This window comes from Xenopus laevis, chromosome 8L (assembly GCF_017654675.1).
Source record: "Xenopus laevis strain J_2021 chromosome 8L, Xenopus_laevis_v10.1, whole genome shotgun sequence".
Taxonomy (NCBI): domain Eukaryota; kingdom Metazoa; phylum Chordata; class Amphibia; order Anura; family Pipidae; genus Xenopus; species Xenopus laevis.
The window spans coordinates 99295556-99498849 of NC_054385.1; the positions used below are offsets into that span (position 1 = coordinate 99295556).

General features: G+C 39.5%; 1 protein-coding gene across 7 annotated transcripts; it reads left to right on the forward strand.

The window, feature by feature from the left end:
• The first annotated feature begins 9342 nt into the window (after positions 1 to 9342).
• slc8a3.L (solute carrier family 8 (sodium/calcium exchanger), member 3 L homeolog) lies at positions 9343 to 181443 on the forward strand. 7 transcript variants are annotated; one of them, XM_018231102.2, is made up of 8 exons: positions 9343 to 9859; positions 72307 to 74133; positions 139898 to 140004; positions 171552 to 171569; positions 175193 to 175323; positions 176353 to 176452; positions 177205 to 177480; positions 179932 to 181443. In XM_018231102.2, the coding sequence occupies exons 2-8, from the start codon at positions 72368 to 72370 to the stop codon at positions 180306 to 180308; spliced, it is 2775 nt and encodes a 924-aa protein (XP_018086591.1). In that variant the 5' UTR covers positions 9343 to 9859; positions 72307 to 72367; the 3' UTR covers positions 180309 to 181443. The 7 variants fall into 7 exon arrangements, with proteins under 7 accessions (XP_018086591.1, XP_018086593.1, XP_018086592.1 ...); XM_018231104.2 differs by having other exon boundaries at positions 175196 to 175323; XM_018231103.2 differs by lacking the exon at positions 139898 to 140004 and adding an exon at positions 157195 to 157298 and having other exon boundaries at positions 9346 to 9859.
• Positions 181444 to 203294: the final 21851 nt, after the last annotated feature.

Here is a 203294-nt window from a genome sequence, read left to right on the forward strand (position 1 = left end):
TAAGGGGCAGATTTATCAAAGGTCGAGGTGAAAATCCGAATTAAAAAAATTAAAATTTCGAGCAAATTTTTGTGTACTTCGACTGGGAAATAGTCCAAATTTGATTTGAATTTGAAAAAAATTTGAAAATCCAAATTTTGAAATTGATCATGTACTGTCTCTGTAAAAATTAGACTTCGACCAATTGGCATTTAAACCTGCCAAATAGCTGTTTAAGCCTATGGGGGATCTCTTAGAACCTATTTGGAGTCAATTAGTGGACTTTGAAAAATCAAAGTTTTTTTGGGGGGGTTCATAAGATTTGAATTTGATCGAAAACTGACCTATTAGATTGAAAATTCACCTATTCGACCAAAAAAAACTTTGATTCAATTTCAGTTGGTCTTTTTGAATTTCAAAGTTTTTCAAATTCGACCCTTGATAAATCTGACCGTAAGTGGTAGTATTTATTACTTTGGGGTGAGGCTCAGGCCGGGCAGACTGCAAAGACCCTGGTCTAGGGCAGAAAAAATCAAGGGGTGGTCGCATCTCTGCTGGGGATTGGGTGGACGATTTCGACAGCCGTTTGAATCTCTCTCTCTCCCACCCACCCAGGCCCCAACAGCAGAGATTGTGCTGGATTGAAAGAAGTCAAGCTGGAGAATCTTCAAACAGCAATTTGGAGAGAGGGGGCGATTTTGCTAGTGGGGCTTAGGCAAGCAATGGGGTCTGTTTGCGAGGTGAGGGTGTATGGGGGCAGGGGGCCTAGGGGCACAGTAAATTTAAATCCAGTCCTGGTGAGGCTAAATTTCCATGAATGGAGTACAAAACAGCGTGTATGGAGATTGGAAAATTAATCAGAATGGAGAAAGTGGCAGTTTGGTATGTGCGTCTTTACACTACTGTCTGTGGGCATATTTCTTATAGGTGAAATATGTTGGTATTTCCCTCTGAGGAATTGTTGTGAGCTATATATCATCTAACAATAAATATGTCCCTATGGGAATTGATCACCTTTTGATAAATATGCCCCCAAGTTTCTTACTATTATATTTGTCAGATTGTCCTGAAGAGTAATAGGTAAAGCTATACCTTTCGAGAAGACATGATAAAATACAAGTTTTTTTAGATTACAACAAATCCTTATATGGTGTCATTTTACAAAGCAAAATACACAGCAAAAAGACAGGGCTTTCCGGAAAGGTGTACGTTAAAAAAAAAAAAAGTCTTTATTACTCATAGTTAAAAGTATAAGTGCATCTCCATAGGCCCTACGCATTTTGTACCCACAAGGTACTTTCTCAAAGAATATAAGTGGGTACACAAAGGACATCAAATCCAAATATCAAGAGCAAAGCGCATCTGCCATTAAAAAAAAAAAAAAAAAGGATCAATCAGAAGAAAACTGCACTCGGCACATTCGCTCATTGTAGTATAACTCTGTACAAGAAGACCAAGTTTGCAGTCTGTGGCTTACCCGATTTGTTATGCCATGAGTAGAAAAGTTAAAAGAGTAGGTATTTATTGTGTAAATAATAGATTTTCTGCAAAGTTGTTAGTAACACACATTTAAAAAACAAACAAAAAAAACTGTAATGTCATTTAATGGGTGGGAAGTCTATTCAGAAAACCTTTAAAGGAGTATGTTATAGAATGTCCAATTCTAAGCAACTTTTCAATTGGTCTTCATCATGTATTCTTATAGTTTATAAACTATAGTTACAGTTTAGTTATTTACCTTGATCTTCTGAGGGAGGGTGGTTCACCTTTACATTAACTTTTAATATGTTATAGAATTGCTAACTCTAAGAAAACTTTTCAGTTGGTCTTCAGTTTTATCTTTTTTATTTATAGTTTTTTAATTATTTGTCACTGACCCCATCTAAAAAACAAATGCTCTTTAAAGCTACAAATCGCTACTTTTTATTACCTACCTTTCTATTCAGGGCAATGCCTATTCGAAGGCCAATCTCTTATTCTAATCAGTGCATGGTTGCTAAAGTAATTGGAATCTTAGCAACTAGATTGCTGAAATGACAAACTGGAGAGTTGCTGAATAAAAAACATATAAACCACAAATAATAAGAAATGAAAACAACCCCTTAAACTGCAGTAGCCTACAAAAAAAATCCCACCCATGCTATCGCTTTTACGTGAGCCTACCATTGCTGCCATGGAATAGACTGAGCCAATTTCATGATCCAAAGTGATGAAGAAATTTTTTTTTTACATTTGGCCATAAAACACCTTCCCATATTTTAGCTTGGTCTCACACACACAGCATAGTCCATCTTTCGTTCGAATCTTGTTATACCCTCCAGTTACTTAGCAAGTAGCAATAATTGGTAATCTAATCCAAGGGCTGTGTGTTGGTGCTTTATTGGTTTTGCAAGAATGTATATCCTGTAAAAATTATTGCACGCGCCATACAGGGAGCACAAAAAGAGTCATCAGGAAAGTAGAAGCAAGATGTTTGCTGTGTAGTATACCAATATAGATGGCAAAATAAACAGAAAACACATGGTCCACACAGTGCATAATAACTGCTTTAGTGTATCCATTTGTATCTAGTTTTCACAATGTCTTCCACACCAATTGATGTACATCAACCCAACCCCATCTGATTCCCAGCTGTAAATCCTCGACAGATGGCCAGTGCTGAATGGACTGTATTCCATAGAATCTATTGTAAATCCCAGCCACCTTTATCCCTACAATCTGCATTTCAAATAAGGTTGCAGTCCCATTAACTAATATGTCATTGTGGCCATTTGTCATTTACATATTTTATAGTGCACACAAGAATTGACAGAACCCACTACCCTTAGCCACGGAAGTATCTCAGTACTGTTCAATCTGAATTTTTGCTACAGTCTAAAGATAAAACAATGTGATTAGAGGACAGAAAAGACTGAGATAGTCTTTTTGACCTGGATGAATGATGAGCACAACCCTTCACAGACACATGGCATTAGTGAAACCCAGTCTGTGTACAAATATTATTCAGTTGGGATTCACCATTCAAAAAAAAATCAAATATGTTAACATACCCCATATGTATATCAGTGCAGTAAATATTCTTGGGATGTGTGTATTTAATATGCATTGGCACAAATGAATTAAACTAAGGTATTTGGCTATCCACGTGTATGGCCACATCACACAACAGGTAACACAAAGGTTGGCCTGTGATGAACCTTAAAGAGGTTGTTCACCTTCCAAACACTTTTTCAGTTGAGTTGTTTTCAGATTGTTCTCCAGAAATAAAGACATTTTTCAATTGCTTTCAATTCTTTTTATTTTTTACCATTTTTTCAAAATCTTTAAAGTTTAATGTCCCTGTCTCTGGTGCTTCAGTCTGGCACCTCTGTTAGAGTCCTGCAGTGGGTCGGGTACCCACAGTTCCCACAAAAAATGCGGGCGCCCTGCGGAATGAAGGGAGGATTTTCAGGTGCGGGTATACCCATGGGTCTGCAGGTCGCAGGTCTGTGGGTCGCGGGTCTCATCTAAATTTCTTATCTTATGTAATATTGTCTATATTTTACTTCTTTTAAAGTTTTACAAAACTTGTTTCTGTCCCGCCCACTTTTGATGACGTCACCTTTTAAAGTTTTTCAAAACTTGTTTCTGCCGCGCCTACTTTTGATGACGTCATTTTGCAGCACCATCACTTCCTGTTTGATGGTGGTCGGTGGGTTGCAGATAAGGCAGTTGTGGGTCTGAGTCGGGTAGTGGATCAAAGTGGGTAAATTCGGGTCGCGGGCTGCGGGTTAGGGTCTTAGAAATTGATTCCGTGCTGGACTCTAAACTCCGTAATTCAGGTGCAGATTCTGTGCTGTTACAATTTTGCAACATTTAGTTGATACATTTCTCAGCAGCTTCTCTGGAGTATTAGCAACTATTGTATCAAGTCTAACAGCTGCCTTTAATGAAACTCAGGGATTCTGCTCAGCAGGGTCAAAGACCCTCACTCCCAGAGCTGGCCATAGACGCAAATATTTGATCGTACGAATCTTAGTTTCGTACGATTTTCAGGCCATGTGTGGAGTGTCTTGACACTTTTCGTGCCATGGCGTTCGGTCTTTGAGACGATCGGACAGGTTAGAAAATTTCTGTCAGCTACCGTTAATATCTCTGTATGTATTGCCGATCTGACGATATCAGTGGGAGACTGTCACCAGCTTTTGTCGGATATAACTTTCGTACGATTGCTGTCAGGGGCAGAACATCATCTGATCTGTTCTTTTACAACTTTATTTGATCTGAATGGTTAGTGGCAGGTCTGAAGATGGCACCAAACGATTGATTGTCCGATATAAAGGTAAATCTGCACGGCTATGGCCAGCTTTAGAAAGGTGAAAAATTAGACTTACTCTTCAATATTAGAAAAACGGTCACACATAGAAAGTAATTGGAAGGAGTGTTTTTTTCTGGTGAACTATTTGAAACCAAATGAACTGAAAGTGTTGGAAGGTGAACAACCTCTTTAAGGATTAGCTAGGATCCTTAGCACCTACTAATGTATTTTTTTCCTGGTATCAGGAACAATGGATTCCTGATACTAGGAATGGGTCCCTGTCTCAGATCTGAGCATATTATTAGTATTAGTTTGATATAGCGGAAAGGCACAATACCATAGTGAATTAATTGGAACCTAAGAAGCAAATCAGTTAATACCAGTAAACCCCCGATTCTCTAAAGAATCGTTAATGAAAGAATGGTAACAACAGTGAGGCAGCAAAATGCGATGGGTGCTGATTCACTCGGCATCCCCAGGCAGCAACTGGCGACGCTAATTTGTGGGGATGTAGAGTGAATCTGTGCCTATTGCTTGTTATTACCTATCTGCTATTAGAATTCTTAAATTTTGAGTTTATTGGTAGTAAAGTGTTACTGAAAAATTTCTTTATAAACAACATTTTTTGTGAAAATGTTCTCCTGTCCTTGAATGAGTTCTCCCTGGTGAGCTGTACTTAAAATCTTGACTTTAACATCAGATGAACGCTGCACTCTTGAAAATGCAACATAAAGTTGACCATGACCAAACACAGGCTCAGATAGGTAAATGCCGACTTTATCCAATGTTTGTCCTTGTGATTTGTTGATTGTCATGGCAAATGCAGCCTTAATGGGGAATTGTCGTCGTTTAAGTTTAAAAGGTAATTCCTGGTCAGAACTGGTAAGGTCAATTCTGGGAATCAAAACAGTATCACCGCTATGGGATCCTGTAAGCACTTCTGCCTTGATAACATTTTGTCTCATGCTCTTCACAACCAACCGTGTACCGTTACATAAACCTTGCTTAGTGTTAGGGTAGGGGCACACGGCGCGATTTCGCCGCGATTCTGCGCTGGGGCGAGTTGTCGCTGCGTTTTTTAAGCCGAAATAGCTTTGCTAACTTTGGCGCTGGCGTCAATGCAAATCGCGGCGAAATCGCTGCGCTAATTCACACGCGGCGATTCTTTTTCTACTGTCGCCCGGAAACGCTCAGCGAGGCAACTTCGGACGACAATAGAAAACGAATCGCCGCGTGTGAATTAGCGGCAGCGATTTTGCCGCGATTTGCATTGACGCCAGCGCCAAAGTTAGCAAAGCTATTTCGGCTTAAAAAACGCAGCGACAACTCGCTTAGCGCAGAATCGCGGCGAAATCGCGCCGTGTGCCCCTACCCTTAAGGTTTCTTAACAGCATGACTATTGTTCCTACTTTGAGTATAAGATTGTGTTGTGGTAATCCAGCATTGTTGATAGTGTTTAAATATTCTAATGGGAAGTTAAGTTTCTCACTTTCGTCTTCAGAATCAATACAGTCAGTACTCAGAAAGACACAGCTTTGTCCAGGAAGTAATGCAATCACTTGGTTGTTTATCATGTCAACATCAATATTTTTTGGAGATAATATAGCCCGTTTTGCTAAAAATGGCCACCCACGCAGGTACGCAACCGGTTCCCCTCCTAGAGTGACGCTAGCGCCGCCATTAGACAAACTTGCAAAGGAGTAGCAAGATGGCCGACGCTTATACAGACTTTAGTGGGCGGATTGACAAACTCGCAGAGGAGTAGCAAGATGGCCGACGCTTATACAGACTTTAGTGGGCGGATTTGGCAGTGGGCGGATGACAAAGTCGCAGAGGAGTAGCAAGATGGCCGACGCTTATACAGACTTTCGTGCAGGTACGCAACCGGTTCCCCTCCTAGAGTGACGCTAGCGCCGCCATTAGACAAACTTGCAAAGGAGTAGCAAGATGGCCGACGCTTATACAGACTTTAGTGGGCGGATGACAAACTCGCAGAGGAGTAGCAAGATGGCCGACGCTTATACAGACTTTAGTGGGCGGATTTGGCAGTGGGCGGATGACAAAGTCGCAGAGGAGTAGCAAGATGGCCGACGCTTATACAGACTTTCGTGCAGGTACGCAACCGGTTCCCCTAGTGTGACGGTGAGCGCATCTGCCTCCCTAGATCCTAACCTTCCAGCGGTCGCCGCCTGAGTGAGCAGGAAAGAAGAGGCGGCGGGAGGCAGAAGGAGACGGTGAGCGCATCTGCCTCCCTAGATCCTAACCTTCCAGCGCATCTGCCTCCCCGATCCTAACCTGTTCTGATCCTAACCTTCCAGCACATCTGCTAATCGAAGGCCGCATCTATGTCTTTCGGCTGAAGTTGCGCGCGCATCTCATAGATCCTAACCGAAGTTGCGTGCGCATCTGCCTCCCCTCCACTCGGGACATAGATAGGCCTTCGGTTAGTATATAGGATATCCCATACTTGACCAACCATTAATTATAATGCCCCTTAGCACGATGAAGACTGATTTTCTGAGGGAATTTCCTTTTAGTACTTTTATGATTGTTACATCATGTGCCTTTTTGCTTTGCTTCTCTCTATCTCAGGCTCATGGACATCTTGTGCCCAACCATCCTGTATTGTGATTTATTGCTTTGTCTAAACTCTCTCCTTTTCCTCTTCCATTCTGTTTTTCAAACACTATGTGATTGCTAAGTTCAGTAGGATAAAATAACCCACTGATAAAGTGCACACCATAGCATTGCTATTAAAAACAAATGCCTTGCTCTAAATAAAATCTAGTGATGTGTGCAAGTTGATTTAGTGCATGTTCAGTTGACTAAATAGGGCCCCAGAGTAGCAGACAGTAGAGATTTGGAAAGCTTCTGTAGGACAGGGGTGTGTGGGGCAGTCCCGCAGTACAAATGTCTCAAAATAACTCAGCCATTGACAGATCCACCTCTAAAACATCCACCCTTGGGGTCTGGAGTGTTTAAAACATTTGCTCCATAGTGCTATTCCAAGAACTTTTGCAATGTACTTTCATTTTCCCCACAGAATGCTGAAGCATACATTGGGAAGATTGATTTAACAAGGCTCAAAGAGGAACATGAAATGGCTGCTTGACTGGCAAGCCAAAGAAACAAGGTGTTTAACTCCTTCACTGTTTAGCAAATGCATGAGAGGCTGCTGTAAGATGCCGTGGACCAGGGTTGCCAGGTTGGCGGGTTTCCAATCAAAGTTTTGAAAGTACAAACTAGCCAAGGTACAGATTTGGTCTACTTTTTGGGCATTTGGTTGGTTTGTACTTTGGAAACCAGCCAAAGTTTTTTCTTGCCCTAATGTGCCAATCCTGTGTCTCCCAATGCATATTGGGTAATGTAGTTTTAACTGTTTAATGTAAAACTACAATACCAAGCATGCAATGGAACTTAGTTGTATAGAAGTCAGGGGTACCAGATTTTGGGCTCTGTACCCCAGTCTCCCATTCCTCTTAAGCATTCTCGTGTTCTCTGGTGACTTTTCTCAATTTCAGACAATTTTGGGGCAAAAATCCGCTGGCCACCAAACTGTCTAGAGGTTGACCTGTTTTTACCAATATATATTGAAATTGTATATGTATTAAATGGGGTTCCTATACCCCCTCTTCTAGTTATGCCACTGTGATGGGAGAATCTGTCCCATTTTACTTCATGGAAAAATTAGCAAATCAATGAAAATGTGAAAAACGAGTATTTTCACATATATTCATTTTTTTTTTTTTCACTGCACAGATTGGGCTATTTTTGAAGTGACAGTTGGCTAGTTTTGTAGCTGATTTTAAAAATTCGACCTGGCCACCCTGCCGTGGACAGTCACTATTTAGTGGGCTTGTGGGGAGATGTTTGGGCCTCTGTGTATTGAAAATGCTAGGTTTTATTTTGAGTCTAAAGCTGGCCATAGACGCAAAGATTTGTGCGATTTTCGGACCGTGTGTGGAGAGTCCTGACATTTTCGTTCTATGGAGATCTGTCATTTAGTTGATCGGCCAGGTTAAAAGATTTCTGTCGGCTGCCGATAATTTCTCTGCATGTATTGCCGATCGGACGATTTTCAGTGGGAGACTGTCACCAGCTTTGTTGGACATAACTTTCGTAAGATTGCTGTCAGGGGCAGAACATCGGCTGATCTGTTATTTTGTACTTTATTTGATCGGAATGGTTAGTGGCAGGTCGGGAGATTGGGAAGTCTGATTGTTCGAGCAGTGTCGGACTGGCCCTGCGGGACATCTGCAAAAAACCCGGTGGGCCCCGACCCTCATGGGCCCTGACCCTCATGGGCCCCCCTCTCCCGATGCTCGTTTTTTTTAAAAAAAAATGCATTTTTGGTGACGCATAGTGCCTTGTGCGCATGCTGGCGGAAGGGATGCCGTGTGCGCATGACGTTAGCCTATGCGCAAGGGGGACAAGGGGATCGGAGGGGGGCCCAGGTCAGCAGTCCCGATGGGTCCAGGGCCCCCAGCCCAACCCTGCGTTCGAGAATTCGAACAATGGGATCTTTGCATCTATGGCCAGCTTTAGACTGCCAGACCAGGCAAGGGCAAATGGAAAATGGTATGGGGAAAATGTTTTATCATAAAGTTGGGTGACTGGCAGGGTGCCAAGCATTTGTGTTGGGGCTGACATTCTCCTTCCTGTCAGATGATGCCTTCATTAAAGTCAGGGGCCGCTTCTATGTCTCCAGTGGGCCCTGAAATGTAGATTAGAAGTCAGCCCTCACCCTTAGGGTATATTAGATGCAGGTGCAAGTCTGAGGTGGCCACTTCCACCTGTTCTGTAAACAAATTCGATGAACAGACAGCACCACACGTGAGATATGTTCTTAAAAGGCCTTTATTCCAAAAGGGCTTATTTCAAGACAGACAAACAGCAGCACTCTGTCTTGAAATAAGCTCCAGTGGGCCCTGCCCTGGTACACAGAGTAGCAAAGCTGAATGTGAGATTCGTGCTGTTTTGCAGTCCTTTCAGGAATAACCGCAGTGAGAATGAGGAATAAAATATTAATAGCAGCAGCTACCCTGCCCCTACGTTTACTCTTCCCGCCCAAACCCCCCACACACACGTTCCTTGTTTAACGCTCAGGAGCCGCCGCTAATTGCGTGTGTGAAAATGTAAAAGTTGTTCCAGTGTGATACTTTCCTCACATAATATGGAACGGCTGCTCGCTGCTCCCCCAGTGGAAGCTGCAGAACATGGCTGCTCTATGCTCTACACACACTTGGCCCGTGATGCCCGTGTAGTTAGCAGGGAGCGCGGCATGAGAGGAGGATGAAGAGAGGCAGACGGCCGCATGCGATTGGATGTGCAATGAGTCGCTGGGCGCCTGCTGCTACTGCTGCTGCTGCTGCTGCACTTCCCCGCTTCCCTGACAGCTGCAAAGGAGAGAAGGAGAATTTTTAGCAAGTAAGGCAATTTGGAGTGACATGCACAGGATCCCTCCCCCTGCACAGCCACTGATTAACCAGGACTTGCAATGGGCTCAGCGCAACAACCCTGACGATCTGGATTGGGGAACAGCACCGAATAGAGGATCTGCCGACAAAGGGAATTGCCCGAGGGGTAAGTAGATCCCTGTCACCGAGCTGCAGCCAGTGAGGCTCTGCGACTGCTGCCCGTTAGATCCCTCGCTCTGCTGCTGCTGCGCTATAATGGGCTGTCACGGGCGCTTCAGGGCGATACTTTCTTTTTTTTTACCGATTTAACCTGTTCCCTGCAGGAAGAAAACGCTCAGCTGGAGAGAGTTAATATGGGCTCCCCTCCATTATTAGTGGCGTTACTCATTTCATTAGCGTCAGCCATGGTGCTGGGTACAGGTGGGCAGCAGCAGCAGGAGCTCATTGGGTGCTTTAAATGTGGGTGAGGGTCAGGCAGGCACCCTGTAGCTGCTGGATCTTGTATTCTGCAACCTCACTTACGCATTAACTTTGTCATCACGAGCAAAGTAGAAGCCTAAAGCTGCTGCTGGAGACGAATGGGCTCCACTCCTGACTTCTAACTGCCTGTTAACTGTTACTGGACTGCCATGCTATGACAGATGCACTCAAGGCCAGAGTTAGGGGAGGCAGAGGGGCCCTTGCAATGCAGCAACCCAGGGCCCCCCTTTTTACACCAATCAGGGATAGTCAATCTGCAGCACTGTACTACAACTCCCATAACCCCCCTGTTTCCCAATGTTGAGGAGTTGCAGTCAAACACCTGGAGGTTGCAGTCTGTATACACACACACACACACACACACACACTATAAATAGCCAACAATTGTTACGCATTATAACATGTCATTTATAATCGTAGCTATGCTTTTCTCCCATGGGACACCTGGGATTCTGGAGGCCTCTCTGGAAAATATCTCGACACTATCCTCAAACTGGCCCTGGTTGCCTTGAGCTGCTGGAGGGCGTCATTTACATTGCAGAGCGTAGATGGAGTGAAAGCTCACTAGGCTTTGCAGCATAGAGGCAGTGTTATGGCTGATCTGTTGGAAAGGGACCTATAGGCACATGTTAAATGATGGACTTGGGGTATAGAAGGGTTATGACACCTTTTTAGTTGCTGAGCAACTATAAGATCTATCCCTGCATTTTTTGTAGTTTGTTGAATGGAATACAGAATTGAATGAACGTTACTGTGTAGAACTGACTAATAATTAAGTTAAATGTGGAATTCTCTGTAGAATATAAGCATGTCGATTTTTGGAGAGCTGTGTTTGTATCCCCTTATCCCAGTTTTTTGCTAGCGTGCAGGATCCATACACATAACATCTGCAGTAAGTCTGTTGCTCTGAACTCTGGAAATGTATATAGTCAATGTATTTGTCACATTGTCATTGTTGTGCCTAGGCCTGTGCCTGCATATCTATCTATCTTTCTTTCTTTCTTTCTTTCTTTCTTTCTTTCTTTCTTTCTTTCTTTCTTTCTTTCTTTCTTTCTTTCTTTCTTTCTTTCTTTCTTTCTTTCTTTCTTTCTTACCACAAGACGCAGGCAGTAAAGTGCATGTTTAGCATATGTGCAGCTGGAAGTGCACAGTAATATCTAATGGAAATTGTGCAAAACAGCCCATGGGACCTGCCATGGGGGAGGACAGGGCTTATTTCTTCTTTGGTTGGGAGTGAATCGACCAGTAGCCAGAGGGTTAGAATGGGAGCCCGTTCAATAGTGGTACTTCCCTGTCACTGGCAGAACAAGCAATGTACAGTATTTAGGCTCAAGAAACCAGAGCAATGGGCACTTTCCTAGAACATCTGTGTTGGGCCTTACAGTATAGTGCACTGAGTAAATATTATCTGCACTAGTAGGATAAAAAGCACAGTGGGGTCGATTTCTAACATAGGTACTAAATTGCACCAGTGTAGATACCAGTGGCAACCAAATCAGCAATTAGCTTTGATCAGACAAGTACAAGTTAGAAAACGAAAGCACAATTGATTGGTTGCTATGGGAAACTTCCCTTATGTTAGTAAATTATCCCAACAGTAGAAATAATACAGAGCAAATAGGTTAAAGGGCACCTGTTGGGCAAAAATATTATCCTCAACCAAAGGTGCGGGCAACAGTAGTAGTTTTTTTTAAAATTGTCCCCCGCCAGTGCTAGACCACCAGCACCGATTGGAAGTTCCCTGTATGAGTAGACATGTTAGAGGCACACGCATGAGCATAATGAGCGAATGATGCTCATGCTTTTGATGTCAGAAGCTCATTATGCACATTCGCTATGTACAATATGGCCGCTTGTACTGTGAGCCCTGGTGTCCTATTGCTGGCGGGGGGCAATTTAAAAAAAAAACAAAAAACTACTGTTACCCCCAACCGGAGTGCAAGCTCTATTAGCCTGCACCTTTGGTTCCCTTTAACCTATTTACTACTGGATTCTATATACAACATTATAGGGGGCAATTCCAATTTACCATTTTTGGAGTGCAAATGCAGCACTGTGAGAAATTGAATAAAAGAGTGAAAAAAAGAATCATTTTGGATTGTTTATATGACATTGTTGTATAGTCAGGTAGTCTAGTTTATAGGGTTTCCACGTTTTGGGGCTAATTTTACTGGCGTACAATGGTGAAGGTTTGTAAGGTGCCGTTTTTGGGGTGGGGGGTGTGATGCCATGGGGCGGGGATTAGCTATATATAGTGGGAGATGGGCTGCAGTGCTTAAAAGGACGGGTCCACTGTAGCATACAGGCTCTCAGACGTTAGGGATGGAAGGGGAATTACAAATTTACTGGCAGTTAATAGTAATTTTTTGGCAAAAAGTAACTGACCAGATTTGCTCATCACTACTGGTATATTATAGTAGAACAAAGATTTCATTGGTTGCAATGGGTAACTGCCCAATACTAATTTGCCTCTTTTGAGCCCAGTCGTATCTCTGTATATTCTCAGCATAACTCAGGTGGTGCATGACATAGTAATGCAGCATGGAATCCAGCTGACAGCCACTGGGATATTCCTTGACCCACATTGCCTTGAACATTAAAATCCTTAACATTTGCACAGTACCTGGCTGACATGTGGGTTGGTCTGTAAAATTATTAAAATATTCTGTATATTCTATATTGATTATACAGGAAGGCTGGGGCCTCCAGCTTGAAGGAAAAAAAAAAACTTAAAGCAACCCCCCCCCATAAAATAGTGCAAAATAAAGGAATTCTGGGAGTGATAGTTCAGCAATTTCTGGAAGCTTGAAGCCTGAACAGTTCCAGAATTAGTGTAACTAGTATGTCATTAAGAATATTAAGGGTTTTTTTTTTTTTGGATTAGGGGCCCTTGTGAGGTGGGTAGCCCAGGGAAATGGGTAGCCCAAGGAAATTACCCTTTCTGCCCTGCTCTAAATGCAGGCCTATGAGTGCCTTGAAGGGCTGGCAGGAATTAGGGGGGATTTGACAGAGGGAATCCTCGGTTTCTCAATCAATGCATGATTCATGTCAGACAGCTGCCATATCCCATCTTCTTGTTTACATAGGCTTTCAAATATAGCCTGTGTGCCATGCTCTTCCCTAAATAAGGCAACCGAAGGGGCTGCTTGGAAGGTGTGAGGTTACCTCACTGGGAATGGGAGGGGGCTGGGCTGCTCCGAGGTGCAAGTCAGGCCTGTTGTCTTGTGGCTAATGTGTTTAATGGCTTATTTTTATGTCAGCACCTTGAGGCTAGACTGGAACTGAAGTGCACTGTCATTATTTTAGAACTTTGTATTTAACCGGTTTGGTGCTGAATTGCACTGGAAATCTAGTAGCTAGTGCAATATCTAAGCACACAGTGTAATTACTACACTACACAGATGTTCCAGTAACTGCACTCATTAAGGATTGGTTTACAAAGCAGCAGTTTTTTTAGCTCGTATATTATCACCCTATTCCATTTTTCAGGTATCCCCAGTTTGAGAAGCAAGGATTGTATTTTGTCTCTGTAAATCTTGGGTACCATTACCTAAATAAGATCATGTACTGTTGTCTGCGCTTGTCTCCTTGCTACTGTGACTTGTAAGTGAGTTTATGGAAATACTGTTTTTATAGTACTGAGACTCTGGAGACTAGACTTGGGGGGGGGGGATTAAAAAAACTACAGTACTCCAGTTACTACAGAGCTGTAACCCACAGCAGCCAGTCAGCATTTAGCTCTGACTGATCAAATGCTGTATGGCTAAGGGTTGCCATACATGGGTTGCCATACATCATTGGAACTTTGCCTGATTTAGCCACCCATGTGCACAGTACATATGGACACAACAGAGGCTTATGCTGACCCAACATAAGGGAACTACTTCATCTAGATCAGTGCTGTCCAACTTCTCTGGTTCGAGGGATTGAATTTTTCTGGCCTATGTGGTGGAGGGCCAATAATGGAAGCCAGTGTTGACCACTCACCGGGTTTTAAACCACACCCATATTACCACAAGAACTTTTAAGACCATGTCCATTAATGGTGGTAGCACACCAAAAAAATAAATGGTAGGGTGCTACTGCAGGGATATCACTCACACTCATATGTGAAAAATTTAAGTCATATTAAAAACATACCCTAAATCCATATGCCTCCTCCTCCCCTCCCCTAAACACCTTAGGGACCCTTAACAACAAATTTCCAAATGCTAACGAACCCCCAGAACAATCCCTACCAGGCTCACGTCCCACAAGGTAGCATAGGGCAGGCAGAGTATGGTACACACAGGGAGCATAGGACAGACAGAGTATGGCACACACAGGTAGCATAGGGCAGGCAGAGTATGGCACACACATGGAGCATAGGGCAGGCAGAGTATGGCACACACAGGGAGCATAGGACAGGCAGAGTATGGCACACACAGGGAGCATAGGGCAGGCAGAGTATGGCACACACAGGTAGCATAGGGCAGGAAGAGTATGGCACACACAGGGAGCATAGGGCATACCTCCCAACATTTGAAAAAAATAGAAAGAGGGACAAAAACATTTGAAAATTGTTTGGACCACGACCATTTTATGGTCACACCCCCTAAATACCACATCCTTTTTACAAAATTTGGCAGGATATGGAAAGTATGAACACATTTCTGGGGGTTTCATGGTTCATGTGTTATTACAGTTTTGCTAATGAATGAGAATTGCCCTAAAGTCACAGTTTCCACAAGACACCTGCTTATCTTAAATAGTTACAATTGTTTCTTTGCTTATCTTAAATTGATACAAATGTATCTAAGTGCACCTGTTATTCTGGGCTGTCTGCCAAAAGACTCAGTTTTAGAAACTTTCTATCGTTTTCTGGCAGTTCACTGCAGGCGATCAAAGAAAAAAATTGGGACATATCCGTGACAATCTGGGACTGCGGGTTGAGCTGTCAAAATTTGGACTGTCCCGTGAAAATGGAACAGTTGGGAGGTATGGCCTAGGGCAAGTAGAGTATGGCACACACAGGCAGAGTAGGTCAAACAGAGTATGGCACACACAAGGAGCATAAGGCAGGCAGAGTATGGCACACACATAAGGCAGGCAGAGTATGGCACATACATAGGGCAGGCAGAGTTTATTAGGAGACAGGGAAACCTATCAGGACCACTCTAAGATGAACAGTTCATACTGTGCTACATACAGTCACACAATGCTGGTGCCTCACCAGCAGTTTGTATGAGGTATGAACAGGTGAACAATGTGGACACATTTAGTCTGGGTCTGAGGTGTTAATAATACAGGAGTTTACTGTGTGAATTTGAGGTTCAAACAATCCAGGGGCCAGTTAATCTCAGTACTGATACCTTTTAAACCTTACACAAGGTAAGCAGTAATAGCAGGCAGACTTTTATGTGTGTGTGGGGGGGCACACAAGAGGGGGCCGCCACTTGGACAGTACTGATCTAAATATTGGTTGGGGATACATGCACAATCCATTAAGTGGCTGACTCAGTATGAAGTGACCAAGTCATCAGAGTCAGTCCATATTGTGACTAGCTTTTTCAACATGATTTCATCGAATAGGGCTTTTGTTGAACTTTCTGCCTATTGTTTTATTAGAAAATAATTAGTGGCATATGGACACAACACTTTGTGTGCCTAAACGTGTGCCAAAAACAGACAGATATATTTTTACATGAGTTCTAGTGTTGTCTACAAATTTAGAATCCATATCTGTAACTAGCGCATATGTTATTCTTTATGTAAGAGAGCGTTGTGCTTATAACATGAGTGGTGGGTTAGTTTGTCCATAAAATAAAGCAACACCATTTCATTGCTTGGAAAATCCGGTAGTTCAGGATCACTGACCTTGGTGGGACAAGTACAGGAAGATTTTACTGTACAGTCTATCATTTTATATAGCCTCTGTTCTATAAAGTTTTGGCTACTTCCGCACAAGTAACTGTCAGGCCCGGGTTTTTATTAGCATTTTCATTGGCCCTATTTCACTTTGTCATAATAAAAAAAATACTTTTCTGTTTATGTAGGCTATAACAAATAAAACAAATTTGTGACAGTATATATAAGAAGTGTGCCCTAAAATCATAGCTGTGACATTTGTGGTTCACCACATATGGTTCAGCTCAGAATCCCAGCATCCCTGGTGAGGCAGGTAACTAGATTTTTAGTTTGCAGTCTTATTGGTGCACCATCTCCACGTACCCAGTTAGTGTTATAATATCAGCTCTTGAAAGGAATAGAACGCAAAAATAATGTTATAGGTGCATGTATAATTTACTGTTGGCTTTGACTCAAAAGGAGTGATTTTATAAATTATTTACAAGATTCATCTTTTTTTTAAGAAACCACACATCATGAATGACCATCAAGCACTGCCGGAAACTTTCTGTGTAAATGGTAAAAGAAAACAGATATCCTGTTTATGGATATTTATTGGCTTCCCTCAGTCAGGACTCCGGGGCTTCCACGTAAGGCATGCCAGAAACATGTCAGTACAAGTAATTGCTTGAGCTATTGTACTTGTGCCATTGGCAAACAGTAGCCTACCTCTTTGATATGATGCAAAAAGCAGAGTATTCAGGGGCAGGATACAGTGCATCACCGGGAAATGTTGAGTTACATTACAGAAATATGGTAGATTTCCAGGTTGTATTATAGTATAAGTTAAAACAGCATATTTGTGATTTTGCTTCTTGGAATCTCATGAATGTAGATGTGAAAACCTTGGTCATGGCTTAGACCATTTTCTCTGGCAGGCACTCCAAAGTAACACCCTAATTCCAATTCTTATTCTCTAATAAACCTGTATTTAGCTTAGTAAAAGCCAAATTTGATGTGCCCTTTCCAATTTCCACCATCCCCAGGGGTATAACTTTAGTGGTGGCCCCTACGTGACCAAAATCACATGCAGTCCCCCATTGGTCTGCTCAGAATCACAGGTCACCCCTGGTTTCACATGCCCCCTGCCAGGCTCCCTGTAGTATTGTGCCATGGGGGGGGGAGCCTTAACATTGTCTACATCTGTTATTAGAGTGGACCCTCAATGTCAGGTACTCTGATGAGCCCAGGTGGTCCAGTCCAAAAGTTGGTGCCAAAACCAACTGGGAGCCATAAAACTGGTGCGACTGCTGGTTGTCATCAGCCCAAAGAGCCACACACAGTAGTTTCAGCTTCTTTCTCATGGCATTTAAAGGAAAACTATACCCCCAAAATGAACACTTAAGCAACAGATAGTACATATCATATTAAGTGGCATATTAAAGAATCATACCAAACTGGAATATATATTTAAGTAAATATTGCCCTTTTACATCTATTGCCTTGAGCCACCATTTCGTGATGGTCTCTGTGCTGCCTCAGAGATCACCTGACCAGAAATACTACAGCTCTAACTGTAACAGGAAGAAGTGTGGAAGCAAAAGACACAACTCTGTCTGTTAATTGGCTCATGTGACCTAACATGTATGGTTTGTTGGTATGTTTGTGAGTACAGTGAATCCTACGATCCCTTATTTTTTAAAATGGCAATTTTCTATTTATGATTACCCAATGGCACATACTACTAGAAAAGTATATTATTATGAAAATCGATTATTTACATGAAGCAGGATTTTACATATGAGCTGTTTTATGCTATATCTTTTTATAGAGACCTACATTGTTTGGGGGGTATAGTTTTCCTTTAAACTTAATGAGAAAGTAATTTCTCCCAATCAAACCAATCCTGTAACTGCAGATTTATGCACTAGCTCATTATTTTTGCTTCAGCAAAATGAGTTCATTTAAAAAGCACATCACTGTCATGGTCGTACTGCACTTTTTTTGTGACTGATGACAAAACAACCAATTAGACATGGTATCATGGTGCCTTTTTCCCAAGGACAGTTTCAGCCAGTGTTGAAGAGTGATTGGCAGAATATAATTCTACCAGGCTAAATAATGAACCTGGAACCTTGAGCTTAGACCTAATTTTGTGCACTTTTCATGAGCCTTGCTTTTCCTTTTTTTTCTTTTTAACTGTACTTCTTTGTTTCAGTGTGACAATGCCTGTGTCAGTTCTTTAAATGAAAGGACCCTTAGTAAATCATTATAGATGCACACACATTCACTCTGGCCTGGACATCTGGCCTGACTTCTTCCATGTCACTGGTCTCACCCCATAGGGCACATCATGCCACCACATGGGACCTCTGTAATTGGACAGGCCTTTGCCATGTGGTAAAAGAATTCCACATCAAATATATCTTCTTATATGGGGCACTAGAGACCTTTATAAACTGGTGATTTTGATCTTAGTACAGCATTAAAGCACATAACAAGACCGAATATTTAAGGGCAATAGTGGCATCTTGCAGGATGGACTAATATTTCTTTAAACACAACCTGCATTTCCTAACACCCTGCATAAAGAGTGGATAGAGTCCATCTCTCACTTCCCAGAGAAATATAGTAGATGCTATTACAATACTAGATTATCATTGGGCTTTCTTAAAGTTTTTAACATATTTTCTGCAGGGATTTTACACTGCCTAAAAGCCTTTAACAAAATTGTTCTACTCACTTTGTATGCATTAACTACTTGTATCTAAATCAGATCTGTCCAACCGGAGGTCTGTGAACCAATTGTTTCAGTGGTGTAACCAGCACTGATTAGGCCGAGTGGAGGATGTGCACCCAGGTACCACCATTGGGTCCCCTGCCTTTCAGAAGTGTGCCCTATCTTCTTCAGACAAGTGTGCATATGCTGTTTTCACCAAGATGAGATCTCTGGTGGGTTCCAAGGCATTTAGTTCAAGGTATGCAGGATCTGGAAGCCTTATAGGCCCTTGCCGAAAAAGATCCTGTCTACAAATATTCATAACCTTATAATCTTGCAAGAAAAGGTTATACTAAGGGATGTCCAAATGCCATCTTGCCATAGGGAAAAGAGTATTAACAATCCCCTAGACATACAGAGAACCAGCAAGAGGGGGGATACATGTATAGACAGATTGTGCAGCTCATACATAAACAGCATACATCATTTCAGATGTGAAATTCTTCAGACATTAATAAAGATATCTGGGAATGTTCCAAAATACCCTTCCACTTTAGTGTTGTTGTATAAGCAGATTAGTCAGAAAGCCTGTGATCTTTTGCTTTTTCCAAAGGACCAATCCTTGTGCTTCCTCTTGTGCAATACTCAATATTTGGTGTGTTGGCTTTGTGGGAAGTATTGTTTGTGGCCTTGATGTCTGCCTGTAGCCTTTGATCTTTACAATACAAGGTTCAAGTATTGTATTCCAGTGCAGCTTTGCAAAGTCTTCTCCATACCTCCCAACTGTCCCATTTTTCACAGAACAGTCACGATTTTGACAGCTTAGCCCGGGTTCTTGCTGAAATGTCCCAAGTTTCTCTTTGATCTCCTGCAGTGGCATCAGAAAAAGATACAAAGTTTCTGAAATGTAATCAAATAAGAGGCGAGAATACTCAGCACCTGCACTTAGATACATTTGTAACTATTTAAGATAAGCAAAGATACAATTGTAACAATATAAAATAAGCAGGTCTTTTGGGAGAACTGTGACTTGCAACTTAAAGGGCAATTCACCTTAATTAGCAAAACTATAATAACACATATAACCTGACCCTAAAACCCCCAGAAATATGTTTTAGACTTTCCATAACCGGCCAAATTTTGAAAATGGATGTGGTATTTAGGGGGTGTGGCCATAAAATGGGCATGGTCAAAAAGTTTTAGCTGCAGGTCTTTTTGTCCCTCTTTCTATTTTTCAAATGTTGGGAGGTATGCTTTGCTTTGAGTCATATTTGTGTCAAATGTACTGGGCATTTGAGTATTCAGGCAAATCATTGGGTTGAATTGAGAGTTTCAAACATAAAATGATTTTTTTAGTAGTAAAAAAAAACCTGGAAACACTTTTGGCCAATGAACTGTAGCTTCTGAAGCAAAAACCAAATGCTTAAAATTAAGGGGCACATTTACTATGGGTCGAATATCGAGGCTTAATTAACCCTCGATATTCGACCATCAAAGTTAAATCCTTTGACTTCGAATATCGAAGGATTTACTGCAATTCGTTCGAAGGAAAAATCGTTTGTTTCGAAGGATTTTAATTCATCGATGAAACGATTTTCCTTCTATCACAAATTGCTAGGAAAGCCTATGGGGACCTTCCCCATAGGCTAACATTGGTGCTTGGTAGGTTTTAGGTGGCGAAGTAGGTGGTCGAAGTTTTTTTTAAAGAGACAGTACTTCGACTATCGAATGGTCGACTAGTCATACAAATTTTAGTTCGAATCGTTCCATTCGAAGTCGTGGTCGATGTAGCCAATGCGAAGTATTTTTCATTCTAATCCTTCACTCGAGCTAAGTAAATGTGCCCCTTAATGTTAACTGCTATTGCTTCTCCAGTATGTACGGCCTGTGTGCTTATTCTACAAATTCATATGTGCCTAGAGGTTGATTTGTACTGTTACTGTGCATGGGACATAGATCTACCATGTACTAGTGTTTGAGATCTGCATGGTTCTATAATTGCCTCATTCTGTTGCATTTGACATTCTGTCTAATATGTTTTTTTTTTCAGTGATAAATGCCATGCATTATTTTCTTGTTCCCACACTTCACAGCATCCTGCCTCTAAAACACAGCCCCCCTACAGTATAAATTGGCTTGTTATGGCTACTTATACTGTACTTCCTGTATTTTATTGTCCAAACTATTTTCTCAAGACTGATTGTGGCATTATCCCACCTAAGATGGCTAGTAATGCCTTTTTATAAGTGACTGGTAAGTGGTCACTTAAATACTGTATTCCGTTCTGGAGACCATCTCTTAAATTATAGGCTGTACAAATAGCATCCACAGAAATAGCACATTCCACATGATTGTAGACCAATAGAATTGGAGACAGTTTAAAGAGGAGAAGGGGTGGGGGAAATTTCAGTTTTTTAAATCAGTTGCATCCAAGTCGTTAACAAAGAGCAATGTTTTGCCAAAACATTCCGAACATGAGAAGCAAGTGAGGCAAGGATCTCAAAACACCTACCTGTTTCTTTGTTTACAAGGTAGTTTTGACCCTTTTACTCTTTGGAATGTTAATAGCACTGTTTGTATAGGTAGAGGGTTGACAGCAATGAAGTGGTGGGCTATTAAGTGGGTTTTTCATTGAAGTTCTCATATAAAATGAACGTGTCCTCACTTTACCAGGTGGGGCTTCTGCATGTATTTTTATTTTCACATCTGTGCATAATATCCGGAGGCAAATTGTCATTAATACTTTTACTTGGATTTTGTATGGATATAAGGATACATTGTCTGTGATCATTTTATGAGACAATATAATTTATGGAGCTTCTTAAGCTGATTTAAGTGATGAGGGGCTGCCGCTTTCCAAGCTGTTTCTTCAGTAAATAGTTTATAAACCTGATTTTCAGTCAGAACTATGATGAAAATGTAAATTGAATATGAGCTTCATCTCTGAAAAAAGAAAGTTTCTAAATATAATAAATTCAAAATTCTGTACTTTTTTTGCAATAATCAAACACAATTTTCCATGCTGAAGTTGAGTCAGATTTGACAGCTTGGTCTAATATGTCTTTGGGGGGCTGTTCTATCTTTGTCTAGAAGAGGTATAAGAACTTACTTTATCAAAATAACTGACTGACTGAAATCCTGCCTCTCTACATGCAGGATTTGTGCTGAAACTAATTATTTTGTTAGTTTTTGTTTGTGCTGGAGAATGCTGTTATGTGAGTGAGCTCATATTTTTTAGGCAAGAGGACCCCCTCCCAAATATAACAAACTAATAATATATTGCTATATAATAATATATTAATATATAATAATATATATTAGACCTAACTGTCAATCAAAATCTGATCTGATTCAGCGTGAAGAGTGAGTGAGCTCTAACACATTTTATAGGCAAAGGGACCCCTTCCCAAAAGATGTATTAGACATAACTGTCAATTAAAATCTGATTCCAACTTCAGCATGAAGACAGAATGAAAAGAGACAAATACTGAGAGGGGGATAGTGAAGAGTTAATTTAATTATTTCAGAAACCTAACTCAATCAAAATCTGACGTCAGCATGAAGACAGAATAAAGAAATACAGATACAGATGGGATAGCGAAGAGTTAATTTAATTATTTAAAAAACTGGGCATAATTGTTAAATTGTTATATTTGGAAAGTTTAATTTTTGCATGAGATATTAAGTTTGTATTTTTGATGTGTTTCCCCTTTAAGGGGCATCGTTTATAAGTTTAGGACCCCACTGTTTTAATCATATGATTAAGCTCTGCAGTTTATATGGAGAAGACCCAGCTGCTGCTGGAGGGCTGGTAAGAACAAAACATGCTTACTTTAAATAGATTTTTGAGAAAGAGACCATTCTGCCAAAAAGATGTGGGGTTTTTGAACAACACTGGAAAATTGTTTACCTCTTGATAAGTGTCAACACCACCCATTGAGAAGAGGCATTGTTCAAAAAGAAGGAAACGTCAAAATCTTTAAAGATATAATTGTTTATAGGTACTGCTCATTTTCCATATATATTTCCTTAGACAGTAAAAAAAAAAAGAGGCAACAGCATGTTGTTATGCGCTTTTTAACATGCAGATGAACAGGCTTTAATGATGCGTTATGGCTCAGCATGGTGCAACATGTTACACACAAACAGCCTTCTCTGCAATGGGGAAAAAAAAGATGTGTCACATGCCAAGTGCACACAATTAAATCTACTCCCTGTAGGAGTTTTATATTGTTCGATTCTTTATTGGTAAGGTTGATCATAGTGCAGTAGTCAAAAATACAGACAACAGCCCCAGTCGTCTTAATCAGATGCTGTTGCTATTGTAATATTCTGGGAAAAATATTGCCTTTCATTATGGCAGCTGTCACTTGTGTGTGTGTGTGTATATATATATATATATATATATATATATATATATATATATATATATATATATATATATATATATATATATATATATATATATATATATATATATATATATATATATATATATATAATTTATTTATATAATATAAATATGCAAGTAATGCAGTGCTTTATATTAACCAACCAGGGGCTAAAATAACTTGACAAACAAGGGTTAGAGCAGGAATCCCCAACCTTTAGAACTTGTGAGCAACATTCAGAAGTAAAAGAAATTGGGGAGCAACTCTAGCATTAAAAATGTTCCTGGGTGCCAAATAAGGGCTGTGATTGGCCATTTAGTAGCCCCTTTGTGGATTGTCAACCTACATTGAGGCTCTGTTTGGCAGTGCACCTGGTTTTTATGCCCCAAACACTTGCCTCCAAGCCAGGAATTCAAAAATAAGCACCTGCTTTGAGACCACTGGGAGCAACATCCAAGGGGTTGGAGAGCAACATGTTGCTCACGAGCTGCTGGTTGGGGATCACTGGGTTAGAGTATAAAAATAGGATCAGAGCCCACAAGAGATTACAGCTTACATCTAAAGAGTGAGTGAACCGTGGAAACATAATGATATTGAAAACTGCTGTTCTTCTCAGGGAATTTTTTTTGCAGCAAAATTTGTGGTTGTAGTAGCTGCAAACTTTTCCACAAATCCACGCTAGAATTCCAAAAACTCTCCATTCATTTCTAAGGAGTTTTTTAAAATAGTATGTATCAATGGGTGAAAGTGAAAGTTCATCCTTTGACAAATATGCCTTTCACAATCCCATAGAAATGAATGGAGAGTGGCAGAATTTCTCTCTAGCCAGACTTGTGTCAATCTCTAGCTTCACTTTTTGATAAATATACCCCATAGTGGGAAAGAGGTCCCTGCCCCATAGAGCTTACAGTGCAAGTGGATGGGAGGCTAACATACAGGCACAAATTGGATATGCAAAAATGCACAGGGTAAGGCATAGTCAGTAGGCTCAGGACTGGGCTAATGTTTTAGTGATCCAAAAGTTATATTTATCAAAAAGTAAAGTTAGTGATCACCACAGTCCCCTAGTGTGAAATACAGCCTCTCTCCATTCATTTCTATTGGATGTTTAAAGGCTTATTTATCACTTTCACACTTTGATAAATACGCCTTTTAAAAATTCCATAGAAATAAATGGATAGAGGCGGTATTCCACTCTAACGGACTGTGGCGATCTCTAACTTCACTCTTTGATAAATATACCTCTTAACCATTCAGATCAAATAAAGTACAAAAGAACAGATCAGCCGATGTTCTGCCCCTGACAGCAATCGTACGAAAGTTATGTCCAACCAAAGCTAGTCGACAGAAATCTTTTAACCTGTCCGATCTACCAAACAACTGATCCCCGCCAGACGAAAAATGTCGGGACTCTCCACACACGGTCCGAAAATTGTACGAATCGAGGATTCGTACGATCAGATCTTTGCGTCTATGGCCAGCTTTAGTTTTTTATTGAAGTGATTAAGAGAGGATTCCTTCTGGAGGAATTCAGGGGTGGAATTCCAGCGGTAAGGAGCAGCAATATAGAAGGGTTGGAGACCAGAGGTGGCAGTAGATGGTGTGAAGAGAAGGTGGTACAGTGAGACAAGAGAAGAAATGTAGTGAGGAGCACAAGAGTGAAGGGATTTAAATGTTAGAAGAAGGGTTTCATATGCTATCCTTTGCTTAACAGGCAGCCTGGCTAAGGATTTTAGTTGGGGTTGAACAGGTTCCCTTTTAGGAAAGAGCAGAAGGATCCTGGTAACAGAGTGAGTGTTAGTATTTTTTAGGATTTGCATAGGGGAGCAGCTGATATGGATAAGTGGATGAGTCTGGAGATATATTTGAAGTCCTACCAGGGGCAAGTTGCAGTAGTAAAGGTGTAAAATAATACAAGACTAATTTATACTGTGTAGATAGGGAGTATGTAGATAAGGAAGGTCCGGTTTTCCCTCCTACATTACTGTCTGTTTAAAGGAAAAACATTATAATATGTAATTATTAAAATGAAGTATTTTCCCCTTGAAGCCCCATTGTTTACAAGTTTATGAGCAGAACCAATCACCAGATGTTAAGGTGCTAACTGTGTTCCGAGCTGTAAGTTGAATATGGCTACCACTGCTGACTTTTGTTCATCTCCTTTAACCGTGGTGCCACAAATGGAATACAGAAATATATGATCATCTGATCGGAATGACCGGGCTGGAACTGGTCTTTACAAAATCAGCAAGGACAGGTGCTGGGCGTTGTCTGGTCTTACCATTAGAGAATATTTTGTGCCACCTGGAATTTGCATGTCATTTTGCAAGGGAATGATTTGGTACCTCTTGCCCCACAGGTAGCAAGTTTTACTCTCTTTGGTAAATTCCACCCCCCCAAAAAAAAAATCAGTGATAGACAATTGATGCAGGTCTAGGGTTACACTTCAGTCTTGAGGACAAACCAAAAAAAAAATCTCAAAAACAATGCATTTTGTGTGGCTCAGTATGAACTGGAAAAGGTATCCTACTCTAGGGGATGCTGTGTACCCTACCGTCAAGCAGCAACTCATCTGATTTATCACGTTTGTCTTTGAGATGTGGATGCCAACACCTGCTGATGTGACATGTATTGTAATGAGGCTGTCTCCTGTCTGAGAATACTGTTTGCTATGTTAAAGTAGCTTTCACCATTCATCTTTTGATATTGGCTTCTCTGCTAAGCTACGTTTGTGTTTTTAATTCATTTTCTAATTAAAAAAAACATTCCCTAAAGAGCCTGAATACGTCTGAACACCATTAGAAGTAGAACAAAAGTATGATTAGGTCAATAAAGGGCCAATATACCTTTCTGTTTTGTTGCAAAATTGTGCATGATACAAGGGATAATGAGATTGGCGACAATGAATACCTATGACACTAGTTTTATGGTAAATTTGTATACAGCACAGGATGTTGCTCCTGCTCCCTTCTGGCTTCTTGTTAATAACAATGAATGCTTAGGCTTGACTGCTTTAGCCTGTGAGGAGTTGAGCAGATAAATTTAAGGGTGGGAGATGTAAATCTGCAGACATGAAACATGTTGCCTTTCCATAGTCTGAGAGATGCACTGTATGCAGTGAGAGGACTCTCTCCAATTCCTGTGCTACTGGGTAAAGGTACCATTTCAAATGAGAGAAACCTGGTACACATCAGTGAATAGCTTTCCTAAAATAACATGGTGACTGGAACACATCTATTCACACAGGATATTTCTTAAACAAATGTCAGAATGCTCCTGTCTGTCTCTGATTCTGGGCTGCCATCAAAGTGGTATAGTTAGCTCAGTTATAATGGTTCCTGTCATTGTAACTGTTGTATCGTCTCATACAGCCCAAAGATCCAACTAGGCTTTTGATGGTGACCAGTTTAGAATAATAAGCATACACATTTTAGAGGATATGGTGGGTCAAAGGGCGGACAAGTATTTTTCAGGAATTGCATGTGTGCTACATGTGCATCCTTTTAGCCTGTCTATAACCAAAACATGATTAATAGGAGTCCTACAATTACTGCACTGATTATAGGAAATCTTCTGTGTGTATATATGCTTTTTATTAGCCGGTTTCTTTATTCCACAGAGATTTGGTTCATTTTTTTCCCCCCAGATTCTATAAAATACAAAAAAGCAGACTAGTGCAGATCCCATGCGTATAATGTAAATTATTTTTGTGTTTAGTAAAAACATTATGTCAGCCTTTATAAATAAACTCCTTTCTCAGTATGCATTGATTATTCTGCACATTACCATGCACTGGTTTTTTCCTGTTTTTACATTACTTCTTTATGTATTTACCGCTAGTGTTCCCTGACTTCAAATGGAAACTCCAGATAACCTAAGCAAACTGTGGGTGGCATAATTTGGCTCATACCCTTTCCCATAAAGCGCCATGATATCATCTTACCATCTTCCTCACATCAACACCCAATGATAACACAGAGCATTGGACATCCATGTCCCTGTATCCCAAATGTTCAAGGTTGTGACTGCACATATATGCACACAACCCTTCATGCAATATAGAATTTGTAGTATACTTAGATTAATATTAATTGTTGTACAAAGTGTGACAGGAACAACAGACACATTTATTTTCCCCTCTTTGGTGGAATACAATGTACTGTTTTAAAGCCTTCTTCTAAAATATAAATTAGATGAAGGGACATGTGAACATAAAAGCATGTCTGCATGAAAATACATCTTCTTCACAATGAACAGTACAGCCAGTACTGGGCTTTATTACAAGAATAACTCATTAACAAATTATTAATACCTTTATTGTCTGCCATGTGGTAAATGCATGTGCATAACTGCAGCGGTTTATCCAACATGCAGTGTTTAATGTGTCTTTACGCACTGGGATGGAATTGGTTCCTGCTAAACCTTTGACCTACTGCCATGTTACACTGATCCAGAATAATAGTCAGAATGGATATATTTTCAGTAGGGATACCAACCTTAAAGGACAAGGAAAATCTCTCAATGATATTAAGTCATCCTACAGACATACCTTTAATGTGCTATGCAGCGCTGTATAATATCTTTGATGTGTACCACACATTCAGGTTTCAATCCTGTAGTTTAGAAAAAAACAGCAACTAAAGAAACAAAAATACCCATATTGCGTCTCTCCTGCACCAAGACCCAGCGCTTGCGAAGTGTCTCCAGAAACAAATTGGTGCAGGTGCAGTACCAGCGATTGTGTACTGGGCTAACATCAGAGCAGTCACAGTTTGTCCCTTAGAATACCTGCCCTCTTTTCAGATCACGGTTACCATGGAGGCTCAAGTCGAAACCTGGAAGACAGACACCAGTCAGGATGCTCTCCATTATTATGGCGCCCGCATCAGAGCAGTCCAATTTGAACAAACGAGATACTACCTAGTCTTTTATGCAAAAAAAGATAGTAATCTGGTACAGTAGGGGGTACTGACCAATATAATTAAAATTTATGGAGAAGGGTTTCCTAGTCCTTTAACTTCCATTTGAGACTAATCTCCATGTGTTTTTAATGGGATTTTTTCCATCGACAATAGTCTTCTGCTAGAACCAACATAAACATGTTGTAATAATATAAGGGATAGAGATGCAGTTGGTTCCACTTTAGTTCAATTCTGCATAAATAGTATTTGGGGAATTTTTCCATCGACAATAGTCTTCTGCTAGAACCAACATAAACATGTTGTAATAATTAATATAAGGGATAGAGATGCAGTTGGTTCCACTTTAGTTCAATTCTGCGGAAATAGTATTTGGGGAAAAAAGCAAGGAAAAATTGGAACTTTTGAAAAGTAATTAACTGGTGGATATACTGTATTTGCAACCTTTAACCCCGCTACCTGGATTGAGAGAGCTGAAGGCAAAGCTGTTGGCGTGTTCTCTGCTACATGGAAAAGACACTAAATGAAGACTGTAAAAACTCACAAATATACTAAAGTAAATATTCCTTCCAGGATCTTTAAATTGTACATCTGATCATTCTGAAATGCATATGATATGGAAGAGCATACAGTTAGTTATGACTCTGAATGCTTCCATGGGGCTTCATGGTAGGTATACTGGAGAGGCATGTGCAAAAATGTATGATAGTAAGACCTGTGCAAATTATTGTGTGGAAATCAATCTTTCAAACACCCTAACTTGCTTAATATCCATTTTTTTGCTTAAAAGCCACTTTTGTGAAAATTCTTTTTAGCGTGAATCACCTTTTTTTGACATTAGAACTCATTTATGGAGGAAGGAGCGGTGCACAGTGCAAAAGATCATGCAAGGCACCATGTTTTTGCACTGTTAGCTATGTTTGGATGTGTTGTGTTTAGGACAGGGGTAGGGGGAGAAATCGGATACATTTGCTGTTGGTGCAAAGGTTCCCCTTAACACCTGCACTATGGCAGGGGGTAAGGACAGGGTTGCCTTATAGCTGCCGGCACCATTTCTCTGGCAGTCATTTTGATAGTTCAGTTCTCTGGAAGTCACTTTGATAGTTCAGTTCTCTGGCGGACATGTTGACAGTGCAGTTCTCTGGCAGCTCCCTTGTTAAGTGTGCTTCACTGAAAGAATGAAAATCATGGTATATGATTCATGGTTAAATGTATTTAATTTAATAACACATTTGTGCTAAATTTTGATTCAAATGTATCATTAATGATTGTAATGGCAGATATCTGCCCTCTAGAGTTTACCTACTGGTTTTAGCAGTAGTTTCTTTGCCACGTAATCTGACACATAGGCACAAGACAGTCAACCCAAAATGGCTCATGTCAATTTAGAGCTGCCTAGAGATGCTCCTCAGTGTTTCTGTTTGTTCTCAGACAGTTGGATCAATGTTTTAAGCAAAAAAATTGCAAAAAGGCTGAAATTCTTTTATTCTTGGTTGTATTATTAAACCCATTTTTGGTATTATAATTTCTTAAACTGGAAGTTAGAGAGAGGAAAGGCAAATTCTGAGAAATACATTTTCTGTAACCAAGAAAAAGGGATGCTAATTATCAAGGTATTGTTATGTTTAACCAGTGTGTCTTGCTACCTAGAATAACCCATATCCTGCTACTTTATTCAATGCAGTATAATAGCAAATAGTACCCAATTATTTAGTTACATCCCCAAACTGCAAAGGTGGAATTTGGAATTAATAGGAATACATTGTGAGTTAATGCAAAGGATCTGAAGATGTAAGTTGTTATTTCTTTTCAACGGAGCACCAGCAATAAAGCAAAAGCAATTAAATATATGAATGTAATGCTGTGGTGAATGGAAGAGAGCAATGTGCTGAGATTGTAATGACAGAAAATCATTTGAAAGATTTCAAAATTCATTGACAGTTGCAGAAGCAGTACTACTTTATCTGGCCACTAATACCCCAGGCAGTAAGGGAACACCAAAGGGATCCTAAATAAGTCACAAGAGTGTAAAATAGCCATTGTACTGAGCAAGCCAGAGGTATGAGAGGCCCTGGGCAATTACTGTAGGCTAGGACCCAAAGAAAAATATATAAAAATAATGAATGTCAAACCTGAAGTAGTAGTTTTCAAATTGTGAAGATGCCATCATAGTGGGGCACAGAACAGTGGCTGGGGCCCATATTGATCACCAGTTATGGAAAGATATGTAGAGATGTCCTATTTCCCATCCATATTCTTGAAATTATGGCTGACTTTTTGAAACAGGCGTATGTAACTTTGTTATAAGATATGGGGAACTCAAACCACATTTTGAACTTCAAAGTGGATCTTCAGCTGAAGAACGCCCAAAACCTGTGATGTAGATGGTTAGAATCCAACCAGTATTGGGCAGAAGGGAAAACAATTTGAAGCATTTGACAACACTGGTGTCAACTGACATGGAAATATGACATTTTTATTTAACCTTACGAGTAGCAGAGGGCTCCTCCAAAAGCAACAGTCTGCTGTTATAGACAGAAGAGTGAGCCATGACTGGGACCTTGGTATTAGTTCTGTGTTTTTGGATCCTACAAATCCAAATTCTGTAAAACAGCGCTTCACAAGGAAGCTCAGGAGAAGACAGCAAGAAAAAATGTTCAAGATATAGTTTAGTAGAGGTAGTTCACCTCTTTGTGTGTACACTCTATAATATTCAATCTCATGTGAAACCCACTCCTTCATTCAGCAGACCCTGGTTACACATTCTCTAAATTTTGTGTGATCCACCACCAAGGGAAGATGGGTACTTACAAACGTTTTAAATGGTTATATGCCTGTCTGCTAGTTTTCTCAATACTTGTATCCGGATCCCAGTCTGGATTTGTTAGGGAAAATGCAATAGTGAAAAAAAGTTTTTAATAAATATCACATGAGTTTAAAATTACACTCACATAAAACCAAGCAGATTGGTCCAATTACTCAAGCGGCATATTACTCTCCTCACTGTTCCTTTCCGGGCAAACCCTGGTTGACGTCACTATGCCCCGCCTGACGCGTTTTGTCACTCCGGACTTCCTCAAAAGCTATATTAACCAATTTTTGGATACCATACATTACATTATAGGCAGAAGAGTGAACTGTGACTGGGACCTTGGTGTTAGTTCTGGGTTTGGGATACTGTACGTTACATTACATAGACCTCCATCGAACACTGTTTCCGATAGGCCAGACAGAAAGGATTAGGATTAAGGTAAGGATTAAGTTTCACGTTCGGTGCGAAATTCAAATATTAAAAGGGCCCGTGCCCCATTGTTGGTTGCCCAGCATAGGTCTATTTTCATAGTTCCTGGGTGTTCTTATATTTTCTGATCTTTGTCCTTGACTCTTGCCCGTCCCTGACCTTTCTGTTCTGCTGCCTGTATTGACCCCTGACTGTTTCTTTGGATCCTGATTTTGTACCACACTACTGTTTAGTGTTGACTATGGCCTGTGACCTCAACTACTCTTCTTCCACATGATTTTGTACCACACTGTCTGTTTGGTTTTGACCCTGCTTGTTCCACTACTGCTTGTTTCATTACTACGCTACCTGCTCCCTTGCCTGCCCAGAACTCTATCCTTTTCCTCTCACGTTAAGACCTGGTGGCATCTGAGTAGGAAAGGGCTCCTGCCCAAGCAAAAGCAAAAGGTGGCTGTTATAGGCAGAAAAGTGAGCTGTGACCAGAACCTTGGTGTCAGTTCTGGTTTTGGGATACCATACGAAACATGTCAGCTGTTGCAGACCCCATCCCCATTCTGGTACCAATAAGGTACATAGGAAATAATGTTTTTAGTTTTTTATTATTGAGATGTACCATGTCCCTGTTACATCACTTTAAGGGATACAATACTGATTGTTAGTTCCCATAGTTACTGATGTCTTTTGCATGATGAATTTTAATGCTGGCATAGGTGCAAATTCTTTCCCCATTGTTAATTCTATAGTTTGCACCAGTGCACAATGTATGTAATAAAACGTTTTACTGAAAAGTTATTTGTGCATCCAATTTGCCAACTCTGAACAATTTAAATTTGCTAAGTAATAACTGTTTAATGACGGATAGTAGATTGCGTAATGCAAACTTTTTATTCTTATTTATGCACATTTTTTCTAACCTTTGTAACTTTTATTACATTTACCCTTTAAAGTTCTGTTTTATTTTTTCCACCATTGTTATCATAGACTTGCTGCGCTTAAACAAATTCTTATTCATTGTATCTTTGTTGTGGCTGTAAAGGTGGCTTTGTAAAGACTTTACTTTTTTAATCCTGTGTAGCATAATGTGGAAACAACAGGCTACTTTAATAAAATCTACTTTGCTTTAACATAATAGTTATTGCTATATCTCCCTGATACCTAGTCCTCCTTTTTGAAGGTCAAGTTTCATGCGTAAACCAGTCTGTAGTCCTTCAGTAAAGAATGCTTCCCTGTAAAAATACAACAGGTGCAGAAATTCTATTGATGCTTTACTTTCAACCGAGTTGTCTTCTTGATAGTCTAATAATATGACCTTGGTGGTGAGAGACAGCATGAAAGGAGAACATTTGCTAAGTGTGCAGATGTGTAAGTTGGAAGGTCATGAATTATAGTGTATGTGAATGTGAGGACATATAGAGCGTCATTAGATGTAATTATCCTGGGTGCTCTTGGATTCCTTGGAGGCTGCTATGTTTTTATTGTTGGTGCAAATGCAACTGAATTCTGTGAAATTCTGTAAAAGAATTTGAGGAACAGCTTTGATCAATAGCTTTCCCAAATTGCATCTTCCTTTCTTCACTAGGAACATATATTATTGTAATTGCACATTCGATTCTCTCGAGCTGGTATCAAGAAGTTCATGCTTTCAGAGTGCCTCTGGAATGTTTTGTAATGTTTGTTTCCTCTAACTGCGCTATAAGTAATAGCATGTAATATTGTGTGTTGTGTTATCCTCTCATATCAAAATGTTCGACATTCTGTCATAGATGTACTAGCCACAGTCATTTCCCCGGCACAGTGACAGGACAATGCTTTTCAGAATTTCCTGAGCCATGAATCTCTAAAAATACAATATTGTTCATTCTTAATAAATGAATTTGTTGAACCAAAAATGTACCTTCCTGTCCCCAATTAAGAATGCAAATTAGGATTTAGATTCGGTTCAGCCAGTTACAAGGATTTGGCTGATTCCGAATCCTGCTTAAAAAGGCCAAATCCCAAACCGAATCCTGGATTAGTGCATCCCTAATTCATACACAGTATAATATATTGATATTATTCTATAAAAAATGTAATTGGCTACAATCAATTACAAGATGTATAAAGAATTAGGCTTTTAGTTCATGACTTCATCATGCTCAGCTCCAATATAGATCTGTATACCCATAATGGGATTAGGTTTCATCTAAAAAATGAGTAAGGCACACAAGGATTAGGAGTAAGGATATAGGAAGATTGTATTAACAACACAAGTAAAGTCAAGCAATTCTTTGCAGTCATAACGCTCTCAAGCTCTAGGGCTCTGCAAGCATCACAAATCTAATAATCCCAGCAAAAAATCTATTCTACACATGCTCTAATGTGCCATTATTCACAGGTCTAGGGATCCCCCCTCCCAGCTGTCTGGGCACAAGGTCACATAAGTCTTACTGATGTACATTTCACTACATCACAGGCAGGGATTTAAAATGATAGAATTTGACATGGTTTCCCCAGGTTGTACACTGTTTGCCTGCATGTGTGTTTGTTCTGTGTAAATTTACAACTAGGGTTTGCAATTCTCTGTGCTCCAGAATTCACTTGCTGTCCATCGATCACAGTCTTTGGCCAAGAGCTGTATTCATTTCCATGAATAGAAGCCTTGTGTTGAAAGGCCATTAAAGATTGTTTTGTGGGACACCTGCATTAGCAATACACAAATTGCAAGTAGTGTATCAAAAACCTTAGCCACGTGCTGTTTTAGATGATTTTTTTTTAAATCAATCTATGCTATAAAGCGTTTGCAGTGTCATAGGACCATGGAGTTTTCTTCTTAAAACTTTTGTTTGGGGGGCGCATCAAAAACATGTGCAGAAGCATGTCCAGCTAAAGGCTCACAGCTTCCATAACCTGTCCCATTATTCTGATTGCAACACACAGGAATTGATATATTCTATATATAATAGTGTTTCCTCTAACTCCCTATTAATCTTTTGTGCCCAAATGTTTCACTAAAGCTCTCAGAATTCTTTACTCCCTTGATTATAGTTGAAGAATGCTTAGGGGCCGATTCACTAACTTCGAGTGAAGGATTCGAAGTAAAAAAACTTCGAATTTTTGTGCTCCTCGACTATCGAATTGGCGTAAATTCGCCTGAGTAGAATGATTCGAATAGATCGAGCGCAAAAACGCTGCGACTATTCGCCATTCGATAGTCGAAGTACTGGATCGAGCGCAAAAACGCTGCGACTATTCGCCCATTCGATAGTCGAAGTACTGTCTCTTTTAAAAATACTTCGACTGCCTACTTCGCCACCTAAAACCTACCGAATTGCTTTAAAAGCCTATGGGAAAGTCCCATAGGCTTGTTTTCCAAGTTTTTGATAGAATAAAAAGGCATTCGATCGAATGAAAATCCTTTGAGCGAATATTCGATCGAGCGCCTATTCGCCTGGCGAATATTCGCCAATTCGACTATTCGCCAGCGCGTAAATTCGCCTGAATTGCCTATTCGATTCTATTCGATTCTATTCCCCAGTCGAATTTCGAGGGATTTAACCCCTCAAAATTCGACCCTTGATGAATTTGCCCCTTAGCGTTGTAGATGGTTAAGAAACAAGAATCCAACAAACAAATGTGGTTGTTGCTGTTGTTTTTGTCAGGATTCTTTCCACAATATGGCAGCTATTACTAGGGGAAAGTCCCATAGGCTTGTTTTCCAAGTTTTTGATAGAATAAAAAGGCATTCGATCGAATGAAAATCCTTTGAGCGAATATTCGATCGAGCGCCTATTCGCCTGGCGAATATTCGCCAATTCGACTATTCGCCAGCGCGTAAATTCGCCTGAATTGCCTATTCGATTCTATTCGATTCTATTCCCCAGTCGAATTTCGAGGGATTTAACCCCTCAAAATTCGACCCTTGATGAATTTGCCCCTTAGCGTTGTAGATGGTTAAGAAACAAGAATCCAACAAACAAATGTGGTTGTTGCTGTTGTTTTTGTCAGGATTCTTTCCACAATATGACAGCTATTACTAGGGGAAGTAAAATTTCATATTTGAGTTCTTTTGAAACTGAAGAAAAAAACCCACAGTTGGTAGCATATTTACGAAAAAACTCAAATTGGAATTGGAAGATCATGATCAAAAAAGAACTTCATCCCAATAAAAACCACATTGTCCCATTCATTTTACCAATTCAAAAAATAAAATAGCTTCAATGTAAAAACTACAGCTCCCATTGACTTCGACTGAGGTCTCGAATTGTGGATAAAACGCAATCTCAAATTGTGATGCATTTTCTTGAGAGTTTTTGGGAAAGGTTGAATACAGCTGCAGTTTTGAGCAATTATGAGATTTAAGTGTTTATTAGAGACAATTCTCAATATTGTCTATGGCAAAGTAATTTCTGGTGTTTAGAAGCCACGGCATAAGGTGGGTGACAAATAGCACCATGTGTCATTGCCCTAAATTGTATGATAACATTTGTTACTGTTATTTCTTGGAAACTAACATGATCACTACAGTTAGCGCCCCTTGACAAATTGTTGGATGTCTCTTTATCCATCTGTATTCAACAAATGGACCATAAATAAGTAAGCAGCAACCTACTGAAGTGACACAGACAAAGTAGAAGTCAAATTGGATGATTGATTAAATTTAAGACTCCCGAATAAATATTCATCTTCATTTAATTTGTACTGGCTTTTTTTTTGTCTGTGTGTCTTTCTTTTAAAAGAAGAAAAAACATGTTTGATTGTGGCACTGTAGGTGAGTGCATATACTATCCATTATCTGGCCGATGAAATAAATGTTTGACTTTTCCCCGCTTTATTTATATTGTGCAGGGATTTGAAATAATAGGCCCTGACATTTCTAGCGCACAGGGGTCCACTCATGTAACCACAGGGTCAGGGTGTTGCACCACCACAATACTGGGAGTGCTCCTCATATTAACATTGTAGTTTCATCAGGAGCCAATTAGGCTGGAGGAACTCCAAGAATACCTCTCAGAGGAATTCATAGAGGAAACCTCTCATAGGCAACAATAACATTTCCAAAAAAGAAAAGCCCCATTGCTAGAAGGCAACAATACTAGGCATTGCCCAGCCATGCATATTTAATCAATTAACAGGCTTTCTTATAGATCACAAACCAAAATAATGTTCCTAGGGGATTGTCCAAGCCCTATCCCACACTGAAACGATTTGTTATAATTGCATAGTATTCATTTTAATTTTCAGTGATTAACTGCTGAGCTCTAATACCCCACATAAGAGAATGGAGTTTTGTTTGCTTAAAGCAGTCAAGCCCCTTTTAAAGAATTGAGAAATTTCAAGTACTTTGATATATGCATCAGTTATTTAACATTTTCAAGACAGTCAATGAAAACAAACTGAAAATACAGTCTCTAATTTTCAGTTACTTTATTTTATGTTTTCCCAGATTTTACTTTTTACGGTTCCATCATGTTCTATTGCATTTCAGAGGAAACATTTCCTGGATTTGAAGGCGGTTTCCTGCATTTTATGTCATCATTTTGGCCAATTCCTCTAAAAAATCTTTGGTAATCCCCTTTGATTTTACTTTTCATGAAACATTTTAAGTTTTCCAATATTTTAAGTCCTTGTTTTGCAGTTTACAGGATAGCCCTGATTTTTTGGACCTCCATTTTACTTTTTCCAGAATTTTACACGTTTTTTTCTCCTGGTCCCCGAAAATGTAAAGTAAGGTTTGGCTGGAAGTAGCAGATGTTTTTATCTGCAGTATACAGGTACTCCATCTGTCAAGTGTTCCCTAAACTTTGCACGTGTGGGTAACCATTGCACCTTGCAGGATGCACATTAAGGGGCCGATTTACTAAATTCGAGTGAAGGATTCGAAGTAAAAAAACTTTGAATTTCGAAGTATTTTTTGGGCTACTTCGACCATCGAATGGGCTACTTCGACCTTCGACTACGACTACGACTACGAATCGAAGGATTCGAACTAAAAATCGTTCGACTATTCGACCATTGGATAGTCGAAGTACTGTCTCTTTAAAAAAAAACTTCGACCCCTACTTCGGCAGCTAAAAGCTACCGAAGTCAATGTTAGCCTATGGGGAAGGTCCCCATAGGCTTGCCTAACTATTTTTGATCGAAGGATATTCCTTCGATCGTTGGATTTAAATCCTTCGAATCATTCGATTAGAAGGATTTAATCGTTCGATCGAAGGAATAATCCTTCGATCGTACGATCGTAGCATTTGCGCTAAATCCTTCGACTTCGATATTCGAAGTCGAAGGATTTCAATTCCTAGTCGAATATCGAGGGTAAATTAACCCTCGATATTCGACCCATAGTGAATCAGCCCCTAAGAGTTACCAGTGCACATCATATGACCATACGAACGTCATTGCTGACCGTCCGGGTTTGTAAGATAGAACAGAGGACATTCTAAAATCGCCATCCATTCCATGCAATGTGGGAAATGTAATTTGCAAAATGAATGTATCACCCACTAGCTTGAAGTTGAACAAATAAGTAAGGGGCAGAAATGGAGATGAAAGGAGAAAAATATAGAAATGTAATATGGCAGTATGGCAAAGCATTGTATTGCTCTGTTCTGTCCTTCTTTAATAAACATAATAACATTTGAACTGCTTGCAAATGCAATCTTTCAGGATTTCCCAGACCGAATTTTGTCCCTTTGTCAGACTTAATTTATATATTTCAATTCACCTTATTTGTGATGCTGCAGAATCATCTGTCCACGTATTGCCCTTTATCCCTTACTTGCTGCAGATCACAAAGTCGAATGAGTTGGCACTAATATTCTACATCCCCATGCTCATTTTTATGCAATGTTGAATCCTGCTCACTTGAATCGGCCAGCAGGCAAAGGGTAAAACCTACGAGCTCAAAGCATTGGGTAATATGATAAACTTCATAAACTATTAGAAATAAAACTTTCAGAATGTGTGGGATGTGCAGTTGTTACTTCAGATGTTGATGTGTGCAGGTAGGTACAGGAGAAGAGATCTCTATCTTAAGAATGTTCTGGAATCTCTCCGTTCATGCTGTTGTGCAGGTCTTAATATTTTTCATTAATGGGCACAATTCTCTGGTCAGAGTCAGGCTTCTGTTTGCAGATCTGGCAGTAGTTAAGCTAGAACAAATACACATCAATGATTAAAATGAGTTCTTAATCCCTCTGTGTTTACTCGTGTTTCCTTAGTACACTGATTGAGAGTAGCTCACCCACATCTAGGTTTGCCTGTAATATGGCTGGGAAAACTGAATTACAGAACAAGGAATTGAGTTGTTTCATGGCGATAGCAGGCCCACAACTTACTTCTTCCTTTGTTACTGCTTTAATGGAGATTTTAAGATGAGGGGTATGTTTTTAAAGGTCAAGTCCAGTAAAAGATCACTTGTGCTGAAGTATGTCAAGACAGATAAGGTCACACTTTCCTCTCCAGTTTCACTTTAAGGAGTCTTTACAGTACATCGATGTTCTTGTCAGTCTTGCTAAACTAAGCAGATGAAATGGATATCGTCTTTTGTATGAGAAGGCCATAAATCTTGCAGCACATTTCCATAAAGTTAAACAAACCTGTAGCACCAGTGTTCCCTTCTTTTTAATCTTCTCATCTGCCCTGCTGTGTTTTTCCTATTTTTGAATGAAGGAAGAATAATATTGGCTAGTTATCTGTAAAGCCCAATAGATCCTTTGTAACTGAATACGTTTGCATTTGGTATATTTTAAATATACAGCTGCATCCAAACTGTAAAGAAATATCCTGCTGTTATATATAATATTGTATAAAAACGCCAAATTTTTCTGACGGCCCCTGTTTCTGTAGGTTTAATTTGTGCAGGTTGAGAGGTTTTAGGACCAGCACAGATAGAAGGAGTAGCACTCGACAAGATTACAACCTGAGGTAGCAGAGGTCTACTGTATACCTAGGCAGACCAGGACCGGGACCAGAGAAATGGGGATTTGCGCATGGGAAATTTAAATATCTATTGAATCTCCTGTGCATCCCAAGTGTTTCTGAACCAGTGTGAATGTGGTTGGGCAGCATGCCGCCCCCTAAAATCCTGCCACCCTATGCCTGAGCCTTGGTGGCCTTTCCAAAAATCCGGGCCTGATAATATGGCCCTCATATGGTATCCATGTTCTGAAGAACAGAACATTTCTGGGCCACCACTTTGAGAAGAAGACGCTTGAGTGCTGGCGGCTCCAGTCTGAAGACTATAGGTTGTGGAGAGCATATGAAGAACCATACCTCCCAACTGTCCTGTTTATGGAAGAACTGTATTTATCACGTGGCAGTAATTCTGTACTGTCCCATATTTGGATAAGCCAAGAGTTCTCTATACTTAGCACTAAATCTAACGCTGCTAACAAATATAGCAACAAACTGAACACCTTGTTTTCTTAGAGGCCTGTTTATCAACAGAGGTTTTTGAAACCATGAATAAACTCACTTTCTCTAAAACCACAAATGCCATGGAATTTATTAAAAGATCCAAATATGAAAAACAATTGAAAAAAAAAAGCTCTGAGCAATCTAAAAAAAAACTTATGAATACCTCAAAAACCTCAGAACCACAGAAAACCTCTAAAAGCCTGAATTGATTAGAAAGGGCCCAATATGATCAGCGCAACTCCCATTGACTTTTATAGGACCTCTGCAACTTTTATCTGGTGAATTTTCATATTTGACAGCGCTATATAAAAAAAAATGATGATGATGATAGAGTTTTTCGTGGTTTTTACACGTAAAAAATCTCAAATGTGTCAACAATCGGCTTTTTCAGTACGCGTTCTGCAATTTCTCAAATGCTGACTTTATTTCTGTTATGTAGTTTTATAATTATGCCGTTTAATGATTCTGTATGTAAACCATTGCATCTTCATATGTATAAGAATAAATAAATTAAGAAGCCATTCACTCTTCTCCTTGACACCAGTTTATTTTCTTTCATGAGTATGAAAGGGAATTTGACATCAACACTGCCACCGTCTTCCTCAAGCTAATGAATAAATAGCACAAAATTGTATAACTGTGTTATTTCATAGTTTTACAATCCTCATCACATCTGCACTGATGCCAATTAGGTGTTATAAGAAGAGATCAGATTAAATTGGGCTTATGTTTCTAAGTCTAAACAGCTAAATAAAATCAGATGTGGCTGCCTATATCATTTTCTGCTGCATGTTTAAACACTGGGAAAGTATAGATAACATCTTGCACCACTGACTTGAAGAACAGTTAGATATCAACAGTAAACTGTATTTAACAGCACAGGGCTTTGTAGCTTGATGCCTGGATCTGTCCTTAGGAAGGGTTTAATTGACCCTGAAATGCTGATTTATTGAAGAGATTGGAGCTGTGGTTTTGTTCTGTTTGAGGATCATAACTAAGACTTCCATAATTCTAATCCTTTAGGGTCAGTAAATATAAAGCTGTATCAACAAACACTGCAAGATAGCAATTGCTCTTCATAATGAACACATTGTTTAGATTCCTGCATTGGGTCAGGTAATCCACAGAAAAGCATGTATTTTGTGGGTTGTGGATAGGATTTGTGGATGCAGGTATGGGTGTGGGTTTGCAGGTCACATGGCTTAGTATAATAACATTTTCAGAACAGAAGTTAGCATGTCAGGTTGCAGATAAGTTAAGTTGGGTAGTGGGTCTGGGTTGAATCCAGTTTCATGTGCAGGACCATTTTTGCTTTACACATCTCAATATAATTCTACATGAGAGAACTGAACTATTTCTCAAAAAGTCTTCACTAGTACTATTTATCTCTAATAACAGCCATGCAAACTTTACCACCAATGGTTCCCATGTGGAGTATGGCTATTATATGTTATTTTATTCAAAATTTATAGTGATGATAAGGATATAATACCATATACATATAGAGTTAAATGTAAAATAGTGGAACAGGTAGTTGCAAACAAGCTTTTCCAGCACCTGTTAGAGTATCTGAATGGCAATTGAAGGATGTTTTTTTTTTGAGGATGGGTGTGTGTCTGGAGATAAGTATGTGGAAGACTCAACAAGTAAGAGCAGGATGGACTGTACTGGAAAGTAGAGAGAGAAGAAGAGAAGGGATCAGGCAGAAGACAACCTATAGCAGGGGAAAAGAAGATATAGGATAAATGCAAGGCAGGAATTCATGGACTAATTGCAGAACAAAGCTCAGTGATCCAGCAATGAGCAGGAGGAGGAGGCTGGCTTGAATATCCCTTTAATTGGGCAGTTGTACTTAATGCATCCACAGGTGAGAGCAACTACAGGCAGAGGAAGAAATACATCAAAATTATTTACAAGGCAGAGCCTACGAAGCCTCCGGCAGACTTGTCAGCATGAAGTCCCAGATTTTAGAACCAACAGGTCCAGACGTTCTGTAATGGAAAATGCTGAGTCTAATGCAGTCTATTTTCTAATTTGAAGCCATGAGCCAGGTCTTGAACAGTTGCAGCAGTGATTAGAGGAGTTGGGGTCAGAGGAGGAAATGGAATGTAATAACTAAGTGTTGGGTTGCAACCTAGCTATACATGTATCAGCCAATCCTTTAAAAACAATGCATGATACCAATATTCTAACATGGAACTGGACGAATGCCCTAGTTAGAGTCTATCATTGGGTGACAATGAATACTGCTCCTCTCAGCAAAATTACAAATTAATGGCAAAACTGTAATGGAGTTCTGTTACAAGTCACTAAGCACAAAAAGAGTGACAAAATAATCATTGTTTTTTTTTTTTTAACCACCTAAATCTGCATTAGGAAACTAACGTCCAAACCAAGGAAAAATAGTTTTCAGGAAGAGTAATAGCAATAATAATACAAAATAATTGTAAAAGACTAGCGTTAATAGTCCCAGGTTTGAGGAAAAAAAAATGGGTAGATGCCCCTCAAAAAGATATATAGGGTCTAAGAAGGTTGCATGTAGTCAGCAACGAGTGGAAGCCTTCATGAAATGACTTTTGCAGTGCAAACTGCCTGTGAGATGGCTGGCAGTAACAAGCACTTCATGATTTGGTTCTCCTCACACAAATGACCTTGTGAAAGCCCAATGCTTTTTAGACTTTGAAAAACGAGCTCTATAAAGTTGAACTGACAGGTAGTACAATGAGAAAACAAAAATTTGGTTGGTGTTTTAACTGTTTTTATTGTCCTTCCTAGAAATGCATGGGTTTTTAGTTTGGTCTTATAAATTACATTTTCAGTTGGCGATTGCAACATCTCTTTCTGCCTTTGAGTTACAATTGCTTCTTTCTCTGAACCATTTTCTACTGACCTAATTTAAAGGTAAAATATTGCTTTTATTCCTTATCTTAATTTTTCTGTACCTTTAATAGATAGTAAAATAGGGTGGGCATGGATTACTCAGTGTCTATGGGACATTAGTACTTTGGCAAACAAGGGAAAGTTGTGCTCACCACTATTTTTTAAAAACCATTAGGCGGGGGTGCAATGAGGCTGTGACCACAAAATACATATAGTCAAATCCAAGAGTCCTCTGCACTCAACCCATTATCAATATATTTAAGACAGCGACATTTTGTGCATACTGCTACTAAAAAATGCCTTACCCTTTAAACAAAACAGGGATTGTTTGTCCATATATTGCAATATATTTAAGCTGGCCAACTACGTCAAAGTCATCCCATATCTGGCCAGTCCTATGCTCAATTTTATCTGATTCATTAAGAATTCTATTGCTTCATTATACATTTTACAAAGGGACTAGGTATTACCTGCAACTTAACTTGCAGGTAATACCTAGTCCCTTTGTAAAATGTATAATGAAGCAATAGAATTCTTAATGAATCAGATAAAATTGAGCATAGGACTGGCCAGATATGGGATGACTTTGACGTAGTTGGCCAGCTTAAATATATTGCAATATATGGACAAACAATCCCTGTTTTGTTTAAAGGGTAAGGCATTTTTTAGTAGCAGTATGCACAAAATGTCGCTGTCTTAAATATATTGATAATGGGTTGAGTGCAGAGGACTCTTGGATTTGACTATATGTATTTTGTGGTCACAGCCTCATTGCACCCCCGCCTAATGGTTTTTAAAAAATAGTGGTGAGCACAACTTTCCCTTGTTTGTTATAGTTTATACAGGAGCAGTGACCAGCTCCATGTTGTAGCTCCCACCCTTCCCAGCTATAGTCAGGTGATCCCACTGGTGTCTAATAAAAGGGCAGCCAAGTATGGAGGTTTACTTTGAAAGCAGCAAGTTAAGTTGCAGGTAATACCTAGTCCCTTTGTAAAATGTATAATGAAGCAATAGAATTCTTAATGAATCAGATAAAATTGAGCATAGGACTGGCCAGATATGGGATGACTTTGACGTAGTTGGCCAGCTTAAATATATTGCAATATATGGACAAACAATCCCTGTTTTGTTTAAAGGGTAAGGCATTTTTTAGTAGCAGTATGCACAAAATGTCGCTGTCTTAAATATATTGATAATGGGTTGAGTGCAGAGGACTCTTGGATTTGACATTAGTACTTTGGGACATAGTTAACAAACTGTGAAAACCGAGTTCACCACGGTTCACCAGAAGGGAACTCTGGTATAGAATTGTCAGTGACATATTTATAATAGAATGTACAGTACTCTGTTTTCAAACTTTGATAAATATGTTTCTAAAAGTCCAACACAAATGCAGAGAGTGCTGTGCTAATTCCCTCTGGAGAACTGTGGCAAGCTCCATGTTCATTGATAAATAGGCCCCATAGAAATAGTGTATACTCATGTGTTGGAGCTATATATTGTTTGCATCAGTTGAGGCATTCACTAATGAACTGTAAGAACATTAGATATAAATATTCATGGCCACGAGGTCTCCCATGTATGTGAAGGATAACAAAATGGCATACACATGCCTAGATAAATATAATGAAAAAAGCAATGTTCTCAGCTTACTTATTCATGAGCCATAATGACCCTTCACCTCTTGCACCTGTTTTCAACATGACTGTTGTGTGCACGCCGGATGATAGCTACTCATGTGCTGACCATAGCACACTAGGGCACATTTATGAACACTGTATTTTTCAGACAAACAATACAGTGAGCATATATCAATATAGGTACAAAGTTGCATCTACTTTGAAAAAGTTGTGGCAAGAGTTCTTCTTCCATAGGTGAACAAATGGCTTATCTACATGTGATATCAATAATGACACTGGAGTACTGCACAATTCAGTGGACACAAGTCGGTTGCATGTGTAGGTGCAATTGGAATTGTCATGAGGTCCATAGTTCTCTTGAAGCCTTGCTGCAAGAGGCTAAGCAGTGTAAAGATTGGTAGAAGTTCCTTCACGATTATCATCAGCGTGCACTCAGTTTTGTGTCTTATAGTAGTTGCATAAGTAAATAAGCCCTGTGAGATGTCAAATATGTCTTGATTAATAACACACTGCAACCATTCAGATTTTTTTAAAAAAGAATTCAGTGAAGTAAATAGCACGTGAGTGTGCTCAGATGGAGTGCTTATCTCATTTCAGCTTTTTGCTTAGGTTTAAAGTCATGCCCTTCCACCAGAAAGATTCATGAGCTTCGGCTTTAGTACTTGGGCAAAGAGTCTATGTCTGAGTCACTAGAAAGGGTATAGGATTGCCAGCTGAGAAGGGAAACAGGGGTCTGTGTAAGGCAGGTGGGATGCCAGCTGGTGAGTGTTGGAACACGATTGGCGAGCAAACCTCATGCCCTTACTATTAAAGGGACAGAGCTACTAAAGCTCATGTTACTTTATGTTGTAGTGTGACACAGTTCATGACATGTCAAATATCATATGTCATGGATGTAGATATATGTATAGAGTTCCATGAACTGTCTGCATTTATTAGTGTTTATTACTGTGACAGATTGCATCTGTTAGAGCAGTGGGATTGAGTTCTCCGATTTGCTGTTAGACAGCACTCTCAGTTAGCACATTGTGTGATATATATTGATATAAATATATACTTTTATTTATGTAACATGTTGTTCACAGCCAGTGACCTTTATCAAGGGAAAAAACAGACATATATGGAGAAGGCTCTGTGTTTAGCGTAGCTTCCTAGGGTTTGGAGACATAAATTGAGGGATTCATCTGACCTGTTGCTCTCCAGCCTTCCTTTTTTAGGTTGGGGGCCTAGGGCAAATATCCTGTCTGCACTGCCCTGCCCCAAAATCGACCTACATATGAATCAAGGTGCCATTAGAAACACCTATGGTCATCTCATACTCTCTACAGTTAGGATATTTGGGTCCCTTCTCTGGCTATATATTGATATTACAGGAGCCCAATGCTGGGTGCATTTTGTAGATATTCTGTTTGGCATTATTAGCCCTTTAAAGCTGATTTTGGCTGCCAACCTGGTCACCCTTGAGCAAGGCTCCCATACGATCCAAAGGACTTTCAAAGCAAACAACTGAATTAGGCCAACTTGGTCTACCAAATGGGTGGGTCAGATGTAAGATGACTTCAATGCAGTTGTCAAACCCCATTACAGGAAAAACTTAAGAATTTACATCTGGGGGTTCAGACTTTTATTAGCACAACCTGTGGCTTTGCTTTGGATTTATTATTCCTATTTCACTTTTCAGCTCTGATCTACCTTTGATAGGAAGCTGGCATCTGTGTAGCTTTGGCCCCAACTCCCACTGCATAAAAAAACTGAAATGATTTACTCTCACCATTTATAGCCATATCCCCAGAACTTATATTAGCACAGTGATAGCAATGACCGCCAGCACATAGTCTGTTTCATTAACATCACATCATGGCTGGCAGAGAGAGATGGGATTTGTATTGGCAAAGGCATTGCATTAGCAGTTATATGTCATTGCCAAGGCAATGCAAATGCCAATACACATTTTTCATCTCTCTGCCTCTCTGCTATGATATAATCTTAAATAAATCTGCATCCGGTAATTTCATTTTTGCAACCATTGCCTGTGCATGAAACTGAGAAGTATCTAATAGGTACTATTAGGAGTATGGATAAAGCAGAACCTGCTCTTTACTAATATTACAACATGTTTTGACACCTTAAAGGAAAACTATACCCCGAAAATGAATACTTGAACAACAGATAGTTTGTATCAAATTAAGTGGCATATTAAAGAATCTTAACAAACTGGAATATATATTTAAGTAAATATTGTCCTTTTACGTCTCTTGCTTTGAGCCACCATTTCATTATAGTCTGTGTGCTGCCTCAGAGATCACCTGACCAGAAATACTGCAACTCTAACAGGAAGAAGTGTGGAAGCAAAAGACAGAACTCTGTCTGTTAATTGGCTCATGTGACCTAACAAGTATGGTTTGTTTGGTATGTTTGTGTGCACTGTGAATCATACAATCCCAGGGGGCTGGCCTTATTTTTTAAACTGTCAGTTTTCTATTTATGATTACCCAGTGACTCATAATACTAAAAAGTATATTATTATGAAAATGGCTTATTTAAATTAAGCATGGTTTTACAAATGATCTATTTTATGCAATATATTTTTTATAGAGACCTACATTGTTTGAAGGGTATAGTTTTCCTTTAAAGAAAAATGAAAGGCTAATTCACTGGGGGTTCTAGGCTCAAGCCTTTATGCTTCCTCACTTTGCATCCTGCCTAGTGGGTAAGGGCCCTCAGATGCAGGTACACTTTCTGGAGAGCAAGAACCTGGACTTTCTGTATGAATACTGTGCTGTCTTAATTTAGCAGCCCTGTTTTTATTAGGGGCAGGAAGTACACAGGCTTTTTGTATAAGCACTAAGGGTGCTATGTGTGCCCCATAGGGTCATCAAAAAAAGCCCCCTAAATCCTCCTAAATATATAACAATATAGAATGCATGTGGGCAATGTACTTGCATCGATAGCAAATGGGAAATTGAAAATGAGCTCTTCCCCACACTTTGTGCTTCTACAGGTATGAGGAGGGGCCACATTACTAGTGCAGAGAGTGCAACAATTAATGTGCTAGATTTCTTGTTTAGAAACAGAATTTTCACTCTTAGTGACATATTAATCAAAGTGTGACATTAGAGCTCACTACAGAAAACCCCACCCACTTCTATTTACCGGTACTCGTATAGGATTTTTATAAGTGTATTGATCGATGGGTGAAAGATAGGGTTTATCATTTTGTAAATCCACTTCTAAAAATCTCATAGGAATGAATATAGAGTGGTTGAGGTTTCTGTAGTGAGCTCTAATTACACATTTAAATAAATCCACCCCTATAGGTTACTAGAAGCAGTTCTTTGCTGCCCAGAGGGGCAGTGCCACCTGAGTTCTTACCTTGCCCCATGGCAAGATCACCCCTGTATGCAGCCAGAATATTTTTGGCCTGTTCCACAATCAAATTTATATTAAGAATATTGTACTAATTAGACTGTTGTTCCACTTATTATAGCAAGCAGCCTTATCTGACTTTAGTTGTGGCTCATACTACGTCTACTTTTGTAAAAAAGAGTCTGTGTACCTAGAGGGACTCTCTTAGGCAGGCCAGAGAGTAGGTGCATTATTTACCATTCTAATATAGTACATGGTACATAGTACATAGTCATAGTACAGAATTATTTTTCTAAATTTTTCTTTTTATTCCTACTATGGAGGTCTAATTAGGAGCCTGCTCTTGGTCCTTCTTCTTTGGTTAGGACAATAGCTACATTTAAGTTTACATTAAGCTTATTCATATCCATATTCTTCCCAATGAGCAAAGCTTCTCAGATTGTGTGACTGGACCCCTTGAGTAGGATCTGCAATTGTGAGTGGGAGTCAGATCTAAGGAACACAAATTTCATATTTCTTTCCTGAACAGTCCTTTTTGCCCAGGTCTAGTGACCAATAGCAACCCATTTGCTTTCTAATTGCTGACCAGTAAATGCTCCCTGCAGAATAGTTGCTATGGATTACAAGAAAAATATCTCCTTGCATTACAATTCCCCTTTTGTGGCTTACCAAGCATTCATAAAAGCAGAAATCAATATAGATCTTAAGTCATTGCTTACGTAACCTTCTTCATACCAGCTTTGCTCCATAAATGACCCCCCCAGTTCTCACATAGAGCATCATGTAGCAGAATAGGTACACATGCATTTCATCTCTTCTTTATGACTTGTAATAGTTCAGCTGATATTCTTAGTTATAAGTGGTTTACGCAAGTATTTATTGGGAAAGGATAAACAATTTAATTCTGCAACACTGCTGGTGTGTTAGGAATAGCAAATGTTATTTTTGCTTCTACATGGCTTAAAAAGTGGAGTTTGCAGCCTGCGGCTCTTCATCTCATGTTAAATTACTGCTCCTATTGGGACAAGCATTGCCATACTAGTTACCGTCAGTAGGTTTTTCTTGGGGAGGGGAGGCACGATTTTTGGAAAACCTTAGATGACTTGAAAAAGAAAAAGACTTATGAAAAGAACAAACCTTTTGTTCCTTTCTGATTTTTCTTCATCTAGCATAATACATTAGGAGGCATGAGCAATCAGCAACACCACTTGGCAAGCCCCCTCCATTTCCTTTATAAATAATGTCTTTTTTATTGGTGGGCTAATGTTATTGATTCACAGAACACCGGGGAAGAACTGTATGCATCTTGTTTGTGACAAATGTATTTTCAGGATTTGGGGTTGCCATTTGCGAATCAGCAGTTCTGTGTCAGCACTGCACAAGTATGTGTTTGCTAGGAGTGTTAGGTCTGGTTTAATGAAAAGGGCTTTAGGGTTTGTGCTGAACACCCTTTTTCGCCTGTTGTTTTAATTAGGAAATATCTAGGTTTTTTTTTATGCTTTGCTGTAAAAGGAGAAGGAAAGCTACCAAAGCAGTTTATTGCCAATAAATAGCCACAATCGTGTAAGCTATAAAACTATATTTATTCTGCAGAATGCTTTACCATACCTGACTTAACAGCTCTAGATGCTCTTTCTGTTTGTTTAGAATAGCAGCTGCCATATTGGCTTATTTTGACATCACTTCCTGCCTGAGTCTCTCCCTGCTCACTCATAGCTCTGGGCTCAGTTTACAGCAGGGAGAGGAGGGGGAGAGGGTAGCACACTGAGCATGCTCATGCCGTGTCCTGGAGGTTTATGCTAAAAACAGGAAGTCTAATATAGAAGCCCATGTGTACACAATAAAAGGAACGAAATTATGTTTTTCTTTTGACAGACGACTCAAAGCAGCATTACTTTGAGAGTTTACTGGTTTATTTATATAGACCTTTCTGATAAAGCTTACTTAATTTTAACCTTTCCTTCTCCTTTAATTGATTGTATTTAGAAAGTTTCTTATATCAGTATGCTGAAGCTTATATTAAACTTTAATTTTCGCGATAGTTCACCCTTAAAGGGGTTGTTCACCTTCCAAACACTTTTTTCAATTTAGTTGTTTTTAGATTGTTCCCTAGAAATAATGACTTTTTCCAATTACTTTCCATTATTTATTTTTTACGTTTTTTCCAAAATCTAAGTTTAAAGTTGAATGTTCCTGTCTCTGGTGTTTGAGTCTGGCAGCTCAGTAATTCAGGTGCAGATTCTGAACTGTTACAATTTTGCAACATTGAGTTGATACATTTCTCAGCAGCATCTCTGGAGTATTAGCAACTATTGTATCAATTCTAACAGCTGCCTGTAATGAAACCCAGAGATTCTGCTCAGCAGGGACAAAGATTAGAAATGTATCAACTAAATGTATCAATTTAGAACAGTTTACAGGATCGGCGACCCCCCCTCCCAGAGCTGCTTCAGAAGGAGAGAAATGACACTTTATACTTCAATATTAGAAAAACCGTGACACATAGAAAATAGAAAGTCATTGGAAAAAGTCGTTATTTCTGGTGATCTATCTGATAACAACTAGTTGTTTGAAGGTGAACAACCCCTTTAAGAAAAAAAGTGAATGTAAAAAACTCAAATCAGCGCAGTAGGGGTGAAAAACTCGAATACTGGAACTGAGTTTTCGGCAAAAAAAAATTTGAATTGATCGAGTTTTCAAATGAAACCCACTGAAATCAACTCGATGAAGGCTATTAACATCTTCAAATGGTTCAAGGGACCTCTGCCAAAAAAAAACTATGATTGACTAAAAAATACCCTCGAAAACTAGAATTTTTCGTGGAAAACACAACTTGACGATTGATAAATAACCTTTGTAATGTCTGCTCATGATAATCGCCTGTTACCTATGGCTGTGCTTACTTACCTGAGAAGCAGAAATGCTGTACTTTTTGAGCTGCTGCCTTTCATAAGCATTAAAATAAGTTGAACCGCAGTGCCCTTTATGTACCTACCACTAGGTAGGTATACCAAAAGAGAGAAGGGGCTTGCTTTTCACTCAGTATATATGCTTTGGCTGTTTAGACAGTTCAGACAGTTCAGTCCCATCATCAGTTGAAATATGTGGTGTTATATTTTTTTATTGACCATGAGGCTGGACTCCCAAGCAAAGGAGCCTTTAGACAGACCTGTGACTCTGTAGACTTGTAGACTTTCCACATCTTTTCTCTTGTAACTGCAAACTTACATTTGTGGATTCTAGAAGTCAGAAAGATTTAAGGACTCTTTGAATGTCTTGTAGCCACCTTACAACATTTGCTAATGTTTAGAAACTCCCAATGATCCTTTGAGCTGTAAATGATTTATTATTCAGTTTGCTTGAATGGCTTGGTATGTTCTCATTGCATATTTTTCTTAAGGTGTCATTTTCTGGACCACAATGTACCTGTGCAACACTTTGTGCTCCCTGAATGGAGTGCAAAGAGTTGTGCCCATCTACCAATATTACTCTGGCAATGCTTGTGTAGGGATGTGTAAATAGCCACCCCTAGTATTTTGTGCAGGCAGTCCCTCCATGTTATGGACACCTAATTGGGTCCTAAAATACAGTTGGGAGGGGTACTGTTGACTCTTGTTGTTTCCCACAGTGACCAGCAGATGGCACTGTGCTAGAGTATAAAAGGCTCTGAAGCCATACTTTCAGGGTCCATCTTGTGCTGGCTCTAGCCTGTGCAGGAGGCAGAGCTCGAGTGGAACCTAGACAGGTCAGGTCTAGTAAGAATAGGATACTCACCCTTATAGATCACTCTAGGAGTGATAGTCAGTCAGTTTATTTAGCTGAGCAGTCTGAGGCTCCTACGAGGATTGTAGTGGGATTAAGATCCCAGGGTACTCATTGCCCAGAAGTAGGGACTAAGTGTACAGACCTAGGGTAGATAGATTCCCATCAGGTTCCACTTAGGGAAAAGGCTGAAAGCTGGGTGTACCTTCTCAAAGCTGCATGTATTGTTCCTATCTCTGAGGAGAATCAAACTGACCAAAGGTGTTGTGAGTACTGCCTATTCAATGTACTGTATGAACCTGCAATGTTCTGATCTATGTACACTCCACTGAGGATTGTATACTGTGCTCAATAAATCTGTTATTTGGTTAAGTTATAAGAACCACTGGCACCCAATTCTTTGCACCCTGATTACTTATACAGTTGCACTACACCCTGCTTCCACTTTGATGCAAAGGCTCACTCCCTAAGATTTAAGGTCTGATCCGGAGCATATGTACTAGGAGTGAAGCCCATAGTAGAGTAAGGTGCACTCAATTTACTATAGCGCTACACTTGCAATCAGAATCAGGATGTGTACTGATTGCTGGTGGATGCAATGTTGCACTCATTAGTTTATCTAGTGCTTGCAACTGACAATAAGTAAACAAGGCCTATGAGGGTTTAGAACATGGATTCTCAGTGGCTGCCGAGTTTCACAACAAGGAAAGGTGCCACTAGCTCCCACGATAATTAGACATTCTTAGGCCAGCAGACATTAGTTATTGTTCCCATTTTTGTTAGAAGCAGCCCAGCAGTGGCGAACCAGCAATCTGACCCACAGGCACAATGGTTCCGCCATGGACGCCAATTCAAACTGACCCCCCTTACGTCTTGGAACCTGTTTCAATTCAACACATCTTGCCCGAGAGGTCCGTCCCTATCATGAGTTTAACTAGCGAATTTTTTCCCTTTTTTCACCCACGCAATGGGTCGCCCCCTTAACGTACTGTCTGACGCCCTCTTCTCAACACACTACTTTGTTAAGAGGGTTCTACAACCGATTGTTCCAGGCATTCTCACGCAGATAGTTAGGTGCTATTGGTATATTTCTCTCTAGCTTTGTTTGTATACGCACTCGATAACGGGGCAACCTTGGTTGCTCGCGTTCCGCTTAGCGGTCTTGTACATGTTTCACTATAGATATGTTGCGGATAACTGACAATGGTGGGACATTCACAGGGGTGCCCGACACCCTTGCACGCATTTTAATTTGCTCGCCTAGTTTTTCCATATGTTTTTTTTGTTTTAGCACACATACCTCACGCTGCATAAGGGCAATTGGCTTTTATTTTTTATTCCCTCACTTCCTCGCCTGGAGTTTTATATACGCTTTCTTGGACCTGTGTTTTCACACCTCATACATTTTAGACTCTGGGATGTTCACTTGCACAGCGAGGGAGAGGCCACGCTGGAGGATTGAGCGCAGGACGGAGGTGTTTGCGCATTTCGTTGTTTTATCACGCATGTTCAGGTCAAGAACAGAACCCAACAACTCGGTTACACTCCATTAGTTTTTGGTTGTCCTATACTTCTTTTACTGGACTTACTCGAATACACAAACATTCTGATTTGGTTTCATTTTCATGTTTCTAGTCTCTATTAATTGTTACCTGAATACATACATCATAGGTCACTTCTTGTATCAGGACTTTTCAGAGAATGTTATTGTGGCCTTTAAATTTTTCCTAACACTGGTGAAATCTCCAACATGGGGGTTTCAATATAGTAACACACATACATATAAGAATGTGTGCCCTGTGGAATTCATAAAGATCTTGCTCGGGAGCCTTTGCTTACTACTTCCAAATTATCAACTGTCATTTATGACGTGGTTGTGGTTCCCTAATGTCCACCTCAACTTCTTTTTAAGATTTACCTCATATGGACATTTATATATGCCGCCAGACATATCTCCTATTACTATATACAACCACACAGAATGGTCCCCCTTACGTCTTGGACTGTTGTCACCGCACCATTTTAAAAGGGGTCCTTAGGTTTCTGGATTTGCTTATATCTTTCATATAAATGTGTTTTTTACGAACACAGGACCGCACGAAAAAATAAATGGCTATGATGAGTTCAAATATTCCCCTCTTATCAAAAAAATATTTGTAATTGTTACAAAGCCACTGAAAAAATGGCAGCATTATTTATCTTCCAAGAATGGTGTGTTAATTAAATCAGAGATCATTGTTCTTCACACCACAGGCTGTTCCTTACAGCTTCCTATTGGGATTTGAATATATGAGACACATCTCCTTAGAGGGTTCTGACCATTCATTCTTTGGGATTTATCCAGTTTCATGAGATTTTTTTATTGGGATATCCAGTTAAGAACATTGATTCTGCTCTCTATTGTCTCTGTTGGCGCATCTTATGCTGGAAAGTCTATTCTCAAACCCAGGTTACATTTTCATGCAATAGATGCAGATTTTAATTTGCAGATGAACTGGAATAGTCTTAAATTCACAGTTCCAGTTCTGCTAAAAAGAGCAGAAAGTCATTACTCCCAGTACAATTATGGAATCTACTATCCACAATGCTCTGGATCTTTCTGTAACTTGGATCTTCATACCTCAAGTCTGCTAATAATCAGTTAAACATTAAATAAACTCAACAGGCTACTTTTGCCTCCAATAAGGATTAATTATATTTTAGTTTGGATCACATACAAGGTACTGTTATATTATTACACAGAAAGGGGACATTTTTAGAAATAGACTTACCTATTTTACCTATTTTATATATAAAAACAGGACCCCATTTAGGTGAAATAATTGCCAAGTGCAAGGGGCATATAAAACAAGCACAGAAATGAAAAAGGAAATTTCCTTGTGTGGCGCAGTCAGAGCTGCTTTGAAAATCTAAAGGGATATATGTGCCACAACTCTATTTTGTCATGGTTTTCTTCTTTTTTTTACCTGCCATTCAGTTGAGTAACCAGTGACCTCTTGGTGGCTTCTCTAATCAGTCACCATTTGTCCACTTGGGAACCATGATCCTTTCAGCGTTTAGTATCTTTTTTAAAACACTTCAGTAATCAGCTTTACAGTACTTTAGGTGATCTCGATTGGATAGTTATCCCCTGACTTTTGCTTGTTCTTACATTTATTCTGAAAACAAATAGGTGTTCATGTCTAATACTTTCACAACCAAGGTTCCCTGTGGTCAGTATAAGTTAATGAATGCATTTAATTGGGGCGACTGGAAATTATATAGTATAGTTCTCATATTTTTGATTACATTGGACAACATTTAATATTCACCCATGTCATCGAAGATATGAGAAATTATAACGTTCACAGATAAATGTTGACGTTCCTCAAAGATTTTGTTTTATTTACTGCCAGCATGATGAGAGATATCAGATATATGGTATTAAAGATATGAAATAGATCCAAGCAATCTGACATTTAGGTATCTTCTGCTGTTCTTAATCAACATTTATTTGGGGAATGAAAATAATATTGAGTATTCAGCAGAAGTTCATTCCAAGCTAGTTTTCAGAGCTGGATGCAATATTCACAATAGCCTATTGATTTTGGAATTGTGTGCACTGTCTTTCACAGCAAGGGATCGTTGTAAATGGCTAATCAATACTGCTTAATCTTTTTTCCTCTCAACTCCCTTTCACTGTCTTTACCCAGGTCTACAAACCCCTAGTCAATCTAATTGGAAACGCTATTGTCTGTACATCCAGGAAAGGTTCAACTCCGTTCAGATAACAGGGCTTCGGCAGGTTTCATGGTTATCTTGGTTTCGTCCTTTACCATTCTTGTTTTATCTGTGAGCTAATTCTTAATTTTTTTGTAGCAGCAGTTGAAAAGGAATAAACTGTCTGTGAGGCGCTACCACAATTGCCTAACGAGTGTGTCAACCCCATATTTTTTAATACATAATTTTAAACAGCAGCCATCTGGCATAGATATCACTAGCACTTTCCTCTGCTACTCTGAGCCATCAGAAATCAAAATAAATCAAAAATAAAAGCATAGGGCAAAATGACCCAATCTTTTGGGTCATTTTGGGGTCATTTTTGTTTTTCAAGTGCACAATAACCCAAAATGTATGTTTTCTAGTGCACAAATGCATTTTAATTTAAATTGGTATCATTTTATACATTGTTGTAACATTGATAAAAATTATCAACAGTCGACATAGGGTTTTAATGTTTATATAAATAATTATGGTTGCAGGACTAGTATTTTTGCAGGAAGGCATGATATAATCACTTATGAGAAAGTATGAGCATGCATTCATCTGACATAGCTATCATTAGCACTTTCCTCTGCTATTCTGGACCTTCAAAAATCAAAAAAAAAATAAAATAAAAGCAAAGGGCAAAATGACCCAATGTTTTGGGTCATTTTGGGATCATTTTTGTTTGTTTTCTAGAGCACAATGACCCAAAATGTTTGTTTTCTAGCACGTGCAAATGCGTTAGGCCCTTAAATCTTTGGACAGAGACAACTTTTTTTTCTAATTTTGGTTCTGTACATTACCACAATGAATTTTAAATGCAGTTGAACTTTCAGCTTTAATTCAGTGGGTTGAACAAAAAGATTGCTTAAAAATGTGAGGAACTGAAGCCTTTTTTTAACACTTCATTTCAGGGGCTCAAAGGTAATTTGACAAATTAAAAAATGTTCATTTCTACTATGAGTCTCTGGTCTCCCATTTTAACGCACTTTTTGAATTCTGAGTGTTCTAATCGCATTGATTCATTTCACCCGCATAAATGGTCCCCGGCCTTACCGGGTCCTATAGGGGATCCTTGAGATATCTGTCATGACACAATTTCATCCAAAGATGTTGGGGTTTTCTCCTTTTTTATGGTATTTTGCGCGAGCTATTTCTTTGCAAGGATTTTTTTCAACCTTCCTAACTGCAGCAGCTTTCAGTTGCTGCAGTTTCAACTGCATCACATGTGGTTTGTTGATTTTCGTATAAAATTCATTGTGGTAATGTACAGAGCAACCAACAACTTTGAAAACAGAAACTTGTCTCTGTCCAAAGATTTATGGACCTACACGTGTTATATATTTGGTAATATAATATACTGATTTCATCACTCTCAATATTTTAAGCGGTCGCCAGTATATACTCTCATATTAGTTCCAAGATGAGCTATTCACAGTAAGACTTTATTTATTCACGATTGATGTTAATTAATAGTAGTTGGCGCTCTATCCAGGAGGGGCGGAGCATTGGCATCACCGCTACCAGTTCTGTTCTTGTTGTGATCGTTAATTCTTTTAAAAATCACTGTTTTTCGTCATTCCTTTAAAGGTAACATTTAGTGGAAACACATGTTAATTGTTATACACTTGGTCAGCTTACAAACGCTCTTAGGTAATGTTACAAAAGGTATTTTTCATTATTGCTGCACCTGATTGTTTCTTCCACTCAAAGGCACCGCTCACGTCCAGGTCCATGGTGCGTCACGTCTAACCTAAGTGAACGCCAATAAACGGTCTGAAAAATATTGTTATTTCTTTCGAGCGGCGGATGAAATGACATGTACCTCGCGCAGTGCTTTATTTTTTCTAGTATATTTTTTATGCTTCTCGATATTTTCTCTTTTCCAATGACCACCCATATCAAGGGCCTCAGAATTTGCGCTCCTAACTTCGAGTCGATATGATTCATTGGAACCTGTTTTCACCACATTTAAGGGTCCCTCCCTTAAGAAATTTAGATTTTCATTTTTTTCACCGGACGGGAATGGTCGATTCGAAGTAGATAAAACTCGACATTTCGAAGTTTTTTTTGGCTACTTCGCACCAATATCTGAAATGCGCGGTCTACTTTGTCGCATTTCTTTTTCGCGCAACATCTTTAAACGACTGTCGAGGTTGCAACGCGCACTCTCTGGATTGTCTTACAAAATTTCGTCTAGCACTATCAGATTTTTCATCCCAGCACCATTGTGGTCCCGATAGTCAACAGTACTGTCCTCTTTACACCTAAATATTTACGTACCTTCTTTGACCGCGCTCGGGTCCTTTAACTAGGTGTCGCCAGCCTTTTTCTATCTGGGTCCCTAAAGCTACTCTTGAGGCATTTCGCAGGATTTTTTCAATTTGATATCCTACACACCCTGTGGGACGCGGCACTAATTGGTGCTGAACGCGTCGTCCTTTGCTACGGATCTGACTTGTTTCTACTACGCAACATTAGGTAAATTTTAATCGTGGTTCCGGACTGAAGATTATTCGGCAAGATTTATTGCCTTCTCGCAGTATTTTGTCATCGACCACTCGTACTATCTGCGCTAAATGCACATTGGGTCTTCGACTTCGATATTCCCGTAAGACGGTATGAATGGGTTATTAGTGTGCCTATGTTTCTGCAAATAACATTCTGTAAAGGGTTCTAGCTGCGTAACCCTCGACTATTTCGTTAGGATTTTCTATTTTTCGCCAATAATTTTTCACGCCACCCGCGCAATAGTGAATGTGGGGGTCATTCCCCGCCCCTGAACGTGTTACGGGTTAAATCTTGGGTACGCGCTGTTCTAACAGTTAATCATTGATGGAGTCAAATTTATCACTGGTCTAAAGGAATTATGTGGCTCATTAGTGCTGTAATTTTTTAGGTTACATAACTCGTCATTATATAATTTGGTACGAACACGCGCAAGGCTGATTGCTCGATTTTTGCAGGATGGGAGGAAGTATGGGTTTGTTTTAAATAGCACTAGAACTGTATTCATTAATATTAAGTCCAGATCTAGAGTTATGATTGTTAAATAAAGGCACACAACCTCTGATCTTGTTTAAGTACAACACTGTTCCAAGGCCCTTCTTGTGTCCTTATGAATCTTACGTTTTGAGAACATTGTTTTTTTACCGTTTGCATGTGAAGGATCATATAGTGGTTTGGGATTTGTTATCTTCACCTCCAAAATATGGAAATGCCATTTGCCATAGTGTCCTTTTTACAAGAATAATTGACTGAGTTGCTTTTTGTTTGTAATATGTCAGCACTACCACATGTTCACTAATGTTAACTAAGTTAGCATAACTCTTGATGTTGTCTTTTATGGGATTAATGTTAAAATGATTTTTTGAAAAGGTATGGTGTGGTGCTCCAGATTAGAGAAAGGTCACAGGTGTTTTTGCAGCGAAATGACACGTTTCTCCGCTGGTGAATAAATTCGTGAAACTCTAACGAAAATTTGCCGGCGTCAAGAATTTGTTGACGTGCGTTAGAAAAGTTGCTTGCATCAAAACCATCGCGCGTCAACACTATTCGGATGCCCACCGACTTTAATGCCGGCATCAAAATTGATGCGGGCATCGATTTTCGATTTTTGCTAATTTTACGCTACAAGTTACAAGTTCTTTTTAGCATCATATAAAGACAAGACAAAGCTGCTGCTACAGTTTACAGTCAACATATTGCAAGTGATAAACGCTTGGGCCACCAAAAACACACTTTTTAGGCTAGGCTGTTCTGCACAGTTTTAAATCTTTTTTTTATTTTAATTTCAGTATAGATTCATTGCCCCTTTTTGTTTTTTCTCCTCTTGTTTTTGATGTCTATCCTTTTTTTTTTTTTTTTTAAATTTCTAAATAAGTTTGGTGGATTGAGAGAAGGATAAGTGTACTAAAGTAAACTAGTTGAAACAGCATGTACATGTGTGAAGGTTATGTGTGAGTGGGGAAGATGCTTAGCGCATTAAGAACAGGGAAGCCTAGTTTGACTCATCTGTCAACTCCTTGGGGAGATGCCTGAAGATGCATTAAGCTGTGTGAACACTTTCCAGTGAGTAATCACACTCCCAATTCCTGTAACAGCCTTCAGAGTGCAAAAATGTGTTTTCCTCTTAAGGGATCATAAAGGAATTAAAGAGCTTTTAAGTTACTGGCGTAGGTTTATCGTCTGGTAGTTTATCTGTTCGTCATGACCTTGAGTTTGTAGAGGAGAAAATAGATTGCCTGCTCTGTGGGGCAGTTGTATTGTCAAGCATTTAATGCTTACATACAATGCAATTCTTGACATTTTGATGGTATAACCATGATGACGAGCACCCCTATAAATAATAATCTATTCCAGCTAAATTGTTCTCCATATGTGTCATAAAATGATTACCGTAAAGTCGTTAAGTGTGCTTTCCATTAACGAACCACTGTGGTGGCTTAAGTGCAGTCCCAACACCAACCTCAGACTTTTACCATGCTCCCCACCCACTAGAATACATTATCAGCTCTCTATAAGACCCTCAATACTCTTCACCAACCCCTAATACTCTTCACTAACCTCTTGTTAGTTGCCTACATGAGAGAAGGAAGCAGAATGCCATTCACTGGGCTGTACACAGAACTATATCATTGTATTTAACTCTGTTGGCATAAAATATGCCTGGCAACCTTGCGGCATTCCATTGGAGTACTACGTAGGGGTATTCCAGGAAATGTCCATGTGCTGCCTACCTCTTTATACTTCTGTATGCAGTACAGGTATAGGATACGTTATCCAGAAAGTTCCAAATTATGGGAATACCATCTCCCATTTTTATCAAATAATTAAAACCTTTAAAAAAATATTTCCATTTTCTCTATAATAATAGCACCTTATACTTGCTCTCGACTAAGACATAATGAATCCTTATTGGAAGCAAAATCAGCCTATTTTAAATAATTTTTAGTAGACATAAAGTATGATCCAAATGACAGAAAAACTCCTTATCTGAAAAACCTGAGGTCCTGAGCATTCTGGATAACTGGTCCCATGCCTGTACAGCCTAATACATGGGGGTAAATTTATCATAAAGGGAAGTTAGAGATCTCCACAGTCTCCTAGAGTGAAATTCCGCCTCTCTCCATTCATTTTTATGACATTTTTAAAAGAGTATTTATCAATGGGTGAAAGTGAAAGTTCACCCTTTGATAAATATGAATTCTAAAATGTCATAGAAATGAATGGAGAGCAGACTGTGGAGATCTCTAACTTCACTCTTTGATAAATATACCCCATAGAGCTCTGCATACAGAGTTAATCTCCATAAATGTGCTTCACTGAGAAATGAAAAAAAAATGCACTTTTTAATCTTGCCCCATTTTTTTTGTAAATGAGCCCTATAGCACCTTGTTTGGTTAATTGATTTACACTGAATATCACAAATCAATGTTATCTTATTATAAACCACAGAACTCTGAATTTTTTTTCCCACAACAAAAAAAATACATATCTTTAACATATTTTTTTAAACCATTGATTTATTAAATTCCATCGATTTTTTTTCCCATTCTACCTTAAACCTGACAAACGTTACTTTGAGCAAGAGGCACAAAAATAGCCTGAACATAAACATGCCATTGCCAACTAATGTAATGAGGAAGAGTTGAGGGGTATTCTTATATGACACAGAAATGAAGGTTAGAAATTAAGACTTTTTAAACAAACCTTCTTTCCCAGTTACAGAAAGGGGCCTTAGGGCATTATGGGTCAACAGTTAGAATATCTGCCCAGTCATGATAATAAATAGCTTTCAGTCTGCATTCAATCACAAGGAGCTCTAGGCTGCTTAGACATTTTTATTCATTCTCCTGTTCATCATAGCAGCTCATTTTTCAGTGCGGAGAGAACAAGAAATGCAATTTTCATTTACAGCATCATAAATATTTTCATTTGTCTATATATTTTCTTTCCCCATCTTTCTCAGTCTCTTCCTCTTTCTATTTTTTGTTTTTTTTAAGGCAAGCCTAGTACAACTTCCATGACCGCCTAGATCACCATATAAAATTCATACTATAATTCAGAAACAAAGGAATCAATTTGTCTGTAGCTACTTTTATACCAATCACATTCAATCAGGAGACATATACTGGCTGACCAGCACTGATTTGCAGCCAGTTCTTATGCAGAGATTAATTAAATTTCATTTCGACTTGATACAAATCAAACTGAGCTTGATTTGTGCATATTTGTCACTGTATGCACATAAAAGAACCCTCTTAACCTTGGAATCAGCAGTCTTTGGTCCCACCACTGTTACAAAACCTGACAACCCCACCAAGACTGAAAAAGCCTTAAACTGGAGTATTCCACCTCCCCCAATGACTGCCCTGCTGCAAAAAAATACATATAAATATCTATATATAATATAATATAAATATATATATATATATATTATAAATTATATTATATATTGATATTTATATGTAAAAAAAACCCCCTGCAAACTACAGGTGTGGGACCTGTTATCCAGAATGCTCGGGACCTGGGGCTTTCTGAATAATGGATCTTTCCGTAATTTGAATCTTCATACCTTAAGTCTACTAGAAAATCCTGTAAACAAGGGGGTTACTTAGTATATGGTGAATGCAAAAATTACAAAAAAATCGGAATTTTTCGGAATTTATTATCCCAGAGGATGGAAAAGTCAGAATCAGAAAATCTGGTATCTCAGACCTGTCGAAGTTGCATATAAGTCAATGGGAGAAGTCCCAATGATTTTTTGATGTGCGCTGGGTTTTTAGTGATATCCCGAAGTTTTCGGAAAAATCCGAAAAAATCATGAAAATCGGATGAAAAATCCAAAAATCGTGAAAATCCGTTTTTTTTACGATTCTTCTGGATTTTTTCCACCCAAACAACATTTTTGGGAAAGTGTATTAATAAATAAGCCCAAAAAACCTGTGCGGATTTGGTAAGAGTTTTTTTCAGAAAATATTGAGATAAATTCGGACTTATATACATAACCCCCTAAATAATCACAATAAGCTGTTTTTGCTTCCAATAAGGATTAACTATATCTTAGTTTGGATCGAGTACAAGGTACTATTTTATTATAGAGAAAAAGGAAATCATTTTTAAAAATTTGGATTATTTGGATAAAATGGAGTCTATGTGAGACTGCCTTCCATAATTTGGAGATTTCTGGATAATGGGTTTCTGCATAACCGATCCCACATATATATTAGGGATGCACTGAATCCACTATTTTGGATTCGCCCGAACCCCCGAATCCTTTGTGAAAGATTTGGTTGAATACCGAACTGAATCCGAACCCTAATTTGCATATGCAAATTAGGGGTGGGATGGGGAATTTTTTTTACTTCCTTGTTTTGTGACAAAAAGTCACGTGATTTCCCTCCCCACCCCTGATTTGCATATGCAAATTAAAATTCGGTTCGGCCAGGCAGAGGGATTTGCCCGAATCCGAATCTTGCTGAAAAAGGACGAATCCTGGCCGAATCCCAAACCGAATCCTGGATTCAGTGCATTCCTAATATACATATATATACAAAAAACACTGGCCTGGTGCACACAGATCACTGGTAAATGCCCAGGTGCTGGTACATAAATTTGTACATAATAAAGCATAAAGAGGTACACACTCATGGGTCTTGTGTTGCAAAAAAAAGCTTTAGTGTTTATTCTAAATAAATATAAATGAATAAACACTAAAGCGAAAGAATTGAGCACATTGGGTCTGAATTTTGTGCCCAGTTTAACACCCATCAATTGTAAATGAGTCCTTTCTTTACATAATTTCCACCTGATGTGGGAACCAAGCCTCCTTCCTTTGTCTGGTGCTATTCTGGTCCTTCCTTTGTCTGGTACTAATTCTTTTCTTGGTTCCACAGCTTGGCTTAGAATGTTACAAAGAGTTTTCTTTCATTGATGCTCATCCAATTTCTGCACAATTTCTGCAAGTGGCAATGGAGCTGAAGGGCAGCCCTCAGTAGCGTTATACTTAGTAGGTATTGATTGTTTTGAATAACAGAAACCCCAGTAGCATTCTAAGAAAATGGCAAATCTATATTTATTTGTTTTCAGATTGTTTTAGTGTAAGAAATATGATTAGTTTGTTGTACATGGTAATAAGGGGGGTGAGAACTGCATTTGCTTTTGGTTAAGTCGTGGAAAGCATACTCTTGCTGGTGGCTAAATGAGCACCAACTTGACTCTTATGTAAAGTGTGTTGCTTGATCTCCTGCAGGATACTGCATCTTCTTTTTCTTCTGAAGACTACACTTTTTTTCTGCAAATTTATATATTATTAATATTTTCCTAGGCTGAACTGGTTCTTGTGAAGTATATGTACAGGGCTCAACAGTTTATAAGTTACAGCTCTGCTATTTGCATGGCTGGGCCATCCATATTGTCATTCCTGAAGTCTGTGGGGCAGACAATAGGATAGGGCAGAAAAGCCATTTGCTTTGGGCTCCTGTCTTCTCAGGGTCTATGGGGTAGAGAAAGGGGGGGGGGCACGTAAATGTACAAAGGAAACATATTATGATTTTATTCTTAAATATGTTTAAACTGCATTTGTCTACATGTTGTCCGGTAGCAAAACTAACACTGTAATTATTGACAGGAGGCTGAAAATTTAATTCCGGTACACTTCAATACAAGCAAAAGGGCCTAGACCATAATGGTATGAACATCCTAAACTCAGACAGTTAAAGGGGTTGTTTATCTTTGCGTTAACTTTTAGTATGATGTAGAGAGTGATATTCTGAGACAATTTGCAATTGGTTTTCATTTTTTATTATTTGTGGTTTTGAGTTATTTAGCTTTTTATTCAGCAACTCTCCAGTTTAGTATTTCAGCAGTCTGGTTGCTACGGTCCAAATTAGCCTAGCAACCTTGCATTGATTTGAATAGGAGACTGAAATATGAGTAGATGAGGGTTTGAATAGAAATATGAGTAATGAAATAGTAGCTCTGTAAAATTTGTAGCCTTACAGAGCATTTGTTTTTTTAAATGGACTCGGTGACCCCTATTTGACAGCTGGAAAGAGTAAGAAAAAGTCATTCAAAAACTTTAAAAAAGAAAAAATGAAGGCCAATTGAAAAGTTGCTTCAAATTAGCCATTCTATAGCATACTAAAAGTTATCATAAAGGTGAGCCATCCTTTTAACATTTTGAAATGTCCACATCATTATGGCCTGCAACCTTTTTTTGGACTGAAGTGTTTTTGAAGTAGAATTCTCAGCCATTCTGCAAGAAAAAGAAGAGCTCTGTGAGAGCTTACCCTGGTGGTCTTGTGGGCCGGCTGGGACGCCTGCCATGCTGCTCCTCTTCTGTTCAAGTGCTGGTTCCTTAGGGTGTGCGTGGCGCGCATCTCCTTTTCTTATAGGCGCATTGACGCTGGCGTGATGACGTCAGTACGCAATGGTGTGAAATTCAAACACTATTCAAAGGGAATTCCCTGTACTGTTCTCTGCCCATTATTGGTTCATCCTAGTGAGTTCCTGGGTGCTATTCCTGTATAATCCTGTTATCTGATTCCTGTTGTGACCCCTGCCTGATTGACTATTCTAACTTCTGTGATCCTGACCCCAGCCTGGTAATCTGACTATTCTACACTCTGTAACCTGACCTGTACCTGTTTGGACAACTCTTGATTGATCTCACGGCTTTGACCCTTGCCTGTCTGACTCCGCTAGAATTCTGCCCGCACCGACCCGGTCTGTTTGACTATGATTTTGTAGTGAAAGGCGGCTGTTAAAGGCGGAAGGAAGATCCGAGACCAGGGAGCTTAGCATTGGTTCTGGAGCTAGGTGCCAATTTGTGACAAGTTCTTATTCAAGGGTAAGGTAGAAAGGGCATTGGTCTCATGGAAGGGGGCTTGACCATAAAATGTCCTTACTTACTGGTACATGGTATAGCATGCATATATTTTAGGCCACTTCTAGGCCCCACCCTCAGGCCAGTAGTATGTACACCTTCTGGCACTCTGATCTGCTGCTGACTCAGTGGGCTGGAGTAGTATTACTACCAGTTGGTGGAAGGATCACTGACTCCAGCCAGCATGACCCATGGAAACCTTTTTTTCTTTTTGTCCTTATCAGGAGTCGTACTTATAGGTTGAGGGTGGATTAGGGGAAGTGAGAACAAATTCTTTCCATCCATGACCCCCCAATGGCAGCTGTATATCAAAGGCAATGGTTGCATGACCCTCATACTGTCTGAGGGTTTCACTGATCATATACTGTGGTGCATAAATGTGCACTATATAAATAGAGGATAATAAATAAATATAAGGCCTTTGTAATGCCTAACCTGGATTATGCCTATGTCAGATTTCTAAGATAACCATTTTTTTAAAAATATATCCTTACACAGTACAGGGTTTCAGAATGATGCTGCTATAGGTTTTATGTTGTACAATTTGACTATTGAGTCCATAGTAAATGAATCCTTGTTCTACAATACTGTCTGTTTTGTTTTTTTTGCTGACTTTCTATGCATGGTGTATCGTGTAAGAATAGCCTTGGGCTGAAGCAGAGATGCTGGAGAAGTGACTGGCCTAGTGCAAGATTTGTTCCTGTAATCTCCCAGTATGGATGAATTAGCTGCCACTGTTAAGAGCAAGATGATTGTACTTGCTCTCCCTGCAATTGGCTAATAACAATGTATAAGGAATAGTAATATAGCTAACAAATGAGAGATATTTCTGTAATTGCTATGTTTATGTGCACATCTGCACAGTAGTCCGCTCATGAGTGACCTGGGAAAATAGCCAACGATTAGGGATTGTACCCAATAGCCAGTTGGTCAGTAGGGATAAATCAATCACGATATAGCAGCCGTATTTTTATCTGTTTTCTGTTGTACTAAATTTCCCTAATTTAGACACTGTATGCCTGGGCATTGCAAGCTTGATTACTCACAACATTACTGTGTGCTTGCCTGCATTTTAGGTCAGTGCTTTTATGCTGCTTCACCAGATCAGTAAGATATTGCATGTCACAATTACTGTATTGTCATCCATTTGTCATCCATTGCAGTATTTAGGCTGTTTCTGTGGATTATAATATATATATATGCTGTTTGGGCTAGAGCACACACAATCAAAGGATCACAACTGCCTGAGTGCTGGTTATAATTTAATGTAAAGGTGCAAAAAGGAAGAAATCGCACTCACACTTTGTAATTCAACATGTTTCTGTCTGTGTTGCTAAAATTACTGTGAGCATTTATGTGAGGTAACAGTTTATATGTTCTTCTGAAACAGGGCCACAAGCTAACATTTAATGTGCCCCATGATATGGCTGAATCAATAAAGCCAAAGATGTCTAGACAGAAGGCAAACCTTTTATCAAGTTCATCATAATTATTATTATACAAGCTTTGGACTGAGCCAACAGGGGTGACACAAAAGAAAGATTAGGAAGTAATCAGAGCAGAATAACTGTTACCCTTGGCCTGTGCAAAGTATTCTGTAATATTTTTAAAAGCAATCTGATCTGTGATGCCAAATAAAAATACCGTTGTGTTAAGTAAGGCATTGACAGATGGGTAGCAATGTTAGTAGGCTTTATCCACTGCCATCAGCAAAATGTTGTCTCGTTGTCTACCTATGGTTAATGTTTTAATTAGGCATGATCTATAGAAGCATTTCATTGGATAATATGCTCTCTGTGCATTATTAGCCTTACATGTAGGGGATCTGTTATCAAGAATGCTAAGGACCAGGAGTCTATATATGTCTATACCTTAAAGAGATACTGTCATGGGTTGACATTTTTTTTCAAAACACATCAGTTAATAGTGCTACTCCAGCAGACTTTTGCCCTTAAATCCATTTCTCAAAAGAGCAAACAGATTTTTTTATATTCAATTTGTGAAATCTGACATGGGGTTAGACATATTGTCAGTTTCCCGGCTGCCCCAGTCATGTGACTTGTGCCTGCACTTTAGGATGGAATTACTTTCTGGCAGGCTGTTATTTCTCCTACTTAATGTAACTGAATCAGTCTCAGTGGGACTTGGCTTTTACTATTGAGCTGTTATCTGGTTACCTTCCTATTGTTCTGTTGTTAGGGTGCTGGCGGGGGTGGGGGGTGGAAGAGAGGGGGTGATATCACTCCAACTTGCAGTACAGCAGTAAAGAGTGATTGAAGTTTATCAGAGCACAAGTCACATGACTGGGGGCAGTTGGGAAATTGACAATATGTCTAGCCCCATGTCAAATTTCAAAATTGAATATAACAAAATCTGTTTGCTCTTTTGAAAAATGGATTTCAGTGCAGAAGTCTGCTGGAGTAGCACTATTAACTGATGTGTTTTGAGAAAAAAAATGTTTTCCCATGACAGTATTCCATTAATTTTACTATTCCAATTGAATTGGTTTGCCTCCAACAGGGATTTAAGGAGAAGGAAAGTCCTTTCCTTTTATACTTGGGGGTGCCAAAAGTTAGGCATCCCCAAGTGATTGCATTTACTTACCTGACACCCTCGGCTGGTGCTTCTATCAGGAGAAAACTGCACCGGTCCGAGATTCTTCCAGCGAACACCACGGAGCAATCGTCTTTTGGCGTCTTCTTTCTTCTCGTGGCTGTGCATGCGCAGTGGAGCAAAGAGCCGAACTTTAACGAAAAAGCTGGCTATTTAATTCTATTGCCGATGCATCTGCCCCAGGAAATTGGAAGAAAGAAGAAGCAGGAAAACGATTGCTCTGGGGGATACTCGCTGGAATAACCCCTGGGCCAGTGCAGGTTTCTCCTGATAGGTGAACCTGGGGTGTCAGGTAAGTAAATACCCTAACTTTTGGCACCCCCAAGTAAAAAGGACTTTCCCAAAAATGTGGTCTAGATAATACTGGCTCCAGACGGGAAACAGGTGTCCTTATTAACTGGCAGTCAATTCTTGCCAGGATCGGGGAGTATTAATTTTGTGCTAATCTATTTTCCTCCCCCCAGTCTGAAACTGTATACCCAAGGCATGCAGTAGCTGTAAAAAGTGACACATGCAGATAATCATAAAATGCCTGTGCGAGAGTCTGGAATGACAGAATATTGCCTTCTGTAATATGATAAGCCACAACAGACTCAGCAACTTTCTCTTAGGACCAGTGTGAAACAGGGATGTAGGTTTCACTGCTTTCCCAACTTCACAGTTGATCTCTGAACCTATAATAGTTTATTATAAGTAGATCAACTCTGATGAGAGAAGGAGACAGATCATTAGTGTAGTATTTGACTTTGGATCAATACATTATAGTTTTTTTCTAACCTTTTAAAACTGAGAGCATATTACTCTGTTTCTATCATTTTCCTTCCCAACTGCTAGAATAGAGTATTGGTTATCTTGTTTACATCCTGAATGGTTGCTGCATCTCTTACTAACACTCTGCAAGTAAAGAACCCGTTACACATATAACATGTCATCAATGACAAATTGGCAACTCATTTTGACATCTAAAGGAGCAGATGCCAATTTTAATGCAAACATATTTAGATTTAGATTATTTTTATATTTATGTAAAATATTTTATATTCTAGAACAAGCTTTCTGGCATAGAATTGTTGCAATCATCATAAAATTATTTATTTAAAGGAGAACTAAACCCCCAATAAGAAAAGTCCCTACCTACTACCCTAGGTAGTCATCCCACCCTGCTTCTCCCCCGCATAGTTCATTACCACTGAATGTGTCCCCAGTACATTGCTCACATATCGGTGCTGCTTAAGCGCAGCTGAGCTAATGGGCGCCATCTTCTGGATCTTTGGTCTTCTTCGGGGTCCTCTTTCCTTTCGCAGTTCATGAGAGTTTTGGAGCATGCGCAGTTGTATGAACAGGAGCACTGCTCCAACTGCACATGCACCAATACGGTGCTCTTTACAGATGAAGACTTGGAACATGGCGCCCATGAGCTCTGCTATGCATAGTCTGCACCGATATATGAGCAATGTATTGGGGACACTTTCAGAGGTAATGAACTATGCGGGGGAGAAGCGGGGAAGGGAATATTCAGGGTAGTAGGTAAGGGCTTTAATTCTGGGGGGGGGGGGTGTTTGGTTCTCCTTTAAGGAATAATAGTCCTGCCTGCCTTGTCAACATTTCTGATCTTCCTCTTATTTTTGTTTATTGGCCCCCTGTTTTAAGGTTAGTGGTAATCAAATTGCTGCTCTGCTGACAGTGCATGGGTGGCCTCCTAGAACCTAGAACAGTGAACCTGACATTGAAGGCCCATGCTCACAATAATCAGATGGAGGCGATGGCAAATGATGTAGTAGTGGTTATACAGGTTGTTGCAGAAAAAAAGCTGATGGAAAGAACTGATGGAATTTGTCCAAAACTGGGGCCCACTATGCCCTGGGCCCACCAGGAGATCTTTTGGTACTATAGTGGACCAGGGTGAGAACTGGGAAAGTTAGGGTAGACTGAACATATAGTGCAGGGGTTCCCAACCTTTTTTTTACCATTGTGACAATTTTAATTGTAAAAAGAGTTGGGGAGCAACCCAAGCATAAAAAAGGTAATTAGAGGGCAAATAAGTCTAGTAGTAGTTATTAAAAATGCAACGTATGAAAGAATTTGATATGTATAGTTGTCTGTTGTTGAAACAACTGACTGGTTTGGCCCTGGGAAACATAACAAAAACATTAGTACAGTTGCTTGGGGGCATTAATCTTGTGACCGCATCTCTTGAGGGAATCGTCATCAGGAAATGGCCATGATTATTAATTTACTTATACCTTAATACATTAAACCTGTGCTGCATAGAATGTGTCCTGGGAAAAGCCTGCCTAGAATACATAATCTGTACTAGGGCAGTCTAAATAATATAAGGCGTTAGTCAGAAAGAGGATCTGTTTCGGCATTCAGTAGTACAAATCAGTAAAATAGTTGCAGTTAATGAATTATGAGACACTGGTGTTGCCTCTGCTGTTGCATTATATGGGCTGCTGCATGCTGTGCAAATCTAGTTGCAATAGACAACTTGCAAAGGCTTCCAGTGATGCCCTGCCCATATATTCAGTTTTGACTAATAGGTCTATTGAATTCTTATTGCACTTGCTATGGCAGGTTACACATTTATTATGACTTATACAGCAGTCCCGTAGGTTATCTTTTAAAAATCTTGTTCTAAAGTCTTAAACCATTCTAAATGTGCTTATGTATATTTATTTGCATTTGATTTTGCGTACACAAATATTTATTTTATTAGTCAATACCTTTGTTGACTGCATTCATTTGAAAGGGTAAAATGAAATGTTTAAAAAATCATAAATGCTATAAATGCAGCTAATGTATAACATCTGTTGAGTTAGCCTATGTGGTGCTTTATATATATATATATGTGTGTGTAAACAGGGTCCGACTGGGACACTGGGCAAAAACCCGGTGGGCCCCATAAGCCCAGACCTGCTCCCTGTGTGATGCCTTTTGCACAGCTTCTGACCTTCCTCTCTGGCCCCCGGCACATCCACAAGAGGAATAAGATAGTGGGGGGGGATGCGGCTCAGCAGGAAGTCAGAGGGGCTTTGCATTTGGGGCAGGGGTTCTGGGGGGGGGGTGGACCCTAGGCCCTTCAGTCCGACACTGTTTGTAAAAAACATTAAATAGTAATTGTGCCATGTTCAAAAGTTAGACTCCCCCTAGTAAGTCTGTATTTAGTTATGCCCTTTGGCACAAATCACAGCCTACAAACGCTTTTTGTGTCCAACTAAGAGTCTAATGGTTCTTGTTGTAAGAATTTTGCCCTTGTAAACCACTTCTTATTCTGAGAGATCGTCTTGGGCCAGTGTCCTGCATGTTTAAGGTCTTCCTACAGATTTTCAAAAGACCTTGAAGGTCATTTCAGTTTCCTTTTTTCAAGTAGCTCATGGTAATTTTGATGTATGTGTAGGATCATTGTCTTGCTGCCTGAGGCAGATCCCCCTTTCAGTTTCAGCTTCATGGCTGACAGTAACACATTGGTATCCAGAATGTGCAGATATTTAGTGGAATCCGTTCTTCAATCTACAATTACAATATTTCCTGTGCCACCAGCTGCCACACAATCACAAAGCATAAATGGATGTTTGTGATAATGTGACAGTTAAGGTTTGCTCCTAATGGCTCTTCCATGCAGATCATATTTGTGCAAGCAACACTGCACGGAATGGTTTAGCAGCATTCCTTTTTGCAGGTCCCTTGCCATCATATGAGGGGTTGCCTTTGTTTTTTGCCCTTTCAGAGCTTTCCTTGTCTTTCACAGTTTCCTTTACCTGCCATTTCTTTATGGCATTATGGACAGCAATCTTTTTATAACCATTCCCTGCTTTGTAGGTATCAATTGCCTTCATTTTCAGATCATCACTCAGTTGCTTAGAGGAGCTCATAGCTATTAAATGACATCTCAAAGTTGCGGGTGTCTGAGATGTTATTAAGCTCTGCAACTGTCAACAAGTGACAACTCCTAATGGCTACTAAGGGATAGATAGATGCAGATAGATGCAAAGGTCAGGTGTGTAGTCTATTAGGTAAGCATTTTGTTTTAATTGGGACCCCGTTCTACTTAGTTGACAATGTCTATTCTTTAGGGGTCCCTTAGTGGGCAGGCACTGCCAACTAAGTAGTATCGATCCCTGTGATTTCTAATGGCTGCACTGGCTGGAAGTTTTCTAGTTTTTATCTGAAAATATACAATAAGCTAATTAGGGTTAGGTACCTTGAAAAAACTGTGCAAATCACTGTAAAGTTTTTGCACATGCCACAATAGCTATTTTTTCTTGTTCTACACTGTTTTAAAGTTGGTGAAATAAAATATAACTGTACATTAACATTTGCAAATATGTTGTTTAGTCAGGGGTGCATTCACCTGTACCAACCCATGTTTCCAACCTTTCAAAATGTAATTTCATTAAAAATCTTGTGAAATGTACAAACTTGCATTCAGACATTCCAAAATGATCTCCTTTGCCAGAAACTTCTTAGATGGAGATTTCAAAGTATATTCCTCAGCACCCAGAGTTTCTCAGACATTTTACATTTATCAATATAGCAAATGTTCTTACAGCAAGCCTTTAAGTTATAGCTTACTTTTGCTTCCCTTTAATGAAAAACTGATATATGATAATGCACAGTAGGATTCATGAACTTTGCTTCTATTAAAGTAAAAAAGAAGTAAGTTTCTCAAGGGGCAATATAATACTAATGTTGGATGGAGAAAATTGTGCATTTCAAATCTGACCTGATTTTCTGTTTCTTCTCTTTCAGGTGTCTGTTCCATCTTTTAGAAGTTTTACTCGGCTCTAGCAGTTCCCAGTTAAATTTATGTATGGCTCAACTAAAGTTGCAGCCTCTGGCATCGTCCTTTCTTCATTTTGGACTGGTCACGTTTATCCTTTTCCTTCAGAGTTTGCATGTTGATGCTGGTGCCAGCCACAATCCCGAAAATACAGTACAGAATGACACTTGTTCAGGATCATATGAGTGCAAGGAGGGTGTCATTTTACCGATATGGTACCCAGAAAATCCATCTATGGGGGATAAAATTGCCAGAGTCATTGTGTACTTTGTGGCAATGATTTACATGTTTCTTGGCGTCTCCATTATTGCAGACCGCTTTATGGCCTCCATTGAAGTTATAACATCACAGGAAAGAGAGATTGTCATAAAAAAGCCCAATGGAGAGACTTCTACTACCACCATTCGGGTATGGAATGAGACTGTCTCTAACTTGACCCTCATGGCTCTTGGCTCATCAGCACCTGAAATCCTCTTGTCTTTGATTGAGGTATGTGGTCATGGATTTCTTGCAGGTGATCTTGGCCCATCTACTATAGTTGGAAGTGCAGCTTTTAACATGTTCATTATTATGGCACTCTGTGTCTATGTCATACCCGATGGAGAAGTTAGAAGAATAAAGCACCTCAGAGTATTTTTTGTCACGGCCGCATGGAGCATCTTTGCATATATATGGTTATACATGATACTTGCCGTGTTCTCTCCAGGAGTAGTGCAAGTCTGGGAAGGTTTACTCACTTTATTTTTTTTCCCAGTGTGCGTTGTTCTTGCATGGGTGGCTGATAAACGCCTTCTGTTCTACAAATACATGCACAAAAAGTATCGTACTGATAAACACAGGGCAATAATGATTGAGACAGAGGCAGATCATCCAAAAGGGATTGAAATGGATGGAAAAGTGATGAATTCTCATTTTCTAGATGGGAATCTCTTGAATATGGATGGTAAAGAAGTGGATGAATCACGAAGAGATATGATTAGAATCCTTAAGGAGTTAAAACAGAAGCATCCTGAGAAGGACTTGGACCAGTTAGTAGAAATGGCAAACTATTATGCTTTGTCTCATCAGCAGAAAAGCAGAGCTTTTTACCGTATACAAGCCACTAGAATGATGACAGGAGCAGGTAATATTTTGAAAAAACATGCTGCTGAGCAGTCCAAGAGAAGTTCCAGCTTGCAAGATATCTGCATAGATGAGTCCGAGGAGTTTGTGTCGAAGATTTATTTTGATCCCTGCTCCTATCAGTGTCTTGAGAACTGTGGTGCTGTTCTTTTAACAGTGGTGAGGAAGGGCGGTGACATTTCAAAAACTGTTTTTGTTGACTACAAGACAGAAGATGGCTCAGCCAATGCAGGTGCTGATTATGAGTTCACTGAGGGGACATTAGTCTTCAAGTCAGGAGAAACCCAAAAGGAGTTTTCAGTTGGGATTATTGATGATGATATATTTGAAGAAGATGAGCATTTCTTTATAAGGCTTAGCAATATACGAATAGGGGGGGCACCAGAGCCAGCAGAGATCAATAGCTTTAGTTATCCAAAAGCTGTCCTTGTCTCACCCTATGTTGCTTCAATTACTATCTTGGATGATGACCACGCTGGCATATTTACATTCGAATGTGACATAATACGTGTTAGTGAAAGCATTGGTGTCATGGAGGTTAAAGTTCTTAGGACATCAGGTGCTAGAGGAACAGTCATAGTGCCATTTAGGACAGTTGAGGGGACAGCCAAAGGAGGTGGAGAAGATTATGAAGATTCTTATGGAGAACTGGAATTCAAGAATGATGAAACTGTGTAAGTAATTTCCCATTTTTATATTCAGCTTTATTGTATTTATAGATTATGTAAATCAAAATGTAACACTACTAAATAGTGTTTTTCTCAGTTCCTATATTTGCAAAACATTCCAAAAATAAAGTTATGATCTTGCAGCCATTTTATTTTCCATAAATGTAATTTTTGAAAAGATTTCCATGCATTTAATTTTTGGAAAGACTGAGACTTAAGTATAAATCTGAACAACATTGATGTTGGTGTTGGTGTAAAAAGTAACCTTATCTGTTCACCAAAGAAGTGATAGTTAGGGAAATTGTGGTTATTAATAAAAAGTTTTTATGGTGCCAAAGCTTTCCTTTCCTTAAAGTGCCCCAGTTGGTGCTATGGTAACTTATAATGATTAGTTCATTATACTATAAAATCTTCTACTATTATACCATGCATCTTCTGGACTGTTTTATCTTTAATTTATATAACTGTTTTTGGACTTTATAAAGCTATTCTGATCACTGTGACAAAAATATAGTTTTAATAAATGACTATAAGCCAGACATCAGGAGGCCAGTATCCATCTAAATGATATCAAGATTGTAGTAAACAAGCTGTCTATTCAATAATCAATACAATACCAGTGGGGTAGAGTAACTTTAACTAATAAAAAACAAATATTTCAGTGAGTTTGCTAGTAAGTCATACTCCTGCTGGTAGAAGCTGAGTTTTACTTTGGGTCACAAGCTAATAGTTTCTTATAAAACATGTCAACTGCCTCACAGGATCAAAACAGGTTTCTATCACAAACCTTAGATGGCAGGTTGTTGATTTGCCATGGATAGAACTGTTATATTAATTGTGCAAAGTTCTGGACGTTCTCCAGACTGGAACCAGCTACATGTGGTAATGTATTTGTGATTACACATTCCTATGTATGTATGTTCAGTTTTTGCAATTTAAGGTATGATCTTGCTGGGCTTAGTTTTTTAACGCTAGCACTTGGTAAGTGATAGACTGATGTTTTTTCCAGTCACTTATAATAAAAGTTATATAGAAGGTATATTAATTATACACAATGAGCCTGTTTGTTTGTTGCTTCATATAATGAAAATATATTCTCAAATGCAAGTAGATTTGATTGATAAAGCAATATGAGTGTTAGCAGCAGCACTCATGATATTAAATCGACCAGGTTTTTTTGAACAGTGGCACGAGAACTGGCTGTTGTATGAGAGTTATTCAGTGTCGTCCATGGTTTATTATTATTCCAATAACCCTGTTTAGCTTAAGTAAACCTTTTTTGTCATTATGCTCAAAAAGATATTACAAAAAAAGTGAAGTAAATGACCTTGGTAAATATATTTTACTTGTGTTTATTTCCAGTTCAGAGGATGTACATAGTGTATTGTTAACATGCCAATTTTCATACAATGCAGAATGTACATTGAACAAATGTTCTGAGCACACAATACATTATGTCTATTTAATCGCAAGGTAATGGAAAGCACTCTGATTTAATACAAAGAGGGCATAATTCCCTTTAAAATGACATGGATATGTTCCAGATTTTGAAACAAAATGTGTCAGTACCATTTTAAAACTTAATAGCACTAAACCTTTGCTCCTCCAACCATCATTACTTTACAGTGCATGACTTCTGGGTTTAAAATAATCTTGCTGATAGGCTTGGGCCCAGTGGGCAAGAGACAAGGATTACTTTGGTGCTCCAGCCTATCGAATTTTTGCTCTGCCCCTTAAATCTAACATCGTGACTGTAGCAGTTTCTGGAAAAGAGAAGTCCGACACTGGTAAGGTGGTTAAGAGGAGGGCAAAAAGTTTCTTCTAGACAGTATCAATAGAATTATGAAAGCTGATATAGTGTTATTAACACGTTTCTGAAAAAAAAACCTGTAATGTATTAGTATGATTGTACATTTAGTCTATATATATTTATTTATTTATACACATATAACAACGAAGGGAAAGTTGTGCTCACCACTGATTTTTAAAACGATTAGGCGGGGGTGCAATGAGGCTGTGACCACAAAATACATATAGACAAATACAAGAGTCCTCTGCACTCAACCCATTATCAATATATTAAAGACATTGAGACATTTTGTACATACAGCTACTAAAAAATGCCTTACCCTTTAAACAAAACAGGGATTGTTTGTCCATATATTGCAATATATTTAAGCTGGCCAACTACGTCAAAGTCATCCCATATCTGGCCAGTCCTATGCTCAATTTTATCTGATTCATTAAGAATTCTATTGCTTCATTATACGATTATACATACATACATATATATATATATATATATATATATATATATATATATATATATATATATATATATATATATATATATATATATATATATATATTTCAATGCAGAATGACAGCACTCCAAGGAATTTGTGACAAAATTATTTATCAAACAAAAGGTAGGTTTATTGTATCCTGATACAATATTAGTATTATATATGTTTGCGATCTGCCTTTTTTACATTAATCCACAGACAAAGTAGAAAAGCTTGGTTTCGATTTCTTTGTTAGCTCCTTGTCTCCTTGGGCAAGTGACTTTGCCAGGTCCAAAGGCAGCAGAAATGTCATTATCAACTGTACGAGAAAGGGACTTGCTGTGCTTGAATAATTCTGCATACAGCCTTGCATAAGACTTGCAGAAAGCAGTTTTATACAAGAATAATGATATTGATGTTGGAAATAAGCGTGGTTTATTTTACTTAAGACTATATAAATAGCTGCTCCTATCATCTTTGGTTCTTGGCTTTTGTTTTAATGAGGTAAGGCTTTGCAGGGTTAATGAACAGCTGCCATGTAGCCCCCCCCCCAATTAGAATTTAAATTAACAGATAAAAACAGATGCTTCATGATTGGTAAGAAGAATCTATATGTCTGTGTTAATGTTTTTGCTTGATAGGTGGTTGACCAAAAATGTTACATTTCTGGCATCCAATGTTCTGATGACCAATAACACCAGATACAGACTGAAGTTGATCATTAGCCAGAGGGCCACTTTGGGCATCTTTGTGTTGTGCTAAGAAAACGATGAATACAAAACCATAATATAAGGCCTTATCATGAATGAGAAATACTGCATTTTAGTATAAATGATATACAAACAGATCTTATTGATGCTGTGAAAAAATACATCATATTGATATTGTAAAAAATATTTGCAGGTTAGAAACATTGCATTAAAATGTGTATCAGTCATGATAAAGACCTGTAGTACCTTGATCTTTGTTATGGTGTTGAGGAATTGGGACACAGCAGGTCAATTGGGCCTGAAACTGTAAACAGTGCCGATGAAATTGTTACCCAGTGCCACAAGTTAAGCAATATAAGCTGCTAGCGTTCCAAAAAGTAGGATCTTATTTTCTGTTGATTGCAGATTTAGTTTGGTAATTTGGCTAATTTCTACCATATTGCCCTTTTTGAGACCGGACATGATTAAACACTTAATCTACTGGTGCGGCATGTTTGTGGTGCATCAAATCATGTGTTGGCTAAATGGTAGGATGCCATAGACACAGAGGATGAGCCGGGCAATGACCACCTTTAGTAAGTACTATACCAATGTGAAGTATCATAACAAAGTTTGATCCCAAATAGTATACATCCATTTAGAATTAAGACACACAAAAGTTTTCTTTAAATATTGTGGGTGAGTATTCTGGAAAGATGGTTATTCTGCAAAAAAACAAGGCGATGTCCAATAATGTATAGGGCAAGGGAAGAGATGTAGGTTGGTGTTTTGATGAGTGTAGAGCTATGAAAATAAAAAAAATGATTATCAAAACTTGTCTGCTTAAACAAAGCCAAAAAGGGTTTGAACAGTGCATTGTTTATTTCTCTTTTAGGAAACATTTTCATTGCAGCAGAACTGAAGACATACTAAAGATGGTAATGTTAGGAAGCTGGAATGGTTACTGTAGTTCAGGCAGGGATTATTGAGTGTTTTGGTATTTGCTTGAGAGAGAAAGAAAAGGATATATTTGCGTTGGCTTCATGAAGAACAGAAAATGACAGGCTGTGGCAATGGTGTTGATGTAATTAGAGAAAAGTCAAATTACGGAAAGGCTGTATGCTAAGTCAACAGAAGTAATGAGTATGTCGTGTAGCATAAGTGAGCCAGCAAGAAAAAGAACACAGAAATCATTATTAAAATTGTAATCGGACAACCAAGAAACGTTATATCTAATTAACACAAAGGATGTGGAACCTGTGCTAGAGAAATGGTAGAAAAGGAACAGACCTGTAGGATCTATATAGAGAAGTGTCCTTTGACCACCCCTGTGCATGCTGATAACCAGATTGCAGAGGGAAGATTCAGTATGGATGATAATGAGTGACACTTTGTTAGTGCTAGTGGAGAGCAGCTTTGTATAATGTATAAAAGGCACATTGGAAGTATGTTCCTGCAGGGACTAGTGGGAGCTCTATGCACGTTGTTCAGTCACATGGCAAACCCCAAATTTTATTCTACAAATATATGTATTTATAAAGTCTACCATGTAATGTTATGTATGACTATCATTTGGGTTGGATGTACCCATCCCGGAGACCTAATAAAAAATATAGTAAAGCTATTTCAATAAATCCTGTGGGGTATGTTATATCTAAATTGGAATCTCAGAGGTACATGTCACTGGTTTATAGAAATGAACCAGAGCTTTTATCTGTCTGCACAGAAGTTTGCCATTGCTGACTGAGCACCGGCGAGGAATGATGGCTTAGTATGAACTATCCTTCTGGTGTTACTCTTCGACAAAACTGAAAATGACTTGAGACAATGGGTACTGTGGCTACAAAGACTGTACATAGCTTGTCGTTTATCTCTAGTAAGTTTCAGCAAAACTCCTACCACCATCAACCTCTGTGCTGCACAGATTTGGTTGCACTAGTAACACCCTCAGAGGGAAAACAAGATTGCTGTACCCTGCAGTGAGAAGAATGAAATCAATTCGGATTCACAAATCAGATTATTTTTACTGTTGGAAATGAATGGCCAGGAACTGAAGCTTAATTCCCCCTGAAATTTAAAATAAGATAGGTTTCAGAGTAAATCCAATATTATATGGTTTAAATACATTTGGCATGCCTTTGTAACATGCATACAAATTGCCTTAGATCTCAAATTATTATTGATTTAGAATTTTTCTTTTTGTACTGAACTGAACTGAAATGGAAGAGCTCAGATGCCTTTTTACAATGTTAGATAGAGGGAAAGAAGCCTTAAATGTGTTCACCTTACAACACTTTTTTTCAGTTCAGTTGGTCTTAGTTCACCAGGAATAAAGACTTTTTCCTATTACTTTGTATTTTCTATGTCTGACTCTTTTTTTAATATTGAAGGGTAAAGTCTATTTTTTTTCTCCTTTCTAAAGCAGCTCTGGGAGGTGGGGTTGCCGACCCTGTAAACTGTTCTAAATTAATACATTTAGTTGATATATTTCTTATCTTTGTCCCTGCTGAGCAGAATCCCTGAAGGAAGGTGAACAACCCCTTTAAAGGAATTGTTCAGTGTAAAAATAAAAACTGGGTAAATAGATAGGCTATGCAAAATAAATATGTTTCTAATATAGTTAGTTAGCCAAAAATGTAATGTATAAAGGATGGAGTGATTTGATGTATAACAAGTCAGTCAGAACACTACTTCCTGCTTTTCAGCTCTCTTGGTTTACACTGACTGGTTACCCTGGTTACCAGGCAGTAACCAATCAGAAACTTGAGGGGGGGCACATGGGTCAAATCTGTTGCTTTTGAATCTGAGCTGAATGCTGAGGATCAATTGCAAACTCACTGAACAGAAATGTCCCATGTGGCCCCCTTCAAGTCGCTGACTAACTCAGAGTTATAGAGCTGAAAAGCAGGAAGTTGGATTCTGGCTGTTTTATTAGACATCTGTTCACTCCAGCCTTTATACATTACATTTTTGGCTAACTAACTATATTAGAAACATTTTTTATTTTGCACAGCCTATCTTTTTACCCAGTTTTTATTTTCACACTGCACTATTCCTTTAAAAGCATAATTATCGTGCATAACCTTTTGTACCCTGTCATTATTTGTCAAAACCATCATTTATATGGAGCATTCTGGTGCCCAATTTGTTAAATGTATAGTGCGAGGGATTGGGGGTTGTGGTGTGCAAGCATAGTAAACGGAGCAAAGTAAGTGCAAAGGTCAGTACTACTGTTATGAAATTAGGTTTTATTTCAATGCTTTTTATAGGTGGCAGATGCTTGTGTGGCTATACCATTTTGCTTATAATTTAGACCCAGCAGTGCCTGGCTTTTCCATACAGTTTCAAAGGCACAGCAGTGTTTTGAAAAAATACCAGTCAATGTTATGACTTCGCTGATGAGTCAACACAGAGATTGCATCTCCAAGCAACATCAGCCTTGCAGATAAAATAGCTTATTCCATGGAAACAGCAGCTGCATCTGTAGGCCTTGAGTTCCAGAGAGGCCACAAGTGTAAGGGCTTTTTTATCTATGCAGATTTATGTATACCAGTCTTACTAACTCAGATAGATGAAGGATTAGCTAGAGTGAAATAGAAAAGGAAAAAAAACACATTTGTATTTACTCTGTATGCCAAATATCAGTGCACAGTGCTAAATAGGGAAATTAAGTAATGAACTCCAGAACTCATTTTTATAGCCTTTGAAGGTCCTGACTGCAGACTCCCCCCTTGCAGTCCAACAAATAGCCCCCCCTATCGATAGCACTTCACAAGATTACAGATACTATACGTTAAACATTTGTTCTTTATATGGTTTGTAGCATTAACCTCTGCTTTATTGAGATGACGTTTAAGCGTTAAAAAAGAAAAAAATACAAGCTTGGACCATGAACTGCTAACCCTGATCATGAATGGCAGAAAACCCCAAGAGATTCTGCTTGCAGATTTAGTTGCCAGCAGATAAGTGCCTAGATGTACAGTAGCATTAAATGATTAGGGTACGGCACTGCTACTTGTCCTTTTTCACTAACCTAGTTAAAATTATGATTAGGATCCTTAATGTATTTAAGGGTGATGGGGCACCCAGATTCTTTGCAAATTACCATTTTAGTAATTTTTCTAATGATATTGCTCAGTTGCATAACAGACAGAGACAAATATGTGCCTTCTTGTTCCAAACTGGCCTAGAAATAAACCACTCTTACCATTCCCTTTACTGTTGAAATCTTTTAGGCCACAGCTTTATTGCACAAATACATAAGTGTCAACAATTGCGTCAACGATACATAACATAAATATCTAGAAATAACATTTTCATATTAACAACATTATAACCAAAAAAACATCAGCAGTGATATAACATAACTCATTTATTCCCTGCAAGATTCCTGGCAATGGACCCAATTAGGTGCATGCAATTGTACCAGCCACCAGCCTCTTGTGCCTTCCAGCATGATGGGTACGCTGGATTGCATGCTTCAACCAATGTAACATACCCTCCCAGAGACCAACACTGTTAGAGAGGAACCCTCACGAGGAAACTTCGGGTAGGGTTGCCACCTTTTCCCCAAAAAAATTCTGGCTGGTGGGGGCGGGTACAAAAAGGGGGCGTGGTGTGACGTCAAAGGGGGCTGTGTTATGCCGCAAAGGGGCGGGTCCACGGCGCGGCCAGGACAAGAACCGAAGGACAAGGTAAGTTTTACAAGGGATTGGGGGCTGGCCGAGGGGGTCTTTTTAAGGGTATTACAAATTTACTGGCAGCTACATTGCCGGTAAATTTGTAATACCGGCCCTGGCCTTGGCAGGTGTTTTACCGGCTAGGCCGGTAAAATACCGGCCGGGTGGCAACCCTAACTTCGGGCGACTTCGGAAAACGAATCGGCGCGCGTGATTAGCGTTTTTTCATTTTAGCCGGCGCAGAGTGAGGGAAGGCGTTTGGGGACAAGGTGATTAGTCGCCAGGCGACCAAATCTCCCCAAAGTGCCCAGTGTGGCCTTACCCTACCTGTTACTGCTTCAAGTTAGCTAAACTCCACCCCCCCCCCCACTATGTAACTAATCCCAAACGAATAACCCCCCTGCCTGGCAGCTTTGTCCCGCCCCTATCATGCACCTTCAGCCAGCATACGCTGTCCCGGCTTCTCTATACAGCAGACCCTGCAGTTGTGGGGGGGGGGCAAGGGGAACGGGTGGGGGGCTAGATTGCTATATTTTAGTTCCCTTCATGATTCCCCTAAAGTTCAGTGTCAGTTTTAATCCGGTGTCGGCCAAACAGGACAGAACAGCCTCCTGTATTACCATTAGTGTTTAGAGAAGCAAATTCACATCTACATTTCACTGTAATTGTTCTTCTGGTTACTTTTTTGCCTGTGATGTATTGTTTTGCTGAATTTGTGTGATGCGAAACGTGTCAAACCAAAGGAATCCTCAAATTATGGGGCTCATTTACAAAATTAGGCCATGTTGCAAAATTCATAAATCAGAGAAAAAATGCCATGTTATTTTGCACTATGCGCATTGCCCTATTTAAAGTTCCTTGTTAGTCCCAAAATGGGGCTGGAAGTTGTGCCTTACTATGTTTGCAGCACTGCCTACAGGAGGGGAACATGGTGGGGATCACTTTCCCTTATGCATCCCATGGAGCATCCCAGTTCAGAACGCGCAAGCTGAGCGTCACCAATTATTTGGAAGAGCTTTAGAGCAAGGTCACATGTGTCGTTTTTACGTTGCGTTTTTAAAAACGCGCAGTCGAGCATAAATACACCAATGAAACCACACATGCATGATAATATGCGTTTTTCAGCCTGTAGTTTTGTTTTCCCAACATGCATTTCTGTCTTTTCTTTTTCCCTACAATTACACTCAGAAGTATTTTAGTAAAGTTTTGCGATAAAAAAAGCCAAGTGAAAAACAATTTACATGCAGGCATGTAGCCGTACTGCTTGTCAATATACAACATAATTACGTCACCAGCATACAACGCCGTAAATACATATTCGCAAAATCCATCTCGTGAGAGTTTGCCCGCCATGTTGAAAATATGCAGTGTATTTTAGAAAAGCATATTTCCAAACCTGCAGATCACAGAGTTCAATAATATGGTGTTTCCTTGGCGTCTCTGCTAAAAAACGCAAATACTGGCATCTTGTGGCAGATGTTGGCTCGCAAGCACCCTGTGGGAATTGTTATAGTGTATATTCTATTATTTTCAATAGGGTATCATTTTGTGCGTATTTACTCTAGGCTGTACATTTTTAAAAACGCAACGTAAAAACGACACATGTGACCTTGCCCTAGTGGGCTCTAAGCGATGCTCACCCCTAGCAGTCCTGCAGTGGGTCTGACCCATTGCGAATGAGGCCTTATGTGTATTATGAGAAACTCAATTCTTTTATATGCATCTGCGAATATACTATGTAAATATCCACGTATACTGTTGATTGCATCACATTGACATGTGAACATGTGTTTTCGGATTATTAAAAGCAGAATTCTCCGTGGTTACTTTTGTTAATTGAACTGGGGTCACTTGTTTCAAATGTTTGCATCCCCTGTCATGTTCACCCATAGGCCCTTCACTATCTGCTGTTCGCTTAGGTGTATGAAAGTCTGTCCTCTCCTCATCTTTTAGCCATTAAAGCTTATAGCACCACTTGCTGAAACTGTTTCTATTGCACTCTGGTTTCCATGGTGACATCCAGATCATTACTGTCCTGGCATTTTGTGATTTCCTTTGGCCAGCATTATTCAGTCTCGGCGTTTAACAAGGCAGCAGGCTAAAATGCCTTGTCGATACTTACTACTATTTATATACAGTATATATACTGATGATATATACTGGTATGTATCTTTGCCCATGTCATCATATTGTGTTGGTGTCAGTGAGCACAGTAATGATGGTAATAACCAAACAATACAGTAAGTAAGAGCTGGTCTAGTGACTGCAGTTACACATACTGTTTACTCTAAGGCCAGAAAACTTGAAGCAAATTGGTTCCAACACAAAATGAGAAATACACACTACAGGGGCATGTCACCAAATGAATGGCTGTGTCCGAACAATGGCTCAATTGGCTTTTATTGCTGGTTTGCTCACCATACAAAGCACATGCCTTTGAGGACAGCTGTACTGAACTGTCCTGATTGGATCTTGAACAAAATATAGATTATTCCTTTAAGAGAATCCAGGGGTCTATACCCTCGGGGTGATTAATGAAGTGAATGCAATGGGTAATAATGCCAATGAGTCACAGGGTCAGTCTTGAATGAACAGGGACTATTGCTCTAGGGTGCGGGACTGACACCACTCAACCTCGGGCTGGAGAGATGATGAGGCTCACAGGTTTCACAGACAGTAAGTAAATCACCCTCACTACATTCTCTGGAAATGTAAAAACACGATTTTAAATGTGGATGTTTCAAAAGTGGAATTATCCCTCTCTGTGAATCTCGAAAACTCTGCTCATCAAGGCCACGCATTTTTATTATCTTTCCAAAGACATAAAGACTGCCTAAGTTGATTTCATTTGAAGGATACCCAGTTATTTAGTTATCACGTGCCAAGTGTCTATATCAACGAGATAAAGAACCCAAGTTTTAGAAGCATTCTACAATCATCTCGATCAAACATATGGGGAAGGATAATGTGTAGCCAAGTCAAGTGAATCAGCATGAAATGCTGCTGGATGTTTCACTCCTGCCTCTATATGAATTAGATCTATAAATATCCGTAATTGCTACTTTGTAGATGTAAATTGCATGTTATGTTGTAGCAGGTTGTCTTTGTTGACACCTGAAGGAGGCTTGGAAACACATTGTGTAGGATTATGGTCGCAAGAAAGATACCAAAACTATATATGATGAATGTAATTACTGCTGTTCTACAGTTTAATAGGGAACATTCTGCATTTAAGAAGGGTACAATGGCAATTACGGCCATCTGACAGTTTTGTACCAGCTAAAAAATTTGGCCCAAACCAGACTTGGCTCTTAGTCTAACAATCAGTTCGTAGAGGGATGTAACTGTGAATGCCAATTTTTGACCAGATTTCTTGGATACAGACTGAATGCAGGAGAAGTATACATGGACATGTGAGCAGAAAAGCTCACATTGGGTTTTTATAGACTCTAAATGTGGCCATACAAGGAGAGATCCGCTCATTTGGCGATGTCGCCAAACGAGCGGATCTCTCTTCGATCTGCCCACCTTGAGGCGGCAATACACGGGCCGATAAAAGCTGCCGTCAGACCGTGTCGGCAACTTATTGGCCCGTGTATCGGGCCCCCCAACGGGCAGATATTGATCGGGGAAGCCCGTCGGGGGGCCCATACACGGGCCAATAAGCTGCCTGTATCTTACCCTAAAGCTGGCCATAGATGTTGAGATTTTTAAAAGATCAGATCCTGATCGTGAGACCACGATCTTCTCAGAACGATCGTACGAATTGACCATCAACTAAAAAAAACAATTTGCCAGGAAAACAAAGGGGAGCAGCCTGCTTGGCCCTGCAAACATAGATAGATTGCACTGGGACCGACAAAGATTTTTTGACCTGGCCGATCAATTTCCTGACAGATGTCGGCCGAAAAATCGTAAGATGTACGATCGTTCGAATCCCACTAACCGCACGATAATTTCGAAGGATTGGTCGGGCTTCCCTAAAATCGGTTGTTCAGCAAGAAGAATCATCGCGTCTATGGGGAGCTTTAGTCTGCCCTGCTCTGCCTCTGTGTGCAATACTCTACCTGCCCTGCTTTGCCTCTGGGGGGTTGCTAGCATTTCAAAATAGCTGTAAAGGGGTCCCTAAAGGTGGCCATACATGGAGAGATCACCAAACGAGCGGATCTCTCTCCGATATGCCCACCTCAAGGTGGGCAATATCGGGCTAATCCGATCATGGGCCCTAGGATCCTAACGCATGGGAAATGGGGGTCGGATTGCGGGACCGCATCAATGAACAGATGCGGCCGTGATCCGACGGGATTTTTTGTCCCATCCGATCGAGATCTGCCCAACTTTCTGCCAGATCTCGATCAGGGAAGCCCGTTGGGGGCCCCCATACCCGGGCCAATAAATTGCTGACTTGGTCTGTCGGCAGCTTTTATCTGCCCGTGTATGGCCACCTTAAGGTGTTTCATTGTGTGCTGGGAGTTGCTGTGCTATCCACAGGAATGGAGGAGGCATATGGAGGGCTTGCCTTAATGTGATTAATAAACTTTTTTCACATATGAGTCATGGGTAATATCCCTGCAGTGAGAACCAACCAATTGTTTTTTGGTGTACTACCATCATTATTTGGGGATAGTCTTAAAATTTCTTGTAATAACATAGGTGTGGTTTAAAAACTGTGAGTGGTCTTCCATTATCATTCCTCCACCACATAGGCCAGAAAATGTCCAGCCCTCGGCTCCACAGAAGTTGAGCAGCACTGATCTAGAGGAAAAGGATGAGAATGCTGAGAGGGCTGGTTTCATTGATATTTGCATGTTTTGCATGTATTTAATATTATAAGAGAAGAATCTTTTCTTAGCCTTTTAGTTTGCCCTTGTGGCTTAAATAAGAATCTTTTTATACATACTGATTTTTAAAATTTAGAAAAATAAAATAAAAAATAAATGGAGACTAGTACATTTAAATAGTATCGTGAAATATAAAAGTGAATAAAATCAAAAGTGATAGTGCAGCTTGATACCGCATTTGGGCCTTGTAGATACTTCCCACTATGATGTCTCAGATCAATAGGGTTTCCCTGCTAAAAATTAAAACACACGTTTATCATAATTTACATATCATCTGCTTGCCGGTTACAGCAGCTGAGGAAAACATCATCCCCTGTTTGTTCGAAATGAAGCCTCCAGCATAGTGTGATGTTTTACTGCTCCGAGCTGTAATTCCCCGGAACCAGTGTGTATTCCACAATGTGAAACAAATCATCAGCTTGTGGAACAGGTAGCTTATGAATATTCATATGCACGCCCCTGTCGATAGAATAGCTTCCTGTACATTTCAAGCAGTAACAAAAGTAATACAATAAGTAAGATTTATTTCAGCCAAATTGTGGGAAACGAGGAAAACAAATCAAATGAAAATACAATAATGATGCTGCAAAAGCCTTTGCTGTGATTTAGGAAATAAGGGATACATGGCATTTCCTTTTGTTAGCAGGCATGTAATCAGGGGGCTTTGGATATGATTGCCATGACAGTAATTCGGATTTGATGTTGTGTTGCATTTCTTGGCAGCATCACTACAGTAAGTGAGACATAAATAAAATAGCGAATTGGGCTCTGTGCATGTGGGTGGCTTAGAGATTGTTGGCAGGTATGTGACTGTCTCGGGTAAGTGCTGTTGTTTCTGTTCTCCAAAGCACATTCGTAATTGCCTCATTTCAAGACAAACTAAATATTGAACAGCATTGCCAAAAAAAAGTCGACTGTGCCTGCCAGGGGAAGCTAAATGATGTCTAGTGCAGTGGGTTTGATTATGATTCATCAGAGCATGCAGTATGTAATCTCTCCTTTGGATCAGTAACAACTTTGGGAAATGAAAAGTTCAGACCTTAATGAAATGTGTCACCTCATAACTATATTGTTACTTTGTGTTTTGTGGGTGAACTGTGCTGAATAAAGGGCAATGTGAGGGCATTGTTGCTACAGTAGATGCTGAGTTTTGCTGCGGTAGTGGAACTTGCCATACTTCATTGTTATCTATCTGGCTGGCTGTTTAGCACAAGTGATAACTTTGTGTACTGTATGTAAGTAAGTAAGTAAGTGTGCCCCAGGGATGCACTCCATAAGTCATTTTAAACAACAGCTAATCACAGGTACAAAGTAATGTCCGTGCCTACTAACCAGATGGTTGTTTTCAAACAACAGATCAGTAATTGTTTCTTATACAATATATTGCTCATATATGTAAAAAATAATTACATCTTAATAGACGGCAAGGTCTGTTTTCTTGCTGTGCTACTTATAATCCCATGCATTGGAACTATCTTTCCCTATATTATATATAAATAATGTGACGATCTTTGATGTTATTATATTTATTTATAAAGCACTAGCCTATAACCCATTACTGTAAAAAGGAAATTAAATAGACAGTATCACAAGCCATGGCTTAGGGCTCTGCCCATGTACCATCTAGAAGTACAAGGGAATAGATTAGATACAAGATAAACAGGATACTCATAATACAGATGCGTGAACAGTACATTATTTGAAGAATATTAAGAGAAATTCTGTATTTTTGAATAGAAAGGTCTTAAGAAATTGTTGGAGTTGGAGGAAACGTGACAAAGTGAGTTAGTATAGCAGGAGTCCATGATGCAGGAATGAACTGACATTATAGAAGATGTAGATGTAGAAGCAGAAATGGATCAGGATTTTATAGTCTTCCATTTGGGGACTGAATTCTTGGAACAAAGGAAACAGCAGAGTCGGATATGAGTTTCCAGAGAGCAGTCTGTGAAATTAAACCATACACAGATATATATCTCTCTTGGTTATAAGATTGAGTTTTGGTCTTTCCAAACTGCTTCCACCAAGGAGTCAAAATATGCTGGGCTGAGGTTTCACCTGATGCAATCTGATCTCCTGTGTCAGAGCTGGTCAACTAGAGCTGTTGACCACTGGTGATCTTTAATCCATATCCAACATTCCTGAGAAGACTGAGAAGACTGGAAAGAAGATACAGTACAGAATAAAGCTGACTGTGCTAGAGACAGGGCACAAGGACTTCATGCGCACGAACACAGCGCAGAGTAGTCTTTCATTGAGTTGTTGCATGGTAGATAGAGACTTGATAACAAAGGTAGCATATTTCTGGTCAGTAGACTGCATGCAGAATCACATAAGAGAGTGTAGTGTCTCTATATGATCTATACTGACTGACTTAAATAGGGTGGTTTCTCCCAGCACAGTAGGATTTATAGAAACTGACACAACAGGGTAGTCTCCCAGTGCAGTCAAAATCATGCAGACTGACACAACAGGGTATTTTCTTCCATCACAGCCAAATATATGCAGACTGACATAACAGGTTTGCTTCCTTCAGCACAATCAAATGTGTGCAGACCGATATAACAGGGTAGCGTCTCCCAGCGAGATCAGATGTATGCAGACAGGCATAACTGGGTAGTTTCTTTCAACACAGTCAAATGTATGCAGACTGACAAATGGGTAGTTTTCCCCAGTGCAGTCACATCTATGCAGACTGACACAGAGACAGAGTCTAATCTCTTTTTCAAATGCTTTGGGAAATATGGTGAGCGACATACGCGAGGGTTGTTTCTTCAAGTAGAGGGCATGGGAAACACAACAGAAAGCATACAGACAATATATATATATATATATATATATATATATATATATATATATATATATATATATATATATATATATATATATATATATATATTTGCTTTCGGCAAGATAGAATGTATATAGATTGTACCAGTATAAAATGATAAACCTATAACCATGTTAGTGACTCCAGAGAAATAGTATAGGAACAAACCCTATTGCTGGAAAGGTGTTTTCCAATGCAAAAAGTGATAGAGTTTCGGGAGTGACAAAACTGGAACTTACTGGGCTCCTAAAGAACTATACAATGATTATAAACAAGGGAAGAGTCCATACTGTCCCGTTTTTCGTGGGACTGTCCCAATTTTGACAGTTCAACTGGGATTGTTACCGAAATGTTGTGGCTTTCTCTTTGATCCCCTGCACTGAACAGCCAGAAAAAGATACAAAGTTCCTAACTTAAATTGACTTTTGGCAGAGAGCCCAGAACAGCCACCAGGTGCATTTAGATAATTCTGTAACAATTTAAGATAAGCAAAGAAGCAATTGTAACAATTTAAGATAAGACAAACTCTTGGGGAAACTGTGACTAGCAGTTTAAAGGGCAGTTCACCTTCATTAGCAAAACTGTAATAACACAAAAAAAACACAGAAATGTGTTCAAACTTTCATAACCTGCCAAATTTTGTAAAATAAACATGGTAATTAGGGTGTGTCCAAATAGAGAAGAATGCCAATACCTGTGGTTGCAGCAAACAGGGTGATCCCAAATTTATTTAATGGTGCTATACAACACTTTTCAAATGATCAAACGTTTCGGGACCGCATGGCCCTTCCGCAGTGATACCCAACCATAGAGATTGTGCATAAAAATGGACATTGATACATTATTATGAAACGAACATTGTTACATAATTGTTTTAAGAATTGCATATCAACGACCACCACTAGAGGTCGCTGTTTAATTGTCTATAAATATGCACAATCTCTATGGTTGGGTATCACTGAGGAAGGGCCATGAGCTCCCGAAACGTTTGATCATTTGAAAAGTGTTGTATAGCACCATTGAATAAATTTGGGATCACCCCGTTTGCTGCAACCACAGGTATTGGCATTCTTCTCTATTTAGATTCACTACTGGAGTGTGGCTAGGCCAGTGCCATATACCTTCATCCCCTGAATTGACTTTGCATGAATTAGGGGATATGGCCATAAAATGGGCGTGATCAAAAAGTTTTTGCTGCACTACACATGGCAAAACTGTTTGTCTCTCTTTCTAGTTCCAAAATGTTGAGAGACTATTCTATTGCAGTGTTGGACTGGCCCACTGAGATACCAGGAAAGCAGGTCCATTTCTGTATGGGAAAATAGTAGGGATGCACCGAATCCAGGATTCGGTTCGGGATTCGGCCAGGATTCGGCCTTTTTCAGCAGGATTCGGATTCGGCCGAATCCTTCTGCCTGGCCGAACCGAATCTGAATCCTAATTTGCATATGCAAATTAGGGACGGGGAGGGAAATTGCGTGACTTTTTGTCACAAAACAAGGAAGTAAAAAATGTTTTCCCCTTCCCACCCCTAATTTGCATATGCAAATTAGGGTTCGGATTCGGTTCGGTATTCGGCCGAATCTTTCGCGAAGGATTCGGGGGTTCGGCCGAATCCAAAATAGTGGATTCGGTGCATCCCTAGAAAATGGATGGAAGAATAGATTATAATATGTGATGAAAAGAGATTAGGAGAATAAAGAGGTTGAGTGAGGAGGAAAATAGTTTGAAGAGTGGGCCTATGGTCTAAGGTTTTCTGGTGGGACCCTGCCATTTTTGGGCCTCTGTCTCATTCACGTTCTCTGGGTACCCTTCAAGGAGGTAGAAGGATATATAAACAAATCTGGTTTGGGGGATAAGGCCTAGACCATGATAGTGCTTGTTGTATTGTGAAGTTATACCGCATGCAATAAATGGGCTGTAAAACCTGAGCCAGTGTCAGTTTTGTAAGTATCCCTGTGGAGCCCACAAATATAGGGCTACCGTTGTGCATTGTGACTGCTCCTGGTTTCATTTCACACTCAAGAAATCATGGCAAGTTCAGGAGCATAGAAACATGTTTACTTATCCACTTGAAGATGATGCACCCACATTAATATGTGCATATTTGTGCTTGAATTCTATATTGTGGGAAAATACAGTATGTAGCAAATTGTATATGCATATTTATAATTTACTATGGCCACAATATTACCACAATACTCTCCCCCATATGTAATGTAATGCACTAAATTTGCCCAGTAACCCATAGCAACTAATAAAATGTTAGCATTTAAACAGGGAACCAGTAAATACTATCTGCAGATAGATGGTTGCTATGGGTTACTGCCCCTGTGCAAATATAGTGCCTTTTATTATATAACCCCATATGTATTTTAGCAAAATCTAAAGCTGAAACATTGATATATGAAAGTGAATGTTTCCCAGCACAATAGAATACATTCAGCCTGAGATAACCAAGGGTTGGACAGTATAGTGTATGCAGACTGGTAAAAGAGAGCCTCTTTTCTTGTAGTACCATAGTATGCAGCTTGATATAACAGAAGATGCAGTAGAATTTCTCAGTACATATTAATATAATGTATGTAGACTGGTATAAAAACTCCCGCATGAGTTACATAATTTTCCATCATTTTCTCATGCTGTATCCCATGACATACGGCTTCTCTATAATGCAGATTGTGTATAATTGATTTAATGCCTCGGAAGAAGTTGCATTATGGAACAAAACACGTTTGACTTTTTTTTTTCCAAACTTTCCACCGCCTCCTCCTTCCTCCACTGGGACCAGTTACTTGCATAGTATGAATTAACCTCTGAAGAGATGGAGAAATATTTCTCATACTGTATATGATTTTGCGTTTGCTTCAGTAACGGACTGGCCCACTGGGAAACCATGAAAACTCCTGGTGGGTCCAAGTGTCAGTGGACCCTCATGTTCCAAACCATTTGACCGACAGTATCTCACGGTCACTCCTACAAAGAGGCAAAATAGATGGAAGGCTAGATTATAGTATTTGAAGACAGGGGACTAGAAAAATAAAGAAATTGAGTGAGGAAAGGAGTTAAATTTTTTTTGACTCGTGGGCCTGTGATTTAAGATTTCCTGGTCTGCCCCTGGCCAATACTGATTTATCTTCATATAAGGGTATGACAGAGAACAGAAATATAGTTGCACAGGTTTCAATGGCTGCCATCATGACCTGAAATACCCTAATTTTTTAGGTATTCCCCCCTACAGGGCCCCCCTTTCTTAGTGAATCACTTCAACTGTGCAAATTTCATGGCTCCTAATACCTGCCATCTAAATTCAGAGTTGCACAGTGGGGTGGGCAGCTGCAATGTGACATTGTTGGCTGAGTCAAAGCTGGAAGTGATCTGGACCTGGTTGGCAGCGTCCGTGTTTTAGTCGATGCCAGTGAGAAAGATGCCAGATGTGATTCAACCAAGCATAGCAGCAAAGTGCAAATCACTGGAAGATACATATGAGTGCTCTTACTATTGTTTCTGTATTTGGATCTATGGTGAAGCCCAGCCAGGCATCCAGGAAAGCAAGGCACTGCTAAAGACAGCATTCAGCAGCAGCTTAAAGGTGCAAAGTGTAGGACACAATAAGACTAACAAATTAATAAATAATGAATTCAGGAATAATCATTTTGCATTTCTGGATAATGCAAACCAAAAGATAACAAATGAAGGATACAATCTGTTGTTCTAGAGTTCTATCCATTTAAATATGCAGTTGCCTCCTTTTTTGAAGGAAGGCACTGCAGTTTGTATTGAGTTGGCATTAGAATTCCTTGAGAAGATGTGCAATCATGGGCCATGAGGTTTTCTTACTTCTACACCACAGGTGATTCATTCTTGACGAAATCATTTAGGTTCATGGTATATTGTATCCACCGCTAATTCTCCCGTAGGCACAAATCAGGGCACAGCTGTGTATTCTGAATTAAAGTGATGCACATGAGAATAAAAACTTAAGTGAATTGAGTACCTCCATACGGACCTGCAAGAATATGACTTTATGTTTCGAGCTGAAAAATAAATTGTCTGTTGTACATTGCGACATTGCTGTCCAACTGTATCTATATAATGATCAGGTTATCCATTATTCCACAGATATAGATGGTAATATTATGTTGATGTCATACAAATATGTTAAAGGTGCATGAAAACCATGTACCTTTGTTGGGACCACTAGAGTGGCCTCCATCCCCCCTCCAAAACCACACCATTGCACCCCCCCAATACAGCCCCCCAATACAGCCTCATTTATCCAACATGCAGAGACGTGCAGCATAGTTGACGGCATAATTCACACAGCTTAATCTTCTTTTGCAAGTGATTACCCATGTGATTACATGTGCAGCCAGGTCCACAGTGGCTTTAACTGCACATGATCAGTTTTGACAGTCAATTCAGAAAAAAGATTAAGCCGCACAAGATGGTGCGCATCAACCCCACTGTCCTTCTGTGCATTTTGGAAACAGGTAGGACAAACAAGGCTGTACTGAGTGGAGTGGGGTGCAGGGAGGCCATTCCAGGGGCCATTGTCTAGGATCTTTGCTTTTGTTCTCCATTAATGGAGTTCTTGTGAAGGATGGGGTTATAGAGCCACGTCGACCCTTTAGTTCAGGGATCCCCAACCTTTAGAACCCACGAGCAACATTCAGAAGTAAAAGCAGTTGAGGAGCAACACAAGCATGAAAACTGTTCTTGGGCTGCCAAATAAGGGCTGTGATTGGCCATTTGGTAGTCCCTATGTGGATTGTTAACCTACATTGAGGCTCTGTTTGGCAGTGCACCTGGTTTTTATCCAACCAAAACGTGGCCCAAGCCTGGAATTCAAAAATAAGCTCCTGCTTTGAGACTACTGAGAGCAACATCCAAGGGGTTGGAGAGCAACATGTTGCTCATGAGCTACTGGTTGGGGATCGCTTCTTTAGTTGGACGATCACACGAGAAGAAAGTGATATTATGGGTTTGATACGAATGATTATTAATTGCTTTTAGTACTTTACAATTAGATTTGACATACACAGAAGGTAGTTACAGAGTTATCACTTACAGACATAGTATTTGACAATAAAGAATGCCACCGCATCTATTTCTATTCCGCCGATGATAGATCTTTGTTTTCTTGTGGCAGTTGTTTAAATTGCATCACATCAATAAATGAACAAGGTTTATGTCCTCTTTTATTAATAAGGTAACAGTTTTTAAAACCGAATCCTAAGCCTTGCATAAAAAAAAAATCTTCAGAGATGTTTAACATGAGGCTTGGAAGCCTCTTGTGTCTTGTATCAATCATGACCGTCTCACAGTAGTTCAATAAATAAGGTCATCCTTCAATACCTCCTTCATTTTTCATACACATGATGGATCTGGATGTCTGCTCTCCCCACACAAGTCAATAGCCCTTTCCTTACTTGTGGCCTTTGAATTATCACAGGCCCTCTTCACTTTCATCCTTTCGGCTGTAATATAATACACATTCAGGAACTGCAGCGAGGCCAGAGAATTTTAATCCCATGCATCCCATGACAGCAGACGGACATGTACTGGACACCACTGGGCCTTGTGCAACCAGCGGAATCCAGGAATGTATATTTGCTTATTTGCTTTTAATAGCTGCTCATTACATATCAAAGGCCTAAAAGCCGCTCACGAGAGCTTATTTCCTAAATGGATCATGACATTTGTATAAACAAATATTAAGACTCTATCATCTGTCGACCATCATTTAAATATGAAATGTGTGTTGTGTTGTAAGATATGTAGGCAGTTAGTCTTCCTTATACTAACAAGTAGTTTTGCATATATTATAAAAAGTGGTGGAAGCTCATATAAAACCAGAAAATATATCAGTTCATGTATTAGGTGCTTTGGTTTTGCAAAGACAGTGTCAGACTAGGATGCCAGGGGCCTACCAAAAACCTTAGATCATGGGCCTACTCTCCAAACTATTTTCTATCACCTCCTCACTCAACTGCTTTATTCTCATAGTGTCTTATCTTTACATACTATAATCTATTATATCTATTTAGCCTGCTGGTTCCCATACAGAAATAAGGAATGACCATAAAATAGGTCAAATGGTTAGAAGTAAGAGGGTCCCCTGGCACTTCCGTGGTGTCAAAATGGGCCAGTCCTACACTGTGCAAAGGTTCCTGGAAGCCAACTAACTCCCACTGTCTGATAAAAAAATATTTACAGCAAATTCAACTTCAGAAATAAAGGCACTCAGTTGCTGTAATAACAGAAATATTTTATTGTGTGGGTTAAGCAGTCTTTCTCCACATAATCTTTGTAACTAGTGGAACAACTGTGAAAACATCCGTATGGTTAAGTAGGTGTATGTGTTATATGTTTATCTATAAGCAGATAAATATATTTATATTTGTGAATATGGGTTTGCATGTATGCCCACCACACTGGAAATTTTGTTCCAGCGTGGTGAAGCTTTTTGAAGCTTTGCAAGCAGAAAACGAAATAATAATTTGTGGAAAAGGTTGTCTCTATAGGTTGGCGCTCTGTTTGAAGTGGATAGAGTGATAGAGTTCTGCAACCATTTAAAGGCCTGAGTCTGGACACAGGGAGACAGGGCAAGTAATTCTAAGATGGCTTCTTATATTACAGCACACAGGTTTCTCATTTGGAGTACTTGCTAACTAGTTAAATGTGTTTTAACAATTTAACTGTCCTCATGTTAAACGCAGGGCTGTACCTAGCATTTGGCAGAGAAGGCATTGGCCCTAAGGAAATTTCCTACAGGCAGCAAAGCACCCTGTCTGTCTTCGCCCTAAGGCATTACACCTATGCTTTTCCAATAAATATATTAGAAGGGGTCAGCTGCAGGTTGGTAACACCCTGACTTGAGGCAACAGAAACATTTTCTGACTGTCATCTATATCTGTTGTCACTGGGGAGCAAATTACAGAGTTTGGTGTACTGGGAGCTGGACATTTGTGGAATCATGGTAGAGACTAATGGTAGTCACTAATAAAGTCTTCAAAAGTCTTAAAGGTATTGGTTGATGTTAGACAATCTCACTATTCAGTCATTTGCTCCAGTGACAATGTTATATTACTGACCAAAAGCTTTCAATAAGTTTTGAACTGCTACTGCCTGTGTGTATCTTAACTATTGTCTCTGGGAATTGCTTGGAGCTAAATACAGAAACTTGTGTCTCAGCTGGCAGTTACATGGACTGCATAACACACATGTGCACTGGGAACATAAATAACACAAGAGGCATAATAATGGATTATGGTGCTAGTTTACACCTGTCCCTCACCAGCACTTTAGAAACCTTGCACCCAACTCAGCCCAGATCCCTTCACTTTGACTCACAGCTGCTAGATATGTCACTAAGGGTGAGGGGCCCCACTGTAGACCAAGCACCAAGCCACCCATAGTTTTTGGGTGCACCTATGCATTATTACTGCATAAGACTACTGTTAATGGGAATTATATTAATATACCCCAAAATAACAGTTTGAGGCTTTAGTACATGTTTAAAGAAAAACTGTATCACACACTTTGTTCTTTTTAAAGTAATGGAAGGTCTGGGCACAACAATAATATTTCCAGTAGAGCAACTTCACTGCTACTCTTACCGTGAGGGATGTTAAAGTACTTCCCATAGGTAGTAATGTGCAACAAGTTACCAGTTGTGGCAAAAAGCCCCTGGGTGCAGGTTGCGCCTGTTTTTTGCACTTTGTATTCTGTCTTCCACTTTGCAAATGACCCCTAGTGAGTATGTGACTCCCTTGTATTACCTACTTTTCCTGGCTTGAGTGTTCTGAATAATGTGCAAACCAGGGTCATGCCAAGAGATGCCCATATGCCACCCACCTCCTGCCCTTCCTATATTCATAAAGAGAGAGAGGTGCAACTCTCCATCTGTGAGTGCAACAATTTGTGTCTGTTGGTACAAAATTAAAAAAAATACCTTAGTATCAAGAAACAGAAGTGTCAAAAACATGGAGCTTAGCACCCATATTTCACAGTTTGTGCCTTTCCCTATTTTTGATAAAGGAGCTCTTAAAAGTTGGACTGCATGATGTCTTTTACTTTCAGAGTTATTGGTCTGAGAATGCATCCAGAAAAAGCTCCAAAGTCAAAAATCTTGTCTCGACATATGTAAGTTACCTTGTTAACAGCAACGTTATGTATTATTACCACCGCACTGAAAATATTGCATTTTTATTCTTAGCCCTCAAAGGTAATGTTTCCTGTACAAAAGCTTTTAAAACAAATCTGCCATCCCCTTTGGGCATCTCTAATGTTCTTGTCTAGCAGCACATTGAAAAACAGTTTCTCTTAAAACAACTGAGTTTTTACAAATATTCTCATTTCTGTGGAGAAAATGGTTTCAATGGTACCTGTTAAGCAAGCTTCTTATTTTTTTAAATATAAAAAGTCTTTATTGTTATTTGGACAAGACTATGGCTAAACTTGCCTCATCTAGGGCATTAAGAGAAGCAAGGGCTTATGTATGGAAGAACAGTAGAATGTTTGTTAGCATATTGCAGCTCAAAAAGCAAATTGTGTCTCTAATGATAACAGTGTTCAAATAAAACTGATTCCAGAAATAATAAAGGTGAAGTCAAAGTTTAAAAAAAGAAAAGTTGTTTACTTTCATTTTCTTTAGTTTAAAAGCTATTTGCAGTTTCTACTGCCAAACTGGAACCTCCATCTCAGCAGCCATCTGGCAGTCCAAAAGCTGAATATGCAGCGGTATCTCCACTGAAACACTGCTCTGCACACAGCTCTTTAGCTCAGGTAACTTTGTAGTTTACTTTAATTTTCTATAGATAAAAATGTTAAATGTAAACCTTATTAACAGATTTCTACTGCTAAACTGAGACCTCCATGTCAACTGGCCTCTGCCATTCCAAGGGTTGAATATGTAGTCTATTTGTCCCCTTGGGTGTTTAGCTGGTAGGAGATATAAAAAAATTTTTCTGGCTGTTGGCACAGATCTACAAAGTGAGCTGTATGCAGAACACCATCTCTTTGGACACGCCACCTACAAATGCAATTTACCCTGGAATCGACAGGCTTGACTAATAAGATGAGGGTTCCAGTATTGGAAAGAGAAAGCTGCTACCATACCTCCCAACATTTTGGATATAGAAAGAGGGAAATCTTTTCGACTACGCCCATTTTTTTGGCCACGTTCCCCAATTACCATGTCCATTTTACAAAATTTGGCAGGTTATAAAAGTTTGAACACATTTCTGTGGTTTTTGTGTGTTACTACAATTTTGCTAATGGAGGTGAATTGCCCTTTAAGCTGCAAGTCACAGCAGTTTCCCCAAGAGACCTGCTTATCTTAAATTGTTACAATTGTTTCTTTGCTTATCTAAAATTGTTACAAAAGTATCGAAGTACTCCTGCCACATATTCTGGACTTTCTGCCAAAAGCCTATTAAGTTAGAAACATTTGTATCTTTTTCTGGCTGTTCAGTGCAGGAGATCAAAGAGAAAGTCAGGACATTTCAGTAACAAATACAGGACTGCAGGCTGAGCTATCAAAATCGGGACTATCCCGCGAAAAATGCGACAGTTGTGAGGTATGCGCTACTAACTTTGCTGAAAAGAGCATTTTCTGTATGGCATATATAAAACTAATCTGGATTGATGGGTCAATAACTGCACTTATTACATCTAAGGCAATGCAGCTGCATTTACAGTCATATGAAAACATTTGTGAACCCCTCTTAATTCTTTTGAGTTTTATTTATCATTGGCTGAGCTTTCAAAGTAGCAACTTCCTTTTAATATATGACATGCCTTATGGAAACAGTAGTATTTCAGCAGTGACAATTGGATTATTGGATTAACAGAAAATATGCAATATGCATCATAACAAAACTAGACAGGTGCATAAATGTGGGCACCCCAGCAGAGATATTACATCAATACTTAGTTGAGCCTCCTTTTGCAAATGTAACAGCTTCTAGATGCCTCCTGTAGCCTTTGATGAGTGTCTGGATGGAGGAATTTTTGACCATTCGTCCATACAAAGTCTCTCCATTTCAGTTAAATTTGATGGCTGCCGAGCATGGACAGCCTGCTTCAAATCATCCCATAGATTTTCCATGATATTCAAGTCGGGGTACTGTGACGGCCATTCCAGAATATTGTACTTCTCCCTCTGTATAAATGCCTTTGTAGATTTCCAAGTGTGTTTAGGGTCATTGTTTTATTGGAATATCCAACCCCTGCGTAACTTCAACTTTGTGACTGATGCTTGAACATTATCCTGAAGAATTAGTTGATATTGGCTTGAATTAATCCGACCCTCGACTTTAACAAGGGCTCCAGTCACTGAACTAGCCCCACAGCCCCACAGCATGATGGAACCTCCACCAAATTTGACAGTAGGTAGCAGGTGTTTTTCTTGGAATGCGGTGTTCTTCCTTCATGCAAATCGCTTTTTGTTATGACCAAATAGCTAAATTTTTTGTTCCAAAATGACTGTGGCTTGTCTTAATGAGCTACAACAAGTGACTCTGTTTATGGCGTGAGTGCAGAAAGGGCTTATTTCTCATCACCCTGCCATACAGATGTTCTTTGTGCAAATTGTGCTGAATTGTAGAACGATCTACAGATATACCATCTGCAGCAAGATGTTCTTGCAGGTCTTTGGTATTTTTCTTGGCCTGCCAGACCTAACTTTTACAGCAACTGTGCCTGTGGCCTTCCATTTCCTGATTCCATTCCTTACAGTTGAAACTGACAGTTTAAACCTCTGAGATAGCTTTTTGTAGCCTTCCCCTAACCTAAACCATGATACTGAACAATCTTTGTATTCAGATCTTTTGAGAGTTGCTTTGAGGATCCCATGCTGTCACTCTTCAGAGGAGAATCAAACAGAAGTACAACTTGCAATTGGCCACCTTAAATACTGTACCTTTTCTCATGATTGGACCTGTCTATGAAGCTCAAGGCTTAATGAGCTAATCCAACCAATTTGGTGTTACTAGTAATCAGTATTGAGCAGTTACATGCATTCAACTTAGCAAAATTACAAATTTTTGCACAGCCAGTTTTTCACATTTCATTTAATTCCATAAAACTGAATACTGCTTCACTAAAAATCTTTGTTCAGAAAACACCCCAGTACTCAGATGTTCCTAGGAAATGAAAGACATATCATTGTTATCTTTTTTGTTAAAAGTGGAGTAAATTATTATGCAGGCTGAGAGGGGTTCCCAAACTTTTTCATGTGACTGTATTATGTTCCTGATTAGTCAAATGATATGGTTAACACAACTGTGCATATATATCCCAATATTTGTTCTCTAGGATAAAGGAAGAAATTACATGCTTTTCTGAAAGCAATAGCATCTGATTTTATTCAGGCTGCAGGCGAGGAAAACACAGGCCTCAGTCATTTATTAAATAGCATTTTCAAAAAAGAACAGTATTTAAGACTGCCTTTATTCTCCTAAGGGATTCTCGTTTAAACATTCAGGAATGGATTATACCCAGCCTGCAGCGTGTCAATGAATTTCTGCATTGCCTTGTATCATAACAGCATCTAGCATGTACACTCACCTCCTAACATGATATTCTGCTTTAATGTCTCTGTAGCTGAGCAGAATACAAATGAGTCCCTGAGGTTTGAAGCAGCTTGGAGGTGGTTTTATTTTTTAACCAGCATGCACAAATCCCTTGGGTTTAGTTGCTCAACCTTATCAGACTTTCCTCTTTCAGCAGAATAGCAAATATCATGCAGAAAGTTCAAACCTGCAGGCTTCGGAATCACTGGAAACAAGTTGACCGTCTTTTATGTACAGTCTACTTTTGACTTATAAAGTCAGTCTATGCTCCAAAAAAAAAAAATATATGTATGTCAATATATGTCTGTAATATGTCATCTTCTGAGACTTTTATCTGTTATTTATACTTGTTTAATTTCATTGTTGAGTATTTATGAGATGTGTGATGCCTGTTTGGGTGAGTCCAGGGCCGGATTTACATAGTGGGCACCCCTAGGCCCACTGCCATTTGTCGCCCCTGTCCCCTCCAGGGGGACAGGAGCAATTGGGATTGGTGCACAGGAAATTTTAAAAATGATTGTATCTCCAGCGCATCCCCAGTGTTTTTGAACCAATGTGGGTGTGGTTGGGCCCCCCTAAAATCCTGCCACCCATCGGCCTGGGCCTAGGTAGCCTTTCCACAAATCAGGGCTTGGGTGTGTCACTATAAAGCTACATTACAAACTACTCTTCAAACTGCAAAGCTACATTGCTCTACCTGAATGCAGAGCAATGTATCCCCTGTAAGGGTATAGGGACCTGGAGCAGGAGGTTTGAATAAACAGTAGATAGGGTTATGTGCTACTTGTATTAAATGAATGAATTTCAGTTTTCTCTGATTGCTATAAAATGGTTACTGACTTAGCATGCAGATTCAGCCTTGAATGATGCTCCACTGTCTACTGGCTATCTAACGCCCATCTTCCTTTATGTCTTTTCCAAATTACCCTAGCAACCATGCATTGATTTGAAGAAGACACTGAAATAAGAATAGGAGAGGAACTGAATAGAAAAGATGAGCGATAGAAACATTTTAAAGAAAAAACGCAAATTGGATTGGAACATTGTTCGTTAGACAGAAATTGCATGGCAAATTCTAACTGGTCAATGTGCTTTTATCAAACCAACTTGAACTTGACATGAATGTTTTTCATGAGCAAGATTAAAAATAAAAAAAAACAAATATTACATGCACCAGGCGTAGGAAGAAACTAATGAATGTTTATTTTTTTCAGTTGGCAGATGAGGGCTTAATGCTTTTATTTTTCCTAAATTTATATTACACAGGCTCAAATATGTACAAAAAAATGTCAAATAGTAAATTATTTTGCCCTGGTGTTTAGAGAGTCAAGTGGTAGGGTTTCTGTACAGAATTAGAATTATACTTCTCTGAAAACACATTGCATTGAGTTGTAACTGAAATTTTATATTTATTCTGTGTGCAAGCAACTCTTTTTCTGTGCACGTTGCATTTTGTTGTATGTGCCATGTCAAGGAAAATAGCTGGTAGTAGAAATACCATGAATGTGCGGCAAGAATGAACAGATATGCTTTTTTGATTAATGTCTAGTGAGGTCTCTTGGGAATCGCTAGCCCAGTGCAAGCCCAAGGAGATCTCTCCCAGCTGTATACAGAAGTGAGTTTATATATTCTTGATTGCGCTGTACTAAAACGCATAAGAACCTAATTATTTTAGTGTAGAAAATAGCATGTTATAGCTGGGGTTGCCTCCCTTTCTGGAAAAAAAAATCAGCCATCCAATATTTTTATCTTTCTCCCCTATTAATAACATTGGCATTAAGCATTAAGCTCTGATTTGCCAAAACCCTTCCCCCTTCACAGCATAGTTACATAGTTAAATTGGGTTGAAAAAAGACAAAGTCCATCAAGTTCAACCCCTCCAAATGAAAACCCAGCATCCATACACACACCCCTCTCTACTTTTAATTAAATTCTATATAAAGTCAGGGATTTGCTTTTTCAACTTGGCCCTGGCAAGAGACTTACAGCCTGTCCGCCTGTGATGGAGGCTAACTGTCAGCTCCCTGCCTGGGTGAAAGTAAAGTGTCAATACTCCAGTATTTTCCAGATGTTCCTGTATTTTTATCATGTTTGGGTTGGGGGCACAGTTGGGTTGTAAGTGGGTGTGACCAAAAACCTCACGAGGAGGTTGGAATCTTGGCTTTTAGGCTGATCTTCTTTACAGTGTCTCTTTAAAGGAGAGAGGTCTCCAAGACTGGAACCTATTTTTAAAGGGGAACTATTGTGAAAATGAAAATATAATATATGCTTCATCAAACTAAAATAAGTATTTTTCTAAATATAATCAATTTCAAATTCAATTTGTTTGTGAAATAATTACTCTCCCCATTTCAGCATCTGTCTCTTCATTCTGTCTTCATGCAGGAATCGGGAGTCTGATTTTAAATGACGTTAGGGTTCCATAACACCATTATATGAATGGGGTGCTACAGCCAAGTTTGGCTGCTTTTTCCTTCAGAGGTTATAGTATGAGTAATAGTACAAAATACTAGAGGACTTGTAGGAACTTTCTAAGGTTAAATAAAGTATAAGCAAAGTATAGTGGAAATGCTAGTTATTTGATCAGCTACAAACCCATATGGATGTTTCTCAGAAGACTTCATGAAGCTTGATGACACTGTTTTTCCTTCCTGCTTGGATAGGTATAAAAGAAGAGGCTTTTTTTGCACCCCTGGTAAGTTCCTACCTGGGCAACTTTCTCCTCGCCTACACAAAAAAGGAATTCAGTGAACACCGATTTATTCCTTTTTTGTGTTCGTAGTTATTGCAACCAGATCAAATGCAAAGCACAGTGACCAATCACTTTTGGTTCCTGGCATAGCAACTTGTACTCACACAAGCTGAGCTTAGAGGAACATTTATTTTAACCCAGAGAAATCCTGATACAGCTTTGAAGACCATGGGCTCTTCATTCTGTGTGTAGTGTAAAAATAAAGGAGATAGTATTAGAGTTTCATGTATTCCCTGTAGTAGTCTCCTGCTAGATGAGATGTCCAAGCACCTGGCTGGTCTGATCTCATTTCTGCTGAGACTGGAGTATTCTCTGCACATCAGCAAGTGTCTTGGAATAGAGCAGTTGAGTTGATTCTTTATCCATATGGCAATACATATGTGCAAACAAATTAACTCAAACCGGCAGCTAATGGGTTAAGAGCAAACAAGTGTCAAACTCCTTGTAACTTTTATATAGAGTTATGCAGAACTTTACTAGTAGTATATGTTAGGGTTGATACAACTGCAAGAAAAAATAATGAAAACTATTGATAAACATTTAAAATTCTGTGGATTTTTATTATAACAAGGCTGCTGGCAGCAAGAAGGGGCATCACAGCCCTATGCGCTAATTAGTATTAAAATTAGGCAACGTTTAATTGAGGCTTTAGTTATTATATATAAAATCAAACTAAAGTGGTTGGTAAACTTTGTTGTACAGTTATTTGTGAGTTCAACCCAACTTTTTTTCCAGCTGCAAATAATATGCTGCTGTGAGTCGCTGACTGGTTTAACCAGGTCTTATTGGCTGATTCCAGCATGAGTCAGCAATTTGAAATTTGAATTACTGACACACAGCACGATGGACTTTACAGTAGGAATGCATCAGGAATGCAACAAATACATCATTTTTGCAATCGTCAACAAAAATTTGGTTTTGGTTGAATACCATCCCAAATCTGAACCCTAAGTGGCATATTCATATCTTAGGAAATGAAAAAAACAAAAACTCCTGCAAAGGCCAGGGCCAGCAATAAAAATTTGCTGTCAATGTAGTTGCCTATAAAGTTTTAATACCCTTAGGTTGAGTGTCTGGTTCACCCCTTAAACTACCTATATACCCCAATCTTACTCTTTCTCTTAATCATTCCATAATCCACCCTCAAATCATCCATCATGCATAGCCCCTGCATTTTTATTTTCACTCCGTCACTTTACATCACAACCCCACCCCTTTATGTCTTGGGCACAAAATGACAAGAGTGCATCTGCAGCAGTGGCGTAACTAGATGTTACTGGGCCCCACAGCAAATTTATCTGAGGCCCCCAAAATATCCAGAGGTTGTCCTGTTTTGTCATATATATTAAAATTGCTCATCAAGTAGGGCCTCTTATATCTCCTGGGCCCCATGCAGTCATAGGGTCTGCTTCCTCTGTAGTTATGCCCCTAATCTGCAGTAAGGTTTACAGAGGACTTCAGTGCTAATGCACAGGACTGTTCATGGTAATTATTATACTTGGGCAGTTTCAAATAACAGGGGGATATCAACACTGTGCAATGCCACTTGTATATGTGTGCAAGCACCTACCACAGAAACAGCAATACTTGAGTTAGGCATTACTATAGCAGCAACTGTTGAATGCAGAGGCCTGCTTGTGTTGCGGGCCAACAGCTCTGTATAGACATTTCTTCCTTTGGCTCTAATTTATTCCTAAAACACACACCAAATTCTACTAGGCTTTTTATTTTTTTTCTCATCGTTTTAGATATAAATGGCTTGTTATCACCATATTGTTTTTAGAGCAGGCACTCAAAGAGAAGTCCTCGAGGCAGTCGTAGTTAAAAAAAAGTAGATGTATATTGAAGTACAAACATAAATTACAGCCTTATGAGTTTTGTGTTCTCACAACACTTAATCATAGGCTGTTGTGTGTCTGAGTGCCTGCTCTACAAACAATACGGTGATATCCGCTCCCCTATGCTGAAGGCTCAGGGCAGAGCACCTGGGCCTCCTCAAATACATGGCGAGTCTCTGAAAATGTTTTTGATTAATGGCTTGTTGTCATCCTTACTCCACTTAACACTATGTGCTCTGAATTTGTATTGCAGCCCTTGTGGTTGATGGATCAGTCTTTATTTTTTTTTTGCTGCTCCAGGCTGCCTAACGTTATCATAAATATGGCAGTATGCATAATTTGTGGAGCTGATTCCAGAATACCAATCAGCCCAGTCCCTGGACAGCCACTACAAAGGCATCCAAACCTTTCTGGAAACAATCTACTGTATCTGGAAACAATCTACTGTATCTGTCAGTGCAGCATCTTCACGAAAAGAATTCCACTACTCCGGTTGTATGGGTGAAAATTAAATATCTTTAGTTCCATGATATTGTTTTAAAACCTTTATACTTTATGTACAGTTGACCTACACTGAGCTCCTTGGCAGAAAGTAGTATAGACAACACTATGGATCAATGATTATTTCCTATTAAAGCTGTCACGTGTGTCTTCAGCACAGGCCGTCATGTTAAAGGGTAATTGAATTTGCTGCGTTCACAATGACAGAGTCCAATTTTGGTACAAATACCTCATACACAACTGGGATCAGCCACAGTGACATTGAAGGAATAAGAAGGTGTTTAAAAGCATTTAAAACCTATGCTGGAAAGCATACATGATGGTAATAAATACCAGAGTGTGATATATCTTTGTCAAGTGGCTTACCAACTATGTCAAGCAGGTTTACAATTTCACCACCCACCAGCCTTTTTGCTCTTCTGTAATTAATACTGTATGTTGAGCTTATTTGCTTTCAAAGCTGTAGATTGAGTAGGGTAGTAAGCTACATTTGCTAGGGATTCAAAGCAGACCCCTGTCCAAGGCATGGGGTTACCCCTAAACTGCTGCTCTATGCCAGGACACATAAAATATACCGTATATAAAAAAGAAAATACATTTTAATTTTATGTAAAATAACTTAGTAGAAATAGGAATATTGCATAGGCTCATGGAAACCAAGACAATGATGTGAAGCTTCTTGAGACCTTCTTGAGAGTTTATGCTGTACAGTGGGGTTATTGAATTGTTGAATACATACACATGATTGAAGGGAAGAATCTGCAAATGCTGCTTAGAGGGACAATTAGATTAAAAGGATAATATAAATAATAAATAATCACTGTAATGTCACTTGGCAAGGCTATTACAAAAATCTCTCCACATCTCCTTACCCACAATACATGTGCATTTTCAGGGCTGATCAAGCAAAGAAGCAAGGTATGTGTGGGGCAGGTACCCCCCCCAGTCAATTCCCAACTGTTCCGATTTTCGCGGGCAGGCCCAATTTTGACAGCTCAACCCGAAGTCCCGAATTTGTACTATAATGTCCTGACTTTCTCTTTGATCTCCTGCACTGAACAGCCAGAAAAATATACAAACTTTTTAACTTAATTGGATTTTGTCCGAGAGCCCAGAATATGTGCCAAGTGCAAACTGTTACTTTTGTAACAATTTAAGATAAGCAAAGAAGCACTTGTAACAATTTAAGATAAGCAGGTATCTTGGGGAAACTGTAACTTGCAGCTTAAAGGGCAATTCACCTTCATTAGCAAAACTGTAATAACATAAAAAACCACAGAAATGTGTTCAAACTTCCATGACCTACCATGAACATGTAATTAGGCGGTGTGGCCACAGAATGAGTGTGGCCATTTTGAGCTATCAAAATCAGGACTGTTCCCTGAAAAACAGAACAGTTGGGAGGTATGCATTTTTTACATTTGACCCCATGACTGGAGGGAGGTACCTGTCCCCACCCCTGCTTGCTCATCCCTGAAAATGCACATGTATTGTGGTTAAGGAGATGTGGAGGGGGCCCCAAAATCTTTTTGTCCCTCTTTCTATTTCCAAAATGTTGGGAGTTATGAAAATGTGTGTTGTAGAGACTACAAAACATGTAAAGAGTGCTTTCTGCATGGTGGGACAATTAAGGGAAGAGTACTGAGAGAGTGCTTGTGACATGTGATACATAAGGGAAGAACCTTGAGAACCGAAAGCATTCATGTTGCCCTGAGAGACAATTAAGAAATAAATATGAAGAACTAAATGATTTACAATGCATAATAGGATTGCAGAGCTGAATGACAGCTTACAATCATATGTATCACAGTACATTAATGAACTCTTTCAGTGGAGCTTATAACCAGTTTAAATATTGTCATTAGGGACAAAGCTTTTTGTCTTTGCATAAATTAATGTACGCAAATAAAAAATATTTATTTTATCACATGCAGTCCGATCACATATACAGTATATATATATATATTTATATACACACACACACACACACACACACACACACACACACACACACACACACACACACACACACACACACACACACACACACACACACACACACACACACACACACACACACACACACACACACACACACACACACACACACACACACACACACACACACACACACACACACACACACACACACACACACACAGGGGGTTATTTATCAAAGGCTGAATTTTAGAGTTTTGTATACCTCGAACAAACTCACAACTTGATTGGTCTCTAATTTAGAAAAAAAACTCATATGGAAAGAATTTGAACCAGCGAATTGAATGGATCAATTTTCAGCAGAAAAAAAAAAATGGAATCGCTCAGATTTGTTGAGTTTTCTGGCAAAACCCACAGAAATAAACCTGGATATCATGAAGGCTATTAACATCTTCAAATGGTTCAAGTGATCTCTGCCTTTGACTCCTACATGATTTCGGCAAGTTTTAGATGGTGTATTTTTGGGCAAGAGCTATTTCCAGGTTCAGGGTATAATAAATCTTTAAAAATACAAGTTTATTTAACCCGAAAATGTCAATTTTAACCAAAACAAATCAACTCGATAGCTTGAATTTTGTGGAAAACACAACTCTATCCTTAATAAATCCGAATCATAATAAAAGCCGAATCTTGGCTGAATCCCGAACCGAATCCTGGATTCGGTGCATCCCTATATTATATCTTCTAAATTGTCCTTCTGCCTCTTGCTTTTATATGGTCATGGAACTCCTTGGTGAATTATAATAGAGTTGTGGGACCTGTTATCCAGAATCCTCATGACCTGGGCTTTTTCTGACAAGGGTATTTTAAATCTACTAAGCAGGAATCATTTAAACATAAATTAAACCCCAAAAACACAAAACTCATCTGTTTGAGTTTTCACTGTGTCTCAGTGCTGGCCATCAAGTGCGGCCACAGCTCTGCTTACAAGCCATTGATCTATGGAGTCAGGTTCATCATCATCCAAGTCATACCCCTATTCAGCTTAGGTCCTGGATGTTACAGTGTAGGTATTGGATCATTTATCTGGTAACCTGTTATCCAAAAAGGCTATCTCCCATAGACTCCATTTTAATCAAAAATCTCAATTTTTTTAAAAAAAATTCCCTCTTCTCTATAATAATAAAACCGTACCTTGTACCTGATCCCAACTAAGATTTAATTAATCCTTATTGGAGGCAAAACCAGCCTATTTTATTAGACAAAGTATGGAAATGCAAATTACAGAAATACCCCTAATCCGGAAAACCAGGTCCTGAGCATTCTAGATAATAGGTCCCATACCTGTACCAGTAAATTGTAGGCATCACTGTTTTAATTTTGGAGCTCAAACACGGTAGCTGGCAATAATTATGTTTGGTAACTATATTGCTCCATATTACCTGGGCTTCAAACAGCAGTAGTTTTTTTTTTCCATTGAAACATCTGAACCTATGTTACAGACCAACATCGCTGTTATAGAAAGCAATTTTTTTTTTTCAAGGCTGCAATCTATTTGGCAAGGTCATCTAATGCCATATGTAGCCTTTCCTATCTGTTTAATCATTCAAAGCCTGCCATTTGCCATTATAAGTTTATAAATAATTCAGGGTAATTTTCCTTTGTGACATTGCTACCAAATTAGGTCTTGCGTTAAAAGTTTGCTGTTTTCTAATTTCCTCCAATTCATAAATAATGTGAAGATTTTTGTTTTCGGATTTATAGTAGGCAGTGAGAATTGAGAAGACACCTCTCCGATCGGTTGAAGCAAAGCCTTAAAAACTTACCGTACCAGCTCTGAGATTTAGCAGCCCTATATAATAGTAATGATTCACACTTCCAATATTGTGCACATAAGCTACCTTAGCTTCTAATCCTGTTATGCCATATTTTAAATGTGACACTGCACATGCTCAATACATTCTGGGCTGCTGTGTATAACTTAAGTTTAGGGGTTGCCAGAAATCATTAAAATTTCCCACCATCATCCTCTTGTTACTCCACTGATAGTTAGCCCAGTATTGTGAAGTTATATAGGGTATAGAAATTGTATATGTTGAGTTTTGAAGATCAGGTCAGTGTAGGGTTGCCACCTGGCTAGTATTTTACCAGCCTGGCCGGTGAAAATGATGGTTGATCCCAATGTTATCAATATGGAAAAAAGATAAATATGTAGGAAGGCCAGTATTTTTTTCCAGAAAAGTTGTCAACTCTAGGTCTGGGGGCTCCTGCCATGAGGACTATGGCAGGTATGGGCTGAATTTTTGATCTGTCGCTCAGTGCAGAAACCCCAGGAGCACAAGTGATCTGTAAGTGAGCACGTACTAAATGGCCCCTAAAGTAACATTTCTGGCTTGTTTCTTGTTTAGCTTTATTCTTCCTTTAAGCATGTTATATCTGTGGGCTATTCATTGTTAACACTTTAAAGCTTGAGCTGCATCTCATAGAATCTCATACTGTATGTGTATGCATTCTTAATCATAGACTTGTGCTGGATAGTTTCAGTCTGTCCTATAACAGCAGAAAGTGCCATTTCTTGGTATTTATGGCAGGTATCGCCAGTGTTTGCCCACTCATCCCCATCAATTGCGCATGCACCAAGAGCTGGGGTTTGTTGGGTGCTATATAAGTGTGTTTCTGATGTGGTGAGAGGCCATGACTTACGTATGACTCAATAACGCAAATTAACTCTTTTAACCCCAATGAGACACAAAACACATTTTATGGGTGGAAAAAAGGCCGCAGCTTATTTATTAACACTCACCAAGCTTTGTAAAACCATCCACCAACATACCCATAATGTTAATCTTAATGTAACAAATGCATAACAAATGAATAAGCTGTGACATATAAAATAATAGCCGCTTAAGGCTGCATAACATTTAACCACTTAAGGCTGCATAACATTTAACCGCTTAAGGCTGCATAACATTTAACAGTATCTTATAATGCATTCACATTACTCTTCATAATGACCCCATTCTCCAACCTAAGCAAGCCTCCGTCCTGTTTTCTCACTTACTGTGCCTCCTTGCCCCTAAGCCTAGCCCCAGGCCAATCTCACCTTAAGACTCCAGCCCCCCTTACTTGGCTACCCATTAGGGCAGCCCCACACCGCCACTGCGCTGCCGGCTTAACCCCTTATGCCGGCCGCGCCACCCCACCAAGTAGCTGAAAGGCTCTCTCCACCCCCACCTTCAAATTAAGAGTAAATATATCCATGCCCACATCCGACAGATGAACTCCATCCCTCCTGTAATAACTCGGCATGGCACTCTCCAACTCCTTATGACGTACCACAACCCCACCAGACCTTCTGACGAAGGTGCTAAGCAATTTGTTCAGCTTCATCCTGCTCCGCTCCATCGCAGAATGATCTCTCGCCCACCGCCAAATAAGGCGAGGAACCATCTCCGACCACACCACCACCACTCCCATGAACAATGAACGAATTTTATCAATATCAAACTTAATCAACCTTACCAGATCCTTTTGACACATAACACCCATATCGTTACCCCCAGCATGTAAAACCAGAACATGGGGTTGTTCCTCCGTCCAGCTTCCACCAGTCTCTCGAATAAGCCAGGCCATTGAAGACCCGAAAAACCAAACCATTTTACCTCAACCTGGCGTTCCGAGAAGCCCAGCTGCTGACCATTTTTCCGAACTGCAGCTCTCCGTTCCGCCCGGCTCACAAAGGAATGTCCCACGAGCCACACATGCCGACAATCACCTTAAACAAAACGATAATCACCACAACAACTGTGAATAAACTCCATGTTCGTTCCCGACCACAACCAACCCCATAAGGAAACATTATTGTAACAAAGTTGGGCGCACATAACTCCGAAATCTCCGCGACTCCCACCGCCCAATCCGTTTCACCACCTGCTCGCCTAGGCCGAGGCGAGCCGCCTCCGTAGCCGCCCCAATCCGGAAAGAATGCGACCCATACTCCAGCGAGGCCACACCCAGCTCCTCCAAACCCAACTTAAAAACCCTCACAAACTGGAATCTGGTCAGTGGCGTGCCATCTTCATGAAGTAAGAAGGGGCCGTCCCGTCCCGGCCGAGCAACCAGAAATTGGCGAACATTATCATAAGGGCAAATCGTTCCCCCTTTCAATGCATACAGCACCACCTGCCGCCCTCTGCCGAGTTGATCCGTCTTAGACCTGCGGAGCCAAATTCCCACATACTCCTGACACAATTCCACGTCCCACCTCTGAAGACCCCCAGGTGCCAATTTGCTGCGGCTCACCAACTCCCCAATCCGAAACGCGCCAAAAAACGCCAAAACATACGCCACCCGGAATAACAAAGTTTCGTAGCGCGAACTACATATTTTTTCCAAAACGCCGACCAATCCTTCTAACAGGCTAACCGACATCGGCCGCCTAGAATCCTGTAGTACGCGACCCTTCTTCATCCCTTTTAACGCCTGCCCAACAATAAAACCTTTCGACAAGTCCTCCCACCCGTGTAGTTTAAACCAAAAAGCCAAGGCTGCCTTACCCTTCTCAATCTGGGCAACAGAGCGACCTTGCTCTGCCATCCAGTATACCCACCACAGCATTATGTCCTGCCTACCCTGTGGCGAGTGTGTACCCGAAGCCCAGTGCACCAACCGCTCCCATTCGCTCCAGACCTTACCATATGCCGCCCATGTGGACTCGGCCACGGATGACTTCACCAACCCTCCAATCCGTTCGTCCCGAGCCGCCACAGGCACGTCGGGAAATGGTGTCCCTCTTCCTGCGCCCACGGAGCCAATTGCCGAAAACGGTCCCACTGGAATCGAGACAAAAAGTCAGCAATCTCATTTCGCACCCCTGGAATGTGCACTGCCCTAAAACCCACATTAAGTTGTAAGCAGCGTAAAACCAGAACTTGTAAAAGTCGCACCACCTCATCCGAGGAAGCCAACTGCTTGTTGATCGCCTGGACTACCCCCAGATTGTCCGACACAAATATCACCCTCCTGTTGCACAAGCTATCACCCCAAATGAAAAGAGCAATAACAATGGGAAACAGCTCCAAAAAACAGAGATTCTTCGTCAGACCGAAACCGGCCCACTCCTCCGGCCACTTTGCGGCGCACCATTTCCCCTCCAAATAGGCCCCGAAACCGTGACTCCCCGCAGCGTCCGTGAACAATTGCAACTCGGTACTAGTCACTTCCCGATCAGGAAATATCAACTTGCCGTTGAACATGTCCAAAAAACGCCGCCAGACGCCCAAATCGCCCCTGACCTCCTTAGTCAAACGGACGTGGTGATGAGGTGCCACCGCCCCCGACAGCAATTTGCCAAGTCTGCGACAAAAACCCTGCCCATCACAATCACCCGGCAAGCAAAAACTAGCTTGCCCAGCAGTGACTGGACCTCCCGAACCGTCGCCTTGCGTCGACTCGCCAGCCGATCCACCCAAACTCTCAAGTCCCCCAATTTATCCAGTGGCAAGCGGCATTCACCCGCCCGCGTATCGATTTCCAACCCCAAGAAACAAAGGCAGGTCACTGGGCCCACCGTCTTGTCCGGAACTAAAGGCACCCCAAATTCTTTTGCCACTTCCTGAAGTGTCTCTAGCACATGCAGGCACTCGTCTGAAGACGCCGGGCCCACGCACAAAAAATCGTCAAGATAATGCACCAAACCTCTCGAATTAGCCCTTTGTCGAACTACCCATTCCAGAAACGAGCTAAATTTCTCGAAGTAGGCACATGAAATAGAGCAACCCATTGGGAGACACAAGTCCACATAAAAGAAACCACCCATAGTACACCCCAGTAAATGATGACAATCAGGATGAATGGGTAGTAACCTGAATGCGGACTCAATGTCTGCCTTGGCCAGCCAAGCCCCAACCCCCGCCCTCTTGACTACCTCCAAAGCATGATCAAAAGAGGTATAGGAGACTGAACAAAGTTCCGGGGCAATATCATCATTCACCGAAGTCCCTTTCGGATACGATAAATGATGTATCAAGCGAAACTTCCCAGGCTCCTTCTTTGGAACCACCCCCAGTGGAGACACCCGCAGGTCCTCCAACGGCGAGGTTGCAAATGGGCCCGCCATCCGGCCGAGCTCTACCTCCTTGCTGAGTTTTTGCTGCACTATCACTGGGTTTTGTGCTGCCGACTTGAGGTTCCCATGAATAGCCCCCCCAGCCCTAGGCTGAAAAGGTATCCTAAACCCCCAAAGGAAACCCTCCAGCAAAGTCTCCGCATCACCCCTCCTAACGTACCTGTCTAACCACGGCCGCATCGCGTCGAGGTTCACCGGGGTCTTCCCCTTTGTGAGCCTCGGCCGGCTTGGCCCCGCCCTTTCCCTTCTTGAAACATCTGGCATAGGGGTGGGCTCCTCCGCAACCCGAACACTCATGTTTATACTTGCAGGCACTGGCCCACTTACACTGCCCTTCATTAAACTGCCAGCAGAAGCCCGGTTTGTTAACCGCCGGGGAGGCTCCCTGCGAAGCCCCACCGGCGCCTCTCTGAAAGGGATGAGCCTTCTGTGCCGTCATCAGACGCAACCAGAGCGGCATATCCAATTGGTCCCATCTCATCCCTGGGTTGGCCGCTAGCCTCTGACGAAATTGCTCGTCATAACGCCACCAAGCCAAGCCTCCGTAAACCCGGTACGCCTCCCAAATCCCATCTACATAGCAGAAAAGGGGGGAACAGTGTTCCGGCCGTTTCTCGCCAATAATGCTGGCTAAGATGCAGAAAGCCCTAAGCCAGTTGCCAAATGTCTTGGGAATCTTCCTAAACCGTTTGCTCCGCTCCTCCTCCTCCTTTTTCCCGTCTTTCTTATCCTCGTCCTTTAACTCCACAGATTCCTCCAAAGGAAGGAGGGAAAAAATCTCTACAAATTCCCCTTTCCAAATCTTCTCCTTCACTTCCTTCCTAACATGCGAGCCTAGGGGGCCTGCAAAGGACACATAAGCCCCCCTCTGGGCAGCTTCCGGAATAATTCCCGGTGCCGGCTGTTCCCTGGCTCCCGCAACCCCTTGCTCAAACGGCCCAGCCTCACCAACTCCCACTGCCGCCACCGAGCCCGCTGCCCCAGCGCCGTGCCGATCCCCTACGGGTGTCGCAGAATCCTTCCCGCCAGGCTCTCCAGCCACCCTATCCTCACCTCCGACCCACACCTTGGCCACCCCCTCCCGGGGCTCCCTCGCCTCCCATCTCCCCAAAAATTCCTTCAACCCTTGCAGTAAACCAAGAGCATCGAGGGACCCAGATGCCCTGCTGTTGGACTCACCGCCTGGCCCACCGGAAGTCCCACCCCGCTGGGCCGTGCTCCTGTTCCCACTCTGCCGTCGACTCCCCGGCCACGACTCTCGGACCACCGAACCCCTGCCGTCTCCGTCCACTCGATGTCCAGTGCTCCTAGGGGCGGACCCCCGACCAGAAGGAAAGACACAAACATGAGCAGGGGAAACCACCTCCCTCTCCCCATCCCGCCTGCGTTCCCTCCGATGCCTGCTGTCCCCCCTGCTAAACCGGCTCACAGACCGGCTCCTAGACCTGGTCCGACTACCGGGCCTGCTCCAGCAATCCTGCCCCCTGCCACGTGATCCAGCCCTGGAACAGGAATCCCCCCTGTGGGACTGCCGACCAGATGTAGACCTGCTCCCACTGCGGCGCCATCCCTCTCTAGGCCTCCCTCCCAAGCCCCCGACGGGGCTGCGCTCCCTCTGGACCTCACTGCTGCTCTGCCTGACCACAACCTGGGCCTCCTGACCCGCCCCCAAACTGGGCCCCGAACTCCCAGTGGCTGCTGTAACCACCCCAGCCACTGCACAGCTCCCAGCCGCACCCGCACTGTGGTCCCCAGCCGGCTCTCCAAGCCCCCCCGACGGGGAGCTGCTCAGACCCACTGCCGCAGCCTGCCCCTGGCCCTGCTCCGTCCGGGCCGTGAGACTCCGCCCCCTCCGCTGCGCTCCAGCCCCGGGGCCCGCCGGCGCCCTCCCTACCCCACCGCGTGACCCCACTTGCCTGCCACTCCTCGCCGGCGTGCGTGCCGCGCCGGTCTGCAGCTCCCTGCTCCTGCCTTGCCTGCTCCCAGACGGGTCCACGGCAGCCGACGGGCTCCCCCTGCGCCTCCCAACGCCTCCGGTTCCAGGGCTCAGGCGATCCGGCGGTCGGGTCCTCCTTTGCGGCCTTCTCCCGCTGTCCACCACTGTAGCAGAGCTGGTGCCTGGGCTCTCGACCGACCCGAGCAGCGCCAACAGCTCCCTCCTGATCCGCTCTCCCTCCTGGCCTGCCATCGCGATCCTGAGGCCCTGCAGCACATCACTCCTGCTCTGAGCCATCCTAGGAGACGAGAAACACTGCTTCCCTTGTTTCTGCCAAAGGTAAGAATGCACTCCCGCACTTTTCAGCTCCCTTTAAAGGCTCAGCCCTGCCTACAATCCCCAGAATGCCCCATTAAGACCTCCCCTTAATTTCCTATTTGTCCCCTAAGTCATGCCTTACTCCGCTCCACCTGTTCCAGGGTCCCTCCATAGGCCTCTTTCTGGATGCTGATACACTGAAAGGGCAGTTAAAATTTAAATAAAGCTGAGACGTGGAAACGCTTACAAAGTATGAATTAATGCTTGTTTCATGAAGCCATTTCTTTTTCAAGAGCTCTATGCTGCTTAATGCTGTGGTATACTTTACAGTAATGCTTATTTATGTTTTGCTATTGACTCCCCTTCTTTTTAGGTGAGTCACCACATAATTATATTGTATAGAAACTCTTTTTTGCATCAAACCTTTATTTACCATTCCCCTTAGAAGGGCTTATAACTTAACTAGATTTCCTTCAGTGTTGGAGTATCTGCGTAAGCAGAACAGTTTAGTAAGTCTTGGGTTATTTATTAAAGGTCGAGTTGTGTTTTTCCTGGAATATTCAAGTTTTCAAGGGTAGTTTTCAGTAAAATCTAGAAGTTTCAATTAAAAAAAAAACCTCAAATGTTTCAGGTTTTAAAAAGAAACTAGAATTTTTGCAGATTTATTATGCCTCACAGCTTGAAAATACTCCAGCTAAAACCTGTCGAAGTCATGTAGAAGTCCCTTGAACCATTTGAAATGTTTGTAGCCTTCATGATGTTTTGGTTTTTTTCCTGTGTTAAGCGCTCAAAAACTGAATGAAATCGAGAGTTTTCTTCACTCAATAAATTAGAGTATTCAAGTTTCCCCCCAAATGCACTGATTCAAGTTTTTTCATAAATAAGAAAACATTTCAGTTGTGAGTTATTTTAGAGCTACAACTTAACTGCAGTTATATTTTCTGTATATATATCTGGAAAAATAGACGGCACACCAAGGATGCATGAACAATATATATTTATGTGTTCATACAGTTTTGATAAAGAAGGTGAATTGTCCTTTAAGCTGTAAGTCTCAGTTCTCCCAAGAGACCTGCTTATCTTAAATTGTTACAAATGTAAAAATCTAAGTGCAGGTGCTGAGTATTCTGGGCTCTCTGCTAAAAAGCCTCTTGGTTAATTACGTTTTAGAAACTTTTTTAGTATCTTTTTCTGGTGTCAGTGCAGGCAATCGAACAGAAAATGGGACATTTCAGTAACAATCAGGGACTGCAGGCTGAGCTGTCAAAATCGGTACTGTCCCGCAAAAAAACGGGACAGTTGTAAGATAGTGATGTGCAGGCCAACCCAATGCCCGTGGGTCGGCAGGTTTGGGCCAACTTCAGCACTTACACTGCCGGCTTCCAGCTTCTGATTTTATAGGCGCGCTCTCACACTCCCCGCCAATGACATCACAAAAGGGGTGGAGCAAGAGCGCACCTATAAAATATAGTGGAGGAGGCGGGTGTAGGTCAGAAAAACTCGACCCACATAACTATTGGGAGGTATGTGAGCTGTGTATCCTAGCATTCAGTCACGCTATCCATTTTAAAGGAAAACTATACCCCCCAAACAATGTAGGTCTCTATTAAAAGATACTGAGTAAAACAGCTCATGTGTAAAACCCTGCTTCATGTAAATGAACCATTATCATAATAATATACTTTTTTAGTAGTATGTGCCATTGGGTAATCATAAATAGAAAATTGCCATTTTAAAAAAATAAGGGCCGCCCCCTGAGATCGTACGATTCACTGTGCACACATACAAACCACATGTAAGGTCACATGAGCCAATTAACAGACAGAGTTCTGCCTTTTGCTTCCTCACTTCTTCCTGTTACAGTTAGTGTTGTAGTATTTCTGGTCAGGTGATCTCTGAGGCAGCACAGATAGAGTCACGAAATGGTGGTTCAAGGCAAGAGATGTAAAAGGGCAAGATTTATGTAAATATATATTCCAGTTTGGTAAGATTCTTTAATATGTCATTCAATTTGATATAAACTATCTGTTGCTTAAGTATTCATTTTGGGGGTATAGTTTTCCTTTATATGCCTTTTCATTCTTCAAAGACTAGCCTGTCTTCATTAATTCAGATAAGTTCTCAGAATCCTTGGAGTCTGCTAACAATTTGTAATGAAAGGTGACCAGATGGGCTAATTTGCACGTATTTTGGCCTGTTTTGCAGTTTGGAGCTATTCACATGCATTAAGTAGCTCTTACACAAGTATACAGGCCGGGACTTATGGCAAATCCCTGAGGGTGGAAAAAGTCTGAATCAGAAAATCCGGCCTGTCGAGGTTGCATATAAGTCAATGGGAGAAGTCCCAATGATTTTTTTCATGTGCGCTGGGTTTCATGCAATACCCTGAAGTTTTTGGTGTTTTCAGTCCGAATCTGAAAAAAATGTGAAATCCGAGCTGATTTGGAGTTTTTTTTCAGAAAATATTGAGACAAATTCTACTTTGATAAATAACCCCCCTAGAAGACGCACCTTCCCACTGGGCTTCCTCCCGTCTGGAAACATGCCCAATTTCCAGCAGACGTGCACATCTCTTGTTTTTGTCCGAGATGAGACACCATTGGGTCTCCAGTGGGCGCAAAGAGGGTTCAGGCCTGGATGCTATTACCCTAGCAACCATGCATTGATTTGAATAAGAGTCTGGAACATTATTAGGAGAGGACCTGAATAGAAATATAAGTAATAAAATGTACCAATAACAATACATTTGTAGCCTTACAGAGCATTTGTTTTTTAAGGTGGGGTCAGTGATCCCAATCTGAAAGTTGGAAAGAGTCAGAGAAAGGCAAATAATCCAAAAGCTATACAAAATAAAAAAATGAAGGGCAATTAAAAAATTGCTTAGAAATATTCTATAACACGTAAAGTTAATGTAAAGAGGAACTACCCCTTTAAAGGTTATGGAGAACCCAAGTAGCTGCTGGTTGGTTCCGTTGATGCCACGTTAGTCATTGGGATAAGGTGATAAGCATGACCAAAGGATAACCATACAGATTATTAGGTTATGGAGAATATTACGTTTGCTTATTGCTTTCTTTTAATATTAAGGTTTAACAGTGAGCATCTGGTACAAATACAAAGGCTGTCAATGACACTGGCAGTTGTAGTTCAGAAGGAGGCCTAAAAGCAAAGGGTGTTTATATACTGTATTAATTGCAAAAACTTGGATAAAGGAAGAAAACATGAGTATTATTTTGGAATTTAATATTTGCACAAGCTTTTTGCATGGAGTCTGTATATGCTTTTTTCATTCTTCCATCAGCCTGGGCTCATTTTTCTGTAACTAAGGCTCTGCTAGGAGATCAGAATGACTGCTGATGTTGCAAGTCATCCAGTATGTGAAGGTCAATTTTATAATACCCTTACTGCTGCTCATTAACGTTTGATTAGCTGAGTTATTGTGTCACTGTCATACGTGCCAAATATTGAAAATATATCAGGGGCATTCCTTTGTAGCTGCTCTTAGGTGGAGGTGAATGTGCTAGGATGCCACGCATGAAAGAAGAACTGTCAGAAAGATTTTTGAGGACACTTTGTTATGCACTTTGCCTCTTTTGAAGTACAGAAAATGTTCACCTTCATGAGCTCTAGTGTGACGAGTAGCGAGGAGACCTCTATTCCTTGCCATCTTTCACACAATAGCAAGGAGGACAACATCAAGGTGGTAATGAACAAGATGTCAAATTGTATTATAATAGTAGATGGTGACATGTGCAAGGGAGCGCGCGACAAGACTGACGAAGTGATACGGATGGGGCCTTTCTATTTTTACCACCTGCAGACTATGGCACATTGAGAGGTTTTTATTTTAAGGATGAGGAATAATGTTTTCTGATGCATAACATATTGTAAGGGAACAGCGGGTTATCTTTAGCTAAGGATTTTTCAGCAACAAGAAGAAAGGTTCCTGTGATGCTTCTAACTAATCTACAGCCAATGTGTGTTTTTGTGTGTGTGTGTATATATATATATATATATATATATATATATATATAGACTCAGATACTACCTGGGTGCCAGCACTGGTTAATTGCAATAGAAGGAAAGCTTGCGGCACCCACAGGGTTTATGTTACAAAAAACAAAAAAGGTTTATTTAGCCTCAACGTTTCCATCCCCCACAGGGATCTTCGTCAGGAGCAGTATACAGACAAACAAACAGACCCCACCCCCTTCACCCTACTGGTAATAAAGGCATAAAATGGCGCCTAAACTTGTTGCTAGGCAACCATAGTAACGTCCATATCAGATCGTGGACTATTTTTAGAATTGCAATAAAGGTATATGGAGATTGATACTAGCATGTAGGAGAAACAAAGAAGGACAGAAAACGTTAAAGAGTTAAAGAACATTAGAGTAATGATCAGCAGAGCACCATCCCAGTAGTAAATCCACTCCCCGACTCCTCCAGTAGCTGACAGGAGATAATATAGACAGGTTTCCCGACCTATCGCAGTACATTGGTGGGTGTGTCCAGAGGAGCACCGGATCCCCATAGCCCTGTGTATCAAAACCTAAGGCTGTCATGCAAAGTGCGCCCTTCCATATCAGGAACCACCATCTAAGTCGCTATCACAGCGATCCATAGCAACGCACATATTGTATTATTTTAGTAGGAAACAACCAGCAGCTTTGTCCATGGTGCGCCCATTTTTGTAAGGAGCCACAGTTTGTGTACTCATAGTCTGGCCATGGTGCCAGAGTTAAATCGAAGTACAAACTGTGTGCCCCACATAATCATAGTTTCTAAGCCACCGGGAGAATGTCTATCGCAAGAGACTTAATCGCACAGGGGGATCGAAACTTTGAGGCTAAATAAACCTTTTTGTTTTTTGCAAAATAAACCCTGTGAGTGCCGCAAGCTTTCTTTCTATATATATATTGAGAGTGTGGCTTTAATTAATGCCACAGCAAAAAGACAACATGCACTGCACCATATGGAATGAGTCATTGCATAGGACTGCAAATAAAACAGGTTTATGCTGTCTGATGCACACTGAATGGAAATATGAGCCTGTAATGAGCAAGAGTGGAATAGCCAAGTTTAGAGCAAAGTTTTATTTTATTTCTATTTCATTGCTATTCATTCTGTGCTGCTAGAATCTGAATGGGAGTGGATATTGGGAAATGTTGTTCCAGAAGAGCTGAGGGGGCACATGAGTGAAGAGAGTCTGCCAAGGGTCCTGACATACGTAATTTCGATTTGTTTCCAAACAGACTCCCTTCCCAGTGGTATTGGGGTTAAGGGGATCTACCGGTACATGATTTTTTGCTGTGGGACCCAGTTACACAAGTGGCTGGATATACCTCTTTAGAAGTGTATACCTTTAGAGGTAATTATGGGTAGAGACATGGTTTAGTGTGATCCTTCTAGCCTAGGAAGACAGTAAGATATGTTGATATCTGTGTTCTTTAGGAATATTCTGTACAGCTGGCCATACACAGGCAGATTCAAGCCCTTTAGACTAAGTCAGCAGCTTATATGTATGGGGCCCTCTGACGGGGCTACCCGAATGATATTTGGCCAAAAGATGGGCAGGTTTGATTTTTACATCAGATAAAGGACCACATTTACTGAATGATGCAGTCCCAGCAGCCTGTATTTCAGTTATTGTAATCCAATCGTTTCATCCTAGGGCCAAACAATTGAATTAGCCTGATATTGGCGACCTTTGGTGGGCATGGGGGAAAGGTCAGAGACCATATGTATAATTATATTATCTGTTTTTCAGCATATTATTAGAAACTGCCTCTATTGTATCTTCCTGTTCTATATCTTACACACAAAGTGGACAGTAAAAAGGAAGTGCAAAGGTAAATTAATAGAAATTAATATTTATGCACAGCTTGATAAATATTCCTGCAAGCATTTCAGCAGAAAGCAATTTGCCTCGGCACATATTAACTTCTTTAACAGGCAATTTCTTTCCTATTTGGGGTTAATATCTGTCTGGCTGAAGTGTTTTTGAATTCCCCTGGTACATTAGCTATTTATTGAGCAGATTACCCTTTCAGAGACATGGTCTTTGGAAGCTCCTGTCAGATCCTTATTACTCGTCTCTGGTACCAGTTGCACATATCAAGGTCCCTTAGTTGTTAAAAGCTCGCTAACATGAAAAAGTGTATATGCTTAATTGGGACAAGAACCGCAGAATGCTCGCGCCACTCATAGTTTTTGTTGTACTGTAGGATTAGATTGACGGGGTGGTTTTGTGATGAGTTTTATAAGGCTGTTGAAAGCAACGTAGAACAATGGCAGCAGTTGGCAAATAGAACAAGCTTCAGCTTCCTTAAAAGCCTAGAACCATACCTCCAACAAAGACTGAATTTTTTTGTATGTTTTAGACCATGCCCAATCTTTCCAGATCACAGCCTGTTTTGCCCCAATCATATAACCAGCACCCTTTCCCATTTGCAGGGAATAGGGACAAACAAAAGCTTCAGTATTGGACAAAGCCTTGTTACACATAGTAGAGCACTCTTAGCTTGAACTCTACACTGTGCCTTGTGATACCTGCTAAAAACACTCTGTACCTGTACTAGAATACCTGTATTTATCCATATTGATGCTAGCGAGGGATTTACTAAAGGACTGTCGATTGGGGGTAGAATCTATCCTGTTCCTACAGTGGACATGTTTTTTTTTGTTTACCAGGAGCCCCTGTTGCTGCCTGGATCACCTGGAGTGTCCCGTGAACTGGAACCCATTCTTGCCTGTGCACTATATATGAACTCTGCTCACTTGACAAGTTTTCAGATCTCTGGAAGGAACAATTCAGATTGCATTATTTCTATATGTGCTGTGGGGAGGGGGGATAATGTACTTTGCAACAGGGCAGCCATCAGAAATATTCTGGCCCATTTGACCCCCAGCCTGGTGACAGACCTGCTTTGTAATTGTGAATTTGCTTTAGTAGTACAAATAGTTTTCATGGCATAGTCAGGTCCCTGTCTCTTCCCATTTCTCTACACAAGTGTTGCATTGGCTTCTGGCGAGGAATCCGTCTGAAATGTTTTTTCCCAACCAGTGCAAGCTCTGCAGCAAAACTACCTATGTCTTCTTTTTCATCCTTTCCCCAATTTTATTAATGTTTTGAATGATAAAACAATGCATAATAGTGCCACTACCTCTGTAATAGCAATCAGATACTGTGTTGAAGCAGCTGACATTCTTGCACACTCTTGCACTCTTAGCGCCGGTGGCATAACTAGATATAAACATATTTTAAAGTTGAGCATCAATCTGGCTTAGGTTTATGAAGAAGTTTAATAGGCTCCACAGAAGAATTGATGTAGTGCTCCTCAAAACCTTACACAGATGACCTGCATGGTCAACCTTACTGGAAAAAAGTCAGGGATCCACTGGCCTCTCTACAGTCTATACCCAAATATTGTCTACAGTAAGAGAAATATTATAGTAGTGTGCCATTGAATACTTGGGGGATTACCATTTGCCAAAATTAGCTGTGACTACTGACCTGGAGGTTCCGCTGGGAGAGTGTAGGGTGACTGTTTATGGCTAGGAAAGCTATTAATAGGCATCTTCCTCCTGGGAAAACATGAGTCCTGCCATTCTCCATAGCATTTATTTTAAATGTTGTATTAATACCCATTTGATTGTCTCAAGGGACACATAACAAGATCAGTTACCCCTTTCTGAAAGCATATTGTACATAGTGCACATAATCCTGACAAGACTGTAATAGATTTCAATAGTAGAGCTGAAAGTATAAGAAAAGCTAGATGATGCTGAGTAAACCTAACCTGTGAGTTTATAAAATATCTGAAGGACACAATAACAAAACTAAGAAAGGGGATTGTAATTATTGTCTTTACTTTGCCTTGTTTGTCTATTTACTATAACGGCTCATCTTCTAGTCTAGTTTTTTTAGGCTGTCTGGTCATAATTGTTATGTATCGCCACTATATACCTCCTGCAGTATTTCAATGAGCCAGCAAGAGCTAGCAAGAGAATGTAGCCAAACAGATTGGGAGAGCTAGTCTGATGCCAATGGTGGCGTGGTCATCTGAATGAAATGTTGATGATAATGGAAGTGTCCTGGCTGAACACTAACTAACACCATAAATCTGCCCATAGCCTGTACAGACAATACCTTTAATCACTCATAGGTACTGTGCTCTATGCAGAGAGTATATTCACCCTTCTACCAAATTTTGAAAAGCAGGTGTTGTATATGGAGCCATTTTTTTTGTCAATGAAGCAGTGGCAAGATTCGGCTTGGTAAAATAGATTTAGTAGGTTGGGGCTGACAGCAAAGACATCAATAATACAACACAGACAGAACTTTTTTTTCATAATACAGTGGAGCTTAGGAAGCAGCAGGGATTGCCCTGATATTTATGCCTGACATGGCATTGCCCTGCTGATGCCTCTTATTGGGCAAACATACATTCCCTTCCTTCTGTCTCCTTCTTTCTTTATTCCCTTATGTTCCACATGTAACTTTCTGTCCCATTTGTTCCTCTATTACCTCTCTAGGCTGTTGACCCATTTAGAATATGGGACTTGGCTTATAATATGTAGATTGCTATTTCCTAGTTACTCCAAGCTGCATACATTTCCTTTATAATTATGCTATGAATATGGGCCCACTTGCATGTTTGCCATTATGGGATTAAGGTCACAAAGAAATCCCCAAGGAGTCCATGGCTTTATGTATCCTCCTCTGTGTATGCGTGTATGTGTGTGTGCGGGGAAGCATTTCATCCCTTGTCTGTGATTACTAATTACTAATTTTTGCCTAAAGGACTTGGAAATACGCTGCAGTTTCACTTGTTCTGAAAGTGATTTTGAGAAACGTATTGTAAAGAATATTAGGCTTCAAAGGGGTGTGGGTGATGAAAAATATATTTATATTATTATCACAATGTTTATATTGAATCTGTATTTCTTTATCAAATGCAGGGGGATATATATTTTTATAAATACCTTTTTTTTTTTAATAAAATCCTCCGTTAAGAGTAGTGATGTGTTGCCAACATGACCATTTTAACTACTAAATGTGGAAACGTGCTACTCTGTGACAAGGAACGTAAGAGATTGTTTATACAGGAATACTAACAGTGTCTGACTGTGACAACAGGGGCCCATCCAAAAACCTTAGACCAGGGGCCCACTCTCAGTACTATTATTCTTCCTCTCCTCACTCAACCTCTGTTCTCCTAGTACTTTTCTTTGCATACTATAATCTATTATTCCATCTATTTAGACTTTGATTTGTTCTAATAAAAATATGGAATGGCCATGAAATAGGCCAAATGTTTAGAAGCATGAGGGCCCACTGTAACTTGGCCCACCGGGAGTTTTCCTGGTATTCCGGAGGGCCAGTCCGACACTAAATACTGACATACAATCAATTATAGAACAAGTAGTTCCTGGGTCTGGATGAAGCCCGTGCACCTGGGCCCCCTGGATACAATTTTTATACTGGATTTGCGTCGGCATGATCTTCCAGCAGGCCCCAAGGAGGTCTGGGCCTGGGTGCAGTCACACCTGCCCGCACCCCTAGTAGTGCCACCTCTGCATACAATGAACAACCAATACAAGAGGTAAAGAGGGCCTGTGCACAAAAGAGCATATAATCTAAAAATTAAACCATTGTTGTAAAAGCCATTTTCCTGTTGGTATAGGGATATCCAAGGTAGTAAATAAGCACTCACCTTGGAATTTGACCATAAGTGGTCATCAGTCCAGCCACCTCCTTCACTACTATAAACACTCCCTAGGCTTATCCATAGATTGGGAACCAAAAAAAAAAGCTTTTGTCATCAGTTGGAAGCTGTTCAGGGCAGGGACATCATCCTAACTGTGTACTGAATCTCCTAGAGCCAAAGTATAATAACTCTACCTGTGTTTGTGTTACCCCCATTGTAAAGCACTGGGTACATTTGTGGTGGCTATAATACAAATTATGTATAAAACAGAAATCTTGTGAGTAAGCGTGTGCCTTGCTGGCTGTAAAATTGCTATGCATCTGAGCAACTGTTTCTAGAATAAAAAACAGATTTTCTTTTTAACTGGAGTAGGCACATTGTATCTATTCTAATGAAAGCAGCATGCACGTGCGCCCAGAAATGAATAGTCTTATCTAATTATGCACTGTACAGTGAGAACTGATGGTTATAATTATTGGTCAGATTTGAAATAACCAGTAATTATTTCATCAGTAGAATTATTTGGGCAAGGAACAAAACGTGGCGCTGGGCACATGGAGCCATTTGATAAAAGCTGACTTCCTACTGCCCCCTGCTGCTCATCTGCTATATCTGTTGTTTTTCCCCCATACTTTGTGATCTCTGACTGTTCTTTGCATTCAGTACGTGTACAGAGCAAATGTACTGCCTTCTGCTTGTATGAAGGAGTCACTTCTCCTCTGGCCTTCTGGGATCTGCCACATTGTAAAACTACAAAGCCTTATACTTTATTAGAATGTAATGTTGATGGTACAGTGAGAGGAGAAAACAGAAAAAGGAAATACAGTTTATAACATGGGGGGGTCTAAATTGGTTAGATTCTGTTTAAAGGGGTTGTTCACCTTTAAAACACTTTTTCAATTGAGATTGTTCTCCAGAAATAAAGACTTTTTTCCAATTGCATTCCAGTTTTTATTGTTTACAGTTTTTCCAAAATCTAAGTTAATATTTAAGGTTTCTGTCTCTGGTGTTTGAGTCTGGCAGCTCAGTAATTCAGGCGCATTTTCTGAGCTGTTGCCATTTTGCAACATTTAGTTGCATTTCTCAGCAGCATCTCTGGAGTATTAGGGTGGTGGCACACGAGGAGATTAATCGCCAAGCAAAAATCTTCACTACTCATCTCCACGAAATGCCTTCCACCGGTAAGAATGTGCCTCACGAGGAAACTTTGGGCGATTTCAGAAAATCTAAACACCATGTATGCCATCCAGCTAGCGTTTCGCATTCTAGCAGACGAGAAGGCATTTTGGGAAGATTAGTCGCCCACAGTATCGAAGATCTATTGCTTGGCGACTAATTTCTCAGTGTGCCACCACCCTTAGCAACTATCGTATCATTCCTAACAGCTGCATTTAATGAAACTCAGGGATTCTGCTCAGCAGGGCCAAAAATAAAAAATATATCAACTAATGTATTATTTTAGAACAGTTTAGAGAGTCAGCGACCCCCCTCCCAGAGCAATATTAGAAAAATGGTCACATATAGAAAATAGAAAGTAATTTGAAAAAAAAAGTAAAAAAAGTCTTTATTTCTGGTGAACTATCTGATACCAACTGAACTGTTGGAAGGTGACCACCCCCTTTAACAACAAATGTCCCTTCCTCTTTATTTTGCTTATTGCATAGTCCATGGAATGCGTTCTTGCTTTTCAGTACAATAAATTAAATTATATAAATGATTTTTCATCATCTCATCTCTCCCTGTTGTGCCTGTATAAATATTTAAATGTGGAGTCTAAATATTGCATTGACCATTTGCTGCTTGTTAAAAACTGCTCAGCAAATGGCTTCAGCAGTCTTGGCACATCCAATGCAACTGGCCTGCACGTGTAGTAAGAGTAAAACTGGCCGTACACAAGAGGGTCTGATCCTTGCCCTGCCCAATATACAGTGTATCTGTCTAATTTGTGCCCAAGCGTGAGGCAATAAACTGCCGACTATAGAATTAATTATAGAATCTTTTTTTAATATATTCTATAGACTATGTGATATTCAATTTGTAATTGGCTTTAATTTTGATTTTTTTTTAAATTCATTGCTTTTTGGTCAGCAGCTCTCCAGTTCAGAATCTCAGCAGCTATCTCATTGCTAGGGTCCAGTTAACCTTAGCAACTAGGCAGTGGTTTGAATGATACTCTGAATGATGAATATGAGAGACTTAAAGGAGAAGGAAAGGTTAAAACTAAGTAAGCCTTATCAGAAAGGTCCATCTAAATATACCAGTAAACCCCCAAAGTGGTGCTGCTCTGAGTCCCCTGTCAAAAGAAATACAGCATTTCTTTCCTTCTATTGTGTACTCATGGGCTTCTGTATCAGACTTCCTGCCTTCAGCTTAAACCTCATTGCCCTGGGCAAGAGCATGCTCAGTTTGCTCCTCTCCCCCCTCCCTCCCTTCTCTACTGTAATCTGAGCCCAGAGCAGGGAGAGACTCAGGCAGGAAGTGATGTCACACCATGTTAATACTGCAGCTCCTATCCTCAACAAACAGAGAGTTTCTAGAGCTTTTTACTCAGGTATGGTAAAACATTCTACAGAATAAATATAGCATTCTAGCTTGCACTATTGCAGCTAATCTATTGGCAATAAAATGCTTCAGTAGCTTTCCTTCTCCTTTAAATAGAAAGATATAGCTATAGAAAGACATTGTAGTCTCACAACACATGTACCCCTCCCTATGTTTTGCATTTACATGAGAGTTAAAAATAATTCATATATTCATATAAGAGATACAATAGCTAGTGATTTGTTGCACCAAAACATTTGGTTCATGGATTGAATAACTGCTGAGATAGCTGAGATTTTACGCAAACTTTTCAAAACATTTGCTTCCCATATGTATCAAAACTCAAGCATCGAAATTTCTCTCATCCCCCAGTAAAAGCTTCAGAATACATTTGCAAGATATGACTTCTTGCTAAATGCATAATAGAAGATAAAATACAATATGAAGTCTTTACTATATTATAGCTCAAGGTAAAAAGAAATATATGTATTTAAATGAATGTTGGCAAGCTGAAGCAATTTTTGGACCCCCTTCCCTATATTACCCTATACACTGTACTCACTATGGAACTATAGCTGGGGAATCCCTTTCTGGAGTTCTGATTGGGAGGAGCAGCTTACTGGGCACAACTGTCCAATCAAGTACCATGAGACCTTGCATGCCACTGATTTGCTGCCTCAGGAGACAGAGCTCATCTCATTATTTGAAAAAGGAGCATAAGGTTAAATACTAGCTTCTTTGGACAGGCAGATATCTCAGACTACACAATGTACAACAGCTTGTTTATGAATGCTTGTCAGTCCAACACCTACATGCACAGAGACATGAATTCCAGCATTGATGTAGATGAACTATAGTGAGCACAATTCACTGCAGTATATTCTAGGTAGGAGAAAGAGAACATATGTTTTTAGCCCTTTGTATTCCACTGATTCTGAGATCTATGGAGCTGACATGGACTTAGAAATGGGCCAGCCTCATTTCAGGGTCTCAGGGTGACGTGTAACCCTTTGGGAAATATACAAGGCATAGCAATGCATGATGTTGCCCAGCCTAGAAGTGGTTTAATGTGTAGAATACATTTCTCCATAAATGTCCCTACACGCTGAATCGCTTACAGATAAACTTAGGGTAGAAAAGACATGTTTACAATAAATTTGCTTATATGCAGGGTTAGTTAGTAAAGGGGAATCTTTAAAATGATTGAGATTAGCACGGCTATAGTTGAAGCATTTAAGAAGACCTAAACTATTCTAAGGTACAGGCAACAGTACAAAGAGATAAAAGGTGATCAGTTTAGTGAGATAGGCTTGAGGGATGAAGGAATAGCAGCTGGAGGCAGAAGGGAATAAAATATGTGACGGAGACTAAAAACAGAAGAGATACATCTGAGGAGATGTGAGGGGGGAGGCGGAAGAGTGGCCATGGTCAATGGATCAGAGAAAATAAGGGTTGACATGTTCCTGTGACAGTGTATAAGCAACTGAGGGTCACTGAACAGTGAATAACAGGTATAGTCAGAGAGAACTCAAAGGGGTGCTTAGATTTGTTAAAAAGTATTTGACATGTTAGGGACCACTTTTAAGGGTCTTGCATAAGACACAGCAGACTCTCAGTGGAGATCTAGACTGATCTACACTGTCAGTATGTGTGCATGAAATAGATCATCTGCCAATGGATGAGTGCCCTTAAACAATTTCCTTTGGGGCCCAGTAACTGCAAACTACATCACTGCCACATTTCTGTGGTTTAAGTAGGAGCAAAGTCTGACTTTATGGGAATTGTAGTACAACAACTGCAGCTAGAAGGCAGGAGGTTGTATTCAACATTCTGAAGCAAAAACACATTGGGTTATGAAGAAGAAATGTAATTAATACCTTTTGTTGCTCTTAAAATATGATGGCAGGCACTAATTACTCTGAATGGACAGCTAACGTGAATGGCATATTTCATATTAAAATTCCAATTGTAAGGCACTAGCTAGAACTACAGAATTCCCAGTCCACCACTAAGCGTGCCTCCTCATATTTATTAATCCTGGCTTGTTCATTGTGTCACCTTTTCGAACCCTTGCAATCTGCCAGTATCTCATTATAAATAGTCTTACTAGTGCAGGCTCGGTCCCTTACATGTGTCCAGAATACCCTTTTAAAAATGAGAGTTGTTACCATGGGAACCTTTTGAAATTAGTAGTTTTATCAGTTTGGACTCCCCGCCTTTGTTACATATGTATTGTGAAAGAACATGCAGACTGCAGCCTCTAGGAGTATACGAAAAGACATTGTGCAGCCTGAGCTCATTTACTTTACTTCCCTCTTTAAAAACCAAAATCTATGTGCAGGCAGTGAAAGGCCAATCCTAAAACTCGAAGGGTAGACATATCCACATCTGTTTATGGGAATATTAACTGTAAAAATACTGCATGTAGATGTAAAAAACAAGTTTGCAGTCTCCAGCAATTAGGTATGAGGTGCTTTCTTATTAACATGGGGGGTGATATCACTCCAACTTGCAGTGTAGCAGTAAAGAGTGACTGAAGTCTATCAGAAGTCACATGACCTGAGGGTTCCTGGGAAACTGACAATATGTCTAGCCCCATGCCAAATTTCAAAATTAATTAATTATTATTATTATTAATTAATCTTTTTGCTCTTTTAAAAAACAGATTTCAGTGCAGAATTCTGCCAGAGCAGCACTATTAACTGATGCATTTTGAAAAAAAACATTGACAATTTACCTTAGAAACCAGACAGCCTCACTTTTTTTTGGCAGCTGGGGTCAGTGAACCTATTTAAAATTTGGAAAGAGGCAGAAGAAAAATAAAAATAAACAATGATAAATGTAAAAAATAAAGCCTAATGGAAAAGTTGTTATCAATAGGACTGTAAGGGTACCTGGTGGTCCAGTTGGGCGGCAGGATGCCCGCCACTACCCGTGCGGGGACACCTCCAGTCCTCTTCTTATGCTCACACGCGCTCTATTCCAGGTTGACATGCGCATCTATGAGCATGCATCCTTTTATTTGATGAACCACATCTGACATCATCGTGCTTGGCCGAAACCAACCTCGCTGCCCAACTTAGGTCTATTTATAATAGTTCCCTGGTGCGTTTCAAATCTGTTTTGTCTGCTCCTAACCTAGACTGTCTCTGACCTTCTCTAAATTGCTGCCTGTCCTGACCCTCACCATTTCTGATTCTGCACTGTGCTACTGACCCTTGCCTGTGACCTCTACTATGGCCCTGACTCCTGCTTTGTACTGCTCTGCCTGATTGGTATCGACCCAGCCTGTCCCTTGACCACACTCCTTGTTCTCCATTCTTCTTGCACATGTTTGGTTCCCTTGTCTGCCTAGAACTCTCTCCTTGGTCCATTCACTATAATACCTAGCATCATCTGAGTAGCAGAGGGTTCACCTGGAAGCAAAAGGCAGTGGTTATAGGCGGAAGGGGGTCCCGAGGCCAGGACCTTGGGGTTTGTTCTGGGTTTGGGATACCTTACATTACAAGGACATTCTATAACATACTAAAAGTTAACTTAATGCAGTCACTGATGGAAGCATATTTTTGATCCTATTAAATTTGTAACAACTGATATGTGGTATGATAACTGATATGACTGTTATGGCTAGTGATGGGGGAATTTATGCGTCAGGAGCAAATTTGCGCGATTCGCCGGAAAAATTAGCGAAATGGCCGCAAAAATATGATGGCGAAAATTCGCCGGCGTCAAAAACATTTTGGAAAAAAACGATTGCAGGCACCGGATAAACGGCCGCCGGCGCCGAATAAACGGGCAATTTTTTTGCGAATTTCGGCGCAAATTTGCCCATCACTAGTTATGGCATTTACTGTGACTTTGTATTACAGTAGAAACCTGATTTTATATTTGCCAGAGCACCACGTCAAAATCGTGTAAATACTGGTAACAAATAAAGTCTGTGTTTGCCTGCGTCCCCCCCCCCCTAAAAAAATCTGTCAATTCCGGGGAAAAAGTAAAATTCAGGGATGTCAAATTCAGGTTCTACTGCACTTTCCCTTTTATTCATGACTTGCTCTTATCGTAGAGCCTGAAAATCCAATCTGTTCAGGCAAGACGTTAACTAGACTTTTATTTTACTCCTCTTGACACCTGCGGTTTTGGAGCAGACAGTTTGCTGCGGGAATCTATTAGCGCTCAGACCCCACATGAAGAGGGATGGGATTTCAGTACTGCAGGGTTCACTGCATCTAATGTCCTTTCTTGTGATGCTTCAAGATTTTTATTCGTGCCCTTTGAAATATTCAGGACCCGGCATTTTAAAAAAAGTCCATAAATGCAATTTTAATTTGATGTCATGAAATAATCATTCAGGGCTTTACTGTAGATTAAAATAAAACACATTATACTTACCCAGGTTATTTGCCATTCACTAATGTCTAGAAGCTATTGAGAAAAGCATACATATACTGTAAATAAATGTAAATCTCAGTTTCTGAAGGAGATAAATAGCTTCCTGCATAGATTATGCCCTTTAATTTAAAGGTCTGTGATAATGCATTTGTCTTCATATAGAAGTTCTATACTGGTATATTCATTCCCCATTTGTATTTCTCTAGGCTAATAGGATTCCAGGTTACACTGTTCCATTATGCACCTCTGGGTCATCCAACTGCAATATTTTTTATTACGAGACCTGTTTTAATTCATTCTAATTTGTTCTTCCAACCACAAACCAGAAATTCTATGGTTATGGTTACGAGGTGGGTCATTTCTTGTGGTGTCTACTTACCGTGTCAAATGATTTCTGCTGCTCTGCAAAGATCCTCTGCAAAACAGCATTGGATGCAAAGATATTTGTCTTAACGTATGAGTGGGAGGTATATCCACTCTAAAAAACAAAAGTATTGACACGGATGTGGTAAGTGTAAGCCTAGAAAGTGCTACTTAACATTGAGGTTAAGTAGGAGTTTAATGTTCTATATAAAGAGGTGTCAGGCTTGAATTTACTCTATTTCTAAATGTATTTCTCTCTCAGCTAAGAAATCATTATTATGCATTAATAGTGTGAGGATTAATAGACAGGAAGCAAGAGACACAAGTATCAGTGATGTAATCCTCACAGTATGAGAAGGTTGTCCCATATGGAATCTGACCCATAGTGTCAGACTGGACTTCCTGAGGTTTACCAGAGAACCTGGGCATCCTAGGCCCTACCAGAGATCCACTCTCACAACAATTAGATGCAGACTGTGCCAAATAGTAGAGAGGTTATCTATGGTAGGGCCTCTGCACATACAGTTCTCCGGTAAACTGTTTAATTCTTAGAAACAGTAACAAAATTGGGTCCATGGTATAAGGTTTGAACATATCTGGGAAACTTCCAATAAATAAAGCAATAAAGTTGCTACACTCATTGCAGATTGCATTGGTATTATACAGTAAGTAAGCCTTCTACCTGAATTACCTCCCACCCTAGTGGTCACCCACTTTGGTTCCAGATACTCTACCCTGTGCGGGAGTGGAACCTGCAGTTGCCTGTGGCATGAATTGAGTTGTTGGCAGGGCTCTGATAGACAAGAATGGCTTGGATGATTTTTTGGACAGACATAATATCAAAGGCTATTGTGATACTAGACTCTATAGTTAGTATAGATATGGGTATATATCATTTATGTGAAAGTAGGGAGGGGTGTGTGTATGGATGCTGGGTTTTCATTTGGAGGGGTTCAACTTGATGGACTTTGTCTTTTTTCAACCCGATTTAACAATGTAACTAACTATGTCACTATGCTCATAAGATGGCATTTCATTTCTCTCCTATTTTATAAAAGTACAGTTTCTTTAACTCAGACATTTTATGACATTTCAGTTCTTTCTGTAAGAATGATTCCACTTTAAAGCTTTTACCTCTAAAGTCAACAAACAAACAGGAACCGAGTGCATCCCTTTATTCTATATATAGTGGATGATTTTCCAGTTGAGCCTAGCAACCGAGCTGTGACTCGCAGTAACCTGTTTTCTTTGGTTTTTCCCATTCCTCCCAGAGTGTCTGTGAGCTGCGTTTGATGTATGACTTTCTTCCCCTTGGTGACATGCTTTTGCCTAGTCTTGCTCCCTTTTAACGTCTGCTTGTGCACAGATCACTGCAGAGCCCGTGTCCCATCCTGCGGACTCAGATCAGAGCCGTTCCACAAGGAATAGCCCCATACGTATCATTTTCACAACTTGCATTCTACGCCCTCTCTTCCTCCGTTGCCTCCTTGCCATCACCATAGTAACACAGGATTTCCACGGAAAATAACTCTAAATATAGATTTCAAATCCCTGAGCTTTCGGCTAAAAGCCCAAAGCCACAGTAGATGGCTGGAAGGATTAGGCAGCAAATGCAGAAAACTGTAAACAGAGGGGAAATGGAAAAGGGCAGATTGTTATCTTGGAAGCTCCTGGTCATTTGCAATTGAATGCATTCACATGTACCTACCCCGCACTTACCCATAGCACTGTGACTCAGCCTTCTGTCCATCTCGCTTCAGATCTAAACAATGCAGCTCAACACTGCAATGAAATATTTGCTACCGCTTATATAGTTACTTAAAGGGATGTTAACCCAAAAATAAATAATATAGTGCCAAATAATAGAAAATATAATTCCAAGCAATATTAAAGTTATTTGAAATGTAATTGCATTTAATGTTTCCTTTTCTCCACTGCTGGTTCTGTCTCTTGAAACAATGTAGCAGAAGTCAGCTCTCTTCCAACCATGACCTTATTTCCAACAAATGCCAAGCTCAGTTGTCCAGACTCCAGAGGTCTATCAGCTGCTTCTTTGCAGTATTTCAGATATTTCTTTACAAATAACTTCAAGGCCATTGTATAAATTCAGAAGACAGAACAAAACCAGCACTGTCACCAGTACACAGAATTCTCTTAGGCTTGATAGGAACATTTAGCATTTCCAGTTTAATGTATTTTATTAGAAATAGAAATAAATAGAAACAGCACATTGCACTTAATCCCAACTAAGATATAATTAAGCCTCGGTTTTAATTAATCCTTATAGTAGACCAATAATGAAATTATCTGGAAAAGCCCAGGTCTCAAGCATTCTGGATAACAGGTCCCATACCTGTACTATCTTAGAGCTTCACAGAATAATTTTCAGCTTCAGGGCTGGATGTAGAGGTGGGCAGTAGGGGCATTATAGAAGGTAATCACGTGTACACCCAGGCCCTTCGGATTAGTTGTCATCTCTGGGCACATTTGTTCCTGGGCCGTAGCCAACCAATCACTTTTGTGCTTTCATTGATCTACCTGCTGCTGGCAAAAAAAGACCACTAATTGGTTGCTATTGGTTAATGCCCAGGTACAGAACGGCTGCTAGACATTCTGTAGTGGAATGATGCAACACTGCATTCTATCTATATCCTTTTGAATAAAGGTGTATTTTTCGGAACAAGCACCATTTAAAGTTTTTATTTATAACTTGCCAATGGGGGGGGGGGAGGATACACATTCTAAGGATTCTCAGTGCATTCTCTGGGCAGTAAGAGGTTACCTGTACCTGCATGAAGAGTAACTAAAGGCAGGGTTAATGTGCCAGAAAATAAGCCCTCTCATTGGAATTGCTTTATATGTGCAAAATGATCAGCAATTCTTCTCCTCTTGATTGCGACATAAAACTCAGGACATAGTATTACGCTCAATATTTGTCTGGGTTTAGTCAGCACATTCCCTGTCTAGGCTAGGACATTCTGTGCTACTTCATTAAATGGCCACTATAACTTCAGATTTAATTTTTTCCTATGACGTTTTTCTAGTGGAAATAATAAGACCATTATATATATTTTTAATTTTTCTTCCCCCTCCCCCAAGGTTCTAGGAAGGTATTACTGGATGTGCTATTGCAGTATCAGACATGGCTAAGTAACCATTGCTTCTGTCTAACCATTGGCATAGTCTAGCATAGGTATTCCCTTGGACTAAGCACAAGTCAGAAAGTAGTGATGTGCGGGTCGGGTAAAATCTGACCCACACCCGACTCTAACCCGCCCTCCCTCTGCCCACCCACGCCTGACTTCTGGGTTCCTTTTATAGACCCGCACTGGCCCCACCAATGACATCACAAAAGGGGCAGGGCAAGCGGGCACACGTCTATAAAAAAGGAAGTCGGAAGCCGTCAGTGAAAGGTGGCAGGTGGGGAGAGCAGGAAGAAAAGCTCAACCCAGACCTGCCCACCACCCGCAAATGGGGGTGCGAGGTTGGCCTGAACCCACCTGACCCATGGGTCCCACGGGTATCGGCCCGGCTCGCACATCACTATAAGCAAGAATAACCCCCCCCCCCTAAGTTTCCCAATAGCCTATATGGAGACATACTATCAAACGATGCCAGCATAGGTATCCCCCTGGACCTAGCACAGATATACAAGTAAATGTTAGCGTACGATGGTCCTTTTGGGCTGCAGTTAGGAAAGACTCAGGAAGGCTGGAGCTCCATGCAATTTGTTTCATAAGTCTATATATCAATGCTTTTCTAGCATTTACTCATTCTAAGATCAGCAAAAGCCTCAAACAAGCGTTTTCCCCATAAGCTTTCCTAATTATATGTTTTACAGTGCTACTATACAACTTCGTATGTAAAAATCCTAGATATCCTAACACACATTAGGCATATAATAATACAGTACAAATAAGGAAATTAAAGGGGATTTAAACCCAAAAACATTTATTGATGTTATTATTTTGAGTGATCCTCTGAGCACTTTTGTAATATACACTATTGTTCTACTATATTTTTAGTGGTTTCTGAGATTTTAGCAGTTTGAGTAAGTTTTAGATTGATAATAGCCAGTTCAACAGCTTTAGTTGAAGGTCTGAGTGCCAGTGAACCTAACTGTCTATTCATTTCTGAATTCCATGAACCAAAAGCCAAAAGCCTTATATTAGCAGGATAAAATGCAAATATCTTAGAAACCTTTAAACAGAATATAAATGTATATTTCAAATATGCTCTGTTTGTTTTCTTTGTTCTATAAAGAAAAGACTATTGCACCGGAATGCTAAATCAATCAAAAGCCACTCATAGCTAAAGGTAATGTTTCTTGTACCCTTGGTAATGAAATTACCTTATTTAGCAGAATAAAGCAGAGTACAACTGCTTTTTATTTATAATAGGAATTTGACATCTATCTGTGCACAGGCAAAATTGATTTCTAAGATGCATGGGCAATATTACCTTGGCAGCGACGGAAGCAGCCTCCAGCAGATTGCTTTTCTTCTGAGGATTAAGACCTTTCTCCTGATCATTATTTTTAGCGTTCTTCTCGTAGTCACTTGGTAATGACAGATGATTTCCAGCATCCAGTTGCTGCAACAGGGTTTGTGAATGGGAAGGAAATAACTTGATTAAAAGAGCATAGGCTAATATTTGGGGCATTTGACACTTAAATATATCACGTGTTCCCTTCCTATGGTATCTGTGCATGAGTTGTAATTGTAGTTAGGCCAATTCATTAGTGTCCAATCAAGGGCACATATGGAACCATTTTCTTATGTAATATGTGGTCTTATAAACCAGTTGAACTTTTTATAATCTAAAAGACATTGTTTGTATTTTGTGAGTTAATTCCCCATTTGAATGTCCAACCTTTGGTTATGCCCCCCTTTAGATCATAATAATGTTACAGAGATAGAAAAACATCTACATGTATGGGATCCGGAAACCCATTATTTAGAAAGCTCCAAATTACCGATTTCCTTTTTGTCTGTTGTAATAAAACAGTACTTTGTACTTGATTTCAACTAAGATATAATTAATCCTTATTGGAAGCAAAACAACCCTGTTGGATGTTTAAATTATTTTATAGTAGACTATGGAGATACAATTACAGAAAGAGCCCTTATCCAGAAAACCCAGGTCCAGAGCAACAGGACCCATATGTGTATTAGATATTTAGTAAGGACTTGTTTGGCGCTGATATCTCTTTTAGCGGCATTGACCCTTAGCATAGGGGCTGGTGGGTGACTTTATTGGAGCAGTTGGTAAAAATGAAAACAAAATCTCCAGGGTACAGGCCACATAAGCGAAGTTGAAGCACCCATTTATGAGCACTGTTGCAAATATTTCTTTATTGATGTTCAGGGGGTGATGGATGTGTTGCCACCTGGCTGTAATTGATTGGCCTGAATGGTAAAATGATGCTTGATTCTAAAGTTATTAAAAGAGAGAGTTAAAAGATAGCAAGGACCCTATGTTCTGGTAAGACAGCACCTTGATCCACAGCACAGACTACATTAGATGAGCTTTATTGGTGGTCCAAGTCAGACAAAACAAAATAGGAGAAAATAAATGTAATTATGTCTGTAAAGGGTATAAATATCTATATTCACAAACCAACCTTTACACACACATATATTCTATTAAACTTCTGACACTGAATACCGGATAATATTTAATTCCTTAGTCAACACCTTCACTAACGGACTCGGCACCTTATCTATCCCACGCATGCCTTGCAAATATATAGGTCATTGCATCTGGGAAACACAGCAATGTGTATTTAATCTCTTTTCATTTATAAATGGAGTACAGCTAAACCTCACCTCAGCCCCAGTGCTCTGCAGAGCCAAGCACTTCTGATTCAGAATAGCAAAAAAAAAAAAACATGCATATTATCTGCCCAAAAGCACAATACATAGTCATCTTAACATTTGTACAGACTACATTCATGCCTGTATTTCCTTAGATGTGTTAGATTTTCGTTTCTGTGTTCGGCTAGCTGAAATCTTGATCAAAGTGGGACTATTGGGCATACAGTATGTATCAAGGGGTGAAAAGACGTGTACTGATTCCCTTTTGCTATTAGCAATGGATTATAGTAATAACTATGGTTCCCTTTTTACAATGATCTACTTTTCAAGGCCGTTGAATGGATCGTTTGCTACTTCAACTCAGAGGTGTTAATGTTGAGGATTCCTCTGAATGCATGCTCTAAATCTACATACATTTTCTGCAATAATAATTAAATGCTTTTAGGCAAGTGACTCTTACATCTCTCACCTTAAGGCTGCATCTTTTCCTTCCTTTGTGCTGCTTTTTTTTATTCTCATCAACACACTGTGTACAGAGTAACCTGGGGGAGGAAGCCTTTCAACTCTTTCTTTTCCCTTCATTCTTTCCTTAGCTTTACCTTGTGACTCCTATATTGTTTTTCCATCCACAGCCAAACTATTCAGATCAAAATATTTGATGACGAGGAGTATGAGAAAAACAAGACTTTCTTCATTGAACTGAGGGAGCCCCACCTTGTGGACCTGAGTGTACAGAAAGGTGGAGTAGCTAATAACAGCCTTCGCTCGTAACTCTGCTACCTCTAACCTCTGTGCTTTCCTCCTCCGCTTCCTCCAAACTTTTTTAATGAATTACAATGAATTAACTAATTTAACTACTCTTTCTCCCCACCCTCTGTCATTAACAATGCTGTGTGCGCATATTTAATAGCATCAGACTTGTCATCTGCAGGCATGAGCAGCTGGCATTAGTTAGCCTCAGGATCATAAGGCTACTTATAAGGAGTGTTAGTAGTCATATATTTGCTTTATGGTATCAGGTGAAGAAAACGTTCTTAATGCATCTTCACACATGTTTAAAATAAATAACAACTACAATGTTATATTTTTCATTAAAGGGGGACATTTACCCAACCATATAACCTAATGTAAAAGTACTCTTTTGAGCACTTTTGCAACTTACATTCTATTTTTATTTCATGATAACAGTTTTGATACTGCTAATAACATGAAAGCATAAAAAGCCCCCATACTTTTTAGCCCAGGCAAAGGTCAGCTTATCTTACTTAAGCAGGAAGCAGCTCTTGATGCCTCCATGCTCACGTTTATCACTCAATGTACAGGAGAAAACTGAACAGGAAAGCATCAAGATGCTTTTTGCTTCAGGAAAATTATTTTCTGCCTGGACTGAACATAGGAGGCCTCAGGTTATGTAAAAACTTCTTATATCATGAAAAAAGGTAAATTGCTCAAGAAGATTGTTTTGAGCAATTTAACCTTAAAGTGTACATAGGATATATGCCCCCTTTAATGTCTGCTGAATACAACAGATGCTGCTGGAATGCCTCAGCCAGGGCAAACCATATGTCATGCCTCGACAGCATTGTCTATTTATGACCAATATGAGAGCTATTCGATGTCTGTAAAGAATGCCTCTCCGATATAATGCAATACAACAGTTACAAATTCCATTTACAAACAATACAAATGCAGTTATACAAAAGAATTGGCTGGCTTGCAGAGGCAGAACATTGCAGTTTGAGGCTCAAATGTATCCACCCATACTTTTTTGTCTAAAGAAAAATCAGTCAAATATGAATATTTAGAAATTGGGTATATTTTCATTCTGCAACAAAGTATATTAGAAGCAAGGTCTGCTTGTCACCTTTCCATGTTCAGACAAAATGGCCCTCTTCATTCACTACAGTCAGGAACAACGATTGGTGGATGGGGTTATAGTTCAAGTAAGCACTAAAGATCCTGGATTCAGTGCATCCCTAGTTTTTTATGTAAATTTCTCATAAATATGCCCCATTATCTGCTATTTTTACCCAGCTCAATCCGTTGTGCATCTGACTATAATTTGCTTTGCTAACTGCATAATTAGAAATAGAAGATTAATTTGATTCAGCTCACTTCCGCACCACACATGTGATATCATTTCAATGGAAAGCAGAGCTTTTCCCCTATGGAACTTAAAGGGATACTGTCATTTTTTCCCCAAAATGAATCAGTTAATAGTGCTGCTCCAGCAGAATTCTGCACTGAAATCCATTTCTCAAAAGAGCAAACAGATTTTTTAATATTCAATTTTGAAATCTGACATGGGGCTAGACATATTGTCAATTTCCCAGCTGCCCCAAGTCATGTGACTTGTGCTCTGATAAACTTCAATCACTCTTTACTGCTGCAATGCAAGTTGGAGTGATATCACCCCCCTCCCTTTCGCCCCCCAGCAACCAAACAAAAGAACAATGGGAAGGTCACCAGATAACAGCTCCCTAACACAAGATAACAGCTGCCTGGTAGATCTAAGAACAACACTCAATAGTAAAAACCCATGTCTCACACACATTTAGTTACATTGAGAAGGAAAAACAGCAGCCTGCCAGAAAGCATTTCTCTCCTAAAGTGCAGGCACAAGTCACATGATCAGGGGCAGCTGGGAGATTGACAAAATGTCTAGCCCCATGTTGTAAAAAAATCTGTTTGCTCTTTTGAGAAATGGATTTCAGTGCACAATTCTGCTGAAGTAGCACTATTAACTGATGCGTTTTGAAAAAAACATGTTTTCCGGTGACAAGATCCCTTTAATGTGTTTTAACGGCAGCCATGGAAGGTGCACTATGCATGCCAGGATAGCAGGAGATAAAGTGACTTGTCCAGGGTCACAATTGCCAAAGGGAATCAAACCAGGATCTCTAGCATGAGATTTCCCATCAAAGACTGATTACTTAATTTCTATGCCAGTTTATAAAAGAATATGAAAACTGGGACCTGTAGAATTATATTATGTATCCAGTTATATTAAGTGAACTTGATTTTTATGCCCATAATTTGCCCGTGCCTGTGAGATTGCTAATTGCCCAGATGCCGCTGATCAGCATGCTTTATTGGGTGTGCATTTTCCTGATATTCCTGTGTGAATGTACAGCAATGCAGTGCAGCATGTCTCTGATAATGCCACAGTGATAATGATGGCTTGCCTGTGCATGTACCAGGCAGTTTTACCCTACTCTCTGCCGTATATATTTGTGAGATTCTGCCTTAGTGATTAAAATAGATACAGGAGAGTGCTGGAGAAATAGTCAGTATTCTTTTTATTTAATCTAAACATTTTTCATCATCCAATGGTCTCTTAATATTGGGTACACTGCAGGAATCTGTACCTGCCGGACTGGTAATAGGTGCATGTTTATTATACTGATGAAAATACAATTCTCCAAAACTATCCTCCACCCCATTAATTTGTATGCTTTATTGAATATTTTATGTAGGGTTGTTTTACCCTTTTATAAATATGTCCAGTAGTAGTCAGTTTTGTACTTGCACCAACAAGGATACTGTCAGCTGTTAATAAATACAGGTGCAGTTATAGACTTTTAACGCCAAATTTTTCATTGTTGCTTGTATCTGAGACAAAGCCTAAGCCTCATTTAAAGGATGCAGAATTGAGCACCCATTGACATCATTCACTAAGACATACATGCTTCTAACAACACAGCATCAATGTGCCTGCTTTGCCTTTTCTAATAAATTGCACACAAGTGCACGTATTGACATAAACGAACTCTGTCACATTTATGCAAAATTCTAGGAAAAACTTTGTGGGTAAAAACATAAAGATTTGCTACTGAATATTGCACTTCATTCATAAATTTGGCATTTTCCTGTGTCTTGTATTAAATGCACATTGTAATGTAGAGTACAGCTGATAAGGCCATACTGGTATAATGTATCTCTTTTGATACGATACAGTAAAGAAAACCTTAACAACAAACCGTGATTTGTAGGACATCAGGATTACACAATTCTGCATCCAATTTAAAGGTAGCAAACTGGCGTATTTATTAAAATTATGGTAAATTTACATTTAGGACAACAGATGAGTAGTGATGGGTGAATTTCTCCTGTTTAGCCTAAAAATTCACAAATTTCCTGTGAAATGGAGAAAAATTCATGAAAATCAAAAATTCACACCCACTTCAACTTTGACGCCAGTGTTAAAATCAATGGGCGTCCGAATAGTGTTGACGCACATCAATTTTGCTGCGAGCGACTCTTCAGATGCGCGGCCAAAATTTTTCGAAGACGTTTCGCAAATTTATTCAACCGTGGTGAAACGTGGAAATTCACAGTGAATTTGCGCCAGGCGAATTTATTCGTCCATCACTACTGATGAGAACTGTTGCCAGTATATGGCTTGCTTACAAGTCATAGTTATAACAATTTCGCCATCGTTTCTAGTAATTCTAGGTTTCTTCCTCAGCCTGTGAACATATGCCCTTATGTTTATATTATTATGAAAAATAATAAACCTTCTTAATCTTTTGTGATGTGAAAGATTTCTGCAGCTTTTTCCATTCTTCTTTTTACTTTTCTTCTAAATGTTTTATAGCACTTATCTAATCTACACAGTTGGGTTGCTTTTATATCATCTTAAAGGACAAGGAAACCCGTCTCAATAAATTTTCAGTATATTGGTCAGTACCCCATACTGTACCAGATTGCTAGCTTTTTTTGCATAAAAGACTTGGTTGCATCTCGTTTGTTCAACATGTGCTTTATGGTGCTCCAATGTGAGCGCCATAAAGATGGCCATGAATGAACGTCTAAGAGCCTCCTGCCAGTTGTCTGTCTTCTGGTTTTTGGCTCGCGTTTCCATGGTTACCATGATCTGAAGGGAGGGCCGGTATTCTAAGGGACAAACTGTGACTGCTCTGATATTATTAACATTTATTTATATAGCGCCAACATATTTTGCAGCGCTGGTAGCACAGTACCTGATCGCTGGTACTGCACATGCATCTACCTGGGACCATGCATAACAAGGCATAACCAGTGGCGTAACTAGATATTACTGGGCCCCACAGCAGATTATTTTTCAGGACCCGGGGTTGACCAGTTTTACCAATATTTATTTGTATATGAATTAGGACCTCATAGGGCCCCCATACGTCCTGGGTCCCCCTGCAGCCGCAGGGTTTGCTTCCTCTATAGTTACGCCCCTGGGCATAACCTTCTGTTTAGACATAAGATTTGTCATGACAGGAATTGCCGACTGAATGAATTAAGCCAAGATCCCAGGTCTCCAAATCATATGTGGGCAGTCAAAAAATGTTGTCGTTTTCCTGCTGAAGATGACAATGTAAAACATATTGTTGTGAGTAACCTTTGTGATATTGAGTTCTGCTGTGGTAGTGTATTACCTAAATCTTATTCAGTAACTATGTTAACTATTTAATAATACTAAACCTTATAGCCTCCATTAAAAGTTAGGGCACATCTTTGAGGGACTAAAGCCTTCAATGTATCTTAAATTCTGCTGACTTAAGCCAACAGTTAGCATTTGCTATGACCATATCTACAAGGTATCTGTACAGAGAGCCCCTAAGGATATTATCATCTTCAGAAGCAGTTAGTTTATGTTTCAGTAAAATGCATCTGTTTATAGTTATTTAATCCAGTAAACTGGAAATCTGGTATCACACAGGAGAGGTGCTCAACATTTCAGCAGTCCTGTTATTAGACAGAATACATTTGTTATGACTATACATGCACACATTTCTGCACCACAGTTGCTTTCAAATTGTGCTTAGTGTAGATGGGATATGATTTTATTCACTCACCTTAAGTGAACTTAATATTAGCTTAGTTCCCAGATAGACAACTAGTGTAAAATCGACTTCACCTTCCTGACTAGCTGCTGTAATCCTTCTTACAATATTCCATTTGTCCCCTCTGGCCATAGACCCAATAAGTCATTTCACATCTTTCAGCATCTTCTAAGACAACATCTCTGATAAGTAAATCGTCCGTGAGAATGCGACATTTCCTCTTCCACATCACCCACATCAAAGAGGCTAAGATTATCTTAGGCAAACTTCAAGGTTGCATTGTGACTGCAAATTCCTACCTAAGACATCCAAATAATTAATGTAATTGTTCAACATCCTTGTTTGAATATTGTCCATATTCTTTGCCTTTATGGATTGTACCTTATCTAGCTTGGTTAACACACATGTAATCAAGTTTTCCTTTACCCAATAGGCATCCAGGGTTGTTGCATACAAGATTTTTTTTGCCAGTTGGTATGAATAATTAATGTGACTTGCCAACCGCTTCATCTGTTAAAGGACAAGGGTCCAGTACATCCATAATCTGGCATTTAGGAGCCTATTTACTCATAATCGGATTTCCTTTTTTTTTTCAGGAATCATATTTTTTCTTTAAAAATGTGTGTTATTTTATTTCTCTAAAACTAAAATTAAGGGGCCCATTTACTTAGTTCGAGTGAAGGAATAGAGGAAAAAAAGTTAGAATTTCGAATGGTCGAATATGGCTACTTCGACCATCGAATGGGCTACTTCGAATCGAACGATTCTAACTAAAAAATCGTTCAACTATTCGACCATTCGATAGTCTAAGTACTGTCTCTTTAAAAAATTATTCGACCCCCTAGTTCGCCACCTAAAACCTACCGAGGCCAATGTTAGCCTATGGGGAAGGTCCCCATAGGCTTCCTAACAATTTCCTGATCGAAGGAATGTCCTTCAATTGATGGATTAAAATCCTTCGAATCGTGTGATTCAAAGGATTTAATCGTTCGATCGAACGATTATTCCTTTGATCGTTCGATCGTAGGAATAGCGGTAAATCCTTCAACTTCGATATTCAAAGTCGAAGGATTTTACTTTAGACGGTCGAATATCGAGGGTTAATAAACCTTTGATATTCGACCCTAGGTAAATGTGCCCCTAAGTGTAAAAACTATGAAAGACTCTAATAAATAATAAAACACCAAGTTAAAGTAGTCGAGGTCTGATAAAAGTCAGTGGGATCCGTGTTGATCCTAACTGGGCGTTTTTATTAGCCATTCAGACTTTTCGATATTTCCCGATCTTTTTCCACTTGTATTTGTCCAAAATATTCAAATTTTTAGAGGTTTTACAGATATTATATTATACTTTTTTTATATTCGGGTCTTTTATTACCCTTCTTGGCATTTGTGGTTTTAGAGAAATATAATTTATTTGTGGTTTCAAAAAGCTCTAATTCCACTAAAATTCTACCTCTAATAAATGGGCATTTACACAGTGTTACTTGTGCTGCAAAAGCAAATCCTATGGGGGATTGTATCACTTGCACCCATGCACATGTGACTTTGCTTGTGGCATTATGCCATGGGGGCAACATCTGGTACAGCTGTATGATGCTCTGTCATGTCTCTTGTGTCACAGGGGGACCCTAATATTATTGCAAAATACAGTGGTTAAAGATAAATACTTACTCCTGGTATACTGGTGTGTGTGTATATATATATATATATATATATATATATATATATATATATATATATATATATATATATATATATATATATATATATGAATTTATGAACAAATAAAAGCCTTTTTTTCAAATGAATGTGGGTCCATCTATAAGAAATATATATATATATATATATATATATATATATATATATATATATATATATATAATGCGTCCTTGTGGGTGCTCGGTCAATTATCAATCATATAAAGTTTCAAAATGTCCAGCACGCCATCTTATTTTGATGTGAATATTTTTATTTCACCACTGTGCATCCAACATTTGCACAGTCATCAAATATAAATATTCACATTGAATTAAAATGGTATGCTGGTCCATTTTTCAATTTCAGTTTTTCAATTTTAAATGATTGATAATTGACCGAGCACCCACAAGGATTTGTTTGGTGAGAGTGCAGACGCTTTTCTGGATTTTCTTTTTATATTAACTTTTTTTATGGCTCTGTACCTATGCCAAAGCTGTCAGATCACTGTCACAAGACATGAGATAGATGTAAGAGATATATCTCAACATCCCCGTCTTTAGTCAATTTGGAGTAGACCATCAAATATCTCTTCTCCCAACTCTGCCAAAGCCCAGCACCTGAATACATGTTTAATATTTCTCTGTATATCCATCTCAGGCTTAGCAAACAGTGAATAGTGCCCTATTCCAATTACCTGCCTCGGCCGACTCTATACAGGGGCTGGGAACTCGTACTGAAGTGCAGGCGTATATGCGCTAATTGTATCGTGACATATCTTGTGTAACACAAATATACTGTATTTCAACCACTCTTAAGTGTATTTATATTCCTATTGTGTTTATGTTTTTTTGGGGGGGGGGGGGGATTTAGTAGCAAACAGTCCAGTAATAAATGTACCACATCTCAAACTGCTTTCCTCTACCATTTTATTCATTTACGGAAGGGTTTGAGGGCATATGACTGCATAGGGTCTACATTTCCTGGGAATGTAAAAATGTGCTATGAGTAGAGTTGCCATCTTTTCTGCAAAAAAAACACTGCCCTTCCTACCCTGTAACATTGGCATGAAGCTTCAGTTTTACTGGCTGGGCCAATAATATACCAGCCAGTGGGCAACCCATGGTGGACTCATGGGTCATTGGTTTGACTTCTGATGCTTATCCAGCTTTCGTACCACTTATCTATTAACTATTTCATTTACATTTACAGTTCAACATTGCAAGCATTCTGCAGTGTAACAGGTAAAGAATAACACCAATGGCTATGCCCTTTAATGTAAAGGGATATTTTAACTGAAATCCTAGTTTCAACCCAGAGACAAGTGCATAGACATTAGCACTTGAGGACAGATACCCGAAACCAGTGTCGGCTCGTGAAAATCTGTAATAGTTGTCAGCTTTTTTATTTTTTATCAGACCATAAGAAGCAATTTCCCCTGTAATCTTTTCTCCGTGCTGTGTGTCGAGCACAGTAAATTGCAGATCATGTTCTCTGCATGGTTGGTGCTTGGCAGCTGTCCCCTTCAGGAAAAGCTATGAGAATTACAGCCAAAAACTAACCAGTTCAAATACACATGGACCTCTACTGAAAAATAATAACCACTAACATTAGCTTCTGAACAACATACATACTGTATCTTTTATGTATCTGCGTGTATATGTGTATATACTCTATACAGTATATATAGTTCAGATGGTACACTCATATACAATAGAAATCTATGTAAAAACATGATGGACAGGTATGGGACCTGTTATCCAGAATGTTTGGGACCTGGGGTTTTCTGGATCTCTGGAGCTCTGGATTTTCTGGATCTCCATACTTTAAAGGTGGCAATACACACATCGATATTATCATACAAAAATTTTTTCGTATGATATTCGGTGCGTGTATGGATTGATATCGGCAGAAGGTTTGATATCAGCTGGCTCGTTGATTGGCCTCGGCCACTGTCAGTGCTGAATCATCAGATGCAGGTAGAATTACATTTTTTCTACCTGTATATCTGACGATTCAGCTCTACACATGTGTGTTTAAATGAATGATATTTCTTGGAAAGATCTTTTCCAGAAAAGATTGTAATTGTAACATCTATGGCACTTTTTGTCTACTAAAAAAACATTTAAGCATTAAACAAGCCCAATAGTACATTGCACATTACACCCTACCCCACAGGTTGTGCCCTTCTGTGAGCTGTTTTTATAGGGTGTGGGTGTTGGGCTGGACGTGGCACTCCCTTGCACTCATAATAGTTTGGGAATCAACAGGCAGATACATCAGAAGCACAGGTTGATCATTCTGACACACTGTTAAGCCAGTTAGTATTGAAACAGGATCTGGCAGTGCCTTGGCTGGATCAGTCAGCTGTACGAAAGCAATAGTCAGTATTAATTAAGTGTACCAGGCCAAAATGGCAAAAGTCAGTAGTGCAGAAGGATAAGCCAGTAGCATGGCTGGATAATTCAATTGCCTGTGTGGGAGAAGTAGTACCATTGGATCAGCCTGCAAAGAGGGGTCAAACAGCTGCACAACTGGATCTGTCAGTTGCACAGTAGGATCAGTCAATAGTACCTGCTGTCTGCATCACAACTGGAGCACAGTTAGGATAAGTCAGTACCACAGCTCGACAAGTCAGTTGCTTATGAGGATAAATTGTACAGCTGGATCAGCCAGCAAACATGGGTCAAACAGTTGAACAGCTGGAGCAGTCAACAGTACAGACAGATCAGTCCCAGCACTGGTTCTGTATTCAGTCAGCGGCACAGCGTAATCCACCAGACTCAAACACACTGATATACCCAGAAAAAATGCATCACTGAAAAATACTGTACAAGTCAATAAGCCAGAAAATAAAATAACAATCCTAAATAGTACTGTACCAGAAACAAAAGCACGTTATTATTATTCCTCTTTCAAATCTCCAGACACCAAACCAACCATGGTATTTTTGGAACACTGAAGAATCATTGTGTCAGTGGGGAATTCCAGTTAATGCCCCAAATGCTCAACTCATGTTATTTACACTGAATTACATTGCAATTCAGACTTAAAGGGGTCGTTCACCTTTAAATGAACTTTTAGTATGATGTAGAAAGTAACACTTTGCAGCCGGTTGTCATATTTTATTACTTGTGGTTTTTGATTACTTAGGGGGCAGATTTATCAAGGGTCGAAGCAAATGCGAGGGAATTTTCGAAGTTATAAAATTCGAAATTCTATGTAATTTTTTGGATACTCCGACCATCGAATAGGATACTGCAACTTCAAATTTACTTTGACTTCAATTCAAAGTAAAAATTGTTTGAATATTTGACCATTCGATAATCAATCTCTTTAAAAAAACTTTGACTTCAATACTCTGCCAAATTAAACCTGCCGAAGTGCTATGTTAGCCTATGGGGACCTTCTAGACCATTTTTCTAAGTCTTCACTCATCGAAGTAAAATTGTTCGATCGAACACTAAAATCGTTTGAATAGTTCGATTTGAACGATTTAATCGTATGATCGAACGATTTTACTTAGATCGTTCGATGGCCAAATTCGGTGAAAAATACTTTGACTTCGATATTCGAAGTCGAAATATTTTAATTCGATGGTCGAATTTCGAAGTATTTTATATGATTTTGCATTATTTATCATTAAAATAACTCAAATAGATAGATCTCTGAAAGACTCGACGCTTTTTTCAGACTTTTCTCCCAAATCGCTCGATTGTTTGGATAATTGCCCAAAAACCCAGAATGTTATCTTGAAATTGAGATAGGGACATCTGCCATTGACTTATACATGACCTCGACAGATTTGAGATGCTGAATTTTCAGATTTGGCCTTTTTGCAGCGTCAGGGTGCAGTGTATAATAAATCTTGAAAAAAAAATTTGCTCCAAAAAGCCCAACCAGAAAAACGTGAATTTTAGTAAATAACCCCCTAAAAGTTAACTGGGAGGTGAACCACCCCTTTAAAAGTCTGTAGAGGCCATAACCCAACAGCCTGTTTCCATTGGTGCCTAACTAAGATGGAGTGACTGTTGCCTAACTGTGATGCACAAGCAAGAGCGTATACACCATCACTTGGAAGACAAATATAAATCCTTCCACTTTTCTTGAATGGAGAACTAGTTTCCATTATTAGCTGCCCAAATGGCAAATAAACTTTACATCAATTATCATCAGTTTTACATCAGTTTTATCCTGAATGCTTGAGACCTAAAGTTTTCTGGGGCACCATGCCTTAAAGGGGATGGGTACCCCCACTCATATACCTCATCTTAATGTCAATTTGCCCATAGTGCTTCTCTATTTTTATCTTTTACATAGTTACATAGTTACATTCCCTACTTTTAATTAAATTCTATATACCCATACCTATACTAACTATAGAGTTTAGTATCACAATAGCCTTTGATATTATGTCTGTCCAAGAAATCATCCAAGCCATTCTTAAAGGCATTAACTGAATCAGCCATCACAACATCACCCGGCAGTGCATTCCACAACCTCACTGTCCTGACTGTGAAGAACCACCTACGTTGCTTCAAATGAAAGTTCTTTTCTTCTAGTCTGAAGGGATGGCCTCTGGTACGGTGATCCTCTTTATGGGTAAAAAGGTCCCCTGCTATTTGTCTATAATGTCCTCTAATGTACTTGTAAAGTGTAATCATGTCCCCTCACAAGCGCCTTTTTTCCAGAGAAAACAACCCCAACCTTGACAGTCTCCCCTCATAATTTAAGTCTTCCGTCCCTCTAACCAATTTCGTTGCACTTAGTCTCTGCACTCTCTCCAGCTCATTTATATCCCTCTTAAGGACTGGAGTCCAAAACTGCACTGCATACTCCAGATGAGGCCTCACCAGGGACCTATAAAGAGGCATAATTATGTTTTCATCCCTTGAGTTAATGCCCTTTTTATGCAAGACAGAACTTTATTTGCTTTAGTAGCCACAGAATGACACTGCCAAGACAACTTGTTATCTACAAAGACCTCTAGATCCTTCTCATTTAAGGAAACTCCCAACACACTGCCATTTAGGGGCCGATTCACTAAATTTGAGTGAAGGATTCGAAGTAAAAAAACTTTGAATTTCGTGGTATTTTTTGGGCTACTTCGACCATCGAATGGGCTACTTCGACCTTCGACTACGACTTCGAATCGAAGGATTCGAACTAAAAATCGTTTGACTATTCGACCATTCGATAGTCTCTTTAAAAAAAACTTCGACCCCCTAGTTCGCCATCTAAAAGCTACCGAAGTCAATGTTAGCCTATGGGGAAGGTCCCCATAGGCTTGGCTAACTTTTTTTGATCGAAGGATATTCCTTCGATCGTTGGATTTAAATCCTTCAAATCGAACGATTCGAAGGATTTAATCGTTCGATCGAAGGAATAATCCTTCGACTTCGAAGTCGAAGGATTTCAATTCCTAGTCGAATATCGAGGGTTAATTAACCCTCGATATTCGACCCATAGTGAATCAGCCCCTTAGTGTATAACTTGCATTTATATTATTTTTGCCAAAGTGCATAACCTTGCATTTATCAACATTGAACCTCATTTTCCAGTTTGCTGCCCAGTTTTCCAGTTTAGACAAATCACTCTGCAAAGTGGCAGCATCCTGCATGGAACCTATAGTTCTGCACAATTTAGTATCATCTGCAAAAATAGAAACAGTACTTTCAATGCCCACCTCCAGGTCATTAATTAACAAGTTGAAAAGCAAGGGACCTAGATTTCATGATGTTCACAGTTAATATCATAAATGTTTTGGAAGAACACCAAAAGTCTTCCAATGCAGGAAGTGTCTCCTGTCATATTGGGCAATGAAATGTAGGAGTTTGGCATCAAATCCTTGCAAGCACACTGGCTCCAAACCATATGCACATAAATGGTGCATCCTTCTCTCGTGCTGACATGCATTAGGACCCTGTGATTCTGGAGCGGGTATCTCATATCGGTTTAATACATTTTTACATGATAATGCATTTTATAGAGAATAAGCAGTGATGTCTGGTACAAGCAAGATGCTTGAACACGCAAACTGAAAATGCCTACATTGGATGGGACTGTGAAACCAACAATGCTATGCAAATAACAGATCTCTCTGGTGGGAAGACTCTTATTGGTGTTGACAGAAAAATGGATAGGAAATGACTTATCATTCATGCTTAGAGAGATAGAATAAGACAGTGATGATTTTGTTTCTCCTTTCTCTTAATGCTAATGAAGTGCATTGTAACATTGTACTCACCAAGCACCTTAAACATATCCTCAATATATATATAGCTATGGAAGCAAAAATATGCGCTCTTTCTAAGATTAATATTTTACATTCAAAATGCAGAACTAACTTCCTCCCACGGATTGGGGGTCCTTTTATGAAGGGGGTTGGGAATAAGCTTCTGAGCAGGCTCCTTGTATATTAAAGGGCATTATACTGTATATATTATTATATATATTATTTAGTTATTTGTTATTAATTAATTAAGCATTAACTGCAGGTTGATGTGGCAAATCCTTTCTCATACACGTTAATGACATTTTTTCAAGGGCTTGCGCACCTGTTATAATTGATTTTCTATGTGTAACCAACTTGAAATCGGCCATCTAAGCATCAATAAAGGACACTTGCACAGTATGCCCTGGTCTCAATAGTATATTTAAAATACAAATACAGCAGGTGCTATGTCGATAAATGGGAAACCCCATTACATATTTTTTATCAATTAGGGATGCACTGAATCCAGGATTTGGTTCGGGATTTGCCCAGCATTTGGGCTTTTTTAGCAGGATTCGGCCAAATCCAAGTGCCTGGCCGAACCCTTAAAATCACGTGACTTTTTGTCATAAACAAGAAGGTATAAAATTCTGTCTTTGACCTTTCCTTGCCATAATTTGCATATGCACTGAATTTGGTTCAGTATTCAGCCAAATATTTCAGGATTCTGATGGATGCATCCCTACTTACAACACATTATTGTGATATATGAAATATATAACTGTCCCAAATAAGGCATGCACACTCACAGGTATTATCCAAGGTTGAAAACGGTGTTTATTCAGCAAAAAACTGCTAACGTTTCGGCTAGCACTCTAGCCTTTCTCAAGAGTGCTAGCAGTTTTTTGCTGAATAAACACAGTTTTTCACCTTGGATAAGACCTGTGAGTGCATGCCTTATTTGGGACAGTTATATTATTGTTTGCATATTGCACCCAGGCACATTAAACCCATAGACGTGTTGTGCCGGCTTCAGGCAAGCTTTCCTATATATACGCTATACATTGATTATCCACTTCTGCGTGCTGTGTCAAGGTTGAATTGTAGAAGAAAACTGTAACTGCACGCACTCCGGTTCAATTACTCCAATATTTATTCACATAGATGGTACATATTTAAAGCAGCAACGTTTCGGTCCATGGTCTGGGACCTTTGTGTACATGGTATTGCATCTCGACCAAGCTCCCAGACCATGGACCAAAACATTGATGCTTTAAATATGTACCATCAATAAATATTGGAGTAATTGAACCGGAGTGCGTGCCGTTTCAGTTTTGGACCGGAGCAAGCACAGCCTACATCACTGTATAAGCAATGTGTCACTCAGCGATTTCTAACTGGTGTACAATAGAAATATACAAATGCAATATATTATCAGTCAGGAATCAGATAAGGTCTTGGTTTAGTAATTAATGTATTGCAGAGTTTCTGCTTGACTGAGAGTAGTAAATGGGTGGATGTTGTGCTGCTTTTCCACGGCATATGCATGTTGTTAAATGTCAGGTATGGCTAAATAAAGTAGATATTTACATGTTACAGTTTGTCAAAGGGAATCATAATTACATTCTCAATCCGTCATTCAGTTTTCTATTGACGTCTTGCCTGTGGAAAGTATGAAAGTACATAAACTGCTGTTCTGAAAAGCAACGTCTATGTGATTACTAGTTGCAGTAAGAAATGGCTGGGCTTATCATGTAAGTGACAGGTCATAGTGAAAAATGGGACTAATGGCAGGGTAGAGACCCTGACTGACTGCACTTGTTTGAGCTTCAAAGCTTAAATTGCTAGCATCTTAACCATTAGTCACCTTTCTTTTTACCATCTATCATGCAAGGGTTCTTGGGTCAGCTTGGTACTACTTTTTCTGCTTAATTTCTCCATGCTAATGTTTATATTTGGAATTATTTAGACACGGAGCACCAGCAGACTTAAAATCCATAGTTTATTAGGTCTTCATTAAAAATCAGAACAGGACATATGTCCCCAAGCACATTTGACGCGTTTCGTGGGCTAGGGGATATATGTCCTGCTCTGATTTTTAATGAAGACCTAATAAACTACGGACCTAATAAACTATGGATTTTAAGCCTGCTGGTGCTCCGTGTCTAAATAATTCTACTTGGTGGCTGTACGCATCGGGAGCGTTACTGCACGTGACAGCACAGCAGGTGAACGACCTAACAGGCCTGTGAGTGTCCCTGTGTTTTCTCTTTTCTTAATGTTTATATTTGATCTTATGTGACTACAACTAAGTGCCAATACTCTCATATTGTAAAACAGTATATGGTGACAACAACAAGGGTACCAGGGTTTGCAAATGACATACACAGAAAGTAGTGCTACACAATCAATCTCACCGCTCTTTGCAGCGTCGGGTGCCGACTATGACTCTGTCTGCTCAGGTCCAATCCAATCTCCAAAACATATTTCAGCAGCACAACGGTTGAGTGAAAATATAATTTATTTGTGCAACAATTTGTGAAGCAATGTTTTGGGCATAACCAGCCTTTTATCAAGCTTGATAAAGGGCTGGTCATGCACAAAACGTTGCTTCACTTGTTGCACAAATAAAATATATGTTCACTAAACCGGAGTGCTGCTGAAATATGTTTTGGAGAAGGGTTTGCAAAGATGCTATAGTGAACCTCCAAGGATAGATCTGATTAGGGTTCTCTTTAGGGATGCACCGAAGCCAGGATCCTTGTGCCCGGCCGAACCGAATCCAAATCCTAATTTGCATATGCAAATTAGGGACAGGGAGGGAAATCGCTTGACTTTTTGTCACAATACAAGGAAGTAAAAAATGTTTTCCCCTTCCCACCCCTAATTTGCATATGCAAATTAGGATTTGGTTTGGTATTCGGCAGAATCAGGGGTTTGGACGAATCCAAAATAATGGATTTGGTGCATCCCTAGTTCTCTTATTTTCGCTCCATTCCCTTATCCAGTGGGGATCCACAAAAGATTGGAATATAGCCAAAGGCAATTCTTGACTCATTTAAAAACTAGGACCTGTTGACCTTTCTAGGCTGCCCTTTTCCACATTTAAGGTAATGGTGGCAAACTTATTCAGTTGCAAAATCAGTTGAATTGGCTGATCAGTATTTTCCATGAGTTGCTGGCTTCAAGATCAGCATGGGCATGATATGTTCTAAATAGCAAGAGGGTGAAAGAGAACTGGTAAGCTAATATATCACAATGAATTAGTCAGTTGCATAGTCTTTTCATATAAAATGATAGTGATCAGTTCAAGTGGAAAGCTGAAATCCTCTTCTTACTATACTTGGTGGCAGGGTTTCTCGAGCAACACAAATGGCACCTGCATGATTCAGAAACAAGATGGCAAGGAAGCACTGGAAACAGTAGGGCAATACGGTATAACAGGCATTTCATTTAATAGTAGAGAACTACAAATATTAATATATATATGTAGTGTTTCTAGTTCTGCATGCCTTATCATGATTACTGCAATTAGCTATATATATATATATATATATATATATATATATATATATATATATATATATATATATTTTTTTTTTTTTTTTACAAATTATTTACTTAAAGGGCTTTGCTAGGGCAAAAAAGAATAAATATATTAAGCTTTTGGGCCACTGAGAACACTTATTCAGGCTTAAATGTATACATTCATTTAAAACGCGTTGAAGTGATTAATGTAGCAACATAAGAACAACAGCAATTCAATGGAAAATAGACCCTATTTGTCACCCTATACCAGTTGTGAGCTAGATAGGCCCATTCATTAAGGGACCTGCTATATTTATGGGCTAGATTAAGCTGTTTATGTCACTAGAGCAGTTTTTCCTAACCGATTATGTGCTATTAAGTAGAAGCCATGATATGTTCAATGGGAGTGAAATGATTTGTGGGACTGTCATGGTTTCAGGACCGATGTGCTGCTATATTTCTGACCAGGAATATAAACAATTATGGTATTTGTGTATTTCTATATGATTCTGAAGCTAAATATTACAGAGTATTTTAGAAACGATGCAATTGTTTCTTTTTTTAACAGTCAACTGACCTAATGTGCCTTTGACTGGCGGCCATGTTTAAGCAATATACTATATTGTGCAGTTTTTCTGTCTATATATACCACTGTTTCTCTTATGTTCCTACAGGAAAACCATAAGGGTAAAAATTATAGATGAGGAGGAATACGAAAGGCAAGAAAGTTTCTTCATTGCCCTTGGTGAACCGAAATGGATGAAACGAGGAATATCAGGTGTGAGCCAACTACTATTCCCCTTTTCCCACACCTAAAATCAAACCAATAATGGCTTTTTTTCATCAACTCTTGCTTTTCCACCTTTTTTTCGGTAAATCAATTCTCTTCTTCCTCCTGTGTATTCCCGCTCTCACCCTTTTTCGGTCATCTATGCCTCAACTTACCTCCACCCTTTTTTTTTTGCATTGTTTTTTTATTAATGTCTTCAGATCCATCTTCTCTGTTACTCTATTCAATTAATGCCAGTATAATAACATAGTGCATGGCTTCCATTCACTGTGCCACTGCGTAAGTCCCTTCATTTCATATATTTGTTATTTATGGATATAATGTTTATTGAGAATTATCTTGCTGATACTTTATGTTCTCCCCAAATGCTTGTGAAGCGGGATCATGTATATCTGTAGATGTTTTTATAGTATATAATATAGTACAGGGCTGGCCAACTTGCAGTTCTTCAGATGCTTACTAAAACTGAACTAAATGAAGGCTCTTTCTACCAGAAAAATGTATGTTCTCCCATGTTTGTGTATCCTCGGTGTACCTGCACAAGTGCTTTCATGTGATTGCTATAGCAGACTCTAAGGGGCAGATTCACTAAGCGCCGAATTTTCGGTAGCGTCAGCTTCGCTTACATCACAATACTTTGCCCCGCGTAGATTCACCAGGACAACACTAATTAACTAAAATCCAAGTTGCGTCCAGGGCTCCGAATGCTGGCGAAGTAGCGCTAGCGTTACTACGGCAAGCAAAGCAAAGTTGCGCTAGCGTTGGCTAATTAGCATACGGCGGAAAGTTAAAGTTGAATGGACGTATATGTTGCAGCAAATACATTACACTACACAAGCCCAGGGAACCTTAATAACATAAAATAGAGTTATTATATTGCCCTACACATGAGTCCAATGTATAGTTTATGTGCCATATGTTAGGAAATGTAGGGGGGAAGCCGCGTACCCCAGAAAAAAATTACGCTCTTTTGCAACCTATGACCCTGAAAAATTTAAAGTTGCCAGCGTTTTTTGGGACTTACAAAAATTTTCAACTATTTTTTGAGGAAGGCCTATCTACTCTCTTGCATTTTGCCTGGTCTGAGGTGGCGAAGGCAAGTCTGGCGCAAGAGGTAACGTTCAGTAAAATCCGCATCTTAGTGAATTTGCGTAGTTCCGTCCATTCGCCAGAGAGCAACTTTGCCAGGCGTAAGGGAGCGAATTACCGCTAGAGTTTATCTCCTTCGCTAGCGAAGTTACGCTTGCGCCGGTTAGTAAATCGGCGAAGTAACAAAATGATGTCACGCTGGCGAATTTTCACTAACGTTAGTCACTTCGCCCTTTAGTGAATCTGCCCCTAAGGATAGAGGACTCGTTATTTTTGGTAATCTGTCACCACCATTGAGCTGCATAAAATTAGAAATAGATGTCAATAAACCCAAAATAGCCCCATCGCCCACTGCATTAGGCAGTTTTTCATACTTTGACAGTGCCCTAGTACCCTCTTCTTTTCTTTGTACTTGCCATGTTTGCACACTAAAAAGTAAGTACCACAGTGTGCTTGTTTGGTTTACAAAAACTTGTATCTATGTGCGGTGTGTCTCTAGCCTAAAACCACAAAAACTTGTCTGCTTAAAGTTCTATGGATTTTTTCATAATTTAGGGTCCCAGCCTGATTACTTGCTTTACTGCCAAGTCAATCAGCAGTTTCCAGTTCCAAGGAATTATCGATATAGAATATTTTTTTCAGGGTCCATTAAATATATTCATTATTGTGAATTTTCTAGGAAATGCCTCACAGCTTTGTCTAAATCATCCCAACCCTCTGCATCAGCAATGCATTCCTAATCTAATTTGCAAGTGATTAAATTGTGGAACATTTATTAAGGTCCTGCGTGTTTTCATTATATATTTAACTAGCAAATAGGCTTAGTGTTCCTTAGGATTTAGTGGAGAAGAAATGAAAGTTCATTTAAAATTAAATTCCAGGCCATTGGGTTATAAAGTTTGCGTTTGGACTATACCCACAGCGATAAAATGTATGGCTTAACAGCAAACCTAGCATAGGCAACTGAATTGTCAATAAAAAGTAATTTTACTTGCTGGGGACCCCTGCTAAAAAAAAGTTAAAGGAGTAGTTCACCTTAAAATTAACTTTTAGCATGATTTAGACATCAGAAACCTGAGACAGTTTGTCTTTTTTTGCTACAGTCTGCAACATGTAACCAATGGTCTTAGCAACATCTGGTTACTAAGGCTTAGTTACAAAAGCAACCAGATGACAGTTTAGAAGTGTGAATGGAAGTTAAATACAAAATGACGTGAAAATAAACACAAGCAATACAAATGAGATCAACAAAAGCAGTGATATCACAGTGATATCTAGTTGCCAGGGTCGGTGACCATGACAACCTGATAGCATAATTTGTTGCAGGCTGGAAACCACAATAGAAATAGTAGTTTTAAAAAAAATCCAATGTGTAAAATAATATTTCATATCCTTTCTCCTTGTATACAGTTAGGGCAGTGGACGTCAAGCTTTTTTAGCTCAAGTCCCACTTGAAGGTCCCAACTTAGGGCAGGGATCATATTAAAGTTCCAACCTTTGGTCAGGCTTCTTAGCTAATGAAATGAGTACAGATATAGGAGAATATTCAGCCATAGTATCAAGAATACCTTAGGCAGAAAATACATATTCACCCCAAATCCATCCATAACTGACCTTTAAGCTGGAATTGTAGATGCATCCGGGAAAGCAAATGGCCATTCTCCTCCTTACTGGCCTTCAGGCTGTGCCCTCTCGTGTCCAAACACCCCATGGGGGCCAGTCCCACAGTTTGGGAACCACAAGGTTAGTGACAGTATAGCATTAACTGTTCAGAGCAGGTAAACACATTCTGTATCAGCTTTCATAAATGCGTTCTGTTAGGGATACATTAAAAAAAAGAGCCTAAAGAGCATAAAGCCTATTCATACATTTTACATTAGATTAGCTAGTCTCAAACAAATGGCACAAATTTCTGTAACCAAATTGACATTATTTTTTAAATTGGCCATTCGCTTATAAGTCATGTGAAAAGCTGTTTATAGGATAACCACAAGTGAGCAAGCCAATCCTATGCACTTAAACAGCCCAAGAGGAGAGCAGTCATATCTTGTGGAAGGCCAAAATTGATTCAGTAGGTCAAATGAAGTCTTATCGAATTGCCCAATGGTCTTCCCAAACTATTTTCTGCGAGACCCCCACCTTGGAATAGTGGAAATGTTTGTTGTTAGTTTCTCTAGCTCAGCAGGAATATATAAGTAAAGCCATTATGGGAGCACAGTATAAGATTTTGGAGACAGGGTTTCCCAGGCATATAGGGCACCATCATTTCTGAAAGTGGACGTGATTTTAATTTATAAAATGCAAGATTGGCACAAGAGAAGAGGATACCTAAGGCATTTCAGGAAGACCATGTGCTCCATATGAGGTTGGACATCCATAATACACATTAGATACTAAAATTTGTAGTTTGTACTTTGTCATTTTACAAAGAACATTTTGCAGATAAGGAGGCCCCTCTCAGCCCTCTCTGCCCTGGCCTCAAACAAACTTATTCTGTTGAGAATCAGACAAGCAACTCCGAAACAATCCGTATTTTCCAATGCTCCAAGTATATACATCAACACAATTGATACGTGACAGATTTCATGCCAGACTAGAAAGATTTTCTTCATTGTCAGTGGGATTATTAATGAGAGCTGGCAAAAACAAGAGAAACAGTTAATTCAGTTCTTAGCTCTTTTTGGTACATTTTATTTTTATATTGTCTGTGAGTGATTGGTGTTAGGAGTGCAATGCTTTTGTGCCAAGAGACTCTGCATAAACTTGAGTTATTTCCATCAAATTAACAGCAGCGCACATGTCGTATATTCCCTAAATGACTAGTGGTAATCTCATTAAAACTGACTCGGGAAGCGGTATATTAAATGTATGTAACCAAATTAAAAATGTATAAAAAAAAAAAAGCCAGCTCATTTACCATCTAGTTTTATGGGACTTAATCTAAATCTTCAGAATATGATAGAGGATAATCCACATTTGATGTGAAGTATTCATTACAATATGTGTATTAATGATCACATTTAGAAGTAAGATGGTGAAGCGATTACAGTTAAATCCAGTGATATCAAGCCTGTTGCCCTCCTGCTGAATTGCGACTCCCGGCACCTGTTGAGGATTCTGGGAACTAGAACTGAACATCAACTGGAGGGCTATAGATTAAATGATGATCTCTAAGGATCTCAGACTGGCTGAGTTGCAGTAAACATAAATGCTGTACCATTGTTTAAGGTTCTGTATAAGATTTCCATTTGTTGGAGTTTCATTTAAAGCATATGTTCACTTATACCTTTCTGCCAGTTCTTCCTCTTAAAATTGGGGGCGTTAACATTGCTACTGCCTGTTATTTTTGCAGATAAATCATGGCCAAATACAGAAGCCGAAAGTAAAAGATCTTTGCAACAGAAAACCAATTTCCCCACTGTTAATATTTACCTATATGCTTGCATGTGCCAATTTTGCCAATGTCATCTTTAGCTGGCAGTTAGTAGATCTTGAGCAGAGGACTGTCTACAAATAACTTCTAATTGTTGTATTATTTTGTAGATATGTCAAGTAATTGCTAATGAAAAGTTGGTGGTGTTTGTTTGAGTATCTAATGTTTTTTCCACTTAAAGTGGACCTGTCACCTACACATAAAAAACTGCATAATGAAAGTCCTCTCCAAATTAAATATGGAACCCCAAAAATATTTTTCATTAAAACATCCATACCTGTTATAAAGGTGTTTAAATATCTAAACTGTCAATCAACTATTTCCGGCCCCACCTCTATGCCCGTGGCATAGAGGAGGGGCAGTCAATTACTTTCACTTTCCATTCAGCACTTCCTACATGTCACTGCTCTCCCTACATTCCCCTTCCCTCCTCAGACTCTATAATTGTTTAGGGCACTGCACATGGACATTAGGTCCCCCATTCTGGTGCATACACAAGATTTTGGGGTGATACACAATTTCCCTTAATAACCGTGTCCACAAAATGGCAGCTGCCTGCTTGCTGGGGTTGTATAAATTCAAGACAGAAGAAAACAAAATTTAAATAATAAATACAGTGTAAGTAAAGTTTATTTTGCTCAACTAACATGATAGAAAATAATTTGAAATTATTTCTTAGGGTGACAGGTCCCCTTTAAATATGTTCCATAACACTGTAGCTGAACCCTTACAATGCTGTAGCAGCAATAGATATTTGATGGGATAGATCCCTCACTTTCATGACTAAAGCTCAGACACCCCTGACATAATCTGTTCTTAGGTACTGACAGTCCATTGATTGAGTATTCCTTTAACGTGCAATCTGTCATAAGCAGTGTCATAGATGATGAGTTTATTTAATTTGTTTGATTTCATTATTTTATTAAATGTATTATATTTGGAATCTCATTGAGAAAAGTTAACACTACAAAGGTCGTAGTAGTCAAACATTCACCTGAGCCACATGTCCTGGAGGCCAACCACTGTTCTAGCTTCATAACTTCATCATGTACTATACAGAAGAAGGTGCAGAAGGGAACAGGTAAAAGGGGGTCCATGCTATTGGAATATAGCAGCACTACACATCATAGGGTGCAGAATGGCTCTACAGCATGTCCTAAACTTAAGGGCATACTTGTCCAAGGCAGAGACAGCTTGTTACAAACAAAAACTGGGATTTAGATCAGCTATAAATAGCAATGCAGTAGCCATGGAAGCTATTCTAAAATTAAAGACTTTAACAAATACAGAGCTTGAACACTAACTTGAATGTCTTACCTGTCTATTATCTGTGCACCATGTTGCATACTATACCACAGATTAAGAATATGTTGCTATATTATTTTTATCATATGATTCTTTGGTCTAAAAAAGAGATATTAACACATTTACATTTTCTGAGAACTCTGTATACTTTTTGAAGCCTAATTTGAGAGCTTTTGTTCACACGGTGATAATTAGCCAAATTATGTATGTACTGTTGCAACCCTACAGAAACTGGATACATATAAACAAAGGTGGATGCTTGGCCTATGATAATACATCCTTCACTGAAAAAATTGTTGCAATTCATTGCAGTAATGGGCAACCAGTTGCCCTCCAGATGTTCTACAGAACAGCTACACATTTATACAGGTATTGTGCCATTGTCAAAGTTATATCAGCTTCTGGCTCCAAGGAGATGCTTCTTTGATAGCAGTTTAGAGTCCTCAACGGACCACTTTAGAGGTCCTTTTGATACAAAGCCCACTAAGGTCATTAGCTGTACCTGAAAGGAGACACTCTGCAAAGATTAAATGTAAAGACCATTACACTTTTTTCCTAACTGCAAATAAAAGCGCATGAGAAGCAAAAGATTTTAGTTATCATGACAGCTTCGTTGAGCTTTCTTTTCACTTTCTGGCATTAGTTTCCTCTTCTCAGCTTTTTTTCGCTTTGTAAGTGTTGACACCATTTTGCACTCTTGTAAAGGAGCGGGACCGGAAACTGACCTCGATAACCTATTCACTGTTACTGTTTTGTTGTTGTTTTTTTTTTTTTTTTAAATGATATGACGGCATCTCATGAAGCAAAGGTGTCTCTGTGCCCTTGAACGTATGTGTCAAAGTCCGTGTGTTAAATCCTCTTCTGAAGTTATCAGTTGCTAAAAGATTTCAGACCGGGAATCTTCACACATCACTTCAAATTAATTGTGGTGCTTTCAGTCCCAAAGGCTATAAGAGCCCTTCGGCTTTCTCTCAATTAAGAAGATGCAGAGCTCTGAGGAATTTATGTGTAGGATGCAGAAGCAAAGGTAAGGGAAAGCCTGTGTCGCACACACATTGGAAAGTGTTTGCCCTAGTTTTAACTACAAGAAGTAGTTTCACAATTCCATTATTATGTTATGAGGCCAATCCAATGTGCACTGTCATGGTCAGTCAACAACAGATAACAGCCTTTTTCTGACTTTGGGTATGGGACATCACGCAGATACTAGGGGAAATAGGGGGCAGAAGGTCAGGTAATATATTGTCCAGGATATTTGTCATTTTTAGTGAAGATATTGAGGATGACAGCTTTAAACTGGCATGTGTGACGGTAGCTGACTGGGAGTACTGGGGAGGGAAGACAGGTTCTTCAGAAAAATAGAAAAAATTGGGGAAGGTATTGGTACTGGCCTCTTCCACCGCCAGCAATAATATAATGCAAAAAATGAAATAACCAATACCTTGTTCAGATGCGGGGTGATCCCAAATTTATTGTAGTGCTCTTGACATGTGAGTCATGTTCAAACGTTTCGGGACAAACAAATGCCCTTCCTCAAGTGACGGGTAGACAGGTTGTCATAGATAAAGTTTATGTAAATAAAGGTTAGAGTTATAGAGAGGTGCGTAGGGTGCCAATGACAACATTAGGAAAAGGCATGAAGTCATCATGAATGATATTGGAAAACTAGGTTAAAAGCTGAAGTTGAGATATTGCCCATGCCACATGCTACCTTAGGAAGGCAATATAAGCTTGTGGAGCATGTCACCTGTCTGAAAGCTTGCTGCCTGATCAGATTTCATGCAGGGTAAAAGGATTTGGAAAATTATTTTCCTTAAATTAAAATTAGTTTGCCTAGGGAGCCCGGCAGGTCTGGCCCGCCTCTGCAAATATGGCAGCCCCCTCATAGAGGAACATGGGGGATCATCCAGATAATGTAAAAGCATCAGGTAAAATACTTTAATGGAAAGATTATATATTGCCTTCAAAGTCAATGTTATGATCATTTCTGGTGTCAGTATCTCTTTAAAGCGGATATCCACCACCTAAGGGTTTAGACTTTGCAGAAGAAGAACATTTACCATCATAATGCTTTAAGAAATGCCTCCTTTATATTATTCAAATCAGTGCTGTCCAACTTCTGTGGTACAGAGGGTCGGTATTTTTCTGGCCTACATGGTAGAGGTCTGATAATGGAAGCCAGTGCTGACCACTCCCTGTTTTTAAACCACACCCACTTTAAACCACACCCATGTTACCACAAGACCATGTCCACATTAATGGTGGTAGCACACAAAAAAAAACAAATGGTGCTTACTGCAGAGATATCACTTATATGTAAAACAATGTAAGTCATATTAAAATATACCCTTAAATCCATATGCCTCCTCCTCCCCTGTGGATAACACAGCATCCCCCAGCACATGATTAAACACCTTAGGGAACCCTAACAATAATTTTCAAATGCTAACAAACCCCAGAATAAATACCAGACTTATGTTCAACAGGAAAAGTATGGCACACACAGGGAGCATAGTGCGGGTGGAGTATGGCACACACAGGGAGCATAGGGCAGGCAGAGTATGGCACACACAGGGAGCATAGGGCAGGCAGAGTATGGCACACACATGGAGCATAGGGCAGGCAGAGTATGGCACACACAGGGAGCATAGGGCAGGCAGAGTATGGCACACACATGGAGCATAGGGCAGGCAGAGTATGGCACACACAGGGAGCATAGGGCAGGCAGAACAGAGCAGGAGACAGGGAAACCTATCAGCACTCTAAAATGTACTACATACAGTGACACAATGCTGGCGCCTGCACCAGGGCCCGCAAGCATTTAGTTCTGTTACTGCTACACAGCGCACAACTCTCTTGTCAGGGCTTTAACGCCTACATGAAATGGTAACTTGTACACTTTTATTTATTCCAACAAAAAGAGTATTAAAGCGAATATGAGAAGTCAAGGCCACACATGCTGCCTGTGAATTGAAATGAGTTACCGCTCAGTTCCAAATTTCTAATCTCTTCATTTTGATTCCTGCGTTATTGTTGTGAAGAGCTTCATGTTGTATAGTAAGTGGCTGGCACCATACAAAAACTCAACTTGTACATTTTTTCCAGCAGTTGTCTGCATAAAGGAAACAACAAAAACCAAGTTGGACATAAATGTTCACATTATAAAGAACTGCTTATGTCTCAACAATACTTTGTTACTGATACAATAAATGTCAGGCTTGAGGGCCACAGTTATAGTTGTCTTTAACTAAAAAAAAATTACATTAAAACTATTGAACAATTTTACCTTTTGAATGTAATATTTCATAGTAGGCAATAAAGTAATTTCATGTGCTCAGGAAAAGAAATCAAATTTTCAACCCATTGCGCTTAAAAGAATTTGGTTTCTTAGGAATTATCAGCGCATTCAGAAGGTACAGTAGAATGCAGATTGCTAATTGCTTTGGGCAATCACAGTTTAATCTAATATTCTTATTTTTTTGTATTTATAGGGCTTTTAAAGGCCAGTAACACAGCAAAAATATTATACACTGTTAACCTTCACTGGTAAAGTACTGTATTTGCTCCAGAAACACCACTACTGTTTAAATAAAGCAGTTCCTTTGTAACTATGGGGGCAGCCATTCAAGTTGCAGGCATGTATTTAGTGAAGTATTAGTTTTGTCTTTCTGAAGCATCTGGGAAGGGGGTCATCAATTGGATACAAATACATTTCCTATCTTTGCCCCTGCTGAGCAGAATCCCTGAGTTTCATTAAAGGGTTTTATAACTTTTATAATATTTGACAAATGGTTTACATTTTTTATTATCTGTGGTTTTTGAGTTATTTTGCTTTTTATTCAGCAGCTCTCCAGTTTGCAACTATGTATTGATTTGAATAAGAGACTGGAATATGAATTCCAGGAATAGGAGAGGCCTGAATAGAAAGATAAGTAATAAAAAGTAGCAACAACAATACATTTGTAGCCTTACAAATTTGTTTTTTTTAGATGGGGTCGGTGAACCCCATTTTAAAGCTGGAAAGAGTCAGAAGAAGAAGGCCAATAATTCAGAAACTGTAAAAGAATAATAATAATAATAATAATAATAATAAAGGCAGCTGTTAGAATTGATGCAATAGTTGCTAATATTCCACAGGCTATTTTAGTTAATGGACAAACTCTGTAAGTTACTGTTGCTTTTGTCACAAATGATACAAGTTACCTCTCTCTTGAAAACTCTGTTGTGAATAAACAAGCATATTGCTGTTTAAGGTTACCTGAATATTGCTGCATTGACAAGTTATTTCTAAGGCTAACAATTGAGTGAACTCACACACACCATTTAATTTTTTTTACTTTGTATAGTTTTGTTACTAGTTCATATCTAGTTATTTCTGTTATCCTTTTTTGAATTGTAAAAATGTATCTTTGCATAGATAAAGATATATATACTTACATTATGACACAGTTTGAACTGATTGGCACATCTCATTCTGACCAGGCACTTTCTGCATGGACTAGTATTTCTGTGATATTCTTTCTAGGGCTCCTGATTTATTTGACACTATTTTGCATGTGGTTAAGTGGCTATGAGAGTGCATGCTCCACTGGGGCGTGGACTGATGGGAATGACTGAAATTAACCTATAATATACTGCAAAAGGTTTATCTATCGGTCTATCTATCTATCTATTATCTATCGATCTATTATCTATCGATCTATTATCTATCGATCTATCTATCTATTATCTATCTATCTATCTATTATCTATCGATCTATCTATCATCTATATATCATCTATCTATCTATCTATCATCATCTATTATCTATCATCTATCTATTATCTAGCTATCATCTATATATCATTTATCTATCATCTATCTATCTATCTATCTATCTATCTATCTATCTATCTATCTATCTATCTATCTATCTATCATAATATATGTATTATCTATCTATCTATCTATCTATCTATCTATCTATCTATCTATCTATCTATCAATCATCTATCTATCTATCTACCTATCTATCTATTATCTATCTATCATCTGTCTATCTCTCTCTCTCTCTCTCTCTATCTATTATCTATCATCTATCTATCTACATATCTATCATCTATCTATTATCTATCTATCTATATCTATCTATCTATCTATCTATTATCTATCATCTATCTATCTACCTATCTATCATCTATCTATTATCTATTTATCATCTATCTATCTATATCTATCTATCTATATCTATCTATCTATTATCTATCATCTATCTACCTATCTATCATCTATCTATTATCTATCATCTATCTATCTATCTATTATCTATCTATCTATTTATCTATCTATCTATCTATATATCTATCTATCTATTATCTATCATCTATCTATCTATCTATCTATCTATCTATCTATCTATCTATCTATCTATCTATCTATCTATCTATCTATCTATCTATCTATCTATCTATCTTGTAACAATAATGTTTTAACTTATTTATATAAACAGAGCCTCCTAATGTGGCAAGTGCATGTTTCTCCTTTATATCATTGCTATATAAAGTAGAATTGAATATATATATAAATTGAATGTACATTTATTCTCTAATATCAGGACAAACTAAGGAAAACAAAAATACCACCCCTTTAATTTTAATGGGTAGCTCATGTAAAGGGTTGCGAACCCAAAAAGTAAGATTCTTTAAAATTGCACAGAGTGTGTATTGTTCACCTACAGAATGCAAAAATTGCGAGTCACCCACGATTCACAGAAACTCACGTGTGTTCGAAAACTTTGCATGTGCTGCAGGTCACCCCTGACCCCCCTATACACAGATTCATATACATACATCCACCTGTATAAAGAGGGCTCCACCAATCCTCTATTTATTTCATACAAACACTAAAAGAAAATCATTTATTTTTACGTTTATAATGTTATAGTGTTGTTTCATTGATTTCACATGATTTTACATATTCCATATAACGCTGCTATGACAACTGCTGTGACGGAATAAACCGGTTGGAATTAACTGCACAAACATCAATGTTCTAAAATTCACAGAGTTTGTAGTACATCAATTCTGCTATTCCTTGCCTGCACTAGCCACCCTTTATCTAAAATCCCTATGCATGGAACCCAGTTATTACAATTAATTCCTAGCAGACTAATAAAATGCAACCTTAAATATACTGTACTGCAGTGCTTTTGCCTGCTAGAATAGGAAGCATCTTCCCATGTTACCCACTCTATATTCAGTGTCGGACTAGGGTGTACAGGGCCCAATGGGGGTTTCACCTCAAGGCCCCCTACCCCTGTCCCTAAACTTGCCTAAAGCCTATACCCCCCTTGCCCCTTCCAGTGTGCCGTGTACCTTTACTTGTGGCTGCTTTACAGTTGGGTTGGAAGAATTGTGTTGGTCATACTGACATTTTTCATAGTCATTGATTTATTAAGGCAGAACATAATATTTATTACATGCGCATCATAATAGCTTTATTATCCCCCCCCCGTTTCACAGGATAGAAAGCGTTATTAAAATGACTCTGCATCCTCGTCTGTGAATTAGTCATAAATCCATGAAGTTTAATCTGTTCCCAATTTCCTTTTGTTTAATCAGAAAAATGCTAAGTGAAATAAAACATCAACATAACTTCCAAGATCCTTCCGGAATGCTAATGTGGCAATGGATTATTATTCTTGCATAGTTGATGGGAGTTAATAATTTATTGGCACTGCTTTTAAGCAATCTTTATATATTGAATGAAGAAATAACATTTATGATATATCTGCAGAGTTGGCCAAGCTTCATAGGGCCCACCAGGGAATGTCTTATCCAGGGCCCAAGCTCATAACAGTAGACATACAACACCACATTTCTCACCCACTTACTTCGATCTTGCCCACTCCCACACCTTGTGTATTACTCCCTTCCCTTTAGACTGTATGCCTATGCATAGGGCCTTCCTCACCTCTTTGTACCTGTATTGATTGTGATGTTTGTTACTCCATATATTCTATGTATGTAATTCATGTGATGTACTTGTATAATCACAGTTACTTTACAGTGCTACGCAATATGTTGGCGCTATATAAATACATGTTAATAATGTTATATGCGTTACATATGCCTAAAATATAGGGCTAAAATAACAAATGGCTGATGGGAGCTGTCCTTGGCTGGACCCACTGGGAGAGCTTCTGGTACGCTGGCAGGACAGTCTAGGATTTATTTTTGGAGATCATGGTGGTGAAAACTCCTGTAGAATATTTATTGATTTGAAGATGATATTGTCCTTTAGCAATGGATCAATAGTATGGATCAGTACAGTCCAAGAACAAAGAATATCACTTCATTCAGCCTAAGTGATGTCCTGACATTGGGGTCTATTCACTAAAGGACGAAGTGGCTAATGCTAGCAACAATTATCCAGCGTTACCATCCACAGGGACATCGACTATTCACTAACAGGCGCCGGTATCAATTCGAAAGAAACCATTGATAGCGTTTGTTCGCACTCTATGGCCAGGCGACTTTTCGCTCTGGCAAAAGGTTGTTTCAGTAAAGTGCGGATTTTACTGAATGTTATTTCTTTTGCCAGATTTGACTTTGCCATCTCAGACCAGGCGCAGTGCTTAAAAGAAGCTAGATCTTCCTCATTCTTCTATCACCTACATATATATCCTGTGTGCCGAAAATGCATTAAAGTTCAAAAAAATGCTGGCGACTTTTCCTTTCTTTAAGTGGTATTGCCTGCAAAAGTCCTAACAAACTTTTTTTGGGAAACCGTTTTTCTCCAGACATTTCATAACATATGGAACATTAATTTTACAGTGGGCTCATGTGTAGGGCATTACATTAACTCTCTTGTCTTTATTAAGGTTCCCTGGACATTTGTAATAAAAAGTGGTAACTTCAAGCATTTGCACCAACATTTATAATAAAGACGTCCATACAACTTTAAATTACCCGCCCAATGCAAATTGACCTAAGCGCAAGATCACTAGCGAATTTTCACTAGGCACAAATGAACGCTAATGCATCTTCAGTAAGAAAAGCTTGCACTGCAGAAGTAACGCTAGCGAAAAGTCGCCAGCGTTCAGCGCCCAGGACGAAACTCCACATATTATTGACTTGGCGTAGTCGTAGTGCATTTGCGCCTGGTGAACTGGTGTGAGCTGTGCAAGCTGACGCTGGCGAAAATTCACCCGTTACTGAATCTACCCCATTGAAGGAGCCACATGTCCCAGTCTAACTTGGATGATCATCATATTCTAGAACTCTCTGGTGTTGACATGTATGTGCATGTGCATTAATTTCTAAATACATAATCCATGATAGTTTTGTTGGTTTAGTTGGAAATCTCATTTTAATTAGATTTTTTTTCTTCTCTCTCTCTCTCTCTCTCTTTCCTTTTCTGCTTTGTATAAAAGCTCTGCTGTTGAATCACGGTAAGTTAATGAAGTCATTCTGGAGGCTTGAAACTGATTTTTTTGTAGTTGATTTCATTTGTATCAAGTGGGTATCATAATGCCTACTGACCATAAACAAGTTGCGCCAACATTGCTCCATGTATGTGATTAAAACAACATTGACCTTGATTTCCTTCAGAATTGCAATTAGTACAACAGAATAGTTATTGTATCTGTCTCTAAAGGCTGTGAGAGGGACTAGGGAATTATTCCTACTATTGAGATCTCTATGTATGGCCCCAGTTTGTCTGTCCATGCACTCATGTTATCAGAATATGTCCATTCTGACTTGTTACTACAGTATAACCCAAGGAGATGGTAAGAAAGGTTGTAACCAGCCAGGGGAAGATTAGCCAAGCAGAATCATAGATTTAACAGCCAAACATAGGGGAGCCCTCAAGGAACTTGTGTTTATTTGGCTGCTGCTAGGATTCCAGCATGAGGTCCCTAACATGGGCTTCATAAAGGTGTGTTAAATAGACAAAGTCATTTTCTTCTAAAAGACGTCAACTTGCCATGTCTGAACAACAACAAAAAAACGATATAACTCCACTGTCCTTTGTCTTTTCTTATTTTATCTCTTGGGTAAAGAAGACAAACACCCACACACATCTCTTGATAATTTTTGCTTTACTGGTGACAGAAATAAGCAGTAAAGTCACTGACCCTTGGTAGAGGAAGAACAGCTGACGTGCATTTAAGGAATTGTGCAATCACCAACTGTCAGCTAGGGCTGGCAATTCAGAACGTGGCACCATTCAATCTCAGAATGCTGTCTGAGAAAGTTTAGCATTGGGGTTAATGGAATAAAAGGCACAACCTTTGCAATAGGGCTAGTAATTCATAGCAGCCGATCAAAAGTGCTTCCTACTGATTGGCTGCTATCAGTTGCTGATGCAAACTTTGCCCATACCAAGTAGTTTCTGTACCTGAAATATTCTGTTGAATCATAGTAGATTTTATTAAAAAAATAAATCTTTTTTTGTCCCATACACATTTCTTATTCAAACCTTGGGAATAATAAGAAATAATGCCCAGTTTAGGGAGTTCAGAAGATTGCTTCACATCCTGTATATAAATATACACAACATAAATATACATACCCTCTCCTTCACTTCTTATACGCACCCAATAACTAGATCATTCCACTCTATTTATAGAATACGGTTATGTACACCTCATTTAACCTATCCCTCTGTTTGTAAGTTTTAATGATCAAAGCTCTTTCACTTTACAGTATCAGATTGTGTACATATTAAATTCTTGTTTTAAATGTATAAAGCCATCTCCTGCTGTATAGCAGTATGGAATATATAATCGCTCGTATGTAACCACACATATAGCAGGTGTGTGTAAAGGGCACATTTATTTGATTCTTCTTGTAAAGAACATTTGTTTGTTCAAGTTCTGTTTTGCAATATTTGACAACCCTGTAGCCTATTAACAATTAAGCTCCCTAGGTCAATCATTTGATACTGACATCATTTTAGTTTTCTGGCTGGATAAATCAATCCTCATCCCTTAATAAATGTAAACTTTTTTGTATTTTGAGCCACGTCAGTTGCGTTCGGGTTTGAAGTTGGGCACAGCACGTATAAACAGGAAGACATCAATCCATTCACTATATAATTAATTGAAGTTGTTGAAACTACTGATTTATTACCTACCGAGCAATAAAAAGCTGCGCAGAAAAAAAAAGCAGTTAAATAATGAAGTCTGTTGACATTCACAATTCATGTCTATGCGAGGCACACCGGGGGGTATTGTTTCCGCAATGATGAATGCAAGAATTCATTGTGCTCAGGATATTCAGGAAAATAACTTGCAAAAATTAAAACGTACCGCCTATCCATTTCACAGGCAGTGTTACTGAACTGTCATTTTTAAAACAAGGGGTTTTCTTTTTTTGCCTTTCTTGAGCCCACAAACTTTTGACAACCCTTTAGAACTCAGCCAAGTTGATCTCAGCCCTTTTGAGGCTACTTGAAGATCGTCATATTCTTTATGACTTTCTTGCTAAATATCTTTCCATCATAGCATTAGCTTTTTTGTGTGCACAGGGTGATGGGTGGGTCTGTGCGAGTTGTGAATTATTTGATTGCTTACAAAATGTTCTGGCCTTGACTATTGGTTGTGTGCAATGGTGTCATAACCTGTGTTTGTGCAACATTGCAAAAGTTAGAGGGGAACACTGAACAAGAATGCCATAGATCTTATATCATTCTAGAGTAATTCGACTATAAGTAGTGGATAGCAAATGTGAAAAGGCTATTGGTTTCTTTAACAGTGTTTTAGAGCAGGCATGGCACAACTCCCTCCCTTCCTAAAGGCCCTTCTACCTTCCTGATCCTACATTATGAGCTTTGTTCCTACAAGGAGTGGTTTAGGCTACAGATAAAATGAGTTGAATGGGCACGGTTCATGCAAGAAGCAGGTAGAGCAGGTAGTGGGTCTGAGTCCAATAAATCAGAATGCAGTGCAGGTCTGTAGCACACAATATTTTTAAAATATAGCAGCCCTGTACTTTACGCCGCCTTGCCTTGGTTGCAAAAACAAGGCTCCCTTTGCATATTACATTGTTGGTTAAAAACATGGCAATATCATTGTTTGGGGTTTTTTTTGTTTTCACTTTGCACTAGTAATTAAGCCCAGTAATTTTGTATGCATCAGAGAATGTACACAACACCCTTATAGAATATTAAATGTGATTAGGAAAAATAGATTTTATCTCCCAAAGGCCATGTAATGTGTTGGCATGGTGTTGGATTGTATTTGCAGTTTACAAATGTAAAGCTCTTTTAGTAATTGGAAATGTATTGAAGTTACTAGTTCTCAACTCCAAAACTGAATACATCTTTATTTGTAACACCTCTATAATTAGTAAATGTGTTTCTCTATATAAAACATCCAAGAGAAAATATCATTCCTCAAACCCCAAACAGTTTTGTTTTCTTCTCGAACAAACAAGGACGCATACTTCCTACAGACAATAATATCCAGAATTTAGGCAACAACCTGTAGTGCATTTAAAGAGGTTATCAGCTATTTCTGGGCTGTAACTGTCATCAGCCCATAGACTCACAGGGAGACTGTCAGCAGATCAAAATCATGAATATCAGCTTGAATCAATTTGATCTGATCCCCCTATTAGAGATAGTCGGCCACATGCATGGATAACCAAATTGCATAAAATGGAATCATTGTTCAATTCAATTGATCTGCACATCCGAGATAGAGTTTTACAAAATTTCTGCATCTTGTTTAAGAGTCATATTATGACCAGTAAATGTAACATATTGCTGAAAGGGGACTATACAGTGCATACAATTACTTTTGGGAGTGATAACATAATATTTTAGGCATATCAGTTTTTTTAGCCAAGCTTCAGTATTTTATCATCTTGGGATTATTTGCATTTTCTCCAGGTTCCTTTCTTTGCTAATTCCATTACTTTTTTGTTTTTTTAATGCTTAAAACCTGAAATGTTTGTGACATTACATTTTCTTCTACACAGTGTTTACCCAGCACTTGTGGATTAACCATGTAGAATGTACCGAGAAGTGAAATTCTGTACTGACCCAATTATTTTGATGCTGTTCTAGCAGCAGATCTTGCAGAAAGGAAGTTGTCCGTGGAGGAGGAGGAAGCCAAACGAATTGCTGAAATGGGCAAACCAATTTTGGGAGAGCACCCCAAGCTTGAAGTCGTCATTGAAGAATCATATGAGTTTAAGGTGAGTTTAATTGAAATATAACCTTTAGAATTTGTGTGTGCAAGAATAGAAAAGATTTGCAGGGAAAAGCAGAGCCACAAACAGTTAAAACCTGCTTTAGATTTTGCAGTAAAGAATAAGCAGGCCTCGTTAAACATTTCTATGAAAAGCTTCCTAAAATTAATTTGCTGTCTCAGAGGTAATTGGGAGGACAGGGCAGGTAAAGCTAATGGAGGAAAATTGTGTTTGCTTACAGAGTGGCCTATAAAATACGAGTTTCTCAAATGAATAATTAAGGAATATAGGACAATATGATTAGGCTTCTGATAGCCCATTAGGACTGATATGTTCGGTATTTCTGTGTCTTGGAATGATCTGGAGAGTGGAGAGCAAACAATGACATACTAAACTGATAATATGGGAATGCCAAGTTATGACTTATTGTATGCCATAGTCTTCATGTGCTTTTATAAATTTTACTTCTTAAAAGTATAGTTTCAAATTGGGACGTTTAGCTGGTGGATCTGCTCTTGTGTAAATGCATTTCCCATTATCCTCAGCAAGATACCAGATGTAGAGGATAAAGGAAGATGTAGGTGGAAAGTCAAAGTATCAGGACAGCCCTATTTCGTTTTTTTTTAAATTTTTTAAAATGTCATGTGAAATATGCCAGGTGTAAAACTGCATTAATCAACCCTCTAATCAAACACACTTCTTTTGCAATTAAGAAGGTGGTAACCTTGGGCCATGGGGTACTCCATTTGTTAATAATGTAAACTACCTTCTACCCTGAACTACAGACTCCCTTACCACCATCGACCCTGATATTTCAAGATTGTCCCAAGAAAATGCTATGATTGGGGACTCTGGTAAATGTGAAATGTCAGCAACTTTTTTAGATGTTACCTAAGTTAGTGAATGGGCAAAGATGAAAGGAAAGGTGGATAGCCTATGTTCTCCCACAGTGTTACATCTAGCAAATAAATGTTACCTTGTATTGATGGCTGCTGCTTCTTCAGTGTGAATCTTTGTGTATTATTTCTCTTGTAGAGCACTGTGGACAAGTTGATTAAGAAGACCAACCTAGCTTTGGTAGTAGGGACACATTCATGGAGGGATCAGTTCATGGAAGCTATTACTGTCAGTGCGGGTGAGATAACACTCTTATGACGTTGTATTCTTTCACTCTAGATACATATAAATACAAAATGGTATTTCTTTCTTCCAGAAGAATAAAATCAGTATGCAATGTCTCTGGTGGTAGTACCATTACAATTCTCTCCTCAACCTACAGTCTCTCATGGAAGTGCACCCTGTGGAGCATCAAGGCTTCCGTACTCTTTAGTAGTTAGAGTAATTACACGAGAAGACTTTATAAAAGATAACAGTTTGTAAATATCAATCCCATCTATTTTATGCACAATGCCTCCAGGGGGAGGGATGGTTAGCCATCCGTTGCAAATTGATGTATTTTGAATGATAATTTCCATTATAGCAAAAGCATGCTATAAGGTGTACTATATCACATTATGAAGTGTGAACACCCTACAGCAACAGAGATTACAGAAGGATTCTTTGTGTTTAGTAACAGCTGGTTGATCAAGCATGCTTTATAGCGCAACTGTTGGACTTTTGCCTGTAGGCTTTGCTTTTCCCATTTTGCACTGCAGTTATATTAATTCATCTATCTGTTCTGTTTCCCCCATAAAAGCAATGGAGCTCTGCATTTTATTCATATATATATATATATATATATATATATATATATATATATATATATATATATATATATATATATATATATATATATATATATATATATTCAAATTAAAATGTATTTTTAAATGTTAAATATAATGTACCTGACAAGGTATATTCTGTTTTCTTGCCTTTACATTGTAGCTGGAGATGAAGAAGATGATGATTCTGGAGAGGAAAGGCTGCCATCTTGTTTTGACTACGTCATGCATTTCCTGACCGTGTTCTGGAAAGTGCTTTTTGCCTGTGTGCCTCCCACTGAATATTTAAATGGATGGGCTTGTTTTGTGGTGTCAATTATTATCATTGGCATTCTCACTGCAATCATTGGAGACCTTGCCTCACATTTTGGCTGCACCATTGGTTTGAAAGACTCTGTAACCGCAGTGGTGTTTGTAGCTTTTGGCACATCCGTGCCTGGTAAGTTAAACTCTTGATATCTGTTGATGTGTGAATATGATAACGGTTTATTATACTATCACTGGCTAGGGTTTAGGACTGCCATCCTCCGTCATAGTACAATAAATAATATACTATATGGCCAAAAGCTACCTGACACCTGCCAAAACCTTATTCTCAAACCAGGGTAATAACCATGAGTTAGTTCCTCGTTTTTTTGCTATAACGGCCTATACTCTTCTGGAAAGACTTTCCACTAGATTTAGAAAGACTGATCGTGGCATTTTCATGATTTGCTTCCATTCAACCACAGGAGCACTGATGTTGTGGATCACGCCTGGTTCGCAGTGAGCAATCCTTTTTTTATTCCACAGATGTTCAGCAAGCTAGTCAAGTTCTTTCACTCTCATCCCAGCAATCCCATTCTCTATGGACCTTGATTTCTGTATGAGGGCATAGTGTGCTAAAACAAGAAAGGGTGTTCCTCAAATTGTTGCCACATAGTAGGAAGCATATAATTATCAAGAATGTAATTGTATACTGTTGCCTTAATGTTTGCTTTCAGTGGAACCAGAGGCCCAAACCATGAAAACCCTACACCATTATTCCTTCTCCACTAAACATTGCCATTGGCATTAAACATTCAGGCAGACTTTGCTATGCGACTGCCAAATGGCGAAATGCTGTTTATTACTCTAGAACAGTGATAGAACAATGAATTCTTGGTTTGGAGGAAAGTTTTGGTTGCATAAAAAACAGATGTACTGCCAAACAGAGCCTACTATAGGCCGCCAGTCCACAAAAGGGCTACCAAATGGCCAATCACAACACTTATTTTGCACCACCCAGGAACATTTTAAAGCTTACATTGCTCACAACTCTTTTTACATCTTAATGTTGCTCAAGGGTAAAAAATATTGTGGACCCCCCCTGCTCTAGAAGATTTGTTTTTACTGCTCCAGAGTCCATACACAGTGGCCTTCACAACACTCCATACAATACTTGAAATTGCAGATGTTTGGTTTGTCTGCCCCTGATCATAACCCCCATGCTCTCTACAAATAGTTCCTGTGCTGACATTCCTTCCAGAGACAGTATGGAAGTGTTCCAACTGTAGACATGTCTCTGTAGTATCTGGATACTGTTGGCCATATAATGTAAATTAAACTGTGACCTTTCTTTACCTTGTCATTGATCCAAATTTCCATTTTAAGTTTACTGATGATGTACTGTATAGGTTTATTGGGAATATTCCAACCTTTTACTGCAGAATACTTACAGAAGCATTCCATGACAATACAATATTTATATAATCTGCATTTCTTGAAGGTGGCTGCACATGTAGCAGATGGGTCCTATGCTGAATTAATTGTACAAAAACTGTACAATTTTTTGACTCAATCGTCCAAACTCATGTAGCTATACGGATAGAATGAGCCATAACTATGGGAGGAGAGATTCAGGCTAGTATTTGTTTTCGTTAAAAGAAACCACATACACTGGCTCTAATTCTCATTAAACATATCAAAAAAGATAACCATATCTGTGAACAAGGTCAGTACTTATGTGGATCCTGCAGACTAACCTATACCTTTATAGGAGCAGTAGGAGTACTACTACTGCAGTGCCTACAGAGCAATCAACCAAGGGGCAAATTTACTAAAGGGCGAAGTGGCCGTCGCTAATGAAAATTCACCGGAAAGCCAATTTTCAGGGAGATCACCAATTTACTAAAAAGCATAGAGGAAAATTCACTAGCTAAAGAGCTCAGCGCTAATGATGAATTTTCGCTGGCGAAAGTACGCCAGCATTAGTTTGCCGCACCAAAACTTTGCATTTTCGGAAAGAAGTGTATTTGCTGTGAATTAACGTTAGCGAAGTGTTGCGGAGCCTTCTGAGGGGCGAAAATTCGCCTTTCAGTAAATTTGCCCCCAAGTCTAAGCTGCATTGGTGTTTTTGCACTGGTTTAATGAGGTGTGGATACTATGTTTTTACACTACACTGCACTACACACATCTTCTATTGAGAAAACGTTGGATCTCCATATTGAGTCTTTTCTAATACAGAAAGGCACTTCTAAAATCCAAACAAATGTATTCTCTGTCAGTGACATCTGTCATGGGGCTTCAGCTCTTGGTCTAAACCACACAACCTTAGTTTCTGAAGGAAAAAAAAATTCTCATTCCAAAAGGCAGCCTGTCTGCCTATAAATATGGCATATTTTAATAAAGTTTATTCAACCACTGAAGGATAAAGCATTAACAAAAGAATATGCATGACAGTTGGATATTATACATTCACCTCTTTAGATCTTAGATTTTTTTCTAGGCTGTGGCACGCTTTTAGGTTATCCAAGGACATTAGAATAAGCAGCTTATTTGGAAAATATATATTGCAGGAATTATTTTATACAGGTTGAAAGTCTATCCCCCGATGCACAATTTCTGTTTTTCTTCTCATTTTTTCTTCTAGATACATTTGCAAGTAAAGTGGCTGCTACCCAGGATGTGTATGCAGATGCTTCAATTGGAAACGTGACTGGCAGTAACGCAGTTAATGTGTTTCTGGGTATTGGTCTGGCATGGTCTGTGGCTGCCATCTACTGGGCCTCACAAGGACAGGAGTTTCATGTGTCTGCAGGCACCTTAGCATTCTCCGTAACCCTCTTCACCATTTTCGCATTTGTCTGCATCAGCGTCTTGCTGTACAGGAGGCGACCTCATATTGGTGGAGAACTGGGTGGCCCCAAGAGCTACAGACTTGCCACAACTTTGCTTTTTGTGACCCTGTGGTTACTTTACATCTTGTTTGCTACACTGGAGGCATATTGTTATATTAAGGGGTTCTAAAGTGAGGCCAGATTAAAACCAGCAACCTACGTGCTGCTCTCACTCTGCATTAGACTCCCTACTCAAGATAGTAGGAGCAGAAGGAATACCAGCCAATGAAAAACCATCTTTGGAACTGCTGGCTGATAACAACAACCTGATCCAAAGGACATTCAGACTGGTACTATGGGTTGAAGTGCATTATAAGAGGTAGTGGTACTCAGAAAGCCAAGAACCCCTATTAAAATGTCAAGCGCTTTCTAGTCAGTACCACTATAAGATGCTAACAAACAGGTTAGGTGATATGGTTTGAAATTCATTCTTTTTATTTATTTATTTTTTGAATAAAATAGCTAATGTGCCACTCGGTAGCAAGTTACACGGCAGTTTAACCATGAACTCAATAATCAGATGGTTTAGAACCAGCAATTATGTTTCTGATGTATTTGTTTTGACTTTGTTTCCCCCGCTCTCTAAGGAGTTGCTTTACACCTTTCTTATTTATTCTCTATTTATGCTATGTCATTCATATAACAGCATTTAAAGCTCAGAAGCACCTCCATTTTGAAACTTACTGGGGAATAGATAAATGGTTATTTCCTGTTTCTTATTTTTTTTTCTCATGACAGATCGAAGGGAACGGAAATGGGGAATGCCAAGGAATAGAATTAAAGCCTATTTTAATATCTAGAACTATTGTTTGATACAGGCAACATAAGGGTGAGAAAAGAGTATTTAAAAACAAATAGGAACATTGTTATGGAGTTGGCTGTGCTCACAAGTTTATGCCTTTTATATGGCATATATAAAACAAAAAATGGTGAGTGTGTGTTAGGATTCTTTTAACTCTCAAAACCGGTTTCCACCACGTACGGTATCTTCACAAATGGTTTGCCAATGTCTGCTGTGGCAGAAGTTGATGTTAGCAGACTTCTTGCCCACATATCACTTCTCCCTATGCTTTGGGTGTTTAGCCCGTTACTGCATTTTTATTAACAAATGTGACACATTGATGTAAATCCCACATTTTCAGCTTTGATCTTGATGGTTATATGTTTTGCTTTTCCAACACCTTAATAATTTGCTCCATGTTTTTTTACCGTATCCAAGCCCGTCAACATGAAGTGGGACTGTTCAGGGATTAAAATATCATTTATCAAAGATGTGAGTACATTTGTCTGCATCTATAATGCTTCAAGTTTTATGTTCTGCTTGTAGGGGAAAAAAACAACACAGTCCCACCATATGTTGCTTTGACTTTCAAGTATGAAACTGAAAGTCGGTACAACTGGGAAAAAAAGAAGAAATGAAAGTAAGATATTCTGTATGGTATCACAAAGACTTGATTATGGAAGGGATTAAATATTTTGTATGGATTACAGTCTTATACCTATTAATACATAACTTGAGTTAAAGTGGCAGATCAAGTCAACAAGGACAGTTGTTACTAGTTAATCTCAACCGTTCTTTTTAGAAAATTTGGGAGTAGTAGGGTGCTAAGTACCTTGTGCCAGCCATAGATTGCCTTCCAGACTAATCTTTCTTAAATGAATATCGTGAGAACGCACCCAATGCTTGGATTCTGAGAACACTAGGCTTTGGGCTTGCACAATTACTTATATCCATTTTTTCTATATAATGGGATTTTTCGGCATACAGTGTGAAATCTGTATTTAGATGACAATATTATGGAATTTAAGACAATGCTCAAAGTACATCAACATGGAACACCCAACCCTTTATAAGAGCTAGCAGTAAGGGCTATGGTCAGAGACATTGTTTTGTAGCATTGTGCAAAAAAAATCATGCATGGGTCTCAGACTGGTTGTAGGCACAGTGGTACCAAAATGAAGAAAACACCTTTTTTTGTTCCATTGCGTGAAGCTGAACACTGAAGAATCACCCATTATTTGTACAGATTTTACTGGAAGTAACTTAACAGCACCATTCCTAGTAAGAAGGCAAAGCTGTATCCTTATGTGACAACATTGTGCTATACTCTCACTTTCATCGACGTTTCTTATATAGTGAACAAGTGAACACAGCACTTTAAACAATTTTATAACAATCAGGGTAGGGGGTACAAACTACAACAGTGGGATAAGATGGTCCAGCTTATAAAAGACAAAGCTTGGGGCATATTATAGTATATATTTTATAACACAATATAATGTAAATATAATACATGTTGCAGTGGTACATTAATGCAGTGGTCCCCAACCAGTAGCTCGCGAGCAACATGTTGCTCTCCAACCCCTTGGATGTTGCTCCCAGTGGCCTCAAAGCAGGAGCTTATTTTTGAATTCCAGGCTTGGAGCCAAGTTTTGGTTGAATAAAAACCAGGTGTACAGCCAAACAGAGCCTCCTGTAGGCTACCAGTTCACATAGGGGCTACCAAACAGCCAATCACAGCCCTTATTTGACATCCCCATGGACTTTCTCATGCTTGTGTTGCTCTCCAACTCTTTTTACATTTAAATGTGGCTCACGAGTAAAAAAGGTTGGGGACCCCTGCATTAATGTAATTTTTCTTTTTAGTTAAATCAGCGTTACTGTGTTACGTGAAAATACTTTTTAACATGAGGTCGGAAGGATATAGACAGTATTATTATTTAAGGTTTAAGGACAAGGAAAGCCACTTTAACCTGTTGTCTCTAGCCACCACTTCTGTATACATAGTAGAGTTTTTGTAGTCTGAATCTGAAAATACTTCTCAACCCTATTGAGGTCTTGTAGAAATCAACGGCAGATGTCCCTGAAGTTGTTTCTTGACACCGTTATCTGTGCTGGATAATCCAAAAAAAGTGTGGGAGGTTTTCAGCCGATAATCCAAAAAAGTTGAGTATTTGCAGAGAAAATTCGATAAAGTTGAGTTTTCGGAGTGCCAATTGCACAATACTAATTGACGCTCGTTTTTATTTGCAGTTTTGTTGCTCCGATTGTTTTGAGAAAAATTATTTATGAATGAGTTTAATTCGTGGAAGGGAGTTTGGTCAACTTTGTTATCATAAAAAACAGAATAATTTGAGTTTTAATAAATCCATCCCATAGTGTTTTATGATCACAGGCACCCGATTAGAGCAACTACAATATAGATCCACCTGCCATTCTCTTTGTATGACGCCCTGTTATAAACATTGAGGGTGCAAATCACTATTATAACTGTATTGCCATTGCAACAGATATTTTTTTTGCACACTGCTATTCATTCAGTTATGCCCGCCAGGTCTCTACAGCAACTTGAGAAAACATACCTGCATTTCTGGGCCCAGTACAGGCACTTTTTACAGGTATGGGAACTGTTATCCAGAATGATTGAGACCTGGGGGTTTTTTTCTGTAATTTGTATCTTCATATCTTAAATCTGCTAAAGAAAACTAACCCAATACAATTGTTTTGCCTCCAATATGTGATAATTTATCTTAGATGGGATCAAGTACAAACTATTGTTTTATTATAGAGAAATAGAGAGAAAACAGAAATCATTTTTCTAAAAAATAGAATTTGGTTAAAATGTTGTCTATGGGAGATGGCCTTCCCGTCTTGGTAATGGGTTAACGGATCCTGTAGCTGTGCTTCCTTTATTATCTCTGAAAAATTAGTGCAGATTCTGTGTGCCCCACAGGATGGGAGCATGCTCCTTTGTGGTGCGTGTTCTCTCTGGTAGGGCACTACACTAGATTTTCTGTATGGCAGGTATGTGTGTATTTATTTGCTTACAGTATGGCATTGAGGGAACTCAAGCAAACTCATACTGTCAAAATCTCTGTAATAACCATTACCTAGAGGAAAAAATGAATCTCCACCTTGCAGGCTGATGTACAACCGGTCTAACATAGATGCCCCAACATGAAAGTTACAAAATAGATTGGAACACACAAGTATCACAACTGTGCAGTACACAGATTTGCAGAGGCATAAGCTTACCTGTGCATCTTAGGAATTATGTAAAATCAACAAAGTAGACATGGCTTTCATGTAATATAGAAGTACTCTATGGTTTTCACTCTTCCCTCTATGAGTATAAGTTATTTGCTGATGTATTTAATGGTTATTTGCCGTTATATCTTTCTGTAATATACAGTTTGCTGTTCTTGTTCAATGCAGTGTTTCTCCTTTGGTGATAATAGTGTCTACTTCCCGAGATTGGAAAAGATGAGTGCTTTGCCCTGTTCTGCCACGGGAGCTTTGCAGACCCTCACAATGTTCATTTTATATACACAGAGATGTAAAATAATTATTTTAAGGCTTTGAGGTGGATAAAGAGTATACCAGAGAATTCTATGTTCCTTATTAAAGCAATTCTAATGAAAAAATGTATTTTGATATAAAAAGAAACTATCGCTTGTTCTCAAGATTGGGGCAAAACATTGTTTAAGAGAAGGACTGCGTTACTTTTGTCTACATGAAGTGCTCTTATTATTCTGCATCAAGCTTGTCCTGTCTGTTTTGTTTACATTGTTTATATTAAAAAAGCACAAACACCTATAAAGACATTTCATCGTTGAGCAGCCAAATTCTTTTTGTTTCAGTCCTCAGCCCTCATCTGTAGTCATCATTCTACCCCTATTTCTACTGACATAAACCCTAGTTAATTAGATTGGTGCTCTCCACTTTTTCAGTATTATCCATGAGTCAATCATACTACAAGCATCCTCCTCCAGCGCTCACTAAATTGCACCATTTAGAACATCTTAAACCCAGCGATGTCCTCTACCTTGTTCTGTAAACATTGGTAGGGTGGGGTGGCCCTAGAAGGAGGCCCACTAATTACTTATGTTTTCATTCTTCTTTAAGGGGAAATCTTGCCCATTTATCAACTACAGGCATCGTCTTTGATCTTAATTCTTTAAATCCTATATCTAATTGCGAATAATATGGCGAGAACAGGAGTTGATTCTGGAGGGCGACATTGGTTGAGCACCTATGAAGCACTTCAGAAAAATGCTAGCAGCTTTTTGAAATTCATTTCACATTTTAGATGTGTTTTGTATCTAAACATGGTGCTGAACTGTAATACAACTAATACCGCTTTTACCAACCAGTTTTCCAACCATTTTCTTCGGACACCACGAGTCAAAAATGGTTAGTAGATATATTTTGTAAATGTAGATGTTTTAAATGTTAATGTTGGACCATCTACCCTCAAGGATAAATATGTTCATTGCTTATTCTACAATGTATGTCATGAAATGCGCTCTAAAGTGATGAGACACACAATCTGTACTGCACACAAATGGCTATGCTAATGAAACCCTTGCTCTTTAATCTTTCATTTTAGTGCATTGATTTTTGCTTTTATTATTTCCTTATGTATGCAAATGGAGCTGTGTCCCTGATTTTCTCCTGGCTTATTGGGTTTTAATTAGTGAGCTGTATTGGCTCCATTAGTAAATGGCACACAGGGCACTTTGTCACCTCTCCCAAAGGCAACAAAGCACTTGGACATACTTTGCCATTGGGACTTGAGGGAATCTGTTGTATGATAATTTAGCATGATTTCCCAATTCAAATGTTTCACCCACAGTAATTCCTACAGGTCCCAATGGCAAGGTATGTTGTTCATAAGAGAGGCCACATAAAAAATAGGGTGTCAAAATACTCAAAGACAGATTTTCCTAAACTACAAGGGAACTTGGAAGGACTTCTGTTTGTAGTCTTGTACAAATTCCAGCAGCACTCCGGTAAAGTGAAAGAAATTTATTTGTGCAAATGAAGCAACGTTTCGGGCATAACCAGCCCTTTATCAAGCTTGATAAAGGGCTGGTTATGCCCGAAACGTTGCTTCATTTGCACAAATAAATTTCTTTCACTTTACCGGAGTGCTGCTGGAATTTGTATTGGAATTTGAACTGGACCTGGGCAGACAGAGTCGCAGCTGGCACCCGACGCTACAAAAAGCGGTGAGATTGATTGTGTAGCACTACACTCTATGCTTCTGTTTGTAGTCTTGGAGACACTTTAGAACCTTAGTGTATTGAGAGTATCAACGTTTTTTATGAGGTATGATCAAATGTTGACTTTAAAGGGGGAGCTTGAACCAAAAGGTATGCAAATTCTATTTTAGAACCTCTTTCATGTTTGAGTTTTTTGCTCAAGAATGACTAACATGGTGGCACACTGGGTAGCTTGCAGTGTTGGGGTCCAAGTAGTGATGTAAAGGCCATCTGGTATTGTCTGTTCTTTCATGTCACATAATTACACTTACCCGTAGCTCCTGATAATAAATATATTTTAGGCCGGTGTGTTGATAATTTAAAGTGGACCTGTCACTCAGACACACAAAGCTGTGTAATAAAAGTTCTTTTCAAATTAAACATAAAGCCCAATTTCTATTTTTTATTAAAGCATTCATAGCTGTTGTAAGCTTATTTAAAAATCTCAGCTGTCAATCAAATATTGTCTGTCCCTCCTCTATGCCCTGGGCATAGAGGCGGGGCAGACAATTACTTTCACTTTCCATTCAGCACTTCCTAGATGTCACTGCTCTCCACGCATTTAATTGTGTAACCAGGGCATGGTGATGGACATCAGGTCCCCCATTCTGGTGCACAAACAAGATTCTGAGATGATGGAAGCCTTAATAACAGTGTGCACAAAATGGCTCCTGCCTGCTTGCTATAATTATGAGTTTCCAGACGGATGGAAACAAGATTCAAATAATTTATATATTGTAATTAAAGTTCATTTTGCTTGACTAATGTGATAAAATAGGATTTTGAGTATTTTTTTTGGGTGACGGGTCCCCTTTAAGCCAAAAGGCAGCTTGAATGTTGAGCTGGTTCTTCTACTGGCAAGATATACAAGATGGAGCAAATTGACATGAACATTCCACTTGATAGAAAACGAGAGCTTCCATAAAAACGTCTCCATAAGCCCATGCAAAGATGTGTTGTTTGTCCAGTGTGACTGCCAATTCTCATCTTGTCCATCATCTTTGTGAGCAAAATGAAAAAGTATGAATTAAGCGGAAAGCATGCAGAGGTTGGTTATTATTAGCCAATCAAAAGGGGATAAATGAGGGGAAAAGATTTTAGGCCTTCGTGCATTTCATACTGTAACTATTAAAAAAAATGTGTGTAACTTCATTTTGATACAAGTCATAGTCACATCATATCATTAGAATCAACAGCTTAAGGGGCTTAGATCGTATAATTTTGTTTTTGCCCATAAAAATACACTGGATGGCAGCTGACAGAAACTATAAATACCAGTGAGGCCTTCATCGCTTTCTGCAGAGCTGAGCCTACTCATTTCAGGTGGTTCATCAATTCTTTATTAGTTGTATTTATTAAATGCATGCCATAAAACACCAGACAACCCATTCTTTTAAGACGCTGTTTCACATAATGTTTTATCTGTATATTTTTCAACATACAGAGCAATATACTAGTTGAGGTTGAGAAATCCAATGACCATTAAGTTTAATCTTTTGACCATGTAAATTCTACCAAATTTGCAACTGATACAATCTGAAACTATTTCCAGATTGCCTCAAAAGTAAAAACAAATAGATTTAGACATCCACCTGACTGTGGCCAACTGGGCTATTGGACCTGTCCCTCGATCGACATACAGGGATTTCAGTAACGTTCCTGTTCCTTCCTTCTTGCTGAACAATAAGATGAAACCTCCTTTCTTCTAATCTCAAGAGACGCCCTTGTGTCCTCTTGGAGGATTAACTGGTGACTAAATCACCAAAGAGTTTATTGTATGGTCCCCTTATATATTTATACATAGTTTTCAGATCCCCATTAACCCCTCTACTCTAGCATGAACAATCCCAACTCGACCAGACTATCTCCATATCTGAAATCTGCCATTCCCTTTATCGGCTTAGATGCCCCAATCTATCGTCCGTGACTCTATATCTCTTATTATAATACATGTCTTGCTGGCCCTACTTCAAGGTGCTTCTCTTTTCAAGAGAAAACAATAGGAGAGTCAGTTGTAAACTGAACCACTTCATTATAATATTTCATTGGGGGGAAGGAATGGCAGAGATACTGGGTTTGGGCTATTTATGGCAGGACGACTTGGTGCGTTTGTTGCAGATTCAGCTACAGACCAGATGAAACTTTATGCAAAGTGTCTTTAATGATCTTTCCATGTTCACCAACAGCAAATATTACCAGTGACACTCCCAGAGGAATGCTGCAGGCAGCGTGGTCAGAGCAATAACTCGTCTCTTAGGAACTCCGTTTAAATCAGTTTGGTTTACCTTGCTATCTGGGTGGCCCCAGCCTAAGCCATATATTTGTATGTCTTTTCTTGAAAAACCATTTGTCTTGTACATGGCTTATAGCTTACTTGTATTTGTATTTTATGCCAGCAGGAAGCTTAAAGGGGACATACAGGGTCAAGTATGAGTGTTTGCATTAGTGATGTGCAGATTGGCCCAATACCCATGGGACCCACGGGTTCGGGCTGACCTTGCACCCCTCTTTACAGGTGGTGGTCAGGTCCGGGTTGAGCTCTTCTCCTGCTCTCCCAGCCCACCACCTTGCACTGCCGACTTCCGGCTTCTTTTTTTTATAGACACTGCACCTGCTCACCCTGCCCCTTTTGTGATGGCAGGGCGGGTCAGAGCAGGTCTATATAAGGAAGCTGGTAGGCTGGTGCAGGTGGAGGGAGGGCAGGTGGAGGGTGGGTGTGGGTCGGGAAAAACCTGACCTGCACATCACTACTTTGCATTATACTCCTTGTACAAGAAGGAATTGTGCATATAAAAGTAGATGTTTCTACTGCTTTAAAGGAGAAGGAAAGGCTAAAACTAAGTATGCTTTATCAGAAAGGTCTATATAAATACACCAGTAAACCCTCAAAGTAGTGCTGCTCTGAGCCCTCTGTCAAAAGAAACACAGCATTTCTTCCCTCCTATTGTGTACACATGGGCTTCTGTATCAGACTTCCTGTTTAGTTCAGCGTGAAATTAAAAACTGTGTAAATAGATAGGCTGTGCAAAATAAAAAATGTTTCTAATATAGTTAGTTAGCCAAAAATGTAACGTATAAAGGCTGGAGTGACTGGATGTGTAACATTATAGCCAGAACACAACTTCCTGCTTTTCAGCTCTCTAACTCTGAGTTAGTCAGTGACTTGAAGGGCCTCCCTTCATGGGACATTTCTGTTCAGCGAGTTTGTAATTGATCCTCAGCATTCAGCTCAGGTTCAAAAGCAACAGATATGACCCATGTGGCCCCCCTTCAAGTCTCTGATTGGTTACTACCTGGTAGCCAGGGTAACCAGTCAGTGGAAACAAAGAGAAAGTTGAAAAGTAGGAAGTTGGGCTATGTTCTGTTATGTTACACATCCAGTCACTCCAGTATTTATACATTACATATTGGGCTAACTAACTATATTAGAAACATTTTTTATTTTGCACAGCCTATCTATTTACCCAGTTTTTATTTTTACACAATTCCTTTAAACCTCCAGGGCTAGGGCTTGAGCATGTTTAGTTTGCTCCTTTCCCCCTCCCCTCTCTGCTGTAATCTGAGCCCAGAGCTATGAATGAGCAGGGAGAGACTCAGGCAGGAAGTGATGTCACACCAAGCTAATATGGCAGCTGCTTTCCTAAACAAACAGAGAGCTTCTAGAGCTGTTTACTCAGGGATGATAAAACATTCTACAAAATAAATATAGTGTTATAGCTTGCATTATTGTGGCTAATCTATTGGCAATAAACTGCTTTGGAAGCTTTCCTTCTCCTTTGATAAAACAATTTCCCTAGCATAACCCAGTTGATCCTCTTTTTTTCCAGCTGCTTTTCAAAAGTCGAGTGGGCGGCTTCCAAGCACTTTGCCGGGACCAAGCCAGCCAAACGGCAGCTGGATGGACTTGAGAGAACTGCAGTATATTTTTTCCTGTGTAAAGATGAACTGTGATTCGTTTCCCACCTCCTGTTGTGGTCCTGGACACAGTCCAACTTATTTGTAACAGACCAGAAGGGATCTATGGGAAGTTCCAATAGGGTGGTCAAACCTTTTTTCTTTAAAGGGTAACGTTCCTTTTTTTAGCCCAGATTCTAATCAGGCATCATATATTGATCACATACTAAGGGCTCTTACACACGGCCGTTCCGACCTGCGCTCCCCTGCGTTCCGTTTTTTGGCGTTCAGCCGCAGGGGAGCGCAGGAATAGACGCAAGTCATTATTTGAAATGGGCCTGTACTCACTAAGGCGCGTGTAGGCGCCGAACGCAGGAAAAATGCAGCATGTTGCGTCTGAACCTGCGTTTGGCGCCTACACGCGCCTGAGTGAGTACAGGCCCATTTCAAATAATGACTTGCGTCTATTCCTGCGCTCCCCTGCGGCTGAACGCCAAAAAACAGAACGCAGGGGAGCGCAGGTCGGAACGGCCGTGTGTAAGAGCCCTAAGGGTGAATTTCCAAAACACTCTATGACATGGCATGCAGGGATTAGTTGGATTTTGGATCAATTAGGCAGTGGTTTGTCCAGTTCCAGACTTCTAAAAATCAGGTTGTTTTGGACCTGACAGTCCCTAAACCTGGACCCTAATATATTATAAACTGCATCCATTTATTAAGGGCTACAGATTATTATACAGATAATTATTAGATTCTACGAAATGAGAAAGTGCCACACTGTGTATTTGGAACATATTACAGAGAGAACAATTCAAGCAGCTCCACACTAATATCCCCCTGTCGTACAGAAGAGATTTGTTGGGATCCAGATGAAGTGATGTATATACAGTACACATATTGAATATGCATTTAAAAATATGCTTGGCCAGAGCTGAACAATATGGGTTTGGCAGATAGATAATGAGCATGTGCTAGGCAGGCAGGATTGTGTGTGTGTGTGTTTGGGAATGCAGAGCCTTCTGTTTGGCCAGTCACATTAATATTCATGCACTGCTTATAAAGGAAGCTCTGAACATTTTTTAATATAATCCTATAATCCCTTAAGCGCAGATTAACATATTGTTGTGTATCTTCCTGTTTCTTTCTTGTTTATGTCGGACAATTTCATGCATTGGCTTCAGGGCCATAGGGCTAGGATAATGGGAGCCTTGGCATAACACAAAAAAAGCATGGTGGCATAACCTCTTGTAACGTAACTATTATTTTACATTATTATATGTCCACCCTGAATTATTTGAAATCATTTGCGGTGTCTACAGTGGGTAGAAAGCACTTAAATGCAGTTGTGGAGTAACAAGAATCCTGAAACACAGAATCTGCAGCACTGACAGTCTGGCGCTTATACAGGTATCAGACCTGTTATCCAGAATACGCGGGACCTGAGATTTTCTGGATAAGGTGTCTTTCTGTAATTTGGATCTCACTACCTTAAATCTGCTAAAAAAATGTAAACTTTAACCAATTTTTTTGCCTACAAACCCATTATCCAGAAAGCTCTGAATTACGGGAAGGCCTTCTCACATAGGGGCAAATACACTAACCTCCTAAAATTCGCCAGCAACAGCTTTGCTCACAGCTCAACACTTCACAAGGTGTAGATTTGCCAATTCGCTAATTCATTAAAATCCAAAATTGCCTCCAGGGTGCCGAATTCTGGTGAAGTTGCGGTAGCGTTACTGCGCCAAGTGAAGCGAAGTTGCGCTAGCGTTGACTAATTTGCATACAGCGGGAAGTTAAAGTTGAATGGACGTATATGTTGCAGCAAATACATTACACTACACAAGTCCAGGGAAACCGTAATAAAATAAAATAGAGTTGTTATATTGCCCTGCACATGAGCCCAGTGTATAGTTTATGTGCCATATGTTAGGAAATGTACGGGGGAAGCCGGTTACCCCCAAAAAAATTTATGCTCTTTTTCAGCCTATCACCCTGAAAAAGGAAAATAAGTTTTTTGGAATTTGGAAATCGGCTTTATTGCACTTCGCCTGATCTGAGCGGGCGAAGGCAAGTCTGGCGCAAGAGGTAATGTTTAGTAAAATCCGTATCTTATTGAATTTACGTAGTAACGTCCATTCGCCAAAGTGCAAATTCACCAGGCGTTAGGGAGAGAAGTACCGCTAGAGTCTATCTTTTTCGCTAGCGAAGTTACGCCATCGGCCGTTAGTAAATCGGCAAAGTACCGAAATGACATCACGCTGGCGAATCAGTCACTTCGCCCTTTAGTAAATTTGCCCCATACACTTTATTTTATTCAAATAATCTACATTTTTAAAAATGATTTCCTTTTTCTCTATAATAAAAAAACAGTAACTTGTACTTGATCCAAACTAAGATATAATTAATCCTTATTGGAGGCAAAACCAGCCTATTGGATTTATTTAATGTTTACATGATTTTCTAGTAGACTTAAGGTATGATGATAACATTAAGGAAAGATCTATGAAGATCCAAATTATGGAAAGATTCATTATCCAGAAACCCCCCAGGTCCTGAGCATTCTGGATAACAGGTCCCATACCTGTACAAAAGTTCACCATGTAAAAGCTGTCAAGATCATATAGAAGTCAGTGGGAGTTGTCCTTATCAAGTTGTACCATTGGCAACTCAGGCTTTTGGGAGGTTTCTGCTGTTTTTTTCTCGCACATAATTGCACAAAAAAGTTGAGGAATTGCAGCTTTTGTTGTCCAATTTGGATCGCTCTGCACTTTTTATAATCAAATTTTTAGATAAATGACATTTGTGGTTTTAGGGAATTAATTCATCCCTAGTTGTCATGCATAGATGGGCCTGTGTGAAAGCCTATGAGTATGGCAAAAAATATGGCAGAACAGCGCAGCCACAAAAGGATTTGGTCTCATTAAGTTAAGTGCGTCCAACTGTTCTTAATAATTCAATAGCTTTACCTCCTGTGAAAGAAAAATTGTTAATAAAAAAAAAAAATTCAATAGCTTTACATCTCGGGGGTTCAGTCAGTGCTTCTGGGGTGGGGCTAAAGCACTGTTCTTGATCACAAACAAATCACAAAATAGATTCCAAAAACACTTTTATGGCAACATCCCTCTACCAATAGGAAAAAATGCACCATAATAAACCTCTGACTGGTTTCCGTATTATTCAAAGTCTCTGTATAGTTTTAGCCCACTTTATAGAATTTGCAAAGTCTTCTGGTAGGAACCACTATGTATTTAGTAACTCTTCTTTAAAGTGGTATTTCAGCAGCCGGGTTCACTGCAACCCATGAGAGATCGGAGCCCAGTGTAATATCTACAGCGCAATTATCTACTAATACATCTATAAGTGCAGAGTGCAGTGACCCCCCTCCAGTTCCCATGCTAATGGTTTTCCTATAATGGAGTTGCTGGTTTCATGGATGATCATATCATTGTAGGACTTTCTGTTGCAGTATTCCTTTCCCAAGGCTTTTGTGTTTAAGTCCCCATGGATTTGCTTTATTCCCTGTTATAATCATAACAGCCCCTGTTTCAAATAAAGAGGGTAACCCTGAGGCTTTATACTGTTGCTGTTCAGTAGATGGTGTGCTGTTACTTACTACGTGCTTCGTCTGTATCACTACTGAATATATTGAAATCACAAGCACTTCAAAGTAACTAATATATATATATATATATAAATATATTTCTGTGTTCTATGTACAAACTGGGTTTACTTTCATTATATTTTTCTATGAGTGTTTAATAAAGCACATGGGCGAAAGTTATTCTGCACAGAGAGCCTTATTTATTGCCTAATAATACGTTTTGGTTAAAATGCAATTCAGCTCTATTGATATTGATGTTAAAAGCAGCATTCCCTGGTAACAGGGCTGATGTAGCAGTTAGGGAAAACAGAAAAACCATGGAACTGTAAATATTTGCTGGCAAAGGTGCCTACATCGTTGTCTGCTGCTCCACCATTGCTCCTCAGTGAGCTTGTACATGTGCTAATGGGAGGGCTAATATGGTCAGCCATTATACACAAAGGAGGGAATTCCCAATAGTGGAGATAAGGTTGCTGCCTGATTGGTATTTCACCAACGTAACCAGTAAAATGCCAACAAAGGCCAAGGTCTGATATCACAAATTTATTGGCAAGTACATTTCCTGTAAATGTGTAATAACTAGTACATTTGGCCCCAGTCCACCTCCAACCCACCCCATTCTTCCCTTTCTAGCTTTCATACTTACCAATACCTCCCAACTGTCCCGTTTTGAGTGGGACAGTCCCGCTTTTGACAGCTCAACCCGCTGTCACGGATTTATACTGATAAGTCCCGGGTTTCTCTTTGATCTGCTGCACTGAACAGCCAGAAACAGATACAACGTTTCTAGCTTAATTGCGTCTTGGCAGACAGCCCAGAATAGATACTTGACATACTTTTGTAACGGTTTGATAACATAAGAACTTAGACTCACAGCTTAAGGGCAATTCACCTTCATTTGCAAAACTGTAATAACGTATAAAAAACACAGAAATGTGTTCAAACTTTCATAACCTGCCAAATTATGTAAAATGAACATGGTAATTAGGGGGTGTGGCCACAACAAATGGGCGTGGCAAACATTGTCCCTCTTTCTGTTTCCTAAATGTTGGGAGGTATGCAAATAGTTTTCTGATTAAACCCTTGATTATGTAACCTGGCACCCCTGTGATATCATAACCCTGCCCAATTACACCACAATCCACCCCCTTTTGTGCCCGCGCCCCACCCAGCCTTTATAGATCTTCCACTGAAAACTGGATCAATTTGAGTTTTTGGGTTGCGGGACTCAAACTTGCAGAATAGGGCTTTTTGTCATTCAAGTTTTTTTCTAAAATTAGATACCATTAGAGTTTCAAGGTCACACGTGGCGTTTTTACGTTGCACTTTTAAAAATTTGTGGTCAATCGTAATTACGCCAATGAAACCACACACGCATCATAATATGCGTTTTTCAGCCTGTAGTTTTCTTTTCCCAACATGCATTTCCACTTAGAAGAATTTTAGTAAAATTTTGCGAAAAAAAGCCAAGTGGAAAACAATTTACATGCATAATGAAGCCGTACGGCTTGTCAAAATGTATATATACGTATTTATGAAATCAATCTCGCAAGAGTTTGGCCGCCATGTTGAAAATAAGCAGCATATTTCAGCAAATGTATTTCCAAACCTGCTGATACCATAGAGTTCAATAATATGGTGTTTCCTTTTGGTATTGGCGTTTCTGCTAAAAAACACAAATACTGGCATCTTGTAGTGGATGTTGGCTCGTAAGCGCCCTATGGGATTTGCTATAGTGCATATTCCATTATATTCAATAGGGCTTCATTGTATTTACGTATTTACACTCAGCTGTACGTTTCCAAGAACGCAACATAAAAAGGCCACGTGTGACCTTGCCCTAACACTCGACCTTTGATCAATTATCCCCTTAATGAATATTTTTAAATCTTTTAAAATGGCAACATTTTAGTTTTAGCCCCTTACCAGGTCCTTAAACATCACTGACACTTGCTTCAACTTTTTTTGCCCCCATCCAGAACTGTAGAGCTAGTGGCGAGTCTTGGGTTTCTGCCCATGTTCCTGGTCAAGATCCATGTTATGAATGGAAACATGGAACTTGGCCAAATCTCAAAACTGTTTAAATGGGAATTCCAACAAATCCATTTCTTGTGAATCTCCCCCCTAAAGGGACTTTGAGAGAAGGTGTAACTGTAGATTGGTAAAGAATTCCTATGGTGAATGTACATTGAGTGTCATTTTGTTGGTGGTGGGATTAAGAGGCTATTTAGAAGTTATATTGTGAATAGCAAACCTGGGACTTATAGGTCCACTTCTTTCTCAATCCAATTTTCCATTAGTTCATGAAACTAGAGACAAGGGATACACTAAAACAATTATCAATAGTAGATTTTAGACCTATTTATGAATATATGAATCTATCATCTATTCCCTCTGTTATAAAGTATAACAAGCACCCATGATACAATGGCTCCTTGTTAACGTCGAATTGTTCATCTCTGGGGTTCTGTCCTTATCTTTAGGCTTCCAAGATCAAAAAAACAGACAGAAGAAATGTCAGTGGTCCCAAAATTGGCTCATGGTTGATCCCCTTTGACCAGTGTATTGTTCTACATTTGAAATGTACATTGAATGTTAAAAGAAGGGCTAGGGATTTTCTAAGGTTGTTCACTTGGAAGTTATAATTTCTACACTTTTTAGGATTGCCACATGTGTTTAGTATTATAAAGATTAATGATCCCTATTTCCGAACATCCCACTGAAGGACAGCACTAAAGTGCAAGAGGCGACTATAAGCATGGGCACTCACACTGCCTGTGCTGTTTTCAGCCAGCTAAATGTCCCTGTTACCACTTGGTTGTTTATATTTGATGCCTACCTTAAAAGAACAGACTTCTTATGTGCATCACTACCCTATAAAGGGGCTCTAAGGAACCAAACAAGAGGAAAACAGGGTTCTAGTAGATGATAAATGAAAGGCCTTCCTTTAGCTGGGGGAGTCCTTTTATCTTAATAGATATCTATTTCACAATTTATGGTTTCCATCTGGACATGGTTGTAGTCAGCATGGGGTGAATATTTAAATCTAACCCAAAAAAATATGAACTTGATCTTGAGCATCTTTGTCAAATGGAGAAATCAAAAGATAAACAAAACTGTTCCATGTGCTTCTAAGAGCAGAGCAACTCCAGAAGGTAATCACAGAATGTAGGTCTTATATTAATAGTGTGTATCAGACCTTTCTTTAGCATCCTAATGTCAAGGATAGGTAGGGGGCGCTAAGGAGGAGAAGGAGGTAGAAAGGCGAGTTCATCAGGCAGCTGATACAAAGCTGACAGGAGTGGGCGATGTGACAGTGCAGGCGAAGCAGCAGAGTCAGGAACAGGGTGAAGAACCAGTTCAGGATGGGGGATGAGCAGGAGAACTGGAGCAGGAGGACAAGCAGAGACTAAAAGCAGGAACCAGAAGAGTGGAGAACAGGATAGAAACTAGATAAGGCAAGGAGCAGACAGGGGCAAGAGTAGGGAATGAAAGCCAGGGACAGTGCCTCAGTGCTCGAATGTAGGCACCGGCAGTGAGGAGGACTAGCCTTTTATAGGGCAAGGTCAGCCCTGATTGGCTGACCCCAACCCACCAATAAGGCTTCTGCTGGGAATAGCATGGAAAGACCAGGTGATAGGTAATGAGCAAGCCTGCTAGCTGCTCAACTAGCCCAATGGTTAAAGCATGGAGCCAGAAACCTAAAGGTCCCTGACTCGTATCCCAGCAGAGTCTTACATAGTCCCCTCACCAGGCAACTTCCCTGGCACCTAAAGACTTGAAATACCCAAGGTTCTGGCTGCAGTGCGAGCAAAGCCACCCTCATGGGTGCCCACTACTTAAATGGTGTCACTGGAAGGGCCACCTTTGTGAGTGCTCAGTACTTAAAGGGATCCCTGGGGGTGCAGGACACAAAGCAGACTGAAGCTTGCCAGCCAACATTAGTCTAGGAATAGATTGCTACAGGACTGCTTGTTGAGTAGCTGGCCCTGGAGCTGAGGGCAGCAGCTGTTGCTGGGTAGCCGAAACTGGAGCAGGGGCTACTGCTGGGTAGAAGGCCCTGGAACTGGAGCAAATTCTTCTAGAAATGATAGCAAAAACTGAGCAGTAGTCCACTGGGGATTTAAAGCTAAGTACATTATCTGCCCAGGATGGATCGTCATACTTGATCAATTGGGCGAAATTTAAAATGTGTGGCTCCTTGGAAAAGAGTTGAACATCCTCTAGGAAAACTGGAACTTTACTTGGATCACCATCAAAATATCTGCGAGTGACCAGGGAAAACCAAATCTTTTTGGGATAAGGACTGAAGGGCACAGTAACGGCAATTGCAGACTCTTTGGGCCTGTCAAGGTTAGGTAGGGGGCACTAAGGAGGAGAAGGAGGTAGGAAGGTAAGTCCTTCAGGCAGGAGCTGATACAGTGCTGAGAGGAGCGGGCAAAGAGAGCAGGACTGGATCAGAGACCTCCCAAATGTCCAGTTTTTGTGGGACAGTCCTGATTTTGACAGCTCTGCCTGCAGTCCCGGATTGTTACTGAAATGTCCAAACTGTCTCTTTGATCTCCTACACTGAACAGATAGAAAAAGATACAAAATTTCTAAAACTTAATTTGCTTTTGGCAGAGAGCCCAGAATACATGGCAGGTGCACTTAGATACTTTTGTAACAACAGGTAATAAGCAAGCCGGCTAGCTGCTCACCTGGTCCAATGGTTAAACCCAAGGGTCCCTGACTCAAATCCCAGCCTTACACCCAGCACATATGTCAGTCCATTTGGCTTATAGTTTTGGAACACCATATCTTTATAAGGAGCTCACATGAAGTGGGGTGATATTTGGGAACATAATTCATGTTAACTTGAAAAATTATCCAATTTTCAAAAATCTGTTTGATAGATAAACACACCAGACTGATTAGAAATTCAGGACAAAACCTGTGGGAGGAGGGAGGGGTTTATAATGGTGGTACCCTTTCCGTGGACTTACTGGGATTTTAGATATTAAGAAAAAGAAGGGGGATTGATCAATGCACATTCCCTGCTCCCCTGTCTCATAAGTAATTCAGTATAAATGCAAGTGGATATATTTACAAAAACAGGGGTCATTAGTTACAAAGTTATGATCATAAAGTTGGTAAACCACCATACCACATCAAGGTAAACACTGTACGGTGGTCCCTAACTTTTTATTTCTGGTCATAGTATTCAAAGGCTGGCACCTCCCTGCATGGGAGTATTTCTTGAGATGTGTCTCCTGACCTGGGCATTGGTTTCACTCAAAGAACTTAGTCCTCCGCCCACTATTAGCTTTGAATTGTATTTAAATATATTTTTACTTAGCCTTGGAGTGCTCCCACAAGTTCCACAACCCCCCTTTTTTTGCATTTTGAGATATTGTTGGCCTCTTTGCTACTCTGTTCCTTAACTGATTATTCTCTGAATATAGTCATTTAAAATTTGTTTTACTGACACTCCGACCATATGAAGTTTACGTCTTCCCTAGAAACTTACAACAACCAATCAGTGGGCAGCATTTAAAAAAATGCACCTTATTGGTTGTTCTGGGTTACTAGATCCGGGAAACCTTTTATTACTTTTATATCTAAGAAATGCCTAAAAATAGAAAATTGATGTAAATTGCAAAAATGCTCAGAGAAGCTCTCTAATTAAGTTCAAATGCAGTAATTCTGTGGGTCTAGACCCCCCTTTAATGCCCTTGGAAATAATAATTCATGCTCAGGACCATTTCTATATTGCCCCATTTCCATTCCTTATAATGTACCACTCACCCCCTTTTTTGTCTATTCATATCTTGTTTCTTTTGTTTGCTTTATAAATGGATTTCACATTGTGTTTTTCCAGATTACCCCATTCAACCTCTTCGGTTATCCCATTCTTTTTTTATAGTTTTCGAACTGTATGTTCATAAAACAAACGAGGGATCAGCATAAATATCCGTATTACATTTAGTGCTGTCACAAGGTGCCTTGCTCAAAACAACAGCCCCTAACAACCGCAATTAAGAAAGGGGTAATTTTATTCTGAGACACATTGGCTACGCTCAGCAGAATGCCGTGTTGTAGCCCGTAAAATCCTATTTCAGCCAAGGTGCAAAAAGCGCTGATGATGAGAAGGTGGTTTTTTTTTTTGCTAAACTAATTGTCACTGGGGACACTACAGCCACCCCTTAAACAATCCATAAATCTTTATTTGTTGCAGATATTCTGATTAATCCTTACGCTGCTATATAAAACACAGCGTATAGTTTAAATCAGTGTAAAGACTGCATGAATATATTATTTATTGCTTCATAATATAGTACAGATACGTCCTGAGCTATGGCAGAACAAGGGTTGCTTTACTATTACAGAATCCCCCTTCATTGGGTTCTTTAGTAAATAAAAGGAGCCCTCGATATTCTGCTAAGAGGATGAAATAAAAATGAACATCCTGTGTGTTATAGCCTCACTCACAGAAACTATACAAGACTTATCTGAGACTGTTTATGGGGCAACTGGGGCACTAATCACATATCGACTGAATGTGTGTGCCAGACAGTGTAAGCAGAAGTATATTTTAGCAATTTAGCTCATTCGGAGACCCCAAGCCAGGAACACCGAGGGGCACAAGGTACTAGAGAACGGCTCTTAGCCCTCCTGCACTTGTGCCAATATTGGGTAGGTTAAAAGGAATCCTTATTGCTGGCATGTTGTTTTCCCATGAAGTCTCTTTATTCAGAAGCCTCTGATAAGAAATAGGATTGTATCTTTCCAAGCCGTCACTAGGGGCCTCACAACTTGTTCTTCGTGTGAACTTTTATTTTACCCTTGGCTACAGCTGATCTGTTTCTGAAAATACCAATAAAAATAGTTAAACTCAGTCAGTGCCTTTTCATTCAGGCGTGTAGCAGGCAGTCCATTAGCAGATTGGTTGGGGGACTTGTCTCCATTTTTGTTTCGCCTCAGCTGCTCATTAGCTCAACCAATTAGCCAATTGCTTGGGATTCTGGTTCTACTCTGCCAAAGGCAAGTGCTGGTTACAGGTGTTTCCCTTCTTCTATCATCCAAAGGCAAAATCTTCTGGCAAACCTGTTGCAGGTATTTTTCTATTTTATTTAATCTCCAATACATAGAGGTTTCATTGAATCATATCTGTCCTAATGCAGCTGCTAATTACTGCATTAGTCTGTTGCTCCCATGCTGGATGTGAATTCTGCTACAATAATTATCATTAGCTTTAATGTTTTGTTATTGTTATACTAAATATTAATACAGCAGCAGTTGATCTTTACTGTATACTTGTACCACATATTTATATATATATATATATATATATATATATATATATATATATATATATACATTTACTTCAGTTCAGGAATGGGTTTTATTATCTAGGAATACATTATACAGAAAGGCTCCCACTTTTGAAAGACCTGCTTAACTGTGTGCACCCCTACAATGTATCAATATAATACTCAGTATACCCAGCCTGTGTTTATTTCCATGGAATGTTGCTGCCAGGTAGCTGGCTGTGGGGGCTTTATTTTACAGATATCTTCTTCTAAGCAGCAGGGCACGTTCCTTTCTCTCTTCTAGAATCTCATGAGAGTTCTTTATTCCAGGAATATCTTTTCTTTGCGCAGTTCTTGCTCTGCAGGAGCATCACGTTCAGCTTTAAATGCATCTCACATGAATCACTATGGGTGCCGGAGGGCTCTTGCTCTATGAACATCTCTCTATCTCTCTGAGTTGGGAGTTGGGAATCTTGCTCTATGACTTACAAATATTCATCTCATGTTTCATTTGGCAAATTTACTATGTACTTCATTCTGTGATGATTTAATGTGTCTGTGGGGGAGTTGTGTGTTTCACTGCAGGAGTTTTAGGGATTTTCTCTTTGCGTTGGTCTCATATGTCTGTTTGGGACTGGGCCAGATTCCTTACCTGGTATTGTGTCCCCCACTAAAATGATGGGAGATTGCCGTGTTGGACTAAAGAAAACAGGAATCAAAATCTTTAGGCTGCACACTTTGGCCAAGGCCCCCCTTCTCCATCGGTGTAACAGGTCGTCGGTGGGACAGCTGGGGAAGATGTATTTTTCCCTTTATCCTGGAGAACCAGTCTCACCCTGACTCTGTGACTGGATCAGTTTATACTTTTCTTGTTTATCTAACAAGAACGGCATCTGTGACATGAGGCTTTCCAATGTTACCAGGTTCCTTCAACAAAGATTTCACTGAAGGCTGGGTTCAATGAAATCCTTATGAGTAATTCTGAGGATACACCTTATACCAGTAATAGTTTTTGGGAAGGATAGTTTCCTTAGGTAGGCTAAGTAAGAAGAGCCAAAAATATTTCCTTCTTTCTCTAACTGGTTGGTCTGGAATCTTCATGAATGTTCTGGGAAAATGGTAACATACTTAGCAGGGTTTTTAATTCCCTGGCCATGCTCCATGTCAGGACCTCATGTTTGCTAGTTGTAAGAGAATTTGGTGACTGTATGTGAGGATGGGGAGGTTTTAAAGTTCACTCTAGAGAAGGTTCTTCTTTCTGGAGTCAAAGGGAGGAGGCACTTGCCCTCTTCTCTAGACTGAAATGATGGTCAGGAAGGTAAAGTAACTATGATGGAATTGTCCCCTGTCTATCGATCTCCTGTATCTATTAGAAATTTTGTGCAGCCTTTCTTTGCACATGAAGAGAAATATGAAGCTTTCTGGCTAAACAGATTTGTTCTCTTACTGTCAGGGCAGAGACAGACGAGAAGATTCGGGGAGATTTAGTCACCCAGCGACAAATTGCCTCTTCTTCAGGCAACTAATCTCCCAGAACTGCCTCCCCACCAGCTAGAATCTAAATCGGCGGTGGGGTGGCACTTGGAGTGCTTTGTTTTCAGAAGATGCCCGAAGTTGCCTCACGAAGCAGTTCGGGCGATTCGCCTGAAGAAGAGGCAATTTCAGGTTACACAATCCCAAGATCATTTTTGGTATCAACATGGGTTGGTTTGTTGGGACATTGGGGATTTTATCCTACTAATAGCTGAAATACCTCATCCTAAGGATGGTTCACCTTTACATTATTTTTAGTGTGATGTAGACACTGACACTATTTTGAGACAATTTGCAGTTGGTCTTCATTTTTATATGGAATTTGAATTCTTCGGCAGTGGGCAAGTCTGGCATAGAAAGATAATTAATAATAATAATAATAAGTAACAATCACACTGTAGCCTCACAGAAGATTTAGGCTGTCAGGGTCAGTGACCCCCCATTTGAAACCTGGAAACGTGGAAAGCAAATAATTTCAAAACAATATAAAATGAAGACCAGCTGAAAGTAATACACTAAAAGTTAACTTAGAAGGTGAACTAGCCTTGTATTCAGCTTTGTTTATCATTTTTTAAATAATTTTTCAAGATGCAATTGTATGATCTCCCTGTGTCTGCAGAGGTTTCCTCTGGGTACACCAGTTTCTTCCCATTCCCTTGAAACAAATCGTCTAGTTAATTGACCCCAGATAAAACTGACCATAGCGTGTGTATGTGATAGGGACTTAGATTGTAAGCTCCACTGGGGCAGG

Coding starts and splice junctions, on each gene's coding strand:
- slc8a3.L (XM_018231102.2), top strand. CDS start 72,368: ATGGCTCAACTAAAGTTGCAGCCTCTGGCATCGTCCTTTCTTCATTTT. Junction 74,134..139,897: donor TTCAAGAATGATGAAACTGT/GTAAGTAATTTC, acceptor TTCCATCCACAG/CCAAACTATTCAGATCAAAA. Junction 175,324..176,352: donor AAGAATCATATGAGTTTAAG/GTGAGTTTAATT, acceptor TTTCTCTTGTAG/AGCACTGTGGACAAGTTGAT.